The sequence below is a fragment of the Aythya fuligula genome, chromosome 1 (assembly GCF_009819795.1).
Source record: "Aythya fuligula isolate bAytFul2 chromosome 1, bAytFul2.pri, whole genome shotgun sequence".
Taxonomy (NCBI): domain Eukaryota; kingdom Metazoa; phylum Chordata; class Aves; order Anseriformes; family Anatidae; genus Aythya; species Aythya fuligula.
This window is the reverse complement of record NC_045559.1, coordinates 81,477,705-81,763,391: the sequence shown is the minus strand read 5'-3', so window position 1 is coordinate 81,763,391 and position 285,687 is coordinate 81,477,705. Positions and strand designations below refer to the sequence as shown.

General features: G+C 41.8%; 3 protein-coding genes and 4 gene segments (V, D, J or C); 1 reads left to right on the top strand and 6 right to left on the bottom strand.

Moving 5' to 3' along the window:
- Positions 1-3,909: 3,909 nt before the first annotated feature.
- Positions 3,910-5,205, bottom strand: LOC116497627. The segment is given in 3 exon segments: positions 3,910-3,922; positions 4,406-4,703; positions 5,163-5,205. Coding segments are annotated over 3 exon segments (354 nt in total).
- An 8,007-nt stretch (positions 5,206-13,212) lies between these two features.
- Positions 13,213-14,022, bottom strand: LOC116490485. The segment is given in 2 exon segments: positions 13,213-13,523; positions 13,980-14,022. Coding segments are annotated over 2 exon segments (354 nt in total).
- A 14,832-nt stretch (positions 14,023-28,854) lies between these two features.
- On the bottom strand, positions 28,855-31,087 carry LOC116490433. The segment is given in 3 exon segments: positions 28,855-28,994; positions 30,298-30,585; positions 31,045-31,087. Coding segments are annotated over 3 exon segments (471 nt in total).
- Positions 31,088-47,943: 16,856 nt separating this feature from the next.
- On the bottom strand, positions 47,944-52,452 carry LOC116490342. The segment is given in 3 exon segments: positions 47,944-48,041; positions 51,663-51,950; positions 52,410-52,452. Coding segments are annotated over 3 exon segments (429 nt in total).
- Positions 52,453-128,720: 76,268 nt separating this feature from the next.
- On the top strand, positions 128,721-193,083 carry PRMT8 (protein arginine methyltransferase 8). The gene is made up of 10 exons (XM_032197179.1): positions 128,721-129,438; positions 164,633-164,818; positions 166,698-166,853; positions 171,831-171,894; positions 177,642-177,784; positions 178,174-178,261; positions 181,235-181,350; positions 187,633-187,783; positions 190,334-190,455; positions 192,564-193,083. The coding sequence occupies exons 1-10, from the start codon at positions 129,364-129,366 to the stop codon at positions 192,645-192,647; spliced, it is 1,185 nt and encodes a 394-aa protein (XP_032053070.1). The 5' UTR covers positions 128,721-129,363; the 3' UTR covers positions 192,648-193,083.
- Positions 193,084-204,945: 11,862 nt separating this feature from the next.
- CRACR2A (calcium release activated channel regulator 2A) lies at positions 204,946-249,250 on the bottom strand. The gene is given in 18 exon segments (XM_032189358.1): positions 204,946-205,036; positions 209,104-209,180; positions 214,107-214,208; positions 215,870-215,984; positions 217,082-217,163; positions 219,551-219,683; positions 224,438-224,762; positions 226,195-226,286; positions 227,104-227,149; positions 231,077-231,148; positions 233,106-233,293; positions 236,091-236,186; positions 239,831-239,921; positions 243,561-243,707; positions 245,125-245,290; positions 246,413-246,422; positions 247,419-247,535; positions 249,083-249,250. Coding segments are annotated over 18 exon segments (2,118 nt in total).
- A 12,689-nt stretch (positions 249,251-261,939) lies between these two features.
- Positions 261,940-285,294, bottom strand: PARP11 (poly(ADP-ribose) polymerase family member 11). Of its 2 annotated transcripts, XR_004254554.1 has the most exons (10): positions 285,179-285,294; positions 282,454-282,582; positions 282,238-282,358; positions 280,952-281,027; positions 279,377-279,449; positions 279,160-279,290; positions 277,468-277,619; positions 276,932-277,015; positions 276,131-276,251; positions 261,940-261,957 (listed from the first exon to the last, which is right to left on the bottom strand). XR_004254554.1 is itself a non-coding variant. In XM_032208116.1 (8 exons), the coding sequence occupies exons 1-8, from the start codon at positions 285,212-285,214 to the stop codon at positions 276,702-276,704; spliced, it is 1,032 nt and encodes a 343-aa protein (XP_032064007.1). In that variant the 5' UTR covers positions 285,215-285,294; the 3' UTR covers positions 276,388-276,701. The 2 variants fall into 2 exon arrangements, 1 of the variants encoding a protein (XP_032064007.1); XM_032208116.1 differs by lacking the exons at positions 261,940-261,957; positions 276,131-276,251 and having other exon boundaries at positions 276,388-277,015.
- Positions 285,295-285,687: the final 393 nt, after the last annotated feature.

Sequence of the window (285,687 nt, the reverse complement as noted above, 5' to 3'; positions counted from 1 at the left end):
TTCCTTCATAAATCCTTGTCAGCTACTCCATGTCACGTTCTTGGCCCTCATGAATTTGCAAATACATTCCAGAAAATACACTCCATCACCTTTCGAGGGACTGAGGGAAGGTTGACTGAACTGTAGTTCCCCAGTTCCTTCTTCTTGCTCTTCTTAAAGATCAGTGTGGTACTTGCTCCTTCAGGTACTTGCACTGACCAATGCTCATCCTATCCCCGAAAAGCAGTCCCCACACCCCTGCCAGCCACCCCATATTAATCGTTCAGCATGACAGCATATGGTATGGAATACCCCTTTGGCCAGTTTGGGTCAGCTGTCCTTGTTCTGTCCCCTGCCATCCCCTGCTGCACCCCAGCCTGCTCCCTGGCAGGACAGTGGGAGAAGATGAAAAGTCCTTGGCTTAGTGTAAGCACTGCTCTGCAACAACTAAAACATCAGCCTGTTATCAATATTATTCTCATCCTAAATCCCAAACACAAAACCCAATCAGAACCCAATAGGCGGAAGTTTCTTCTAGCTGAATCCAGGACATTACCCTAGTAGTTATGAAACAATGGACGACACAACTTCATTGGGAAGCTCTAGTAGGAAACGTCAGAAGGGATGCCATTGGAGAAAAAAAAAATGCTACTAATTGCTAAGAGCATAACTCAAATATGTGAGCTTTGTATTGGAAATACAAAAAGCCTCCTTCTGTAGAGGTGAAAAAGGGAGTCACTCTGCGCGAGAAGTGGCAAGTTTTTCTGAATTACATAGGTGTAACCAATATAGTTATGTATATGTACTTCTACTGGGGGGGCACCTTCGCCTTTTCTGTGTGGCTAAAAGATAACCTGTGAAGAACCAAACTAGGAAAGTAGTACAATGTCTGTTAAAAGAAATAATCCTGAGATTTGGAGTACTGGAAGGAATGTTGTTAGACAGAGGACCTCATTTTGTAGCAGTAATTACTAAGGAATTGGTGAGGATATTGAATATATAATGGGGCCTACATACTCCATGGAAGCTACAGTTAAGTGGCAAGGTAGAGAGAATGAACCAAACAGTGAAAGGACAGCTTAGGAAATTGCGCCAGGAAACACAGTTAAAACGGACAGAGGTTTTACCTATAGCACTGATTAGAGTTCAGATAACCCCAAGAGCTTGGGAAAAAGGAAGTCCATTTGCAATATTATATGGGAAGCTTTATGCTGTAAATTTGACTGGGAAACCTGATCAGGTGCATGTAACTGGGAATCAAGCTCCTACAAATTATGTTTGTCTCTAGCAAAAACTTTGGGTCTTGTCCACTGATAAATACTTATATTAAGGGCACCAGTTCTGGTGGATGCACTGGCTCACTCTTTCTCTACTGGAGATCAAGTTTGCCTGCAAACAAGGAGTTTGGTTTTATATTTCTCCCACATCTGACTTCCCAAAATTTCACAGGGCCTGGCCACACAGATTGCACTATTGTATCTTCTCTGCTCAGCCCTATGCTGTTCATGCCATCTTCGTGCCAGGGAGCGTCCCATCATTTTGCCTGCTCTGGGCTATCAAGGGCCTCTGCGTGAGGGTCATCGGCTTCTCACTAGACCTGTAGAAGAGCACCTCCACACTTCTGCTTTCCCATTGCCTACAGCAGGGCTTCTCCTTATAGTCTGCCTCCTTCAGTAAGCACTGTGGGACTATTAAAGAGTGCTTGTGCAGCTCTGTGAGAAAGCTATTAACTTCACAGGAACCGTGTGGGTCTGGAAGGAAGGAAGAAACAGCACAGAAAGTGGGGAGGGGCCGTTGGCCTTGGGAGAGAAGTGAAGAAATGGAGTTGGGGAAGACAGAAAGATGAGAAAAAACTGCAAGGGAAGAGAAAGATACATCCTCCCTTAGGGCAGGCAGGAGTGTGAGTGCTGTCTTCTGCGTAATACGTCTGTTGGACCACATCCTGTGAGCATACCTCTCCACACATTGTGTGTGTTTATAAAAACACTGTGTGAATAATAAATGGAACATATGGTGTGGGTGCATTGGGGAAGCTGTTGTGCTCAGCCTGGAGAATGATGGCCTGCTTTGTTGTCCCTGCTGCCTGCTTCTACACTGCAAGGTCCCTAGAACACTACTTAGCTCCAGTACCTGGAGGTAGTTTAAGGAAGGAGACCATCTCAGTCACCGCACAGCCTGTTGGAAGGCTAAGGGAAGATCTCACAGATCTGTGTGTCTTGGGGAATCTTCTTTCCGTTATGAAAATGGAATACCTTAGAGTATTCCCATCTAGTCTCAGGTAAATGTTTTTTTGTTAAATATAGGGCTGTATGTTCTTGAAGCTATATAAGCTTCATGGCTTCCCTCAAGTACTCTGCACGTTCAATGGAATGGCTTTCCCTGGAATTATATCCCAGCCTCAGGAAGAAGCCTGAGAGGGAACATCCTTCAGTAGCATTAGCTTTCCTTAAGAAGTTACTAATGCCACATATAACTATATATTTGGAAGTGCCTTGCTATGAGGATCAACTGCCTGGTGGCCTTTTCAATTCTATATCTGGTACCAACCCTCCATGCCCAACCCCACCTGAACAGATATTTGTATCTCCAGCCAAAGCCACGACTCTGTCTCCTTTCCCCCCGCTCCAAGGAAAGAGGAATGCTAGGATTCAGCAGCATAATGTGCATTGCCTTCATCCTTAACCCTTTCCTCATCAGACCCTGGTTACGTTGGAGAGTCAGTACATCCTGACCCTTTCTTTTCTCTTCAGGATACACCCTTTAGAAAGAAGAGATCAGAGGTAACTTCAATGTCTATGGATTCAAGCCAACAGAGCTCCCAGTTCAGGCAAGGGATGTGGAAACATGCCCAGCATATGCTGGGTTTGGACAACTCTGGCCAATGTGCTTTTTAAGTGGAAACGAAGAATGACGTGAACACGGACACCCCCTCCAGCTGCTCCAACTCAAGGACCATTCTGGTTTGGCCAGTGGCATCCAGCCCAGTGCCAGGGGACCCGGAGTATCTGCTCAGGTTGGGAAACGTGGCTGCTGCTTTCCTTTTTGCACATGTTCAACCGGTAGCAAAGCTGAGCATGTATCCCAGAGACACACAGATACACACACACAGACTGGATGTTGACACAACTAGTCACACCCGCTGCCTTGGTGAAGGGCTACCTTCAACAACATTTACACACCATCATGTAAACATAGACACAGACAACCGAGTTCCCTTCCTCCTCTCTGGCTGGTAAAGATAGAAGTTCATAGTGAAGACACACATAAAGTTCTTTCTATGTTCATAAACACACATACCATTGTGGATCCTTAGAGTACCTGGCACAGCTCCTCTGTCCACCCAGCACTACTGCACACATCCTGGGCACTCTTACCTGCTCCACAGTCACCCTCACATTGGTTAGTCCAGCTTGAAGTTCACCACAAGCACTCACACACTCACACTTTTCTCTCTGGCATACCACTTTCTCAAGTCCACCTGGGAGTACCAGTATAGACCCACAGCTAGCCTAGATCTGAGACCTCTACTATTTGTTGTCTAGTCCAGCTTAAAGTTTGCTAGCAAATAAGCAGGAACAGCAGGCTGGGGAGGATGCAGATACTTGGCCCTACCCACCGCCAGCACCTGGTACTAGGCACACAGACTCTGACCCAGAACCTCATTCCAGGTGCCGGGGTGGAATCCCGCACTCACTGATATCAAGGCATGTGCAGGACAAGGAGGTGATCCAATACAGCCAGCATGGCTTCATCAAGGGCAAATCGTGCTTGACCAACCTAGTGGCCTTCTATGATAGAGCAACTGCATCAGTTGACAAGACCAACCAATGCCATCTACCTGGACATCTATATGTCCTCTCAGTTTCCAGGAAGGAGCAAACTGGGGAAAGCACAGGCTTGAGCTGGAAGACTGTGTATCCAAACTTCCACTCATTCCCCATCCCTTTAGGGAGAGTATGTATTGAATTAGATATTACGGAAGAAAAAAAAAAAAAAAGGAAAAAAAAAAAAAGAAAAAAGAAAAAAAAAAATTTGAAAAGAGAGCTGTCAAATGGAGAGGGAGAGTAGGGAGGTTTGATAAGAGAAGCCAGAAAAGTGGACTTAAATGAGAAGAAGGGAAGTCTATGGAGTGAGGATTGAGGAGAGTTATAAAAAGTTTGGTGAGAGGAAACAAGGCACAGAGGATTAGAACGATTGTCAGAGGTGCATATAATGCAAATAAAACAAAAGGAAGAGGGAGTCGGGGAGTTGAGAGGGAAGGACAGAAATAAGGAAAGAGCCTGAGGAGGAAAGGAAGGCTAGATAGCAGAGACAGTAATGAGTACAAAGGTATTGTTCCTTCCTTGTGCAGTGCAGATGAGGAGGATAGTCGTTCACTTTTGTGCAGGGGGAGGTTTGTGCTCAGGTGCCTCATCAACCTACCCACTGTGTTTCACTTTCAGCACAGTAATAAATGCCAGAGTCATTGAGAAAGGCATTCACAGTCGAAAGGGTCATCTTGTCTCCTTCTATGTCACTGCTCTTGAAGTGGCTTTGGAATGCCGCTTCAACACTTGCTTTGCCACCTTTTACTGCAGTAACCACCAGGATCATCCCGGAGCCATTTCCCAAAGGCATCTTGTACCAGTACATAACTGTACTGGAGGACTTCATTTTGGAGCAGGTCAGATTCATGGTTTCTCCTTGCCATATGACTGTGTCTGGCGACTGTTCCAGAGACAACACTGGAAGGGAAGAGGAGAAGCATTAAGGAGGATGGGGAGAAACAGATTGATGGAGAGATGAAGAGAGCTACTCAAGCACAAAGCAGGGCAGGACATGACTTCAGACACGATGAAAAAGCATGCACTAGGCATGGTGTGTTGTTAGAAAGAAGGATGAGAAGGAACGGGACAGGCTAGGGAGAAGGGGACGGAATGGCATACTTCTTTAGATCAGTGTGTGAGTTTCCAATATCCAGGTGAAAGGCAAGAAATATTCTTGGGCAGCTTGTGTCCTTAGAAGAAATACTTGGGTGCTGTGCACACGAGAAAGAAATAGACTTTGCAGGAGGCTCATGGATACTTGCCCATCTTCTTCAACGTCTGTCCTTACCACAGGAAGCTTTGGGAAATAGGCATCCAGCTGAGTCAAGCAGCACGGGAATCTATGCAGGTGCTAAGGGGGTTGTTGAGTTCACTTACCCACCGGGGCCAGAAGGGCCACAAAGAACCAGCGTGAAACCATGTGAAAACACCTGTCCTTCCTGTTCCTTTCAGGGACCTGTCTTTGTAGCTGCTCAGAGGTATGTGACAAGAAAGTACTAAAGGAGGATGAGACACACTGGGGCTGGGCAGAGTAATGAGAGAGCATGAAAAGTGAGAAAGGATTGGCTGGCTGAGAATGCTGCAGAATGACGCATGCAATTACAGGAAAGTATAAACCCTGCAGAAAAGGGAGTGGAGCAGGGGAGGCTGGCAGTGGACAGATAGGAATATGTTAAGGGTTCATGTGGTGTCTGAGTGTGTGCCAGACAGTAGGAGGAAAAAAAAAAAAAAAAAAAAAAGAATAAATAATTGGTTGGATAGTACAGTTTGCTCATGCTTTACCAGTGACAGCTCCATATTGCTCTGCTCGCATTTTCATGGGAAATGGAGAACATGCTATCCACAGCGCCCTCACGTGTTTCTCTTCAGAAGGACATCCACATGGCTCTCCCGAATGGGGAAACTCAGCTCGCTGAGACCTCCTGACAGAAGGAGTTTGGGGAATTAGAGGAGGACCTGCATAGATGTTTGGATTCCCAGAGTCAGATGAAGGAAGAACCTCTCAAAGTCCATTTTGGCAAAGGGTTGAGTGGTTTGTGTTTGAATTCAGCCTGGAGCTCCTTGTTCATCTTGTCTGCATCCCTATTTGCAAGGCGACCATCCTCATCAAGGCAGGGAGGGGTACAGAGAGGACACAGAAAGCCCACCTTTTAAACACGTGGCTCCGGGGCTGGTGCCAACGCAGAAATCTTGGGTTTTTCAACCATGGGGCACTTTACTCAGCACCTGGCCTGATGGCCGCAGACGAGTCCCTGTCTTTTAGGGGGAAAAGGATCCTGGGCCAGGAGCTGGCAGGGCTCATTGAGAGGGCTTTAAACTAGGTAAGAAGGGGGATGGGGCTGAAACAAGGATTGTTGGGGCTGTGCCAGGGAGAACAATGGCAAGGCTGGGGGATAAGGTAATGCCCCAGCTGAAGTGCATCTACACCAATGCACGCAGCATGGGTAAAAAACAGAAGGAGCTGGAAGCCATCGTGCAGCAGGCAGGCTATGACTTGGTTGCCATCTCAGAGACGTGGTGGGACCACTCTCACAACTGGAGTGCTGCAATGACTGGCTATAAGCTCTTCAGAAGGGACAGGCAGCACAGAAGGGGTGGTGGTGTGGCTCTCTATATTAGAGAGTCTTCGATGTTGTAGAACTTGAGGCTGGGAATGACAAGGTCAAGTCCCTTTGGGTTAGGATCGGCAGGGACAACAAGGCTAGTGTCCTGGTCGGGGTCTGCTATAGACCGCCGAACCAGGATGAAGAGATGGATGAGGAGTTCTACAGGCAGCTGACAGAAGTTGCGAAATCTTTAGCGCTTGTACTCGTGGGGGACTTCAACTTCCCTGACATATCCTGGAAGCACAACACAGCCCAGAGAAAGCAGTCTAGGAGGTTTCTGGAGAGCGTGGAAGATAGTTTCCTGACACAGCTGGTTAGTGAACCTACCTGGGAAGGTGCCCTGCTAGACCTTCTGTTCACAAACAGAGAAGGACTGGTGGAGGATGTGATTGTCGGGAGCTGTCTTGGGCAGAGTGACCACAAAATGGTGTAGTTCACTATTCTTGGTGAGGCCAGGAAGGGGACCAGTAAAACCGCTGTATTGGACTTTCAGAGGGCTGACTTTGAGCTGCTCAGGACACTAGTTGGTGGAGTCCCTTGGGAGGTGGTTCTGAAGGGCAGAGGGGTCCAGGAAGGCTGGGCACTCTTCAAGAGGGAAATCTTAATGGCGCAGGAGCGGTCTGTCCCCACGTGCCCAAAGACGTGCTGGCGGGGAAGAAGACCAGCCTGGCTCAACAGAGAATTGTGGCTTGATCTTAGGAGGAAAAAGAGGGTTTATAATCTTTGGAAAAGTGGGCAGGCCACTAGGGAGGACTATAAGGATGTAGCGAGGCTGTGCAGGGACAAAATTAGGAAGGCCAAAGCTCATCTGGAGCTCAATCTGGCTACTGCCGTTAAAGATAACAAAAAACGTTTCTATAAATACATCAACACAAAAAGGAGGACTAAGGAGAATCTCCATCCTTTACTGGATGCGGGGGGAAACTTAGTTACAAGAGATGAGGAAAAGGCGGAAGTGCTCAATGCCTTCTTTGCCTCAGTCTTTAGCAGCAATACCGGTTGTTCTCTGGATACCCAGTACCCTGAGCTGGTGGAAGGCGATGGGGAGTAGGATGTGGCCCTCACTATCCACGAAGAACTGGTTGGTGACCTGCTAGGGCACTTGGATGTGCACAAGTTGATGGGGCTGGATGGGATCCACCTGAGTGTACTGAGAGAACTGGCAGAGGAGCTGGCCAAGCCACTTACCATCATTTATCAACAGTCCTGGCTATCAGGGGAGGTCCCAGTTGACTGGCGGCTAGCAAATGTGACGCCCATCTACAAGAAGGGCTGGAGGGCAGACCCAGGGAACTACATGCCTGTCAGTTTGATCTCAGTGCCAGGGGAGCTCATGGAGCAGATTGTCTTGAGAGTCATCATGTGGCACTTGCAGGGCAAGCAGGCGATCAGGCCCAGTCAGCATGGGTTTATGAAAGGCAGATCCTGCTTGACGAACCTGATCTCCTTCTATGACAAAGTGATGTGCTGGGTGGACGAGGGAAAGGCTGTGGATGTGGTCTACCTTGACTTCAGCAAGGCTTTTGACACCGTCTCCCACAGCATTCTCCTCAAGAAACTGGCTGCTCTTGACTTGGACTGGCGCACACTTCGTTGGGTTAGAAACTGGCTGGATAGCCGGGCCCAAAATTGTCGTGGTAAATGGAGTCAAGTCCAGTTGGAGGCCAGTCACTAGTGGCGTTCCCCAGGGCTCGGTGCTGGGGCCGGTCCTCCTTAATGTCTTCATTGATGATCTGGACAAGGGCATTGAGTGCACCCTCAGTAAGTTTGCAGATGACACCAAGTTAGGTGCGTGTGTCGATCTGCTTGAGGGTAGGAAAGTTCTGCAGGAGGATTTGGATAGGCTGCACCGATGGGCTGAGGTCAACTGCATGAAGTTCAACAAGGCCAAGTGCCGGGTCCTGCACCTGGGGCACAACAACCCCAAGCAGAGCTACAGATTGGGAGATGAGTGGTTGGAGAGCTGCCAGGCAGAGAAGGACCTGGGAGTGATGGTGGATAGTCGGCTGAATATGAGCCAGCAGTGTGCTCAGGTGGCCAAGAAGGCCAACAGCATCCTGGCTTGTATCAGAAACAGTGTGACCAGCAGGGCTAGAGAGGTGATCGTCCCCCTGTACTCGGCTCTGGTGAGGCCGCACCTCGAGTACTGTGTTCAGTTTTGGGCCCCTCACTACAAGAACGACATCGAGGTGATTGAGCGGGTGCAGAGAAGGGCGACGAAGCTGGTGAGGGACCTGGAGAACAAGTCCTACGAGGAGCGGCTGAGGGAGCTGGGTTTGTTCAGCCTGGAGAAGAGGAGGCTCAGGGGAAACCTTATTGCTCTTTACAGATACCTTAAAGGAGGCTGTAGTGAGATGGGGGTTGGCCTGTTCTCCCACGTGCCTGGTGACAGGACGAGGGGGAATGGGCTTAAGTTGCGCCAGGGGAGTTTTAGGTTAGATGTTAGGAAGAAATTCTTTACCAAAAGGGTTGTTAGACATTGGAACAGGCTGCCCAGGGAAGTGGTGGAGTCACCACACTTGGAAGTCTTTAAAAGACGTTTAGATGGAGAGCTTAGGGATATGGTTTAGTGGGGACTGTTAGCGTTAGGTCAGAGGTTAGACTCGATGATCTTGACGTCTCTTCTACCTACAAATTCTGTGATTCTGTGATTCCTATTTGCAAGGGGACCATCCTCATCAATCATCCAGAAGCTGCTGTTCTGAGTGGGGCTGTACAAAGGCTGCCAAAGAAAGCTCATGTTTCCCAGAAGGGTTCCATTGTGATCATTATTTCATGGGAGGCCTACGTGAGCTTGATTTGGTCTTAGAGTCATAGTTAGGATTAGGGTTAGAATTAGGGTTGAGGTTAGTTTGTTAGGGTTAGGGTTATGGGTGGGGTTTGGAGAGAGAGAAAGCACAGAGCAGGAGAAAGATGAGGGAAAGCCCAGAGCTTCCCGATCATGGTTGACACAAGAGAAGCGCTGATGTGAACCAGAACTTTGGACAGATGGACATGCTGGACCCCTCCTCTACACCTACAGCATACATAGTTCCATTCTCGAGAGACCTTCTCAGTACGTGACAAATGATTGTACCACACAGCTCGGAACTTCTGTCAGACAGAAGCAAAGATAGCAGAGGCACAAAAAAATTGCGCTTAGTCACATCTTAGTTTCTTCAGTTTTCCAGTCAGAGAAGCATATTCCCTATAGTTTAACCTTCCTGGGAGCACATCCTAATTCACTTCTGAATTAAAGAAAGGGAGGTATCTCTGCCAGCCTTTTTTTCCTGAAAGCAAAAACTGTGCAAAAACACTTTTTTACTTCTCTCACTGCTGACATTTCTACATATTGCTTTTCTTACACAGAAGGAGTGAGGGAATTACAAAAATGTATGGACTAACTGGAGCCTGAGGGTCAACAGGACAATGTGCCCTGTGGTTTCTCTATTTTTCTGAGGAAAAAAAAGCCTGCTGGGATCAAGTGCAATGTATTTGGGTGCACATACAAAGGCAAGAAAAGCACTCGGCAACCTGGGATGACAGGAAAATAAGTGATAAACCGGCAGGAGCACTTAACTAAAAGGCTCCAAGAATGAGACAGAACACAGGATCTTGGTCAGTCCAACTTCTCAAAACTTCCTATGCTTCCAAGACACAGGTCTTGGAAGAAGAATTAAGAATAGAAATGAGAAACAACTTATGGTATTTTGATGAAAAGCCAGTGTATCTCCTGTAGATAGAGAAGTGAAGTTTATTCTAGAACCTTGTGGTTCTAGAAGCTTCTCTCTACAGGGATGCTACGGAAGACAGTGTCAGAGGCTTCACTAAAGTCAAGGTTAAAAGCGTCCTCTGCTCTCCCCTTATCCACCAGGCTAGACACAGAATCATAGAATCACTAAGGTTGGAAAAGACCTTCCAGATGACCTGGTCCAACTGTCCCCATACCACCAATATTATCCAGCAATCCGGTTTCCTAATAACCCGGTCCAACATTTTCTTAAACATCCCAGGGATGGTGACTCAACCACCTCCCTGGGCAACACGTTCCAATGACGAACTACTCTTTCTGAGAAGAAATTTCAAAACTGAACTTTCCCTGGCATTACCTGAGGCCATTCCCTCTAGTCCTATCACTAGTTATCTCCAAGAAGAGGCTGACCCCCAGCTCACCACAACCTCCTGTCAGGTAGTTGAAGAGAGCAATAACATCGTCCCTGAATCTCATCTTCTCCAGACTAAACAACCCCAGTTCCCTCAGCCACTCCTCACAAGACCTGTGTTCCACACCTTTCACCAGCTTCATAGCCCTTCTCTGGACATGCTCCAGGGCCACAATGTCTTTCTTGTAGTGAGGGTCTCTAAACTGAACACAGTACTTGAGGTGCGGCCTCACCGGAGCAGAGTACAGGGGGAGGATCACCTCCGTAATCATGCTTGCTACACTGTCGTGATGCAAGCCAGGATGATTTTGGCTTTGTTGGCAACATGGGAACACTACTGGCTCTTGTTCAGATGAGCACTGGCCAACACCCACTAACTTGCTTTTCGTGAACCCATGATGGCTGGGTCTGATCCCCCATTTGTCCCTCATATGCTGCGTGATTGCACTCAAGATGATTTCTTGCACAGCCTTCCCTGCCACTGAAGTCAGGCTAGCAGGCCTGTGTTTCCCCAGATCCTCCTTATGACCCTTCTCATTGATGGGCGTCACATTAGCAAGTTTCTTCACTGAAGAAAACAGTGAGGTTAGTCAAGCATGACTTTTCCTTCATAAATCCTTGTCAACTACTCCATGTCAAGTTGTTGGCCCTCATGAATTTGCAAATACATTCCAGAAAATATCCATCTCCTCCATCACCATATGAGGGACGGATGGAAGGTTGACTGGCCTGTAGTTCCCCAGGTCCTCCTTCTCACTCTTCTTAAAGACCAGTGTAGTACTTTCTGTCAACCAATGTTCAGGAACCTCTCCCACTCATCACAGATGCTCAAAGATCAAGAGTGACCTTGCAGTCACAGCCAGATCTCTCAGTACTTGGTGCTATGTATCAGGCCACATGAACTTAGGTACATCCAATTTGCCTAACTGCTCCTTGATCTGCTCCTCCTGCACTAAGGATGAGTCTTCCTGGTTCCAGACTTCCCATCTTGTCTCAGGGGGTTTACCATCTAGTCTCAGGTAAATGTTTTTTTGTTAAATATAGGGCTGTATGTTCTTGAAGCTATATAAGCTTCATGGCTTCCCTCAAGTACTCTGCACGTTCAATGGAATGGCTTTCCCTGGAATTATATCCCAGCCTCAGGAAGAAGCCTGAGAAGGAACATCCTTCAGTAGCATTAGCTTTCCTTAAGAAGTTACTAATGCCACATATAACTATATATTTGGAAGTGCCTTGCTATGAGGATCAACTGCCTGGTGGCCTTTTCAATTCTATATCTGGTACCAACCCTCCATGCCCAACCCCACCTGAACAGATATTTGTATCTCCAGCCAAAGCCACGACTCTGTCTCCTTTCCCCCCGCTCCAAGGAAAGAGGAATGCTAGGATTCAGCAGCATAATGTGCATTGCCTTCATCCTTAACCCTTTCCTCATCAGACCCTGGTTACGTTGGAGAGTCAGTACATCCTGACCCTTTCTTTTCTCTTCAGGATACACCCTTTAGAAAGAAGAGATCAGAGGTAACTTCAATGTCTATGGATTCAAGCCAACAGAGCTCCCAGTTCAGGCAAGGGATGTGGAAACATGCCCAGCATATGCTGGGTTTGGACAACTCTGGCCAATGTGCTTTTTAAGTGGAAACGAAGAATGACGTGAACACGGACACCCCCTCCAGCTGCTCCAACTCAAGGACCATTCTGGTTTGGCCAGTGGCATCCAGCCCAGTGCCAGGGGACCCGGAGTATCTGCTCAGGTTGGGAAACGTGGCTGCTGCTTTCCTTTTTGCACATGTTCAACCGGTAGCAAAGCTGAGCATGTATCCCAGAGACACACAGATACACACACACAGACTGGATGTTGACACAACTAGTCACACCCGTTGCCTTGGTGAAGGGCTACCTTCAACAACATTTACACACCATCATGTAAACATAGACACAGACAACCAAGTTCCCTTCCTCCTCTCTGGCTGGTAAAGATAGAAGTTCATAGTGAAGACACACATAAAGTTCTTTCTATGTTCATAAACACACATACCATTGTGGATCCTTAGAGTACCTGGCACAGCTCCTCTGTCCACCCAGCACTACTGCACACATCCTGGGCACTCTTACCTCCTATCTGGCTGGTAAAGATAGACTTCTCGAAGTCCCCTTTGTTTCCAGGAAGGAGCAAACTGGGGAAAGCACAGGCTTGAGCTGGAAGGCTGTGTATCCAAACTTCCACTCATTCCCAATCCCTGTAGGGAGAGTATGGAGTGAATTAGATTGGACAGAAAGGAGAAAAAAAATAATAACTTTGAAAAGAGAGCTGTCAAATGGAGAGGGGGAGTAGGGAGGTTTGATGAGAGAAGCCAGAAAAATGGACTTAAATGAGAAGAAGGGAAGTCTATGGAGTGAGGATTGAGGAGAGCTGAAAAAAAGCTCGATAAAGAAAACGAGGCAGAGAGGATTAGAACGATTGTCAGAGGTGAATATAATGTAAATGAGAGCAAAGGAAGAGTTAGGCAGGGAGTGGAGAGGGAAGGAGAGAAAGAAGGAAAGAGCCTGAGGAGGAAAGGAAGGCTAGGGAGAAGAGACATTAACAAGTACAAAGGTATTTTCCTGCCTTGCGCAGTGCAGAGGAGGAGGATAGACGTTCACTTTTGTGCAAGGGGAGGTTTGTGCTCAGGTGCCTCATCAACCTACCCACTGTGCTTCACTTTCAGCACAGTAATAAATGCCAGAGTCATTGAGAAAGGCATTCACAGTCGAAAGGGTCATCTTGTCTCCTTCTATGTCACTGCTCTTGAAGTGGCTTTGGAATGCTGCTTCAACACTTGCTTTGCCACCTTTTATTGCAGTAACCACTAGAATTAGACCAGAGTCATTTCCCAAAGGCATCTTGTACCAGTACATAGTATCGTAGGAGGGTGTCATTTTGGAGCAGGTCAGACTCATTTTTTCTCCTTGCCATATGACTGTGTCTGGCGACTGTTCCAGAGCCAACACTGGAAGGGAAAAGGAGAAGCATTAAAGAGGATGGGGAGAAACGGTTTGATGGAGAGATGAGGAGAGCTACTCAAGAACAAAGCAGGGCAGGACATGACTTCAGACACAATGAAAAAGCATGAACTAGGCATGGTATGTTCTTAGAAAGGATGGGAAGGAACAAAACAGGCTAGGGAGAAGGGGAAGGAATGGCATACTTCTTTAGATCAGTATGTGAGTTTCCAATATCCAGGTGAAAGGCAAGAAATATTCTTGGGAAGCTCGTGTCCTTAGACAAAATATTTGGGTGCTGTGCACACAAGAAAGAAGTAGACATTGCAGGAGGCTCATGGATTCTTGCCCATCTTCTTCAACGTCTGTCCTTACCACAGGAAGCTTTGGGAAATAGGCATCCAGCTGAGTCAAGCAGCACGGGAATCTATGCAGGTGCTAAGGGGGTTGTTGAGTTCACTTACCCACCGGGGCCAGAAGGGCCACAAAGAACCAGCGTGAAACCATGTGAAAACACCTGTCCTTCCTGTTCCTTTCAGGGACCTGTCTTTGTAGCTGCTCAGAGGTATGTGACAAGAAAGTACTAAAGGAGGATGAGACACACTGGGGCTGGGCAGAGCAATGAGAGAGCATGAAAAGTGAGAAAGGATTGGCTGGCTGAGAACGCTGCGGAATGACGCATGCAATTACAGGAAAGTATAAACCCTGCAGAAAACGGTGTGGAGCAGAGGAGGCTGGCAGTGGACAGATAGGAATATGCCGAGGTTTCATGTGGAAGAATCCCCTTCCCTGGCTGCTTTCCCCAGACCTGTTTCCTGCATGAAACAGTGATTCCCATTGCAGTGAGTTTCTCTTACTCTCTGTATCAGACTGGGGAACGTTTTGTAAATCCACAAAGGACAGTGGGATTCAGTCCCAGCTGCCCCACACCGTATCTCTCCTCCTGGGATCAGAAGAGGCAGGAAACAAACAACCCCCTTCCCTGGCTGCTTTCCCCAGACCTGTTCCCTCCACAGAGGGATTGCAGAGATAAGAAACGCTCAGAGTCCTGTGCATTTGAGCACTCCAGACAGACCAGTCACACCACATTCAGAGCTGTTAGTGCTCAAGCTGCTGCAGTGATTCCTGTGATGCGGATGCAAGGCATAGGATGGGTCAGTGCTCCCTCCAGTCCTGGTCCCACAGAGCTGAGGAGAGGAACGGGAGAGAAAACCAAATGCCTCTGCAGAGCTCAGGAACTGTCAGTGCTCTGCCATGTGGAGCAAGAAAGAATAAAGAGTGCAGACAAAAGTGAAAGGCATGAGGGAGAGGAGGTGCTTGTGATCAGGCACAGGGCGGCTTCTCCTTCTGCCTTCTTTGCTGACAGGCAGTAGCCTGGGTTCCTTCAGAGGAAGCTTCTCTCTGGGACCCGGGACTTAGGTGGGGAGTCCTGGACGTCTCAGTTAGGTGTTGCCTCTTGGCAGCTCTGCTTCACAAGCACACTTTGGCAAATTCAAGAAGTGCTTGAGGACTGAGACCATCTCTGCAATTGTCCCATCTGCCCTGTGAATCACCCCAGCAAAGCTGGTCTTCTTTTCTGGCAGAAATAAGCTTGGCCAACAGAGGGGCATGGAGGACACAGCTAGGATGCAGTCGGTGACATCACTGCTGTCTTTAAAGTGGTTGGATAGCACAGTTTGCTCATGCTTTACCAGTGACAGCTCCCTATTGCTCTGCTCTCATTTTCATGGGAAAAGGAGAACATGCTATCCACAGCGCCCTCACGTGTTTCTCTTCAGAAGGACATCCACATGGCTCTCCCGAATGGGCAAACTCAGCTCGCTGAGACCTCCTGACAGAACCTTTCCCTCCTCCTTGAAACTGGCAGGACCTTTGCCTTGGAGCTCTGACTGGTAACAGGGAAAGAGAAGGAAGTGGGAATGTGCTCCTGTCCCTGGTGATACTTGCCTCTCCTGATGCCAGGAAGGAAAATTCCAATGGTGTGTACCACAACTTCATGATCATCAGATGAAGAAGGGTCAGTGAAAGGCATAAGGAGAACTGCATGCAGGTGCTAAGTGAGAGAATCTGGATCAACAGGTGGGGACCGTGGTCTTGCACAGTTCTCTTGTATGCCATTATTTCATGTTACATCATCGTAATACAGCGTGAGCTGGAGCACCCCAAAGAGTCCCATACCTCCTCATGCAAGAAGGATTTCTTAGCTTCTGTCCCTGGTGGTCTGGTCTGGTGAAATATATCTAATTATTAGCTCCACTGGGGACTTCCAGTCCCTTGATCTTCAGAGACACTGAAGATAAAGAAGAGCAGGCAATTCAGAGCAGCCCTCTTGTTGTGCAGCTAGCAGCGGGGGTTGCAGTAGATGGGCCAGAGCAGATGCTTGGAAACTGCACGGTTCCTCCTAATCCCTTTCCCGGGACTTTCTGGTCACAAGTTCCATCTTCAGTGCACCTGGAATTTCTCCTGCTGTTGGTGGGGGCAACACACAGTCTAGTTCTCATTGTCTTCCCCATCTCTTCAAGCCATAGACTCCACTGTCCTCTAACAGAGAACCCAGGTGGGAAGACAGCCCACATAATTGGCACTACAGCATTGTACTTCTGACAAGTGTCTCTTGCCAACCATTACCTTCTTACCTTCATGTAAAAGTCACATAGAACTTTTTTAACAGACAGCCTAGGGAGATTAGACATGATGCATAAAGTCTGGCCAGAGGATTCAGGTGCGCGTGCTCTGCCCCTCTACTTTGCTTGTTTTTGTAAAAGGCCTTGGGAAACACAGTAACTTACAAACATGGGAAAACACTGGAAATTGCAAAAGAGGGACCTGGAGGGCAGATGAAGGACTTTGGAGGGCAGTAAGTTTGGGGAATTAGAGGAGGACCTGCATAGATGTTTGGATTCCCAGAGTCAGATGAAGGAAGAACCTCTCAATGTCCATTTTGGCAAAGGGTTGAGTGGTTTGTGTTTGAATTCAGCCTGGAGCTCCTTGTTCATCTTGTCTGCATCCCTATTTGCAAGGTGACCATCCTCATCAATCATCCAGAAGCTGCTGTTCTGAGTGGGGCTGTACAAAGGCTGCCAAAGAAAGCTCATGTTTCCCAGAAGGGTTCCATTGTGATCATCATTTCATGGGAGGCCTACGTGAGCTTGATTTGGTCTTAGAGTCATAGTTAGGATTAGGGTTAGAATTAGGGTTGAGGTTAGTTTGTTAGGGTTTGGGTTATGGGTGGGGTTTGGAGAGAGAGAAAGCGCAGAGCAGGAGAAAGATGAGGGAAAGCACAGAGCCCAGAGCTTCGCGACCATGGTTGACACAAGAGAAGCGCTGATGTGAACCAGAACTTTGGACAGATGGACATGCTGGACCCCTCCTCTACACCTACAGCATACATAGTTCCATTCTCGAGAGACCTTCTCAGTACGTGACAGATGATTGTACCACACAACTCGAAACTTCTGTCAGACAGAAGCAAAGATAGCGGGGGCACAAAAAAATTGCGCTTAGTCACATCTTAGTTTCTTCAGTTTTCCAGTCAGAGAAGCATATTCCCTATAGTTTAACCTTCCTGGGAGCACATCCTAATTCACTTCTGAATTAAAGAAAGGGAGGTATCTATGCCAGCCTTTTTTTCCTGAAAGCAAAAACTGACTAGACATCACCTCATGATCAGTCTGATTTTTCTAGTCTGTCAAGTGTGCCCTAGCTAGCCTTGTCCTAAAGGTAGCCTTAGGCTAGTCTTAACTAATAATGCTCTCCATTATTTTCTGATGATGCCAAGAACTTAGGGTGTTGTAGCTGATTCTTTTCGCACTAACACTTTGAAGTGGAGGTCTTTGGTTGCAGTGACGTTCTTCGTTAGTACTGATGTTGCTTCTTCCAAGCAATATTACTGAGGTTTTCACTTTTTCCTTCCTTTTTGTTGTTATCCCTAACATATTTGTCTGAAGCTCTAGAGAGATTCATGCCTGTCCGTTTGCCTTCAAAGATTTGTAGAAAGGGCATGCTCTGTCTATGAGAGTGGTGTACATCTCAGCGGAACTGGTAGCAGATATTCCCCATCACTCTTTTTTAAGCCTGCTTTTAAAGAAAGAAACAGAAGTGACTTGAAACGCTATAGCTCTTCCCAGAGGGGAAGAAAATATGTTCTATGTGATGTGTGAAAGCTTTGTATGCTCTCCAGTGGCCCTAGGGCCCATTGGCACTTAGCATATGAGAAGGAGGGATATGACCATGGCGCCTGTCCAGTCCCTGACAGTTCTTGCCACTGCAGGTTTTGTCAGGAGAAACTGTTCCTTACCTGTGCTTCAGCGAGGCTGGATCCTGTGCTGGACGCCTTACAGTTTCAGTGGATTGTCAAAAAATTGTAGACAATCTAGAAGATTTGTCTGAGTGCCATCAAAACCTTTCATGTTTTTCCTTGCATTTCAGTTGTGCTTTCAAAGTCGGTAGAGCTGTTGGCCAATGAATTTGAACAAATTTTACATGCTTTTGTATCCTTTCACGCGTTTTGACTCAGATTATACTCTGATGCATATTTTTAGCTTTTTAGCTTTTACTGGAGTGGGGAAAAGAGCCATGCTGGAGCAGGGAAAGAGAGTGAGGGTGGATTCGCAAAGACCAAGTGTAACCACATTCCCACTTGCCCGTGCTGCTTGGGGGGAAGAGGTAGAAAAATAGAGAATGAGGATGAGGAAAAGGTGCTTTTAGCTTGCTTTTAGTTCCCATTGCTCTAGCTAGTAATTCATTGGCAATAAATTTCATTAATCCCACCTACACTGAGCCTGTTTTGTCCATGATGGTAATTGCTGAGTGATTTTTCTGTCCTTATCTCAAACCACAAGGTTGTTTATTTTTCAGCATATTTTCTCCTCACGATTTATTTAGTAGGGGGAATGAAAGAGTGGCAGTGTGGTGCTTACCTACCTATTGATGTTATACTACCACACTCTTTTCTGGCACCCGTACGCCCCAAACTCATGACCCAGAGTCTCATGTTCTGCCTGGTAAGTGCAACCAAAGTCTGCAGAGAACCGAGATGTGAGGACACTTTTTACTTCTCTCACTGCTGACATTTCTACATATTGCTTTTCTTACACAGAAGGAGTGAGGGAATTACAGAACTGTGTGGACTAACTGGAGCCTGAGTGTCAACAGGACAATATGCCCTGTGGTTTCTCTATTTTTCTGAGGAAAAAAAAGCCTGCTGGGATCAAGTGCAATGTATTTGGGTGCACATACAAAGGCAAGAAAAGCACTCGGCAACCTGGGATGACAGGAAAATAAGTGATAAACCGGCAGGAGCACTTAACTAAAAGGCTCCAAGAATGAGACAGAACACAGGATCTTGGTCAGTCCAACTTCTCAAAACTTCCTATGCTTCCAAGACACAGGACTTGGAAGAAGAATTAAGAATAGAAATGAGAAACAACCTATGGTATTTTGATGAAAAGCCAGTGTATCTCCTGTAGATAGAGAAGTGAAGTTTATTCTAGAACCTTGTGGTTCTAGAAGCTTCTCTCTACAGGGATGCTACGGAAGACAGTGTCAAAGGCTTCACTAAAGTCAAGGTTAAAAGCGTCCTCTGCTCTCCCCTTATCCACCAGGCTAGACACAGAATCATAGAATCACTAAGGTTGGAAAAGACCTTCCAGATGACCTGGTCCAACTGTCCCCATACCACCAATATTATCCAGTAATCCAGTTTCCTAATAACCCAGTCCAAGCTTTTCTTAAACATCCCAGGGACGGTGACTCAACCACCTCCCTGGGCAACACATTCCAATGACAAACTACTCTTTCTGAGAAGAAATTTCAAAACTGAACTTTCCCTGGCATTACCTGAGGCCATTCCCTCTAGTCCTATCACTAGTTTTCTGCAAGAAGAGGCTGACCCCCAGCTCACCACAACCTCCTGTCAGGTAGTTGAAGAGAGCAATAACATCTGCCCTGAATCTCATCTTCTCCAGACTAAACAACCCCAGTTCCCTCAGCCACTCCTCAGAAGACCTGTATTCTACAACTTTCACCAGCTTCATAGCCTGGTCATGCTTGCTACACTGTCGTGATGTAAGCCAGGATGATTTTGACTTTGTTGGCAACATAGGAATACTACTGGCTCTTGTTCAGATGAGCACTGGCCAACACCCACTAACTTGCTTTTCGTGAACCCATGATGGCTGGGTCTGATCCCCCATTTGTCCCTCATATGCTGCGTGATTGCACTCAAGATGATTTCTTGCACAGCCTTCCCTGCCACTGAAGTCAGGCTAGCAGGCCTGTGTTTCCCCGGATCCTACTTATGACCCTTCTCATTGATGGGCGTCACATTAGCAAGTTTCTTCATTGAAGAAAACAGTGAGGTTAGTCAAGCATGACTTTTCCTTCATAAATCCTTGTCAGCTACTCCATGTCACGTTCTTGGCTCTCATGAATTTGCAAATACATTCCAGAAAATATCCATCTCCTCCATCACCTTTCGAGGGACTGAGGGAAGGTTGACTGGCCTGTAGTCCCCAAGTCCTCCTTCTTGCTCTTCTTAAAAAACAGTGTGGTACTTGCTCTCCTCCAGTCTTTAGGAATCTCTCCCACTCATCACAGATGCTCGAAGATCAAGAGTGACCTTGCAGTCACAGCCAGATCTCTCAGTACTTGGTGCTATGTATCAGGCCACATGAACTTAGGTACATCCAATTTGCCTAACTGCTCCTTGATCTGCTCCTCCTGCACTAAGGATGAGTCTTCCTGGTTCCAGACTTCCCATCTTGTCTCAGAGGTTTTACCATCTAGTCTCAGGTAAATGGTTTTTTTTGTTAAATATAGGGCTGTATGTTCTTGAAGATATATAAGCTTCATGGCTTCCCCCAAGTACTCTGCACGTTCAATGGAATGGCTTTCCCTGGAATTATATCCCAGCCTCAGGAAGAAACCTGGGAGGGAACATCCTTCAGTAGCATTAGCTTTTCTTAACAAGTTACTAATGCCACATATAACTACATATTTGGAAGTGCCCTGCTATGAGGATCAACTGCCTGGCGGCCTTTTCAATTCTATATCTGGTACCAACCCTCCTGACCCTTTCTTTTCTCTTCAGGATACACCCTTTAGAAAGAAGAGATCAGAGGTAACTTCAATGTCTGGATTCAAGCCAACAGAGCTCCCAGTTCAGGCAAGGGATGTGGAAACATGCCCAGCATATGCTGGGTTTGGACAACTCTGGCCAATGTGCTTTTTAAGTGGAAACGAAGAATGACGTGAACACGGACACCCCCTCCAGCTGCTCCAACTCAAGGACCATTCTGGTTTGGCCAGTGGCATCCAGCCCAGTGCCAGGGGACCCGGAGTATTTGCTCAGGTTGGGAAACGTGGCTGCTGCTTTCCTTTTTGCACATGTTCAACCAGTAGCAAAGCTGAGCATGTATCCCAGAGACACACAGATACACACACACAGACTGGATGTTGACACAACTAGTCACACCCGCTGCCTTGGTGAAGGGCTACCTTCAACAACATTTACACACCATCATGTAAACATAGACACAGACAACCGAGTTCCCTTCCTCCTCTCTGGCTGGTAAAGATAGAAGTTCACTAGTAAAGGCACACATAAAGTTCTCTCTATGTTCATAAACACACATATCATTGTGGATCCTTACAGTACCTGGCACAGCTCCTCTGTCCACCCAGCACTACTGCACACATCCTGGGCACTCTTACCTGCTCCACAGTCACCCTCACATTGGTTAGTCCAGCTTGAAGTTCACCTCAAACACTCACACACTCTCACACTTTTCCCTCTGGCATACCACTTTCTCAAGTCCACCTGGGAGTACCAGCACAGACCCACAGTTAGCCTAGATGGGAGACCTCTACTATTTGTTGTCTAGTCCAGCTTAAAGTTTGCAAGCAAATACACAGGTACGGCAGGCTGGGGAGGATGAAGATACTTGGCCCAACGCACCGCCAGCAGTTGGTACTAGGCACGCAGCCTCTGACCCACAGCCTCACTCCAGATGCTGGGTTGGATAGAGCAACTGCATCAGTTGACAAGACCAACCAATGCCATCTACCTGGACATCTGTAAGTCCTCTCAGTTTCCAGGAAGGAGCTAACTGGGGAAAGCACAGGATTGAGCTGGAAGGCTGTGTATCCAAACTTCCACTCATATCCAATCCCCTTAGGGAGAGTATGTAATGAATTAGATCAGACGGGAAAAAAATAAAAAAAAAAAAAAATAATTAAAAAAAAAACTTTGAAAAGAGAGTTGTCAAATGGACAGGAAGAGTAGGGAGGTCTGATGAGAGAAGCCAGAAAAGTGGACTTAAATGAGAGGAAGGGAAGTCTATGGAGTGAGGATTAAAGAGAGCTGAAAAAAAGCTCGATAAAGAAAACGAGGCAGAGAGGATTAGAACGATTGTCAGAGGTGCATATAATGTAAATGAGAGCAAAGGAAGAGTTAGGCAGGGAGTGGAGAGGGAAGGAGAGAAAGAAGGAAAGAACCTGAGGAGGAAAGGAAGGCTAGGGAGCAGAGACAGTAATGAGTACAATGGTATTCTCCTGCCTTGCGCAGTGCAGAGGAGGAGGATAGTCGTTCACTTTTGTGCAGGGGGAGGTTTGTGCTCAGGTGCTTCATCAACCTACCCACTGTGTTAAACTTTCAGCACAGTAATAAATGCCAGAGTCATTGAGGAAGGCACCCTCAACCGAGAGGGTCATCCCGTCTCCTTCTATGTCACTGCTCTTGAAGTGGCTTTGGAATGCTGCTTCAACACTTGCTTTGCTACCTTTTATTGCAGTAACCACTAGGATTAACCCAGAGCCATTTCCCAAAGGCATCTTGTACCAGTACATAGTTGAATAGGAGGGTGTCATTTTGGAGCAGGTCAGAGTCATGGTTTCTCCTTGCCATATGACTGTGTCTGGCGACTGTTCCAGAGACAACACTGGAAGAGAAAAGGAGAAGCATTAAGGAGGATGGGGAGAAATGGATTGATGGAGAGATGAGGAGAGCTACTCAAGCACAAAGCAGGGCAGGACATGACTTCAGACACGATGAAAAAGCATGCACTAGGCATGGTGTGTTGTTAGAAAGAAGGATGAGAAGGAACAGGACAGGCTAGGGAGAAGGGGAAGGATTGGCATACTTCTTTAGATCAGTATGTGAGTTTCCAATATCCAGGTGAAAGGCAAGAAATATTCTTGGGCAGCTTGTGTGCTTAGAAGAAATACTTGGGTGCTGTGCACACAAGAAAGAAGTAGACATTGCAGGAGGCTCATGGATTCTTGCCCTTCTTCTTCAACATCTGTCCTTACCACAGGAAGCTTTGGGAAATAGGCATCCAGCTGAGTCAAGCAGCACGGGAATCTATGCAGGTGCTAAGGGGGTTGTTGAGTTCACTTACCCACCGGGGCCAGAAGGGCCACAAAGAACCAGCGTGAAACCATGTGAAAACACCTGTCCTTCCTGTTCCTTTCAGGGACCTGTCTTTGTAGCTGCTCAGAGGTATGTGACAAGAAAGTACTAAAGGAGGATGAGACACACTGGGGCTGGGCAGAGCAATGAGAGAACATGAAAAGTGAGAAAGGATTGGCTGGCTGAGAACGCTGCGGAATGACGCATGCAATTACAGGAAAGTATAAACCCTGCAGAAAAGGGAGTGGAGCAGAGAAGGCTGGCAGTGGACTGATAGGAACACACCGAGGTTTCATGTGGAAGAATCCCCTTCCCTGGCTGCTTTCCCCAGGCCTGTTCCCTCCGCAGAGGGACTGCAGAGATTAGAGACGCTCAGAGTCCTGTGCATTTGCGCACTCCAGACAGGCCAGTCACACCACATTCAGAGCTGTTAGTGCTCAGGCTGCTGCAGTGATCCCTGTGATGCGGATGCAAGGCATAGGATGGGTCAGTACTCCCTCCAGACCTGGTCCCACAGAGCTGAGGAGAGGAACGGGAGAGAAAACCAAATGCCTCTGCAGAGCTCAGGAACTGTCAGTGCTCTGCCATGTGGAGCAAGAAAGAATAAAGAGTGCAGACAAAAGTGAAAGGCATGAGGGAGAGGAGGTGCTTGTGATCAGGCACGGGGTGGCTTCTCCTTCTGCCTTCTTTGCTGACAGGCAGTAGCCCGGGTTCCTTCAGAGGTAGCTTCTCTCGGGGACCCGGGACTTAGGTGGGGAGCCCTGGACGTCTCAGTTAGGTGTTGCCTCTTGGCAGCTCTGCTTCACAAGCACACTTTGGCAAATTCAAGAAGTGCTTGAGGACTGAGACCATCTCTGCAATTGTCCCATCTGCCCTGTGAATCACCCCAGCAAAGCTGGTCTTCTTTTCTGGCAGAAATAAGCTTGCCCAACAGAGGGGTATGGAGGACACAGCTAGGATGCAGTCGGTGACATCACTGCTGTCTTAAAAGTGGTTGGATAGCACAGTTTGCTCATGCTTTACCAGTGACAGCTCCCTATTGCTCTGCTCTCATTTTCATGGGAAATGGAGAACATGCTATCCACAGCGCCCTCACGTGTTTCTCTTCAGAAGGACATCCACATGGCTCTCCCGAATGGGGAAACTCAGCTCGCTGAGACCTCCTGACAGAACCTTTCCCTCCTCCTTGAAACTGGCAGGACCTTTGCCTTGGAGCTCTGACTGGTAACAGGGAAAGAGAAGGAAGTGAGAATGTGCTCCTGTCCCTGGTGATACTTGCCTCTCCTGATGCCAGGAAGGAAAATTCCAATGGTGTGTACCACCACTTCATGCTTCTCAGATGAAGAAGGGTCAGCGAAAGGCATAAGGAGAACTGCATGCAGGTGCTAAGTGAGAGAATCTGGATCAACAGGTGGGGACCGTGGTCTTGCATAGTTCACTAGCATGCCATCATTTCATGATAAATCATCATGTTACAGAATGAGCTGGAATACCCCAACCTGTCCTATCTTAGAAAATCCCGACTTGGAAGGCCTCATAAGGATCATCGAGTCCAATTCCTGGCAACACACAGGTCTACACAAAATTTTAGACCATGTGACTAAGTGCACAGTCCAAACGCTTTTTAAATTCCGACAGGCTTGGTGCAGTTAGTACTTCTCTGCGGAGCCTGTTCCAATGTGCTACCACCCTCTCTTCGATGAACTTCGCCCTGATGTCTAGCCTAAACTTCCCCTGCTTCAGCTTGACACCATCCCCATGGGTCCTATCACTGGTAATTAAGGAGAATAGGGTGGCGCCTGCCCCTCCACTCCCCCTCATGAGGAAGTTGTAGACTGCAATGAGATCTCCCCTCAGCCTCCTCTTTTCCAGGATTAACAGGCCAAGTGACTTCAGCCACTCCTCAAACGTCTTCCCCTCTAGGTTCCTCACCATCTTCATTGCCCTCCTCTGGACACTCTCCAACAATTTCACATCCTTATTTTTCTGTGGTGCCCAGAACTGCACACAGTACTTGAGGTGAGGCTGTACCAGCACAGAGTAGCATGGGACAATCACTTCCCTCAACTGACTAGTGATGCCATCGTTGATGCACCCCAGGATAGGGTTGGCCCTCCTGGCTGCCAGGGCACACTGCTGGCTCATATCAACTTGCTGTCAACCACAACCCCCAGATCCCTCTCTGTGGTGCAGCTCTCCAACACCTCACTGCCCAGTCTGTATTTATAGCCAAGGTTGCCCCGTCGCAGGTGCAGGACCCGGCACTTGCTCTTGTTAAACTTCATGCGGTTGGTGATTGCCCAGCTCTCCAATCTGTCCAGATCTCTCCGTAAGTCCTTTCCACCCGCAGCAGAGTCTACAACTCCTCCAAGTTTGGTGTCGTCAGCAAATTTGCTCAGAACACCTTCTAGTCTTACATCCAAATCTTTTACAAAAACATTGAAGAGGAGTGGCCCCAAAATGGAGCCTTGGGGGACCCCACTAGTGACCATCCACCAGCCTGCTATGGCCCCATTTACCACAACCTTTTGAGCCCTACCTGTCAGCCAATTGCTCACCCATCATATGATGGTTTTGTTTAGCTGTATGCTGGGCATTTTGTCCAGTAGAATCCTATAGCAAACTGTGTCAAAAGCTTTGCTCAAGTCCAAAAAGACTTCAAACAAAGTCTGTATCCCAGATCTGGCTCCTGATATTTCCTGTGTTGCCTTATCCTGGATGTTTGTTATCCTGATAGGTCCATGTCCTAGGTACCTGGGCTGTGTTTTGCCAGCTTGTGACTCCTAGAAGGTTCCCAACTGGTTCAAATATAAAAACTGCACACCAGCCCTTTTCAGTCCTTCCAAGTTGTCCTCTTCTCTACATTCACCACTTGTAGCCCTGGTTTCCCATCTGTAGTTCTTCACAAACTCAGACCCTCGTGGCTCCAGGCAGAAGGGAGTGGAGAACTCTACATGGAGAAGATGGAGGACTGAATTTGTCTTTTAGGGATGAGAAATGGGAAGGAACTGACAGAAATGGGAATTGTCCCTGTTTCAGCCATGACTGTTTCAGCAGTGCATGTGAAAAATTCTCAGGTGTGTTGCATCCACCCCTCCTCTCTATTGTCACTGGGAGAACTGGCAGTCAGCATCGTCCCAAGTGTAGCTATTTCATACTGTCATGTAGTGTTGATTTTTTTTTTCTTTTCTCCGAGGATTTTGTGGAACCAGGTGTGGAAAGGACTTCCTTGATGATGGCTTTCTTGGCCTACTTCTGTGAAGTCAAGGGGTCGGTGGATTAGAGTGAGGGCTAGCAGCCCAGACACCTTGTTTCCTTTAGAGGGCAGTAAGTTTTGGGAATCAGAGCAGGACCTGCATAGATGTTTGGATTCCCAAAGTCAGATGAAGGAAGAACCTCTCAAAGTCCATTTTGGCAAAGGGTTGAGTGGAGTTCAGCCAGGAGCTCCTTGTTCATCCATGCAGGACTCCTGGCATTTTTGCCTGCCTTACTCTTTGTTGGAATGCATCATTCCTTAAGTCTGGAGGAGCTGAGTTGTGTAAAGTCTAACAGGGGATTTAAAGGTCTCCCAAAAAGCTTCTGATCGGAGCATTATTTCATGGAAGGGCTTAGGTGGGTTTATTGTGGGTTTAGGGTCATAATTGGGGTTAGGGTTAGGGTTGGTGTAAGTGTTAGTTTTACAGTTTGAACAGAGAGAAAGCTCAGAGTGCTGTTCTGAGTGGGGTTGTGTAAAGGCTACTACTGGAAGTTCATGTCTCCTAAAAGGCTTCCATTGTGATCATTCTTTCACGGGAGATCTAGGTGAGCTTAATTTGGTCTTCAGGTCAGAGCTAGGATTAGGGTTAAACAAAGAGTCCCCACACCCCTGCCAGCCACCCCATATTAATCGTTCAGCATGACAGCATATGGTATGGAATACCCCTTTGGCCAGTTTGGGTCAGCTGTCCTTGTTCTGTCCCCTGCCATCCCCTGCTGCACCCCAGCCTGCTCCCTGGCAGGACAGTGGGAGAAGATGAAAAGTCCTTGGCTTAGTGTAAGCACTGCTCTGCAACAACTAAAACATCAGCCTGTTATCAATATTATTCTCATCCTAAATCCCAAACACAAAACCCAATCAGAACCCAATAGGCGGAAGTTTCTTCTAGCTGAATCCAGGACATTACCCTAGTAGTTATGAAACAATGGACGACACAACTTCATTGGGAAGCTCTAGTAGGAAACGTCAGAAGGGATGCCATTGGAGAAAAAAAAAATGCTACTAATTGCTAAGAGCATAACTCAAATATGTGAGCTTTGTATTGGAAATACAAAAAGCCTCCTTCTGTAGAGGTGAAAAAGGGAGTCACTCTGCGCGAGAAGTGGCAAGTTTTTCTGAATTACATAGGTGTAACCAATATAGTTATGTATATGTACTTCTACTGGGGGGGCACCTTCGCCTTTTCTGTGTGGCTAAAAGATAACCTGTGAAGAACCAAACTAGGAAAGTAGTACAATGTCTGTTAAAAGAAATAATCCTGAGATTTGGAGTACTGGAAGGAATGTTGTCAGACAGAGGACCTCATTTTGTGGCAGCAATTACTAAGGAATTGGTGAGGATATTGAATATAAAATGGGGCCTACATACCCCATGGAAGCTACAGTTAAGTGGCAAGGTAGAGAGAATGAACCAAACAGTGAAAGGACAGCTTAGGAAATTGCGCCAGGAAACACAGTTAAAACGGACAGAGGTTTTACCTATAGCACTGATTAGAGTTCAGATAACCCCAAGAGCTTGGGAAAAAGGAAGTCCATTTGCAATATTGTATGGGAAGCTTTATGCTGTAAATTTGACTGGGAAACCTGATCAGGTGCATGTAACTGGGAATCAAGCTCCTACAAATTATGTTTGTCTCTAGCAAAAACTTTGGGTCTTGTCCACTGATACATACTTATATTAAGGGCACCAGTTCTGGTGGATGCACTGGCTCACTCTTTTCCTACTGGAGATCAAGTTTGCCTGCAAACAAGGAGTTTGTTTTTATATTTCTCCCACATCGGACTTCCCAAAATTTCACAGGGCCTGGCCACACAGACTGCACTATTGTATCTTCTCTGCTCAGCCCTATGCTGTTCATGCCATCTTCGTGCCAGGGAGCGTCCCATCATTTTGCCTGCTCTGGGCTATCAAGGGCCTCTGCGTGAGGGTCATCGGCTTCTCACTAGACCTGTAGAAGAGCACCTCCGCACTTCTGCTTTGCCATTGCCTACAGCAGGGCTTCTCCTTATAGTCTGCCTCCTTCAGTAAGCACTGTGGGACTATTAGAGAGTGCTTGTGCAGCTCTGTGAGAAAGCTATTAACATCACAGGAACCGTGTGGGTCTGGAAGGAAGGAGGAAACAGTACGGAAAGTGGGGAGGGGCCGTTGGCCTTGGGAGATAAGTGAAGGAATGGAGTTGGGGAAGACAGAAAGATCAGAAAAACTGCAAGGGAAGAGAAAGATGCATCCTCCCTTAGGGCAGGCAGGAGTGTGAGTGCTGTCTTCTGGGTAATACGTCTGTTGGACCACATCCTGTGAGCATACCTCTCCACACATTGTGTGTGTTTAAAAAAACACTGTGTGAATAATAAATGGAACATATGGTGTGGGTGCATTGGGGAAGCTGTTGTGCTCAGCGTGGAGAATGATGGCCTGCTTTGTTGTCCTTGCTGCTTGCTTCTACACTGCAAGGTCCCTAGAACACTACTTAGCTCCAGTACCTGGAGGTAGTTTAAGGAAGGAGACCATCTCAGTCACCACACAGCCTGTTGGGAGGCTAAGGGAAGATCTCACAGATCTGTGTGTCTTGGGGAATCTTCTTTCTGTTATGAAAATGGAATACCTTAGAGTATTCCCATCTAGTCTCAGGTAAATGTTTTTTTTTTGTTAAATATAGGGCTGTACGTTCTTGAAGCTATATAAGCTTCATGGCTTCCTCCAAGTACTCTGCACGTTCAACGGAATGGCTTTCCCTGGAATTATATCCCAGCCTCAGGAAGAAGCCTGAGAGGGAACATCCTTCAGTAGCATTAGCTTTTCTTCCCTTCCTCCTCTCTGGCTGATAAAGGTAGAAGTTCACTAGCGAAGACACACATAAAGTTCTCTCTATGTTCATAAACACACATATCATTGTGGATCCTTACAGTACCTGGCACAGCTCCTCTGTCCACCCAGCACTACTGCACACATCCTGGGCACTCTTACCTGCTCCACAGTCACCCTCACATTGGTTAGTCCAGCTTGAAGTTCACCTCAAACACTCACACACTCTCACACTTTTCCCTCTGGCATACCACTTTCTCAAGTCCACCTGGGAGTACCAGCACAGACCCACAGCTAGCCTAGATCTGAGACCTCTACTATTTGTTGTCTAGTCCAGCTTAAAGTTTGCAAGCAAATACACAGGTACAGCAGGCTGGGGAGGATGCAGATACTTGGCCCTACCCAGCGCCAGCAGTTGGTACTAGGCACACAGACTCTGACCCACAACATCATTCTAGGTGCTGGGATGGAAATCCCCGACTCACTGATATCAAGACATGTGCAGGACAAGGAGGTGATCCGATACAGCCGGCATGGTTTCATCAAGGGCAAATCATGCTTGACCAACCTAGTGACCTTCTATGATAGAGCAACTGCATCAGTTGACAAGACCAACCAATGCCATCTACATGGACTTTTGTAAGTCCTCTCAGTTTCCAGGAAGGAGCAAACTGGGAAAAGCACAGGCTTGAGCTGGAAGGCTTTGTATCCAAACTTCCACTCATTCCCAATCCCTTTAGGGAGATTATGGAGTGAATTAGATCGGACCGGGAAAAAATAAAATAAAATAAAATAAAATAAAATAAAATAAAATAAAATAAAATAAAATAAAATAAAATAAAATAAAATAAAATAAAATAAAATAAAATAAAATAAAATAAAATAAAATAAAATAAAATAAAATAAAAGACTTTGAAAAGACAGCTGTCAAATGGACAGGGGGAGTAGGGAGGTTTGATGAGAGAAGCCAAAAAAGTGGACTTAAATGAGAGGAAGGGAAGTCTATGGAGTGAGGATTGAGGAGAGCTGGAAAAAAGGTGGGGAGACAAAAGGAGGCAGAAAAGGTTAGAGTAATTGTCAGAGCAGAATATAATGTAAACGAGACCAAAGGAAAAATTAGGCAGGGAGTGCAGATGGAAGGACACAAAGAAGCAAAGAGCCTGAGAAGGAAAGGAAGGCTAGGGAGCAGAGACAGTAATGAGTACAATGGTATTCTCCTGCCTTCTGCAGTGCAGAGGAGGAGGATAGTCGTTCACTTTTGTGCAGGGGGAGGTTTGTGCTCAGGTGCCTCATCAACCTACCCACTGTGCTTCACTTTCAGCACAGTAATAAATGCCAGAGTCATTGAGAAAGGCACCCTCAATCGAGAGGGTCATCCCGTCTCCTTCTATGTCACTGCTCTTGAAGTGACTTTGGAATGCCGCTTCAACACTTGCTTTGCCACGTTTTGTTGCAGTAGCCACTAGGATCAGCCCAGAGCCATTTCCCAAAGGCATCTTGTACCAGTACATATATATATAGGAGGGTGTCATTTTGGAGCAGGTCAGAGTCATGCTTTCTCCTTGCCATATGACTGTGTCTGGCGACTGTTCCAGAGCCAACACTGGAAGGGAAAAGGAGAAGCATTAAGGAGGATGGGGAGAAATGGATTGATGGAGAGATGAGGAGAGCTACTCAAGCACAAAGCAGGGCAGGACATCACTTCAGATACGATGAAGAAGCATGAACTAGGCATGGTGTGTTGTTAGAAAAAAGGATGAGAAGGAACGGGACGGGCTAGGGAGAAGGGGAAGGAATGGCATACTTCTTTAGATCAGTATGTGAGTTTCCAATATCCAGGTGAAAGGCAAGAAATATTCTTGGGCAGCTTGTGTCCTTAGAAGAAATACTTGGGTGCTGTGCACACAAGAAAGAAATAGACATTGCAGGAGACTCGTGGATTCTTGCCCTTCTTCTTCAACGTCTGTCCTTACCACAGGAAGCTTTGGGAAATAGGCATCCAGCTGAGTCAAGCAGCACGGGAATCTATGCAGGTGCTAAGGGGGTTGTTGAGTTCACTTACCCACCGGGGCCAGAAGGGCCACAAAGAACCAGCGTGAAACCATGTGAAAACACCTGTCCTTCCTGTTCCTTTCAGGGACCTGTCTTTGTAGCTGCTCAGAGGTATGTGACAAGAAAGTACTAAAGGAGGATGAGACACACTGGGGCTGGGCAGAGCAATGAGAGAACATGAAAAGTGAGAAAGGATTGGCTGGCTGAGCACACTGTGGAATGACGCATGCAATTACAGGAAAGTATAAACCCTGCAGAAAAGGGAGTGGAGCAGAGGAGGCTGGCAGTGGACAGATAGGAATATGCTGAGGGTTTCATGTGGAAGAATCCCCTTCCCTGGCTGCTTTCCCCAGACCTGTTTCCTGCATGAAACAGTGATTCCCATTGCAGTGAGTTTCTCTTATTCTCTGTATCAGACTGGGGAACATTTCGTAAATCCACAAAGGACAGTGGGATTCAGTCCCAGCTGCCCCACACTGTACCTCTCCTCCTGGGATCAGAAGGGGCAGGAAACAAACAACCCCCTGCCCTGGCTGCTTTCCCCAGACCTGTTCCCTCCACAGAGGGACTGCAGAGATTAGAGACGCTCAGAGTCCTGTGCATTTGAGCACTCCAGACAGGCCAGTCACACCACATTCAGAGCTGTTAGTGCTCAGGCTGCTGCAGCGATCCCTGTGATGCGGATTCGAGGCATAGGATGGGTCAGTGCTCCCTCCAGACCTGGTCCCACAGAGCTGAGGAGAGGAACGGGAGAGAAAACCAAATGCCTCTGCAGAGCTCAGGAGCTGTCAGTGCTCTGCCATGTGGAGCAAGAATGAATAAAGAGTGCGGACAAAAGTGAAAGGCATGAGGGAGAGGAGGTGCTTGTGATCAGGCACGGGGTGGCTTCTCCTTCTGCCTTCTTTGCTGACAGGCAGTAGCTCGGGTTCCTTCAGAGGTAGCTTCTCTCGGGGACCCGGGACTTAGGTGGGGAGCCCTGGACGTCTCAGTTAGGTGTTGCCTCTTGGCAGCTCTGCTTCACAAGCACACTTTGGCAAATTCAAGAAGTGCTTGAGGACTGAGACCATCTCTGCAATTGTCCCATCTACCCTGTGAATCACCCCAGCAAAGCTGGTCTTCTTTTCTGGCAGAACTGAGCTTGCCCAACAGAGGGGCATGGAGGACACAGCTAGGATGCAGTCGGTGACATCACTGCTGTCTTAAAAGTGGTTGGATAGCACAGTTTGCTCATGCTTTACCAATAACAGCTCCCTATTGCTCTGCTCGCATTTTCATGGGAAATGTTGAACATGCTATCCACAGCGCCCTCACGTGTTTCTCTTCAGAAGGACATCCACATGGCTCTCCCGAATGGGCAAACTCAGCTCGCTGAGACCTCCTGACAGAACCTTTCCCTCCTCCTTGAAACTGGCAGGACCTTTGCCTTGGAGCTCTGACTGGTAATAGGGAAAGAGAAGGAAGTGGGAATGTGCTCATGTCCCTGGTGATACTTGCCTCTCCTGATGCCAGGAAGGAAAATTCCTATGGTGTGCACAACAACTTCATGCTTCTCAGATGAAGAAGGGTCAGTGAAAGGCATAAGGAGAACTGAAGTCAGGCTGACAGGCCTGTGTGTTCCCTGGATCCTCCTTATGACCCTTCTCATTGATGGGCGTCACATTAGCAAGTTTCTTCATTGAAGAAAGCAGTGAGGTTAGTCAAGCATGACTTTTCCTTCATAAATCCTTGTCAGCTACTCCATGTCACGTTCTTGGCCCTCATGAATTTGCAAATACATTCCAGAAAATACACTCCATCACCTTTCGAGGGACTGAGGGAAGGTTGACTGAACTGTAGTTCCCCAGGTCCTTCTTCTTGCTCTTCTTAAAGATCAGTGTGGTACTTGCTCCTTCAGGTACTTGCTCTGACCAATGCTCATCCTATCCCCGAAAAGCAGTCCCCACACCCCTGCCAGCCACCCTATATTAATCGTTCAGCATGACAGCATATGGTATGGAATACCCCTTTGGCCAGTTTGGGTCAGCTGTCCTTGTTCTGTCCCCTGCCATCCCCTGCTGCACCCCAGCCTGCTCCCTGGCAGGACAGTGGGAGAAGATGAAAAGTCCTTGGCTTAGTGTAAGCACTGCTCTGCAACAACTAAAACATCAGCCTGTTATCAATATTATTCTCATCCTAAATCCCAAACACAAAACCCAATCAGAACCCAATAGGCGGAAGTTTCTTCTAGCTGAATCCAGGACATTACCCTAGTAGTTATGAAACAATGGACGACACAACTTCATTGGGAAGCTCTAGTAGGAAACGTCAGAAGGGATGCCATTGGAGAAAAAAAAAATGCTACTAATTGCTAAGAGCATAACTCAAATATGTGAGCTTTGTATTGGAAATACAAAAAGCCTCCTTCTGTAGAGGTGAAAAGGGAGTCACTCTGCGCGAGAAGTGGCAAGTTTTTCTGAATTACATAGGTGTAACCAATATAGTTATGTATATGTACTTCTACTGGGGGGGCACCTTCGCCTTTTCTGTGTGGCTAAAAGATAACCTGTGAAGAACCAAACTAGGAAAGTAGTACAATGTCTGTTAAAAGAAATAATCCTGAGATTTGGAGTACTGGAAGGAATGTTGTCAGACAGAGGACCTCATTTTGTGGCAGCAATTACTAAGGAATTGGTGAGGATATTGAATATAAAATGGGGCCTACATACCCCATGGAAGCTACAGTTAAGTGGCAAGGTAGAGAGAATGAACCAAACAGTGAAAGGACAGCTTAGGAAATTGCGCCAGGAAACACAGTTAAAACGGACAGAGGTTTTACCTATAGCACTGATTAGAGTTCAGATAACCCCAAGAGCTTGGGAAAAAGGAAGTCCATTTGCAATATTGTATGGGAAGCTTTATGCTGTAAATTTGACTGGGAAACCTGATCAGGTGCATGTAACTGGGAATCAAGCTCCTACAAATTATGTTTGTCTCTAGCAAAAACTTTGGGTCTTGTCCACTGATACATACTTATATTAAGGGCACCAGTTCTGGTGGATGCACTGGCTCACTCTTTTCCTACTGGAGATCAAGTTTGCCTGCAAACAAGGAGTTTGTTTTTATATTTCTCCCACATCGGACTTCCCAAAATTTCACAGGGCCTGGCCACACAGACTGCACTATTGTATCTTCTCTGCTCAGCCCTATGCTGTTCATGCCATCTTCGTGCCAGGGAGCGTCCCATCATTTTGCCTGCTCTGGGCTATCAAGGGCCTCTGCGTGAGGGTCATCGGCTTCTCACTAGACCTGTAGAAGAGCACCTCCGCACTTCTGCTTTGCCATTGCCTACAGCAGGGCTTCTCCTTATAGTCTGCCTCCTTCAGTAAGCACTGTGGGACTATTAGAGAGTGCTTGTGCAGCTCTGTGAGAAAGCTATTAACATCACAGGAACCGTGTGGGTCTGGAAGGAAGGAGGAAACAGTACGGAAAGTGGGGAGGGGCCGTTGGCCTTGGGAGATAAGTGAAGGAATGGAGTTGGGGAAGACAGAAAGATCAGAAAAACTGCAAGGGAAGAGAAAGATGCATCCTCCCTTAGGGCAGGCAGGAGTGTGAGTGCTGTCTTCTGGGTAATACGTCTGTTGGACCACATCCTGTGAGCATACCTCTCCACACATTGTGTGTGTTTAAAAAAACACTGTGTGAATAATAAATGGAACATATGGTGTGGGTGCATTGGGGAAGCTGTTGTGCTCAGCGTGGAGAATGATGGCCTGCTTTGTTGTCCTTGCTGCTTGCTTCTACACTGCAAGGTCCCTAGAACACTACTTAGCTCCAGTACCTGGAGGTAGTTTAAGGAAGGAGACCATCTCAGTCACCACACAGCCTGTTGGGAGGCTAAGGGAAGATCTCACAGATCTGTGTGTCTTGGGGAATCTTCTTTCTGTTATGAAAATGGAATACCTTAGAGTATTCCCATCTAGTCTCAGGTAAATGTTTTTTTTTTGTTAAATATAGGGCTGTACGTTCTTGAAGCTATATAAGCTTCATGGCTTCCTCCAAGTACTCTGCACGTTCAACGGAATGGCTTTCCCTGGAATTATATCCCAGCCTCAGGAAGAAGCCTGAGAGGGAACATCCTTCAGTAGCATTAGCTTTTCTTCCCTTCCTCCTCTCTGGCTGATAAAGGTAGAAGTTCACTAGCGAAGACACACATAAAGTTCTCTCTATGTTCATAAACACACATATCATTGTGGATCCTTACAGTACCTGGCACAGCTCCTCTGTCCACCCAGCACTACTGCACACATCCTGGGCACTCTTACCTGCTCCACAGTCACCCTCACATTGGTTAGTCCAGCTTGAAGTTCACCTCAAACACTCACACACTCTCACACTTTTCCCTCTGGCATACCACTTTCTCAAGTCCACCTGGGAGTACCAGCACAGACCCACAGCTAGCCTAGATCTGAGACCTCTACTATTTGTTGTCTAGTCCAGCTTAAAGTTTGCAAGCAAATACACAGGTACAGCAGGCTGGGGAGGATGCAGATACTTGGCCCTACCCAGCGCCAGCAGTTGGTACTAGGCACACAGACTCTGACCCACAACATCATTCTAGGTGCTGGGATGGAAATCCCCGACTCACTGATATCAAGACATGTGCAGGACAAGGAGGTGATCCGATACAGCCGGCATGGTTTCATCAAGGGCAAATCATGCTTGACCAACCTAGTGACCTTCTATGATAGAGCAACTGCATCAGTTGACAAGACCAACCAATGCCATCTACATGGACTTTTGTAAGTCCTCTCAGTTTCCAGGAAGGAGCAAACTGGGGAAAGCACAGGCTTGAGCTGGAAGGCTTTGTATCCAAACTTCCACTCATTCCCAATCCCTTTAGGGAGATTATGGAGTGAATTAGATCGGACCGGGAAAAAATAAAATAAAATAAAATAAAATAAAATAAAATAAAATAAAATAAAATAAAATAAAATAAAATAAAATAAAATAAAATAAAATAAAATAAAATAAAATAAAATAAAAGACTTTGAAAAGACAGCTGTCAAATGGACAGGGGGAGTAGGGAGGTTTGATGAGAGAAGCCAAAAATGTGGACTTAAATGAGAGGAAGGGAAGTCTATGGAGTGAGGATTGAGGAGAGCTGGAAAAAAGGTGGGGAGACAAAAGGAGGCAGAAAAGGTTAGAGTAATTGTCAGAGCAGAATATAATGTAAACGAGACCAAAGGAAAAATTAGGCAGGGAGTGCAGATGGAAGGACACAAAGAAGCAAAGAGCCTGAGAAGGAAAGGAAGGCCAGGGAGCAGAGACAGTAATGTGTACAAAGGTATTTTTACTGCCTTCTGCAGTGCAGAGGAGGAGGATAGTCGTTCACTTTTGTGCAGGGGGAGGTTTGTGCTCAGGTGCCTCATCAACCTACCCACTGTGCTTCACTTTCAGCACAGTAATAAATGCCAGAGTCATTGAGAAAGGCACCCTCAATCGAGAGGGTCATCCCGTCTCCTTCTATGTCACTGCTCTTGAAGTGACTTTGGAATGCCGCTTCAACACTTGCTTTGCCACCTTTTGTTCCAGTAACCACTAGGGTCATCCCGGAGCCATTTCCCAAAGGCATTTTGTACCAGTACATAGTTGGATAGGATGGTGTCATTTTGGAGCAGGTCAGATTCATGGTTTCTCCTTGCCATATGACTGTGTCTGGCGACTGTTCCAGAGCCAACACTGGAAGGGAAAATGAGAAGCATTAAGGAGGATGGGGAGAAACAGTTTGATAGAGAGATGAGGAGAGCTACTCAAGCACAAAGCAGGGCAGGACATGACTTCAGACACGATGAAAAAGCATGAAGTAGGCATGGTATGTTCTTAGAAAGAAGGATGAGAATGAACAGGACAGGCTAGAGAGAAAGGGAAGGAATGGCATACTTCTTTAGATCAGTATGTGAGTTTCCAATATCCAGGTGAAAGGCAAGAAATATTCTTGGGCTGCTTGTGTCCTTAGAAGAAATACTTGGGTGCTGTGCACACAAGAAAGAAATAGACATTGCAGGAGGCTCATGGATTCTTGCCCTTCTTCTTCAACATCTGTCCTTACCACAGGAAGCTTTGGGAAATAGGCATCCAGCTGAGTCAACCAGCACGGGAATCTATGCAGGTGCTAAGGGGGTTGTTGAGTTCACTTACCCACCGGGGCCAGAAAGACCACAAAGGAACAGCTTGAAACCATGTGAAAACACCTGTCCTTCCTGTTCCTTTCAGGGACCTGTCTTTGTAGCTGCTCAGAGGTATGTGACAAGAAAGTACTAAAGGAGGATGAGACACACTGGGGCTGGGCAGAGCAATGAGAGAGCGTGAAAAGTGAGAAAGGATTGGCTGGCTGAGAACGCTGCGGAATGACGCATGCAATTACAAGAAAGTATAAACCCTGCAGAAAATGGTGTGGAGCAGGGGAGGCTGGCAGTGGACAGATAGCAACACACCGAGGTTTCATGTGGAAGAATCCCCTTCCCTGGCTGCTTTCCCCAGACCTGTTTCCTGCATGAAACAGTGATTCCCATTGCAGTGAGTTTCTCTTATTCTCTGTATCAGACTGGGGAACATTTCGTAAATCCACAAAGGACAGTGGGATTCAGTCCCAGCTGCCCCACACCGTATCTCTCCTCCTGGGATCAGAAGGGGCAGGAAACAAACAACCCCCTGCCCTGGCTGCTTTCCCCAGACCTGTTCCCTCCACAGAGGGACTGCAGAGATAAGAGACGCTCAGAGTCCTGTGCATTTGAGCACTCCAGACAGGCCAGTCACACCACATTCAGAGCTGTTAGTGCTCAGGCTGCTGCAGTGATCCCTGTGATGTGGATGCAAAGCATAGGATGGGTCAGTGCTCCCTCCAGTCCTGGTCCCACAGAGCTGAGGAGAGGAACAGGAGAGAAAACCAAATGCCTCTGCAGAGCTCAGGAACTGTCAGTACTCTGCCATGTGGAGCAAGAAAGAATAAAGAGTGCAGACAAAAGTGAAAGGCATGAGGGAGAGGAGGTGCTTGTGATCAGGCACGGGGCGGCTTCTCCTTCTGCCTTCTTTGCTGACAGGCAGTAGCCTGGGTTCCTTCAGAGGTAGCTTCTCTCTGGGACCTGGGACTTAGGTGGGGAGCCCTGGACGTCTCAGTTAGGTGTTGCCTCTTGGCAGCTCTGCTTCACAAGCACACTTTGGCAAATTCAAGAAGTGCTTGAGGACTGAGACCATCTCTGCAATTGTCCCATCTGCCCTGTGAATCACCCCAGCAAAGCTGGTCTTCTTTTCTGGCAGAACTGAGCTTGGCCAACAGAGGGGCATGGAGGACACAGCTAGGATGCAGTCGGTGACATCACTGCTGTCTTAAAAGTGGTTGGATAGCACAGTTTGCTCATGCTTTACCAATAACAGCTCCCTATTGCTCTGCTCGCATTTTCATGGGAAATGTTGAACATGCTATCCACAGCGCCCTCACGTGTTTCTCTTCAGAAGGACATCCACATGGCTCTCCCAAATGGGGAAACTCAGCTCGCTGAGACCTCCTGACAGAACCTTTCCCTCCTCCTTGAAACTGGCAGGACCTTTGCCTTGGAGCTCTGACTGGTAACAGGGAAAGAGAAGGAAGTGGGAATGTGCTCATGTCCCTGGTGATACTTGCCTCTCCTGATGCCAGGAAGGAACATTCCTATGGTGTGTACCACATCTTCATGATCCTCAGATGAAGGAGGGTCAGTGAAAGGCATAAGGAGAACTGCATGGAGATGCTAAGTGAAAGAATCTGGATCAACAGGTGGGGACCGTGGTCTTGCACAGTTCTTTTGTATTCCATCATTTCATGTTACATCATCGTAATACAGCATGACCCGGAGCACCCCAAATAGTCCCGTACCTCCTCATGCAAGAAGGATTTCTTAGCTTATGTCCCTGGTGGTCTGGTCTGGTGAAATATATCTGAGTATTAGCTCCACTGGAGACTTCCAGTCCCTTGATCTTCAGACACACTGAAGATAAAGAAGAGCAAGCAATTCAGAGCAGCCCTCTTGTTTTGCAGCTAGCAGCGGGGGTTGCAGTAGATGAGCTAGAGCAGATGCTTGGAAACTGCACGGTTCCTCGGAATCCCTTTTCCAGGACTTTCTGATCACAAGGACCATCCCCAGTGCACCTGGGATTTCTCCTGCTTTTGGTGGGGGCAACTCACAGTTTAGTTCTCATTGTCTTCCCCATCTCTTCAAGCCATAGACTCCACTGTCCTCTAACAGAGATCCCAGGTGGGAAGACAGCCCACATAATTGGCACTGCAGCGTTGTACTTCTGACAAGTCTCTCTTGCCCACCATTACCTTCTTGCCTTCATGTAACAGTCATGTAGATCTTTTTTAACACACAGCCTAGGGAGATTAGACATGATGCATAAAGTCTGGCCAGAGGATTCAGGTGTGCATGCTCTGCCCCTCTACTTTGCTTGTTTTTGTAAAAGGCCTTGGGAAACACAGTAACTTACAAACATGGGAAAACACTGGAAATTGCAAAAGAGGGACCTGGAGGGCAGATGAAGGACTTTGGAGGGCAGTAAGTTTGGGGAATTAGAGCAGGACCTGCATAGATGTTTGGATTCCCAGAATCAGATGAAGGAAGAACCTCTCAATGTCCATTTTGGCAAAGGGTTGAGTGGTTTGTGTTTGAATTCAGCCTGGAGCTCCTTGTTCATCTTGTCTGCATCCCTATTTGCAAGGTGACCATCCTCATCAATCATCCAGAAGCTGCTGTTCTGAGTGGGGCTGTACAAAGGCTGCCAAAGAAAGCTCATGTTTCCCAGAAGGGTTCCATTGTGATCATTATTTCATGGGAGGCCTACGTGAGCTTGATTTGGTCTTAGAGTCATAGTTAGGATTAGGGTTAGAATTAGGGTTGAGGTTAGTTTGTTAGGGTTAGGGTTATGGGTGGGGTTTGGAGAGAGAGAAAGCGCAGAGCAGGAGAAAGATGAGGGAAAGCACAGAGCCCAGAGCTTCGCGACCATGGTTGACACAAGAGAAGCGCTGATGTGAACCAGAACTTTGGACAGATGGACATGCTGGACCCCTCCTCTACACCTACAGCATACATAGTTCCATTCTCGAGAGACCATCTCAGTACGTGACAGATGATTGTACCACACAGCTCGGAACTTCTGTCAGACAGAAGCAAAGATAGCGGGGGCACAAAAAAATTGCGCTTAGTCACATCTTAGTTTCTTCAGTTTTCCAGTCAGAGAAGCATATTCCCTATAGTTTAACCTTCCTGGGAGAGCATCCTAATTCACTTCTGAATTAAAGAAAGGGAGGTATCTCTGCCAGCCTTTTTTTCCTGAAAGCAAAAACTGTGACTAGACATCACCTCATGATGAGTCTGATTTTTCTAGTCTGTCAAGTGTGCCCTAGCTAGCCTTGTCCTAAATGTAGCCTTAGGCTAGTCTTAACTAATAATGCTCTCCATTATTTTCTGATGATGCCAAGAACTCAGGGTCTTGTAGCTGTGAGGAATGTTTTAACAATTCGTGTCCATAAAGAACAATTCTGTTTGAAATGTTTGAATCCTGTCTGCCTCTGGGCCCTGCACTGGCAATTCAATGCTTGAACCACAGCTGCAGTGTGTCCCAGTCTCCCCCTCATTCCTCATTCTAGCCAATTTATCACTTCTTAAATTTATGAACCTGCTTGCTTTTGTTATTCCGGACTTCTATTTCTAACACTGCTATAGATGTGTCTGTGAATGGCCGGGGAAGAATGTTTTAATTACCCGTGTGTCTGGGAGTTTCAGAACAACTGATAACAACTAGTGACTGTTATGGGATACTATGTGGATCTTTGGTATCTGGTTGGGGGGGGCCGAAAAAGAAGCTGAAAAGCGGCTGGGAGACAAGATTTGAAGAAGGTGTTTTGAAGAAGGTGTTCTGTAAACTTGGGATGGTGCCCAGTAAGTACAAAGGGGAAGAGGAAGACTGCGAGCCTTCAGCATGGAAGACCCCTAGAGACCCCCAGAAGAGACCCCAGAGGAGACTGCGCATGCTCCAGTAGGAGGGACTGCACCCCGGAAGCTAATTTTAATAATCTATTTTTTTTAGAAGTAGTAATGAATATGTATTAGTCTAGGAGCATAAAAATCAGCTGCTTGATGTAACTGGGGTGCGTCCTGGTGGAGCGGAGACTCCCGGTGCACCCAGCGCTGTTTGCTTACCTCTATTCCTTTATATTCTTTCAATAAATCCTATTTTTATTTTAATCCTAATTTGAATCCTGAGCCATTTATAACAATTTGGGGGCTCGTCCGGGATGGCTATAGTTCCTGAATTCTGATTTAATCTAGGAGGGGCGCCCCACCATTTGGTGGCTCCTGTTTGACTCAGATCGGGACTAATGCCATCCTGAACCTGAATACAGGTAAGCAAAGAATTTGATTTTTTTTGAGCTCCCTTGCCGGCTGTGTTTTTGTGCCCGTAATTCTGCGCGCAAAGATCCGGACGAAGACGACAGGGTCGTTTGGATACCGTTCGGTTGGATTCCGGTGTCCGGAATCGAACCGGATGAAGACGACAGTCGTTTGGATACCGTCTGGTTCGATCCCAGACGAAGACGCTTGTGGATACCGTCCGGTTGGACTCTGGACGAAGACGACTGATTCGTAAGATACCGTCCGGTTGGGTAAAGGTACGGTTGCCCGTGTTTGTGTGTGAGAGTGTAACTGAGACTTCTAAAGTCAGCGTGGAGGTCTTTTTGTTTTCTCACCGGTTCTAATCTCCTGTCGGGGGGGGCTGGGCTGGTGAATGGAGTGATACGTGGGTGGGTGATAGGTCCTAAACCCCCTGCAAGACACTCTCACTGGGGGCAACCAAGGGCTGTGGGAATTGCCACTAGTAAAATTCCCGGATGGGTCAGATAAAATCGAAGACCAAGGACCAGAAAGGGAGCAAATTACCAGATATATGACCAAAAAGTCCATTATGAATAATGATTAGAAATTGGAACAATAGGGGCCCCAGAAAATTAAAGAGTAAATTGAAAATGATCCAGTATTATATGATAGAATGACCAAAAGAACCCTTAACACCCCATGTATTTTGATCCACGGAGGACGGGGTCTGTCAGGCTTTAAACATTAATAGTAGAATACCTGTGGATCCGGAAAAGAGCAAGCTGAAACAATGGAATTAGAAATTAGAGAGCAATTGATTAAGAATGAATATGTGCTGCATTTGTGCCTGCACTTATACCACCAGATAACAGGAGCCTCTCGGACCCCGAGAACCAGATCAAAAACAACCTCATGGTTCAGATTTTAATCAAGGGGTCTGAGATAAGGAGGACTGTTCACAAAGGGACAGGTTAGGAATATGTATATGTATAGGAATGTTTATGTATATGTAACTCTTTACTAAAGCAATTTGCCATGTTAGGCGTGTACGACTTTGGTGGGACTACCCGCCCCGTGCTGCATGGAACTGAGTAAACATACCTACTTTACAATCTTACGGATTGTGGAGTCAGCTTTCTGTGAGTCATTTTGGTGAGCCAGGCAGGAGACACTCTGCTCGGCTGTGGGATCGGCTGCAGCGTGGACACCCCTAGGTGCACCCTGAGCGTTTTGCTCGGAGGGGACTCCACTCTCAGCTGCTCACCGCAGGAGCAAAGATCTCCTGAAACTGCAGACAAACGGTATGTTTTCAGCTGCTGGAGGGATACTAACTGGAGTGTTAATAATTGTATGTGTTTTTATGTATGTATTTTGTGTTGACATTTTGTATATTGTAATATTTGCATATTGTATGTATTTTGTGTTGAAAGTATTTGTGTAAGTGTAAGGGTTTGAAACAAAGTGTTACAAGTCACTTCACGAAGAACACAGTCAGAGACAATACTTGTTTGGTTGGTTTGGTTGGTTATCATTCTAAATTATATTCCTGTAGTATGAATGAGATGTGCTGGAGGCCTCCGTGTGCGATTGTGCTGTGTGAGTGAGACGCAGCGTTGCTGCAAAGCGAGTGCAGAGTTCCGATCCGTGGTTCTGTACTCTCTGCAAGGGGAGTGGGCAGAGATGAACGAAGTGCTTGACAGACTGAAAAGAAGTGCTGTTTTATCCAAGTTTGAGTGGTGGTGCCTAATATATGGGCCCGGTGTATCTTGTGTATCTCGTGTATCCTATTTTTGCTCTTAAATGTTTTGACTGTGACAAGAAAAAGGCAGGAGCATGATCTGACTCCACTGGTGCTTTCGGCTGTGCTTCCTGCAACATATGAGGCCCGCACAGGCCGAGACCTGGACTCACTGAGACCTGAACAGGCCGAGAGACCGGAGCGGCGCCGAGAGACTGGAGCGGCGCTAGGAGACCAGCGAAACTACGGAGGGACTACCGCTGGACGGAGAGAGCCCTGGGACGCTGCAGAGCCACGGCCGGCTCTGAGAGACAAAGAATAGACCTGACAGAAGCTGCAAAACGCGGGGAAATTGAAGTAATTGCGGAACATCCGAGATCGAGTTGCTACGGGAGATCAGAGGCGTCAGTGGACACCGGCAGTCGACTCTCAACGTGAGGCGAGTTGGCGCAGAGCAGAGGGGCGGACATCAGGACCCTGCAGCCTGTCTGATGTAACCATGGAGGCAGCGGCAGCAGCGGCTGTGCTGCTTCACTCAAGCATTTTTTTTTATAAAAGGTTTATCTTGCAATGCAAAAAAGACTATTAGTCCCCAGATTGGTGTTATAACCATTACTAATGACGACTTAGCTCTATTGCAGGGCAGGAGTGCAGAGACGCAGATTACACTGCCAAATGACCACCGGCAGGCTCTTTCACAAACCTAAGGTTGCAGCTGGCACTGCCTGCAGCCGTATAACAGACGTTACACTCTCTTTCCTAACTAGTAATCATGTGTCTCATCCATTTGTGGTAAATGGTCAGTGGCAAAAAGAAAAGGAGGATGCCACTGACACTAACAGCATGGGTAATAGGAGTAGTATAAGTGACACAGGTGACGGTGCGGGGCGCTCTGCCTGCTGCTCGCCTTCACCTGACTGTGCACTGCTGCCGACGGTGCTAGATTAAAATGTGAAGACTGCTCAGATGGCAGTGATGAGAGTGCTTGTGTGAAAAAGATGTGTGCTAAATCTTTGTGTGCAACAGTGGTCAGTGTGTGCCAAACAGATGGCAATGTGATGGGGACCCGGATTGTGAAGATGGGTCTGACGAAAGTGCTGAGCTGTGTCATATGAGAACAGTGTCATGGAAATGTGATGGTGAAAAAGACTGTGACAGTGGAGAAGATGAAGAGAATTGTGGCGATGTGACAGAGATCCTTATTGTAAGGATGGAAGTGATGAAATTAACTGCCCTTCCTGGACCTGCAGGCCAGACCAGTTCAGATGTGAAGATGGGAACTGTGTCCATAGGAGTAGGCAGTGCAGTGGTGTGAGAGACTGTCTGGATGGCACTGATGAAGCAAACTATATTCAGTGCTCTGGACCTGGCAAATTCAAGTGCAGAAGTGGAGAATGCATAGACATCAATAAAGTGTGTAACCAGCAGAGAGACTGCAAGGATTGGGGTGATGAGCCCTTGAAGGAATGCAACATAAATGAATGTGACTGTCCAGCTGAGTTTGAGTTTGTAAACAAGAGAAACTGTGGAGGTATTGATGAATGCCAAAACCCTGGTAACTGTAGTCAAATCTGTATCAACCTGAAATGTGGCTACAAATGTGAATGTAGCCGTGGCTATCAGATGAATCCTGCTACAGGAACCTGGAAAGGGCCATACGGCAAAGCAAATTAGATAACTGTTATTTAACTTGTCAGAAGATAAAAAAGAAAGTGTTTCAACAAGCAGCCATGGGAGGGAAGAATCACTGAACCCCCGATGTGAGGGACTGTACCTTGTTTTACTGACTACTGAAACAGCTGTGAGAACTGCAGAAAGGGACCCACGCATCCAGAATAAAAGGACCAGTAACTACTGAAACTTGGAGGGTTGAGTCCGCTCCTGGGAAACTGAAACTCAAGCTAAGGGAGAACTAATATTCTGGCAACGAGGCTCTGCATGAATGAAGGATGCTAAATAAAGGGGACAAGCCTAAAGGGAGAAAACGGAGAAGGCAAGACCGGGGCAGGACCCTCCACTGCGGTGTGTATGGTCTACCGAGGGAGGCAACCCCTATGGGTATTGACTGCCGAGTGAGAGGGCCTCGACCGGACTTCTCCCACACTAAGATCAGGTTGTCCCGAGAAAATAACATAAAAAAAAAACTTTTTTTTAAACCTATATAAAATTGTGATTCGTTTTCCAGGAGCTGGATCACCCTGACAGGCCGAACGGTAACACAAGCCTGAAGTGACCCTGAAAGCGGGCCTAACTCCTTGACTGAAGGCGTTTGCCTATTATGATCCAGCTACGTGGGCAGAAGACAGATCCTGGGACTATAGGACCCCAGTATATATACTTAATAGAATAATTAAGTTATTAGCTGTAATAGAAATAGTTATAAATGATGAGAACTGATTTAAATGAGTTATAAAGATGAGAACTGCTTTGTATCAAAATTGCCTAGCTTTGGATTATTTACTAGCACAAGAAGGAGAAGTCTGTGGAAAATTTAGCTTTAGTAATTGCTGTTTAAAGATTGATAAAAAGGGTGTTTCTTCCTAGTAACTGATAGAATGTTATGTTCTGGTTTAGGATGAGAAGAATGTTAATAATATGCTGGTGTTTTAATTGTTTTTAATTGTTACAGAGCAGTGCTTACACCAAGCCAAGGACCAAGCCAAATTCAGCTTCTCACTGTCCTGTCAGCAGGCAGGCTGGGAGGAGGGCCGGACTGCTCGGGGTTAGGTTGGGCATCGGACAGCAGGTGGTGAGCAATTGCATTGTGCATCACTTGTTTCGTACACATTATTACTAGTAGTACTATTATCATCATTATTGCTATTATTATTATTATTATTATTTTCTTGTTTTTATCTCAACTCACAGGCTTCACTTTCCCATTTCTCTCTCCCATCCCAGAGAAGGAAGGGGGGGAGGTGAGCGAGCAAACACAAACCTGGAAGGATATGGAATGGGATTTATTTTCATGGCTGCCTGGTGGACCATGGGTTAAAAGAGTGTTATTTTTATTGTCATGTGGTGTAATTATGTTATTGTATATACCTTGTATGATACCTTGTCTTACATTATTAATACACCGGGTGATAAATAGTACATTTGTAATAACTTCATTAAAAAGGGAAGGGGATATGTCAATTATGATGTTTAAGAATTGGACCCTCCAAGAACAAACTGATGAAATCCAATTATTAATAACAGAAGAGACACGAATTGGGGATATTGAAAAGAAGATAAGGGATTGTGAGGAATGTTTTAACAATTCGTGTCCATAAAGAACAATTCTGTTTGAAATGTTTGAATCCTGTCTGCCTCTGGGCCCTGCACTGGCAATTCAATGCTTGAACCACAGCTGCAGTGTGTCCCAGTCTCCCCCTCATTCCTCATTCTAGCCAATTTATCACTTCTTAAATTTATGAACCTGCTTGCTTTTGTTATTCCGGACTTCTATTTCTAACACTGCTATAGATGTGTCTGTGAATGGCCGGGGAAGAATGTTTTAATTACCCGTGTGTCTGGGAGTTTCAGAACAACTGATAACAACTAGTGACTGTTATGGGATACTATGTGGATCTTTGGTATCTGGTTGGGGGGGGCCGAAAAAGAAGCTGAAAAGCGGCTGGGAGACAAGATTTGAAGAAGGTGTTTTGAAGAAGGTGTTCTGTAAACTTGGGATGGTGCCCAGTAAGTACAAAGGGGAAGAGGAAGACTGCGAGCCTTCAGCATGGAAGACCCCTAGAGACCCCCAGAAGAGACCCCAGAGGAGACTGCGCATGCTCCAGTAGGAGGGACTGCACCCCGGAAGCTAATTTTAATAATCTATTTTTTTTAGAAGTAGTAATGAATATGTATTAGTCTAGGAGCATAAAAATCAGCTGCTTGATGTAACTGGGGTGCGTCCTGGTGGAGCGGAGACTCCCGGTGCACCCAGCGCTGTTTGCTTACCTCTATTCCTTTATATTCTTTCAATAAATCCTATTTTTATTTTAATCCTAATTTGAATCCTGAGCCATTTATAACATAGCTGATTCTTTTCGCACTAACACTTTGAAGTGGAGGTCTTTGGTTGCAGTGACCTTCTTCGTTAGTACTGATGTTGCTTCATCCAAGCAATATTACTGAGGTTTTCACTTTTTCCTTCCTTTTTCTTGTTATCCCTCATGTATTTGTCTGAAGCTCTAGAGAGATTCATACCTGTCCGTTTGCCTTCAAAGATTTGTAGAAAGGGCATGCTCTGTCTATGAGAGTGGTGTACATCTCAGCGGAACTGGTAGCGGATATTCCCCATCACTCTTTTTTAAGCCTGCTTTTTTAAAGAAGGAAACAGAAGTGACTTGAAACGCTATAGCTTTTCCCAGAGGGGAAGAAAATATGTTCTACCTGATGTGTGAAAGCTTTGTATGCTCTCCAGTGGCCCTAGGGCCCATTGGCACTTAGCATATGAGAAGGAGGGATATGACCATGGCACCTGCCCAGTCCCTGACAGTTCTTGCCACTGCAGGTTTTGTCAGGAGAAACTGTTCCTTACCTGTGCTTCAGCGAGGCTGGATCCTGTGCTGGACGCCTTACAGTTTCAGTGGATTGTCAAAAAATTGTAGACAATCTAGAAGATTTGTCTGAGTGCCTTCAAAACCTTTCGTGTTTTTCCTTGCATTTCAGTTGTGCTTTCAAAGTCGGTAGAGCTGTTGGCCAATGAGTTTGAACAAATTTTACATGCTTTTGTATCCTTTCACGCGTTTTGACTCAGATTATACTCTGATGCATATTTTTAGCTTTTTAGCTTTTACTGGAGTGGGGAAAAGAGCCATGCTGGAGCAGGAAAGAGAGTGAGGGTGGATTCGCAAAGACCAAGTGTAACCACATTCCCACTTGCCCGTGCTGCTTGGGGGGAAGAGGTAGAAAAAAAGAGAATGAGGATGAGGGAAAGGTGCTTTTAGCTTGCTTTTAGTTCCCATTGCTCTAGCTAGTAATTCATTGGCAATAAATTTCATTAATCCCACCTACACTGAGCCTGTTTTGTCCATGATGGTAATTGCTGAGTGATTTTTCTGTCCTTATCTCAAACCACAAGGTTGTTTATTTTTCAGCATATTTTCTCCTCACGATTTGTTGAGTAGGGGGAATGAAAGAGTGGCAGTGTGGTGCTTACCTACCTATTGATGTTATACTACCACACTCTTTTCTGGCACCCGTACGCCCCAAACTCGTGACCCAGAGTCTCATGTTCTGCCTGGTAAGTGCAACCAAAGTCTGCAGAGAACCGAGATGTGAGGACACTTTTTTACTTCTCTCACTGCTGACATTTCTACATATTGCTTTTCTTACACAGAAGGAGTGAGGGAATTACAGAACTGTATGGACTAACTGGAGCCTGAGTGTCAACAGGACAATGTGCCCTGTGGTTTCTCTATTTTTCTGAGGAAAAAAAAGCCTGCTGGGATCAAGTGCAATGTATTTGGGTGCACATACAAAGGCAAGAAAAGCATTCGGCAACCTGGGATGACGGGAAAATAAGTGATAAATCGGCAGGAGCACTTAACTAAAAGGCTCCAAGAATGAGACAGAACACAGGATCTTGGTCAGTCCAACTTCTCAAAACTTCCTATGCTTCCAAGACACAGGTCTTGGAAGAAGAATTAAGAATAGAAATGAGAAACAACTTATGGTATTTTGATGAAAAGCCAGTGTATCTCCTGTAGATAGAGAAGTGAAGTTTATTCTAGAACCTTGTGGTTCTAGAAGCTTCTCTCTACAGGGATGCTACGGAAGACAGTGTCAGAGGCTTCACTAAAGTCAAGGTTAAAAGCGTCCTCTGCTCTCCCCTTATCCACCAGGCTAGACACAGAATCATAGAATCACTAAGGTTGGAAAAGACCTTCCAGATGACCTGGTCCAACTGTCCCCATACCACCAATATTATCCAGCAATCCGGTTTCCTAATAACCCGGTCCAACATTTTCTTAAACATCCCAGGGATGGTGACTCAACCACCTCCCTGGGCAACACGTTCCAATGACGAACTACTCTTTCTGAGAAGAAATTTCAAAACTGAACTTTCCCTGGCATTACCTGAGGCCATTCCCTCTAGTCCTATCACTAGTTATCTCCAAGAAGAGGCTGACCCCCAGCTCACCACAACCTCCTGTCAGGTAGTTGAAGAGAGCAATAACATCGTCCCTGAATCTCATCTTCTCCAGACTAAACAACCCCAGTTCCCTCAGCCACTCCTCACAAGACCTGTGTTCCACACCTTTCACCAGCTTCATAGCCCTTCTCTGGACATGCTCCAGGGCCACAATGTCTTTCTTGTAGTGAGGGTCTCTAAACTGAACACAGTACTTGAGGTGCGGCCTCACCGGAGCAGAGTACAGGGGGAGGATCACCTCCGTAATCATGCTTGCTACACTGTCGTGATGCAAGCCAGGATGATTTTGGCTTTGTTGGCAACATGGGAACACTACTGGCTCTTGTTCAGATGAGCACTGGCCAACACCCACTAACTTGCTTTTCGTGAACCCATGATGGCTGGGTCTGATCCCCCATTTGTCCCTCATATGCTGCGTGATTGCACTCAAGATGATTTCTTGCACAGCTTTCCCTGCCACTGAAGTCAGGCTGACAGGCCTGTGTTTCCCCGGATCCTCCTTATGACCCTTCTCATTGATGGGCATCACATTAGCAAGTTTCTTCATTGAAGAAAGCAGTGAGGTTAGTCAAGCATGACTTTTCCTTCATAAATCCTTGTCAGCTACTCCATGTCACGTTCTTGGCCCTTATGAATTTGCCAATACATTCCAGAAAATATCCATCTCCTCCATCACCATTTGAGGGACGGATTGAAGGTTGACTGGCCTGTAGTTCCCCAGGTCCTCCTTCTTGCTCTTCCAAGACTAGTGTAGTACTTTCTGTCAACCAATATTCAGGAACTTCTCCCACTCATCTCAGATGCTCGAAGATCAAGAGTGACCTTGCAGTCACAGCCAGATCTCTCAGTACTTGGTGCTATGTATCAGGCCACATGAACTTAGGTACATCCAATTTGCCTAACTGCTCCTTGATCTGCTCCTCCTGCACTAAGGATGAGTCTTCCTGGTTCCAGACTTCCCATCTCATCTCAGGGGTTTTCCCATCTAGTCTCAGGTAAATGGTTTTCTTGTTAAATATAGGGCTGTACGTTCTTGAAGCTATATAAGCTTCATGGCTTCCTCCAAGTACTCTGCACGTTCAACGGAATGGCTTTCCCTGGAATTATATCCCAGCCTCAGGAAGAAGCCTGAGAGGGAACATCCTTCAGTAGCATTAGCTTTTCTTCCCTTCCTCCTCTCTGGCTGATAAAGGTAGAAGTTCACTAGCGAAGACACACATAAAGTTCTCTCTATGTTCATAAACACACATATCATTGTGGATCCTTACAGTACCTGGCACAGCTCCTCTGTCCACCCAGCACTACTGCACACATCCTGGGCACTCTTACCTGCTCCACAGTCACCCTCACATTGGTTAGTCCAGCTTGAAGTTCACCTCAAACACTCACACACTCTCACACTTTTCCCTCTGGCATACCACTTTCTCAAGTCCACCTGGGAGTACCAGCACAGACCCACAGCTAGCCTAGATCTGAGACCTCTACTATTTGTTGTCTAGTCCAGCTTAAAGTTTGCAAGCAAATACACAGGTACAGCAGGCTGGGGAGGATGCAGATACTTGGCCCAACCCACCGCCAGCAGCTGGTACTAGGCATGCAGCCTCTGACCCACAGCCTCACTCCAGGTGCTGGGGTGGAAAACCCCACTCACTGATATCAAAGCATGTGCAGGACAAGGAGGTGATCCGATACAGCCGGCATGGTTTCATCAAGGGCAAATCGTGCTTCACCAACCTAGTGAACTTCTATGATAGAGCAACTGCATCAGTTGACAAGACCAACCAATGCCATCTACCTGGACTTTTGTAAGTCCTCTCAGTTTCCAGGAAGGAGCAAACTGGGGAAAGCACAGGCTTGAGCTGGAAGGCTTTGTATCCAAACTTCCACTCATTCCCAATCCCTTTAGGGAGAGTAAGGAGTGAATTAGATTGGATGGAAGAAAAAAAAAAAAAAAAAAAACACTTTGAAGAGAGAGCTCTCAAATGGACAGGGAGAGTGGGGAGGTTTGATGAGAGAAGCCAGAAAAGTGGACTTAACTGAGAGGAAGGGAAGTCTATGGAGTGAGTTTATGGAACAAGGGTGGGGAGACAAAGGGAGGCAGAGAGAATTAGAACGATTGTCAGAGGTTCATATAATGTAAATGAGAGCAAAGGAAGAGTTAGGCAGGGAGTGCAGATGGAAGGACACAAAGAAGCAAAGAGTATGAGGAGGAAAGGAAGGCTAGGGAGCAGAGACAGAAACAAGTATAAAGGTATTGTCCTGCCTTCTGCAGTGCAGAGGAGGAGGATAGTCGTTCACTTTTGTGCAGGGGGAGGTTTGTGCTCAGGTGCCTCATCAACCTACCCACTGTGTTTCACTTTCAGCACAGTAATAAATGCCAGAGTCATTGAGAAAGGCACCCTCAATCGAGAGGGTCATCCCGTCTCCTTCTATGTCACTGCTCTTGAAGTGGCTTTGGAATGCCGCTTCAACACTTGCTTTGCCACCTTTAGTTGCAGTAACAACTAGGATCAGCCCAGAGCCATTTCCCAAAGGCATCTTGTACCAGTACATAACTATACTGGAGGACTTCATTTTGGAGCAGTTCAGACTCATTTTTTCTCCTTGCCATATGACTGTGTCTGGCGACTGTTCCAGAGCCAACACTGGAAGGGAAAAGGAGAAGCATTAAGGAGGATGGGGAGAAACGGTTTGATGGAGAGATGAGGAGAGCTACTCAAGCACAAAGCAGGGCAGGACATGACTTCAGACACGATGAAAAAGCATGAACTAGGCACGGTGTGTTGTTAGAAAGAAGGATGAGAAGGTAAAAGACAGGCTAGGGAAAAGGGGAAGGAATGGCATACTTCTTTAGATCAGTATGTGAGTTTCCAATATCCAGGTGAAAGGCAAGAAATATTCTCGGGCAGCTTGTGTCCTTAGAAGAAATACTTGGGTGCTGTGCACACAAGAAAGAAATAGACATTGCAGGAGGCTCATGGATTCTTGCCCTTCTTCTTCAACGTCTGTCCTTACCACAGGAAGCTTTGGGAAATAGGCATCCAGCTGAGTCAACCAGCACGGGAATCTATGCAGGTGCTAAGGGGGTTGTTGAGTTCACTTACCCACCGGGGCCAGAAGGACCACAAAGAAACAGCGTGAAACCATGTGAAAACACCCGTCCTTCCTGTTCCTTTCAGGGACCTGTCTTTGTAGCTGCTCAGAGGTATGTGACAAGAAAGTACTAAAGGAGGATGAGACACACTGGGGCTGAGCAGAGCAATGAGAGAGCATGAAAAGTGAGAAAGGATTGGCTGGCTGAGAACGCTGTGGAATGACGCATGCAATTACAGGAAAGTATAAACCCTGCAGAAAAGGGAGTGGAGCAGAGGAGGCTGGCAGTGGACAGATAGGAATATGCCGAGGTTTCATGTGGAAGAATCACACAGAATCACAGAATCACAGAATTTCTAGGTTGGAAGAGACCTCAAGGTCATCGAGTCCAACCTCTGACCTAACGTCCAATCCCCTTCCCTGGCTGCTTTCCCCAGACCTGTTTCCTGCATGAAACAGTGATTCCCATTGCAGTGAGTTTCTCTTACTCTCTGTATCAGACTGGGGAACGTTTTGTAAATCCACAAAGGACAGTGGGATTCAGTCCCAGCTGCCCCACACTGTACCTCTCCTCCTGGGATCAGAAGGGGCAGGAAACAAACAACCCCCTGCCCTGGCTGCTTTCCCCAGACCTGTTCCCTCCACAGAGGGACTGCAGAGATTAGAGACGCTCAGAGTCCTGTGCATTTGCGCACTCCAGACAGGCCAGTCACACCACATTCAGAGCTGTTAGTGCTCAGGCTGCTGCAGTGATCCCTGTGATGCGGATGCAAGGCATAGGATGGGTCAGTGCTCCCTCCAGACCTGGTCCCACAGAGCTGAGGAGAGGAACGGGAGAGAAAACCAAATGCCTCTGCAGAGCTCAGGAACTGTCAGTGCTCTGCCATGTGGAGCAAGAAAGAATAAAGAGTGCAGGCAAAAGTGAAAGGCATGAGGGAGAGGAGGTGCTTGTGATCAGGCACGGGGTGGCTTCTCCTTCTGCCTTCTTTGCTGACAGGCAGTAGCCTGGGTTCCTTCAGAGGTAGCTTCTCTCTGGGACCCGGGACTTAGGTAGGGAGTCCTGGACGTCTCAGTTAGGTGTTGCCTCTTGGCAGCTCTGCTTCACAAGCACACTTCGGCAAATTCAAGAAGTGCTTGAGGACTGAGACCATCTCTGCAATTGTCCCATCCGCCCTGTGAATCACCCCAGTGAAGCTGGTCTTCTTTTCTGGCAGAAATAAGCTTGGCCAACAGAGGGGCATGGAGGACACAGCTAGGATGCAGTCGGTGACATCACTGCTGTCTTAAAAGTGGTTGGATAGCACAGTTTGCTCATGCTTTACCAGTGACAGCTCCCTATTGCTCTGCTCGCATTTTCATGGGAAATGGAGAACATGCTATCCACAGCGCCCTCACGTGTTTCTCTTCAGAAGGACATCCACATGGCTCTCCCAAATGGGGAAACTCAGCTCGCTGAGACCTCCTGACAGAACCTTTCCCTCCTCCTTGAAACTGGCAGGACCTTTGCCTTGGAGCTCTGACTGGTAACAGGGAAAGAGAAGGAAGTGGGAATGTGCTCATGTCCCTGGTGATATTTGCCTCTCCTGATGCCAGGAAGGAAAATTCCAATGGTGTGTACCACAACTTCATGCTTCTCAGATGAAGAAGGGTCAGTGAAAGGCATAAGGAGAACTGCATGCAGGTGCTAAGTGAGAGAATCTGGATCAACAGGTGGGGACTGTATTCTTGCACAGTTCACTTGCATGCCATCATTTCATGATAAATCATCATGTTATAGAATGAGCTGGAGTACCCCAACCTGTCCTATCTTAGAAAATCCCGACTTGGAAGGCCTCATAAGGATCATCAAGTCCAACTCCTGGCAACACACAGGTCTACACAAAATTTTAGACCATGTGACTAAGTGCACAGTCTAAACGCTTTTTAAATTCCGACAGGCTTGGTGCAGTTAGTACTTCTCTGCGGAGCCTGTCCCAATGTGCTACCACCCTCTCTGCAAAGAACTTCCTGATGTCAAGCCTAAACTTCCCCTGCCTCAGCTTGACACCATCCCCATGGGTCCTATCACTGGTAATTAAGGAGAATAGGGTGGCGCCTGCCCCTCCACTCCCCCTCATGAGGAAGTTGTAGACTGCAATGAGATCTCCCCTCAGCCTCCTCTTTTCCAGGCTTAACAGGCCAAGTGACTTCAGCCACTCATATGTCTTCCCCTCTAGGTTCCTCACCATCTTCATTGCCCTCCTCTGGACACTCTCCAACAGTTTCACATCCTTATTTTTCTGTGGTGCCCAGAACTGCACACAGTACTTGAGGTGAGGCTGTACCAGCACAGAGTAGCATGGGACAATCACTTCCCTCGACTGACTAGTGATGCCCCCCAGGATAGGGTTGGCCCTCCTGGCTGCCAGGGCACACTGCTGGCTCATATCAACTTGCTGTCAACCACAACCCCCAGATCCCTCTCTGTGGTGCAGCTCTCCAACATCTCACTGCCCAGTCTGTATTTATAGCCAGGGTTGCCCCGTCGCAGGTGCAGGACCCGGCACTTGCTCTTGTTAAACTTCATGCGGTTGGTGATTGCCCAGCTCTCCAATCTGTCCAGATCTCTCCGTAAGTCCTTTCCACCCGCAGCAGAGTCTACAACTCCTCCAAGTTTGGTGTCGTCAGCAAATTTGCTCAGAACACCTTCTAGTCTTACATCCAAATCTTTTACAAAAACATTGAAGAGGAGTGGCCCCAAAATGGAGCCTTGGGGGACCCCACTAGTGACCATCCACCAGCCTGCTATGGCCCCATTTACCACAACCTTTTGAGCCCTACCTGTCAGCCAATTGCTCACCCATCATATGATGGTTTTGTTTAGCTGTATGCTGGGCATTTTGTCCAGTAGAATCCTATAGCAAACTGTGTCAAAAGCTTTGCTCAAGTCCAAAAAGACTTCAAACAAAGTCTGTATCCCAGATCTGGCTCCTGATATTTCCTGTGTTGCCTTATCCTGGATGTTTGTTATCCTGATAGGTCCATGTCCTAGGTACCTGGGCTGTGTTTTGCCAGCTTGTGACTCCTAGAAGGTTCCCAACTGGTTCAAATATAAAAACTGCACACCAGCCCTTTTCAGTCCTTCCAAGTTGTCCTCTTCTCTACATTCACCACTTGTAGCCCTGGTTTCCCATCTGTAGTTCTTCACAAACTCAGACCCTCGTGGCTCCAGGCAGAAGGGAGTGGAGAACTCTACATGGAGAAGATGGAGGACTGAATTTGTCTTTTAGGGATGAGAAATGGGAAGGAACTGACAGAAATGGGAATTGTCCCTGTTTCAGCCATGACTGTTTCAGCAGTGCATGTGAAAAATTCTCAGGTGTGTTGCATCCACCCCTCCTCTCTATTGTCACTGGGAGAACTGGCAGTCAGCATCGTCCCAAGTGTAGCTATTTCATACTGTCATGTAGTGTTGATTTTTTTTTTCTTTTCTCCGAGGATTTTGTGGAACCAGGTGTGGAAAGGACTTCCTTGATGATGGCTTTCTTGGCCTACTTCTGTGAAGTCAAGGGGTCGGTGGATTAGAGTGAGGGCTAGCAGCCCAGACACCTTGTTTCCTTTGGAGGGCAGTAAGTTTTGGGAATCAGAGCAGGACCTGCATAGATGTTTGGATTCCCAGAGTCAGATGAAAGAAGAACCTCTCAAAGTCCATTTTGGCAAAGGGTTGAGTGGAGTTCAGCCAGGAGCTCCTTGTTCATCCATGCAGGACTCCTGGCATTTTTGCCTGCCTTACTCTTTGTTGGAATGCATCATTCCTTAAGTCTGGAGGAGCTGAGTTGTGTAAAGTCTAACAGGGGATTTAAAGGTCTCCCAAAAAGCTTCTGATCTGAGCATTATTTCATGGAAGGGCTTAGGTGGGTTTATTGTGGGTTTAGGGTCATAATTGGGGTTAGGGTTAGAGTTGGTGTAAGTGTTAGTTTTACGGTTTGAAGAGAGGGAAAGCTCAGAGTGCTGTTCTGAGTGGGGTTTTGTAAAGGCTGCTACTGGAAGTTCAGGTCTCCTAAAAGGCTTCCATTGTAATCATTATTTCACGGGAGATCTAGGTGAGCTTAATTTGGTCTTAGGGTCAGAGCTAGGATTAGGGTTACAATTAGTGTTGAAGTAAGTGTGTTAGTGTTCGGTTTGTGGGTAGGGTTGGAGAGAGAGAAAGTGAAGAGTTCTGTTGTGAGTGGAGTTGTGTAAAGGCTACCATAGGAAGTTCGGGTCTCTCAGAAGACTTCCATTCTGAGCAGTAGTTCATGGGAGTCTTAGGTGGGTTTTGTGTGGGTTTAGGGTCATAATTAGGGTTAGGCTAAGGTTTAGAGTTAAGGTTAACAGTGAATCTGGAGTAATAATCTAGATGTCCAAGTCCCTAGATCTATCTGGAGAGAGTAACAGGGATTTTGCCCCTCCCCTCAACAGTAGTCTCATCCTAGAGCTGTGCAGAAAATAGGAAGGGACTAGGAGGGCAGTTGTCCATAGGGTCATGATTTGATCTGCTGGCCAAAAACCCACAAACGCACAGGATGAGACACAGATTTGACCCTATCTACACTATCATTCAGAAGGCTTTCCATGCTCTCTTAGCATGCTGAGAAAGGTACTCTCTGACAATAGCAGAAGGAGCAGGAGGAAGAGGAGAGAAAGCACAGAGCCCAGAATTTCCACACCATGGCTGACACAAGAGAAGCGCTGATGTGAACGAGAACTTTGGACAGATGGACATGCTGGACCCCTCCTCTACACCTACAAGGAACAGCATGACCTTTACAGGATCCTTGTCTCACGTGCTGCGCACGTGACATAGGCTCAGTGGACAGCATCTACGTAAGCAGTAAGGTTTGTGTCTGGAAAGGGAGGCAAGGTTTTTTTTTTGCTATGTGTATGAATATTTGTACACTGTGTGCACAGTGGGCAGTGTAGGTGTGTGTACACATTAGCAACCATTCAGGTGTTTCCATACCAGGATGTACGTGCACAGGGGGTATGTCCAATTCCAACCGGATGTTTACATATATGATAACTATAAAGTTATCATATATGTAAGTACACAGGACTATGTGCCAGTACACTGTAGCATATAACCAATTGGGTGCATATGAACCAATGGGGTGCATATGCAGGGGTGTATGTGCATACAGACGTGTCTATGCCTGTTTACACAACCACGTGCATAGCCATGTTTTTCTGCTTCCCCACAACTCCAACCAAGCATCAGAGTGACCCGAGTACTGCTCCCAGAGTGCATCTCCCAGAAGCAGCCAACACAGGCATCAGTTTGCACAATAGTCTTTGGTTCTCTTTCTGATACTTGAGGACTTTCTGGAATTGAGGTCCAAGAGCCTTGGGGTGTGCCTGGTAGCTCTCTGAGAAACTTGAGGGTGTCTCCCTCTGTTAGGCAAGGACAAAGACAAGGACAAAGGTAAGACGCCTCACAGGACATCTAATGAGCATCCTTAGCTGCCCTTGTCCTCCCCCTTGCTGGGTAACCGACTGGGTATAGGACAGCGGAAGGTGAACAATTGTGTTGCGCATCACTTGTTCATTCTTTTTATTGTTACTGGGACTTTTTTTTTTCCCTTTCTTTTCTTTCTTATTATCTCAAACCACAAGTCTTTCATTTTTCTTTTCAATTCCTCTCAATTCTCTCATCCCACTGCAGGGGGGTGAGCAAACAGCTGTGCAGTGTTTACCTGCCTACTGGGTTATACCAAAGCAAACTCCCTCGAGTGTAGAGAAGACTTGCAGAAAGATCTATAATAGATCTCCATAGTGCGGGTCATTCACCAATCCTACAAAATATAACAAGAGCAAGTGCTGAATTTTGCATCTGGGACAGGGTAATCTTAGGTATACATACAGATCAGGGGATGAGAGGCCGGCAAGCAGCCCCATGGAAAGTGATGTGGGAATTTTGGTTGATGACAAGATTAATATAAGTCAACAGGGTGCCCTGACAGCCAGGAAGGCCAACTGTATCGTGGGGTGTATCAAGCACAGCATTGCTAGTCAGTAAAGGGAAGTGACAGTCCCATTCTACTCTGCTGGTACAGCCTCACTTTGAGTACTGTGTGCAGTTTAAGGCAACACACTTTAAAAAAGAAGGACATAAAACAATTTGAGAGTATCCAAAGGAGGACAACAAAGATAGTAGAAAGTCCAGAGGGGAACGCATGAGCTGAAGTCACTTAGTTTCTACCCTCAAGAGTTTGAATGACACCATTTCATGGTCACTGCAGCCAAGACTGTCTCACTCCTCCCACCAGCCCTTCCTTGTGGATGAGAATAAAGTCCAGCATAGATTCTTTCCTCTTTGTCTCCTTTATCATGTGGAGAAGGAAGTTTAGCATCAACACATTCTGGGAACATCAACATCCATCACTAGGCACAACTCCATGCACTCCAGCTGGTCATTGACATAACGGGCAACCCCTCCCCCCAAATCTTGTCTCCTCAGCCTGTCCTTCCTGTAGAGCCTGTATTACAACATTCCAGTCATGGGAGCCATCATGTTTTGTTCCTGGAAAGCACTTGAGGGATTTCTCTGTAATGATGCCTTGTAGGTATTTGCTTACCTGCAAGTGCTGGAGATAACCCCAGTTGAACTTCATTATGATGATTTTGTGATCCCTACCTACCACATCAGCCCATGACACTTGTTCAGCAACCATCCATCACTGCCCCACAGTGCTCCTGATTACATTCTTTCTCCCCTCTCCTTCCTTCGAAGTTCAAAGCCCTCCTCTCAAAGTCAGTCATCCTATTGGCAAAAAATATCTTTTTCCTGCTTAGAGAAGTACATTTCATCTCTCCCAAGCAGATGCTGATCTTCAAACAGGGTCCCATGGTCATAGAACCAAAAACCTGTCACCAACACCTGCTCTGCAGCCTCTTCCATCAGTGCCCTCCTTCTCACATTCTTTCACCTCACCAGCAAGACTGAGGAGAACACCACCTAGGCCCCTGACTACTGTGCACTGGAGCTCTATGGTCTCATTTGACACTGTCCAGGTTTCCCTGGACAAGACAGAGAGAAGTACAGAGGGAGGTATTTAAGAACAGGTTTAATGATAAAAAATGTGATAGAACAGACTGTAGTGGTCAGACTCAGGGCTCAGCCATACAAGCATACTGACTGGACCCATTGTACATGTGATGGCCCATTTATACCCTTTTAAGGGATGTATATTGTCCTGTCTTCAGCTGGGATAGACTTAATTTTCTCCATCATGACTCATATGGTGCTGTGTTTTGGATTTAGGATGAGAATAATTTCTATAACACTCCAATGTTTTAGTTCTTACTGAGAAGTGCTTACATTCAGTCAAGGACTTCCATCTTTTCATACTGCCCTATGAGCAAGGGTGCAGAAGAAGCTGAGAGGGGACACAACTAGGACACCTGACCCAAACTGATGAAAGGCATATTCCATACCATAGCATGTCATGTTCAACCATACAATACAGGTGTTGTCTTCACTAGGCCTCAGTGACTGGATGGGCCTCATTCAGCTGGTGGTGAGCAATTCCATTCTGAAGCACCTGTTTTGTTTATTCTTTGTTTATGTTTATATATTTGTTTATTCTTTTTGTTTATGTTTATTTATTTGTTTATTCCCACCCCCCCCAATCCCCTTTCATTATTTTATTAAATTGTCCTTATATAAACCCACACATTGCATTTCTCATTTAAATTTCTCATTTCAATCCATTTCAATTCTCTCCACCTTTCCACTGAGGTAGGAGAGTGAACAAACAGCTGTGTGGTCTTTAGCTGTTTGCTCAGTTAACCACCACATGACTTCTCCAGAACACCTGCTAAAGGAGTGTATGACCCTCCGAATCAGGGGACAGTTGCAACAAATCAGTTAATCAATAAGGTAGACGGAAGAATCAGGTGGCCTCTCTCCCCTTCAGCTGGGAGTCACCCATTACAATGACTCACCACTTCCTTCTGGGCTGCCTTCTGGGGTTTATGTGGACTAGATTCTTTGTGAGTAGATGTGCCTGACTTCTCTTTAAGTTTGAGGGCAGTGAAATGACTGGATAGCTACAAGCCCTCAGGTAGGGTAGGAGCCTTTCTCTTGTAGCTAGAAGTCACCACTTTCTTCCCTTTCTCCCTCAACTAGCGAGGTTGCAGTTACCTCACTAGTGGGGGCAAACACTGCCATCTCTTCACCAACAGTCAGGAGTGGCAGCTCTGTAAGCTGACAAGCAGCACAGAAGAGCCTATCACTCCCCCATTTGCATTCTCTGATACCACACAACATATTTACCTTTTCTTGTCAGTCTTGCACTTGATGGCACTCCTCCTGCAAGGTAAGAGTCCATCTCTCCTGGCCTCAGAGAGAGGCCCTAGGCACTTCCTACAGTCAGGGACCCAGTGGGCTGCCTCTGCTGTCTGAAGTTGTCTACACTGAAGCCTATACCCTAGCAGGGAGAGCTGCTCCAAAACCATCTGCTCCTCTGTAGCATGTCACCACCCTCTCAGAATGCACCAAGGACCTGAGATCATTTGTGGACACCATTCTTTGATGCCTTGTTCACAGATTACATCATCCAGAGATGGCAGAGACAGTGCAGGCAGCTGGTGCTGATCTAGATCAGGCCCTTGGCTCTGCTAAACACCCGCTAAAGGGGTGCTTGACTCTCCCTACTTGAGGAGGGCAGCTGCAACAGAGGCTCCCAGCACTTGAGGTAAAAGGCTGTTAAGCACGCTCATTAGAAACCTCTAGAGCTCCTTAGTGGCCTCTAAAGCTCCCCCAGTCCCATAACCTACCTTTGTCTTCACTTCCCAGAAGCAGCCCTCTCTGCCAGGGGGCCAATGGGAATTCCCCACAGCTCCTGAACCTCAGACCCAGAAGGTCCTCAGGCTTTATAAAGCATAGCCAGGGAGTGCTGAGTAAACTGCTGTGCCTGTCAACTCTTTCTGGGAGTAGCACTCAGAGCCATACTCTAGAACAGTCCCTTATAAAGGCTTCTTCAGGGAACCACCTAGAAGAGATGGTGCTTAGCTCCTCCCTAATAAGGGACTTCTCCAAACAGGGGATGGTAGTACCTGCGGTGGCTTTAGCTTGCTGGGCTGCTAACCTTCAGCACAACTGCTCTCATTCCCTCCCCTTAAGAAGAAGAGGGGGAGAAGAATGTATGCTGGGAAAAAAAAAAAAAAAAAAAAAAAAAAAAAAAAAAAAAAAAAAAAAAACACATACAAGCAAAGGCCATGCAGAAGCACAGAGGGAGAGAAAATATTTTCTACTTTCCACCAACAAGCGATGTTCAGCCACATACCGGGAAGCAGGGCCTCAATACACATAACCGTCATTTGGGAGGACAGATGTCTTCATGATGGAGGACACCTTCCTCCCGCTGCTTCTCCTTTCCCACCTTTTATTGCTGAGTGTGACATAATAAGGTATGGAATAGCCCTTTGGTGTTTTGGTCAGCTGCCCTGGTGATGTCCCCTCACCACCTCTTGCCCACCCCCAACCTGCTGGCTCTTGGGAGGGTTTGGAAGGAGTCTTGATGCAGTGCCAGTATTGCTCATCAATAGACAAAAGCTGGTGTAATACCAATGCTGTTATAGCTACAATTGCAAAGCACAGCACTATATAGGCTACCGCAGGGAAAGTTAACTCCATCCCAGCATGACCTAGTATGTTGCCCTTGACCTAGGTTTCTGAGAGCCTCTGTTGCAGCGGGGCCTAAAGGGACCCTTTAGCTAGTGCTTGAGAGAGGCCTTTATAGGGACCAGATCTAGTATGCAGCTCTGAAAAGCTGCTAAGAAGTATGGCTGAGTATGCAACAGTATTTGATGTTCTTCCTTAATTTTCATACTTGATGACTTTCTGGGATTGATTTCCAGGAGCCTTGGGGAATGCCTGGCAGCTCTCTGAGAAACTTGAGGGTGCCTCCTTCTGTTTGGCAAGGACAAAGGTAAGGCTTTCCAGTGGGTTGTGGAACTGAGCAAGCTCTAGAAGCCTCACAGGACCTCTAAAGAGCATGCTTAACTGCCCTTGTCCTCAGGTGCTGTCTCTTCGTTGACCTGTGGAATGTGGAAAATATTCTGTGGGGATGACTATGTTGCTGGAAACTGCAACTGGCAGCACAGAGGTAAACCTGTCTGGGTTGCTACCCTGTGGCAAGACATTGCTGCCTGGATAGAGAACCTGGCCATAAAAATACATCATAGATTCATTAAGGTTGGAAAAGTCCTCCCAAGATCATCTGGTCCAACTGTCCCCCTACCACCAATATTACCCACTAAACTGTGTCCTTAAGTACCACATAAAACCTTTCCTTAAACACCTGCAGGGATGGTGATTCCACCACCTCCCTGGGTAACCCATTCCATTGCCCAACTACTTTTTCTGAGAAGAAATTTCAAACCTGAACTTTCCCTGGTGCAACTTGAGAACATTCTCTATGGTCCTATCACTAGTTATCTGTGAGAAGAGGTTGACCCCCAACTCCCCACAACTTCCTTTCAAGTAGTTGTAGAGAGTAATAACATCTGCCATGAGCCTCACCATCTCCAGACTAAACAACCCAAGTTCCCTCAGCTGCTCCACATCATGTAGATGCTCACATGCCCAAGAGTTGTGCCACCAAAGAACATCAGAACAAAGAAGAGGTGGACTGAGCTATTAAAATTGGTGTGGCTCAGGTGGACCTGGATTGGGGATGTGAGGGTAAGCTGTTTGTAGGTTGATCAGCCTATGGACCACTTGGTCATCTGGGGAGAGATGCCACATATAGACTGACTCATGATCAAGGGGTGGACCTAACCATTGAGGCCATCACACAGTTCACCCATGAGTGTGAAACTTGTTTTGTGATCAAGTGAAACATGAGGGTTAAAGTCTCCCTGGAACAGGGAGTGGTGGCTAGGATTTCGATATTGTTGGGCCAGACAAATTAACTATACTAGACCACTCCCACAAACCTGCCAAAGCAAGTGCTACATACTCACCATGGTAGAAGCAACTGCTGGGTGGCTGAAAACATATCTAGTGAACCATACCACTGCCCAAAACACCATCTTGGGCCTGGAAAGGCAAGTTCTGTGGTATCATGGTACACCAGAGAGAATTGAATCAGACAGTGGGAGTCACTTCTAAAACAAATTTGTCACCTCCTGGGCCAAGAGTATGAGAAACAAAGCTGTGATTTTGCAGTAGAATATGTCTTTGAAGTAGAATGTGTTTTTGCAGTAGTGAACTAGGCTTGTGTATTCAAAGGTAGTTTTGTAGTCATAACAGAGGGGAATGTTAAGAGGATGAGGAGTGTTAAGAGAGGAATGTTAAGAGAGGAATGGTAAGAGGACAGTAGAAGACCCCAGTGTTCCAAAATAAGGAGGAAGACTGAGAAAAACAGGACAAGCAGTGTTAGAAAAGTAAAAACAAAAATCACAAGCTCTCTAATGATGAGAAAAGAGGGGGGGAGGAAGAGGAAAAGGAAAAATTAAAAGGTAGATCAAATAAATTGTACATATATGGTATAAAAAGGCATTGAGTAGCTCGTGAACCTGTAGTACTCAGCCAATGAAGAAACAAGGGAGCAATTAGGTGTCGGGTAATAGGGAATATATAAGGTTATGATATACTTTTTACTGTGCACCCCTATTTGCAGGACACCCTCCATTGCAATTGTGAATAAAATAGATTCTCAGAAAACCCTGACCAAGAAAATTATTGACGTGCTTATTACAAGGGGCAGGGCACTGAATGCGGGTATCACATTCCCTATGACCCACAATCTTCTGGAAAGGTTGAGAGATACAGCGCACTGTTGAAGACCATGTTATGAGAATTGAGTGCCAGGGTAAGAAACAGAGTTCTGTTTTTGTAGTAGAATGTGTTTTTGTAGTGGAAAATTCCACTAACCTTGCATATTCAAAAGTGATTGTGCAGGCATGACACAGACATACTTTTGTACGAAGTGAGTGTGGAGGATCTTTGGTTCCATAGCTCTGCAAGTGGTGCAGACAGAGATGGACGAAGTGAAAGGTAAAAGTGAGAAAGGAAGAGTCTTGGGGAAATCTGGTGTACAGTACTCCTGTGCACAGTAAAGTGTATGTACACATACTGTGTATTAATCTGAACAAAGGAAACAATTAAAGAAACTTCAGTGTTTTGGCCAGAACAGAGGTCTGATGAAAATTAAGGCTTTAAATTTATATGTAAACTCTAAGACTCCTTTTTCAGAGGAGTCAAGTTATGCTCCCTATAATCCTAATATTCCACTGGTGGCAGCAGCAGCCACTCCAGGAAGGGAGAGAGGGACTGCAGTTAACACCATCCATAGAGAAGGAGTGCACTCTAGGCTCTGGCAAGAATTAGAGCAATGTAGAAGAGATAATGAGTATTTTGCCTTCCCTGATACTGACAGTACTAACTAACACTGTGTATTTTCTTAGGGAGGTTCCAGTGGGGCAAGGACGAATAGGTTATATGAACTCCCTCCCTTACCAGCAGAGAGATTTGAGTTACCAAGAGTTTTAAGAAGGAAATTAAGTCTTTAATTGAGGAACCTACAGGACTAGCAGAACAGTTAGGTCAGTTTCTAAGGTTTAATTTATATTCAGGGGTGGGGGTGAGGGGGCGGATGATGTCAATCTTGAATATGTTATTATATTGTACTATATACTATACTATATACTATATACTATATACTATAGTATCTGTATACTATTATATAGAAGAATTCATGGTAGAGATGAGAAGGAAAAGCAGACAGTGAAACTTATGGTATTCACAGTGGACCAGTTAGTGAGGCATAGGGTTGGAGATGGAGGAAGAAAACTTTCAGGGGAAGTGGGGCCCAGGATGGAAGGGAGGGGGAGAGAGACGAGGGAATGGCAGACATGGAAAGCTACCTGTGTTGCAACCTAAATCATAGGTGGAAGAGGCTTTTTGAAGATGTTTTAAGTGTCACCAGGCCACTCACTTCAAATACAAGCATTCAGAGTGAAAGAAGAAGGAGAGATTGTTTGCTGTTATAAATTCAGAATAGGGAAGTCGGGGCTTCTCAGAAAGCTAGTCCCACTGAGAGCCCTTTATAAATGAGAAGGGCTCAAGGGTTGAGATAAGGACAGGGAGATCACTCTACAATTATTGTCATGAGCAAAACAGACTTAGTCAAGGAAGATTAATAACATTTATTACCTATTGCTGGTGGGCTGGGGCAGTAAGAAACAAAGAAACAAGACGGAGCACCTTCCCCCATGCACTCTCTTCCCCACCCTGAGTGGCACAGTAGCTCCAGGAATGGGGACTATGGTCGGTCTGTGTTGCTTCATTTCCACTACTCCTCCCTAGTCTCTCTCTCTCCTGCTCTGGCATGGGGTCCCTCCCTTGGGGTGCCAGCCTTCCTGGGCTGGTCCTGTGTGGGTTTCTCCACAGGCAGTGGCTCTTTGGGAGTTGCTGCAGGTGTGGGCCTTTGCCTTGGGGTCCATCCATCAGGAGTGGGCTGCTCTGGCTTGGGACCCCCATGGGCAGCAGATCACCTGCTCCTGCATGGGCTCCTGTTCATGGGCTGCAGCATGGAGATCTGCTCTGCCGTGGTACACTATGGGCTGTGGGGGGGACAGCCTACCCCACCATGGGCCTCTCCATGGGCTGCAGGGGGGGCTTCAGCTCTGGCATGTAGAGCGCCTCCTCCCCCTCCTTCTTCACTGACCTTGCTGTCTGCAAGGCTGTTTCTCACTCCTTGCTCTCCCAGCTGCTGTTGTGCAGCAGTTTTTGTTGTTGTTTGTTTTCCCTTTTCTTGGGTGTGCTCTCACAGAGGCACAAACAATGTCATTCATGGCTGGCCTTTGGGCAGAGGTGGGCCCCTTTGGAGACCAAATGGGGGTGGACCCCCTGCCCTGTCACAGTCAGGCAGAGGGAGGGGACCTGGGAGTTGAGGAGGAATGGAGACAGGTCCCTGCTCGACCTCGCAAGCAGCGCCCCCCTTACCAGCCCCACCTTCCCAGGTGCCCTTACATAACAGATTTGAGGCCCTGGAGCTTGAGAGACTGGTGAGTGAGGTTGAGGTAGAAAGTGTACCCAGGAGGATGCCTAGGGCGAGGGAGTCGACTCCATGCCTCAGGACTGCCTCCACCAAGAAAGACAGAATTGTAATCGCTGTAGGTGACTCACTTCTCAGGAGAGCAGAGGGCCCTATTTGTTGGCCTGACCCTACCTGTAGGAAACTCTGCTGCCTCCCTGGGGTCAGGGTCAGGGACATTGCCAGAAGGCTTCCCAACCTGGTTTGCCCCTCTGATTACTATCCTCTTTTGGTAGTCCAGGCAGGCAGTGATAATATTGAAGAGAGAAGCCTGAAGGCTATCAAACGGGACTTTAGGGGACTGGGACGGTTAGTGGATGGAGCAGGAGTACAGGTGGTGTTTTCATCCATCCCTCCAGTGGCAGGGAGGGGTACAGAGAGGACATGGAAAGCCCACCTGATAAACATGTGGCTCAGAGGCTGGTGCCAACAGAGAAATTTTGTTTTTTTTGACCATGGGGCACTTTATGCGGCACCCGGCCTGATGGCTGCAGATGGGTCCCACCTATCTCTAAGGGGAAAACGGATCCTAGCCCAGGAGCTGGTGGGGCTCATTGAGAAGGCTTTAAACTAGGCAAGAAGGGGGACGGGGCTGAAACAAGGCTTGTTAGAGCTGTGCCAGGGGGGAACAATGGCAAGGCTGGGAGAGAAGGCAATGGCCCAACTGAAGTGCATCTACACCAATGCACGCAGCATGGGTAACAAACAAGAGGAGCTGGAAGCCATCATGCAGCAGGCAGGCTATGACTTGGTTGCCATCAAAGAAACGTGGTGGGACCACTCATGACTGGAGTGCTGCAATGTCTGGCTATAGGCTCTTCAGAAGGGACAGGCAGCACAGAAGGGGTGGTGGTGTGGCTCTCTATATCAGAGAGAGTTTTGATGTCGTGGAGCTTGAGGATGGGAATGATAAGGTTGAGTCCCTAAGGGTTAGGATCAGCAGGAAGGCCAACAAGACAAGCATCCTGGCGGGGGTCTGTTACAGACCACCAAACCAGGATGAGGAGGCAGATGAGGAATTCTACAGGCAGCTGGCAGAAGTTGCAAAATCATCAGCGCTTGTTCTCGTGGGGGACTTCAACTTCTCAGACCTATCCTGGAAGCACAACACAGCCCGGAGAAAGCAGTCTAGGAGGTTTCTTGAGAGTGTGGAAGATAGCTTCCTGACACAGATGGTTAGTGAGCCTACCTGGGGAGGTGCCCTGCTAGACCTTCTGTTCACAAACAGAGAAGGACTGGTGGAGGATGTGATTGTCGGGAGCTGTCTTGGGCAGAGTGACCACGAGATGGTAGAGTTCTCTCTTCTTGGTGAAGTCAGGAGGGGGATCAGTAAAACTGCAGTCTTGGACTTCCGTACAGCTGACTTTGAGCTGTTCACGACACTGGTTGGTAGAGTCCCTTGGGAGGTGGTTCGGAAAGGCAGAGGAGTCCAGAAAGGCTGGGCACTCTTCAAGAAGGAAATCTTAATGGCGCAGGAGCAGTCTGTCCCCATGTGCCCAAAGAAGAACCGGTGTGGAAGAAGACTGGCCTGGCTGAACAGAGAGTGGTGGCATGAGATTAGGAGAAAAAAGAGGGTTTATAATCTTTGGAAAAGAGGGCAGACCACTCAGGAGGACTATAAGGATGTTGTGAGGCTCTGCAGGGACAAAATTAGGAAGGCCAAAGCTCATCTGGAGCTCAATCTGCCTACTGCCGTTAAAGATAACAAAAAACATTTTTATAAATACATCAACACAAAAAGGAGGACTAAGGAGAATCTCCATCTTTTACTGGATGCGGGGGAAATTTAGTTACAAGAGATGAGGAAAAGGTGGAGGTGCTCAATGCCTTCTTTGCCTCAGTCTTTAGCGGCAAGAGCAGTTGTTCTCTGGATACCCAGTACTCTGAGCTGGAAGGGGACAGAGAGCAGAATGTGGCCCTCATAATCCACGAGGAAATGTTTGGTGACCTTCTAAAGCAATTGAGTGTATGCAAGTCGATGGGGCCGGATGGGATACACCTGAGGATACTGAGAGAAGTGGCAGAGGAGCTGGCCAAGCCGCTTTCCATCATTTATCAACAGTCCTGGCTATCAGGGGAGGTCACAGTCGACTGGCAGCTAGCAAACGTGACACCCATCTATAAGAAGGGCCAGAGGGTAGACCCGGGGAACTATAGGCCTGTTAGTTTGACCTCAGTGCCAGGGAAGCTCACGGAGCAAATTATCTTGAGTGTCATCATGCAGCACTTGCAGGGCAACCAGGCAATCAGGTCCAGCCAGCATGGGTTTATGAAAGGCAGGTCCTGCTTGATGAACCTGATCTCCTTCTGTGACACAGTGACACACTGGGTGGATGAGGGAAAGGCTGTGGATGTGGTCTACCTTGACTTCAGTAAGGATTTTGACACCATTCCCCAAAACATTCTCCTCAAGAAACTTGCTGCTCATGGTTTGGATGGGCATACGCTTCATTGGGTTAGAAACTGGCTGGATAGCCGGGCCCAAAGAGTTGTGGTGAATGGAGTCAAATCCATCTGGAGGCTGGTCACTAGTGGCGTCCCCCAGGGCTCAGTACTGGGGCCAGTCCTGTTTAATATCTTCATCGATTATCTGGATGAGAGGATCGAGTGCACCCTCAGTAAGTTCGCAGATAACACCAAGTTAGGGGTATGTGTCGATCTGCTCGAGGGTAGGAAGTCTTTGCAGGAGGATCTGGATAGGCTGGACCAATGGGCTGAGGACAACTGTATGAAGTTCAACAAGGCCAAGTGCCGGGTCCTGCACCTGGGGCACAGCAACCCCAAGCAGAGCTACAGGCTGGGAGATGAGTGGTTGGAAAGCTGCCTGGTGGAGAAGGACCTGGGAATATTGGTTGATAGTTGGCTGAATATGAGCCAGCAGTCTGCTCAGGTGGCCAAGAAGGCCAACAGCATCCTGGCTTGCATAAGAAGCAGTGTGGCCAGCAGGTCTAGGGAAGTGATTGTACTTAGCTCTGGTGAGGCCGCACCTTGAGTAGTGTATTCAGTTTTAGGCCCCTCACTACAAGAAGGACATGGAGGTGCTCAAGAGAGTCCAGAGAAGGGCAATGAAGCTGGTGAGGGGTCTGGAGAACAAGTGTTACAAGGAGTGGCTGAGGGAGCTGGGATTGTTCAGCCTGGAGAAAAGGAGGCTCAGGGGTGATGTTATTGCTCTCTATAGGCACATTAAAGGATGCTGTAGCGAGGTGGGGGTTGGTATATTCTCCTATGTGCCTGATGACAGGACAAGGGGGAATGGGCTAAAGCTGCGCCAGGGGAGGTTTAGGTTGGATATTAGGAAAAACTTCTTTACTGAAAGGGTTGTTAGGCATTGGAATGGGCTGCCCAGGGAAGTGGTTGAATCACCATCCCTGGAGGTCTTTAGAAGACGTTTAGATGTAGAGCTTAGTGATATGGTTTAGTGGGGGACTGGTTAGTGTTAGGTCAGAGGTTGGAGTAGGTGATCTTGGAGGTCTCTTCCAACCTAGATGGTTCTGTGATTCTGTGATTGTTTTCCCTTTTCTTGTGTGTGCTCTAACAGAGGCACAAACAATGTCGCTCATGACTGGTCTCTCGGCAGAGGTGGGCCCCTTTGGAGACAGCTGAAACTGGCCCTTATCTAACATCAGGCAGCTTCTCTTGTAAAGGTTGTACTGAGGACCTGGGCAACTACAGGTCTGTCAGCCCGACCTCAGTGCCAGGAAAGGTGATGGAACAGGTCATCTTGAATGCAATCATGCAGTGTATGGGAGACAAACGGAGGATTAGGCCCAGTCAGGATGGGTTCATGAAAGGCAAGTCCTACCTGACCAACCTCATCTCCTTCTGTGACCGGGTGACCTGCCTGGTGGATGAGGGATGAGGCTGTTGATGTAGTTTACCTAGGCTTCAGAAAAGCCTTTGACATGGTCTCCCATAGTATTCTTCTGGAGAATCTGGCAGCCCATGGTTTGGACAGGTATACTCTTTGCTGAGTTAAAGACTGGCTGGATGGCTGGGCCCAGAGAGTGGTGGTGAATGGAGTGAAATCCAGCTGACAACCAGACATGTATAGTGTTTCCCAGGGATCAGTGTTGGGGCCCATCCTCTTTAATATCTTCTTTGATGATTTGGATGAGGGAATTGAGTGCACCCTCAGTAAGTTTGCAGATGATACCAAAGTGGAGGGAAGTATCGATCTACTGGAGGGTAGGAAGGCTCTTCAGAGGGACGTGGATATGTTGGGGCGATGGGCAGAAGCCAATGGGTTGAGGTTCAACATGGCTAAGTGCTTGCACTTTGGCCACAACAACACCATGCAATGCTATAGGTTTGGGGTAGAGTGGCTCCAAAGCTGTGCAGAGGAAAAGGATCTGGGAGTGGTGATTGATACTTGCCTGAACATGAGCCAGTAGTGTGTCCAAGTAGTCAAGAAAGACAAAAGCATCCTGTCTTGTACCAGGAACAGTGTATCCAGCATGACCAGGGAGGTGATCCTCCCCCTCTACTCTGCTCTGGTGAGGCCACTCCTCAAGTACTGTGTTCAGTTTTGGGCCCCTCACTACAAGAAAGATATTGAGGCCCTGGAGCACGTCCAGGGAAGGGCTATGAAGCTGGTGAAGGGCCTGGAACACAAGTCCTATGAGGAGCAGCTGAGGGAACTGGGGTGGTTGAGTTTGGAGAAGAGGAGGCTCAGGGGAGACCTTACTGCTCTCTACTACTACCTGGAAGGAAGTTGTGGTGAGCTGGGGATCAGCCTTTTCTCACAGATAACAGAGGGAATGGCCTAAAGTTGTACCAGGGAGGTTCAGGTTGGAAATTAGGAGACATTTCTTCTCAGAAAGAGCAGTCAGGCATTGGAACGGGTGGGCCAGGGAAGTGATGGAGTCACCGTCCCTGGGGGTTTTCAAGGAAAGCTTGGACCTGGTACTTAAGGACATGGTTTCAGTGGGTGACATTGGTAGTATGGTGATGGTTGGACCAGATATCTTGAAAGTTTTTTCCAACTTTAATTATTTTATAATTCAAAGAGGGCAAACTGAGACTGATCTCAAATATATTTGAAAGAAAACCAATGTCTTACATGAGGTTTCCCAAGATCACACTTCCTGGGGATTTAGACTTTTGTGAAAAACTGACCTCATGTTTGCCTGGATGGGACTGGCTCAAGCAACTATTTGTTAGCATTCTAGCAATAATGTCATTGTGTATCTGTCATCCCCCATGATATCAGAAGAAAAATATTGCACCCTAACATTGGAAAACCTCAAGAGTGGGGGATGTGAAGAGGTGCAAAACCAACAATATTAGCTAGATAGAAGAGAGGGAGGAGGAGGATTGTGAGAAACTAAGTTGTGTTTTTGCAGTAGAATTTTTTTTTTCAGTGGACAATTCTACTAACCTTACATATTCAAAAGTAATTGTGCAGGCATGACAGTGCTGTGGTGTAGTGGGTTTACGTGGCAAGGTTTTGGTAGCAGGGGGCCATAGGGGTGGTTTCTGTGAGAAAGATCTAGAAGCTGCCCCATGTTTGGGAAGGGCCCCATTGTTTTCCAGAGCTGAGCCAATAAGCGATGTTGTTTTGCGCCTCTGTGAGAGCATATTTAAGACAGGGAAAAAAACACTGCACCACACAGCAGCCAGGAGAGTCAAGGGAGTGAGAAACAGCCTTGCAGGTGCCAAGGTCAGTGTAGAAGGAGGGGGAGAGGTGCTCCAGGCGCCGGAGCAGAAGTCCCCTGCGGCCTGTGGTGAGGACCATGGTGAAGCAGGATGTCCCCCTGCAGCCCATGGAGTACCACGGTGGAGCAGGGTTCCACGCTGCAGCCCGTGGAGGAGACCATGGTGGAGCAGGTGGCCCTGCACCGACGGAGGCTGCCGCCTGTGGAAGACCCCTGCCGGAGCAGATTCCGGGCCAGACCTGTAGCCCGTGGAGAGGAGCCCACGCAGGAGCAGGTGACCCGGCAGGAGCTGCTGCCCGTAGGGGAGCCAGGTTGGAGCAGTTTTCTCCTGAGGGATGGACCCCGTGGTACGGACCCATATCTGGAGCAGTTCTGGAAGAGCTGCTGCCTGTGGGAAGCCCACGCTGGATCAGTTCATCAAGGACTGCATCTCGTGGGTGGGACCCCACAGCACAGGGGACGAGAGTGACCGAGAAGGAGTGGCAGAGAAGAAGTGCTGTAGACTGACCATAACCCCCATTCCCCCGTTCCCCCGCGCTGCTCAGGGGGAGGAGGTGGAAGAGGGTGGATGGGGGGGGAAGGTGCTTTTGGTTTCTTTCCTTTGTTTCTCACTTCTCTAGCTTGTTAGTAATGAGCAATAAATCTTACTATCTTCTTATGCTGAGTCTGTTTTGCCTGTTACAATAATTACTGCGTGATTTTCTCGTCCGTATCTCAACCCTTGAGCCATTTTCACATATTTTCTCCCCATTCCTCTTTGAGGAGGGGGAGTGAGAGAGCGGCTGTGGTGGAGCTCGGCTGCCCACTCAAGCGGAACCACGACATGTGGGAAGTATGTTAAGCGGTTAAGGGAAAAGTTCCACTGTCCCAAAATAAGGAGGGTAGCTAAGAAAAACAGGATAAGTAGTGCAAAATCAGTAAAAACAAAAAATCACAGGCCTTCTAGTCACGAGAGTAGAAGGAAAAAAAAAAAAAAGGAAAAAAAAAAAAAAAAAAGGAAAGGAAGAAATTAACGATTGGTCAAATAAATGTGTAGATATATGGTTTAGTAATACGCGGCAAGTAGATTGTGAACCTGTAGTACTCAGCCAGTGAGGAAACAGGGGGAATCAAGTGTCAGGTAACAGGGAATAAAAAGTTATTATATACTTTTGCTGGGCGCTCCTGCTTGCATGACGTCCACCGTTGCAACCGTGAATAGGGGGAAGACAGTGTGGGTTGCTCCTGCCTAGGGAAAAGGCAAATCCACTCATGGGATTGTCTTCACCCAAGGTATGAAGTACACCTGGTGGGTGATGCAAAAAGATGTATTCTTCAAGGAGATTTAACTTTGGGAGAAAACTAACCTATAATCTAAGTTATGTGTTGTAGGAAGACACTACAGAACCAACGACAGGTAAAATTTTGCAAGGAACCAGGCAAGTGCAGCAACAGCTGGAGCAAGGCTGAATCCTAAATCAAGGCTGAAGCCTAAATCATCAACAGTTCTTATGGACATTTTGGGAGAGGCCTACAGAATGAAAAGATGTACCTTTATATATATGCTAGGAAACAGGGAAGAGTGGTGATGAGAACACCAACATACTAAAGTATGTGGAACCATATGAGTGTGACACAAATGTTATAGAATAAGGGGTGGAGGTTGTACTGGGTTTAGCTGGAATTGGAATGACTTTCCCTTCAGTGGCCCATACATGTACAGTGTTGTGCTCTGCACTAGTAGCTAGAACAACATTGGTATCACACCAGTGTTTTGTCTATTGTTGAGCAGTGCTGGCACAGCATCAAGACTCTCTCCAACCCCCCCCCCCCCCAGTAGGCTGGGGGTCGCAAGAGGTGGTGAGGTGACATCACCAGGGCAGCTGACCTAAACCAACCAAAGGGATATTCCATACCATATGATGTCACACTCAGCAATAAAAGGTGGCAAAGGGGAAGGAGAGAGGGTGGCTCTCATTATGAACATTGGTAGTAGGGTAATGGTTGGACCGGATGATCTTGAAGGTTTTTTCCAACCTTAATAATTCTGTGATTCTATGGAGATGTCTGTCCTCCCAAACACCCACTATGAGTATTGAGGCCCTGACTTGCGGGATGTGGCCAAATGTCACTCATTGATGGGAAGTAGGGAATAATTTTTTATATCTCACTGTGCTTCCAAGCCTTTGCTTGTTGTTTTTTGTTGTTGTTTGGTTGGTTGTTTTTTTCCCCCCTCTTTGTTTTCCCCTTAATTAAATTATCCTTATCTCAACCTGTGAGCTTCTTTTTTTTTTTTTTTTTTTTTTTTTTTTTCCAGCATACTTTCTTCTCCCCCTCTTCCTCTGAGGAGGGAGAGTGAGAGAGCAGTTGTGGTGGAAGTTAGCTGCCCAGCAAGATAAAACCAACACAGGCAGTAAAGCACATTCATTAGAAGACCCTAGAGTTTGTTAGAGGAAGCTTCTAGAGCTTTCTTAGACCCATAATGTACCAAATTCCCTTTCCAAACAGCACCAGACATGCTCAAGAGTCTCAGAGAACTGTCAGGTGTTCCCCAAGGCTCCTGGAACCTCAACTCCTGAATCATGGAACTATGGAATATCTCCAGTTGAAGGGGACCCAAAAAATCACCACATCCATTTGCTGGCTCCACACAGGGCCACCCAACATCAAACCGTATGACTGAGAGCATTGTTCAAATGTTCCTTGAACTTCAGCAGGCTTGGTGCCATGGCCACTTCTCTGAGGAGCCTGTGCCAGTGCCTGACCACCTTCTCAGTGAAGAACCTTTTCCCTATCCTAATTGGATAATCTCCCCTCCCTCAGCTCCCTACCCCACAGCTTCCTAGGTCAAGGGCAGTTAAACACGCTCATTAGAAGATCCTAGAACTCATTAGAGGCCTCTAGAGCTTCCTTGAGCCCTTACACATCACATTTTTGTAGGAGATCAGGTTTGTCAAGAATGACTTGCCTTTCATAAATCCATGCTTGCTGGGCCTGATCACCTGTGAGTGCTGCATGATGGTACTCAAGATAGTCTGCTCCATGAGCTTCCCCCCCACCGAAGTCAGACTGACAGGCTCGTAGTTTCCTGGATTCTCCTTCCGGCCCTTCTAGTAGTTGGGCGTCACATTTGCTAGCCACAAACTGGGTGATAGGAGACATCCACTGATACCCATGACTGCTGAGAAATGATGGAAAGAGGCATGGTGAGCATTTCTGCCAACTTCCTCAGTACCCCTGGGAGGATCCCGTCTGGCCTCCATAGATTTGCACGTGTCTAAGTGGTTTAGCAGTCCACTAACCATTTCCTCATACATTGTGAGGGCTTCACTCTGCTTCCTGTCCCTACCTACCAGCTCAGGTGGCTGGGTACCTGAAGAACAACTGGACTTGCTGCTAAAGACTGAGGCAAAGAAGGCCTTAAGTACCTCATCTCTTGTCACTATGTTCCCCGCACATCCAACAAAGGATTGAGTTTCTCCGCAGTTCTTCTAACCTCCCTTCTTACTTTTCCAAGAATAAAAAACTCTATTAATTCATAATCACTATGCCCAAGGCAGCCTTCACATCACCCACAAGTTTTCTGTTCACAAGCAAATGATCTTGGGAGGGGAGTGGGGGAGAGATACTGTCCCTGGTTGGCTCTCTCACCATCTCTGTCAGGAAGCTATCTTCCACACACTCTAGAAACCTCGTAGACTCGTAGACTGTTTCCTCTCTGCTGTGTTGTATTTCCAGCAGATATTTGTTAAGTTGAAGTCCCACATGAGGACAAGGGATACAGATAAGAGATTTCTCCCAGCTGCTTATAGAATATTTCATCTGCTGCTTCCTCTTGGTTGGGCAGTCTATAACAGACTACCAACTATGACATCTGCCTCATTGGTCTTCCCCCTGATTCTTATCCACAAGCACTCAATCCTGTCATAGCCATTTTTAAATTAAAGACAATCAAAACACTCCATAATATACAGGGCTACCCCACCCTCTCTCCTTCTTAGCCTATCCCTTCCAAAAAGTTTGCAGCCATTCAGTGTAACACCCCAGTTGTGTGAACCATCCCACCGTGTTTCTAAGATGGCAACTATGTCACCATTTTCCTGATATACAGTGGCTTCCAAGTCCTCCTGATTGTTGCCCGTACTGTATGCATTGGTGTAGATGCAATTCAATTGGGCTAGTGACCCTGCCATCTTTGCTGGGCACCTCCAAGTCTGTCTCTAACCCCTCCTCAGCCCTCTCTGGGGAATGAGTCTGCTGCTGCTGGGACTGATACTCCCATGCCTTCTTGTTTCCTGGCTGGACAAACCCAGGTACCTCAACCTCTCCTCACTTGCTCTGTGTTCCAGCCCCCACCATCCCCAAGATCTCTGATGACATCTCCTTTGTCCTGGGAACACCAGCTAGTTCCAGTCCACAGCTGTGGAGCTCCCACTGTGGGACAGGATGGGGAGATCATCACCTTCCTGTCCCTGTAAGCTCCATTCTGGCTAGCAGACACATGGGTGTAATAGGTTATTGCCATGGAGCACCATTCAGGCTGAAGGTAGCATGTTGCCCAACACAAGCCTCAGTCTTTCTCTCCTGAACTGCTCCCTGAATCACCGGTCTCAGCCTTTCCCAGCCTAGTGGAAAAGAGGGGAATGGTAAAATAGGGGGAGGGGTGAGCAGGAGCAGGGAAGGATTGAAAGCTTCAAACCTCCAACCGAAGCATGCCCACTGCAGAAACACTTCTATCACAATGAGGCCTCTGGACCATTCCGGGTGCAGCTTGCTCTCTGAATAGGCATCTTGTTTGATAACATTGGCAAATATTTATTGGAGATACTTTTCTGCTGTTTGCCAGCCTTGGACAGGAGCCTTGCTCAGTCATTACCAAAACAAGTGCCAGGTTCATTATGTCTGAAGACTGAGGAAAGTCAGAGCTCACAATGGCCTTTGCCCAAACCAAGGTTGTTTGAAAGTCATTACCTGGCATCCTCCTAGAACAGAGGGCCTTGAGAAAGCTATGGCACCAAGGAGACATTTCCCAGAGAAGGAGAAGCATAGGGCTAAATCTGAATATGTTGTTTCATCCTGAGGCTGGGGAGACTTATTAAACCCAAACAGTCATCAGACCAATGGTCTCGACAGAAAGGCTGGGATTATCCCAGGGAGTGGCAGGGTACCAGCACTCAGAGGTACAAATCATCTGTCAGTGGAACAAGGCAGCCCTGGGACAGGGTCTGGCACCAGGGATTAGGGAGTGTTTCTTCATTTGAGGAAACTTTCCAAACTGCACTGTTCCAGAGTTTGAACAAAGTGGCTTAATATCAAACATTGATCTAAAATGGAGTACGTGCATGAAACTGCCAATGCCCCTCTTTGAAAGATCAAAACAAAGGTATATCCCCACAAAAGGGAGTGGTGGAGAGAGATTAGGAGACAGTGATAAGACAAGGTTGGGGCATGTGATAGCAGGAAAACCATGGGTTGGCTCAGGATATCAGGGCTGGCTCAGATAAAGCTGATGTGGCAAGATCTGGCTGTGCCCTATAAATCCAGCCCCAGGCTCAGCATTGTATATTGACCCTGCCTGAAAGACTGAGTATCCTGTTGCAAAGAAGAAGCCATGAAGGAACAGATCTGTGTTGCACTCCTGGCTGTTTGTCTCCTCATGCTTGGAGGCACTAAGGCAGCTCCCCTGGTAGGAAAATTTGGAGGAACTGGGTGGTTCAGGATCTATGGGAACCATTCATTCCCCTGCAAGGGGACAATGAGAGGGAGGAGGTTGCCAAGGGACTGAGAACATCCTGGATACAACCATAGTGGGTCCTAAGAGTGGGGACACCAGGAGGATCTTATTCTCCCAGCTACCCGCAAAGTATGGAGGGACTGAGAAATAGTGAGAAATCTGACCCTATTTTCCCTCTGTCTTTGCCACTCTCTCACTCCTGCTCCCCCCTCCATCTTCCCCTGCCCTCCTTCCCCCCACCACAGTCATGACAGGAACACAGCTATAACCTCTGTATATTCCTTCCAGGACTCTAACAGCTTTAATGGGAACAGTGCTGGGGATGGCAGCTTCAACAACAATGGGGTGAGTATGAAGGGATATGTGACAGAATATGGAAGGGGAGAAAGAACATATCTCAGAAAACTGGAGTGATAAAACATGTATGTTGGGAGATAAATGGTTGACTGAGCTAGGAGAACTTGGGAAGAAGGTGGATTCCACAAATACCTAATATCAGGGCCCCAGGAGATGCACAGGATAGTCCCTAAGCATCTATACATCTCTCTCTCTCTCTCTCTTCCTTGCAGAATGGCTTCGAGCCCCCAGTCATCTATGTGAGTATTGCAACAGACCACAGTGTCTATCACATCAGAAACTAACAGGCAGTTGCCCATTCTCTGTGCTCCCAAGGCTGGGTGTGGGGGAACAAAACCAGAAGCATCCTAGCCCTGAGGAGGCAGCCCTGGCCCGAGCCCTGTCTGCTGCCTCAGGTTGGATCTGGTTTGTGAAAGAGATGAGCAGACCTCTGGAACATCTCCTGTCCCAGTCCAACTGTTGTCCCCAGGGTCTACACCCCTCTCCTTCCTCCCCTTCTTCCCCTAAATGGTTGCACATAGACATAACTCTGTGCGTGACCTGAGCTCTTTCCTCTGACCTGGCTCTAGGGCCCTTAACAACCTGGGAGACATAGAGAGGGTATGAAGGAGATAGATTTTGCGGTGGGAGCAAAGTTGTATCCTCATAACACTCTGCTCTCTCATCTTTTCAGGATCCTATGGGTGCTGCAGGGGTAAGTATTTCCACTCTCAAGCAGCCATTCTTCCATTACCATCCCACACAGAGATCTTGGGTTTTCTCTGCCATGTGGTACACAGGAGAAAGGGCACCAGGAGCCCCTTGGTAGCCCCATTCTAACAGCGTTTATCTTGCAGAACCGTGGCAGCTTCAATTGGAATAGGGCTGGTGACGGCAGCTTCAATAACAATGGGGTAAGAATTGAGGCCCTCCCCGGGATAACTGAGGAGAGATCTGGGGGAGGTAACTCACAGTATATTCAGTTTCTCCTTTGCTTAGGGTAAGGCTTGGTCCCTAACCTCTTGCACACTCTTCAAGGACTGTGTCAGGATATTATTGAAACTGTCACCACATGGAAACCCATTACTTCCCCTTGATCCTGTTCCACCAGTACTATGCCACCCCCCAGGAAGAACAGTCCTTTCTTCACCATGAGATTTCCAAGCTGTCTCAACTTGGACTCATTGTCTTTCTGCCCTTCACTGGGCCCATCCAGGAAGAGTTTGTCTCTGTGCTCTCTCCAGTCCCCTTTGAAGAAGGGGAGGATAGCGCTTCACTTTGTTGCTTGTGAGGATACAGGGAATTAATAAGTGGTGGGAGCTGGGAGAACTGAAGTGGCACTAGTTTATAGACAGTTCAGGCTGTGGGCAGGTATGGGTTCAATGAAAGATGGGTGATCCCGGAGATCCTGGAAGATGCCAGGAATTTGTTGGTAGTGTAAAATAAAAGAGATGGGTGTCCAAGATGTGGGAGTCCTGGAGAGACAAGAATCAGCTGGGAATTGTGAGACACTGGGTGGTAAGGTAAACTGGGTGCCACTAGCACATGAGGAAACAGGAAGGAGGAGCACTGTGAGACATTACAAATTCATAGATACGTGAAGATGAAGAAACAACTAGACAACAGTGCAAAGCAGACAACTTAGGAAACACTGGAAAAGGGGAGTGAAGTGATGGGGAGAACTGAGATGAAAGGGAAACACTGAGAACAGTTATCACACAGTAGTGTGGGAACAGTAGTGTGGGAGGTTCTAAAGTGGATTGCAAGATTGGGGAACATTGGGTAGCCATGGAACATGAAGGAGGGAGATATGGGTTTGTAGGTATCAGAACTTTGGTGCAGCCTCTTCTGCATCCTCACCAGAATGGTGTCATCTCCTTGTCCTTGGAGCCCACACCAGTTCTGTGCTCTTTCCCTCCTCAGTATAAACAAGAAAGGAAAACTCCCTCCCCTGACCCCATTAGCCTGCTCTTGCTAATGCATCCCACAGAATGCAGTGGATAGCTGATGAATGACCAGCAGATATTTCAGGGCAGGTGTTGTGTATTGTCTGGAAAGGGACATGTCCATCAGGGCTTGGGAATGCCTAGTCACTTACTCCGGGGCCTGCACTTCCAGGGGTTCCACCCCCAGCCACTCCTGCACCTCTTGGAGCCCTTAGAACTCACCACTGTCTCTCTCTCTCTCCCCCCAACTTTCCACAGAATGGCTTCTAGCTCCCGGTCGTCTACGTGAGTATTGCAACAGACCACAGTGTCTATCATATCAGAAACTAACAGGCAGTTGCCCATTCTCTGTGCTCCCAAGGCTGGGTGTGGGGGAACAAAACCAGAAGCATCCTAGCCCTGAGGAGGCAGCCCTGGCCTGAGCCTTATCTTCTGCTTCAGGATGGATTGGGTTTGCAAAAGAGTTGAGCGGACTTCAGGAACATCTCCTGTCCTGGTCCAACTATTGTCCCAGGGTCTGGGAGGGGTAGAGAATGTACAAAAAGATAGACTTTGTGGTGGGAGCAAAGTAGGATCCTCACAATGCTCTGCTCTCTCATCTTTTCAGGGTGTGGGTGCTGCAGGGTTGAGTATTTCCACTCTTAAGCAGCCCTTCTTCCCTTACCACACTACCCAGAGATCCTGGGTTGTCACTGCCGTGCATTTCAGAGAGACTCAGGATAAAGGGCACCAGGAGCCTCTTGGTAGGCCTACTAAAACCGTGTTTGCTTTTCAGAACCCTGTCAGCTTTGAGGATCAGTGACCACAGCTTCAATGACAATGGGGTGAGTATATGCATTCTCATCTGTTTAATAATGCAGTAGGAAATTACTAGCATTGTAAAATGAGAGGGTGTAGCTTTGAAGGGAAAAAATGTTGGGTTGAAGCAAGGGAATATTCTCAACACAACACTCATATCTCCACCATCTCCATGGTTTCTCTTAGACTCTATTTTGATGTCTCCCTTGCCATTTGGCCTCCTACTTTTTCAGACTCCATCTGTTGCCTCTTCAGTGTGGAAGAAATTTAAATAATCTCATAACTGGTCACATTTGATCTTCTTAATACATCCCAGCCACATTCCAGTGAATCATGGCTGCAAGGTTCCCCAAGGTTCTACAAAGGGGATCATCTTCATGGATGTTTTGGGGGATGGAAGGGGTGATCATTTTACAGCTAAAACCCCTCAATTTCCCGAAGAGACTTCACTGCACACAATGTTTTCAGCACTGACACACCTCTTTCTCCCTTGCAGAACAGATTTGAGGCACCAGTCACCTTTGTAAGCACTGGGAAATAAAAAAATTTAAAAAAAAAATGTATATCACTGATTCTTTTCATATTCTTCCCTGTATTACAGAACCGCCGAATAATTTCCCTCCGAATTCAATCTACAGTCCCAATTTTGCCCTGTTCCTGAAGAGTTTTGCTTAAGAATGAAGAGATCCCATGTTCCTGGTGCAAAGCAAATAAACCTGGGTCTTACACCACTGTGTGTGTTCTGGACTTTTATGTGTATATGTGTGGCTTTTTCAGACACCAGTCCTCCTCCAGAATCCCCAGTCTCTTCTCTTGCAACCAAGCTGGTCCCAAACTGCTGCAGATTGCTCAGTAACCTGGGTCAGAGCAGTTAATTATAATAACAGGTGGAGACAATGATGTCACCCAAGGCATCTCAGGGTTTCCCTGCTGCCCTTTGGGAATATCTTTTCTTTCTGCCTCAACTGGATTTCACCTGTCCCAGTCTATGCTTGTCAACTATGCCAGAGGGGTGGATTGATACCAACAGCAGTGTAACAGTATGTTGAGTTGGGTCCCAAGGGCCATTGTGCCACATCAAGTTGAGTCAAGTTGTGAGGATAGTTGGGCAAGTCGAGTCAAGTCACAAGGGCTGTCGAGTGGAGTCAAGTCAAATCGAGTCAAGTTGCAAGGGCCTTCTGACCAAGTCGAGCCAAGTGGCAAGGGCTGTCAGGCTGAGTAGAGTCAAGTTGCTAGGGCCGTTGGGCTGAGTCAAGTCAGCTGCAAGGACTATCAGGCTGTGCTGAGTCGAGTTGTGAGTGCTGTTGAGCTGAGTCCAGACACATTAGGAGAGCCATTGGGCCGAGTCGAGTTGAGATGGCCGTCAAGCCAAGAGGATTCGAGTCATGAGGGCCATCTTACCAAGTCAAACCAAGTCATGAGGGCTGTTGGGATGATTCCTGTCAAGTTGTCAGGGCTGTTGGGCCAAGGCAAGTTGAGTCAAGTTGCTATGGCCATCAGGCAGAGTTGAGTCAAGTTGCAAGAGCCATCAGGTCAAGTTGAGGTGAGTCGTGAGGGCCAGCGGGCCAAGCCAAGGTGACTTGTGAGATCTGTCAGGCCAAGCTGAGTTGAGGTGAATCACAAGAACCTTAGGGCTGAGTCAAATCAAGTTGCGAGGGCTGTTGGTTCAAGGTGAGCCAAGCTGCGATGGCATTCAAGATGAGTTGATTTGAGTCAAATCACAAGAGTTGTTCTGCTGAGTCCAGTTGAATCATGAGAGCCATTGGGCTAAGTCAAATTAAGTCGAGACGGTTGTCAAGACAAGTCGAGTCACAAGGGCTGCTGGGCCGAGTCAAGTCAAGTCGCAAGGGCCATTGTGCCAAGCCAAGTTGAGTTGAGTCATGAGGGTTGTCAGGTTGAGTCTTGTCGATTCGCTAGGGCTGTAGGGCTGGGTCACATCTATTTGTGAGGGCTGTCAGGCTGAGTCGAGTTGCAAGGGCCATTGGGCTGAGTCAAGTTGAGTTGAGTCAAGATGGATGTCAGGCCGAGTCGAATAGAGTCATGAGGGCCATTGGGCTGAGTCTTATTGAGACAAGTTGCAAGGGTCTTCAGGCTGAGTTGAGTCAATTCATCAGAGCCATCATGCTGAGCTGAGTTGAGTCGCAAGGGCCATTGTGCCAAGTTGAGACAAGTTTAGTCAAGTCACAAGGATAGCTGAGCTGAATTGAGTCTAGCCATGGGGGCTATATGGCTGAGTCAAGTTGAACTGATTTGTGATGGCTGTCAGGCTGAGCCAAGTCGAGCTGTGTGGGCCATCAGGCTGAGCTGAGTTGAACTGGGGGGGGGCTGTTGGGCCAAATCGAGTTGAGCCACAAGGGCCATTGAGCTGAGTCAAGTCAAGTCTCAAAGGCCTTCTGGATGAGTTGAGCCAAGCTGTGAGTGCCGTTGGGCTTAATCAAGTCAAGTTGCAAGGGCTTTCTGGCCAAGTCAATCCAAGTTGAGAGGGCCTTTGGATAAGACAAGTTGAGTGGAGAGGGCAGTCAGGCTGAATTGAGTTGCGAGGGCTGTGTTTGGATGAGTCAAGTCACAAGGGCTGTTGTTCTGAGTTGAATTGAATCAAGTAAAGTTGTGAGGATAGTTGGGCAAATTGAGTTGAGTTGAGTGTGACATCAGGCTGAGCTGAGCTGAGTCACAAGGGCCTTCTGGCCAAGTCAAGCTAATCACAGAATTGTAGGGGTTGGAAAGAACCTCAAGAGATCATCAGGTCCAACCCCCCTGCCAAAGCAGGTTCCTTAGAGCAGGCTGCCCAGACAGGCCTTGAGTATCTGCAGAAGAGACTCCACAACCTCTCCAGACAGCCTGATCCATTGCTCTCTCCCCCTCACTGTGAAGAAGTTCTTTCACATGTTGGTGTGGAACTTCGTGTGCTCCATTTCATGGCCATTACCCCTTGTCCTGTCCCCGCAAACCACTGAAAAGAGGTTGGCCAAATCCCTCTGTCTCACACACTTCAGGTATTTATAAACATTAATAAGATCCCCTCTCAGTCTTCTTTTCTCAAGGCTGAACAGGCCCAGGTCTCTCAGCCTTTCCTCACAGGGAAGATGCTCCGGGCCCTATATCATCTTTGTGGCCCTGCGCTGGACTCTTTCCAGGAGATCCCTGTCTTTTTTTGTACCGGGGAGCCCATAACTGGACACAGTACTCCAGGTGAGGCCTAACCAGGGCAGAGTAGAGGGGGAGGATCACTTCCCTTGACCTGCTGGCCACACTCCTTTTAATGCATGCCAGGATCCCATTGGCCTTCTTGGCCAGCAGGACACACTGCTGGCTCATGGTCAACCTGTCATCCACCAGGACCCCCAGGTCCTTCTCCTCAGAGCTCCTCTCCAGCAGGTCACCCCCCAGCCTGTACTGATATATGCGGCTGTTCCTTCCCAGGTGCAGGACTCTATACTTGCTTTTGTTAAACCTCATTTGGTTTCTTCCTGCCCATCTCTCCAGCCTGTCCGGGTCTCACTGAATGGCAGCACAGCCTTCTGGTGTGTCAGCCACTCCTCCCAGCTTTGAGTCATCGGCATACTTGCTGAGGGCAGACATTACTCCCTCATCAAGGTCATCGATGAAGATGTTGAACAGGACAGGACCCAGCACCAACTGCTGAGGAACACCGCTAGTCACAGGTCTCCAGCCAGACTCTGTGCCACCAATCACCACCCAGTGAGCTCAGCCAGTCAGCCAGTTCTCAAACCACCTTACTGTTCACTCCTCTATCTCACCCTTTCTCAGCTTTACTAGCAGGATGTTGTGGGAGACAGTATCAAAAGCCTTGCTAAAGTCAAGGTAGATGACGTCCACTGCTCTCCCCCCATCTACCCAGTTGGTGATGCCATCATAGAAGGCAATGATGTTGGTCAAGCGTGACTTCCCCTTGGTGAATCCATGCTGACTACATAACCTTCTTCTCTTCCAATTGCTTGGAGACGGCATCCAGAATAAGCTGTTTCAACACCTTTCTAGGGACAGAGGTGAAATTGACAGGCCTGTAGTTTCCCAGATCCTCTTTCTTGCCCTTCTTGAAGACTGGAGTGACATTGGCTATCTTCCAGTCTTCAGTCACCTCTCCTGTTCTCCAAGACCTTTCAAAGTTGGTAGAGAGTTGTTTGGCAATAACCTCTGCTAGCTCCCTCAGCACACGTGGATGCATCCCGTTGGGGCCAATGGATTTGTGTGCATTGATCCCACTCAGATGCTCCCGAACCACTCCCTCGTCAATCAAGGGGCAGCTCTCCATTTCCCAGGCCCTTTCTCCTCCCTCCAGGGTCCAGGAGTCCTGGCGGGGCCGGAGTCCTTGAAGCAAAGACTGAAGCAAAGAAAGCATTCAGTATCTTCACCTTCTCAGCATCTCCCATTACGAGGGCAACCCCCTCGTTCAGCAAGGGACTCACGTTATCTCTAATCTTCCTTTTACTGTTTACATACTTAAAAAACCCTTCTTATTATCCTTTATCTCTTTTGCAAGCTTCACCTCTAGGTGGGCTTTAGCCTTCCTCATTGCATCCCTGCAGGCCCTGACGATTTCTATACGCCTTTCTATACGCCTCTCTATACGCCTCTCTATATGCCTCCCAAGAGGACAGGCCCTTTTTCTACATTTCATAGACCTTCCTCTTCCTTTTGATCTTGTTGATGAGCTCCTTGCTCGTTCATGCAGGTTTCCTGCTCCCCTTCCCTGACTTCCTAGTCTTAGGGATGCACCAATCCTGAGCCTGGAAGAAGTGCTGTTTAAATATTACCGAGCTCTCACCAGCACCCTTGCCTTCTAGTAATCTAGCCCATGAGATACCCCCAAGCAGGTCCTGGAAGAGATCGAAGTTGGCTCTCCAAAAGTCCAGGGTAGCAATCCTGCTTTTTGCCTTACTTCTTCCACCAAGTTCCATCTTGAACTCCACCATCTCATGGTTGCTCTATCCCAAGCTGCCCCCAACCTTCACATCCCTAACAAGCCCATCCCTGTTGGTAAGGACAAGGTCCCACCTCATCGGCTCCTCCACCACCTGCGTCAGAAAATTATCTTCAGTGCATTTTAGGAACTGTGTGTGCTTGGCCAAGTTGCTTACCCAACAGATGTCTGGATAATTGAAGTCCCCCATGAGAACCAATGCCCAGGATCATGAGGCTACTACCAGCTGCTTGTAGAAGGCCTCATCAACCTTCTCCTCCTGATCTGGTGTCCTGTAGTACACCCCCACAACAGTGTACCTCATACCAACCCACCCCCTTAGTTCTCACCCACAAGCTCTATCTACACTTGTCCTTCACATCCACCAGGTGGAGCTGTGTACACCCTAATTGCTCCCTCACATAAAGGGCAACCCCACCCCCTTGCTTCCCCAGCCTGTCTTTCCTAAAAAGGACAAAGCCCTCAATGACAGCGTTCCAATCATGCGAGCTGTCCCACTACGTCTCTGTGATCGCAACGAGATCATGGCCCCGCGACCGAACAGAGATCTCGAGCTCATCCTGTTTATTTCCCATGCTCTGTGCATTGATGTACAGGCACTTTAGGGAAGCAGCAGGTGCAGTTACCCCTGGAGGGATGCAAGAAGAAGATTCCGGATGAAGTAGTATTGGGATCATTACCTTCTCTGAGGAGCCCTCAGATGATCCTATGGGACAACTCAGAGGTTTTTCCCTTCTATCTTCAACAGTGACAGCAGTGACAACTTCCCCCAGCCCTTCTCTGCCACTTCTAACTCCCCTTCCTTCCCCCATCAAACCTAGTTTAAAGCCCTAGTTATCAGCCCAGAGAGCTTGCTACCCAACACACTTGTGCCCCACTTGCTGAGATGGAGTCAGTCAGCAGCCCACATACCTGGCTTCTCAAAGGGCTGCCCAAGATCTAAATACTCAAAGCCTTGGTCCAGACACCACTCCCTCAGCCAGTCGCTCACCTGTCCCACTCTCCTCCTTCTTTCTGGGTCCCAGTCACCCGGTGGGAGGACAGAGGAGAACACTACCTGCACCCCTGATCCCTTCAAAAACCTTGCCAGGGATGCAAAGTCCTTTTTAATATTATTCATTTTTCTTGTCACATCTTCCCAGGACCCAGCTTGAATGCCTGTAAGAGGATAGTAGTCTTCCAGTTTAATGAGCTGTGGCAGAACCTTCCTAACGTCTCTGACATGTGCTCCAGGAAGACAACACACCTCTTTGGAGACGTTATCCGGGCAACAAATGGGAGCTTCAGTGCCCCCCCAGAAAGGAAACTCTCTGCCCTTTTTTTGTGGCACTGGTTTTGATGCAGTGCCCCATCCAGCCCTGCTCCCTATGCTAAGGCCACGAGGGCCATCAGGCTGAGTTGAGTCGAGTTGCAAGGGCTGTCAGGCCAAGTTGATTTGAGTCACAAGGGCCATTGTGCCACAACAAGTCAAGTCAAGTCATGAGGGTTGTTGGGCTGAGTCATGTCAATATCCTGGGGCTGTATGGCTGGGTCATGTCTATTCACAAGGGCCTTCAGGCCGAGTCAAGTCACAAGAGCCTATCACTCCCCCATTTATCTTCTCTGATAATGCACAACATATTTACCTTTTCTTGTCAGTCTTGGCTTGATGGTACTCCTCCTGCAAGATAAGGGTCCATCTCTCCTGGCCTCAGAAAGAGGCCCCAGGCACTTCCTACAGACGGGGACCTGGTGGGCTGCCTCGAACTTTCTGAATTGAAGCCTATACCCTAGCAGGGAGAGCTGCTCCATAACCTGCTGCTGGTCACTGGTGTGTCACTGTCATAGCAGAATGCACCAAGGACCTGATGCACCTGTGGGCACCATTCTTTGACACCTTACACACAAGCTACACCATCCGATGATGGCAGCAACACTGCTGCCAGCTGGTGCGGCTCTCGATCAGGCCACAGCCAAGCACTGGCTAACAGGGTGCTTGACCCTCTCAACTCAGGGGGCAGCTGCAACAGAGTTTCCCAACACTTGAGGTAAAGGGCAGTTAAGCATGCTCATTAGAAGACCCTAGAGCTCCTCAGTGGCCTCTAAAATTCCCCCATTCCCACAGTCTATTGTTTGGGGAACCTACCTAGGGGAACCTACATTTGTCCTCACTTACTGGGAAAAGGAAGCAGCCCTCTCTCACAGGGGGCCAATGGACATTTCCCACAGCTCCTGAACTTCAAACACAGAAGGTCCTCAGGCTTTGCAAAGCACAGCCAAGGAGTGCTGCACAAACTGCTGTGCCTGTCAACTCTTTCTAGGAGTAGCACTCAGAACCATACTCTAGAACAGTCCCTTATAAAGGTTTCTCCAGAGCACCAGCTAGTAGAGGTGTTTTTGACCTTCCCTAATCAGGGGCAGCTGCAAACAGGGGCTGGAAACACCCTAGGACAAGGACAGTTAAACATGCTCAATAGAGGCCCTTAGAGGCTTCTAGAGCTTGCTCAGTTCCACAGCCCACTGAAAGTCCTTTTCTTTGTCCTTGCCTAACAGAGGAAAGCACCCTCAGCTTTCCCAGAGGCCTGCCTAGCATTCCCCAAGACTCCTGGACATCAACTGTAGAAAGATCCTCAACTATCAAAAGGAGAGCCTAAGACTGCTGTGCAAATTGATGCCTGTGTTGGTTGCTTCCGGGAGCTGCACTTTGGCAGAAGTGCTCAGATTGCTCTCTGATGCTTGGCTGGAGTCTTGGCTGAAGATACATAACATATGTGTGTCAAGAACTGATTGGACTACAGCACTGTGGAATAATTGCTGGAGGTGTCTCATTGAGGATAAACATTTGTCCACGTCTTAAGGGGAGGTTCAGCGTTAGGAAACACTGCTTACAGTGCATTACTGCTATAACTTTGGGCCTTTTCTATGTCTCAATGGTAAAATGGTAAAATTTCTGGGCCATGCATAATTGGTCCACCAGCTGTTGTCAATAGCCCTCATTCCCTCTAGATGGCTCCCTGGGCATGCAGAACTCCATAGGCATATTCAGAACTTGTATAGATGTTGAGGGTCTGCCCTTCTGCTAATTCCAAGGCCCCAGTCAAGACAATTCAGCTGAAGTATTATGGGGTAGTGACTTTGCTTCTGCAATGTCCCAGAGGCTTACTTTCTCCTATCCTGCTTCATGCTGTCCATTTTTCATTAAACTGCTACCATCCATAAAAGGAAAACAAGATGTTGTTATTTAAGAAAATCATGTAGCTATTATTTTACATTAGTAGAGTAAATTTAGCAAAGCCTTAGGCCACAGTATGAACTGTGGGTCACCTGTTGTTATTATTGTTATCCTTTCCTTTCTGTCCTAATAAACTGTCTCTATCTCAACCCACAAGCTTTCATTTTATTTTTTTTCAATCCCCTTTCCCCATACCGTGGAAAGTAGGGAGGAAGGGAGGAGGGAGGAAGGGAGGGTGAGTGAATGGCTGAGTGGTCTTTAGCTAAACTACTACAATGTGTAAGCATATGAACAGTGTTTTTATCTCTGTCTGTAAATTTAGCATGGGTTTAAACTCATTTTCTAGTCCAGGTTTTTTTTTTCCTCCAGTTGTTTTTCATTTTTTGAGACAAAATGGATCTTAAAAGTAAAGCTAGTGCAGAATCCCTTTGCCATTTGAGTTTTGAGATAGATGAATTGTAAATTTGCCCACTTGACCATACTGAGGACAGGATTTACTCATGTGTGTTCGTAGAATGTTTTTCCCTTGGAAGTTGAAGAGGTTCATGGGAAATCTCTGAGCCTGAGAAAGTCTTTTACACAAGTAGTAAAAAAATACTCACAGTTGCAATAATTAATGACCTAGGCTTCCTCCCAGATCAAGAGTTTCTTATTTTAACAAGGTTTTCAGTTTTAATAACAGCATTTTTCTGGTTATCACAGATCACAGAATATTAGAGATTGGAAGAGACTTTGAAAGATCACCTAGTCCAATCCCCCTGCCGAAGCAGGAACACTTAAATCACATCACAGGAATGCATTCAGGTGGGTTTTGAATGTCTCCAGAGAAGGAGACTCCACAACCCTCTTGGGCAGCCTGTTTCAGTGTTCTGTCACCCTCACAATTAAAAAAAAAATTGATCTCATATTTAAACAGAATCTCCTATGTTCCAGCTTGCACCCATTTCCCCTTGTCTTATCATTGGATGTCACCAAGAGCCTGGTTCCTTACTCCTGACACTCACCCCTTACATATTTGTAAACATTAAGGAGGTCACCCCTCAGTTTCCTCTTCTCCAAGCTAAAGAGACCCAGCTCCCTCAGCCGTTTCTCATAAGGGAGATGCTCCACTCTGTTAATTATCCTCTGCGCTGGACTCTCTCAAGCAGTTCCCTGTCCTTCTTGAACTGAGGGGCCCAGAACTTGACAACATTTTCCAGATGTGTTCTCACCAGAGCAGGGTAGAGGGGGAGGAGAGCCTCTCTTGACCTACTAACCACACCCCTTCTGATACACCCCAGGATGCCATTGGCCTTCTTGGCCACAAGGGCACATTGCTGGCTCATAGTCATCCCGCTGTCCACCAGGACCCCCCAGGTCCTTCTCCCCTTCACTGCTCTCCAGCAGGGCAGTCCCCAGCTTATACTGGTGTCTAGGGTTGTTCTTGCCCAGATGCAGGACTCTACACTTGGCCTCGTTATAGTTCATCAAGTTTCTCCCCACCCAATTTTCCAACTTGTCAAGCTCCCACTAAATGGCAGCACAGCCTTCTGGCATGTCAGCCACTCCTCACAGTTTAGTGCCATCAGCAAACTTGCTGACAGTGTACACCATTCCCTCATCCAAGTCGTTGATGAATATCTTGAAAAAACACTGGTCCCAGTACCAACCCTTGAGGGACTCCACTAGATACAGGACCCCAACTCAACTCCGTCCCATTGACCACAACACTCTGGCTTCTTCCCTTCAGCCAGTTTACAGTCCACCTCACTGCCCGATCATCCAGACCACACTTCCTCAGTTCAGCTTCAAGGATGCTGTGAGAGATGGTGTCAAAGGCTTTACTGAAATCAAATTACACTACATCCATTGCCTTTCCATCATCTATCCATCCGGTTGTGTCCTCATAAAAGGCTATAAGGTTGGTCAAGTGTGACTTTCACTAGGCAAAGCCATGTTGACTTCCCCTAATGAACATTTTATCCTTGATATGACTAGAGACAATGCCAAGGATAAGTTTTTCCATTACCTTTCCAGGCATGGAGGTGAGGCTGACTGGTTCATAGTTACCTGGGTTCTCCTTCTTGCCCTTTGTGAAGACTGGAGTGACAGTACATAATTATTCTATGTATTAATGAATTTGTAGTATTAAAATCTAACCCAGATCTCTTCTCTAATGGCTAGTTCATCTGACTGAAACAGGAAGAGCAGAAATGATTCCTGTCTCTAGATATAAATTCTATATACCATTATGATAGTGGATAGTGCAGCCATTCAGAGGGACCTCATCAAACTGGAGAAATGACACAAGCCTCATTAAGGCACATGCAAAGTGCTATACCTATGGCTGTATTTTAACTGAATTCTGTGCAGCAATATATGCTGGAAGCTGACTGGGTAGAATGCAACTTTGCAGAAAATGAGCTGGTGACCTTGGAGTTTCAGAAACACACTCTTGTGGAGAAGAAGACCAAAGACATACTGGAGTTGCATTAGCAACAGCATAGCCAGAAAGTCAAGGGAAGTTTTTATTCCTCTCCTTTCCACACTTGTAAAACTATGTCTGGAGTTTTGCATCAAGTTTTGGGCTCCAAGTTGAAAGAATCATTGAGACACTAGAGCAAGTCCAACAGCATTCAACTGAGATGGTCAGGGGACTGGAGAATATGGCATATAGAGAGAAGCTGCCAGTGTAGCTTCCATGTTTCTTATTTATTCTCCCATGTAACATTTAATCTATGTCTAACTTCTATTACATATAGCAGCTAAAAGTCCAGACATTGATCAGTTTTGCATGATGTCATACCAGAAGTAATTTCCTAGCTAATAATCACTAGTTTGACTTTAGCTCTCATATGTGATCTAATTACAATCTTGCCAAGATAAAAAAGACCAAAAGGTACTTTTCTACTTCTCATGAACAAGATGTGATATGCAGAAGTTTTATACTCCCCACACTGTGCTTCTCTGACTAAGATTATTATTCAGTAACAGTCTGCAGAAGCAGATGGACATAATTTTTAGTCATTTTGCCTCATGGTCTACTGTACTGTCTTAAAACATAGCTGAAAATGGATTTGTGTTTTGATACAAAAGCTGGCTGGAAAAAATCAAAATCTTCAAAAAACTCCGCATTTTATTGATTGCATATTATATTTAAAACCTATGTGGAAGTTCTCTCTTATGTTGAATAGTGTAGTTTTTGTGCTGAAAATATTGTGGTACATTTGGCTAGCCTATTTTTTTTTTTTTTTTTTAAGTATTATCCAACTGGCCACATTATGTTGTATTATTATAAAAGTATTTCAGGTAGTCAATCAATTCTGATAAATCTATATGAAATAGATTCTTTATATTCTCTTTGTTTATTCAGAGAGCCATTTCCTTCCTTTAACAACTGAAACACTTTTTTTTTTTTTTGCTAGTTTTCATCTCCATTTGTCCTTCAAAGCCTGAAAATGGCAATGAGAGCCCTTGGAGAAAGTGAGGACATGCACACTTTCACACTATCAGACTTTTATATATATAAGAAAGGTCTTTTCAATTTTATGTCTCTTCAGAGAAAACCTCTTTTCCACCATAGTTTTTGTGTAAGTTTGTATCAAAAATGTTCAGAATAGCTCAACCAACATTGCTTTCATACTGCCTCTTGTCTGTGTGACTCCTGCTGAAAGAAACTTTCATACTACTTGACAAGGGAGACTAAATTAGATAAAAATTTTGCTGAAGGATTCAAATGGGGTGGATAAAATTGCTCTTTCTGTTGGAGCTCTGCTCCATTGCTAAAGAGACTCTCACTTCAGCTGACCAAGCTTGTCCTGTTTTATGGAGGCAGGGTGAGGAGTATGTATATGGGTTTGCTGTGAATGGTTTACATGGGACTTCAGATCTAGGCCAAGAATCCAGATGATGGTGTTAAATGTGATATAGACTAACACAAATCAGAGATGGAAGAAAATCTTAAAAAATTAGGATTCTCAGCCTGTGGTCCCAAAGTTACAGGGTTGTTCTCTACTGTATACTTCCTATTAATCATTTCTAATACTACTGACTACTATTTATTAACTTGCAAGAACTTCTAGTAGTGAATAAAATTGCCATTGTTTCTTCACTTCTCCCAAATCCCAAAAGGTGGTGGTTACAACTATGCTCTTTTCTAGGGGAAATAATAATAATAATAATAATAATAATAATAATAATAATAATAATAATAATAATAATAATAATAATAATAAATATTCCTATAATGTTCAGAGCTCAGTTTTATCTGTTGTCTATTAAATGTCTTCAGTTACTCAGAAATACCACAGTAGTCTGTAACATTTTGCAAATGCCTTCTGTGTGCTGAATACATCCTGCTCTCATATCCTTCCCAGTGAATTCCAACACTAACATTACCCACTTCAGTCTCTGTGAAATTAAAACAGTTTGTAAAGTAGTTGGTTAGGAAAACGATAGGGGTCATATTTTAGGGCAGTAGTGCATTTAGTTTTTAAGTTGGTGCCCATTTACTTTATAAAATCGTATAAGTCAGTGGTCATTGAAGATATTGACATTTAACAATATTATTTCTTCTTGGAAAACATACAAAGTTCCTATGCAGGCAAAGACTTTGGTGACTTTTACTGACTATTGCACAATTGATATGGCACTATTTAATAATATTGTGCAGAATGACTTTGTTTGCCTTATGAGAAAAGATAGTAACTCATCTTCAGTCTACTTGAATTATTTGTGACTAGTGTGTATTTCTACATTAGGTTTGATAAATTGATAAATACTGTTCCTAGAAGAACTTACATATCCTCACTCACAGTTTTGAGCCATCAGAAAGGAGTCACACTTTGCAAAAAGTAGCTTAAAGGGCTTAAAAAGTAACTGTCCAGATATATTTTTCTTGACTGGGAAAGAGGTTAGGAGGTGTGTTGCTGGTCAAAGCCCTCTCTCTCACTGCAGGATTTTTACTTTTTTTTTTTTTTTTCTTTTTTTTTTTTTCCTTTTCTTCCTCTGTGTGTGTGTATGTATTTTCATTTAGGAAAAGTTGACTTCTGTTGTCTTCAGCTGTTACTGGTTCCAAGGTGCTCTATTTCTTTCCACAAGCTGTCTTATTTGGTATTTTCTTTAGTTGCTGCCAGTAACAAGCCATATATCTAGACCTGTGTGACTTTCATGGTTCTACCAAAATCTTTCTTGCTGTTTTCCTGCTATGCTGTGACAAATTGGAGAGTCTTTTGTCTTAGGTCTATAGGACTAAGGCCAACACACTTTCTGCTAACTAATATCCCTTCCTTTGGAGATCTTGTTAATTGTGAAAGGCATTGCCTTGAGTAATGTGTGCAGTTCTGGGCACCACAGTACAAAAAGAATGTGAAACTGTTGGAGAGTGTCCAGAGGAGGGCTACGAAGATGATGAAGGGCCTAGAGGGGAAGACATATGAGGAGTGGCTGAGGTCACTTGGCCTGTTAAGCCTGGAAAAGAGGAGGCTGAGGGGAGACCTCATCACGGTCTACAGCTTCCTCACAAGGAAGAGTGAAAGGGAAGGCACCAATCTATTTTCCTTAGTGACCAGTGATAGGACCCATGGGAATGGTGTCAAGCTGCAGCAAGGGAAGTTCAGGCTAGACATCAGGAAGAAGTTCTTCACTGAGAGGGTGGTCACACACTGCACCAGGCTCCACAGGGAAGTAGTCACTGCACCAAGCCTGTCAGAGTTTAAGAAGCATTTGGACTGTGCGCTTAGTCACATGGTCTGAATTTTTGTGTAGACCTGTGTGTTGCCAGGAGTTGGATTTGATGATCCATGTGGGTCACTTCCAACTTAGGATATTCTATGATTCTATGATTTTAATGAGATGGAGAAGTAGCTAAGGGCAGAGTTACGTTAAACGTGATTTTTATATAAAAGTTAAAATAAACACATTAGAAGGAATATAAAGAAATCGCAAAAATATGTCAGAAGCAATGGTATTACATCTATACCTGTTGTGATTTTTAATAGATGAGAATAGTTGTGAAATCAGACTAATTGGACAAGGGAGGAAAGACTAAAGAAGAAAGCACGTGCTTACTGATACAAAACCAACTTAAATCTGGAAAAGCCTTCCATTGTTTTACTGAATTTAATTTAGGTCTTAAGATATAAAACTGAGCCTGCAAATCAAGAGATGATTGTAAATGTGTTGTGGTGAAGAACGACAGTCCTTCTTGTAATTTGTCTGGTTTTAGAGTGTCTGAAAGACAATGGACTACTAAACTGGCAAAATTTAAAAAAACATTCCACTCAAGTTCCAAAATACAAATTATTTTCCTTCCCTTCCCTTCCCTTCCCTTCCCTTCCCTTCCCTTCCCTTCCCTTCCCTTCCCTTCCCTTCCCTTCCCTTCCCTTCCCTTCCCTTCCCTTCCCTTCCCTTCCCTTCCCTTCCCTTCCCTTCCCTTCCCTAAAATCTAGAATTGTAAAAAACTTGGAAAGATTAACAACAGTAATCTCAAAACGACAAATGCAGATGCCTGCAACTCTGAATTTCAGTACAGTTAGTAATTTGTGTCTGTATTTGCTGTATTGGTTAACACTTTATTATATGATAATATATACTAGCTCCCTTAAGATTGACAACTCAGCAAATAAAGCACCAATAACTGAAAAAGGTGATGTTAACTCCTTAATTAAGATTTTGTAACTCACTGTAATAAGTAGGGAGGTAAGAACGGGTAATTTTTAGGAACTTCCTAAGTAATTTGTAAGAGCTTTAAAAATGCTATATAAAACATAGTTTTGGCCACATGCAGCTGTCTGAAATTACTAAGAAAGGAAAAACAGACTTTTAGGTATTATTACAAAGGTCTGACTACTAGAGTGGTATAATCTCCCTCATGCTAATAATGCAGTGCAACTCCACTGGTTGTAACAAATTTAATCTTGATTTCAGTGAGAGGAAAATCAGGCCCATTGTTAGGAGTACTTGCCCCATAAAGCAAAACACTTTGGTGCTGACTTGAAAAGGTTGCTGGAATAATTCAATAGTTTTGATGTTGCAATCTGCATATCCTCTAAAACAAAGGAATCATTTAGCATTAAACTGTTTTTATAGTAGGGTCTCTGTGAGACCCTATACAATGAGACAATCTCATGTCAATCAAATAATTACTGCAGAAACATGTGTGGTAATATCCCATAAAAGTTACTATCCTTGCTGCACAACTAGAAAACTAGAACCTCTCTGTGTTCCTCATTATTTCAGTACAAAGGAGCTAAGATCTGGAGATATGCAAGACTTCCTCAACAATAGGCAAAATAGTTTACCTTGTATTTAATGGTTGAGATCACTCCTTCCATAGAAGAAAAGAAGTTAGAGAAGAGGGGAATGATTTGGAGATTTGTAGGGCAAATGAGCAATGAGAAAGACAGTGACAGGTGTTCATATAGCAGCCACATAAAGCCCTCCAGTAGCAGTAACTGCTATCCTATCCTTCTATCAGCAGACAGCTTGAGATTTCAGAGTTATACAATAGGAAAACAGGGAGACAGCAACTGGTTTCCATTTCATGAGACTCTTCAGCTAGAAGATGGAAGAACCTTATTCGTATTGTCCTTATTTTGAACAGAGAAATAGTCAATCGCATTGAAAATTATATTGTCCTTCCTTTCTTCTTTGTGATGGGGCAGACTTGGAACAACACTTTCTGTGTATTTTATCAAAAGGAGTAGCTTGAGGTGGCAATAGAAAATTTTAATGAGGTTAATCAATCCTAAACCATGTTTTCTAAAATAAATCACATTGAACTGGAAAACTTCACGTGTAAGTTTGGGAAGGCTAAAAGACTGAATGATGAAGAATGATGGAGAGACTCCAGGTCTGAATAGTCCACATTGAATTGTTTAAATAAAGTACTTGTATCTTATCCAGTCTATAGCTAACAACATCAGTACAATCTGACTTTAAGTACTCATCTTTGTTGAGATGTCTTTCTAGATCCTTTTGGTAAATACTTATCTTTGAATAGTATTACAAACAGTGAAGGACATTTGAATATCTGGAGAATGTCTCCTTAACAGCTACTCTGCCAAGTAGAGATTTTCTTTTCATAGAATCATAGAATGGTTTGGGTTGGAAGTGGCCTTAAAAATCATCTAATTCCAAACCCCTGCCAGGGGCAGGGACACCTTCCACTAGTCAGGTTGCTCCAAGTTCCATCCCACCTGGCCTTGAACACTTCCAGGGATGGGGCATCCGCACCTTCTCTGGGCAATCAGTTCCAGTGCCTCACCACCCTCTTAGTAAAGAATTTCTTCCCGATATCTAATCTAAATTTAACATCTTTTGGTTTAAAATCATTACTCCTTTTCCTATCACTACACTCTTGATAAAAAGATAATTTGCTAGAAGTCAATTCCATTCAGGCCAACAAATGACAGAAGGTAATGGAGTAGAGAATCAATGTTTATGTCTGCATATGTTTAGGTTTGACTGAAGTCAATGGTTAAAACCCCAGGACTTTTTCGGAAATCAATATTTTACATATAGGTTTTAACATTAAGAGCAATTGATAGGATCTTTTCTGGATAACCCCACAATGCAGACTGTAAAATTTCATTTCATAGTATTTGCATTGAATTCATGTTCTACTTACTCTTACAAATATAGTTGCTGGAAACATGGAAGGTAATTTAGATGGTGCACAAGAATGAGTAATATCTAGACCCCTTGCTCAATTGTGTGGGTTCTGCAAGGAGAAAGGACAAGAATAAAAAGTTGTAAAAACATATTTTTATCTTTGAGGTAAATAGATCTGACTGAATAAACACAGCAATCAAATCTGTTGCGTAGGAAGGTGCAATTTTTATGTAATCACTTTGAAATAGAACTTGCAATATTCCATACAGTTACCCAGTATTTAGTTAAATATAAAAACATAAGTACCTTGCTGAGATGTCCATTCTAAACCTTTTCTGGAAAGAATTCATTCAGCTTTCACAATTTACCTTTGAATTTAAACCTATATGATCTTCTGATTTCTCCTTGTACCCACAGTTGCAGTTCAAATTTTATTGTCACCTTTTGAGGGGTTGAGTTCTTCAGTGCCGTCTGCTGTTAAACAGCATTTCTCAAGATTATGTATCTTCTGATTCTTATGTGAAGTGTAAGTCTTTCTTTTTTTTCTTTCTTTTTGTTTGTTTATCACTGTGTTTTACTTGCTGTCTGTTTTGTTTACTCACTGTAAATGCATGTTGTCTTTGAAACAACACATAATTCACATTCTTCAAAAGAACAAACTGTCATTGAGAGCACTGTGTTCTTGAAGTATTCTTTGCAATTTCTTTCACTAATGTTTATGTGCCTTAGATTGGAAGTATAAATCTGAGTATACCACTACATGCAAACTCTTCTTTGCCACTATATTTGACAGAGAGCAACTAGAATTATGTTTTCCTTTGGGCATTTATTTTGCTCAACCATAAATCTTTTCATAAAATATTGTTTTCCACTTCTGGATCTGTTTGTCTGAATCATTTCTCTACAGTTAGTTAAGTTCACCTATCTTATATTAACTGCACTGTTACTGATTTTACATGGTCTAATTTGTATGAACTTAAATGATGTTTGATGTTGTTTAACCCAACAGGCAGCTAAGCACCATAAAGCCATTCACTCCTCATCCCTCCACCACCACCTCTATGCCACCCCCCAGGGGACTGGGGGAAAGAATCATGTGAAGAAAAAAAAAAAAAAAAAAAAAAAAGGTAAAACTCATAGGTCAAGATAAACACAGTTTAATAGGAAAGAAAAAGGGATGGGAGGGTGGAGAAATACACAAAACAAGTGATGCACAATGCAGTTGCATATCACCAGCTATCTGATGCCCAGCCAGTCCCTGAGCAGCAGCAGCCATCCCTGGCCAACTTTCCTTCAGTTTTATTGTTGAGTAAGTATATCATATGGTATGGAATAGTCCTTTAGACAGTTTGGGTCAGCTGTGCTGGTTGTGTCTCCTCCCAGCTTCTTGTGCAATCCAGTCTCCTCACTATCAGGGCAGCATGAGAACCTGAAAAGTCCTTTACTTAGTATAAGCAACACCCAGCAACAATTAAAACACTGGTGTGTTATCAATAGTCTTTTCCTCCAAAATCCAAAGCATGGCACCATACTAGAAATTATGAAGAAAATTAACTCAATCCCAGTCAAAACCAGGACAATGTTATCTTGACCCTTGAAATTACAAAAATAAATAAATAAATAAATAAATAAATAAAACACTATCTAATCTCCAGATTGCTTTAAAGCTTTCTTGTGGACACCAATCAAATGTATTATTTTCCCACCCTTAAATTTACTATTGCATGCAGTGATACATGGATAGTTTTTGAAAGTTTTTCTGAAAGTGTAACCCTTAAAAGGAATTGGAAGATCCTTTGTTTTGCAGTTGGTCAGTTTCATCATAGAGACAAATTTTAACACCTCCTACCTTCACTACAAACAGCCCAAATCTTTCTTATACCACATATATTATCAATATTTTTTTTTAATCTCAAAAAAAAAAAATAGTCAGTGTTGTAGAGTTAGCAAAATATTACAACCTCACTAGTATTTTCTTTACAGAAAATTTTCATAAATGGTATTTTTGTTGGTGAGATTGTGAAGGGGTACAGTGAATCTGTTTTTAAGCAATGTCTTTCATGTAAAACTATAGTACCAGTGGAAATATAGTGTTAGTGGAAAGGACACAACTACAGAATATTGTAATCAACATACAGTATTTTATTTTATTCTATTTTATTTCTTGTGTAGTTTTTCTCAGAAAGTAAACAAACAAGGTAAGGGAGGTTTTTGCTTGAAACCATCATAGAAGTGTAGGAGCTCTGATACCTTGCTCAGAGTTAAGATATCTACTTATTGGTAATGTATCCCAATCTGAGTTGACCCCAATCTGAGTTGACATCTCAAGGTGTTTTAGAACTTCTACAAGAACTCAGATGGTGTTAAACATCCAGATAAGGACAGAACAGTGATGTTGAGGCAGAGCAGACATGGAAGCAGGTAATTGTAGGGTAAAGAACTGAGGAAATGTTATACCAGTGGAAGGTGTGGGTGAATAGGATTAATTCCTGGTTTAAGTGAGATGAATGACAACGACAAGGATGTGGGACTGGATTTTAAGGTGTAAGGATATATGATTGAAGGGCTTGGGAATGAAAGGAGGATAGGGAGATGTAGGATCGCCCAATGCTTGAGGTCAAATTTCTATTTCTCTCTTTATACTCCTACTTCTCCTCTTCTCTCACAGATCAAGGATCATCTATAAGATTACCTTATATAGAGCAGTGCTTTTAGTCTGTAGTATGGGGGTGCATATTTCTCAGGAATGCTCAGGTCACTACAAATAGCGCTTATGGGACATTTGTAGAGTAGTGCAGAAAAAACAATTGGAAGTTGAGTAGCATTGGCTGGATATTTTTATGTGAGAAGCAGTTAGCCTGCTAGACTGTCCTGGTTTCAGTTAGCACAGAATTAATTTTCTTCCTAGTAGCTGGTGGAATGCTGTGTTTTGGCTTAGAATGAGAAGAGTGCTGATAACACCCCGATGCTTTAATTGTTGCAGAGCAGTGCTTATACTAAGCCAAGGACATCTCAGCCTTTGCTCTGTCCTGCCAACGGGCAGGCTGGGGGGTGCAGTAAGAGCTGGGAGGGGACAGACCCAGGACAGGTGACCCAAACTAGCCAAAGGGGTATTCCATACCATCTGACGTCATGCTAAACAATATATAGGGGTGGCTAGCCGGGGGGAGGGGGCCGGACTGCTCGGGGTTAGGCTGGGCATCGGTCAGCGGGTGGTGAGCAATTGCATTGTGCATCACTTGTTTGTACATACTATTATTACTTTCGTATTATCACCATTGTATCATCATTATTATTATTGTTATTATTATTTTGTTATTTTTTTTTTCCTGTCTTATTAAACTGTCTTTATCTCAACTCACGGGCTTCACTTTCCATTTCTCTCCCCCGTCCCAGAGAGGGAGGGGGGAGGGTGAGCGAACGGCTGCGTGGTGTTTAGCTGCCGGTCGGGTTAAACCACGACATAGACCCAATCAATTTAGAAGAAGAATGGTTTTACAAGCACGTGTTTGCTTAATGAAGAGCCAAGAGTGTGGTTGAAATAAACCATTGTACATCAGGTCAGAAGAGATCGAATGTGTTTGTAGGGTGGATGATTCTAGTGCACTGATCTTGTGATTGGGATTTCTACAAATCTTTTCAATACCTTTTCATTTAATCAAGAAGAATGTTAAAAACTAGGGAGACCCAATTCAACGGTAACATGCAGCTGGATCAAAAATTCAAGATGTAACATGGATGTCCATGCTTGTTCTAAATGTTAATTTTCAAGGAAAACAAACAGTATTGTAAAAATGGATGCTATGGAAGCAAGAAAATCCAATAATTCTATCATTTAAGAAAATAATCCATTTTACCACCCCAGACTCTTTGATTTGCTAGAGCATATATTGGTTCTTGAAAGTTCAAGAAAGTTCAGTTTAAAAGTTTGGTCTGAAAGTTCAGTTTGAAAGTCAACCTTCTTCTTTAATAAAATCTGTAGATCCGTCTATGGTAAATAATGAAAGTCCTGCAAGATACCAAATTAAATCGTTTAGCTTTTGTCAGTCTATGAAAATTGAAGTCCTGGGCTATGAGCTGCAGCCTTTCTATAGTCATTGGAAGACATCCTTTGGTCATTTTATTTTGGATGAAGTACGGAATCTGTTTCCATTCCTTTAGAAGACTGGGTCTTCCAAGGATCTTGTCTGTCTTTTTAAAGAAGTGCAAATCTATATAACTAGGAAAATTACTTCAGGAATCTTATGACATAGAGTTGGGCATGAGCTGAAGAATTCATGATAACTTGGTGGGTGGACTTTGGACTCCTGTGGAATTGGAAGGAAATGTTTAGCAAATCTTGCTGGAGTTACACAGAATAATGTTGCCTCTGTGTTGATGCATGTCTGATTTTCTCACTGAAGTTTCAAATACATTATCCAAAGCTATCTTTAATATAGTCAGCTGTAAAGAAAAAAAAAAAAAAAAAAAAAAAATACTTTTCACTTGCTTCAATTACTAATTTTCACCTGGTTTCTATTTTTGGTTCTGCCTGGCATTTAAGAAAAAAATCATGTTTCCATTCACAGAGATATAACAGAGATGTTTATATTCCAATTATTGTTTCTATATTGATGCACAGATTTTAGCTAGGTTCTTTACAACGTACTAATGTAATTAAACTATACCTGTTTCAGTGTTTTATTTTACTCATTTTTTAGCAGCATAGATTTTACATTGCATGTAAGTCTTCCAGTCTTTCACTGCCATATTCCTCTCATATATTATCCCCCCACCCCCCAACCCCCTGCTTTTTTTTATTGCTCCATTCATTTTACACCAAATAGAGGATAGGATAGGATAGGATAGAATAGATGAAATAGAGTAATGTAGTTCAGTTGGAAGAAACTAAGAAAGTTTCTTATCTCCAGTCTATCTAAACTCCCCTGCAAGGCTCTCTCATCCTCAAGAGCGTCGACAGCATCTCCCAGTTTAGTATCAACAGCAAACTTGCTAAGTATGCATTTAAGTCCTGCATCCATATCATTGATAAAAATATTAAACAGAACAGGACCTAGAATTGAGCTCCAGGGAACACTACTAGTGACCAGCCACCAGCAAATGTTGCCCCATTCACTACAACTCTTTCAACCCTACTCTTCAGACAGTTCTTCACCCAGCATAACATGTACTTATTGATCTCACAATGGGACAATTTGTCCAGAATGATACTATGAAGGACAGTCTCAAAGGCCTTTTACTAAAATCCAGAAAGATTGTGTCTGCTGCCTTCCCTTCATCAGCTAAGCAGGTCACTGTTGCCCCAAAACTGGGTTCCTTTACCTGGTGTGCAAAGAGCTGATTTACTCACAGTGTTGAGATATTTGTTTATTTCATATCTACAAAGAGATGGGTGCTAGGTGGTAGCTACACAAAGCTAGCACACCTCTCAACACTGAAAATATACCTTTATAATCATCAATTATATACAAAATTACTACTGTTGGTGTTTAAGCGAGCATAACAACTTCCCATTGGCTAATTCCCTTTAAGGGGATTCAAGGAAAAGGGGGTGGGGTAGGGGTAGGGGTGGGTGTGAGGGGTGAGAAGTATTTAAAGGAAAAAAAATAAAAAAAGTGACCCTCTAATTCACTGTGCATACTCCATGAGTAGTGGACTTAAAGTGAGGAAGGGGCTCTTTCTGACCAGCAGGTATGGTTTTCTGATGTAAATGAGGATAGGTCACTTGAAGTTCTATTAACAAGCCATTCTGTTTCTTTGGCTATTCTTTATTCTTTGTTTTTGACAATTATTTTTGTACATGTTTTGCTAGAGCTCCTTTTCCTTTGTTCTTAATTCCTGAATTTATCACCAAATCCTCCATTTTCTTGGGCTATAGTGTCCTTGTTTACATATTTAAAGTTTGATCACCTGTGATTAACCTTCTATCACTTATCATACTTACCTCTCTGAAAAATTCCATTAACTTTTACTTCTACAACAGCTTTTCTCAATCTTTGATCATTTGAACATGTTCTTTCCATTTTCTGATTGCATAACGTATCTGCCACTACTACAACAATGAGGATTTGAAGAAAATATAGAGAGAAAACAATAAAAAACATAAGTTTTAATCTCCCTGCACCACAATAAATTTTAGATTGTCTATGAAAATATCAGGATTATCCTGAATATAGATGGGTGGAATCTAGTACCTTTTCTATTTAACGCTCTGTGGTGTGATATATAATTTTCTCTTTTTACAGAAAAGGAAAAAAAAAAAAAAAAAAAAAAAAAAAAAGCATATTAATAAGAAAGTCCAGTCAGTATTTTACATGGTAGTCTGAGGATAACCTCTTCCATTTATTGTTGTCAGCTCTCATATTTAGTTCTAAGGCTGAAAATTGGTCAAGTCTTCAAGTCTGTGCTTTAAGAGTATACATAGATTATGGATTTGAGTATATCTTTTAGTGACTAGTACTATTTTTTACCACTGTGGGGAAACACCAGTTTCTTCGTAATTGAAGTGGAAGCTAACATAAACCCGATTAGGCTAGACATCAGGAAGAGGTTCTTCACTGAGAGTGTGGTCGCACATTGGAACAAGCTTCCCAGGGGAGTAGACACTGCACCAAGCCTGTTAGAGTTTAAGTAGCGTTTGGACTGTGCATTTAGTCACATGGTCTAAAATTCTGTGTAGACCTGTGTGATGCTAGGAGTTGGACTTGATGATCATTATAGGTCCCTTTCAACTCGAGATATTCTATGATTCAGTTTTCATCTTCAGTGAAACTCATCTTAGTTCTTTGGGCTGACAATGCTATTAGACAATTTGCAAGGCTACAAGCTGTGTTAGACAGTGTTGTACAAATATTATAAGTGGCAGAAATGACACCCTTCTTCTGGTGCACTGCATCTCAGCAAGTCTCTTTCCCCTTCACATTGCCTCTGGAACGTCATTTTTTATCTATAGCTTATTTCCTTGTTATTTGTCTTATACCTGACAGGCAGATACATGCATATGAGTGTCAAGTTCCCTGACAAATTCTCATTGGCTAGGCTGGTGCTTCATTCAGTCTAATCAGATTTTTGCCAAACAGACATGGTTTTGACTACTTCTTTTCACCAATTCCATACACTATATTAAGTTTAGCTGTGTGGCTTGGATCCTGTTAGACTTCAAAATGCAGAATTGACTGAATTCTCTCTCTTTCTTTTTTTTTGTCCTCACATTTTTGAAGTTTTGGTTATATCTTTGGACTTTCTTAATTGCTGTCATTGCAAAAGTTATCTTGTTGACTAATTTGCATGAGCTGGTGCGGACCTGCTTACTGTCTTTTCACTCGTCATTACAAACTCCATGCGGAAAGTACATAGAGGCAACTTGAAAACGTTACTGTTTCATAAGGTCCTCCATCAAAATCAAATGCCACTGAATTAAGCTGAAGTGATTGCTGAGAAGGACATTTGATTCCATAAATGGCATGCTTTAGATCAAATATTCAGCTTCTATAAAGCTCTAAAGAAGAACTTATCTTGGGGTTTGCTGAGATGGGGTTAATTTTCTTCATAGTAGCTTTTATTGTGCTATGTTCTGGATTTGTGACCAACACAGTGTTCATAACACCCTGATTGTTTGCCTATTGCTGAGCAGTGCTTTGCACAGTGTCAAGGTCTTTTCTGTTTCTGACACTGCCCCACAAGAATGTAGGCAAGGAATGTGCAAGAAGGAGACACAAACTGACCAAAAGAATAGTCTATACCATTGGACATTGTGCTCAACAATAAAAGCTGGGTGAAAAAAAAAAAAAAAAGAAATGGAAGACACATTATGGCATGTCATCCCAAGTAACCATTATGTATGAAAAACACTGCTTTCTTGGAAATAGCTAAATATCTGCTTGTTGATGGCAAGTAACAAACAAATTTCTTATCTTCCTTTGCTTGTGCAAACAGCTTTTTCTCTATTTATTAAACTGTCTTTATCTCAAGCCGTGAGTTTTCGCACTTCTACCTGTTCCCCATCTCACTGCAGGGGAGAGAGTGAACAGCTGCCTGGTGTTTAGCTGAATCCTGGGGTTAAGCCACAACATGCACACAGAGTCCTGACATGGGTAGAGGGATGCAGCGGAGCCACGCACAGCAGAGGAAGTGGAAAAAAATCTCTGCATTTGACCATCCTGGTTGTGCTCTTCTTCCAGGTTTTTACAGCAAACTGTTTACTGTGTGCGAATGGTTACTGGTACTATTGCAGCCTCCATGTTTTCCTGGCGACACACTTTCTGTGCTTGCAGTTGAGTTGTGGAAGTCCTAGGTTCTATGACAAGTTCTGCAGTTGACTTCTGGAAGTTCTAGTTCTAGGACTGTGGAATCAGTCCTAGAAATCACGTTAAAATCTCACTTGCCTTTTGGTCTATAGAGAATTGTTTGGGTAAATACTGGTCAAATTTTTAGTTTATTTTTTGGTATTCGCATAGCTCTGCCTGTAAGCAAACTCCCATTGCCTCAAGAGCATTGAGGAGTTGACTCACTTATAACAGATTTTTCTTACTCTAATTGAAATTAAACAGCAAGAGCCTGGCTGTAGGATGACCTACATCTAACCTGCCACATTTAGGGTAAACCAGAGTGGTCTGTGCTCTAAACTGAATTGAACCTATTTGTAGCTCCATAGCCTGGTCAATAGTATGTGGACCACATCTAACAGCCATAGCAAGTATCTCACTCATGCCAGCAGAGTACTTCTGAAGGCAAAACTCAGCAAAGATCAATCTACCAGGGGAAAAATTATTGTTTCCTGGTCACTGCTGACTATTAAAAATGTCAGGTCAGTAAGTGTTGCGAAGCACGGACGAAAGCACGACAGACACGAGCAGAGTCAGATCATGCTTCACCATTTTATTGCCCGAATAGTCCAACTTTTATAGTGAATTTTACAGGGGTGGACCGTGTTTCACACAAGATTATTGGTCAAAAGCACTCAGACAAACCGTTAAGAAAATAACACCACCTGCAAGAAAAGAACCCCCCTTTTGATTAGAAGTTAGGAAAACAACCCCCTTTGTGCTTAACGGCCATGTAGGCCTAGTCCTTGAGGCCAGCTGCTGATAACAATATTTTCTGAGTTCCTTAATTGGGTGATGTGGGAGTCATTGCCGTGGGAGCTTCTCACAGTTACTCTGGCAGCCTGGTTTGCTCAGCTACAGCAGGCCCTGAGATTTCTAAGGCCTACCCTGGTTGCTTAAAGCAAGCTTAGATCGAACAATTATGCCAATTCCCAACAAGTAAGCATTGTTCTTATAGTATTTCTGCTGCAGTTCTGCATGGCTCAGCACATCTTAGGTCTGTGCTCGTAGCAGCATCTGGTTTTCACTCTGCTCTACCTCCAAGCTGGGAACGTAACTTAACTAGTTTGGTGGGGGCGGGGGGGGGGGGGGGGGGGGGTTGGATGAGATGATCTTGGAGGTTTTTTCCAACCTTAATGACTCTGATTCTATGCATAGAAGGTTAATATTGAATAACAGCTCAGTTTGTCGGTTTCTGTATTGCTGTTGCTAGTAAGGGAATAGTCAGCCTCTCAACTGATAATGTTGCATTACCAGTGCATCCCTTCTTCTGCCATCAGTTATTCCCAGCTGTTGCAGGTCAGCTACTCAGGAGGAGTGGTATCAGTGATGGGTCAGTAAAAACAGTGAAACTGTTGCTGTAAAAGTTGGTCAAAAAAACTCTCTAAAGACTCAAGTTGGAGTTTTAGAAAGCAGGCATTCTTTAACTGCAGTGCTGGACACACAGGGGATCACTCCAGCTAGTGTGCGTGCTGAATTGTCTTAGCTGTGAGAAATGTCTCACAATAACTTTTTCCAGGTGGGTTCTCTGGTGAAGGAAATATATTTATTCACAATTGCAATGACAGACATCCTGCAAGCAGGAGTGTACCTACTAGTTACATAGCACAGTTTATACACTTTATCTCACACTGATCCTCCCCTGTTTCCCCACTGGCCGGGTACTCCAGGTTCACAGCCTATCCAACACTTCACAGATCAGGTTTTCAGTTGCCAGACTATTATTTTTCAAGTTTCTTGTGTCTTTCCACCTTGTGGTGGTCATATTTCTTCCCTTATCAGACTTGACACCATGATTCTGCCTAATTCCATTAAGGAGACTGGTTGTTGTCCACATTTTACAAGATTGTCTGGTAAGCTTTCTTATCATTGCAAGCATATCTCAACACCACAACCCTTCCTCCTAAACAGCATAACATCTCTTTGCAAAAACACAAAAACACTCTTTCTTACAAAACTTCAGGAATTATATACAATCAAAACATATATATTCATTATATTTCTGAGAAACAATCAGCATATTCCTACTATTTCCTGTAACACGTTAAAATATGTAAAATTTCCTAACGCATGCACAGTTGTTTCTACTGATGGTCTTTTGGGGGTCTCTGGTGGCCATTGGTAATCTTCCTCACTATGCTCGCTGCTTGAACCCAGTTTTTGCACATGCTCAGACCATCTTCTTTTTTATCTTGTTGTTCCAGCTTAGCCATGCATACTAAACTACGTCATTTACATATCCATGCGCATACCATAAGTTCCTCACCTATTCTTTATAGGCACATCCTCCAGGCCTAGGTTATCTTGCCACCCTCCCTCATCCTGGTATACAATTCTGTATGGTCTTACAGATAAGGCTGAATAATTAGTAAGTAAGGTAGCATCAGAGTTAGAAAGATTCTAGAATTCCTTCTAATTAAATGTAGTACAATATTTCAAATTTGGTTCTACTATTCTATCAGGGAGAGAACCGTATGTACTCAGTATCAAAAGTGTTTGACACAGTGATACAATCAGTGCATCTTGGTTATACATGAACAGTAAATTTTAGTCACCTGAGCATCTTTTTGTTAGGTTATGTGATGAAAACTCATCTGCACACTCAAAAAGGTGCAGAGAGAAACAACGGTAGGGAAGGGGAACCCAGAAGAAATGCTAGCTCCTTCTGAGAGAGGGAGTTAAGAGAATCTTAGTAGATGGGATGCTGATTAATGAATACCTAGGTTGTTGTACTGAACTAGTAGATGTTGCTGCTAACTATTGTGCAAATTAACTGAAGCAAGAAGTTTTGGTGCCCCTCACAAAGGATAGCTCCTGATAAAGATGAAGAACCAGTCTCAAGAACTGGCTGAAATAGCTCCTGTGGTTTGGACAAAGGCCAAGGATTTAAAAGTGCAAGCGCCAGGGAAAAAGGTGAAAAGTTCAGATATGAGGAAGAGGAAGGAAGAGCCCTACTTCATCTTAAGAGACCACCAGAGATGACCACCAGAGAGCAGTACACAGGCACAGATGGGAGGACCACATGTAGATTAGTTCTCAGAACTAATTATAATATGAAGCAAGGATAGGTTATGCATATGTATAAGTGTATTGGGAAACTTCATGCATATGTAACTCTTTACTGCATACAACCAAGGCAAGATGCTGCGTTGGGGTGCACATGCCTTTGGGAGCTACCCTGCATGCGCCCAGAGCTGAAAAAAACATACCTACTTTATAACTCATTTGAGTTATATATTCTACTTTGCAATTCCTCCTGAAATCTCGGAGCACGCAATCATTGCTACGACCATGCCAAGTGCATGCAGAGCAAGATGGCCAGGAAGTTTCTGCCAAAGTGGAGGAGGCAGTGGTACTTCTACTCCATCTCCTCCTCCCCCTCCAATGCCTCCTCCTCCTCCACCGCCTCCATCCTCCTCATCTACCGCCACTTGCAGTACCCTCTGCCTTCACCCCTCTCCAGCACCCTGTCTCCCACTGCCCCCCTTTGGCTCTTATATATCGTGAAGCCACACACACTAATGATGACAAGCTAGTGGTAAAACAGCTAACAATTGATAACCAGACAATCCGGCACAGGCAACGCATCAAAGAGGGTCATGAATATGTTAGAACCAGCCAGCTGCTGCCTTACAGTGCCACAAGCCACGTCCTGCTGGCTCTACAAATGGAACTAGAACTATGAGCGGTGGGCAGCGCTCACAACCAGACCCTCCCAGAGAAGCCACCTTTTCACACCTAGTCCCTGGCAATTGCTCACTACATCTCTGGGCTCACAATCATTGCTCCCACAACACTACAGCCAGGCGCATGCATAGCAAGTTGGCCATGGAGTTTCTGCCAAGGTGGGAAGGCGGTGGAGGAAGAGAACCAGGCAGTGGAGGAGGAGGGGAACGACCAGGCAGCAGAGGAGGAGGGGGATGGCCAGGCAGCGGAGGACAAGGAGGAGGATGGCCAGGCAGTGGAAGAGGAGGATGAGGAGGGCCAGGCTGTGGAGGAGAAGAAGGATGGCCAGGCAGTTGTGGAGGAGGAGGAGGAGGGCCAGGCAGTGGAGAAGGAGGGGGAGGAGGAGAAGGAGGGCCAGGCAGTGGAGGGGGAGGGCCGAGCGGTGGAGGACTAGGATGAGGAGGGCCAGGCGGTGGAGGAGAAAGAGGAGGAGGAGGAGGGCCTGGTGGTGGTGGAGGAGGAGGACGGCCAGGCGGTGGAAGGGGAGGACGGCCAGATGGTGGAGGAGGAGGAGGGCCAGGCGGTGGAGGAGGAGGAAGAGGATGGCCAGGCAGTGGAAGACCAGGATGACGAGGGCCAGGTGGTGGAGGAGGAGGAGGAGGAGAACGGACATTCCTTGCAAAGTTCATTAGCAGTTTTTCTAAAACACGAGTTTTACATGCTCATGTTAAGGGAAAAGATTTTGCCGATTATTTCCCCAACAGCCTCGTTGGGGTCTCAGGTCCCTCACACAGAATGCTCCTGCTTACTGCTGCCAGAGTTACAGATGCTTGGCCCTCCCTCTGCCAAGGTGGAGGAGGACCAGGAGAAGGAACGTTCATCACTATTCTTTCTTTAAGCACAAGATGTACATGCTCATGTTAAGTGAAATGCAATTGGCAATTCATTCCCCTACTGCCTTGTTGGGGTTACAGGTCCCTCACACACGACGCTCCTGCTTACCACTTTCACAGGTACAAATGCTGACCCCCAAGACTGAAGCTGCAATGAGGCAAGGCCCATAGCGGCAAAGCAGCAATTTGAGGATTGGGGTGGCTCCACTTATGGCAGAAACCTGAATGTTTCCTCCAACAATAGTGATTCTAAGGTTCCTCCACAAACTAGCCCGCATCATTCTCCACTTCCACTGCCTCCTCCTCCTTATCCACTGCCTCCTCCTCCTCCTCCATCACCACCAACACCTCCTTTTCTTCCACCGCCTGATCCTCCTTCACTGCCTCCTCCACCTCCTCCTCCTCCTTCTCTTCCTCATCCTCCTCCACCTCTTCTTCCTCCAACACCTCATCCCACATAAGTGCCTCCTCCTCCACATCCTCCTCATCATCATCCTTTTCCTCCTCCCACTCCAACACCACATCCTCCTCCAACGTCTTCATCCACCTTTTCACACCTAGTCCCTGGCAATTGCTCCCTACATCTCTGGGCTCACAATCATTTTTCCCACCATGCCATAGCCAGGCACATGCAGAGCAAGCTGGCCTACAATTTTCTGCCAAGGTGCAAGAGGCGGTGGAGGAGGTGGTGAAGGAGGACCAGGTAGTGGATGAGGACCACGTGGTGAAATGTTCATCAGCATTCTTTTTAAACACTAGATTTACGTGCTCATGTTAAGTGAAAAGGAATTAGCAATTCATTCCCCAATAGCCTCGTTGGGGTCTCAGGTCACTCACAAAGGATGCTCCCGCTTACTGCTGCCAGAAGTACAAATGCTGGCCCCCCAAGAATGAAGCTGCAATGACGCAAAGCCCTTAGGGGCAGAGGAGGGATCTGAGGATTGTGGTAGCTTCACTTATGGCAAACACTTGAACGTTTCCTCCAACAATAATGATTCTAAGATTCCTCCGCAACCTAGCCATCCTCATCCTCCACCTCCACCGCCTCTTCCACCCCATATACCACATCATCATCCCCTTCCACCTCCTCCTCTTCCTCCTTCTCCATCACCGCCTCCTCCTTCTTCACCACTGCTGTCTCCTCCTCCACTGCTGCTGCCTCCTCACCCTCTATCACCACTGCCTCCTCACCCTCCACCACCTCCCCAGCCTCCACCACCTCCTCAGCCTCCACCACCTCATCTACTGCCACTTGCAGTAGCCTGCCTTCACCCCTCTCCAGCACTCTGTCTCCCACTGCCCCCCTTTGGCCCTTTGGAGGAGGTGGTGGTGGTGGTGGAGAAGGTGGTGCAGGATGAGGTGTTGCAAGAGCTGATGGTGGTAGAGGAGGAGGTGGTGGTAGTGGTGGAGGAAGAGGTGGCGCAGGTTGCGGTGTTGCAGATGGTGGTGTAGGAGGTGCGTTCCTACCCTGATTTAAGCACTGGCTTCTGAAAAGTATAAACAGGTCCTTGCAATCTCACTGACTCTGTGTTTTTGTTTGTTTGTTTGTTTTGTTTTTGTTTTTTCTTCTTTTGTGTGTGTGTGTGTGTGTATGACAAAGTGGAATTTTCTCAGTACAATGTTATGCCTTCAGGTTTTTATAAAGCTCCCTGTACACACTGAAAGGAGTAAGGCTCCTTGCTGTTCAAGTGCAGAGGTGAGAAAACAGCACACATGGGTGTGCAATGCTGGTGACAGAAGGAGAATTGTGGCTGTAGACTTGAGTGCTGAAATTCCTCAACTTTCTATGTTTGTCACCATTCTTTCTAAAACACGAGTTTTACATGCTCATCTTAAGTGAAAACGAATTGGCAATTCATGCCCAAAAAGCCTCGTTAGGGTCTCAGGTCCCTCACACAGGATGTTCCTGCCTGCCCCTGCCTCATGTACAAATGCTGTCCCTGAGACTGAAGATGCACTGAGGCAATACCCTGAGGGACAGTGGAGGGATTTGAGGCATGGGGTGGCTTCACTTGTGTCAAAAGCTTCCTGGCCACATTCCTTTGCCTGCCCCTGCCTAGGGCATCGTGGTAGCAATGATCTTCAGCCCAGAGATGTCAGTAGTTGCCAGGAACCAGGTATGCAAAGGTGGCTTCTCTGGGAGGTTCTGGTCATGAGCTCTGCCTGCCCCTCATCACAGAATAACAGTATCACAGAATGTTAGGGATTGGAAGGGATCTTGAAAGATCATCTAGTCCAATCTGCCTGCCAGAGCAGGAATACCTAAATCATATCACACAGGAACACATCCGCACAGGTTTTGAAAGTGTCCAGAGAAGGAGAGTCCATAACCCCTCTGGGCAATCTGTTCCAGTGTTCTGTCACCATCACTGTAAAAAAAAAAAAAATGAAGCAGAAACTCCTATGTTATAGCTTACTCACAGTGTCCCTTGTCCTATCATTGGATGTCACTGAGAAGAGCCTGACTCCATCTTCCTGACACTCACCCTTTACATATTTGTAAACATTAAGGAGGTCACCCCTCAGTTTCCTCTTCTCCAAGCTAAAGAGACCCAGCTCCCTCAGCCGTTTCTCATAAGGGAGATGCTCCACTCTGTTAATTATCCTCTGCGCTGGACTCTCTCAAGCAGTTCCCTGTCCTTCTTGAACTGAGGGGCCCAGAACTTGACAACATTTTCCAGATGTGTTCTCACCAGAGCAGGGTAGAGGGGGAGGAGAGCCTCTCTTGACCTACTAACCACACCCCTTCTGATACACCCCAGGATGCCATTGGCCTTCTTGGCCACAAGGGCACATTGCTGGCTCATAGTCATCCTGCTGTCCACCAGGAACCCCCAGGTCCTTCTCCCCTTCACTGCTCTCCAGCAGGGCAGTCCCCAGCTTATACTGGTGTCTGGGGTTGTTCTTGCCCAGATGCTGGACTCTACGCTTGCCCTCGTTATAGTTCATCAAGTTTCTCCCTGCACAGTTCTACAACTAGTTGAGGTCCTGCTGGATGGCAGCACAGCCTTCTGGCATGTCAGCCACTCCTCACAGTTTAGTGCCATCAGCAAACTTGCTGACGGTGTACACCATTCCCTCATCCACGTTATTGATTAGTATAGTTTGAATAGTACTGGTTCCAGTACCAACCCTTGAAGGACTCCACTAGATACAGGACTCCAACTCAACTCCATCCCATTAACCACAACCCTCTGGCTTCTTCCCTTCAGCCAGTTTACAGTCCACCTCACTACCTGATCATCCAGACCACACTTCCTCAGTTTAGCTGCGAGGATGCTGTAGGAGAAGGTGTCAAAGTCTTTACTAAAATCAAGGTATACCACATACACTGTCCTTCCATCATCTATCTATCCGGTCATGTCCTCATAAAAGATTATAAGGTTGGTCAAGTGTGACTTTCACTTGGTGAAGCCATGTTGACTTCCTCTGTTGACCCTTTTATCCTTGATGTTACTGGAGACAGCACCAAGGACAAGGTGTTCCATCACCTTTCCCAGATGAGGAGATGAGGCTGACTGGTCTATATTTACCTATGTCCTCTTTCTTCCCCTTTTTGAAGACCGGAGTGCCATTTGCTTTCCTCCAGTCCTCAGGTACCTCTCCCAGTGCCCATAACTTACTAAAGATGATGGAGAGTGACCTAGAAAGTAGCTTCTGCCAGCTCCCTCAGCACCTGCAGATGTATCCTATCAGGACCCATGGACTTAACGATGTCCAGCTTGATTTGCGGAAATCAGACTCTATAACCTCAGAATGGTTATAAAGCAGGTAGATTTATTCAGTGCTGTTCACACACACCAGGCACAAGGGGGATAACTCCACCTAGCTTGCGCACCAACGGTTACTGGCAGTGTGCTTATATTAGTGGGATAAATACATATTCATTTCATTTCCCATAAATGTCTCGGATATTCATCAGGTCTCCAAAGAATCATTAATGTAGGTTCCCACCCCTATTCACATGCATACTGGAGTCCTTGGGTGGTTGTCCAGCGTACTCTGGCGGTCTTTTGATGAAAGCCAGAAGTCTTCCTCACCGCTAAACTTCTGACCTTTCCTGTCTTTCGCAGACTTCAGCAGTCAAGCCAGTTCTTTCTGGTTCCATTATCTATGCATAGTCTTTTACTCCCTTGTCTTTGGTGTCATTAACATACAATTGTGTTAGCTAAGACCTAGGAATCAACATCCTTTGTCTCGTTCCCTGTCTCGTACTGGCACACCAAAAAAAAAGTTAATACCTATATTGAGTCATGGTATGCATTAGGTGTGTGTCATGCAACCAGGATGGAAGGAGAGGGGATTCCTCACCTTGGCTGAAAAAGAGAGACAGAATGGGAGGGAGAAAAGAAAACTATAGGAAGCCATCAAACTCCCAAAGGAAATTGCCCTCATTCACTGTAGAGCCCCCAGAAATAATGCTATGGAAGAAAGTCAAGGAAATGCCCTGGGTGACTCTACAGCCAAAGCAACCACAAGACAGCTTTTGATTATAGGACTTACTACTACCGATAAACCTGGAGAAGTAACCAGGAGTACATTCAACCATGAAAAGTATAACCAGTAGCTGTCCAATCTTTCAAAAGTTTCTATTATGAAACCAACTTCTGAATTAGGGAGCCGACCATGGGTCTATTTTCCTTTTTAAAGGTTACAGGTAGACAATGATGATACGCTGCCAGCGTATCATCAGGTTATAAAAATCTACTGGTAATAGCAAATCAATTATCTGGATGAGCAGAAGCTTTCCCCACAAGAAAGACTGACATGAACAGGGTAGGTAAGGCTCTGTTAAAGGATATAATTCCAAGATACAGAGTCCCACAAATGATCAAATCAGACAGGGGGACTCATGTTATGCTTCATAAAACAACTTCATTAAGTCTCAGTGATCAAACAAGACCTACACGCTCCCTATCACCCACAAGCCTTGGAATGGGAGGAGAGAATGAACTGAACATTAAAAGAGAAAATAGCAAAAATATGTATCCATACTGTATTAAAGTGACTGGAGGCCCTGAACTTAGCCCTATGGGATGTCTGAAATGCGCCAAGGCAACCCCTTGGTATAACACCAGATGAAATTATCTTTGGTAGACATTTAGCTCTACCAGGAACTTTTATCCCAGCTAAGACCAGCCTGTTAGACAGATGAAGAAGTAAATCAGTATGTAATGTACTTGCAAAAATGATTTGAGCACAATCTTAAATATACACAATGGTATCAAGTAGTACCACCCGGATTACAGTTGCATAATATGCAACTGGGGAAATGATTTAGTAATTAAAATATTTTTCTCAGAAAACCAAGCTAGACCCAAAATGAGAAGGACAGCATAAGGTTGATGATTTGCACAAATTATTAGACTATATATTAGATAATGTACAGAAAATCTTAATCACCATCCATCATGATACAAAGGAAAAACAGTTTTCTGAAGAGGGTTAAGAAGGATGGTGGATACCACTGGTGGGAAGAACTATTGGAATGGTCTCCCACCACTACTGGGGTTCTAAATCTCATGTTTCATCCAATCATTGCACTGGTTATAAAATTGATAACAATAGATAGTTAACTCTGCTTTGTGTGAGAGATAAAATATGTACTTTGAGGAAAAGGAAAGATGACCCAGGCCTTGGAGGTTTCTAAAGGATGATTAACTGAGGAACTGCTAATCAGATAAGACCATTTTGACATTCTTGAAGGAAACATCCTGCCATATGCCCCTGAATATGTCACCAATCAATGTAAGGTGAATAGTTGGCTGAAATACAAAGATTAGGAATAATTTAATGTGAACTATCCATGAACTATCCTCATTATAATAGTAAAAATCATGCCCCTAGGCTGGAAGACTCCAGCCCTACAAGGGACCCTTCCTCTCTGAGGATGTATAGAATGATTCTGTCATGTTAGCAGTATGCTAACTGTGTAACCACTTGGAGGCTAGGGGATTGTACAAACATGTAGATATATTGATAAGGGTTTGTGTAAGAGTGGCACAGAAAATCCTTAGGGATACCCAGCTTCGTGGGAAAACACCTGGTACCCAGACATGCAACTGAAGTAAACATCTCAACCTAGTGTGTGGATTGGATTATTACACTCCGGGTAACAAATCTGAACTTTTTATTGGACAACAGTGTCAATGAACTGTCTCTGTGTGTCTGTCTAGGATACCTGCTCGGCTTTGCTATTGGTTGCACCTGCAAAGTAGAAAGCAGCAGCTGTGTCTCCCAGTCTGAGCAGAGATGCTGGTCCCCAAACACTGTGGTGGGCCCCAGCAGTGAGGCAGGAGCAGTTCTGGGCCAGAGTAGGTGGAGGAGGTAGCTGCATTGGCTGCACTTTTTACCTCACTTAACCAGTTTTTTATTGCTGAGCATAATGTCATGCAGTATAGAATATCCTTTTGGTCAGCTTAGGTCAGCTGTCCTGACTGTGCCCCTTCTCCACCTCTTGCCCACCCTGAGCCTACTGGCCTTTGGGAGCTGGGGGGAGGTGGAGTAACAGCCTTGATGCAGTACCAGCAATGCTCAGCAGTAGGCAAAACACCAGTGTGACACACAGCTCTAGCTACACAGTGCAAAGCACAACACTATAGGGTCTGCTGTGGGAAATGTTAACTCTTACAGCCAGACCCTGCACATTGTGATGTTAAAGCAGAACTCTCAATGGAAATAATCGCAGATGTCTTCTTGGAAAACAAGCCCGTCCTACACAGCTAGTACAGGGCTACCACATAAAGTTTGCACATTTGCACAAAAACAAAACAACAAAACAACTTGTCACTTTCTCCATAACACAATGCATGGAACGTTGTTGTGGTTATTTTTTCCACTTCTGCTTTTCCTTGCTTATATGAGCAGCCATTGTCAGTGATCAGGAGGAGGAGGCTGTTAAGAGTGTCACAGAATCACAGAATTTCTAGGTTGGAAGAGACCTCAAGATCATCGAGTCCAACCTCTGTCCTAATGCTAGAATTCCCCACTAAACCATATCCCTAAGCTCTACATCTAAACGTCGGTTCTAGCCATGTGAACTTGGTCCCAGGTTTCACCTAAGGTGTTTCATATTTAGGCTTTCCAGAAGGTAGAGTTTAACCTCTCCCCTTCAGGCTGATGTAGATGAGCAACTTCTGGATTTTAAACCTTACATTTGGTCGATTGTTTTGAGCCGTTGCACTTTAATTAGTGTAGTGAGTCACCAAACAAATAATCCTCAACCAAAGACCTAAAAAGGCTGTCCTGTGTGACCATTTCTGAATCTGAAAGAACAGTTCTAATGAATATATACCAGCATCTTATGTACACAGTGGCCAGTTGTGCATCCACCATATGAATAGTGCCTCCCAATTGGCTTATGCAGACCATGAACTGCCTACGGGAATCTTGAGTGCTGTCAAAAATATTCACCTGCAGAACTCCTGTAATGGTGTGTCAAATACTTTGTTGTGAAAGCAACTAGGATTTCAACCAATCACCTCGTATCATGTCAATAAATCACCTCAAATTAGTTCAGACAATTCTCAACCAGCAGAAACTAGCTGTAGAGTGCTTCAGTCACTAAGACTGTGCTGTGCTGCACACTGGCACAGGTATAATATCCATCTACACTGTGATGGTAACTTGTTCCAAATGAATATATGTGTATAAATAAATATCAGGTAGGGAATTACAGATTGCTACAAGTACTTAGAAACTCGAAACTTTAATTTCAATCTTATATCACAATAAAAGCTTAAAATTAGATAGATCATGCCACAAGATCCATTCATAATTGTTGTCTTCTTAGGGTATTTTCTAATGTGAAAATTTTTCTCTCTTTCATTCACAACTGTAGTTGTGCTGAAGATAATACAGTGTTTAGATATGGCAGGGTATCACTCAGCCAAAATAACTTTTAAAAATCGAATCTGAAACCATATAAAACACATTTCGTTCAAGGGAATAATGAAGATTAGGCTATTTATTTGACAGTGCTCTCTATTTGACTACGTCCTAGACCTCTCCTGCTGTCTTCCTCTTGCAAACCAGAGTGTGAAGAGATTTGTTTGATCTTTGATACTGCAAGTTTTAAGATTCTAATTTGCAATAAAACATGATTGGTTTGTGCTTTACTGGTGTTTGGATGGAAAAAAATATTTGGTAAATCTTTGTAATACATGATCATGTCCCATTATATTACCTGAAATGAAAATCCAAATGGTGCCTCTGATCATTTAAGAAGGGTTTAAAATAATACCTTGTGTTTAGGGAGCATTTTGTATTCTCTTCAAGCATGTATAAAATAACAACTGTACAGCAATAAACTAATTCTACACAATCCAAAAGGCAGATTAATGTTATAGGTTAATATGAATTAGGATATTAATATTGTAGATTGCAAAACTGGAACAGAGTAAATAACAGGCATACATAGGCATAAAACAGAGGCAGAGACTAAGCTTCTAATCACATGTGTATTTCACCGATACATGTTAGAAATTTCAATAAGCTTTCCCATTAAAATTGTTCTTAAAGGTTTATACTTCTCTTTGACCTTCATTTCCAGAGACCTTTATAGGATTCACTGTGGTTTAAGGCTATATATAAGGCTATATATTTTTATTTATTTACCCTGATAGCAAAAGACACAGAATAACATATTTTTGAGAACATCGGGTCTCAAATTTCTTGAGCCATTTTCTCACAGAATGAACACGACCTTTCACATGCCATTTTGAAAACATGCCTTAAATATACTTGTAACATGAATCTTCTGTGTTTTTAGATTACTCTAGGTTTCCTTTAACCTGCCTACCTTCTTTGGAAGTTGGTACACACATGGATTAATTACTTCCAAATCATCATTTTTATGTATTTCTAGAACAAAAAGTGCATGAGAGAACATGTGCCTTTTTCTTACACTTCAGCCTGATTGTATGTAATTTACTGGGGACCATCATCGGGCAGTATTATAAGCAAGTATGACCTAGCTTTGGTTCAGTTCTATACTAGTTCTGGAAAATAAGTCACATTGCTCCAGCTCATTAAATACATGCGGACTTTCTTATTTTTCTTGTTTTTTTGTGGCATGCAACAGGATTTTGGCAATTCTGTTTGGAAGAGGAAGGAAAAATGTAAACCAGGAAGAAAATAATGCCAATCCCCTATCACAGTTAAAGTTGCTTGCTTGTCTGTAGTTACAGCTGAACTCACGTGCATGTGTTAAAAGAGAGTTGTTGAGCAAATATTGAGACACATAACAGAATGAATTACTCTATAGGAGAGTTATAAAAGAGATGAATAAGACAGACAGCTATCTGCCAGACCTGACTTAAATGGCTGCAGTGATTCTCATAGACCTTCTATCTAAAACACCTTATGAGTGCTCTCAAAATGTTATGCATATCTCCGAACTTGGTAAATAAAATACCTCCAGCATTTTCCAACCTAACAAGTAATCAATAGTCAATCACAAAACAAAGGTGTGAGAGAAAAAGAAAGAAGAAAAAAAAAAAAAAAAGGAAACAAAAGGAGAGTTGACGATGGGTGAAAAAGATAGTGAGAGAAACCAAGAATCACAGAATCACAGAATGGTTGAAATTGAAAGGGACCTCTGGAGGTCTTCTGGTCTCATACCCCCAGCTCTAGCAGGACCAAATCCAGATGGCTTCTGGATATCTCTAAAGAAAGACACTCTACAACCTAACTGGGTAACCTGTGCCCAGTCCCCTGCACAGTGAAAAACTGTTTCCTGATGGTCAGGGGGAAACTGCTGTCTTTCAGTTTGTGCCTATTGCCTCTTTTGCTGTCACTGTATCACAGAATCATCTAGGTTGGAAGAAACCACCAAGATCAACTAGTCCAACCTCTGACTAACACTAACAAGTCCTGCACTAAACCACATCACTAAGCTCTACACCTAAACATCTTTTAAATACCTCCAGGGATGGTGACTCAACCACTGCCTTGGGCAGCCCATTCCAATGCCTAACAATCCTTTTAGTAAAGGCACCACTGAAGAGAGCCTGACTCTGTCCACTTTGCACCTTCCCTTCAAGTACTTATCTACATGAAGATGCCCCCAGAGCATCTTCTTTAGGCATTCCAGTCCCACCTCTCTCAACCTTTCGTCAGAGGAGAGACACTCCAGTGCTGTAAGCATCTTTGTGGCCTTTGTTGGATTCTCCTGAGTATGTATGTCCTTGTCTCTCCTGCACTGGAGTGCCTGGAAGTGGACACAGTACTCCAGCTGTGGCCTCACCAGTGCTGAATAGAGGGGAAGGATTACCTCCCTGGACCTGCTGAAAATACTTTGCCTAATGCAGCCCAGAATATCAATGGCCTTCTTTACAGCAAGGGCAAGTTGCTGGCTCATGTGCAACTTTGTGTCCACCAGGACCCCCCAGTTCCTTTTCTGCTTTCCAGCCAGGCATCCTCCAGCATGCACTTGTGCCTGGGGTTGTTCCTTCATAGGCACAGGACTTAGCACTTCTCCTAGTTGTGCTTCATTAAGTTCCTGTCAGCCCGTTTCTGCAGCTTCAAGGTCCCTCTGCATGGCAGGGTGACCCTCCGGTGTATCTGAAACTCCCACATTTTGTGTCACTAGCAAACTTCCTGAGGGTGCACTCTGCCCTGTCATCCAGATGATTAATGAAGATGTTAAACAGGACTGGACCTGGTATTGGTCCCTGGGATACTCTGCTACTTACTGGCTCTCAACTAGACTTCATGCCACTGACCACTACCCTCTGGCCCTAGTTTTCAAAGCACCTCACTGTAGATTGAAGATGACAGATAACAGTGCCATTAGGAAAAAAAAAAAAAAAAAGACAGAAGTAATCTCAATTACTTCAGCTTCATCAATGGTCTAGTTAAATTCCTTTAAGCCTGTATGGCACAACAATTTAAAAGTTAAAGTACATACTGTAACCTAAGAGGGAAAACAAACAAACAAACAAAAAACTACTAAGGTATCATACTTACAAATCATAGAATCATAGAACATCCCAAGTTGGAAGGGACCCAAAAGGATCATCAAGTCCAACTCCCGGCACCGCACACAATCACCTCCCTCGACCAACTAGCAATGTCGTGGTTGATGCACACCAGGATATGGTTGGCCCTCCTGGTTGCCAGGGCACACTGCTGGCTCACATTCAACTTGCTGTCAACCACAACCCCCAGATCCCTCTCTGTGGTGCTGCTCTCCACCACCTCGTCGCCCAGTCTGTATGTATAGCCAGAGTTGCAATGTCACAGATGCAGAACCCGGCACTTGCTTTTATTAAACTTCATGTGGTTGGTGATCACCCAGCTCTCCAATCTGCCCAGATCTCTCTGAGAGTCCTTTCCACCCTCATCTGAGTCCACAGCTCCTCCAAGTTTGGTGTCGTCGGCAAATTTGCTCAAAGCACCTTCTAGTCTTACATCCAAATTGTTTATAAAAACATTGAAGAGGACTGGCCCTAAAATGGAGCCTTGAGGGACCCCACTAGTGACCATCCGCCAGCCTTTGAGCCTTGCCCATCAGCCAATTGCTCACCCATCGTATGACGTTTATGTTAAGTTGTATGCTGGACATTTTGTCCAGTAGGATCCTATGTGAAACCATGTCAAAAGCTTTGCGGAAGTCCAAAAAGATCACATCAGCTAGTTTCCCTTGATCAACCAGATGGATGATCTTATCATAAAAGAAAAACAAATTTATTAGGAAGGACCTACTCCTCATGAACCCATGTTGGCTGAGACCAATGACTGCATTGTCCCCCAGGTGCGCTTCAATAACTTCAAGGATCATCTTCTCCATAATTTTACGAGGCACTGACATGACACTGACAGGCCTGTAATTGCTAGGGTCTTCTTTCTTACCCTTCTTGAAAATTGGGACAACATTTGCCAGCTTCCAGTCTACTGAGACCTTTACAGATTCCCAAGATCATTGAAAAATAATTGAGAGAGGTCCCGCGAGGACGTCGGCCAGCTCTAAATTTAAGCACCCTAGGATGAATCCCATCTGGACCCATAGACTTGTATGGATCCAGGTGCTGCAGCAAATCCCGCACATGTTCAGGGTTGGTTGGGAGTTTGTCATTCCCACCATCATGGTCCTACAGCTCAGGGCACCCTGGGTCCTGAAGTCCATCATCAGTGCTGAAGACAGAGACGAAGAAGGCATTAAACATCTCTGCTTTGCCTATGGCATTGTCTGTGACAAAGCAACAAAATACCCTGTTTGAATGAAATCAGGATATTTTTACTTCCCTGACCTTCACCTCGTACTTGTTAAGGAAAGTAGCTGTAGAGAAAAGCAGGGCAGATGAAACAGAAATGGGTCTTTCATTTAAATATAGAAATTCCATCTGATTCCGGCAAACAAGGCAGAAAGTAGAGTTTTTCACAGAAATGAAAGTTCTTTAAAAGCCATCACACAAGACCAGAAAGTGACAATATAGCATGGAAGCTGGTAATTTCCATTTTATTTCAGTAAAGATTGGGTACATGCTTCTGAGAGTATTACCTCACCTTTCTTCTGATATGCTGTGTGCCCAGATCAAATGTTCTCCATCCACTGATAGCTTATGAAGGAGAGCATTACAAAATGGTTTAGCTCTTCAAACAAATATAATACAAACAAATATATACCCCTTCTGTACTGTGAGCACTGAACAAAATGCAAGCAATAGTCTTTTACTTTTTTGACCATGTTTTTTTCTGTTAACACATTGGCTGCATTATCAAATCATGTTGGTACAAGGGTGTACATACGGATTGTTTTTCAAGGCTTCAGGTAAAATATCATTTCACAGAATCACGTAGAATCACAGAATCACTGAGGCCGGAAAGGACCTCTGAAGATCACCTGTGGTGGTGCATGTCTCCCCCTTGCCCTTGCCCTTGCCAGGGCAGTCTGCAATCTCAGGATAAACTAACATTACGTTCTTGCCATTGTTACAAGTTCAGTGAGTTGGGATGATTAGGCACTCCATAACTGTACCTGGAACTTCTGCTACCTGGATACCAGAGCTGTACAATATGGAAGGTACTGGAATTCTATGGTTGGTGGGCAACACAAGAATTACCTAACTTGAATTGTGGCCAGGATGGCAAAATACTTCCTAAAGCCAATCACATCACAGTCCTATAAATACTACTAAATAATACCCCCTGAGATGGGATGGGTCGCAGGGCAAGACTCCTTAAGGTTCAGTGGTCCACCATATATGCAGATGTAAAGAAGGGCGAGTAATTCACCAAAAGATGAAAAGTTCTTGACCATGCAACTACATTTAGAAATCCTCAAAACCTTGTTGTACAGAAATGCCTAATGCCTCACTGCACAGAAATCCCCAATCCCTTGCTGTATAGAAACTGCTAATATCTTACCATAACTCGTGTGTGAACTTTGCCATTTATGAAATCTTTAACTACTTTGCTGTTTTGACTGTAGCAAAAACTACTGAAATATTGTGTTAAATAGACTAATGATTAACTGATGATTACGTGCTGCTAAAAAGAAAAAAAATAACAAAAACAGTCTGATTTGTGATTTACCATAAAGCAATTAATAAATCTTAAATTGTTGATACATTAGACCTGCGTAAAAATTTCATCTGCAACATCACCTAGTCCAATCCTTACATGTAAAGGACTATCAGCTAGACCAAATTGCTTTATTTTCAATATCTCCAAGGATGTAGACTCAAAATATCTTTGGGCAACCTCTGTTTGGCTACCGTCACAATAGAAGGTTGTTTTGTTGTGTTTTTGTTTTTTTTTTCCTAGCATTCAACGTCCTGTATTTCAATTTGTGCCCATATCCCAAAGGAGGGACTGTTTTTTTATGACAGAACACTGAAGCGTAACAAATGCAATAGTTAACACTGATCCATTGCATGTGAATATTTATTGTGACCTATAGTGCTCTTCTACTTTAAATTCCCCTATCTTCAGCAGTTCCATCACAGTTAAACATTCTTTGCCTGTCATGGCTACCCCGTGCTTCTCCACTTGCTACAGATTTGTTCACTTTCCCTGTCGGTCCTCTTCTGCCAGTCCTCCACCTGACCTTCTTCATTATCCACATTTTCTTTTCCTCTCCTTATACATCCTTATAATTCCAGTCCATGCAGTTTAACTGGAGCACTTCCATTGTCAATCTATTGCCATTGCTTTGAAATGATGCCAAATTGTCAATGCTTGAGGTACTTCTTACCCACTTCATCAGGACCATTACAGCAGCACCCTCATTTCATCTTCTTCCCCCAGAAAATTATTTTGGGGAGAAAGTTTTATGAGAGAAAAAGATGTTCTCTTGTTCATGTATGTGTTTTTCTTTAGCTGATCACATATTTCAGTGATGTTGCAACAAAAAGAAAATGGCTTTCCTTGATGTATAAAGTTCAAAGGGTTGTGCTTTATGCAGCAAGATGCATTTTTTTTGCCAACATTTAATCTGAATTTCCCAAGCCATGACTTGAAGCTGTTGCATTCTTCATATCATTTGACATTAACAAGAGGAGTTTGGTTCTATCATCTAACAACTCGTAAAGCTAATCATAAGCCACTACTGAGTGCTTGACCTCCACTGCACCATACCCAGCAAGCTCTACTTTCCCCAAAGATTTTGTGCCCTAACAGTCCATCCTGGTAATCATTTATTGAACTATCTCCAATGTGTCCACCTATCTCTTGAACCCAGAAATGGACACAGAATCAAAGATACGATCTCAACTATACCACATAGACAGATCATAACTTCCCTTGATTCATAGGCCACATTCCATTTAATGCAGCTAATCATGCAGTTGACCTCTTATGCAGTGAAAAAGCATAATGAATCATATTCAACCTAGCTCTACACCCCTATCCTGTAACCCCTAGCTGCTTTCTACCAGGACTGCTCTGCAGTCAGATTCTCAGTCTGTACCAATGTATGGGCTTATTCTACCTCCAATGCAGACCTGTGGATTTCACCCAAGCTAATGACAAAACTGGAAACAAGCCTGATCCTCCAGAGGGTTATAACCACAATATTGCCACACTGATCAAGTAGCAGAGTATTTCCAGCCACAGCTGCTACTATAGAAATAGGAAGTAATAAATGCTTCCTTTTCCATTTTCTCTTCAGCTGTACTCCACTTCTATTTGTATTGTTTTGTGACCTTCATATTTACTTTACATATGATGCATTCAATTTCAGAATGTTTTTGACATCTCTAAGCTTTGTTACAAATACACTTTTACTATTATAAAACTATTATATATGTGACAGTGCTGTTTTCTTTGAGATCTAACAAAACAAGGTGTCAGAAATATGTTCCCAAACTCAGTCTCAATTGCCTACCTTCATTCTTAAGTATTCTCACTTTCAGTGTTCCTGTGAATTTCAGTATCAACAGGAAATTGCACTGAGGCCTGTATGAAGGTCTGACCAAGTATACGTGTGTACACATACATATTTGTATGTTTAAACACACTGGTTTCAGTCTTTGAAAAGATATTTCTAATTGATTCTTGCAAGGAATAACTTCAACACACAAACTGACTTAAAAAAAAAAAATAACAAAGTTCTGAAGGACAAATAATTTTCCCTTTAAAATAAAACAGCTTACAGCAAATGGTGTGTTTTCAAGGCAGTTTCCTCAATCACACATAGAGCATAAAAGGAGGACTGGAGGAGTGAGGACACGAACCATCTGGAAGATTTTCAAATGAGTTCAGGGCCAAAATACTAATCCTTATGCTGGAAACCCTGAGACTGGAAGGTTTTCCTCTAAAGTGTTTTTTTCCTTCTGTAAAGCACTAGGTCCAAGGATGAGCAGTCGGGTATATTGTGTTAAGAAAGAGGTGGAAGATGAGAACAAATGCCAGGTCAAGTCACGTAATATCTGAAGTGGAAGAAGGAAGGATCTGTATCAAATCTCTGCCTACCAGTTTTGGTAGTTGCTGAGTGCTTTTGAAAATCTGATGCTTCGTTTAACTGACTAAAGATCAATTGAGCTGTAACTAGAAATACAGACCCAGATGTCAAAGAAAAATCGAAAACACGTCCTAGAGTTGTTCTGAGTAATCTAGTTCTTGTTCTCTATATAGAACACAGGTTTACTCTAAATGGTTTTATTAAACTAATCTTAGCTATGTGTATTACCTGAAAATAAAGAAGATACATGAAAACTATGTAGGTCAGCCAAAATGCATGCTGACTAAAATTGCACGCACTTGCTAATTACCAGATATTCATGACATGCCAGAGAAAAACAATATGAAAAAAAGGATTGCAACGACTTTCAATTTTTATTTGCACATTTTTTTTCTTATCCCTCCATCTAGAAATCAAAATTCATTAATGAGAAAATGTTCCATATCCCAAGACTAAGGGTCTTACTCTGGAATACTCTAAAATAGCTACCTATGAATTTTCATGGTTTGAGAGTTTTAAGACCTTCAAGAGCTCTATGAACATCCCCTCAAAAACAGGGAAAATGCCCTGCTTCCACTTCTGTTGCCATTTGAACCTCATACAGAAAGAGTGTGAAATAAATTCTACTTTATAAATAAAAGAGTAGTGGGTGATTACTGAAAAAAATTAGCAACAGTATGTACCTAATGAAAGCTCTTGAGATGTTAGGATCAATTTGATCTGAAAGGAAAAGCAGGCTTCTGAACAACTGAATAATCAAATGGTTTTGCAAAATACCTTATAGAGGCCCAGTATGAAACTGTACGGCATGTGTCTCTAAAACATACTCTCATATTTGGAAACATTTCCATATAGTATCATTTTCCCCTACATGGCATGTTCTCATTGCCATTTGACATACCAGTGTGTCACATACCTTCAGCTTCCCTGGGTTGATTACTTCTATGTGATTTATCGAATATCCATGAAATCTGTTGCACACCTGCTGATCTGTGTTTACTCGGAACACAAATTTATCGAAGTCATTCAAGTAAAAGGGAGAAATTAGCTTATTTAATTTCTTTGCACCTAGTTCCTCATCTCCATGGGGTGGGAGAATAGTTTTGCTCTCTGCTCCTTAATTTATATTTTCTATCCCCATTCCTCCACCCCTGGAATATTTCAGCCTCCTGTGCACAGGTGCCTCCTGTGGTTCTGGCAGTAGCTGATGACATGTCAGTATTGTAGAGCTCAGCTGAGGATAAGCTGTAATTAAAAGACATTAAAATAGTGTGTAGGGGACAAAAAAGCAAAATCTATCACAATCTCTCACTGATGTAGCATCTAAGCAGGATACATGCTTAAAATAACACACAGAAAACAATCTTTCAAACCTTTTCTTCAGGTCTCTATTGACACCCCCAGAAGAAATGCTTTCAAACTATTCAGAGAAAAGCAATCCTGCTCTAGTCCTTGAAATCCTACAAGGTACACACACCCACACACCTGCATTATTTCCTCACCTCCTCCGTATAAAAACAAAACAAAAACGTGAGAACAGTGGGCTGGAAATGGAGCTGCAGAACGTGAAGTTGGAAGGATTAATTATGTAATACACCCCCTCTAACACCCATACCCACAGCAATACAAGTGAGGTAAACCTAATTCTTCCAACTGGAAACTCTGAACTAGAAAGGAGAAAGCAATGGAGGGGATGGAGGAACGACAGCACAATAAACATGTCAACAAAATAAGTAGAACGCTGTGATGCATTGTCACAGAGGAAGATGGCATTAGATAAAGACGTCTAATAAATAAATAAATAAATAATCCAAGTTTACAAAGCATCCTTAGCCCAGCGAGACCTCGTCTTCCCCACCCCCCTCTCACCCTCCCTCCCACCCACCTTTTTCAGCGGTAGATGCATCCAAACTCAAACTGTACTTTTACAATTCATGGTTATCCAATGGTGTGGATCCTGCTGAAAAATTCAAGCAAAACAGAAGATGGGAGCACATACAGGAGATTAAAATAAATTAAGAAACCGGGTTTGCTACTTGGAGCAAAGAACTCGGAGGAAAGAAGCTGAAGTAGGCTTCTCCAGCAGCCCTGTAAGATCCTTGACGAGAGTCTTTGCAAAGAAAAGTATTGCTGATATGAAAGATGAGACAGGATGGAAAATGTTGCATGCCTGTGTGAGAGGGAGACAACGTGGGTGTGCGTGGGTGCGTGCCTGTGTATGAGAGGGCGTAGGCAACGAGTGGGGGGAGCTTGAGATAATGCTTTTCTAAGAAAGTCACGTGAGTGCAATTCCCAGAGAAGGGCATTTAACAAAAGTGGAAAGGGAGGAGAACGAGAAGAGGGATTGCTGTTTCAGAAGACATTAATGGAAAGACGGTGGCAAATACTGTGATCGTCTTTAAAGGAAGTTTCCTGGAGACCTAGAGAAAAAGAAGCCCAAAGAAGGAAACTAAAGGGCTATGATTTCCTTGTCCTGTTGCTTTGTCTCTGGCTCCCTCTGCCTCTGGAAGAATACCCACAGGACACAAAGATGCCCAGCTGGTCACTGCACGCCCAAGTTCGTTTTAGCTGGTGCTTCTCTCCTCTTTAGCCTGACTGCTTTCTCTGAAGGGGAGGATTCGCAAACCGACAGTCCTTTAGTTTAACCTGAAGAGTGTGTGCCGCCTCTCTGACCATCTTAAGAGCCTACTACAAGTGCAAGTGAGAGGAAAAGAGGAGAACTTGCAAGTGCCCGAGGAGCTCCTGATGCCAAAAGAAGATAAACATTCCTGTGGACGAAGCGGAAAGAACAGAGAAGACTGATTTACTGCTGCTTTCCGTAATATTTTCCTCCCTATCCTTTGGCGCACACAAGTGTTCGGAAATCTTTGAAAACATAAAACAGAACACCAACCCCGAAGCCCCAACCCCTTGGCTAGCTCTTATGGGAATGAAACACTCCTCCCGCTGCCTGCTCCTGAGGAGGAAAATGGCGGAGAACGCTGCCGAGAGCACTGAGGTAAGGACGCGAGGCAAAGCCCGGCACCCCAGTTCCCCCATCCCCCGGGCTCCCTTAGCACAAACAGCACTAAGCGCAGATAAAGTTTCCCGGATCCTCCGGCATGCCCCTGCCTCCGCTGTTGTGTGGTTTTCTGCATGTGCTCCCACCCTCCCGCTCCGTTCCCCCCCGGCACAGAACTTTGCGCCCCGGCGGACCCTCTCCTCGCTCAGGCGGCTTCCCGGAAGCTGCCGCTCTACGGCTCCTTGCCGGGAGGCTCGGTGAGCGAGAGCGGGCTGTGAGGGGAGAGGCTTTGTGTCGCTATGGGGAACGGGGAACGGGGAGGGGGGCCGGCGGTAAGGGAGAGGAGGCAGTTACTGTGTGTTTGAGGAGGCTGTCATGGACGAAGAAGGTCTTTTTCACCAGCACCTTGGCCAGCTCCTAGTGTTTCTCTCGCCTGAGAGGATGCGGTGGTGGGGCAGGACTACTTGGGGGAGTTAAGGGAAGGAAATCCGTCTCTGCAGCACCCTAGATATCACCAAACGCAACTGCCTGAGCAAAGAGCAGAGGGCAGGAAGAGCATTTCACCTTGTGCCCGTCTCGTCTGAGCTTTGCATTTCATTCAGGCCGAGTGGGTAGTTTGCAAGCTCTCCATTTTTTCTTCATGAAATCAGCTGCCCCCTTTCCCCAAATAACGTTTGGTTCCCTCAGCCTTTCCCATCTCAGCAACAGCCCTCGTTTGCTTCCCTAGGGTTGTCTTGACCTGACTGAGTCTTCTTAAATGATACAGCGGTATGCAATGTCTCAGCTCTGGGAAAGAAGGATGCAGGATGCAATCCCAGTTTCTCTGGGAGCATGTGAGAAGGAGGCAGGCAAATGTGCTAATGCGTGCCAAACTCCCCGTTTCTATTAATAGACTGTGCCTAACACTCCCACTGAACATTTAGCGTATGGTTACGCGACATACAGCACAGCCATGTGTGGGCCCCAAGGATATTGCACCCCAATCAACTTTAACGGCTTTGCCATTACATGCACAGGCAACACTGACCATCCTTCCCATTGCCCTGCAGATAATAAAGAACAAAAGCACCACTTCAATATTGGTGAGAACATGACTTCCCCCTCTCGCTTCTTTCCATGTCTCTGCCAAATGCCTCCTGCTTTCAATTAGTCTTCACAGTAGGTATCCTGCTCCCTCATGAATCCCATGTTACTCCTTCTAATAGTGCAATAGTGCTCCCTTTGCTAAGAAAGATGTGCTTGATGTTTATAAATATGCCTGCTTTGCAATGCCAGATGAAGACCAGAATTATCTTAAAGTAGTTTAATGTAAGCAGTAAATCAAAGAACATGCCTGTTACTGTATTACAACTCCATAGAGTACTGTTTGCAGAAGATACATCTATATGTAGCAAGAAGTCTAGCTGCACATCTGTAAACTGTCATAGTACTGACAGAATGCATTACATTAAATGACCCAGGATACTGGACAGTATTGCAGGGAGAAATATACAAGCATAACCGGTTCATTTTAAAGCCCCTTTTCAATGGAGATCATCCTTAGATAGTAGCAGACAAATAGGTGAGAGAAGCTTTTTAAATATTCCTCTTCTATTTCAGTTCTGTATTAGCACATTTTTGTTGTTTAAACAGATTTGTTTTTCTATTTGTGCAGTGCTGCACACACTGCAATGTGCTGTTATGGAGAAGGCTTTCTTAGTGATAAGTTTCATTACAGTGCTGCATACAGGACTATATTAAAATACTGTGCTTCCTTTCCACAGAGTATCCACCAGTGACAGATTTGTAAAATCAGAGTGAAAATGTTGTAGATTAGGTAACTTCTAATGTGCCTTAAAACCAGAAGTGTTATAGTGTTATACACATAACACGTGCCAAGATATTTTCTATTTTATTAATTTTAAAATTAGTGATGTTAAGCTCTGTTTTGTTCTGAAACGTCTTAGAAATGCTCCAGATAAAATATGCCAGGACCTTTGAAGCTTTTTCACTAGTCAAGCATCTATATTTAGCAAAGTCATATGATACCAGTTTGACCTTCAAACCTATATTTCTCTAACTTTCTTTTGAGATTATCAAATGTTCTGTGACAGAAGGAATGCAGATCAAAGCACCTCACTCTTGGAGTTGTTATAGTGTAGGAGAAAATTAGGAATTGATATAAATTTGCTTCATTTGAAACCAGTTGGTTTTCACTAATGTGCAGGGTCTGATACTCATTGAATTTCTGAAGTATTTTGTTGCTATGGTGACAGGCATGATTTGAAAAATGTCATCCAGAGAGAGATGAACAGTTAAAACACTTAACAAATGGTCAAAACGTCCCACTGGTAAATCATTCCAAAAAACATTATAGTTCTTACTCAGATTGATTTGAAGTTCCTAGTGAACATATGATACAGCATCACAGTAAAATATATTGTTTTGTTGAAATCTACCATAACTAAAAGAGTATTAATCTTTTCAAGGTCAAATATAGCAAGTATACTGTTTCAGTAGTAGAACAGTTTACAAAAAAATATGTTAAAACAGAGCACATGGACCCAGTATGAGAAACATTTTACTCTCTTGATTCCCCTCTGATGACCATCATGCTATCTTATTAGTCCCAAAACATTTACGAGGTGATGACAGCAAATATAGACAAGGGAAAACCAAAGCTACACTATGTCAATATTCACATTATTCTGCAAACAAGGATACAAGGTAGTAAAAGAGCGATATCTCACCAATAAATTTACAAGAGTAAGTTTACCTTGGTACCAGATTGTACAAACATCTACATTATCAGTATACCCACAGCTTTATATCTTGATCCAAAGCCTAGTTAAGTGAATAGAAGTCTTCCCACAAGTGCAGATGTATATTGGATCAAGCTAAAAATAGTTCTGTAATTTTATACAACAATTATGTAAGCGTGCAGATAACAGCCAGATATCAGTCTATCAGTCTGTCTGCCAGAGTTTAACTGGAACGGTTTTTGTTTTTTTCTTGTGTTTGTAGGAGTCTAAGTGCTTTGTAGAATAGTAAATGTCAATGGAAATAAAACTCTCAAAAGTCCTTTCTGTTTAGAGCCTCAGTGAAGGCAATAGGGGTCCCACTAATATGAAACCTGCTAAAATGTTTTCAGATAATGTTTTTCAGATTTTGAAGACTGCAAAATGAAAACAATTACTCAGAAAGTTTTTATTCCCCTAGGTTATCCCATGAACTTCAACAGAACATTGTTCATAGGAACAAAAGCTGTAGAATCTCTCAGAAAAAAAAATATATATAAAAAATTAATCTCTGTATCTTTAGTCAAGAAAGAAGTCTTGTATACATAAACCAGGTCTGCTTGCATAAATAACAGGTCCAGAATTGTGTTCTCTACAGATAATCAAGTGCAGTCAGACAGAAAACAAAATAAAAGATGAATTGTTCTTTGCAGAACATACACATGATTTCTCAAATGTCACAGTGTTGACCTGCCATGGATTTCAGTTTGTGGAGCTTTTTATATTAAATGGAGGTGGATATTCATGGAAGCCCTATTAATAGTAGGCCTGATATCAGTGGTGGGAAAGAAATTGAAAGAAGGTAGATTTCCAAAGGAGATGTGTGCATGAATGTGTCTGGTGAACTTGTGTTAGGTGAAAGAAATAGCAAAAAGTGCCAAGGTTTATGTACACACTAAAAAATATATGCATCTACATGTAATAGGCTAGTTATTTACTTCAAGGTGGCAAACATTAATTTAAAAGTGGCAAAACCTAGATTCTAGGACCTGAAACTGGGATCATTTTGTACAATGCACAGTGACTTCATAAGATGCAATTCTCATGCTGAAGACTTTGCAGTGTTGATAGAAAAGAAGCCTGTTGTACTGCAGAGCAAAGAGAGATTAGGCAATTTATCAATGGTAACAAAATAGACTCCTCCTTGGAGGTCCTATTATATAAACCTTAGGTTCTGGTTAGAAAAAAAATCTTTTGAAGATTCGAGTTAACAGACTTAATGGACATGCTTCCCCATACATATGAGTGTAACTATTACAGTATCATGAGATGGTTTATGCACATTTCTCCAGCCAGTCCAGGTCCCCCTGAATGGCAACACATCTGAAGTGGTTTTATTAGACACTCTTCACAATTCTGTGTCAACTGCAAATTTGTTGAGGGTACACTCTGCCCCATCAACCAGGTCACCAGCAAATACATTAAGCTGTATATGACCCAGTATTGACCCCTGGAGGTACATCACTACTGACTAACCTCCAACTGGACTCTTTTCCACTGATCACTACCCACTGGGCATGGCTGTTAGACAGTTTTCAGTGCACCTCTTTATCCAGTTTTTTAACCCATAGTTCATCAGCTTGTATATGGGAGACAGTGTCAAAAGTCAAGACAACATCCAGTGGTCTTCCCTTATCCACCGAGCCAGTTACCTCATCAGATGTTGAAAACTAGATCAGTTTTCTTAAGCTCAATTTCCCCTTTGTAATTCCATGCTGACTACTCATGGTCACCTTCATGTCTTTCATGTAGACCTAATCCTGGAAGTTGTTTCCAAGATTATTTGCTCCATAAACTTCACTGGAATTGAGGTGAGGTTGACTGGCCTGTAGATTCCTCAATCCTCCTTGCTCTTTTTGAACAATGAAGAACATTTATTTTTTTCCAATCTTCAGGAATCTCTCCCAGTCAGCATGATCAAAGATTATAGAGTGGCCCTGCAATGACATTGACTGGCACCATCAGCACATGTTGTTAGACTTCTGAGATGTATGTATGTCTGGCCTATCTAAAATGTTCCCCAATCTGATCCTTCTCCAAGTGAGAATGAAGTTTCCTTGATCCAGGCTTCTGTGTTCTCTGTGACATGGGATTCCTGAAGGCTGATCTTACTAGAAATGACCACTGTAAAGAACACACTGAGTAGCTTGGTCTTTTCTATGTCCTTTGTCACCAGGGCTGCTTCCTCATTTAGTGTATTTGAGCTTCCTTGAAATTCTCAATTGAAATTTGTTTTTACCAGCTCCAGCACTTTCTCACAAATGGTTAATCAATGGTTAATCTCAGAAATGATTGGCTCAACATATTGTGTAATGAGCATGATGTTTCATTTATCATTATCCAGCAAAGCCAAGTGAGTCACAAAACATAACACACTTTATGTATTTTGGAGAGTTTCTGCTTTTACCACAAGGTTCAGCTCTTGAATGGCTTCCTTCCCTGTTTTTCAGTGTGCATCAATGGATGCTTTCCTCATGCTTTTCTCATTTTTAATGGGGAATTCTTAAATGCTCTGTATTCAGTTCTCATCTCTTTTCATTCTCTATTAGCAGAAGGTCAAGATGGGCTAATCTCTCACAGAAGTTTGGAAGTATTTCATAGGCCTGACTGGAAGTACATCTGTTCAAAACAGATGCCCTTCCACAATATGTGATATGTAAGCATCTGGAAAAGGGAATGTCTGTAGTTTAGCCATCTGACAGTGTGTATATCTGACTATAAAACACGACATGGCACCATCACCTGCCACATAGTTATGACAATGCTTCAGAAGCAATTTATCTGGAATCAGCATAGTCCTTTCCATGTTTAAAATCTCACAGAGAAAAGGGCAGCAGGAAATGGATCCAGTTCATGGACTGGGCAATACTTACTCCTAATTTATATTTCATAAATGCCTCCTCTTCTTCATAACAAAAAATCAATCATCACCTCATTGGTGTTGATTTATAGTGGCTCCAACTAAAATTTAAGTGTCTGTTTCTGGCTTCTATGCGGTAATATTTAGCCATCATCTTAGCTTTAACTTAGATTTAAAGATATAACTTTTTTTTCTCAAGCCCTTCCTGTTTCCTCTTTTTGTGATCACGATGGACAATACATTTCTTCTGCCTCGCAGGCCTTTGGTATAGGCATTGCATTCAAATCAGATCTTTTTAAGGGTGTTCATTTTGAAACTACATGTTAGTTTTATTGACACAAGTGGAAAAGTATCACCCAGACAAAGTAAACTACGTTTAGTTTATAAAAAGAGACTCTGACAGTGAAAACTTTTCATACACTCTCATTGCCATGCACACACACATATTGTTTCTAAGATCCATCCCAATCACCTCTCCAATGAGTAGAACCAGAGGAAATGGAACGCTACTTCCCAGCAGTCTCAATATCAGGATCTTGGGCAGCAGCTCAGCATCAACTCATCACAGTTCCACCTCATGCACCTTCTCATCTTCATATTTGATCACAGTCAAATTGTCCTTGCTGAACCTGATGCATATAATCTTGATTCTGTTATCTACTCTGAATACTACTGTTAAGATCATTTTCCTAGCTTGTTTTAACTACGTTACTATTCTATTAAGAGAATTTTTATTTAAGCAGATGAACCCTGAAGGAGACAGGTATAAATAAGGATTTCAGGTAAAGAAGGTGTTATTATTTATTACTATCTGATTTTCATGAAAATGTGAAACTTTTCTTCTATTTTTTTTTTTTAAACAGAAGATGTGCTTTCATGTAGCCTCAAGTTAATTATTTTGTTAAAGGAAAAAGAAAACCTCTATGCCATCTTCCTGTATGATAGGTCTGTTCTTTTCTCAATAGAGAGCCTCATTAAACTCATAAAACATGTCTTTGTTCCCTTGTAAGTTGGAAGTCAACAGTATTTTTGCTAGCAAGATATTTTTTCAGCAGATAGAGTTGAGTATTCTAAGACCTCAAAACAGGTTTACCCCGATGGAAGTGCACCTGTTTCAGCAGGGAGAGATCTTGACAAATTAGAGGGCTGGACAATCACCAACCACATGAAGTTTTACAAGAACAACAGGGAGGGGATGTCCCTGGATATATGTACAGACTGGGTGACAAGGGGCTGGAGAAAGCCCATGCAGAAACCTGTGGAAAGGACTGTGGGACTTTTGGTTGATGGCAAGCTGAACATGAGTCAACAGTGGGCCCTGGCAGCCGGAAGGGCCTACCATATCTGGGGGTGCATCAGGTACAGCATTGATAGCCAGTCGAGTGACACAATTGTTCTGCTCCACACTGCACTGGTGTGGCCTCACATTGAGTACTGTGTACAGTTTTGGGTGTCACAATATAAGAAGAGCATAAAACTATTAGAGAGCGTCCAAAGGTAGGCTACAAAGATGGTGAGGATCTAGAGGGCAAGACGTATGAAGAACGACTAAATTCACTTGGTTTGTCACTAGCCTAGAGAAGAGGAGACTGAGGGGAGACTTCATAGGGACCTACAGCTTCCTCATGAGAGGATGTAGAGGTGCAGGCGCTGATCTCTTCTCTCCAGCAATAGGATACCAGGAAATGGCATGGAGTTGCATCAGGGGAGGTTCAGGCTGGATGTTAGGAAAAGGTTCTTGACTGAGAAGGTGGTTGAGCAATGGAAGGTGGAAATGGAAAGTGTGACCACTCAGCAAAGTGGTCACAGCACTAAGCCTCCTAGAATTTAAGAAGCACTTGGACAACACTCAAAAATACAGTTTTTTTGGATGGTCCTATGTGGAGCTCAGTGTTGGGCTCAATGATCCTTGTGGGTCCCTTCCAACTCAGGATATTCTGTGATTCTGTGATTCATACAGTCAAAAACAGCTCATATCTGTATATAATTACTGTATTAAAAAAAGATGAATATCAAGTGATTTTGCTCAAGAATTGAGGGTTGATCATTACACAATTGTATGAAATGTTAGGAGCATATTTTCTCTTATCCCTTTCTTAACTGTGTTTAAAAGATGGGAGTGAAATAACATAAGCTTATTCACAAAGCTGTACAAGCTTGATTTTTATCATCATGGTAATCACCAACTGCTTTTGAAATAAAATATATAGCTACCTTTTTAACAGGTACAGTTCAGACCCTACTGGAGTTGAACATATATTGATGAAGATTTTTGAACACTTTAACAAGTGTTATAATGAAAGAAATACTGAATACCCTGCTATGCTTCTGTCTGAAAGCAGCACTCAGCATGATAATTTATTGTAGAATCCTATGAAGAGAGGCTGAGAGTGTTGGGATTGTTCAGCATGGAGAAGAGGAGCCTTAGAGGGGGTCTTGTCAATGTCTATAAATACCTGAAGGGAGGGTGCAAAGAGGATGGAGCCAGTGGTGCCCAGTGGTAGGACAAGAGGCAATAGGCACAAACTGGATCATAAGAGGTTTGGTCTTGACATTGGGAAGCACTTCTTTACTGAGTGGGTGACAAGACACTGGAAGGGTTGCCCAGAGAGGTAGTGGAATCTCCTTACTTGGAGATCTTCAGAATCCATCTGGATATGGTCCTGGAAAATCTGCTGTAGGAGTATCATTTCAGAGTCTGACTATTAATGAACTACTAAGATATCCATTCGCACTGACACAACAGTTTCTACTCTAACAATGTTTCAAAATAAGAAAGTTACTCTACTCATCACATAAAGACTAAAATGCAAATACAATACACAATGCTATGCTATTAATAATTGAAAAACTGTCTTAACATTGAGATCATTTGTTATTTCAGCCACACTTTAATATGTTTGCTTACAAAATTACTTATCGCATGTATGTCATTATATTTGTATATATATACAGAAATACACACACAAAGTTACATATTTACATAAATTCAAACTGCATGTTATGCTATGACTTTCATTTCTTTGCACACCTAGGTTGTAAGAGTTATAGACCTATGTGAGAGAATACGACACGTTGCTGATGTGCACTTATTTACTGTAGAATAACACCCTGTTTAAAGTCTAATATCACATCAAACATTTATATACTTCTCTGTTGATATTGTGATTAAGTAAATTAAAAACTGTAACTCTGTGTTTAAAAAGGCACTCTCAGAAGAGTCCTAGCTTTTCATTCAATAACGTCTTTTATGTTCACTATCTTCCTTTGTAAATATATTCTGACAAAATTCAGTTTAGTTGTGGAGAAGCTACAGCCTTCCACTTCAAATTGAAATAACAAGCTCACATTTCAGGTACAGTACTAGCAAAGCCCTGAAGTCAGTTTCAGACCAGTTAACTTGGTGGTCTGTTAGGAATACAAACTCCCAATTCAGAAAAGGAACATTTGAAAATATTTGACTGTGTCAGTATAGATCACTTCCAAGCATTTATACCTTTGATTCATCAGTTAAATATAACTGGTCTTGTGTTCTTAAATTCTGAAACACCTACACATCTCACAGAGGTCTTAGAAGAAGACACTTAGCACACTTGCAAGTCAGATGATATGCAGTTTAATTACTCTCACAAAGGTCACTGATTTTAACATTTTTGCCAGGTAAAATACATTTAGAAATTTGTGGAAGTTCAATTCTCAAAAATATTTTTTCTTCAATACCTCTTCAGTAATTTAGGCATTGTTGTTTTCATTGTTAGGGGATCCCGTTGTTTCCCCTAGCAGAGTGGATCTCCCCAGATATCTGACATTCATTCTAAGTGTCAACTCCTATTTAAAGCAGCAAGAACTTAATAGTACCTGTATATCAGCTCAAGCTGGGTGCCTCCAGGGAGGGACCTCGCTTGAGTCTTTCCCTGAGATCTGTGCAATCTTTGTTTCATTTGCTGTAGTCCAATCAATTCTTGACACATATATGTTACGTTCCTTCAGATTGGCTATTTGTTTCAGGGCAGGATGATTTTTGTTATCACCAGTGTCAGGCTCCTATCTGGCACCATCCTTAGTCAGCACATCCCCCCTTTCACCCATTGGAATCCACCAAGCCCCCCACACAATGTCACTCACCGTTGCTCAATCAACCAATATATCATGTTCAGATTACACAGAGTTCATGCTGCAACCTAAGGCTTCACCAAATTTACTCTTAATGTCAAGCTACTAATGTCAAGCAATAACCACCTGAGTTCCTTACATACAAGTGGCTTCTTTCCCTTTCAGTTCACTGAATTGCTCTGTTCAGGCATCTTTCAGCATGCCTACAGAATCTCTTTAATGCAGAATATGTACAACTCAGAAATACAAAGGAATTATTTGTTGCTTAACATACCAGAGGCAGCTATTAACAAGCTACTGGGCTGAGCACTAATATGCTTGTCATTTCCAACATTGGATGTACAAAGATTTTTTGCTAACCGTGTAATCACGAAGCAGGGAGGATAGGTCAGCTTCTGTTGCTCCCAGGAGTGTTCATATTTTTCTTTGTGCTTTATATTTATGTTCATGCTTCATGCTTCATGTTCCCGTTGCCATCTTTAGATACCTCTTTGTGTTACGATTTTTCTTCCTGAGTCCCTTGAATTTTACATTTGTGTTTCACCTCATTTTATCTTTCATGGATCTATGCTACAGGCTTTTTCAAACTCTCCCTTACAATTCAGGAATTTTCTCATCAGTCTGAGCCAAGGTTACACATCTCGGCTGTTGGTCATTACTAGGCCTTGAATTCCAGACTGCTGAACCCATAAGAAGAGGGGCTGGAAGCTACAGAGAGAGTGGGATGCAGCACCTAGGAAGATACTGAGCTCAACGGGTACTTCTGAAAGTAACAGATGTACATTTCTGAGTATTTCTCTGACTACATACCTTTGAAATCCTGGCCCTCATCTTAGCTGTACTATATGCCTATACTTAGACCTTTATTCTAGTTTTGAATGGAAATGTTGTATAGGTTAAATATAAGGATTTTCAAAAGTTCATTTCCTGAAACATACACATATTTCTGTCCATTAAATCATAGACAAATATATTAAACTTATTTTAACTGTCTTAAGACTCTAAGCCTTACTGAAATACTAGTAGGTCCACCTATTATAAGCAGGTATAAATGACTATAGATCCACTAGGAGAATGACATGGAAAAGTCAATTGTACCTAGATCGGGTACAAATAGATTAGATTAACTGTGCCAAATACAGATCATGTATTAATATTAATATCAATAACGTCTTACTGTATGATCAAAACCTGTTACAATGTTCTTCCTTGAAAACTGGTTATATACATACATAGACCCATGACCAATACAGTTTTACAAAGACAGACATAAATGCAACAAATACCTAGTTATAGTGACATTTTTTAACAGGATTTAACAATTTCAAATTATATAGAGATTGTACTGCACGCACACAGTATCTTGCATATAAAGATGAGAACAGTTCTCTAGCAGCTCATGTTTCATAAGTTATTGGCAGTACATTTTCCCTATAAATTGTTATCATAATGAACATCAACATTAATCATATTCTATAAAGCACCATTTATATTTTCCATGACATATTTGCTGTTTAGGGCCTCTTGACTGCATCAGATATTTTTCATTACTTTAAGACTTTACAGAGGTGTGAAGGTCTAATCCTGTGTTTAAAACACACAGGCTACAGGGCCACTTTTAAGTTTATCTTAAAAGCCTCTGCTAAAGGACTGGAAGTTATAAATGTATAGGAAGAGTGAATAACAACAGAGGACTACTATTTTGACCAAAAAAATGAAATCTTGTAAGCAATTCCTGTTTCTACCCATTTCCTTGTTTTGGTGATCTCAATGACAGGGAAAAATACAAACATAAAATAGCCCAAACACCAATTTTACATCCAAATAAATCTGAATAAGCAAATAAAACACAAGACATAAGAACATTGGGAAACTAAAAATTTTGTACATTCTATTAATTTTCTTACCTTGTCTGATTAAAAAAAAAAAAAAACGAACAGTAAAGTAAGGAATTTGTAACAAAGGAACACAGTCCCTGGGTCTCCTTAAGCATTTAGAACTGTGAAATGCTGAGTATATTCACATCTCTATCATCTCTATTGACTATTTTCCTAATCCACCTGACAATCTGAAGGTCCCAATAAAATGAGTTTTTATGGTGTGGGGTTTTTTTTCTATTTTTTTTCCCCAAAACAACAACAACAACAGCAACAAAAATTATTTCTTACCATTGCTGGACTGTACAGACTACGCAATTCAGAATAATGGAAATCAGGATATTAATTGCATAATGTATTTGTCAGCAATTCTTTATTTAGCTTTTATCTAGTTGCATAGTTTAAGTCTCTTAGCTGTTGGATACAGCTTCAATATCTCTACACCAACTTAAAATCAAAATCCTACGTAATCAAGATCCTACTTAATAATCTGTTTTTAGAGAGAAATCTTAGGTGGAATTGAGATGGACTTAGTTTAGATGGACATTTTAAGGAGTTAGAGAAGATGCCGTTCTTCTCTTGTTCTTCTTTCAGTCATTTAGACTTATCTTTATGATATGGTCTTTAAAAGGTAGCATGGTCTTCAAAAGAAACCTTACTGCTTCTCATACTCAATTTGCGTCAGTTGTGGTACTGGTGACAGAACAGGTACATTCCTCTGAATCTTACCGTACCTTTGTTAGGGTCCTAATATTGGCTATTACCATATCCATCATAAATTATTTTCTATTATTATATTTTAGATCAGTGAACTAGGATCTGTCTTTTGCTCACAGAACTTCAAATGACTTAACAAGATGTCTGAGTTGGTGGCCTACTTGTCCTGTCTCATCAACAAACACCTCTGAATTGCAACTCTGCCCATCTCAAACTTGAATCATACTTTAAAGGAGCTTCTTTCTTTATGTGGATCCCAGATAGAGCCTAGAGTGGCTAGGCTGCCAACCTAGAGACAACACTTAACTGTCTAGAGTTAATAGGATGGTTCTGTGCCTACAAGTACTTTTGTATAAACAAACTGTTTCAAGGTCATGTGCTGGAACCTTGCTAATAGAATCATTGGGTACAGCACATCTAGTTTTTGTGATATTGTAACTGTGCAGATGTGCCACTTCACTACTGTGGTCCCTGCAGTAATGATAACAGAGGAACCACAGGTGTTTTCCTTTGTATAGCAGCTCTGAAAAAATATTCCCTTGATTCAGTCATGCTGAAAATCCCACTTCTTCTGTGTTTCTCACACTATCTTTCAGATTCTTTTTCCTATCATAAAGCTCTCCCTCTCCATTAATTCTGAATGTACAGCCAGGTCAGGTGTGAGAACTGATGATTCTCCTCCTATCCCACTGAGATGACAGTCATTCCAGGAACAGAAAAAATATTTAAAGAAACAGGATTCCAATAAGCTTGATAAGTTCCAAAAAGAAAGAAAAAAAAAAAAAAGAAGAAGAAGAAAAGAAAGAAAAAACAAGTACCCATTAGTGTCAATAAAATCTAGAATCTTCTTCTATTCCTCGTGTTAACCTACTGTACTTTCCAACACCATTTAACAATCACCACTAGGCAGGCTGGGAAAGAGGTTTCTTTCTTGGGAATGAAGCATGAGTAGTACTGGATTGCAACAAATGCTGTTCTTGTGGTCTGAGACTCATAAAAAAGGTAAATCAGCTTTGGCATATCTGAATACAGTGACATGTCCAGCAGCAGGCTGTAGGGATAAACTTTTTGCTTATATTATTTTGCTCACTTGTGGTTGCTTTCAGTTGTTTTTATCTGTTGTTGTTGTTGTTGTTTTTATTTATTTATGTTCCTTAAATCAGATTAATGTTCAGAAAAGTAGCAAGCAAAACTTTTGGTCCTATCCTTTGACTCACAGTTATCTTATATAATGCACAGATTTTGCTGGATTTTTTTAATTATTATTATTATTTTTTTTGGCCAATCATCAACATGTCAGAAGGCAAGAGAAACTGAAAGCCTGTCCCACCATCAGAACAGAAGGGGTTGGTACAATAAGGAAATTTACATTGCTGCACATCATGCTGTGCCCATATTGCGGCTAAAGAGCAATAATGCCAACATCATATGTGGAAAGGTGATGAGACTAGCTAAAAAAAGATACTGAATTTGCGTCATCGAGTTCTTTTTATAGACCCTTCAGTACCAGGAAACTTTCACTTGGTGTTTTCAAGGTTTCTTCATAACTGTGAATGGTGATAACCTTTCTAAAGCTGAAATTCACCATCTAAGATTTTTAGGGCAAGAAAAGTCACATGAATCTGTGAAAATCACAGGTCAGAAGCACTTTAATCAGAGAATATCAGTCTTCATGCTAATCAACTTATTTACATATGCATCAATGCAAGATTATTTTGAACAGAAGCCTAGTTATACAGATAGTTCTACTGTCAGTTACTCTTTCTGCTCATGTTGTTTCTAATCATTTCCTTTTTGCTCTACATTTCATAAAATCAGAAAAATTAAGGTTGGAAAAGAACTTCTTGACCCTGTAGGGATTCTAGAGCAATTACTTGATTTATTCCTCTATTATTGCACAAGTAAATGGAAAGACAAAATATTTGTTCCCATATACATATATTTGTTCTCAAGTCTTAGTGTCCATGGGTTGTTGTGCATGCATTAAGCAGAGCTAAAGCCTTTCCCTGAAAAAAGGAATAATCCACACAGGATGTCAGCAGAAAAGCATGAGAGGGTGTGCAGCAGCAACAGAAATGGGGTACCAGAATACAGGCTGCGTTTTCTTGCCTGAGACCTGCAGGAAGGCTTCAGCTTCAGCAGAGTGTGAGGTTCAAGTTGCAGTTTCTTGTTGCAAGGAGGCACTGACTACTGTCAGGACAATCACAGGTTTAAGTTTGTGGACAAAGCAGTCTATACTGTGTCCATAAATGGGGCAAGGATTTCCATCCAGTCCTATCCAAGTGTGTGCCCTCCCTTAGCGCACGATAATATATGCTGCTTTCTGAATTAGCATCAGTGAAAATGCTGTGACCCAATCCCTTATGCTGGGTATCTTCCTGAACTTCCAGGTGCCAAAGAGAGGTCAGAGGCAGAACTATCCTCCCACTGCACACTTACCAGTCTTGTGAGGCAGAAAAGCTACTATTTTTGTTTTAGCAGCTGTGGCTGCTGAGCACAAGGTAAAGGCTTTCTGCCAATTTTCTTCTCAAGGATTTGTTTGCGGTTGGAGCCTGTACATTTGATAAAGTTACACTTCGACTCTCCTCACAGGCATTTTATTCTAATGTTTCCAAATTAAAATATTAGTTGTGGAGAGAATGAAATACTCTGATAACCCACATTAAGAGATGGCTGACTCCTTCAAAGTCACACAGTGAGATGGACTTAGAATCAACATGAAGGACGAAAGATAGCCAGCTGGGTTATGACAAGAGATTAAGAGAAAAATTGTGCTTTAAGATACTAAGACACAGTGAGTTACAGCTTCAGAAGAAGTGGGAAGATGTCTTTACTCAGTGCAGGGAAACACTGTTTTTCAACTAATTGACAAAAGAAAGTTCCAAATGTGGGACCTTTTTCAGTATTGGTCTCTGTTAGCTCTTAGTTCTGAAGCTGCATTGAACTGTGTAACTCCGTGTACTCATTTTCTCTGGCACTTCAGCTCAGCAACTGTCATTTCTCAACCTTTTTCTCCTTCCTGTCCTCATTTATCCTGCAGAGGTTAAAAAGTAATAATGGATAAATCTGGATACTCCTTAAGCTGAGACCTCTTCTAGAGTTTAGAAACATTAGAAACTACCCTGAAGTACTCATCTAAAGCTTGGCTAGGGTATGAAGTAGGGGATCATTTGCTGGTATTTTTGTAGCAAAGTCTACAGGATATGCTGTCTTCCTAGACAGATATTTCAGAACAATCACTGAAGTTCAGTGATGAGGAGGAGAATGTCTGGGACACAAGATGCAAAGTGACTTTCAGGGATCAGTGCATTAAAAATTTGCTAAGCACACAATGGACTATATGCACAAAGCCTATTAAAAATGAAACAAGTTGCTTGCCTCCCTTGTTAAAAATAGTACAGTTACATCAAGAATGGGAAATGGAAATATGGGGAATTTAATACTCTCAGTGGCTCCATAACAACTCCACTAAAGAAAGTAGACTCTCAAAATATAGTCAAGCCTGAGTACTAATTACATCATAACCTCATTCACAAAGATCAATTTAGGATGCAACTCCTCTATACTAAAAGTTTAAATGATTATTTTTTTTTGTAAACATAATTCTTTACCTTTCTGAAAAGATTTTCCTACAGGTAAATAATTTAACAGTTATGAGGAAACACTTATATTTCTACTAAGCTGATAGAGCAGTGTTCTCTGTAGGCAGAAATTACCATGCGTGTTGTCTGGCAGTCTCATTATACTATAGGTCTTTACATGGGGTGATATTTTTGTCAGGAGTCCCATTCCTCTCTGCCATTTACTTTTCCTAGCAGAATCTCAGCAATGCTTTGTCTTGGAAAAAGAGCTGGGAATACTTACTGTGTAATAACTCAATGAGCCATCCTGGACAGTACCTGTGCTGAATTACAAGTGTTTATTTTAAAGTAATAAGGAAATAGATGAAGATAAAACCCACAGAGGGACTTTTGGATTCAGTACACATGGAGAGAAAAAAATGATTAAGTATTATGCTCTGAACTTGAACCTTACTTTATTTTGTGGAGGCAAGAGGTGCTGCAGATGTCTAAGAGGACTAACTGTTTGCTCTACCTGGGTTATCCAGGTCTTGCAGTATGTTTGTTCTAGTCTCCAGCCTTAGGCTCCTATTAGAATTGTAATTCATCACTAGCACTATATCCCTTATCCATCTGATTTTCCATCCCTTAAAATGTAATATCAAGAAATAAAAGTTAAAAGCACATTTTCCAGAGAAAAAGCTGCTCTCTGGAGTAAGAGCTATAGATCTTGGTCCTCTGATATGGAGTTTCTATGAGCAACAACCTTATAGTTTTGGTCATCTCAGTGCAGGCAAGGGGATGAGCACTAGCCTGGGCTCTCCTCACATGGAATTCAAGCCAGATTGAGGTACTTTGGCAGAGCAGATGGTAAACATCTGTTATGTAGATAAAATGAGGATTTTATTCTTTAGTACTGCCAATCTGTTGCCTTTCGTGAACAGTAAATATTTCAGACTTTAAAAAAAAAAAAAAAAAAAAGGCAACTAGGCAGCTGACAAGATTCAAACTATTGGAGGGGGGATCCACAACCTGCTACATGTATTGGATTCAATCTTAACACCTGCAAGCCACCACTCCACTTGCTGGCTGAAGTCAACAGTTCTTTCAAGTAACCATTGAAGAAATTGGCTAAATAATGCCTGAAAACTTATTTTCTATTTCTTGTTCTGAGGCTTGTACCTCAGAACAAACCTCAAAATTTGATGAACTCTTTGATGAACAAATTTGATGAATTCTTCACCCAGAGTTCATAAAATAGAAAGGTTACACCATCTCACTGATGTTGCCTGTCATTTTATTCTAAAACAGCCCTAACCTGTTTCTTCATTTTGGGTGAAAGCTGTCTTTTAGAGTTTGGTTACTTAAGCCTTCTATTGTAGCGATAGAAAGACTTCCATTAAATTTAACTGACCTTTCTGCTAGCTTAAGAAAATAATTTGTACAGATTCTGTACTATTCTGGCTATTTTTATTAATCATTACCCTCTAGAAATATTAGAGTTCTATTTTTTCTTGCAAATTTCAGCTTATTCTCAGATACTGGGAAAGGACCTCAAAATAACTGTTCTCATAGCTTATTATCATTTTCTGATTCTTGTTCTCCATGTCACAAGACACTCAGTCAAGATGATGATGGCAAAGAGGCTGTCCAGTGGTACAGCTGCTCCCTCGTTACAAGAAACACATGAGCATTGATAATGGGGACTATAGGGTGATATAACATTGTAACATGATATAACATTATGTAGCATAACCAGGCTATTTTTGTTTCCTTTCCCTTTGTGTCCATCTGGAGAAATTTCTCTGAAGAGGGTATATTACTTTTTATTTATTTGCATGTCACGGGAACCGTGATTCTGTTCAGGAAGGTAGGCACTTATGGAGCAGCAATGATAACAGCAAGTCATAATGGTGGATCTAAACAAAAGTTCAAACGTCTCAGGTTTTGTAGCTTCATAACTCATTATGCAAAGAGTTGCAACAAACTCCCTGCACTGTGTTCAACTTTGATACTTTCAGTACAAGTTCCTAGAACTTCTGTGCCTTGAGATGTGAAATGTAAAGTAATCTGGCTCGTGAATATTTTTCTTCACTTGGAGGTGAACAAACACCACCAGTCCTATTTAAATTTCTGGTCACTGCTCCTAGATAACAATAAGCATGTCTTCCCTAGCATATAGGTGATCACAAAGTAAAAACAAACGTTAACAAAGCTAGGGTTTCATGACTCAGGAAATGACCTTGCCACTAAAAACAATTTTGTAACAGAAATAAGTGAATTGCATCCTTCAGTTACAAGTAAACTACCATTTGTTAACAGTCCTTTAATATTCTGACAATAGATCCCTGTGCACCATTCATAGTTTCATAGCCATAACAATAAGTAGTCTGTAATTCAGAATTTATGTGGAATTATGTCAGCTGATCTGGGTGACCCACCACAGACTACAGAGGCTTCTTTTAAAGGGCCTGGCACACTGAATGTTGGACTCTGCAGAGAAGTGAGATGACAGTCTTTATTCTAAAGTGCAGTCCATCTACACTGTGAGCTATACCAAAGAAAATACGTAAGGTGACACCCATGAGTCCTCTCTGAAGCACATAGAAAGGAAAGGGCCAACAAGGGCAGAACAGCAAGAAACCTGTATCACCCTCCAAGCTAGTCCAGCTAGGTCTGAGTAAAGTAGAAGCAAAGGCAGTCCTAGAAAACTGCTTTATTATTTACTGAACCCTACAGTACAGGAGGAAAAGGAACTGAATCATGACTATCATGACTTCCTAAATAACAATATAGGCTTTGAGCTACCCTTAGGGAAATGTAACATTAAATAATTTCTTCAACATATTTGATTGCAAAGTGCCAAATCTAGCCAAGCAGCAGAGAACATCACTTGAACTATCAATGGAGACCTTAAACCATGTGTCCATGTGAACACAGGAGGAACTGTTACTCTTAGGCCAGCTACTCAGGTGCCCTAGAACAAGTGCTGGATTGACAGGTCTTGAAGACACCACCCATAGACACACATAAATCTGAGGTTTCCCATCTCAAAAAATGAGTCAAGACTCATGCTGTTTGATTGTTGATAACAAATGCACCTGCTATTGCAGAACTAGTGCATTGACACAAGCTGGACAGCTGAGGCTGCAAGACCTGAAGGGAAGGAGAAGACTGACAGCTCTAGTTTAAGCCAGTACTGTTCCAGCAGTAAGACACTTTCATGATATTCTCACTCTGCTATGCCAAACCTGATCACAGGATTTGGCAGTGGTAGTGTGAGTTTGGCCCCTGAACAGCATGACATAGTTGGGTGTTGCTTGTTGTTGGTATAGAAGTTCTTGCCTGATCAGGACAAACAGGACATTCAAATATCAGTATCAGTGCAATTAGTAAGCATTTAATGTTAACAATTGCCTCTGCTAGATTTAGAGCTGACTCTGCAATGAATAGCCAAGAATTTAATTGGTATGGTTTATTTTTAGATTCCTTGAGTCCATGACCAACATTTCAAAATCAGCTGTAAGAATTGATGCACTTTAATAATACAGAGATATTTCTTCTCCTTGTACAGCTCTCAGAAATGCAAGTAGGAGATGAACTGATGCTAAACTTGTAAAAGATCATTATTTCCAGAAGCTGTAGCCTAGTTCGGAAGGAAAATTCTGCTATCACTTTTTCATCTTTCCCCACTTTCAACAAACAGGCAATAGGTATACTCCAGACCTTCTCTCACAACTAACACAAATGCCTCTAATAGCCTTGTCAGAACATCAGGCTATTTCCTCTTCTTACACTTGTGCATCTTGATTACCTTTGTTCCAGAGAGATTTGGATGTAGTACTACAAGAGAAGAGATCTGGTATTTCTGGACTTGTCAAAACTCCTAAGAACTAGAAACCTCAGAAGAAAAATCTGTTACCTGAAAACATAGTTTGTACCTACTGCTTTTCTTCCTGGATAATTGAACGGAAGAAAAAGAAAAACATTTCATGGTGATCAAACAATTTAAGTATCCCTGGGTCTTTAAAAGCTACTTGAGATATTAGGTGTGCTTCCAATTTTGATAGCAGTAATATCTTATTCTGTAAATTATGTCTGGCAATTACATTCTTATCTCTCACAAATTACCTCAGTTTTTATTTTAAATTCCTGTGAATTTAAAATAAAATCTGTTCACCACCCCTTATTAGGACACCTTCCTATTTTTTACTACTGTAAGGTCTCATCTCTTCCCAAATTAATGAAGAATGATGAAATTATATGAAATTCTTACCTTCTTTTGTCAGAAAAAGAGAGGCTTAATACACTACTAAAATAAGAAGGATTTTTTTTTCTTCATTTGCTTTTATTTGCCTCTCATGAATCCTTAAAAATGATCTCCTGGTGGAAATTGTTGACTTGCAGTGTTACCATGTAACACCTAGCTGTAAATCTGTATGAAACCAGAAGCCACAACCTACCAGAGCCTTGTGAGTCTACTGATTGCAGTTTATGCTGCTCTGTGATCTATACACCAAATTCAACTCTTCAGACTGGATTCTGGAACAGGAGAAGGACTGGGCTGCTCTAACCTGCAAAAACCGAAGAGCCTACACTTCTTAGTAAGGCAGCAAATTCAGAAGAGCTCTATTAGAAAGCATGCTACATCTGAGCCACAAAAAGTTTGAAAAATCTTGCATATCTCTCATAAACACAGTAGCCCTTATTATCTAACCTTCACTTCTCAGCATGCTGGATTTGCTTAAGGGTGTTAAGCTTGCATCAAAATAACCAGTGTACTTGAGTGAGTTCACCTGTTCCATTCTTGATCACACTGAAGAATGAAAACAAAACCTCAGAACATATATCAACAGAATATCACAGCTTGTCTTCTTCACAAGCTTTAAAATTCAACTGTATTAATTCTCTACTTTTCAATTCTTTAGTCATGTAAAGAGAGACCATTACACTGTAACGAGTCCATACACTGTATATTTACTGGGAGGGAACAGCATGACAATCAGTGGAGATTCACATCCATACAATTGATTGCAGTGACTTAGACTTTACTGCTTGAAATGGAGAATGTGTTTAGCAATCTGCCATCTGTATTCCACTTTAACACTGCCTTCCAGAGGGTTCTTGATTTACCACTGAGTTGAAGCATACAAGACTTGCTATGACTTCAATAGAAAGAGGTTTGAGACTAGCCAGTACTCAAAACCCTTCACAATGGAACTAAACTCTCTTGTCATCAGTCTTGAGGTGCTTTAAACAGATGGGCAACAGAGTCTAACGAGTTTTTTTTTTCTTTTTTTTTCTGGAGAATACTGTTATTAAGGTCAGAGAATAAAGGGACTGAGGCAAAACCACGGTGAACATAAAAAAGAATAATTCCTGAGAATTTACTGTAAAATTCAGCTGAGCATTTTCATTTGCTCATAGTTGTGCTCACGGACATTGAGCTTTTGCATTTGATTTGTGAAACTATTCACAGAACACAAAATAAAGATGGATACTTTTATGTAATTATTTATATTTGAAGTGGGCCCTGTACTGTGAGAGGCTCACAGGACCATCAGAATTTATTGTTACCTTTGTAGAAATCGCCATACCAGATTCGAAGTGTGTGTATGCGTCTAATTCTACTCCAGTACCCTCCTGCAAACTAACATAATTATTAGAACAGAAGGTTCAGACAAAAATGAAGAAAAAAGTTCAGAATGGAGAGAGAAATACACTTCTGTGCAACAAATTCTTTCAGATTTAATCTCATCTGTGTTGTGCCACCAAGCTTCTGGTCCTTTACATTTTTTTTCCCCAATTATTTTTCAGGTCTTTTTTATTCATAGATAAACATTTAATACTTGGCCAAAACCTATTAAGTGCCACATCAATGTTATCTTTTTCCAAATGTTAATTATACACTTGATGAATATTTATGCTAATAAAATTGTAATTAGTTTGCCTTTTTAATTTAATTTATTTAGTATTATGAAGCAAGTAAATAAGGTCTAGCTAACCAGGACAGTTACATGTATAATTACAATCTCTTCAAACCTTTGTAGACTTATTCTTGAGTTGAGCTTCTCTGTCCAAAAATGGCATCCTACTTTTGAGCAGAAAATGAATCACATGACATCATGAAGGTTCACTTGTATCTTACAAATTCCATAGCTAATGCCATTAGAAAAGAGCATGCATACACACACAAAAAAAAATGGATGCACGATAGACCATCTGCTCTACACAATAGCGTGTAGATGAAAGCACAAGGCGTTTCTCTAGCTGTTTCTTGTAACAGTGATCATGTAAATTAAGCTGTTGCAGTGAAGTCTGTAACATTAAGTCTAAAACAATAGCTCTATCACATGCCAAAGATAATCAAAACATAACCTTGTCATAAGGAAAGACACATTTCAGCACATTGTAAATAATGCTTTGCTATCCTTTCACAAGCTAGTTTGCAAAGAGTAAATTTCAGTAATAAGAGTATGGTTCTCTGATATTTCCTTCTGCTCTATGCTGAAACAGGGACTGTCATAATATGTACTGTTCATGCTGTACACTGGACCTCCTACTTTACATATGTTGCAAATTCTCTTTATAAAAGGGAACACAACTTCCATTAAACTTCAATGTCCATAACTGCAGTTTGTCACCTGAACCTGTTTTTAGCCACTGCACCTGAACTACACTGTAATATAAACGGTCAAGAGGGCAGACCAGATGCATAGCATTGTTAGAAATTCTGTGATTCTGTGTGTGATTATTATCTGTACTAGAAATGGACTAAAATTGCTTAAGCTTTTAGCTACAGCTACTTATCGCTCCCATCCTTACATACATCCATAGACCTGCTGTTATATGTAGCTTCAAAATCTTTTCATTCCAGAGTTTTGTCTTGTTCTTCTGACAGTGTGCATTCCTTAATCTTGTGAAAACAGGTTCTGTTTCTATTGCATATGTAAATTTGTAAATCCATATTAATAACCAACTCCATAATCTGCACAGAGATCAGATTTATAAGTTTATCCTGCCGTTGCAACTGTATCTCCTGCATAGTATTAATATAACTGTCCATGTCTTGATATCATATGATACATGTGGAAGGGATCTGTGAAGGGACCTCTTTTACCCATTAAGAATCTTGACAGTATCTAATATCCTGGGCCAGATCCACAAAGGTATCACAGTTCCTGTCTCATATTTGGCTTTGGATACCAAAATTACTTTTTAACTTTCAAAGAGTAAGTTAACAGAGTTGCACACCTTTGTGATCTTTGCATTCTTTTTGCTACTTGGTGTTATTTCTGCTGCAGCCTAGATATGCCAATTGTTGCTAGCATCTTATACTTTGACTTTAGGGGGATTTGACCACTCAGTGTATAATCAAGTTACTCGTATGATTGCTCAGTCTCAGTTGTTCTGGACAAAAGCTTTATTCCAAAGCAAGCCATAGAACCTCATATTTCAGAACATGCCTCAGTGTTTTCACAGTATTTTTGTTATCACCACAGGGATAACAGATAGCAATTATAATGTGCTGTAAGCTATACTTGTCAGTAATGGACCATGAATTTCCCGATGATAGTAAGTGGACAGGTTTGTCTATGATGGGTTGATCTGACATTGTACATTTCAGATACACCATTTGAAAAGTTTAGAGAAGTGCATGACTTTGAAGTGGCTGAAAAACTAGTATCTTCAAAGCAAGCCATTTTCAGAACCAGATCTCTATCCCTATTTTCTTTAGAGTCTGTCTAACTACTGAGAAACTCAGAAGACTGGAAAAAAGGGAAACATCACTCGCATTTTTAAAAAAGGTAGAAAGGAAGAACCAGGGAACTACAGAGCAGTGAGCCTCAACTCCATGCCTGGCAAGATCATGGAACAAATCCTCCTGGAGACAATGTTAAGGCATATGCAGGACAAGGAGGTGATTAGGGACAGCCAGCATGGCTTCACCAACAGTAAATCGTGCCTGACCAATCTGGTGGCCTTCTATGATCGAGTAAGTGCATCAGTTGACAAGGGGAGACCAACTGATGTCATCTACTTGGACTGCTATAAGGCCTTTTACACAGTCCCACATGATACCCTAATCTCTAAATTAGGAAGATATCGATTTGAAGGGTGGACCATCTGGTGTATTAGGCATTGGCTTGATGGCCACAACCAGAGCATAGCAATCAGTATTTCTATGTCCAGGTGGAGGTAGGTGACAAGTAGTGTCCCTCAGGCGTCTATTAGGACTAGTGTTTTTCAATATCTTAATCAGTGATGCCCCATCCGTGGAGGTGTTCATGGCCAGGGTGAATGGGGCCTTGGCCCACCTGATCTAGTGGGTGGCATCCCTGCCTATGGGAAAAGACTTACTCCACGAGAATACAAGCCAAAGGAGTCAAGAGAGGTTTTAACCAGTGCCATTGTTTAATGATTATCAAGAAGACATCGTAGAAGTAAGCCTCAGTTTTGGGAGGAGGATACCAAACACCTCTTATATGTACCTACACTCATATCTGCAGCAGGAAGAAGTTGTATTGTTGAAACTGCTAAAGTGGTTGCATATCAAGTGATAATCTCTTGCATGTTAAAGGAATAGATTATTATATTCCGACTGATGAAAATGGAGCTAGGTATATTTTATTTTAGTAGTTCTGACACAGAAAGCTACCTGGCCCAGCAAATAATTATACTTTGAGATATCATGAAACTATTTGTTTAAAAATAGAATGCTGAAAGTTATTCATATTAAGCTGTAACACCATTCTTAATGAATGTTGTTTCTTAATGAGAGGATAGGCATTAATGAAAGGGTAGACAGAAGATATTGTTAACCTCTTCAATGCCATTAGAATGCCATAAATAATTAAGAATTTGACAAGCAGAAAACACTGCGGCTTGAACAGTTTTATAAGTATTTGAATTTTAACTGCCAGATCTGCGTCTTCATGTCAAGAAACTGGCGTTGAAATGCAGGTTTATTTTTACTCCATACACCTCAGCTTTCGTCACAAACCTCCTAAAAAGAAATAGTGTGTACTTCCCTTTCTCAGCCCCATCTTACCTCTCTGTAGGTAGCTCAATATACCTAAAAGACTCTGATTTTCAAAACAGCTTGACTACCCAGGATCTTGAATACCCAGTTCTCTTTTGTATTATGGGAATTATACATCTAGGTAGCCTCCTCAAGCCTTGTTGACCTATGTACCTAAGTTTTCAAGAAAAAAGAATTTCAATACTTCCCACTGATGCAAATAGGCAACTCCACATGTCTAAATTTTAGAAACAGATGTCAAGTTAGAGAAGCGTGAGGTTTTTGATAAATTAATAATGGCTATGAATCTTGCCCTCTGTAAGAATGCAAAGCTTTTAAAAAAGTGGTCCTGTACTAATATCTTTAATGCAGCTGTATTCTGCCCACTTTGTCTGCCACCCCCCCCCCAAAAAAAAAAAAAAAAAAAAAAAAAAAAAAGAATTGAACTCTTTAATTTCTTTAATTTTAAAATACAGGAAAATACTTAAGTAATTTCCTCTGGCTTAAGTGTTGAAATGACATAGAGTACCAGGATCTAAGTCCCATAGTAACGGTAGAAAAATATTCCTTCTGAGATCCTTCAGATCCTCCAACTGCAACAAATGGGAGATGGAAAAGTACAGGGATGCATGTTTATCACATTGATGGATGTATTCTGAAGCGGCTGCTTTCATTCTTTCAAACTCTATTGGCAATGGCATTGGCCAGTGTTCTGGAACTCTGTGGAGCTGGCTGGAATCCATATTTTTAATAAAAATCATTTACCCAGACCTAATTTATTAGATCTGTTAATTGATGTGAGGTTCACCTCTTGTCCAGATGCTTTCCCTTTCCAGGAGTTATTCTAAAGATATGTTTTTAACAGGTAGGGTATGTGTGTGCTAGCCTTGTAATCATATCATGGATGTTTTTTTCAGTTCTGGAAGGGATACAGGAAGGTATGAGTGATCATCCACATGTACAGAAACGTTGCTCAATAAACACAGATAGCAACATCCTTCTTTTCCTTTCCAGCTGATCAGGTTCATGCAGAAATTAGTTAGAAATAAGATTTAAATAGTCTGCAGATTGTGTGCAGGGCTCAGTCAGATGCGCTCTCTGACCAACAGCTTGTTTGCATAAATCTAGCCCTTTTACTACACTTTATTTTTATTTTTACCATGCTTGTTCTTCCCCCATCCAACTTGGCCCTACCCTTTCTCTAGCCTTCATCTCTCAAAAAACAAACAAACAAACAAACAAACAAAAAAACATTTATATTTCTGATACCATTATATGAGCAACTTTGACTTTACATGGTATTATCGATATAGTTACCTAGATGCTGCTGGCCTTGCAATTTCCAGGCACAAAAAAGATCCCCTCCTATTATCTGTGGATTTAGCCATCATGTAATCATATAACTCCTCCTTAATTACCTGTGAAGTCCAGACATCACTCATTGTGATATCTGTAAATATTAGCTTCTCACTTGCTTATTTGTTATATTCAGACTTTCTCATGTCAAGTCCAATAGCTACTCACAGCCTGTTTGGTTAGCTAAACCTCAGACCAGATCCTAATCATTTCTCTGAACACCTTAAAAAGCAATTATTTGTTGATTAACACTCACAGAGGATAGGTATGACTAACATGCTACAAGGCTTTACTTTTAGAAAGCTTCATCTGGCCAGCTGGTCATCAAACAGATGTGGGAAATGTAAGCATCCAGTATTTCTTAATATTAATTGATCCCCTGTCTTGCTGGATTGCTGTTTTTTGACTCTTAACCAGGGCTTTATACCTCCTGTCAGTATTTTTCTCAAATCCATCAGAAACCTAGTACTGTCTTAACAGCAATGATGCTTTATTTATCCTTTTTTTTTTTTTTTTCCTTTTCCTTTTGAATTTATGTTGTTCAGAGCACCCCCATAAAAGCTCACTGGTAAAGATAAGCCAAGGTCATAATGCATTTGTTCATCATGAAACTGGACTCTGCTTCATGAAGCCTTCTCTGGTGGGTTACACAGATTTTTGGTAACACAGGTGACGGCTTTGTACTGGAACAGGTAGGAATCAAAAGCCAGTAGGAAGGGGCATACAGAGCACAAGTGTATTACGCATATTCCTACTATGCTGTGAGAGCACAAAAGCAGTTTAGAAGTGACTAAAGTGCTGAGACAGAAAATTTGAATACAAGAATTGGCAAAGCTACAGGACACTTTAGCTGCAGAATATTGTTTTGTCTCACGTCAGAGTCTTTCTAATAGTCTTGGACAAAATTCATAGCTTGTGTAACTTCAGTGATGGCAGTATCTTCCTTTAGGGATGTAAACTGCTCCTGTAAATTTCTCTTCCTGGAAAATTGCCAACAAGAGTGAATAAGTAATTCTGCTGAAAGATTGCTTCTTCCACTCAGCCAAATTCATCCCTCTTTTAAGTTCACAAATGTAACTCCTTGACTTAGCAATCTTTCTTCTAATGCAACTTTGTGTATGTGTAAGTTCACAAGTAGTGCTCACCCATGTGAACCTTTTGAGAGGATGATCAGCTGTAGAAGAAAGTGGAAGAAATGATTCTTCTCCATCTTGTCAGGTACCTTGTATTGACTCATCTCTGTGTATCACGCATGATGCAAATACTATCGCAACAGAGCACCAGCTCAACATGAGCTGGCAACGTGCACTTGGAGCCCAGAAAGCCAACTGTATCCTGGGCTGCATCAACAAAAGCACGGCCAGCAGGTCAAGGAAGGTGATTCTCCCTCTCTACTCTGCTCTCAGGAAATCCCACCTGGAGTAATGCGTTCAGCTCTGGGGCCCCTGGCACAAGAAGTACGTGGACGTATAAGAACGAGTCCAGAGGAGGGCTGCAAAGATGACCAAAGGGCTGGAACACTTCTCCTCTGAGAAATGCTGAGAGAGCTGGGGGCTGTTCAGCCTGGAGTAGAAAGACTTTATACTGGCCTTTCAGTATTTAAAGGAGGGAGGGGGGCCTACAGGAAAGCAGGAGAGGGTCTATTTATCAGAGAGTGCAGTGATAGGAGAAGGAGTAATAGCTTTATCCTAAAAGAAGGTAGGTTTAGATTAGATATAAGGAAGAAATTCTTTTACTGTGAGGGTGTTGCGGCACTGGAACAGGTTGCCCAGAGAAGCTGTGGATGCCCCATCCCTGGAAGTGTTTAAGGCAAGGTTAGATGGGACTTTGAGCAACCTGATTTAGAGGTAGGAGTCCTTGCCCACAGCCGGGGGGTTGGAACTAGGTGATCTTTAAGATTCCATTCTATGATTCTGTGACCAATAAAATAACAGCTATGTCTCCACCAACTAGCACAAAAAAAATAGAAACGTTCTTATAGTTGTTGTGTTGTTTTGTTTTGTTTTGTTTTTGGATGTGTTTAACAAATTGGAGACATTTGAGAATATATATTACAAATTACAGTCTGACTGTAAGCCCTGGATCCCGTGACACGGAAGAACAATTTCAAATTGCTCAGGGCCCTGAGCAATGAGAAGCCTTTGAACAAAGTACAGTAGCCCTTGGGCCAGTCTGGATGGGATAAGGTGAAAAAAAAGTGCTTTATACCACAGCAGGGGAGCAAGGCCCCAACAAGAGCCTGTGGCAGCAAGCACCCCTTTGGAATTTTGCAGTCAGGGATACAGATAATCTGTGGCCTGCTGCACTCCAACTGAAAAAGAGATACTAGCAGCACATGAAGGGGTTTGAACTGCTTCTGAAGTAGTTGGTAGTGATGCACAGCTCCTTTTAGAACCTCGATTAACTGTGCTGAATGTTCAAAGGAAGGATCCCCTCTACACATCATGCAACTGATGCTACATGAAGTAAGTGGGTCACGCTGGTAACACAACAGGGTTGGATAGGAAACCCCAACCAGACACAAATGTGGGAGCTGATCATGGACTGGCAGGGATTTCAGAACATCACCAGAGGAGGAGGTGACGTCTGATGAAGAGATCCCACTGTGTAATAGACTACCAGAAAATGAGAAGCAATATCTCCTCTTCACTGATGGGTCCTGTAGTATTGTAGGAAAGCATCAGAGATGGAAAGCTGCTGTATGGAGCCCTAAACAAGAACTCACAGAAACTGCTGAAGGAGAAGGTGAATTAAGCCAGTTTGCAGAAGTGAAGGCCAGCCAGTTGGCTTAGATACTGCTGAATGGGAAAAGTGGCGAGTGCTTTAACACTATGCTGACTCAGGGATGGTGGCAAGTGCCCTGTGGGGGTGGTTACAACTATGAAAGCAGCGCGGTTGGCAGCACAGAGGCAAACCTATCTGGGCTGCTGTACTGGGGCAAGAGATTGCTGCCTGTGTAGAGAACGTGGCTGTAAAGGTACGTCACATAAATGCTCATTTTGAAGAATATCAAAACAACCAGCAGGTGGATCAGGATGCTAGACTTGAAGTGGCTTAGGTGGATCTAGACTAGCAATGTAAGGGTGAATTATTTATATCTTGTTGGGCCCATGGCACCTCAGACCATCAAGGAAGAGAATTAACATATAGATGGGCTCATGACTGAGATATGGACTTGACTGTAGACATCGCTGTATAGGTTATCCATGAGTGCAAAACATGCACCACAATCAAGCAAGCCAAATTGTTAAAGCCACTCTGGTATGGAGTATGTTGAATGACATATAAATATGTCATACATATTTATACATAGATATGTGTACCTGAAGACTTTATTATTTCTGATAAAAATAACAGCTTTCATCACATTTTTTGCTTTGAAACTGTCCACTACATTTAAGGTTTTTTCCAAGATACTTGCTGTCAGAGGACACTAGTTACTCTTGGCAGAAATTGTTTGCAGTAACTATAGCAAACTTATGACAGAGAGGTTTCCTGAGCCTCACTCACAAAATTATACTTGTGGGTACCAACTTTGCCTTAGAGTTTCAGAATTCCAGTGTTACAGTGTGGTGGTTTTACTCAGGTCAGCATCCTAGCTCCACCACAACTTCTCTCTCACTCCCATTCCTTAAAGGGAAAGTGGGAGAAAATATGATGAAAAGGGCTCAAGGGTTGAGACAAGGACAGGGAGATCACTCAATATTTATTGTCATGGGCAAGACAGACTCAGCATAGGGAGATTTTATTACCTAATAGGACAAACTAGAGAAGTGAGAAACAAAGAAAACAAACTAAAAACACATTCCCCCATCCACTCTCTTCCACCTCTTCCCCCCGAGCAGTGTAGGGGAACAGGGAATGGGAGCCGTTCCTCCATGGTCACTCTCGTCCCCTGCTCCAGTGTGGGGTCCTAACCATTGGATAGAGTTATTATTGAAATGATCCTTGTAGGCTTCCCACAGGCAGAAGCTCTTCCAGGCAGATGGGAGAATAGACCAATCCTCAGCTCGCTACAGCCTCCTCTAAGGTATCTGCAGAGAGCGATAAGGTCGCCACTGAGCCTCCTCTTCTCCAGGCTGAACAATCCCTGCTCCCTCAGCTGCCCCTCAGCCCCTCATAAGACTTGTTCTCCAGACCCCTCACCAGCTTCATTGCCCTTCTCTGGACTCGCTCGAGCACCTCGATGTCCTTCTTGTAGTGAGGGGCCCAAAACTGAATACAGTACTCGAGGTGCAGCCTCACCAGAGACGAGTACAGGGGGACAATCACTTCCCTAGACCTGCTGGCCACACTGCTTCTTATACAAGCCAGGATGCTGTTGGTCTTCTTGGCCACCTGAGCACACTGCTGGCTCATATTCAGCCAACTATCAACCAATACTCCCAAGTCCTTCTCCACCAGGCAGCTTTCCAACCACTCATCTCCCAGCCTGTAGCACTGCTTGGGGTTGTTGTGCCCCAGGTGCAGGACCCAGCACTTGGCCTTCTTGAACTTCATGCAGTTGACCTCAGCCCATGGGTCCAGCCTATCCAGATCCTCCTGCAGAGCCCTCCTACCCTCGAGCAGACCAACACATACCCCTAACTTGGTGTCTGCAAACTTACTGAGGGTGCACTCAATCCCCTCATCCAGATCATCGATAAAGATATTAAACAGGACTGGCCCCAGTACTGAGCCCTGGGGGACGCCCCTAGTGATTCAGGTACTTATCTGAAGTATGAATACGTGAGGATGCCCCCAAAGCATCTTCTTTAGGCTTTCCAGTCCCACCTCTCTCAACCTTTCGTCAGAGGAGAGACACTCCAGTGCTGTAAGCATCTTTGTGGCCTTTGTTGGATTCTCCTGAGTATGTATGTCCTTGTCTCTCCTGCACTGGAGTGCCTGGAAGTGGACACAGTACTCCAGCTGTGGCCTCACCAGTGCTGAATAGAGGGGAAGGATTACCTCTCTTGACCTGCTGAAAATACTTTGCCTAATGCAGCCCAGAATACTAATGGCCTTCTTTACAGCAAGGGCACGTTGCTGGCTCATGTGCAACTTTGTGTCCACCAGGACCCCCCAGTTCCTTTTCTGCTTTCCAGCCAGGCATCCTCCAGCATGCACTTGTGCCTGGGGTTGTTCCTCCATACACAGGAGTTAGCACAGGACTTAGCACTTCTCCTAGTTGTGCTTCATTAAGTTCCTGTCAGCTGTACTGGGTTTGGTAAAACCACCGCATCAGCCCATTTCTCCAGCCTCAAGGTCCCTCTGCATGGCAGGGTGACCCTCTGGTGTATCCAACAGTCTCCCATTTTGTGTCATCAGCAAACTTTCTGAGGGTTCACTCTGCCCTGTCATCCAGATGATTAATGAAGATGTTAAACAGGACTGGACCCGGTATTGACCCCTGGGGTACTCTAGTAGTTACTGGTTCTCAACTAGACTTCATGCCACTGACCACTACACTCTGGGCCCAGTTTTCAAAGTAAATCACTGTCATCCCATCCAGCCCATACATCAGCAGTAGATATGCTTAGTGCTCAGTAGCTACCCCTACCTTGCCATTAGATATTTTTTTTGCAATTGCCTGTGGTGTGTCTAGAAGCCTTCTCACCTAAGAGAAGAAGACAATGGACAGTTCACTGGATGTTAAGTTTATGTTTGTTTTTTTTCACTTACAAAATGATGCAGGACAAGATTTGGGAGAAAAAAATAAGACCTCATAGAGTTCATATTAAATTAAAATTATATTAATTTTCATATGAAATTAAATTAAATTAAAATTTTGTTCAACGTCTTCATTGACAACCTTGATAAGGGAAGTGTTCACCCTCAGCAAGTACACCGATGATACAAAGCTGAGAGGAGTGGTCAACACACCAGAAGGCTATGCTGCCATTCAGTGAGACCTGGACAGGCTGGAAAGGTGGTCAGGAGGAAACCAGATGAGGTTTAACAAAAGCAAGTGTAGAGTCCTGCACCTGGGAAGGAACAACCGCACGTATCAGTACAGGCTGGGGAATGACCTGCTGGAGTGGAGCTCTGTGGAGAAGGACCTGGGTCCTGGTGGATGACAGGTTGGCCATGAGCCATCAGTATGCCCTTCTTGCCAAGAAGGCCAATGGGATCCTGCTGTGCATTAAAACGAGCGTGGCCAGCAGGTCAAGGGAAGTGATCCTCCCCCTCTACTCTGCCCTGGTCAGGCCTCACCTGGAGTACTGTGTCCAGTTATGGGCTCCCCGGTACAAAAAAGACAGGAAAGAGTCCAGTGGAGGGCCACAAAGATGATACAGGGCCTGGAGCATCTCCCCTGTGAGGAAAGACTGAGAGACCTGGGTCTGTTCAGCCTTGAGAAAAGAAGACTGAGGGGGGGATCTTATCAATGTTTACAAGTACCTTAAGTGTGGGAGACAAAGGCATATGGCCAACCTCTTTTCAGTGGTTTGTGGGGACAGGACAAAGGGCAATGGCCATGAAATGGAGCACAGGAAGTTCCGCAACAGCATGCAAAAGAACTTCTTCACAGTGAGAGGGGAGAGCACTGGAACAGGCTGTCCAGGGAAGTTGTGGAGTCTCCTTCTGGATGTGAAGACCCATCTGGATGCTTACTTGTGCAACCTGTTCTAGGGAACCTGCTTTGGCAAGGGGGTTGGACCCAATGATCTCTTGAGGTCCCTTCTAACCCCTACAATTTTGTGATTCTGTGAAAATGCAGTTCTGAACATCTACAGTTTAAATCCTTGTGATCTAGTGGAACAATATAGAAAGGACTGCAGGGCAAGTTAACTACAAAGATTTAATAATGGGTGCACCACTGGAGAAAAATGTTAGATTGTAAACTCAAGTATATAATTAAAACTATCAGGATTGAATTTAGAAGAGTTGAATATCACAATCAATACCTTGACAGAACTGGACAGGACAAAATACAAATACCAGTTGGGAACTATTATATTCTGGGTGAGAGGTGAACTGGATGAGGCAATAGAGTCAAAAAAGTCAGAAATAGAAAATAAAGCACTTCTGGATCATTTGGGACAAAAGGCTTTACAGGTACATAAACTACTTGTATTCCTTTTTCCCAGAGTGACCAAAGAAACCATCAAAAGGTGACGCATTTAAATCTTCAAATGATCTGGGGAAAAATGTAATTTTTTTTATACTGAAGTAAACTGAACTAGGCTAATTGATGCTATACATAGAGAGTACAAGGGAATGTTTTGCAGTGTCACAGGATAGAATATAGGGCAAAGTCTATAAAAGTATTTAGGAGAAGCACATCTTGTCCCCACCGGGAAATTACTGAATTTGAAAATCAGAAGAAGGTAGAAGATAAGTTGAAATAGTTTAAGTGGTATTGACTTTCTCAGTACCTGAAGTTGTTGACCCATAATTTGCAGGTCACTTAGCACACATGATGCCGTAATGTCTTCTTCAGTCTTTCTCAGTTTTCAGCATTTTGCTTCACGTTAAGGATGAAAGATGGAGATATACTCATAGCCAGACCATGGTTTGTATCTCTTTCCACTTAAACTATTTCTGAAACATTCTGTATTCTGTCGTAGAGGCTACAGACACAAAATCTGAGTCAAGGGATTATAAGAATTCTGGCTCTATTGAAATTTTTCTACTGAAGGTGAAATACCAAGGAAAAACAAAGCACAGTGGGCCAGAATATGTTGACACCACATGACTCCCCAGAAGAGTAAATTAAATTAAGAGATAACTGTTGTGGTTTAACAACTGATGGGTAGCTAAATTCCAACACACTGCACTCTCATTCCCCCTCCTCAGAAGGATATGGGGACAAAAAATAATGCACAAAAGAAAAACCTGCAGGTTGACAAAAGGAGCAGTTTAATGAAAGGGAAGAAAAAGAAATGCTACGCAGAAGCAAAAGGAAAAAAAATATTCTCTACTTCCCATCAACAAGTTATGTTCAGCCATGCATTGGGAATCAGGGCCTCAATAGTGGTGGCTTGGGAAGTCAAAAACTTTCATAAAAAGTGTCTCGATTTCCCCCTCAATTTTTATTGCTGAGCATAATGTCATACAGTATGGAATATCCATTTAGTCAGTTTAGGTCAGCTGTCCTTACTATGTCACCTCATCACTTCTTGCCCACCCTGAGCCTACTGGAATTAGAGAGACAGCCTTGACATTGTGCCACCATTGTTAAGCAATAGCCAAAACACTGGTACAATATCAGTTCTGTTCTAGCTACAAGTGAAAAGCATAGCGCTATGTGGGCTGCTGTGAGGAAAGTTAATTCCATCCAATGCTGACCCAGTACAATAACATATCCCACACAGCTTCTTACACTGCATACTGAATGTGCTAACAGATTTTCAGATAGTGTAAGGGACTTTCAGGTATTGTGAGTTTTCTCAGGCCTACCTCATCAATACAGCCAGATACATCACCTGACAATTAAGAATCTATTATGGATCATGTCTTTCATACTGGCAACACAGTGTTCAAAATCCTTTGATTGTCAACCTTTATTTGCAGAACTATCAAATTATTACAACTTGCCTCGTACAAAGCTGTGGCAGTTTGACAGAGAAATTTGCTACTAAAGCAGAAAACCTAGCTCTTAACTGCCATGTGTCCATGTTAATGCTAGTCATTGCATGTTTGGAGTCACCCACTTAAGCCAACACCTGTGTTTTCCAGTTATTTTGCACTGATGACAGTATCTGCAGAGGGACATCAAGGAAAAAGTCAATAAGGAAAATTCCTAAGACAGAGCAAATAAGTTAAAGAGACAGGAATAGTTAGCAGCTATTTTCCCAGACTTCACTTATGATAACCCAGGTGTCTTTGGTGTTACTACCCCTTAGCTCTTTACAATATTACTATGCTAGGCATAGAGAGAAAGGTTCTCTTTTAATGATGTCTCTTAACAATACTCTGTGTTCTCCTAGGTTTGCCCTGTCCCATCCCAGCCTCCACAGCCTACTGTTGTTCCGAAGCCAGTTCAATCTGTCATACATGTCCCATTGCAACCAAGCTGCCCGGGCCGGGGCAAGATGGCAAAGCTCCTCAATCCAGAAGAGATGACATCCAGGGATTATTATTTTGATTCCTATGCTCACTTTGGAATTCATGAGGTAATATTTATTTTTATCCCAGTAATTATTGCAGAATAAAAAATAAATAAAAGTTTTCTGTGATGTATGAGTTATTTATCCACCTCACACTTCCTAATGATTATATTCTGCCTTTCCTCAGAACACTGGATTATCTAATCAAGTATCAAGGATATCATCCACTTCTCCAGAGATCTGTGTTCAAAACCTCTGTCCCACTTAAATCCTTACATATATGAATTCACCACAGCACTTATATTAGCTATCTGTACACTGGTGATCTTCATCTGCATACAGTTTAGTGCATTGGTGAGGACTGCAAACTAACCCAATCACACATGGAAACTACCTCATTGTTCAGTTAGTCTTTTGTTCTCTTGCATATTTGAGCACATGCTAGCAGAAAAGTTACTCAACTGACAAAGGAAGCCAAGTAGTGTTTTGACTCTTGGCTTGTTACTTGAATGCACAAGCTGCGCTAATGGGAACATATAGCTCAATATCATCCAGGAAATCCATTCCTGGAAAGAATTCCCTATACACAGGGGACCATATTTACTAGAAAAAGTTGTCTGTGGACCCACTCCAAAGATGCTAATAACATCTCACATTTGCATGACCCAAGAGTATGGGATCTTAAAGACATGGCAGCAAAAAGGCTAACAATGTGAAATCAGTGGCACTTTTCACAAACCATATAATGAACTATTTCCACTAGTCTAGTAATTGTTTCTGGAGCTTTTATATAAATAGGTTTCTGTCTGCCAATTACATCTTGTCAGTGTACCATTGAGATATTCAAAAATATGTTATTCAGATATGGAAGAAGACAGAGGAACAGTTGTGTGGGAAGTAGAGTAAAGAGAACTACTAAAAAGATACACTGGAGACCTCAACTCAGATTGAGTTCCTGATGGAAAGATACAGCTCTGTAGGTTTCACAGAGTGCTTTCTGAGGCTTGGGAGGTGGGAAATGGTTTCTTTGCATGCAGGAGGTCTGTTCTGGTCTGCACTGATCTGTGTCAACAAGTAAAGGAGCTGCTAGAGGAGGTTGGCAGACTTTGCAACATCAAGGATGGGAGAAAGAGACTGACTAGGTCTTCTCCAAGGTACAAGAGCCTGAACCCCCTAAAAGTACGGAAGGGAGGAGAAATTTGAGTGGTTTTCATTGATATAGTTTGATTGATATATACACAGTTGAGAGCAAGTTGTCAATTGAATGAAATTCATGTACTGCTGCAATCAGTGAAGTAAATCAGATCCTAACAATGACACCTTAAAACAGTGAAATAGTGGTCCAGGTTATACATAAATATCTTCTTGAAATTTGTCCTGTGAATGAGTGAACAAAAGAACAGAAGGAGATTGCCAAATACAGCACATGCTTTCCAAGCTCAACTGTGGACTAACTACATCTCTTTCTGCAAGGCTGAGAAGATTGCCTTTTTAAAATGCTTTAAGGAATTATTTCTTTTGTGTTCAAAGAGGAACCTCAGAAAGTCTATAGGTTGAGGCTCTAGATTGTTCATGGTGTAGGAGAAAGAAGGGAAGTTTGCATTTCTGCATGGTTTCTGTCTATGCGCAGAGCAGTGCTGTGGTCAGATTAAGTTCTGATTGCCGTTTGTCTATTTGTAACAGTGACGCAATATTTAGAGAAATAAAATTGTATGAAGGGCATCATGCTTATTCCTAACAATTCACTTCTAAGTAGCTTGCCTTTTACAGTTGCTTTGATGTGTACATCCCAAAGTACTTGAAAAACTCTTCAGGTTGTTAATAATGCTTCAGTTAAAAGAAGGAAATAAATTCAGCAACAATGTTGAATACATATAAGCACTTCAAATAATAAGACAATGTTTTGTTGTTTTGTGGTTTGTTTGTTTGTTTGTTTTCACCACAGGAAATGTTAAAGGATGAAGTACGTACATTAACCTATAGAAACTCAATGTATCACAATAAACATGTTTTTAAAGATAAAATTGTCCTTGATGTTGGAAGTGGCACAGGAATCCTCTCCATGTTTGCTGCAAAGGCAGGAGCCAAGAAAGTATATGGGGTAAGAAGACTTCCCAACATGTTTTGGGTTTGTTTGCTTATTTTGCCTGAGAAGAAAACAAGGAAAATGGATTTACATTGATTTACATTTCTTACTTGTCTTGGTTTGAAATTCTTCCCTCCAAACTTTTCTATGACTTGAGTTGCAGTGCCTTCAGTGGAGGTCTGAAGCTTTCTATGATCTGCAGTAGGGCACTCTTTCCAAATCAAAACATACTGCCTGCTTTTTGGTAGAAAAGGGGGTCTGGAGGAGAGGGGAGGGTCTTTAGTGTTCTGGTGCATATCCACATTTCCTCCCGTCTGTCTCCCAGACCCCTGGCCATATGGTCTTCCTCCCTCCTCTAATTCTAGAGTGAGTCAACTCAGTGGTAGAGAATTCACCCAGTAAAAGAAACATAAATACTTTTCCATGTGTTCGTTGATATTGTCGTTGTTTGCTTTGGATTTATTTACAGTTCAGTCTCTATCTCAGGCATTTATAAAGCTCAGTGGCACACGAGTGTCAGCTCATCCATGGACTGTTCAACACAGTCCACCTCACTACCCGATAATCCAGACCACATTTCCTCAGTTTAGCTGCGAAGATGCTGTGGGAGACTGTGTCAAAGGCTTTACTGAAATCAAGATATACCATATCCACTGCTTTACCATCATCTATCCACCTGGTTATGTCTTCATAAAAGGCTATCAGGTTGGCTAAGCATGACTTCCCATTGGTGAAGCCATGCTGACTGCCCCTAATGACCCTTTTATCCTTGATACGCCTAGAGACAGCACCAAGGATAAGTTGTTCCATCACCTTTCCAGGGACAGAGGTGAGACGGACAGGTCTGTAGTTACCTGGGCCTTCCTTCTTGCCCTTTTTGAAGACCAGAGTGATATTTGCTTTCCTCCATTCTTCAGGCAACTCTCCGTTTCCCCACAACTTAACAAAGATGATGGAGAGTGGCCTAGCAATGACTTCCGCCAGCTCCCTCTGCACCCATGGGTACATCTCATCAGGATCCATGGATTTATGGATGTCCAGATTGCTTAATTGGTCCTTAACCCAGTCCTCATCAACTGAGGCAAACTCCTCCTTTATCCTGACTTTCTCTGGGGCCTCAGGGGTACAGGGCTCCTCAGGAAAGCCTCCAGCAGTATAGACAGAGACAAAGAAGGCATTCAATAACTCTGCCTTCTCTGTATCTTCTGTCACCAGGGCACTCACCTCATTCGTCAGTGGGCCTACATTGCTTCTAATGTCAGTTTTATTTGCAGCGTATTTGAAGAAGCCCTTTATGTTGTCCTTGAGCCCTCTTGCAACGTTTAATTCTAAGGAGTCTTTTGCTTTCCTAGTTGCCTCCCTACATCCTCTGATAACAGTCTTATATTCCTCCCAAGTGGCCAGCCCATCCTTTCATGACCTGTAGACTCCCCTCGTCCACTTGAGTTTGCCCAGCAGTTCCCTGTTTAACCATGCAGGTCTCCTGGCTCTCTTTTCTGACTTCTTACCTGTTGGGATGCCCTGTTCTTGAGCTCTGAAGAAGCAGTCCTTGAATGCTAGCCAGCTATCTTGGGCTCCTTTTCCTTCAAGTACCTTGTCCCATGGGATTTCCCCTAGCAAATGCTTGAAAAGGCCAAAGTCAGACCATAACCAGGGCCTGTGATTGCGAGGCTGCTATCAGTGGCCTGTAGAAGACCTCATCGACTTCCTCATCTTGGTCTGGTAGCCTGTAATAGACACCTACAACATCGTCACCCATGCCACCCTGCCCAGGGAAGTGGTTAAGTCACCATCCCTGAAGGTGTTCAATAAACGTGTAGATTTAGAACTTCGTAGCATGATTTAGTGGTGTGTGACCTTTAGTAGGAAGTTAAAGGTTGGGCTAGGTTCTTTTCCAATGTGAATGATTCTATGATTCTGTGATAAAAGCAGAACCTACAATGATGTTCATCTAACGGGGGAGCTGTTGTAGGACATGTAGCGATATGATTGGTAGGTCTGTTCATGCTTGGGAATAGGAATCAATGGATGAGAAAATAAGTTCAATTATCCCTTGAAACTCTGGCTCATCTTCTGCATTTAGTCATACAAAATTCAGATCAATCACTGCAGTAGAACTGTCCAAATTCTATGTTACTTTCAGACATACAACACCATATTGGTAACAAGGAGTTAAACTGATACATGAAACCAAGTTACACAGTGGACGTTAACTGATTTAGATAAAAAGGTGGTGGTGAGGACACAACCCAGGGGAAAAAGAAATCTGGAGATGTGGTAACTGCATCAGAAGAAGATTCAGTAGAAAGAGATAGTCACAGCATTATACTGATGTCTGAAAAATAAACTGAAAGTAGGAGTGAATATACAATCAATGAACTAGACACAGTTGTAGAAACAGATGTTTTATTGGAACACACAGCATTCATAAAATGCAAATGCTCTGTAAAATTTGACAGACTTAAGCAGATCATTGAGTTGAAAGAGAACTGGGGGAAAAGCTGAAAAAGCTGAGCTATTTTCCTATTTTTTCACCTACAGAATTAAGTATTTTCTAGTTCTGAGTTCAAAAAAAAAAGATACTACAGTATAGAGCCCAAGTCAAAATACAGATTAATATCTTTGACCATTCTGAAGTAAGTTTATTTTCTGAAATGTATCTGCCTTCCTGGAGCCTTTGAGCCTTGTTTTTTAACCATTTTGGGGGTGGGGCAGGGGGATGATTTTGCTTCTTTGGGAATTATACTAATTTTCTGAATCTTGCAACCACTGATGAAATAGAATTTTTTATTCCTTTGCAAACTTTTCTCTTGGAAGTTTGGAAAGCCAACCCCAAATCCATTCATGCCCATGTGTTATTTAAGAAGCTGGCGGTGCCAGCTGCTGGACCAAGTGCAGGGGTCTCAGTACCAGTTCCTGTTGAGACCTGTGTGTGGGTGAGTGGAAGTTAGTGCCAGCTACTGGAGTCTGACCAGGGGTGTAGGTGCCCTCAGCCTGTGGTGTCTGCTACTGGAACAAGCAGGGTCCTAGCATCAGCTACAGAAGCAAGTAGGGTTCTTTTACTCCCAACCCTTGGAGCAGGAGCATTGACTGTTCCCAACACCAACTACTGGAACATGAGCAAACCGAGTGCAGGGCTCCACAATGACAGGTGGAACAGTGGTCACAGCCCTTGTGCCTGAAGCCTGAAGCCTGCTGCTGGGCAGGGGGTTGAAAGCTTGTATCTTGCCTAGACCTGGTATATGTGGGCTTTGTGTGTATTCACTACCCAACTTTAAGCTGGACTAACTAGTGAGTAGTGTGGGCTTGTGTGTGTGCCTGCAGTAATGAAATTCTATTCTAACAGCCGAAGAGAAGGAAGGGGACTTGGCTGTCTATGCTTTGTGTGAGTACTGTATGTAAGTGTTGTTGAAGGCAGCATTTGGCAGGGGCAGTCTGTGAGACGAGTCATGTCTATGACCTGTCTCTGTCTGCATGGCTGTGTGTCTCTGGGATATGTACTCAGCTTTGCTACGGGGATGTGTGCTCAGGTTGAACCTGCAAGGAGAAAGCAGCAGACACATGCCTCAGTCTGGGCAGAGTCCCTAGGCCCCCAGAGAGCAGGGCAGGAGTGGTCTTGGCCTGGAGCAGCTGGAAGAGCGTGGCAACACTCTTCATTTAACATACAGTTTACTATATGGGAAGAAGAAGCTGGATATAGGGAAAGGACAGAGTTCTTCTGAAGGGGTTTCTTCCCTTCCTGACAGACTTCTTCCTGGACTTCCAGGACTGGCACTCTGACAGTCCCTTCTGTATGCCAACTTTAGTTTATGTTCAGGCAATTGAGTCAGACAACTTAAGAAGCGGTTTACATTCCTCAAGCAAACTAAGCAAAAATAATGATCATGTTCCCATGGGAACAAGGACTGATATTATGACTATCTGTTTCCTGGGCTATATAAAAAGAATAGGGGATTTGTGTGTCCTTCCATTTGCTGTCATGACATTCATGAGTGCCAGCAAAGAGGTCAAGCACAGTTTGACTTTTAGTGGATAACTTAAAATCCCTGGACATAAAAAACACTTCCATGAGATAACAGAATTCTATTTGACATTGGCATAGGGAAATGATAGACAAAGATTATAGAAAGTGTTATTGATTTTGTAAGGCCAAATTTGAAAGAGCTAAATTAGGAATTGATTAGGCATCTATCAGCAATTTTGACCCAAAAGACCACAAAAAAAAAAAAAAAAAGAGAGAGATTCAAGGAATGCGACATTTCTCTAAGATATCAAAAATCTTTGCAAACATGGGTTTTTTTGCTAGAGCTCAAATTTAAGGATTTAAGGGCAAATCTATAACTAGGAGGTACTTTGTAATTCCTTGCCTACTAAAAGAACAGAATTGGTCATAAGAAAAGATGTAGATCTGGATGGTTTTGTAAATGCAATAATATCCATAATTTCTTCTGTGTAAAATTTCTGACTTCTTTTTTGATAGCATGCATTGATAAATACAGATTTTCGTGGTTGAAAGAAGTTCTTTTTGAAACAGACCATTATTGTCATGGTTTGTTTTTTAACATTATTCACAAAGTTTGAATGTATTTTGTTTTCAAATATATGAGGAAATAGATGCTAACTGATTCAGCAGATTTTTTGAAGGGGAGATAATACTGTGAGGTAGTGGGAATAAATTAAACAATGTTATTTATAAATTATATAATCTCATATAAATCATATAAAAAAGAGTTAAGAACTCTTTTTTCCACATTTCAAGTTTTATAAACAATCCTTTCTATGTGTGTCAATTTAACTCATACACAAGCTTTTGTTAGATATATTAAGGTATAATTGATCATGATACTGCACACACAGATTTGATTTACTCATTATCAGTAGTTACACACTCTGTACAGGCTCTGCTGCCTTCAGTAGATTTTGATTCTATTCATATATCTGATGTCTGTAACACAATTACCTTTTCTCTTGCTTTTCTTCTTTCTTTTCTAGATTGAATGTTCAAGTATATCTGACTACTCAGAAAAAATTATCAAGGCCAACCACTTGGACAACAGTAAGGAACATATAAAATATTTTTTTAGGAGAAAGAAGATATAATATTTTTCACTTTTTCTGTTTTGTTTATGTTGTATGCTTAATATATAAATGGTAGTTTTGTATTATGTATTTTATATAAATACAAAAGAAAACAAACTCATTCTAGGCACTATAACAAATCCTCACAGGAACAGTTACTTCTACATTTACTTCTAGGCTCACAGACAACAGATGTAAGTGGGACTTACCAGCTGTTTGATTTAGCAAAGCAGTCAGAAGATTGCATACTAGAGCTGAACAAGCATCAGAATTCCCTTTTCAAATGAATTCTGCCCTTTCAAGTCCACCTTATCTCATAAATGGAATCAAGACACATGCACTTTTATAAACCGAAATTTAAATGATGTTATGAACAAAAAGTATTCCAAATCAATACAGATTTATCAGAGTTACTTCTGACTTACAAAACAGATATTTAAAAGAAAAAAACTAATTGAAATACACAAACACAAATCAAAATGATGAAATCTCACATTAATGGTATCAATTAAATTTTTTCTTTCTTGAAAGGAACCTGTTGAAATTCCCAGAGATGTGGAAATATTTCATTTTTTTTTTAAATATTAAAATGTCCCCCAACCTATTGAAAACTCTGAACAAAAAAATCTCCAACCAGCTCTATTTCATATCTTCAGTTCTCCAAATCACAACACGCAAGATCTCTTTGTAAGAACCTGAAGAAATCTGGCTTTTTTAACTGAGGTTGTGACACAGTTCTTGTTTAAAGGATTTTTTGGGAGAAGCTTGTCTTTTCTTCAGAGCAAAGCAGGTTACAACTAGCTGGGATGTTTTAGATCTGCCCTAATTTTTAATGCTATCACTGCCAGTTTCTGACTAACAAGTAGCTGTTTGGGAAAAGAGGTTCTCATGCATCATGTGTATTCAAATGGTGTGGAAAAAATAAAAATATATATATAATAAAAAATAATAAAAAAAGAATTATCACAGTGACATGGTACATAATAAGGCAGACAGTGTAACAGCTGGCTCACAAAAAGAAGGATGCAAAGGTCTGGAAAATGCTCTCCTCCACAATGGGGAGAAGACACTGAAACAACGTCAAACACCAGCTTGATTAGTCTGCATCTGTAGTGCAGAGCAGATTCCAGCTGGAATGGAGGCTGCAATCTGTCCCTAATGCTTTGCATCCACCACTCCTTCACAGTCACTCTCTGCCCTTGGTCCAGCATGGGGTCTCTTCCACAGGAAACAGTCCTTCCTAAACTGATCCTGCATGGGCTTCCCACAAAGAGCAGCTCTTCAAGAACTGCTCCAATATAAGTCCATAACATGGGGTGCAGTCTTGCAGAAGCAGGCTTCTCCAGCATGGGTTACACATGGGCAGCAGCTCCCACCAGATCACCTGCTCCTGCATGGGTTTCTCACCATAGGCATCAGTTCCAGCCTAGAGTCTGCTGCTGCAGGGGCTGTCCATGGGTTGCAGACTCCTTCAGGCCTGATCCACCTGCTCTACCGTGGGCTGGTCCACATATGGACTGCAGCATGGAAATCTGCTATGCCACAGTACACCATGGGCTGCAGGGGGACAGCCTGCTTCACCATGGGCCTCTCCACAGGCCACGGGAACTTCTGCTCTGTCACCTGGAGCAACTCCTCCATCTCCTTCTGCACTGACCTTGGAGTCTGCAGGGTTATTTCTCACTCCTCTCTCCCAGCTGCTGTCCTGCAGCAGCTTTTTCCCTTTCTTAAATCTGCTCTCACAGAGGTGTAACCAGTGTCTCTCATTGGCTCGGCTCTGGCCAGCAGCAGGTCCCTTTTGGAGCTGGCTGGAACAGGCTGTTATCTAGCATGGGGCGGGTTCTGGACTCTTTTTACAGCAGCCACCTTTGTAGTCCCCTTGCTATCAAATCCTTGCCACATAAACCAGCATACCATAAATTAATTTGTGTTAGTTTAGATTTCCAGCACCAGGAACTGCACATGAAGGGACATAGTAACGGAATACATAGTATAGAAGTTCACCATGACAGTTTTGAATTCTTAACAATTCAGACAGAATTGTCAGTCTAGAAATAATTGATCTCAATGTGCACATAAACATACATATTCATAAATGTCGTGGTTTAACCCGGCCGGCAGCTAAACACCACGCAGCTGTTCGCTCACCCTCCCCCCTCCCTCTCTGGGACAGGGGAGAGAAATGGAAAGTGAAGCCCGTGAGTTGAGATAAAGACAGTTTAATAAGACAAAATAATAATAATAATAATAATAATAATAATAATAATAATAATAATAATAATAATAATAATAATAATAATAATAATAATAATAATAATAATACAATGATGATAATAGTACTACTACTAATAATGTGTACAAATAAGTGATGCACAATGCAATTGCTCACCACCTGCTGACCGATGCCCAGCCTAACCCCGAGCAGTCCGGCGCCCCTCCCCCAGCTAGCCACCCCTATATATTGTTTAGCATGACGTCAGATGGTATGGAATACCCCTTTGGCCAGTTTGGGTCACCTGTCCTGGGTCTGTCCCCTCCCAGCTCTTATTGCACCCCCAGCCTGCCTGTTGGCAGGACAGAGCAAGAAGCTGAGATGTCCTTGGCTTGGTATAAGCACTGCTCTACAACAATTAAAACATCGGGGTGTTATCAGCACTCTTCTCATCCTAAGCCAAAACATAGCATTCTACCAGCTACTAGGAAGAAAATTAACTCTGTTCTAACTGAAACCAGGACAATAAAACATTCTTGTTTTGCTGATTCTCTACAAGAGTTGTGCATATATTCAAACAGTGAGTTTTCAAAAGAAAAAAATAAAAGTTTCTTGATGCTTGGAGCAGGACCTTATGGAAAATCCGTTCTGAGAAGAAATGGAATTTTTGAAAATCTAACTTATGGTACAATTGACTTTTCAGATCTCTTCAGCACTTCAGTTATTTAATTCTGACTTCAGAAGATTGGGTCAAATATATTTTTAGTTTTATTTCTGAAGAACAGATGACCAACATAAACTTCCTCTGTGGGAAAAGCATGAATGGACAATGTTCCAATTCACAAGAAGACACATCTGAAATTTAGTGATAGATCCAGACCTAATATAATTTGTGACTCTGTAATTCTCCCTTACAAAGTATTTGGTTTGATTTTCTGTAGCATAGATAGACTGATCCCAAGAATCAGTGTTGTCAGTCAGTCTGAAACTATTATAAAACAGCTGAATCTCTCTTTGCTGATGTAATTGTTTCTATACAGTCCAAAGTTGTAAGGCTATAATGAAATGAGAAACACCTCAGCTCACCTATGTTTAAAGGAAGAAGTCCTCCATCCCCTACTCCCCTTTCCTTCCTACACTTACTTGTGGCTTACATTATGCTGGCACTGTCATCTAGTAGACCACTCCATTGTCAGATTCAGCTCTCTGGTTTAGTGAGTTTAATTGGTTCCAAGAAGGGTCCAGTGTGCTCCAGAGGTTTCACATGGCATTTATCTCTGCTTCTTTTTCCATACTTTTTCCAGGCATTCTTCCTCATTTAAACAGCAGCAAGTCCTTGAAAGTGTGAATAAAGAAGCGGAGACTACTCTCCTGTGGCAGGACACTGGCTGATTTACACATTTTACACTGACACTCCTTCACATTCATGTTAATGTTAGCAGGTACTGACCCAAAGGATATTATTGCTCATGGCATATTATTGCTTTTTTTTCCACCTAATTGTTGATAAAAAAAATGCAGAGTCAGCAAAAGGGGCTGAAACAAGAAAAAAAAAACAACTGCTGTTTCCAGAACAGATGCAGTACAGCTAGGGACAGCACAATTTGTTCCCACATGGTGCTTTATGATGATTCACTGAAGTAAAGTGAGGTGGAACTGGTCTTGCTGCTGCTCACACTGTGGCGGTTCTAGGCATGAACAGATGGCTTCAAAGTCTGCAGGTGTGTCACGCTGACAGCTGTTAGCAGTACTAAAATTGATTCCAAAATAATTCTTTTGGGAGAAAAGAGAACTAAAGAGAATGGCTGAACCTTATAAACATAAAGAGTATCCAATACAACAGATGAACTATTGAACTACTAACTGCAAAAGGAAGGAGTTTAGAGAATGGAAATGAGAATAGTGTTCTTTTACAGTCTGAAAAAGAACAGAAAAAATAGTCCTCTCATCAGCTGATATTTTGTGTTACCAGTCTGAATCAGAATTTCCCAACTTCTTAGAGGGCTATTTTGGATTAAAAGTTTGTTTGCAAATAAAGTAGCCACATATGGTTAGAGTAATACTAATACTGCATGTATTTTGGCAAAATGAAACCTCGTTTTTTCCTCAGCTATGTTCTAAAAATCACTCGGCCCACACTCCCACGGTCAAACAGCTAACCTAGTTCTAGCTAAATGAAAGTATCTTCATATAGCTCAAATTGAATGTTGAGCACTTTCAGCAATAAAAATTTCCATCAATAGAAATTACCAGTTATTAAGTGTTATACAGTCATTCTGTCCAATAGTAAGTGCAAGTAAAATTTTCACTTCACATTTTTATTTCTGGATTTAAAGCACAACAGTTACTTTGTGAAGGAAGAATACAACACCATGAGATTTTGTTCACTGCAACAAACAACATAAATAGCTGATGAATACAAGCTGATTTTTTTTTTTCTAGAGAATTCAGAATAAATTTGAAAATATTTTGAAATATATCCAAAAATTTCAAGAATGACTGGGGAATTGTGTAGTGATCCTATCAGGAAATGATTTCTAATACGTGAACTACATATAGACCAGTATTTAATTTTCCTTTAAGTAAAATATCTGCTATTATAAAGTAATTCTGTTAATAGACTGTTGATCTACTTTTGCAACATTCCCACTCTACTGTAAGTAGTTTACAGTATTGCCTTTAATTTAATGAGCTGTGTTGTATATTGTCTCTGAGGATCTGATATTATGTTACATCAAACTTCTGTCAAGCTTTTTGAATTCCTTGAAACTCATATGTTGACAGAACATCTGACAGCAATGTTTTATAGAAGTTCCATTAGGAAACTGTGGAAAGCCATCCATGTCTAACCTGGAGAGAAGATTCAGACTGAGAACACCCGTATGTTATAAAAGATGAAATAATGAAGCAGAGAGGAAGGAAAAACATTTTTAATTACAGAAACATGTTTGTACAAATTTTCTTGTTTGCATACTATCAGGCTGAATTTGACTTTTCTCTGTTGAGTCAGCCCCCAGAATTCATGTAATAAGCCTCAGTTCTCTCATTATGAAGCCAATGTAACATTTGAAAAGCAGATGAGAATTACGTTCTAGTTCCATAAATCTCTAATATCTGAACAATAAGATCATGAATGTGTAACCCTACAAGACTGTTTAAAGGATTCTAGGTGGATTTTTTGCATTACATAGTTAGTAATCTAGAAATCTACTAAATTCCATAGGGCATGTAAAATGAGAACATGCAGGTAAACCAGGTAAGGCCTCATTTTTCTGTTGTTTTTGATCTATGGGCTTTTTTTCTTTTTCTTCTTATACGGATGCTAAAACTTGTGTTTATTGTACTTGCTGCAGAGAGCTTTAGTGTGTAAGTCCTTTGAGTCACATGAGGTTACCCCTAATCTACAGGCATTCAAGAAGAGAATGATTTTGAAAAGGTCAACCTGTCATTCACCAGCAAGAAAGTCAGGTGTTTTATTATGTGAAACATATTTCTTTGGATTCTTTTTTCAGTAATCACAATATTTAAAGGTAAAGTGGAAGAAGTTGAATTACCTGTGGATAAAGTAGACATCATCATCAGCGAGTGGATGGGTTACTGTCTTTTCTATGAGTCAATGTTAAACACAGTCATCTTCGCACGAGACAAGTGGCTGGTAGGTGCTTTGCATGTTATGCTCCTTTCTGGAACAATCAGCACTTATTTTCTAACTACGGGCCTTCCTCTGCTACTGTCCACATAAAAAGAGACAGTTATATCTCCAAATGCAATTTCCTAGGCTTTAACAAAGAGGTTAACAAAGGGAATCTCAGTTAAAAAGATTTGTTTTTGATTGACTGCTGATGTAATTCATATAGACACTATCTAATGACATTGCCGCAGGCTGCAAGAATTGCTGAGATTAAAGCTGATGTGACAAACTGAAGGAAAACAGTAAAGGCATGCAAGGGGTGCTTGTCTGTTTTTCGTATGTGCAGTTCAAAATGTGATGTCTTTGTCAGGTGAATAGATTACGAGATCCATTTCCCCACAATTCATCAACAGAAACCAGGAGGGCTAATGTTTCCAGACCGAGCTGCTTTGTACGTGGTAGCAATTGAAGACAGACAGTATAAGGACTTCAAAATTCACTGTAAGTACATGCCTAACAATAAACACTTTTTACTGTTATTTCACTGAAATATTTGACGTACAGTGGCCTGTTTTAATCAGCAGGGTTGTTCTCAATGAGTGCTTCTCCCAGTCTATGCTACTGTCTGGGATTGCTCCAACCCAGGTGCAGCACCTTGGACTTCTTGAACTGCATGTCTTCAGGGCCCATAGACTTGTACTTGTTAAGTTGTGTCAAGAGGTCCTGAACTTGCTCTTTGCTTACCGTGGGAGGGACTCTGCTTCCCCAACCCCTGCCTAGAGGTTCAGGGACTTGAGAGATGTGGGAAGCCTGACCACTAGTTAAGACTGAGGCAAAGAAGTTGTTAAGTACCTCTGCCTTTTCTACATCTGTCATTAGCAGATCTCTATCTTCATTTGCAGAGGTGATATGTTCCATCAGTGTGATTTGTCCTACCACATTTCCATGATAGCAATCCAATCACAGCTTTCTAACTGCACCATGGCTTCCAACTCCTCCTGCTTATTTTCCCATACTGTGTGCATTGGTGTAGAGGCACTTCAGGTGGTCTATGGGCTGCGTTGCCTTTCAGAGAGGACCTTCCTAAAAAAATGGTTTGGATAGTATGATCAAATTCTACATAGTTTCAGTTTTCCTTTTTTCATTGGCTTTTATTTACTTTTTAGAGTGGGTCAATTTCACATAATGGCATTTTCTGTTATGGAAAAAAAAATCACAAAAACGCCTAAGCAGCTTTATTAAGAATACAAGCATCAGAAACATTTGTGGGTCCCACCAACCTGCAGATAAAAATGCCTAACTCTGCATTCTTTTCCACTCAAAAGCCTGTCAGAAAAAGAAGTTTACTGTTTCTCTAATCATATTCAGTTGCAATAGGCAGAATTGCCAATGCATATGCCAAAGGTACCTTGGGTCAAAAGCAATCCCAGTGTAGTAGGCTGGTAAAAAAAAGGTCTCTGTAAGTGCAAGAGAAAGTTATATCAACTCCTCAAGTACAGCCTAGATTTTTTCTCTTCACTTTTGTGGTGACCTTGACAGCTAAATTTATAGATTCAGAAGGATGTTTATGGCATCCATTCTGTAAAAGAATCAAAGCCACAGGATTAAAAATTCCCTTTTTTCATCTTTATTTTGAACTCATTCTTTTCTAGGCCTTGAGCCTTTTTCTTTTCTCACAGACAATGCACCTGTTTTTAACTCTTTTTTTCCCCATAATTTAAAAAAGCTTCAGGCTTTTTTTTTTTCTAAAATTTTATTTTCTTCTAAGATATTCTTTTCTGGTTTCGCCTGATTGGTCCTCTCTTTTTATATCTCCATTGTTTACTCTGTATTCAGTTATTTCTGTATCTCTACCTATCTGCATTACTGCCTTGTTTTTGTTTCTCTTTTTGGTTCATAACTCCTTGATGGTATCTCCTTACATTTAATTTTTTCCTCTCTTAAGATGGAAGACAGAGTCTTGTATTCACAAGAGAGGCACGGCTAAATATTTCAAAGTGCACTCAGAAAACATCAAATTAATTCTGATTTCCCAAAATCTTAATACCACAGAGGGCTACTGTATTCAATTTGATTTCCTGCAAAATGTAAAACAGAATTTTATCTTGTAACTCCTTTGATACATTTCTAGTATAGGCTGTGGTATATATTTAAAGGCATCCTATCTAGGTTGAAGTACATCAAGTGATGGAGACGTCAAGTCTGTTAATGAACTTTTTCTTCAGGGTTTCCTACTTAATCTTCTCTAAGTAAACACATAAAAACAAATGGCTTCTATAAATGTAATCTGAAGTTCCCGTATAGTTACAGTACCAGAAACTAACATGATCACCAACCCCCGTGAAATGCTGAGAAACTGACAGCCCAACAAAAAGGTAAAGTATCAGAGAATTATTCATGTCCCGTTTAGCTCCCATTTAGAACCACACAGATTTTTTTGCTCATACTTCATTTTTACACATAGCCCACTAGGAACACTGGTAGCATAAATGCTATGTTCTGAGGATAAAGAAAAAAAAAAAAAAAAGACATTTCAAACTTGCATACTTTACTTGTTTTCAAACATTTTTTTAAATGTTCACTGAATTTTTCTAGCTGGACTTCTGCTCGGTACAGGCTGTATCCCACAACAACTTTGTGACTTTCTTTTCAGCCTTTCAAATGGATTGCTGAATGGAACTTGATTCAGATGATTCATAAGACTAGCATTTCACTTTTTTCAGGCCTTTGTTTTCATTTTGTGAAGAGATCTTAAAAGCAGATCCACTGTACTGTTTCATAGGGTACTGTTTGTTCAAAAAAAAAAAAAAAAAAAAAACGCAAGAAGCATTTGTTGGGACAATCAGAAAAGTTCAAATACAGAAGATCAGCATGGCTGATCTGATAATTTAAATAGATTAGAAGGAGGATATTTTTTCTTTTTGTCATAGTGTATATGCAGATTAAAGCTTGGATCCTCCAAATACTGAAACACATGTAATTCTACTCCTGTCAGTAATTTGCTTCATAAAATTAAAAGTTACTTAGATAATTAAAAGAGTATGCATATAAAGACCCGACCAAATAACAACCTACAAAAATAAGGAAATACTACCCAGAAGGAATAGGAAATACTTCTGAAGGCTATTCCCAAGTTTCAACCTGACATGCTATATTATGTGACTTTGGGCAAAACTCTCAGGTATCCAAAACTCTGAAAATCATCAACAAATCTCATATAACAGAGCATAGGGAGGATACCCAAAATCAAAGGCCACTTATTGAAAGATATACATTTACAGTTATTTTGCCATGACTGCTTTATCTATAAAATATGATATAGACTACTGTGGCAGCAAGCAAAGAGTTAATGAGGAAAACTGAAAATTAGTTGATCATACAAATAATTTTGAAGGAAATATGCTTTGAGAAACAAACAAACAAAAAATTTTGATTATCACTGCTGATCTTTGACACATCTATTTGCATTGACAGGGTGGGAGAATGTGTACGGCTTTGACATGACCTGTATTAGGGATGTTGCCATGAAGGAGCCTCTGGTGGACATAGTAGATCCAAAGCAAGTGGTGACCAATGCCTGTTTAATAAAGGTTTGGTAATTCCAAATACACCTAATCATGAATGTTTATACCTAACTGTAGAATTCTTTGGAGACCTGCTGCTTTTGCTTTATTAATATTTTTGTATGCTTTTAACCAGCTACAGAAGCAATCATCATAGAATTCTCTCACAGTAAGAGGGAAAACTGTACAAAGTTTTAAATTAGTACTGGTATGTTGCACATGCTTAGCTGTCCACTGAGCAGAACAAGAATATTAATATCTAGATTCCTTATGGAATACCCAAAAGTGAGATGCTTCTTTTGACTCTGTACTTATCTGGCTACTTCTGTAAGTGGATGTCAAGCTCTAACTTAAGACATTTATAATAATACATGTCCAAACACTGGATAAATAGAGACATGGTAGTTTTAGATACGAATTTTAATTGCCTTACCTTGTAAATAGAGGTTGAAAATTACTGATAGCAAGGTGCTGAGAAGGGGTATTTTAATTGTCTGGAGTAAAAAAGACTGAAGCATTGATTTCTGAATTGGTCAAAATCAAAAATATGGTGAAATAACACTATGTTATATATATGTTATATATGGTGAAATAACACTCTGGTGAAATAACACTAGTTTATTCCAGAATGTGAGATCAGAATTGGAACCTAGTTTTTGTGCAAATTTCTAATTTTTAGCCTTATCCATAATGTTACTGTGCTCTTCCAGCCCCAGCACCTGCAGTCAGGGATTAACTTGTCCCCTGTTCTGCATATAAGACAGAATGGTCACTACTCTCTGTTCACAAGACCATGTTAAGAAATGGTGGCCTACAGGAACACAAAGCTCTAATATTCCTCCCATGTGTAGGAGTCCTCCTTATGTGGGACTAGTCACGTGAATAAGGCTGTCTCCTTCAATAGCAGTAGCAGGATCAGTTACATGAAGCCAAAAGTTTGCTCATTTATCCCAAAGATTCAGTTCCATTTTGTTCTTTTTTTTGTCTTTTTTTTTTTTTTTGCCAATAATAAACACAATATTACGTTTTCCTATACACAAGAAAGAAAGACATACCTGTTGTTTGTAGAACCTTTACTGAAACAAGCAAAAAGGAATAGAAAATAGAAATTCTTTGTGAACACGTATGTGCTAAAGGGAGCACAGGATAGTTGTGTCTAAAAACAGCCCAAGCCAGAAAATAAGTAATTGTTTAGATTCCATAAAATATCTCTGGAGAGTGAGAGATGGCAAAACTGACTGGCTTCTCTGGTAATAAAAATTTTAAAAGATGCATGCTCATTTGAGAATAAACAAAGCAATAATGTTTAATTGTTCAAGTGTTTTATTATGGCATTTCAAGATAGCTTGGCTGATTCACAAAGGGTTTTTTTAGGGGTCAATTCAACCTACCTGCTTTAACAGCTAACTTAGGGTGCCTACCAGATGAATCTAGGTTCCCTGTACATCAGTCAGTAGATGGACTAGTTGCTAGATGCATTCTTAATGGACCAGCCAGAGCCCTGTTCTGCAGTAATTTCAATTCTCAGTTTAGATGCTCTGAATTGTTCTACAAAACCAGCAAAAGAAAGCAACCTCTGTGTGCTATGTAGCCATGACACTAACCTAGAATGCTGGACATGAGTAAAATTTCCTTGTTTGTACTCTTCAGGAATGAGATGTAACCTGAGTCTTGAACCCCTCAAGGAACTCTCTAACTGCAGGTGCACTGGTGCAGTGTGTGCAAGGAATACAAGCAACTTCTCTGATATGGAAGCACTTCTGCTTTGAATGATCTCTTAAATATATCCTAGGGGCATAGGAATTTTCCTGAAGGCCTCTCTTTAAATTCTGGACAGGGAATCTGGCAGGGAGGACAGTGGGATCAAAGCATCTTCAGGGACAGGTAACCAGAGTCAACAAACATCTCAGGAAAAGTGTACAAATGACCTTCTTATGGCCTACTACTTTCAGTAACATTGCCTGAAAAAATAGTAGTTTCAAATTCAGTATAACGGCTGTGTTCTCTTCTCTGATCCCGTTGCACATTACAGAAATACACGTGGGTTTGCGTTGACTCAAAACTTTTTTCTATTCATTAATTTTGATTTGATGTCAGTACCAGAGACTACAATAACAATAACTCAATTGGCTGTACAGCTGTAGAAAGCCTGCAATTTGAGTGACAAAAACTCAGAACCATACAAGAACAAAAAATACGCCAAATCCAGTTTATAATAAAAAATACTGTTGGAAAACACTTCTGAATCTCCTCCACTGTCTAGCCACAAAGAACAAAAAACAATCTTCCAATATTCTCCCATTTGTCCCACACATTCCAGGAATAGTTTAAAGCCCCTGCAGGTCACAAAAGCAATTTAAGATTACACAGTTTAATGTTATTTAAAACATGAACCACAAAGAAAAGAAAAGAAAAGAAAAGAAAAGAAAAGAAAAGAAAAGAAAAGAAAAGAAAAGAAAAGAAAAGAAAAGAAAAGAAAAGAAAAGAAAAGAAAAGAAAAGAAAAGAAAAGAAAAGAAAAGAAAAGAAAAGAAAAGAAAAGAAAAGAAAGAGGGAAAAAAGGGAGAAGAGGGGGCGGGGGAAAGAAAATTGTGTGGGGGGAGAAAGGTGTGTGTGGGAGGGAGAAAGGTGTAAAGGGGAGGGGGAAGTGTGCGGGGAAGAAAGGTGTAGGGGGGGAGAAAGGTGTTTTTTTGGGGGGTGAAAGGTGGGAGGTGAAAAAGGGGGGAGAAAGAAGGGGGGAGAAAGGTGGAAAAAAGTAATGATTTTTAATACACATTCTTGTTTATCAGAGAAAAAAATGCATAATTGCAAAGCAAAACCAACCTATATGCTCAAATATCCAATACATTGAGACATTTCCACTATTTTGGAAATATCTTGATTCACCTATATGGAGCCTAATTTCAAAGGACCTGCAGTATTTTCTGCAAAAATCTACCTTTGCTCAGAGAGACATCCAGCCACACAGGTGAGGCAATTGTCTGTGAACTCCAATGACTCTTATGTCCTTCTCCCACCATAATCTTGACCCATGAGGTTTAGATTAAGGCATTTTCCTCTTCACACTCTGAGACTTTCCTCTTGCTTCACTGCAACTTGAGAGAGCTCCCTTATCACATTCCTTTCTTCCAGCTTCTCCTGAAGTAAAGCAATAAGCACCTATGCCATCTACTTCTCACCTTTCTTTCTCGGTTATTTTGACTACTTCCTAGTCTTCAAACAATCTTTTTTTCTTCTCCATTCTTTTCTCCACATCAAAATGTCTCTTGACCCCACTAAATAACTTTCCCTGTCACTCTTTCCTCTCCAACTATCCTCCCCACAGTCTTTCAGCATCTTCAAATTTAATTCTGCCTATGCCTCCCTTCATCCCCTTGCCTCCCCGCCCTTCCCCCCCCCCCAAAAAAAAAAAAATCCAACCTATTAACTTTGGGATTTCATCCTGTACAAACAGGAAAAGCTTTCAGAATGTAGGAGTCCAAGGCCTCTGCTGTCTTAAAAACCCCAGCTACACTTGCTCCCCCATTATTTTGTTTAATAGAAACTAGCATATGCTGTGATACCTAGTGAAAACAAAATAATCCCTTATAATCAATTCTTCCTTTCATTGCCCATCCCAAATACACAGAAGTTAATGTTGTTTGTTCTCTTCCCACATTAATACTGCACTCCCTAATAAATAAATAAATAAATAAATAAAAACTTTCTTTTTTCTTTAGCAACTAATTTTACTATTTTTTTTCTTAGCCTTCAATTCTCAGCCTTCAAATCAATCCATTTCTGAAGCTGACAATATTGTTTCTACCAATGTTGCCTGTCCCCCAGTTCTACATCAGTACAACATCTTTACCTACCATGAATAACACTGTCTTCACAGTCACACCCTATGTGTGGGTGACCATTTGACCCTCATTGTCCAAACCAATAGAAGAAAAAAGAAAGGAGAGGAAGAAAAAAACAAAACAAAAAGCAATCAACCCTTTCCCCCCCCTTCCCCAACCATAGTCCTTATAGAAGTAGAAAAAGAGGCACTGAGATTTGAATGCTTATCTGATCTTGTTGCCCACACAATCCTAGCTAAGTAAGTGTAGCATACCCTAAATGCTACCTTAATTATGTGAGAAAATGGGTCAATCAGCAAGTCAGTATTTTTCCCATCAGTAGACACAATTATGAGCCATTTCTCCCATCAATTATGTTTCCTTCAGCTAGAAATGACACCATTCAAACACCATAGCTGGCTACACCTCATCTGAACTTCTCTGTAACCATCCCTGTGATACTAAATTATATTCTATACATCATTTGCTCAGTCCTAAAACAATTATTCTCACACAGCCCAAGAACTAAAATTTTGCAGTTTATAAAAACTTAGGCTCTAGCAGTCCCTCTGCAACAACGTAGTACAGGATGCCTCACTATCTTTCATGCAGCATCAGCCACAGCATGGACATCCTTATTTAGCTGATGTTTCTGACACTGTTGTCATTGCTCAGCTTAACACTTTTTTTTTTTTTTAAATATAATTAGGAGCTATATTTTGATGAGATCCCTGCTTAACTATGACCATTTTGTTGCTTTTTCAGTAAGTTATTTAAAAAGAAATGTGGTAAATCATGACTTTTCTCCTTATTTTATACAAAGGTAGATTTATTCTCTAGACTGTTAGCTGTAATCAAGCAACATTCAATGAACAGTGATGTTTAATATCAGAATATATAGTTGACAGAGTAAGATTCAAAGGGATCACCAAACCAGGGATCAGACCAGTTTCAAAACTGAAATTCTTATTCTCGTTATGCTTTTTTTCAAATTTACCTTCTTGTGTGTGTGAGGAAGAACATTTGAAGGCTAGCCCAGCTCTAAATGACCACTTACAAGCGTGGGTCAGTTATAAGCTGTAGTGATTCACAGTGCCAATGCAATGTAATAGAATCACTTTCGTTACAGTTAAGTTATTCTTGAGCAGTATTGTGAATTAGATAGACCAAAACTATAGCTTTCTTAAATCATTTCACTGTAAGTTTTCAGATTGTCAGAAATGCATGATACGTGACCCATGCAAAGGGCTCAGTAACTGAGATACGGTTGAATCTTTTGATGTCTATTTTTGCAGACTTCTCTTAGATTATAGAATGTAATCACAAAAGATCCCTCTATTCTGCATGGATATTCCAGTTCCTACTCTGCATTACTGCAGTGTATGTCTGAAGTAATGCTGGTGAGATCAATGATATGATTCATAGTGTTGGTCCTCCATGTTAGTGGAATAGAGGAAATTTGGATTTCTGCTTACAAAACTTTTATTTCTCTGTCAGCATGGACAGTTTTTTTGTTAAAACTGATTCTTCTGATAATAGAGAGCAAAACAGTTTGAGGGTCTCCTGCCAAATAAGTTCTGACAAGTACAGCAAAGATAGTGAAGCCAAATATGCTTAGAATACCAGAAAGTATGGTGATAGGAAAGATTTCCCATAGCATTCAAATATAATAGATAGCATTTCAGACATAGTATCCTCCCTATCATGAGTACCAGTCTTGTTAGTATTGCAGACGAAAGCAATACCTAGCTGAGAAAATCAGATCAGTCTAAAAAAACTCAGTTTAAACCTTGAACAGTGAGATTTGAATTATCAATAAAAATAAGCAGTCTTGTAGACTGATTGTTGCTCCCAACTACTGCAATCAAGCCGTAATATAATTTACATGATTTCCATCTGTATAGTTGAAGAGTAACATCCCTGTGCCTGCTATTTAGCATCTACTACCTGACACCGGATTAGAAAGCATAATCAGCAAAAAGCAGACCCCTGTTTTTCCTCAAATGTTTTGACTGCTTAACATCACCTAGCCAAAGCATATTCCCTTCCAGAGCTGCTCAAACAAATCAGAAGTTTATTCTTATGAAAAACAAAAATAAAAACAATTCTGCCATCTTTCCTCATGCTGACAGTCCCTGGCGATGAAAAGTCTTAAAGCTGGGACATATATCTCCATTTCAACATCCACTATGCCTCTATTTGTCAAAGCACACTTGTACCTTGATTTCCTCCAGCTCTTGCAGCTCCTTCCTGCCATTCCCAGGGGCACACTTCTGTGACTGACCTCATACTGTCAACTCAGTCAGGTAACTGGATCATTTACTGATGATTTGATATATTCAAATGTACTGCAGATTTCTTACAGTGTAAAGGGCTGACAGTTGTCTTTGTTACTGACTATTAAATGAAATGATTAAATACATACTTAACACTTAAAGTCACAGACATCTGCATATAAATGTGTTGGTTTTTTTTTTCATTCTCTTCAGGAAGTAGACATCTATACAGTGAAGACTGAAGAACTGGCATTTACTTCTGCATTCTGCCTCCAAATTCAGCGTAATGATTACATTCATGCCTTGGTCACCTATTTTAATATTGAATTTACAAAGTGTCACAAGAAGATGGGATTTTCTACAGGTATTCTGCGCTTCTTTTTGTTTCATTTCTATATTGGTGTGTCAGTACTGCTGGTACATGACAGTTTACTATACCACTAAGTTTTCATTTCAGTGATAAAAATTTTTGTCACTTTGGAAGAGGTCAGCAGGATGGGGAAAGACAACTGCATGTAAGAACTCTGCAAAAGCAGTGGCAGTATTTCAAAATGGCTACCAAGCTTAGAGCTCAGAAGGAACCAGTCAGGTGCCTATTACCAGTTCTATCTTAATACTGTGTCAAGTTTCTCAGATTAAATATGGGATTGTTGCCTCTGTAAGAGGGAAAGCTCAGTTTCCATGTAACTATAAACTCAACAAATGTTTCTTGCTTTTCTGAGTCTAGAACAGTATCTTTTTTTTTTTTTTTCCAAAATAACCACACATATACTGCTTATGTAAATCATCTCTAACAACCCATCTGCAAAATTCTAACTTACCTTGATGAGCAGATACTTAAAAAGAATAACTCCATTCCTATGAGGAATGTTTTGCCAGACCAAATAAACCAGCTGGTATTTCAAGAAATGTAAAAACCTCATAACTGGTTTAATGACAAGAATAACAAAATATTGTTGCTGCTGGTTGTTCCTGCCATTATTGCACACCTCAAAGTAGTGTAAATGGAACCTGATGTAAGTTAAATATTTTGGTAAATATCTTTTTTTTTTTTTTTTCCTCTCACAACTCTTAGCTCTTCACTGAGAATCAAAACTTGAAGTACTTTGATAAAATGTTTACTTATATTTTATTCTAGAAGTATAACCTTATGGATAATATTATTTGATACGTCATATTCTTATGTTTTTTCAGTAAACACATTTCCCTGGTCTGTAAAGATTTTACACTACAGTACTTCCCACTTGTCAGTAACTTCCCATTGGTGTCAGTAACCAATGACAGGCAGAAATTACCAGTGCAAGTTCACTAGGGACTACTCAAACATCTGAATTTAAATCAGAAATTAAAACAAATAAGTAAATCAAAATAAGTAAAATGAAAACCTGAAAGAGGGGCAAAGGAAATTGGCACCATTACATTAAAGTTTACAGGTTTAGCATGTACAGGAATAAAAAAATTCCTGGCCAGCCAGTCTTACACAACAGGAAAAAGTCTCTGAGATAAGTATCTAAAAGACTAATGCCCAAGGCAGAATAAAATATCTCCCAAGAATATACTACTCTAGAATAATACATTAATAAGCAAAAGGGAAACATTGGATACATCATTTAAAATACACTTGCAATAAGCATTCCGAAAGGAGTCCTGTCACAAGCAGGTGTTGGTTGCAGCTTTACATAAATTTTGTCAGAATGGAATTGATATTGGAGCCAACTATATGCAGTATCATCTAGATTCTCCTATTCTCAAACAAGTGAAAAGGCAGTTCATCTCACCTGTTTTAGGAGAAGATGACCTTTCTTTGTAAGCAGCAACCTCTTTCCAGTAGCTGAGATGATGGTTTAGCTTTGTCACCTCTCTTTGAGATGAATTTCATTTCTGCAGTGTACCATTCTGAGAACAGGTGAGAGTTCTAAATTTTGGATAACCTCTGCCTCAGATCTCTCTAGCTTGAAAGGGCAAGCTTTTCCAAACAGCAAGTAGGGCAATACTGGAGGTCCAGGTTTGAAGTAGGATTGCAAAGTGTGTGCTGTTGTCCTCAGGATCTATAACATATTTAGTTTTCTCCCAATGATAAGGAGCAGCACTGAGATTTTGAGGGAAAAGAAATATAAATACAAAATAGTTGTCTAGTGCATGCTCAGGCCTGAAGACAGACATGAAATGAAGACAAACCCAAAGTAAGTATTGATTTCTAAAGACACAATTAAACTAATTAATTGAAATACTTGAGCAAAGGAACCCCAGATTTAACGAAGACAGACACTTGGCAGAATTTATCTTTTACTTATAAAATTAAAGGGCATAAAAGTGGATCTACTAAGCAAGACTGGGGGTTCATTTAGATCAGTATCCTTCTCTGGCAATCACCTATAGCATTAAAAAAAAAAAGTAAAAGCAGGTCAAGGTGCAAGTACCCTATCCCCAGCTGTGTTCTTCTTGAAACATCTATTTTGTGCTGTTTCAGAATCATGAGTCAAAGATTTCACCTGTGTCATTGTGATTAGCAGTTTTTTATGAAGCTTTCTTCCATGGTTTTGTGTAATTATTTTTGAACTAAGTTTCACTTCCGACATTCAAATAACGTAGTGGTAAAGATTTCCTTAGCTTGAATATGTGTAAGTTGAAAGGAAAGAATCAAAAAAGTCCCTGTCATGATCAGTAAGCTTCTTCATAGACTCCCTCTTGCTGGATGAATCCATATCTGACATATTCCAGTAAAAATCATATGACAACCCACTAACAGTCAATAGAATAGTGTTGTTGTAAAGCATGATTGTTAATATATTATATGAGTTAGATCATTCTATGAGAAGGGCCTTTTTTCAATCGTTTGCAAATCTTAATTTGGTTTATAAGATAAAAGTTCAATTTAAAGGCCAATAGTAATGCCCATATATATATATTTTAGCACCTGATGCTCCCTATACTCACTGGAAGCAAACTGTCTTCTACTTAGAGGACTATCTAACTGTGAGACGAGGAGAAGAAATATATGGAACAATATCCATGAAACCAAATGCAAAAAATGTGGTAAGTCAGCACCACTGCTTCTAATTCCAACTCTACTGATGACAAATATTAATCAATAGTAAATAAAATACATATAAGTAAAACAATGAGCATGCTAAAGGTTCTAAATTCATGTTTATTAGTAAGACCTGTAGTCATAGCTTCATCAAAGCTCGTGACAGCAATGATAATGCAGTGTTAACATCACAGAAGACAGCTTGCAAACAAGCTAGCAAGGGGAGGAAGAAATGGTCCAGATACATCACCAAGTCAGCTGCCCTCTGCAACCAGATTGGCTCATATTTTGTGACAAAAGCAGGCAAGGATCTTTTCATATTGTCACTAAAATCAATGGTAAGACCCCCCTGCCAAAGATAGGATGATTAAGAGTAAACTCCACACCTATGACCACATTTTCCACTCAGTGCCCAAGAATTCACCCTTCAGGAAATTAAGTAACAGTTTTCAGTGAATCTCTGTTTGAACTCACTAATCAAATGTACTTGAACTCACTATGGTTGTTTCAAAGTCACGACAGTGCACATACTGATGTTTTGTTCAAAACTAAAGCTAAACACAATGGATATCACATGATAATGACTGAGAACTTCCTCAGTTTCTCTGCTGTGGGCTGATACCAGTGATTCAGAGCTTCTTTAAACTTGTAAGAAGACTGTGAGACATCGTGTGATGAGCAACCCCTGCCTGTACAGATAAACAGAAGGAAGTATGGCTTCTGTGAGAAACAGTGGTACCATTTTCAGCCGAAACCTTTGAGTGGAATCTCCTCACTTTTTATTACCACATACAGCCATTAATATAATCTGATAATAATACATCCATACAGTTGCAGTTCTAGGAATATTGTATTTGTTGACTGTGGCAAGTCTTAACATATCATTACTTTCCTTTTTTTTTTTTTTTTTTTCACTACTTTTCCTTTTTATCCTACTAAAACGAGATTGGATATGGTTTTCATAGTAGTGTTTATACAGGGGAAGAAATAAACACAAAATAAACTTGTAATTTTGTAATTAAAACAATCACATTCACTCTTGAAGCTTACTGCTTGCTGTGAGAGTAGAGAACAGTGTGTTTCCCACCTTGATGGCCTTGGGCAGACTGAAACATTTTCTTTTGGGCTGTAGTGAGATGGGGGTCTCAATCACTTCTCCCGAGCAACATACGTTAGGGCAAGAGGAAATGCCATCCACTTGTGCCAGGGGAGGTTTAAGTTGGATATTAGGAACATTTATTTCTTTCAGTGACAGGGTTATGAAGTACTGAAACAGACTGCCCAGGAAAGTGTTTGAGCCATCATCCTTGGAGGTATTTAAAAGCTGTGTAGATGTGATGCTTAGGGACATGGTTTAGTGGTAGACTTGACAGGTTAACAGTTGGTCTTGATGATCTTAGGTCTTCCAAACCTAAATGATTCTATGAATGTATCAATTCATTGCCCTTTTCTCTAGAGGGTAAAATAAAATATTTCAGAAAATATTTTTATATATTTTATATATTTCAAAATATTTCAAATTTGTTCGCACAGAATCTGAATGCAGATTTAGGTGTTAAAACAAATGTGTTCTTGATAGTTATCTTAAGACAGACTATTTTGATTCTCTTAGTTTTGAAAGGCTTAATTCTTTGGTCTTCTGAAACATGAAGCCTGTAGAGGGACACCATAGATGTAGGTCTACGTAGTGCAGCTATCCAAAAAACATGTGATTATAAGATAAAGAATGGCTGAGGGTTTGTCTACAATGGGAAGTTTACCAGATCTATTCTGGAATAACTCCTATTTGAAAGCCCTTTATGCTAAATTAGGATCATCTCAATCAGGTATGCCCTAAAAAAATAATATAGAATACTTATGATAGCATAGCATTTCAGGTTGTAACCAGGACACTAAAGCAGCCTTGAGCAGAATACACAAATATGCCCTAAACATAATGCTATTACACATCTTACATCCTGCTTTTTCAGCGTTAGCAACATTTAAAAAGAAAAGTTTGAAACCACAGTATGCATCTCCTGAATCTTCAGGTCTTTTCAAACTCAGAGATGATAACTGAATTCATAAAAAATTAATGGTCTTTCTTACTTGTTACATTTAAATCTTTTTACAGCGTGACCTGGATTTTACCGTAGACTTGGATTTCAAAGGACAGCTATGTGAAACATCAGTATCTAATGACTACAAAATGCGCTAGCAAGAAACCTCTTGGTGAGATGAAAAGAATTGTATCAAGTCCTGAACAGCTGAACTTCAAGCTAGGAACAACTGATCACAAGATTATTATATTAAACATTAGAACGTTTACTCCAATGGAAAGCGGTAACCTGATACCTCTTGCAGATAGTACAGAGGGCTGGGATCCCTCTGTGAATGTACAGTGTACAGAACCACAGCTTTTGTCAAACATATAGGAAAAACAAACAACAGTATTGAGTGTTCTGGTTAACTTTAGGATGGCAGAGGATGCATATAAAAATTGTACTACTTACTGTGAATTTCTGGTTCTTCCAAGCTTTGCATGTTACAGGTGATTAAGGCAGCGTCTTCAATATAGAAGACCACTAAAACACATCACCATGATAGTATTGAATATTAATTTAATATTAAATATAGTATAAATATTATATATAATACAATATAAAATAATATTATATATATATTGTACATGAGAAAAAAATGTTGCTTCATAATTGGAATTTGTTTTGTGATTACTTAATTTTCATTATGCAGTTATGGAAAGATAATAGCACTACTCTAGGCAGTGTTATATTCCAGGTGTCATTAACTGTCCAAAATTAGAGCTTTGGGAAATATTCCATGCAAAATGTAGGTAAGAGCTGGGACTTTATAGAAGGATCAACAAGTATCTCTTACAATATCCATCTGGAAAATATGGACCGTGATTTTTAAAATTCACCTCCACAACTGGACCTCTGTCAGATCTTTAAAGAACATTAGTGTTTTATTCTAGAATATATTCTGTGGTGAGTTTTCATAGCTGGATTTTGCATGAGACCTTCTGAAATCAGACAGCTGGTATTTAAATGTGCTGAATGCAAAGTCTCTGAAATGGTGGGCAGTTCATGTTTTTTGGCCTTCTAGTTTTTTTGCCCATTTCTGTTCTCTGCAAGATTCTTAATACAAAACCATTTTCAAAAATAGGAAATTAGTGTTTCCTTTTGTTGATGTTTTAGATGAGTTTTAAAATGCAAATACTAGTCTCAAGAGTGCAGTGATTTGCTGGAACAAGTTGATGTCTTTAAAAAAGTATCTATGGCTTCTGATATTACTAAGATGTCTGTATCTTTCCCATCCCCTTACATTCCTTGTTTTTGTTACAATACCTTATGGTTATAGGTAATATATTAACTGCGTATAGTTTTTCATATGTATGCATTGAGTATTTTTAATATATGAATATTGACCATTTAATGACAAGTACTTTGTCAAAAACTGCATCATTATTCCTAATTATAAATCTTCCAGTCACTATAGCATTAGGCACAAAATCACGTTCCATCATTTATTGGATGAGATTGCCTTTTTTTTTTTTTGCCTGAAAAGTCTTTTTAATCACCTGTAAATAAAGCTTACTTGAATATGTGAGCTAAGAATGCTGCTGATCAGTAAGCTGTTTGCAGGTTCTTGTTTTGCCAGCATAGGATTGTCAGCTTTTCACTTTTTAGAAACCTGAAATACTGCTTTTCTCTTCATGAAAACTGTATAGTACTTCCATTTTCTTATAGTCTAAAGATTATGGTCTAGGGATTGTATTACATGGTATCTATGTAGAATGAAATTAAACTGTAATTCAGCAGTAAAGATTACTGTTTGCAGTGTAGTTCATCACAGTTCTTTTAAAGCACTTTATTTCATATTCTTGGAGTGGGGTAAATAACTTTCCTCACAAAATTACTGGCATTATTTCTGTCAAATATTGCTGTAATTTTCAAGAAATCCACACAGTGAGTAATGTCTTAGAACAGAAAAACTTCCAGAAATCTCTTTCTGTCAACACTTCTGTGATTCTAGAACTTCAAGGTAAGGAATTCTAGATTTTTTTCTCTGCCGCGTCCATTTGTATAAAGATACTCTTGACTTTAAAACAATGGCCAGACCAGTTACTTTCAGCTCTAGGAAACTGACTTGCGCTTTTCTTCACATCAAAAGCGTAGCACATACTTCCCCATCACATAAAGAACTAATCAAATCACAGTGATCAAAAAGAAAATGTAGGCTTCCAAGGCCCTTACACATGTTACCTACCATTAATATTCTGAAAGCACCAATGAATTTGGCATACATAGGGTTTCTTAGCTCAACATCAGTGAAACATAATTGCAACAAGCTTGAGAGCCAGGTGCAATCAGTTGATAGGCTGATAGGATGTTGTGGTTTAGCCCCAGGAAGCAGCTAATTACCACGCAGCTGTTCACTCACTCTCCCTAGCACCCAACTGTATGGGGGAATCAGAAGATCAAAAGTCAGAAAACTCATAGTTTGAGATAAAGACAGTTCAGCAAGAAACAGAAACACAAAACCAAAATCAAAAGCAAGTGATACAAAACACAATTGCTTACTACCAGCCAACCAGTGCACAGCCAGTCTCCAAGCAATGGCAACAGCCACCAGCCAACTCTCCCTAGTTTTATTGTTGAGCATGATGCCATATGGTATGGAATATCCATTTGGTCAGTTTGGATCAGCTGTCCTGGTTGTATCCCTTCCCAGATTCTTGTGCACACCCAGCCTACTTGTTAGTAGGCAACTTTAGAAACAGAAAACACTTTGATTCTCTCACTGAACAGCACTGATCAGCAACAAATAAAATATTAGTATGTTATCAACATTATTTTCATCCTAAATCCAAAGCACAGCACCATAACAGATGCTAACAAGAAAATTAACTCTATCCCAACAAAACCAGGACAAACTCCACCCCTTATTCCATACCATTTACATCATGCTTACGCCTACACTTTCCAGGGCATCCTCATTAATCACCACCACCTTTCCCAACCTTTTATATATACACACAGATCTCATTCCCTTAGTCTATTGGTTATATCTTTAAAACGCCTGTTGAGTTCATTTAATCCATGACTTTTGGCTCCATCTATCATAATGGTCCTTCAGGACAGAGAGATGGTGTGTGGCATTCAATTTTTGCATGCTGAGGCAAGCTCTGGTTCTATCACCACTGCATTTGCCTGGTTCCTTACAAGATTCTTCACTAGTTCAGATGACTCCTACTGTAATAGAATTGACATGACATACATTAGCTGCAGCAGAGTTTTACTCTTCCCATAAATTAGTTTGACTTTTTCCAAGGCAAGAGTAACCCAGACTGTGTTTCTCAGGCAGTTTTTAATGTGTGCTACCTGTACTTTAATCCCTTCTACAGTATGTAAAAATTTTGATCGAGTGGGGTCAGATTGTCTGGCAGATCCTCTAGTGCTAACTTATTAAACGGCCTTTGCTAAATGTGTATCCCAGTGCTTGAATGTCCCAGCATCCATTGTTCTCAGAGTAGTCTTTAACAGTCCATTGTATTGGTCAAATTTCTGGAGGCTGGTGCATGATAAGGGATATGATATACCTGGCCAATACCATGCTTTTTGGCCCAGGTGTATATGAAGTTGTTTCAGAAATGGATCTCACTGTCTGATTTATTTATGTCTGGGGTGACATGTCTCCATAAGACTTGCTATTCAAGGCCTAGGACAGCATTTTCGGTGGTGTCATGGGGCACAGGATATGTTTCCTACAATCGAGTATTTGCTTCCACAACTGCTGGTACATAGTGTTTACCTTGACAGGTTGGTGGTAGAGGGATATAGTCAAGCTGCCAAGCCTCTTCATATTTAAGTCACTAAATGTTCTCCATACCAGAGAGGCTTTAACCATTTGGCTTGCTTGATTGTGGTACATGTTTTGCACTCATGGATAACCCATACAGCGATGTCTACAGTCAAGTCCATATCTCAGTCATGAGCCCATCTATATGTTAATTCTCTTCCTTGATGGTCTGAGGTGCCATGGGCCCAACAAGATATAAATAATTCACCCTTACAATGCTAGTCTAGATCCACCTAAGCCACTTCAAGTCTAGCATCCTGATCCACCTGCTGGTTGTTTTGATATTCTTCAAAATGAGCATCTATGTGATGTACATTTACAGCCACGTTCTCTACACAGGCAGCAATCTCTTGCCCCAGTACGGCAGCCCAGATAGGTTTGCCTCTGTGCTGCCAACCGCGCTGCTTTCATAGTTGTAACCACCCCCACAGGGCACTTGCCACCATCCCTGAGTCAGCATAGTGTTAAAGCACTCGCCACTTTTCCCATTCAGCAGTATCTAAAGCCAACTGGCTGGCCTTCACTTCTGCAAACTGGCTTAATTCACCTTCTCCTTCAGCAGTTTCTGTGAGTTCTTGTTTAGGGCTCCATACAGCAGCTTTCCATCTCTGATGCTTTCCTACAATACTACAGGACCCATCAGTGAAGAGGAGATATTGCTTCTCATTTTCTGGTAGTCTATTACACAGTAGGATCTCTTCATCAGACGTCACCTCCTCCTCTGGTGATGTTCTGAAATCCCTGCCAGTCCATGATCAGCTCCCACATTTGTGTCTGGCTGGAGTTTCCTATCCAACCCTGTTGTGTTACCAGTGTGACCCACTTACTTCATGTAGCATCAGTTGCATGATGTGTAGAGGGGATCCTTCCTTTGAACATTCAGCACAGTTAATCGAGGTTCCAAAAGGAGCTGTGCATCACTACCAACTACTTCAGAAGCAGTTCAAACCCCTTCATGTGCTGCTAGTATCTCTTTTTCAGTTGGAGTGCAGCAGGCCACAGATTATCTGTATCCCTGACTGCAAAATTCCAAAGGGGTGCTTGCTGCCACAGGCTCTTGTTGGGGCCTTGCTCCCCTGCTGTGGTATAAAGCACTTTTTTTTCACCTTATCCCGTCCAGCCTGGCCCAAGGGCTACTGTACTTTGTTCAAAGGCTTCTCATTGCTCAGGGCCCCATTTGAAATTGTTCTTCTGTGTCACGGGATCCAGGGCTTACAATCAGACTGTAATTTGTAATATATATTCTCAAATATCTCCAATTTGTTAAATACATCCAAAAACAAAACAAAACAACACAACAACTATAAGAACGTTTCTATTTTTTTTGTGCTAGTTGGTGGAGACATAGCTGTTATTTTATTGGTCACAGAATCATAGAATGGAATCTTAAAGATCACCTAGTTCCAACCCCCCGGCTGTGGGCAAGGACTCCTACCTCTAAATCAGGTTGCTCAAAGTCCCATCTAACCTTGCCTTAAACACTTCCAGGGATGGGGCATCCACAGCTTCTCTGGGCAACCTGTTCCAGTGCCGCAACACCCTCACAGTAAAAGAATTTCTTCCTTATATCTAATCTAAACCTACCTTCTTTTAGGATAAAGCTATTACTCCTTCTCCTATCACTGCACTCTCTGATAAATAGACCCTCTCCTGCTTTCCTGTAGGCCCCCCTCCCTCCTTTAAATACTGAAAGGCCAGTATAAAGTCTTTCTACTCCAGGCTGAACAGCCCCCAGCTCTCTCAGCATTTCTTCAGAGGAGAAGTGTTCCAGCCCTTTGGTCATCTTTGCAGCCCTCCTCTGGACTCGTTCTTATACGTCCACGTACTTCTTGTGCCAGGGGCCCCAGAGCTGAACGCATTACTCCAGGTGGGATTTCCTGAGAGCAGAGTAGAGAGGGAGAATCACCTTCCTTGACCTGCTGGCCGTGCTTTTGTTGATGCAGCCCAGGATACAGTTGGCTTTCTGGGCTCCAAGTGCACGTTGCCAGCTCATGTTGAGCTGGTGCTCTGTTGCGATAGTATTTGCATCATGCGTGATACACAGAGATGAGTCAATACAAGGTACCTGACAAGATGGAGAAGAATCATTTCTTCCACTTTCTTCTACCAGCTGATCATCCTCTCAAAAGGTTCACATGGGTGAGCACTACTTGTGAACTTACACATACACAAAGTTGCATCAGAAGAAAGATTGCTAAGTCAAGGAGTTACATTTGTGAACTTAAAAGAGGGATGAATTTGGCTGAGTGGAAGAAGCAATCTTTCAGCAGAATTACTTATTCACTCTTGTTGGCAATTTTCCAGGAAGAGAAATTTACAGGAGCAGTTTACATCCCTAAAGGAAGATACTGCCATCACTGAAGTTACACAAGCTATGAATTTTGTCCAAAGACTATTAGAAAGACTCTGACGTGAGACAAAACAATATTCTGCAGCTAAAGTGTCCTGTAGCTTTGCCAATTCTTGTATTCAAATTTTCTGTCTCAGCACTTTAGTCACTTCTAAACTGCTTTTGTGCTCTCACAGCATAGTAGGAATATGCGTAATACACTTGTGCTCTGTATGCCCCTTCCTACTGGCTTTTGATTCCTACCTGTTCCAGTACAAAGCCGTCACCTGTGTTACCAAAAATCTGTGTAACCCACCAGAGAAGGCTTCATGAAGCAGAGTCCAGTTTCATGATGAACAAATGCATTATGACCTTGGCTTATCTTTACCAGTGAGCTTTTATGGGGGTGCTCTGAACAACATAAATTCAAAAGGAAAAGGAAAAAAAAAAAAAAAAAAGGATAAATAAAGCATCATTGCTGTTAAGACAGTACTAGGTTTCTGATGGATTTGAGAAAAATACTGACAGGAGGTATAAAGCCCTGGTGAAGAGTCAAAAAACAGCAATCCAGCAAGACAGGGGATCAATTAATATTAAGAAATACTGGATGCTTACATTTCCCACATCTGTTTGATGACCAGCTGGCCAGATGAAGCTTTCTAAAAGTAAAGCCTTGTAACATGTTAGTCATACCTATCCTCTGTGAGTGTTAATCAACAAATAATTGCTTTTTAAGGTGTTCAGAGAAATGATTAGGATCTGGTCTGAGGTTTAGCTAACCAAACAGGCTGTGAGTAGCTATTGGACTTGACATGAGAAAGTCTGAATATAACAAATAAGCAAGTGAGAAGCTAATATTTACAGATATCACAATGAGTGATGTCTGGACTTCACAGGTAATTAAGGAGGAGTTATATGATTACATGATGGCTAAATCCACAGATAATAGGAGGGGATCTTTTTTGTGCCTGGAAATTGCAAGGCCAGCAGCATCTAGGTAACTATATCGATAATACCATGTAAAGTCAAAGTTGCTCATATAATGGTATCAGAAATATAAATGGTTTTTTTGTTTGTTTGTTTGTTTGTTTTTTGAGAGATGAAGGCTAGAGAAAGGGTAGGGCCAAGTTGGATGGGGGAAGAACAAGCATGGTAAAAATAAAAATAAAGTGTAGTAAAAGGGCTAGATTTATGCAAACAAGCTGTTGGTCAGAGAGCGCATCTGACTGAGCCCTGCACATAATCTGCAGACTATTTAAATCTTATTTCTAACTAATTTCTGCATGAACCTGATCAGCTGGAAAGGAAAAGAAGGATGTTGCTATCTGTGTTTATTGAGCAACGTTTGTGTGCATGTGGATGATCACTCATACCTTCCTGTATCCCTTCCAGAACTGAAAAAACATCCATGATATGATTTACAAGCCTAGCACACACATACCCTACCGGTTAAAAACATATCTTTAGAATAACTCCTGGAAAGGGAAAGCATCTGGGCAAGAGGTGAACCTCACATCAATTAACAGATCTAATAAATTAGGTCTGGGTAAATGATTTTTATTAAAAATATGGATTCCAGCCAGCTCCACAGAGTTCCAGAACATTTGCCGATAAACATGCATCTCTGTACTTTTCCATCTCCTGTTTGTTGCAGTTGGAGGATCTGAAGGATCTCAGAAGGAATCACTGCTCTGTAGTTCCCCGATTCTTCCTTTCTACCCTTTTTAAAAATGCGAGTGAGTTTCCCTTTTTCCAGTCGCCAGGGACTTCACCTGACAGACAAGTTTTCAAATATGATAGAGAGTGGCTTGGCAACTACATCAGCCAATTCCTCCAGGACCCTGGGATGCACGTCTCCAAGGCCCATAGACTTGCAGTTGTTAAGTTGCATCAGGAGGTCCCAAACTTTGCTCTTCACTTACAGTGGGAGGGACTGTGCTCCCCCATCCCCCACCTAAAGGTTCAGAGACTCGAGAGATGTGGGAAGCCTGACCACTAGTTAAGACCGAGGTAAAGAAGTTGTCAAGTGCCTCTGCCTTCTCCACATCTGTCATTACCAGTTCTCCATCTTCATCTGCAGAGGTGATATGTTCTCTTTAGTCTTTCTTTTGTGGCCAATGTACCTGTAGAACTTGTTATTCTTGTTATTCTTTGCATCCCTCACCAAGTTTAGTTCTGTCAGTGCCTTGGCTTTCCTGATTCCATCCCTGCACATCCAGGCAGCATTTCTGTACTAGAATGTATTCCTACACATTTCTTTAAAATCAGACGTTTGGTAGAAGAAGTGACAATTTAAGGATCCACTGAAGGTGAAGCAGCCAGATTTTAGTTATCATTGTTTCTACTTGCTAGCAGCTTATTAAGCTAACTGGCTTGTGTTACATGTGCACTGTGTAGTCTCCAGAGTAACCATACTGTTCGATCATTAATAAAAATCTAGCATTTCTGTACTCTTCCTAGTGCTCATGGCTCTGTTTTCACTGTCTGTGCATTTCCTTCTTTTGCCTAAGTTTGACCAGCAGGTCCTTATTCAGCCACGATTGTTTCCTACCTTCCCTGCTTGATTTATTACATATGGGAATAGAGAGCTCTTGCGCTCCAAGGAAATATCCTTGAAGATTTGCCAGCTCTGATCAGATTCTCCGTCCCTAAGGACCATGTCCCATGGGATGGATCTCATTCATTAATTCTTTGAACAGTTGGAAGTTGGTTCTTCTGAAGTTCAGGGTCCTGACTTTGCTCTTAGCTAGGCCCATATCCCTCAAGATCACAAACTCAGCCAGGGTGTGGTCACTGCAACCTAGGCTTCCTCCAATCTTCTTTAATGAACTCTGCTGTGTTGGTGATTACCAGGTCAAGTAATGCCTCTCTTGTGGTTGTTCTGTCTAATACCTGGATGAGGAAATTGTCTTCATTGGACTCCAGGAATCTCCTGGATTGCTTGTTTTCTGCCACGTGGCTTTCCCAGTAAACATCCAGATGGTTGAAATCCCCCAGGAGGATGAGAGCCTGTGAGTGCAATGCTTTCCTGCAGTTGGAGCAAGGCCTCTTCAAAAGACTCCTCTTGGTCAGGTGGCCTGTAGAAGACTCCAGCCACAACACACTTTGTTGTTCTGGTTCTTAATTTTTACCCACAGGCTCTCAACCTGCTCTTGGCTGTTTTTTAAAAGGAACTCTTCACAACCTATCCAATACTTAACACAGAGGGTAACACACCCACCCTTCCTTCCCTGCCTGTCTCTTCTGCTAATTTTGTAGCTTATAAGCTTCACTGCTTGTGATGAGCAGTGAAGACACAGTTCTCTGTTATCTGTGCAGCTGATGATGTTAGTGTTGTGTATCTGTATCTTTGCAATATGTAGTCAGGTTGGGTTTTGTTGGACTTGAGAAAAAGAACAACTGCAGACATATTTATTAGTCTGGGATGAAAGATACCTCATGGATATTAGACTGCACCAAATTTGCCTCTGGTGAACAAAGAAAAAGATATCCACTTGGTCCCAGGATTCAGTCACTCCTTACCATTGCCTTCCCTCAAGTTCCGTATTATCCTGCTTGCAAACTTTCTGTGCACACTAAAATACATCCAAATAAAAGCACTCCTGTAAAAGTCACATGAGGAAGATCCAACTCATATGTCATTGTCTTGCAAAAACAGAATGGTCTTCAGGGAATTAACAATTAAGGACCTGAATGTGAAATACAGTGGTATTGTATAAAAGCTGGTGTTAAGCCTTGAAACTGTCTTCCTGAGGTCAATAGAGGTTGGAAGAAACATTGCTAATTCTGACATTGATGGAGTAGAAAACACCCTGCTGTGTGAGAAGAGAATATTTGCAGTCAATTAGAAAAGCCAATAATTAAATCAATGATGCTTCTTCCCTGATTGAAATTGGGATAAATAGTTGTTTTTATTGAGGTTTAAATTAGGGGGTTGCGTTAGTTCACTTTCAGCCAAAACTGGACACAAGCAATTCAAGTCTGGCTAGATTCCCATGATGAATAAAGTGTAACACTTGATAAAGTGACACATCCCTTCACAATAAGTAACAGACATCAGTAATTGGTCTTGGGAAGCCAACAGAAAACCTGTTCCTATTCAGAAACAAATGCTCTTTTTGTTCTTTGAGAGTTTGAATGCATCTCAATAAAAGCAAGGGGAGGGGTATTTCATTTGGGTGAGCAGATTCCCAGGAATCATCTCAGAAAAAGCAACAACTAAGCTCATCTAGGACTACTTGGTACATCTGACATTGATAATATGAGGAAAAATCCTGGTTATTCTACTTGACAGGGAAAGGGGTCGTAGTTGGATCCCAACTCATGAGAAAGAACAGTTAAGTGGTGGTGTGAAATAGGAATTGTTATAAGTGGAAGCTTCCAAACTTTACCGTATAATTATTGCCACTAGATAAATACCTTTGATCAGACTGAAATCCAAAGAGCACAATTATGTACTGACAAAGTTTTTATTTGAAAAATTCTACTTATTATTACTTATTGAACTGTTGCTTAATTTTACCATTTAGTTTCAAATTCATTACTCAAATGAAAAATAACTTTTTAAAAACATTTAGAAAATGAATTGAAAATGTAATGTCTGTAACATTCTCATAAAATATTTATAGCTTCGCTTCATATTTTGAAGAAATAAATTATGCCATGGATTCTGCTTTGCTAACAAACTCACCATCATGAACAATCATTCTTGAATGCTTATCACAATAGCTGGATTCACTGAAGTCAAATGCCAGCAAGAATGACTGCTGATCATGTGCTGGTTGGGTGACCTACGCTCAAGTTTCTCATTTTCATTTTATATTCTATAAATGGTTCCAAAAGTAATTATAACATTCGTTTTTTTTTTTTATGATCCAGGGTGGACCATGGTTTTCTAAAACAAATCCCTATGGGTTTGATTTCAAGCACTGTACATGTATTTCAGTGTTAGCAGGCTCTGGTTAAACAAAAGCAAACTGCTGTATGGCAGATACTTTAGAAAAAATCAGTCATGTATTTTGGTAGATGAGGAGGGATTTTTTCTTAACATTGTTAAACCCCACCAGATGAGATTAGTGAGATTTTTGTTATGTACTCCTCAAACGCTATAATGTTTTTCAAAATCTTCCTCAAAAGATCCATTTCTAAAAATTCTGCCTCAGGAATATTTGGCACAAAACCTTCTGTAGTAGACTTTTGGAGACAAAAAGCTGCTCCATTGACCATAATACGTTTTGTGCTATAACCATCTATAACAGTGAAATGGGCTTCCTATGTACATCTATGTTTTCACCTATGACAGTGAATTTATTTGAATGTTCAAGCTAGCCCCTGATTGCTTTGGGACTTCTACAGGACACCATGCAACTATTAGCCCAATAGAGGGTCACATCAAGCTCTGGAACACAATGCAATACAACCATGGCAAATATGGTAAAGAGCCCGGGATTTTGGTCCAAGTGCAATGCTAATTAGCCAGCGTATCACCATGACTTTTTTGTTTCTGGAAACTAAGCTAGATCTTTCCATGGTACCCCTTCACCCTGCAAACATCACAGATTATTTGGTAATAACTCAGGCAAGGCTCCACGGTATCTCAGTGGCCTGTATGGACATACCTAATTCAGCACATCTAGGTGGGAGGAAGGGCTTCTCATCAAGTACATATATGAAACAATTTGTAGTGTGAATAAATTAATGCTACTTAGGATAATCTTCAAAGTTCTTCAGCTCTTTGTTCATGTATATTTCACACTAAGTTTTGAAATATCATCTGAAATTCACAACTGCTGGTGTGCTGGTTTTAAGCAACTAAGCAGCTGACTATTTTGATTTTAAAAAAAGCACCACCACCACAAAAAAAAAAAAAAAAAAAAAAAAAGTCAAATGACAAATGTCAGCACAAAATCAGGATATGAAGAACCTGATCCTGCAGTGAAGCAAACAGAACTATTCAGATGTCATCCACACCAGTAAAATCTACTTCACTTTCAAAGTGGTTTTCTTCCTATAAAAGTTCTTTATTATTAATAATGCAGCAGCTTCTATAAACCTGATCACAAAGCAGGATTCAGTGGTGTTAGGCATAAAACAGAATAACAGATTGTTATGCCCCAAACATGTTGCAACTAACTAAAGACAATCAGTGTAAATGTGAAGATAAGAACATACAAGGATTTTGGGGATCACTTACATCTACGTTACAAACACAGCAGAATAAATTTTTGGAAGATAAGGCAAATCTGATGGTTCCATGTAGTGTGTTATAAATGTGAGCCTTTTGTCTAAACATACCCCCAGCATATTATGGCCTAATACAGCAAGACTTTTTATTCACATCAGGTTGAAGTTCAATGGTTTTCTCTTTCATTTTATCTTCATGTTCCTTTAAAATCCTGGGAGAAAGAAACAGTACTTTTGAGAAAAAATCAATAATACACAGAAGAGGTCAAAACAAAAACATCTCCCCCAAGTACAAAAAATATATAAAATTGTCCAAATTTTAACAGAATGGCAGATTTTTGTGAACTAATAAACAAACAAAAAAGAAGTATAATTATGGTGGCTCCATGAAAAACTTACTTTTTCATTTAGCTAGAAAAATGAATTTGGTGCTGATTGTTAGCATTTGCTATGTTAGATAGATTCAAAGCAGTAACTTTCATTTGTTATTTTTGAGGCTGGAGCAAAACAAAAACACAACTGGCTATCTAGATATTCATCAATTACCTGACTCTGCCAAAATTTCACTAACTTCAACAATGTTAAATATATGCCCCTTCGTTAATAGTGTTTTCACCTGTATAAATAGTTTAACAGGGACAGATTTAACAGTACTTTTACCCCCAGCCTTTATATCACAGAATCACAGAACATCCTGAGTTAAAAGGAACGCACAAGGATCATCAAGTCCAGCTCCTACCTCCACACAAGACTACCTAAAAATTAAACTATATGTCTAAGAACATTGTCCAAACCTTTCACAGAATCATAGAATGGTTTGCATTGGAAGACACCTTAAAGATCATTTAATTTGAACCCCCTTCTGCCGTAGGCAAGGACACCTCCCACTAAAACAGGTTGCTTAAAGCCCCATCTAACCTGGTCTTAAACACTTCCAGGGATGGGGACACAACTTCTCTGGGCAACCTGTCCAAGTACCTCACCACCCTCACAGTAAAAGAATTTTTTCCTTATATCTAATCTAAACCTACCTTCTTTTAGTTTAAAGCATATACTCCTCCTATCTCTGCACTCTCTGATAAATAGTCCCTCTCCTGCTTTCCTGTAGGCTCTCCTCCTCCCCCACTTCCCCCCCCCTTAGGTATTGGAAGGCCAGAATAAAGTCTCCCTGGAGCCTTCATTTCTCTAGGCTGAACAAATCCATCTCTTTAAGCCTTTCGTCAGAGGAGAAGTTTTCCAGCCCTTTGGTCATCTTTGTGGCCCTCCTGTGGACTCAATCTTATACATCCATGTACTTCTTCTGCCAGGGGTCTCAGAGCTGAACGCAGCACTCCAGGTGGGGTTTCCATGAGAGCAGAGTAGAGAGGGAGAATCACCTCCCTTCCTCAACTTGCTGGCCACACTTCTTTTGATGAAGCCTAGGATACAGTTGACTTTCTGGGCTGCAAGCACACATTGCCAACTCATGTTGAGCTTCTTGGCAAGCAACACCCCCAGGTCCTCATCAGGGTTGCTTTCAATCCATTCTCTGCCCACCCTGTATTTGTGCTTGGGGTTGTTTTGAGCAAATTTGCTGATGACACTAAACTTGGAAGAGTTGTTTACTCTGTTGAGGCTGGAAAGGCCTTGCAGAGAGATCTGCATAGACTGAAGAGCTAGGCAATCACCAACCGCATGAAGATTAATAAGAGTAAGTGCTGGATCCTGCACATGGGACGGGGTAACCCTGGCCACATATACAGGCTGGGGATGAGATGCTGGAGAGCAGCCCCATAGAGAGGGATCTGGGGGTTGTCGTTGACAGCAAGTTGAATACGAGCCAGAAGTGTGCCCTGGAAGCCAGGAGGGCCAACCGTATCCTGGAGTGTATCAAGCATGGAATTGCTAGTCAATCAAGGGAGATGACTGTCCCGCTCTACTCTACACTGGTGCGGCCTCACCTTGAATATTGTGTGCCGTTCTGGGCACCACAGTACAAAAAGAATGTGAAACTGTTGGAGAGTGTCCAGAAATTGGCTACAGTGGTGGTGAGGGGCCTAGAGGGGAGGACGTATGAGGAGTGGCTGAAGTCACTTGGCCTGTTCTGCCTGGAAAAGAGGAGGCTGAAGGAAGACCTCATTGTGCTCTACAGCTTCCTCACAAGGGGGAGTGGAGGGGCAGGCACCGATCTATTCTCTTTAGTGACCAGCGATAGGACCAAGGGAATGGTGTCAAGCTACGACAGGGGAGATTCCGGCTGGATATCAGGAAGAGGTTCTTCACTGAGGAGGTCGCACACTGGAACAGGCTCCCCAGGGATGTAAGTCACTGCACCAAGCCTGTTGGAGTTTAAGAAGCATTTCAACTGTGCTCTTAGTCATATGGTCTGAATTTCTGGGTAGACCTGTGTGGTGCCAAAAGTTGGACTTGATGATCCTTATGGGTCCCTTCCAACTCAGGACATTCTATGATTCTATGATCTCAGAGAACTTGTAAAGTGTAAGGTTGCAGAGGTGAAAATAATGGCTATCTTTAAAAGGGAATAAAGGGGATCTAGAAGATGCTGCATATTATAATACAGTATATGAAAAAATAATCCAATGAGCTATTTGGAAAGATATGGAAGGAAAAATAGGGAGTAGTATTAGAAAGAATATACTAACTGAAAGGAAGTTGTCGGGAGCTGGGTTTCGGCCTCTCCTTGCAGAGAGAATGGCTTTAAGTTGAACCAGAGGAGGCTTAGGTTGGAAATGAGGAGACATTTCTTCTCAGAAAGAGCAGTCAGGCACTGGGATGCGTTGCCCAGTGAAGTGGTGGCATCACTGTCCCTGGGAGTGTTTAAGGAGAGGTTGGACCTGGTGCTTAGGGACATGATTTAGTGGCTGACATTGGTAGTAGGGTGATGGTTGGATCAGATGATCTTGAAGGTCTCTTCCAATCTTAATGATTCTATGATTGCTCCAGCCCAGATGCAGGACCTTGTACTTTGCTTGCTGAACTTCACAAGGTTTGTACAAGCCCACCTCTCAAGCTTGTCAAGGTCCCTCTGGTTGGCATCTCTTCTCTCCAGCATGTCAACTGCACCACGCAGCTTGGTGTCATCAGCAAACTTGCTGAGGGTGCACACAATCCCACTGTCCATGTCACCAACATAGAAGTTAAATAGTGCCAGTCCCAAGACCAACCCCTTAGAAACTCCACTCGTTACTGATCTCCACGGGGACATTGAGCCGTTGACCACAACTCTTTTTGAACATGACTATCCAGCCAATTCCTAATCCACCAAGTTGTTCATCTGTCAGATCCATGCCTCTCCAATTTAGAGACAAGGATATCATGGGAGACAGCATCAAATGCTTTGCACAAGTCCAGGCAGATGATGTCAGTTGCTCTTTCCTTATCCACCTATGCTTTAAGCCCATCATAGAAGGCCACCAGACTTGTAAGGCAACTTCTCGAACTCCAGTAGGCATGGTGCCATAATCACTTTGCCAGGGAACTTGGTCCAGTGCCTGACCACCCTCTCAATGAGGAGCCTTTTCCTAATATCCAATATGAACTTCCTCTGGCTATGCTATTTCCTCAGTCATATCACTGGTCACCAGAGAGAAGAGATCAGTGTCTCCCCTCTCAACTCCCCCTTGTAAGGACATTGTAAGGACTGCAGTGAGGTGAGCCCTCAACACTCTCTTCTCTAAGATGAACAAACCAAGTTACCACAGCTGTTTATTTTACATCTTTCTCCTTTAGACCTTTCACCATATTTGTTACCCTAGATATAAAACTCTAATAGTTTTACACCCTTCTCATATTGTGGTGCTCAGTGCTCAAGGTGAGGCTGCACCAACGCAAAGTAGAGTGGGACAATATAACTTCAAAAATCCATCTCTCACTCTCTCCCAGCCTTGAGGCAGATAACTGCAGTGAGCAGAGGGAAGAAAAAAGCACTTCCAACGCTCTGCTTCAGGGACTCAGTAGCGTTCATTTCCAAATATATTTCTCCAAACCTCCAAGAACTTTCTGCAAGAGCTATCACAATACCCAAGACCCTCAGTTTTCCTAGCATCACCTTAGGTGTTTCTGGGTCCATGCAAAGCCTCATTAGTTTACATGATACTCGGTGTGAACCTGAGTGACTGTTCATTTGGAACACGACAGGGGCAGGCTACAGAACAATTCAAAAGGAACAAAGAATTCATCACCATAAGTTCCTATCAAACTAATTCAGCAAAGAAAATTCACTCAGTGACAAGGAACAGTCAGGCATGTTTAGAATTCGTAGACCGTATTTTCGTCTTACCTAGCTAAGTGAAGCACAGACTTTTTGGTATTGTGCCCAGAATATGCACTGCATTCATAGAAAATTAAATTGTAGTCCTAGGATCAAAGAGAAAGACTCTTTCAATTAATTTTGCACAATTTCTCACTCAGTTTATAAAAGCAACACAAATACACTGAAATATTCAAATAAACCAAAATACAACATTTTAGGAAAAAAAATCACGTCTTTTTTATTATACAGCTAACAGTAAATAACAAAAGAAAACAAGTCTAAGTGTGACCCCCCTCGAACTATATGCATCTCTTAACAGATATTTGTTCTGTACTGTGTCCTTCACAGAACCTGATCTCTCAAAAGCTGAAATGCAAACACACATTGCAAGGTAATGAAGTCTTGAAACTTTTTCTTGTGATGATGAGGCAATTACAGCATCACTGAGTGCCTGACAATGCAGGTGAAAATAATTCCAGCAATTTATTATTTTTTTTAATCTCAGAAATCTTCATCAGTAGCGTTTCTGTACTCAACAGTTTGAGACTAATATTTTCCAGCAGTCAAATGACAAGCTAAAAACCTCAGTAAAAAATAACAACTAATTAACTATATTTCATTTTTTGTACTTGTGAAATTTTTCTGTACCTTCTTTCCCAGACAGCCTGCACCTTTGGTTTTGCAGCCTCTGGGAGTGTTGCAATTAAGATCAATGGATAAAAGGATCAAACCCTAGCGACATTATCAGTGATTTGGCAGAAGACTTATCACAGTAAAATCAGGAGGTCATCTGCACAAAAGCCTGAACTGCAATCAATGATGACAACTGATTTGAGATGGAATGACAGATTATCCACTTCAAAACAGATATCTGACTTCTTGCACAAGATATTATGCTGAAGCTCACCTACCTTCAATGGTATTATTACATGCCCTTATTATGTATCTGTACTTCCACCTTCTATTCACTTTCCATTTTTCTGTGTGTCTTCTTGCTATTTATGACAGTAACTTAAAATTCAAAGTAGTAAGTCAGTAGCTCAAGAAACAAAAGTTATGTATTTTATGCACTTTTTTTTTTTTCCTTTTGCTTTCTAACACTGTAGAATATCAAGTTGAATGCTGTTATGGCAATTGACTTGCATAATTTCCATAACAATAAATATGGTATCTTATTTTAGCAGGTGTAAAAAAGGATTCAGTGTTACCAAATGTCAGTTTTCAATATGTTGTAAATATATATATGGTTTAATCTCATGAACCAAACCAATGACACATAAACCAAACTAATGACTGCAAGTGCTTTTAACCACTTGTAGTCATTTCTGGAGGGTCAGAAAAGCACAAACCAGGAGAGAAAAGAAATGAAGCAATGTTTGTTCTGAATGTTGACCTGCTCAAATTTCTTACTGGAAACACAAGCAGAAGCTTGAAATCAAATTTACACTCTTTCTTTTTACTTTCTTTCTTTTCTTTTCTTTTTTTTTTTTTTTCTGCTCAGCTGATAAGAACTCAAATAGAAAAAATACTGTGTTCGGTATCTAACTAATTTAAGTCAGTCGTGTAGAAAGTGATGCTATTCCTACATCTTTCTTCCCCACAAACAACAGATTTCACAAGAGGAGAACTCTCAGTGATGACACACCTTATGCTGGCGTGAATCTGAATGGATTTTTTGACAACAGCTCTGTGGCAGAGCAATTTTTTTGAGAGATAACAATTTAACCTTAATTGATATTAATTGGCTATTTTTGTCAGTCTGTCAAACAGATCCTTCTCTGGAGGAGAAGTCAGCCTGGAAATGCTAAGTGTCATCACTCAGAATGTAGCAGAAAGCAGGACACATAATTAACCACTCCAGAAATGTCTTCCATCTCCATCTAGGGAGTTAGCTGGTGAACCTGGCAGACCACTGGCAATTAATTAAAGAGCTATACATAAATCAGAAAATATCCAAAAAACAATGAAGAAAATGAATGATTATCAGTGGGAGCTGGGAAATTTCTATGCTGTAAATTAATATCTTTCCAAGAATATGCCCTTCATTAGCAATATTTGCACAATAATGGTACTGCCAGGTTAATAAAGGAAACATTGTATGAACACATACAAACTTTTTATGGTGAGGGTGACAGAACACTGGAACAGGCTGCCCAGGGGGGTTGTAGAGTCTCTTTCTCTGGAGAATTTCAAAACCCAACAGGACACATTCCTGTGTGACATGATTTAGGTGCTCCTGCTCCAGCAGGGGAATTGGACTAGATGATCTTTCAAGGTCCCTTCCAATCCCTAACATTTCATGATTCTGAGAATAGTCCTCATCCTATGAAGCTTATGCAGTCTGCACAGACAAGACTGGCAAAGGCATTATCATATTGTTTTACACCTGAGGAACAGAGGTACAGAATGATTTATTGGCCCATTTAAGATAATTCAGGAAAACTGCAGGGTCAAAATAAAATCATGCTGCCTGAATGCCTGTATCATAAGCCAGTTTATTTGAATAATTAGCAATGATTACACCAATCCACTCAAACAGAGCATTGGCTGTTCTGGGATTGTCCATACTGTGATCTGGACATATTCTGTATTGTTGTTGTTGTCCTCATGTGAACTCTTTCTTGATCAGTGAATCAAGCTAAGGAGAAATTTATTAAATGGAGACTTCATTCTGGATTCTCTATGGACAAAAAATCAAATAGACTTGCCCTTTTTCTGTCTATTTTTCTTTATACTTGCATTAGCTCTATCAAGAGAGTTTCAATCAGTCTTGAACTACATGTAAACATTTTGTTTTGTCTGTGTCTTTTCCCTGCAAAGTTAATTCTCTTTACGATCATGATACCTATCTTTAATTCATCTAACTACAGATAAGCTTCATCACAGCCTTGTTGTTCCCTATGATACTGTCCAGAATCCCCATCCTCATTCTATTCTCCTTTTCCTGGGGTATCATGCTGCACCTGCCAGTCTTCTCAAGTGATGAGGAATAGACAGTTCTCCCCTTCAGGATGCCATTCTTCCTTTTAGTAATGAACTGTGATGCCTGCCTTGCAAAGAAGGTTTGTGACATAAATTGTAATGGGAGCCCTGCCTGAATTTATAGTACACTGACTTGTAAGATCTGGGTCTGAAGCAAAACTTGAGCTAAAACAGCTGGGCAGGAATGGCCTTTGAAAGTACACATTACTCTGACTTTAGAAAAAGTTAGTTAAAAATGATCACATCCTGTGAAACCTTGGAAAAAGTCCATGAAAACTAATGGATTTCTGGGTGGACAGGCTCATCTGATTCTTTTCCTGCATGAACAGGTTCACATAATATCATGATCATTTTCACATAATATGGCTGTGCATATTTGTATCAGCTCAGCATCTAGCCCCCTGTATTTTGGGTAAATACATGTGAGCAATTCTTGGGATTATTCACAAAATAAACAATTTAATTGCATTAACTAATAGAGATATTTTTATGTGGTTTCACAAGAATCACACTGCCTTTTAGCAAGAATTAATATTTCATTAAAATATGTGGTTATTATTAGCTCAGTGAGCACATTGTTATAATTTAATTATGTCTATGCTGCTTTTAAATTAATCAATTGTCATTAATCATTCCTTGCCTTAGTTCCCTCAAACAGCACATTCAAACATTCAGATGAGTCATTCAAATCCATTCATTTGATTATAACCATATTCCATTTGAAAACTATTTTATTTTACTTAAGTAAAATATTCTATTTTCTTGCATAACATGTTACAATTAATGGCCTGGTGGGCTGCGCATTCTGTATGTTGGAATGATTCATCTTAGTTTCACTAGTGCAATATTTTAAGAGAGTTAAATGACATGTAAGACACCTACTCTGTCCATTTAGCATCTATGTGTCACTTGTTTTTTCACAGAAGTACTCCGTGTTACACTCTGGAATCCCTCCTATCCTCCAAGGTCTCAATATTATCTGCATTTCTATGCTGACAAGAAAATAAAACAGATTTCTTAATGGAAGAAACTTTGATAAATCAAGGTCAAGGCTGATATTGCTCTCCTTTAAAAACAAAATAATGGGCGTGAACTTAGGAGGTATGCTTGTAAATGGCTGTATGAATAATCAACATGGGATAAAACAAGATCTGTCTCTCAATCTGTCAATTGATCACAGAGGTGCCTGGCAGCATTCTTTCCTATAGAACAATTCAACTGTATTTCAGATCTTTTTTATATCTCTCTTGACCATCAGCAAGCAGAGCTGTAAATCTGTTTTCAAAGGAGAAACAAGTACATACATGAAACCCAACAGATTGTTTAATTTAGCTATATTCCTACCACTTCAGTTTAATTCTTATGAATACTGGTCTGACTTATTTCTAAATAAATGACTATTCTGTAGGCATTGGCATCCAAATTACAAAAGAAAAGCTGATGGGCATGGTATACAGGAATTATAAACAGGTATCTTTGCAGTCCCTCAATGCTATCCATGTGGCCTATGGATAACCAGTGCTCTCATAGATGCAGACTGTTAACTCTACTAATTTTCTTTCTCTACTGGATGGAAAGATACTAAAAGTAAACACATTTTCTACTCCTACTATCCATGGGAATAACAGATGGTCTACTGTGGTATTACATGAGGTAGGAGGGAGAAAAGGTCCCCAGATTATCTCTCTGTTAGGAATCAATCCACAGAGGAAAGAGAGAAAAAAAGGAGAGAAAAATAGAAGGGGAAAAAACAGAGAAAAAGAAAGCACAAAGAAAAAAGAGGAGGGAGAGGAGAGAGAGTGAATTCTTAAATATCTTTGGCACCACTCACCTTTTGTTTTTTCATCTAGATGATTTTATAACTACTATAATTATCAGCACTAACATTACTGACACCTACATTGACAAGTATTATCAGGTTCCTCATCCTTAAAAATACTTGTCTGATTAAAAATAATCTGTGCTTCTATGAATTTAGATACCTTCAGACTCCATTTAAAAGCCTTCACCTTCAAGTTTTGTAAGGACTTTACTTCTAAGTATAGTACCTTAGCAAGATGCTCTCCCATTCCATTAGGGACCTCGCGTTCCTTTTCATTATCGGTTTTATTACCCAGCAAAAGCACAGGTACATTCTCCCCTGTTTCCTCCTGTAGATTGAAGGATAAATATCATATGAAGCATTTTCCTTAAAAAAAAAAAATGCAGACCAAGAGCATAAGAAGAGACAAATGTCACAGTGCAAGAAAAAAATTAAGACGTCACATATTAGCATGGTGCTTTATATACAAACATATCAGGAATTAAATTTGGATAAAAGGTACAAATATGACAGACTGCTAGAGATTGCACCAATTTTGCTTTTTTTATAACAGGCCATCATAGAAGCCCATCAGTCTCTATAGTAAAATGAGATAGAGAAAACTATCATGTTACACAGGCTTTGACATTGTTAATAGCTACTACTTTTCTAATTACATGGATGGGAAATTAATGACAACTTCTGGGTACAGCTAACACAAATAAATTATAGAAAATAGTGGAGAGGCACACAGAATAGGCACAAAAATACCTGGAAGAGGCACAAATTAAAACTGAAAATTATTAGAATTACCACAACAAATACATTCATATAGTGGTCCAAATGCCAAAGCGGGAAATGGACTTGGTTGTATGTCTTCAACTTAGCACCAATTTGTATAAAACAAAATTAGTCAGTAAAGGTGAGTGAACAAGTACAACTAGGAAAAAAAAAAAAAAAAAAAAAGATTTTGACCATAACCTTTGATTTTTCTTAATCGAAAATGGGAGTTCTCCTCTAGCTTTTATCATACTGAACCATAACGCCATAACTGCCATTGATTTGTTAAGATCATATATTAACAAAGGCTAGTTCTTACAAAATGCATGCTACTACTGGAGCTCCTCAGTAGAGCTCCTCAAATGGGGATTAACTATGCCCATTAGGAAAGATTTGAAAAATTAAGTCCTTAACTTGCAAAACCACCTACTGGCCTTTAAAGAAAACAGTACATTATACTAGAACACAGGTCTAAATGATCTTGGCAGGCCAATTTGTTCCCTGTTTTTTTCAGAAGCAATACTTTACAATGATAGTCACATTTTGTTCTCTCTAGCAACACAGTCCTTAATGGCAGCAGCCTAGGTTTTATTTTTATTTTCCCTTGGCCATAAGCAAATTCAGCTGCTCACATTCTCCATATGTTGTCTGTGAGCCACAGAGATATACCAAGAGAAAAGAAAGAAAATTAACAGAAGCCACTCTGGCATATGCACTATGATTTTTACTATGCAGTTGAAAGGATGATCCCCAGGAAACTGAACTGTCTACTAAGAACCAGTTTCATAGTACTGAATGTAGATACTATATAAACTACAGGTTTATATAGTAACTATAAAGTTTCTAAACTATAAGTTTATAGTTTGTTTGTTAAACTTAGTGATCACCATACCATCATCATCGAATCAAAGCACCTCCTAGTGTTAGCGATGATCCAATACACATCATCACCTAGATAACCTTTATGAAAAAGTAAAGGAGTCCATGTTGGACTTTCCCAAGCCCTCATTTTAAGTCCTTAAAATCCTGGAATTGTGATTATTTTTATATATGCGGAGTGTCTAAAACAGCTTTATTGGTAACTGTACAGCACAAAATCACTAACAAAAATGTAATTGTTACAGTGCAAGAAACAGACTTGTCTGTGCTTTGCCCTGCTAATCTTCCCTGCCTGAAAGAAGGAGGAGAATAGTGACACCAAAGTTTAGACTTAATGTTATGTCACATTACCTCAATGCTTATCAGCCACTGCTTGACAGCTGTGAATGTGTCTTTTGCTGTTATATCATACATTACAATGACACCATCAGCTTTTCTGAAAAACTGCTTGGTAATACTTCGGTACCTGCAAGTATGAATGTTTATACATCTCTTCAGCAGAAGTAGCAATGTGAAAACATTAGTAAAATTGTACAATAATTCACCCCCACCCACCACAAAAGGAGGATGTTGCCATACAGTTTCTTCTAATCATTTAGTCTTAATATGGGTTAAAATGTCATCAATTTTGTTTACATATTAATTCTAAAATTCCTTAACTTGAGAAGCAAGAAGCTGTGATACCATTCTTCACTGCAGATACTATTTGAAAGGTGAGGCATATCATGAACTGTGGTAAGCAATACCATCTTCCTGAGTAAATCAGCCCCATTTTCACATTCAGCAGAAGATTTCCAGAGGCCACTACTACCAGAAATGACTGCAACAGCAAATAAGTTCTTTGCAAAAAATATTTTGGAGAGGAGCTTTGAAAAGTACCCTCTGCCTTCTTTAATCAATTCTGGGTTAGTCTGGATAATCATCTACACATCTTAACTTTCCTTACCCTCTTTCATTTTAAGCATGGAGAAGAAATTTCTCCATCGCTAAGTGTTCTGCCTTAAAGTAGACAGATTTCTGTTTGTTTGTTTGTTTTTCCCACATTTTCTTTAGGAAATTCAAAACATTATCATTATCCTTGCTTTTAGTAATAGAAAACCCCAGAATGGGTGAGGAGATAGGGAAGAAAATTACCATTGAAAATTTATAAAACCTTTTAGATCTTGAACTAGAAAGGGATTCCTTCAGTGAGAAAAAATAAATAAATATATATATGTGTGTGTGTATGTATAATTTATTTTTTTTTTAAACTAACAAGGCAATTTCTGCTATATAAATAATTCCAGGTACATTTTAAAATCAGCCTTCCTCCTGAAGAAGTCATACCATATTATACTTTTAAGAGTTATAATAAGAATTTCTTTACAGACTGACAGTGATTGAATGGATAACTCAGCACCAAATCAACACATTATTGTTGCCAGGGAAGGATCTAAACTGTTAATTCACTGGCTTTGTTAGGAATATTCCTATATTTGATCCTTTCATGAAAAGCATAATTATGTCCATGCTTACTGATCTTTAAACAGATGTTTCAAGGAAGCAAAATATTCTGTTTCTCACCGTTCCTGGCCAGCAGTGTCCCAGAGTTGTAGGGCTACCTGGGTATTATCTACTGTGATGGTTTTCACATTGTAATCCACACCTGTGACAGAAATACACAGCAAGTTGTCTCTTTAAATATTCAGTCTGACCTTTGAGAACACGTTCCAGCAAATAGCAACAATTTCAGAAAGGTAACAACATAGATATCACATTAAAACTTATGTCCATGAACTGTAACTATCAGGCAAGAGCTTTTATTTGATGGAATTTCTTCAATAATAAAATACTGAATATTAGCAGAGTACTTTAATTTTATAAAAACTATAAGGTAACTTTCCAAATCAGGGTACATGAGTCAAATGTTCCCCCTGATAGTCCAAAGCAGTCTGAGCTATTTTATTCCAACTCCAGTCTGAGCTGGAATTCATGCTTTATAACTTCAGTAGTCTGAAATTTCATCATTTAGTCTGCATCTAGCCATGCAGATATCTTCTACAGTTAGTGGAAAAACACAAGGTACCACACTGAGGGGACAGTGGAACCTAAGCTAAATGCTGAAGATATATGGACTGAATATGAAGAGAGGAGGTTCTCCACAGAATACAGAAGGAGATGAACTTATTAAGTTAGGTTTTTTCCCCTAATTTTAATGTGGATAAATGGAAATGAGATAAAAATATCTGAAGTTTTAATGAATCTTCTACCAGTTCCCCCATCATCTGATGATCTAAGTATCTTCTGGATATTTATAACAATAACTATAATCTTAATCAGTCACTGCCTCCTCCTAATGACAATGTGCACTCTATTGTATCCCACCGTACTGTATCACAGAATCATAGAATAATTCTGGTTGAAAGGGATCACAAGAGGTCACCAACAATTTCTTTGTGTTCATTTTCCATATCATGGGATTCTTTACCACTGCCATAAATGAAGAAGCATCCAAGCCTGAATTTGTTCAGTGTGTAATTAAGAAATCTGGATGGAGGATATATTCATTGCATGTATTCCAAGGGAAGAAATTTGAACTGTTCTGTAAAAATGTCATAAAAACAAAAACAAACAAACAACAACAACAAACTTTTATCCAGGTGATTTGTTTTTTAACTGTATCTTCACAGGCATATAACAATCCACAGCTGTGAAACTGCTTGATGTGAAAACTAAATCAAAGCTATACTTGCTTGCCATTGCATTTGCATGATCTCTGTATGGCAAGCCAAAAGATGAAAACATCACATACATCCCTATGCTTTTTCTCTGGAAGGTCCAGGCAAGCACACACTGTATAAGACCTCAGAGTCTAGGGAAGCATATCGATATTACCCTTTTGAGTGATATTCTGTAGTGCCAAAATGAGTTAAAATCTCCATACTAACATCTTAGATCTTCACTGACATTAATGTGAACTTAGACGTTTAACATACTAATAGAAATTTAAACTCAGATGCCTTTATCTGCCCTGTAAGTCAAGGTAACTACAGGACCTGGTCACCTAAATTTTCTTTCCTTGTCACAAATGCAAGATAAATACATTAATTTAAATATATTTTATTGCTAAAATGTTTCATTTTCTATATCCTGCAGGATAAGTAAGGCATAAATACAGGCTAAATATAATGAACCACTCATTTACAGTAAGTCAGCTGCATTGAAATAACCTGCTAATTTTAGTACCTTGATTATGTGTTGGACTTATGAAAGTTTGTTTTAAAACTTCAGGCAATACAATTACAATGTAAGCATTTAGCTTTGAAAACATTGGTCTACTATATGTCTTTGGGGCTTTGTATAATGTTAAATCTTTAAGTATAATTCAGATTTTTTACTTTCTCTTTAAAGAAAGTCATATTATTTGGACTGATGGCAATAAGATATGGAGGTGGGATGGTACAGTACACCACAGTCCACAGGGTAGGATATCAGTTTCAAAACAACAAGACCTACAATGAAATTCTAGCTTCACTGAAGGCAATAGGATTATCCTACAAAGGCAGGCTGAGAGATTTGGGTTTGTTTGGCCTGGAGAAGAGAAGTTCCTGGGGAGACCTTAAAATGGCCTTGCAGTACCTAAAAGGACGCCTACAAGAAAGCAGAAAAGGTACTCTTTGTCAGCAGGTGTAGTGATAGGAGAAGGAGTAATAATGTTAAACTAAACAGGGGTAGGTTTAGTTTAGATATAAGGAAGAAATTATTTTACTGTGAGGGTGGTAAGGCACTGGAACAGGTTGCCCAGAGAAGCTCTGTATGCCCCATCCCTGGAAGTGTTTAAGGCCAGGTTAGATGGGGCTTTGAGCAACCTGATTTAGAGGTAGGAGTCCTTGCCCACAGCCAGGGGGTTGGAACTAGATTATTTTTAACAGTAATATAATACTTTTATAACAGTATTGATTCTACATATTTATTATTCTTATTATTTGTAGTATTTATAGTATTTATTTATTATTTTACTGCAATAATAGTATTAATGTTTCTTAGACTTACCTACAGTGGCAGCTGTGCCTGGGAAAAAACGATCTTCACAAAATCGTCTTAAGAATGAAGTCTTTCCGACACTTGAATTGCCCACAAAAATTATCTTGAATAAGCGGTCAGGGACAGATTTTATTACCTCCTCCTTCAAGTAAGAGCAAAAATTAGTCTTCCACTGTTCTTACTATAAATACTATTGTCTCCAGTTTGTCTTGTTTTAAAGGCTAACTGAGATGGGAAAAGAAGAGATTTTATCCTGTCATGTTCTCTTTTACTTATAAAGCAATATTCTGTTTCCTAAAATAATTCAGGGTTTTGGTTGTTTGCTATGCATTATTCCAGATCACTTGAAGCGCAGTGATTTGGACTGAGATCTGGGGGTACAGTGAATACATACCTTGACATGAAACTAGATTGAAAAATGCATGAAATTGCATTGGCTCAACACCAGCCAAAACAAAATAATTTATATTTGCCCCTGCAAATCAAAACCCATAAACTTCACAGAACTCTGCTCAGTAGTTTCATCCTATACCAATGACACATAGGAAACAGCACATCTTCACCTACATAAAAGAAGCAAAGTCATAATTTCTGCATGTGTCATCTACCACCAGACTCTCTCCCTGCTCTATTATGGAGACAAGAGCTTCTGCAGAATTACTGTACTTCTACATCTGTTTAAAATTACAGGTGGGGCACGGGGGGAAAGAGATAGACAGGAAGATAACTAGGCTCAGTTAAACAGGTTGTTAACATTCAGCTATGTTTCTGTCATTTAGTTTTTTAAGCAGGAGGAAAAACAATTTGTTCTACCTATCCATGTGCTGTTTACTGCAGGCTAAGCTAAGTGCATCCAGTGACTAGTTGTTCTCTGTCAAGTAGGTCATTACTCTCAAGTCCCTTCTCTTTGTACATAGATCAGGAGTTGCTTAAAAAAGAACTGTAACACTAGCTGGTGTGCAGGGAGTGCCCCAGCTGGCCTCTTGTCCTAATGTGCGCAAAGATGGGAGGGAGAGTATGTTCCTAATGCTGCTAAAGAGGAGAAAGGCCTTGGGTGTTTCTGGGTTTTGTCTTGGTTGGGAGGAAAGGGGAAAGCAGAAGGGAAAGGAGAGGTCTGCCAGGTATTTAACATGTAGAATCTCTGGGTCTGCTGATTTTAAGGACACATCAGAACTGGATCCCTTGCCTGACAGTCCTTTCAAACAAGACAATTAAAAGCCTTGCATTGCAAATGTTTTCTACAAATATACTGAAGCCTTACAAAAAAAAAAAAAAAGCATAAGCAATGCATGGAAAAAAAAAAGGCTGCTGTCCTCCTTTCTATGAAAAAATTAATTCACTGCTGTAAATTTGGGGAAATCTATACAGAGATTCCTTATCCACTTCTTCCACTTCTTTTATATTAAAATGCCAAACTCCACTGCAACTGTAGCCTGCTGGTAATACACTATATAAATGTGCTATTTAAAGCACATTTTCATCTCTTCTGAAAAACATTAATAGCTTGTAAGTCTTTTGCTCTGGGAGATAAAACAAGTTAACATGCAACCATCAGCTTAGCGCTCTTTTTACAGTACTTCTGAGAACAATAACTAAATAAATGTACTACATGACCTGAAATAACTTGTCTGTTTTATAGACACTTGTGTGGTCATACACTCCTCAGTAGCATTAAGATTCAAAGACACCAGAGGCAATAATTTTCCATTTAGATAGATCAAGCCCACTCGTGTAAATAACCCACCTTAATCAAATACTATTCCAACACTGCATCTGAACACTGCATACAAAGAGATGAGATACATTATAGTCCACTTCAACAAAGTGCTGATGGGAAAATGCAAGAGCATTAGAATGTAAATTTTCTTTAGATTACAATGCAGTCTGAAAACAGCTTCGCTATCTATGTCTTTCGAGTGGCCTTCATATAAAGGGTAGCCAGGTCAAACAACATACCTGTTGCTTGTTAAATTTGTGCAATTTAACACAATTGTGTAAGACAGTACATATAAACATGGTGGTTCATATTCCATATTGAAAGAGCAGAGGGAGAGGAATTACATCTCAGAGAGAGGCTTTGGACAGGTCTTATTTTAATTTCCATCATGACTCTTCCAATCACATTTCTGCTTATGCTAACTGCAGCCTCTTTTTCAGAGCCTCCCATTAGAAAAATGCTCTACCTGACTATTATCTCCCAAAATAAAAGAGCTGTTGCTCCAAGTTCTTAGACACTTTCAGAAACCACTTTCCATAGGATAGGATTGGACTTGTTCATGTCTGAAAGGAGAAAAAGTTTACATTGGTTCTATTCTCCCTTAAGATGCAGTAGATCATAAAGGATTATAAGCTAAATGATTGTGAATATTTGGTGAATAGGAAGTTTAATGCCAACAGCTAGGAGCCTGAGTTCAGTATAGTACAGAATGAGATCATGGAATGCAATAATACAAAGCCATGTAGACTACAAGAACAGATGGCGATGAATTGAAAAATAAAGGTTGTCTCAGGTCCTTCCTCTTCCTAATGCAAAACAGAGAAGAACTGGACTTCATATCTGAGTGAACTACATACAAAACAATTTTATGGAATCATTTTACCACCACTGCACAAGTATTTCTAGATCCTACAGGAATTTAAACTGCAGATCCTCCTGAACAGCAAGACATGAAGGGAGAGAAGGACTGGAAGCAGAAGGAAGGAGCCAGTCTAGTTTAAATATGTCCCCGAGACTCACACCTCATAAGTCATGATGCAGCAAGTAGGGATTTACCTTTTCTGAAGTTTTCTTGAGCTCCAGGGGAAAACTAGATGCAGAGTTACCCTGAAAAAAGTAATACTGCTCTTCCCAGCCCACTCACTCTATCAGGAGAGGAAATCGGTGTGCTAGCACTGGATGAAGAAAGATCACTTCTGATGTCTAAATCCCATGGTCAAAGAGTAGTGGGTCCCAAGAGCCATCATTTTGGAAATGCAAAGTTGTACAAAAAAATCATCAGACTAAAAGTTGTGACATGGAGACACACAGCCTGCAGACTGCTCCAAACAATGGAATGCTGTCAATTGAATGGTTGCTGGCAGCCCTTCCTCTACCACTGTATCTGGAGACAAGCAATGTTTCAGGATTGATTCTTTCAGCCTTGTCAGCAGGACAAGAGGACCATGTACATATTTCAATTCCATACAGAAAACAAGTTTATCAGAAACGAATACCCTGATGTGTTTTTCTTTTAACTACTTTTTTTTTTTGAAGAGAAGAGAAGAGAAGAGAAGAGAAGAGAAGAGAAGAGAAGAGAAGAGAAGAGAAGAGAAGAGAAGAGAAGAGAAGAGAAGAGAAGAGAAGAGAAGAGAAGAGAAGAGAAGAGAAGAGAAGAGAAGAGAAGAGAAGAGAAGAGAAGAGAAGAGAAGAGAAGAGAAGAGAAGAGAAGAGAAGAGAAGAGAAGACAAAAAAACCCCACAGTCAAATGAAGTATTGATGCAGGGTGTTGACATTTCATAGAAACAAAACTGGAATGCCCAGTTCTAAGTGACCTTTGGAAATAGCCTTCCTGTTTACCCTCACATTGCTTCTTTAGAAACTGATATTAAATGTTTTCAACAAACAGGCAGGAGACATTTTCTGGTATCTTATTTTCTCTCCCCTCTTGTTCTCAACCATTTATGGGATTTTTTTTAATTTTTTAAATAAAGAAACAATATCTGAGGGAAGGCCCATTTCATACCCAGTTGAGAGGATATGCTTTCAAAAGGCATGACTGCTAAAATGGAGCAAAAAGACAGGTTTGTTCTAGCTGGACTTGATGATCTACCTGGCTTTTGCTGTACCAAAGTCCCATGATGCCGTACTTTGAAAATGCAATACAAAATAAATCATAAATCAAGCAAAAAGTATGCGTTACATTAATCATTTCAAAGGTTGAAGCTCTGTTCTGTGCCCTATTTTTTTATTATTATTATTAAAATGTACCACTTAGAAGTTATTATGCAACCATGGCATAATTCTATCATAGTTTGAGATACACTTGCTTTTTCTAAAAGAACTATATAATTATGACCAAACATACCTATTTTTCCTGTGCCTTAATCTTTTTAATATGTGCTTCAAGAATCTAACAATGAGTAATACTTAACAATGATACTAAACTTAGATCACAAGCACAGCTAGCTCTGAAGCAATAGGAGTGCAACAGGATTTTAGAAGACAAAGAAAAGTACCTTCAAGCATATTGTTTTACAGATTGTTATTGCATGGCAAATTCACTGTTAACATGCACATAAAATCTAGAGTTGAAAAAAATCTGGATTTTAATCTGTCAATTAAAAGTCTTTTCAAATAATAAATAAATTAAGGATATTTATCTCATCATTTCTCTGGTAATGTAACAGCTACCAAAGCTGACTGAAAATTATCAGATTATGAGAAATATCACTTTTTGACAAAAAAAAAAAAAAAAAAAAAAAAAGAGCAATTTCTCTATTTAAATGTCTAAAAGAGAGTTGCTTCGTTTTTGGACAACTGCTACTCTTTGGTGGATTTCTTCTGTCATTTATTAGAAGGCTTAACTTCTCTTTTCCTAAACAATCCTTCATAATTTGTTTTCTAATACTCAACAAATCTGTCCAGAAATATGTTACTAGTTTGCTGGGTTTTGCTTTTGCAGACGTAAAAAGACATTGCCTGCAGTTACCATTTCTTTAGGCCAAGTTTCCCTTCTTTGCACATTCGAAATTAATCCTCAGTACATTTCCATCTCCCTGTTCATGCAATGGCCTAATCTTTTGGACTTTACTTACAAAGAGAAAACTAAACAATTTTAGATTCTAGGAGTAATATGTTATGGTAACCCCTTCAACACCATATCATTTTATGTTTTCCAAGGTCCTTTGTCCCCTTACATTTGAAAGCGCTTCCTTCCCTGCTGGTTGCCCTCTAGAAGATGGTGGTGAGTGTTCCACTGATGGTTCTGTGTTTTTCTTATCTAATTCCATCTCAAAAGAAGTACTCTCATCTTCTGTCTGTTTGCTCAGCTGCTTATCAACCGACCTATCAAGAAGCTGGGGTAAATGATCTTCCTCAATTGATATTATTCTTTGGAGATGGGATGCTTTAGACATTCCTCCAGTGGCTCCAGCATCAGGATCAACAGAGGGAAATCCATTCAATCCAGCAGAATTCATTCTTTTTGATGAGTTATTGAAAACATCATCTTCAAATGAACAGCTAGACAGAGAGATAAAGTAAATAGATTACAAAAAATATACTGGGCCTAGCTTCCTATTGTTTTTTTCCTAGTATAACTGAATTTAATCTCTCATGTTGTTACTACTTGCAGCAGGCATACTTATTTCGGTCTAGTGTCTACTGAAAAGTCAGTTCATCACACAAGGTGTATGTATATAGTGTGCTTAATAAGCTAATAACTTCCAGGGGAAGCCTGAACCAGAAGAGAAAAAACATAAGTTTAGCCTCATTTCTAACCTCATGGAATAGCTACAGTAAATTTCTCTATTGTGATTTCCTCATGTACACACACAAACATCTGCCTGTTCTGGAAAAACAAAACAACCACTTCATCTAGACACTTTCTATGTGTGATTTAATTCTCTCTTTGCAGGTAGGAGGGAGCTGGGTTTGTTTAAAAGGGAGGAGGAAAAAAAAAAAAAAAAAAAAAAGCCAAGTGGGGATTTTACAAAAGCAAAAGGGTAGTGAAAAAGACTCTTCTCAGGTAAGTGCAATGACTACAGATGCAAGCTGCAGTACGCAAAATGCTGATCAGATAAGGGGAATGACATTTCCTCATGAGACTGATGCAGCAAGGGAACAAGTTCCCCAGAAGACTTCTGGAACTCCATCCAGATGTTCAAAACTCAACTGGATACAGCCCTAGGCAACCTCATCTAGTTTTGGAGTTATTCCTGCTTAGAGAGGGAGGCTGGACTACAACCATCCAAAGGTCCCTTCCCATCTAAATTTTTATATGAATTTTGGGTCATGATTGCTTTTGCCAAACACACTCCACTTCTTGGTACTGAACTTACAAAAATTTATCTCTGCATCCTGTTTCTTCCTACATTTCATGATCTTGGGCTGGTGGGGACGTTGTCTTAGCTGCTATTTCCAAGTGACACAGCAGTCTTCTTTCTAGCTCCTTTTGCCTCAAAAGAAATATGATAGTATTTCACTGAGATCACCATCTTGTTCCTCTTGATTTCAAGTTCACAATCATGCAGATGAGAGTTGATTCCCCATTTTTCCCTAGTTCAACTTCCCATACTTTACAACTGGGCTACTTACTGGTCCCTTACAATGAGAAGGGAGGAAGCATACACTTCCAAGGACTTACTAAGGACATTGTACCACATCAGCACTGGGCAATGGGTATGTTTCTGTGTTTCCCATCACCCACAACTGCAGAAGTCTCTTGCCTTTGGAGACTGGACACTTGTTTTAAATGAAAAATTGTCTCTTTATTTCCAGATTTCTTAGAGAGCACATCAATCTTAAAATAAGACGCTTTAAAAATACATGCTTTGGAAAGTCCAAATGCTTAGTAATATTGGAAGGAAATAATCCTGGGAAAAAATTTCCCACACCATTATATAAGCCTAATATACTTAAATAAGAATTAGGGAATAAATAAAAAAGTTCTTACCTACTAGGCAGCACATTGCCTTCTATGTATTTCCCAATGACAGACCCTGTTCTTTGCTTCCAGCTGGCTTTTCGAGCACTTGTTTTGCATTGCTGCACAAATATAGAATACTTTTACTAATTTACTCCTGCTCATTATGGTTAGCTGTCTTCATTACTTATGCTGAAATAACTCAATGAATATGATAGAAAAAATGTAGAAAAAAACATTCTAGAGGCATTAATGCTTTAAAATTCTGACCGATAGACGATCAGAACATGGAAATTCCAGACCCTGCAAGAATAAATCATCTTTGCAAACAAAGTGAACCACAAAAAAGCCGCAAAATGACATGAAAAATCAGTAGATCTATGGCAATTTACCCTAGCACCTTCTTGTAGGGATAAGAACACAAATAACTGTAAACTAAGTGGTCTTAGTCTCCTGAAGCCAGGGTACTTCTGGAACTTTTTAGGGGATCATTCTCTGCTGCTGGATGAAAAGTTAATATGATCTGCTCTTTTCCAATACTGACAGATATTCAGGTACTGATTCAAGTACTCACATGTTGTACTGTTCTGTGAATGCTTCAGATCAGCTACTCTTGACTGAATAATTATCTCAATTTAATTGTTCCATTTTTAGTTTATTTCATCCTCTCATGATTGCAACCCTAGCTTCTTATAAAATAGGTTCATCTTCCTTAAGATAGCTCCAACTTTATAATACCAAAAATGTAGCTCTTAAAAATTATTCAGTACATTTAAAAATCATATGCTCACATAAGAGAGAACATGATATAAATTAAGAATGGAGCAAAAAAGAAGTAGCATAAAAGTCTATCTCCTTCACAGCCTTCTGATACCCATATTTCAAAGCTGTTTTTATATGTATTTGTTCAACACTGGGATTGAAAATGATAGTCTTTACCTGTAAAAATATGTCACGTTCATCTTTGAGATGTTTGTTCCTCTCCCTGCAAAGAGGGAACACAAAAGAAACACTGAGGCCAAGTATATAAAACTTCTGGATTTTCTACTCAACACCAACAGACTGAACAGCTGACTGTGTAAAAAGCAAGAAAAAATGCACTTTAATTTGGCACATCTCCACCCTTAATCATGCTCTATTTATATTCTTAGCACAGTCAGCTCCCTGTCTGGACTACTGAGTCTTCGGTGGGGCTATGCCAATCAAAGCCAGCTGGCATCTGGCCCTCATTCTGTACTTTATCAAAACAAATGCTTTAATACATCAAAATCAGTTCTAGTCAATATGCTTTTACTTACTCTGAATTAGAATATTTAAAGCTTTTCACAGTATACATGACTTCTTAACGAGGAGAGGGTATAATGAACACTACCTCTGTTCATCTGGTGAGATCTGTGAAGGTCAGTTACATCCCCCTGAGAGCTATAGTTGTGTCTGCCTGGGATGAATCTTTCTACACAGCAGGCCATATAGTGCTGAGCTTTACAATTGTAGCCAGAACAGCACTGGTAGTGCACCTGTATTTTGTCTGTTGCTGAACTATGCTGGCACAGCATGAAGGCTGTCTCTCCAACTCCTCCCAACTTACAAAAGCCAGTAGGGTCAGGATGGGCAAGAGGTGGAGAGGGGACATAGCCAAGACAGCTGGCCTAAAGTGACAAAAGGTATATTTTGTATGACATCATGTTTAGTAATAAAAGCTGGAGAAGGAGAAGCAGAATCTGGGGTTCTAGTCATGAAGGTTCTTTTCTTCCCAAGCAACTGCTATGCATATTGAGGCCCTGCTTCTCAAAACATGGGTGAATATTACTTGCTGATGGGAAGTAGAGAAAAATTTTCTTCTTTTGCTTTTGCATGGCCTTCACTTTCTCTTTTCCTGTCATTAAACTACTCCTTATCTCAATCCATGGGCTTTTCTTTTGTTCATCATATTTTCTCTCCATGTTCTTCTATGAGGGGGAGTGAGAAAGCAGTTTGGTGGAGCGTAGCTGGCCATAAGCTTTTTAATCATCACACAGCCATGGAAAAGTCGCTCTAGAAGAACATCCAGCTTCATTCATTATGCAGAAAAGATGAAAACATCAAGAAATGTAGACTCTAGGCATTCAGCCAGCTCTGATGAAATCTGACAATACACCTGCTCAGTACATCACTCATTGTCTCCGTTTATTGCTGGCCTGGCCAGAAAAGAGACTGAGGTGCCACTGCAGCCTTGGTGAACTGATAGAATGTTTCTATCTATTGCCCCCTTACTAGTAGCAGGCAACACCATCCCACATGGAGCAGCCTACAGGAAAAAGGCTGCAAATTCCTCAAACTTTAGCATGGGAGTGTTTTAGGTAAATTTTAAATCAGAGTTCCTGAACTAAACGTAGTGAGTGAAGGCCTACAGGCAAGTACAACCTGTAGCCAGTGAACAAACAAAACTAAAATTGCTGCTTATTAAAAAAGGGTTACAATTGTCTGAACACAACTCCAAACTTTGAAGTCTTTCAATACACAAATGTTACAGAGAAAATTAGCTGGGTATATTTTTATGTAATTTTACAAATAAACACATTTGGGTAAGAGTCTTCTTCATTTTGGCAGTATTTCCATCACTTTAGAAATAACAGAGACTTTTATCAAGCTTCAAGTCTCCAGTGGCCAGGCTCCTGCCACAAAGGCAGCTTAGAACAGTTCATAGTCTTGTTTTGTTTTACATTTTGGAAGGAGCTTGTCCCAGTTACCAAATTGCCAAAACAAAGAACATCTCTCACATTTACTGTCTTCTACTGCCCTAAGAATAGGGCTTAAAAGCTGGATTGCTTTTTGTACCCATCTTACTACCTTTTGTTTCTTTATCTTATGGTGAGATGACCTTGGCTGGTTGCTGGCTGCCCATCTACGCAGTCCCTCATGCTCCTTCCTCAACAGGACAGGAGGAGGAGAGAATATGATGGAAAAGCTCATGGGTAGAGATAAAGGCAGGCAGACCACTTACCAATTACTGTCACAGGCAAAAGAGACTTAACTTTGGGAAAACTAATAAAATTTATTGTCACTTAAAAATAGAGTAGGATGGTAAGAAATGAAGAAAAATTAAAAACATAGTCCCACATTCCCCTTTCTTCTCAGACTGAAACTCATGCCTCCATTCAAGACTCTTCTACTTCTTCCCAAGCAGTGCACAGGGAATTATAACAGGATAATGTGGTCAATCCACACCAGTTCCTCTCTGCTGCTCCTTTCTCCTCACACTTTTCCCTTGAAAGGTGGGGTCCCTCTCACAGGCTAATCCTTCACAAACTCCTCCAGTGTGGGTCCTGTCCATGGGCTATGGTCCTTCAAGAAAAGATTGCTCCAGCAGGAGTTCTCCACCAGCTGCAGTTCCTGCTGGAAAATCTGCTCCTCTATGGGGCTCCTCTCCACTAGTCACTGATTCTGCAAGCAGCCTGTTCCTGTATAGGCTCTACATGGACTGTAGGGGAATCTCTGTTCTGAGGCCTGAAGCACCTCCTGCCCCTCTTTCTTCACTGACATTTTGTCTGCAGGATCATTTCTCACACATATTTTTTCTCACTCCTCTCTCTACTGCTGCACAGTGTTTTGTGCCCTTTATTAAATATGCTTTCCAAGGGTTACCATGAGCTTGGCTACTGGGCTCAGCTGTGTCCTGCAGTAGGTCCACTGGAACTGGCTAAAAACAGCTGTGTTCATCAAAGAGAAGCCCCTGGCCTCTTCTTACAGACGCCACTCTGTAGATCTCATTGAGACACATAAACTGAATGTATAACCTACTATCATTTCATCCCTTAATGTACATCTTTAGAATGATGTAAGAAGTTCTTGATGTCGTGGTTCCGCTCGAGTGGGCAGCCGAGCTCCACCACAGCTGCTCTCTCACTCCCCCTCCTCAAAGAGGAATGGGGTGAAAATATGTGAAAAGGGCTCAAGGATTGAGACAAGGACGAGAAAATCACGCAATAATTATTGTAACGGGCAAAACAGACTCGGCATAAGGAGATAGTAAGATTTATTGCCTACAACTAACAAGCGAGAGAAGTGAGAAAACAAAGGAAAAAAAAAAAACAAAAGCACCTTCCCCCCCCCATCCACCCTTTTCCACCTCCTCCCCCCGAGCGGCGCAGGGGAACGGGGAATGGGGGTTATGGTCAGTCTACAGCACTTCTTCTCTGCCGCTCCTTCTCGGTCACTCTCGTCCCCTGTGCTGTGGGGTCCCACCCACGGGATGCAGTCCTTGATGAACTGATCCGGCGTGGGCTTCCCACAGGCAGCAGCTCTTCCAGAACTGCTCCAGATATGGGTCCGTACCACGGGGTCCATCCCTCAGGAGAAAACTGCTCCAACCTGGCTCCCCTACGGGCAGCAGCTCCTGCCAGATCACCTGCTCCTGCGTGGTCTCCTCTCCACGGGCTACAGGTCCGGCCCGGAATCTGCTCCGGCAGGGGTCTTCCACAGGCGGCAGCCTCCGTCGGTGCAGGGCCACCTGCTCCACCGTGGTCTCCTCCACGGGCTGCAGCGTGGAACCCTGCTCCACCGTGGTACTCCATGGGCTGCAGGGGGACATCCTGCTTCACCATGGTCCTCACCACAGGCCGCAGGGGACTTCTGCTCCGGCGCCTGGAGCACCTCTCCCCCTCCTTCTACACTGACCTTGGTGCAAGGCTGTTCTCCCACTCCCTTGACTCTCCCGGCTGCTGTGTGGCGCAGCGTTTTTTCCCTGTCTTAAATATGCTCTCACGGAGGCGCAAACAACATCGCTTATTGGCTCGGATCTGGAAAACAATGGGGCCCTTCCCAAACATGGGGCAGCTTCTAGATCTTTCTCACAGAAACCACCCCTATAGCCCCCTGCTACCAAAACCTTGCCACGTAAACCCACTACACTTGAAAGTAAGGTTTGCATTACCTTAAGAAATCCAGCTGTTTCAGAAGTCCTGACTTCTCCCTCTGTAAGGTTTCTGTCACACGGTATACTTCTCTGTAATGTAAAGAAATACAGAAAATTTTTCTAACCATGGTAGCAAAATGCTTAAATGTTTCCCTCTAGGAGTATCCACATTTGAGACTTCAGCTTCTCCAAACCTGTAGACATTTTTCTGTATGATTGGTTACTAGTTTAAGAAAAGAAGTTTATTTAGCCCAAGGCCCACAAGAATCACAGCAGCTTTAGTTAGCAAAGGTAGAAGTAGGGGTTCTTTTTAAAAAAGATAGAGGGTTTATAATTTCTTCATCCAAGGACCTTAGTATATGTTGATACTGACACATCATTCAGAGAAGACATACAGCTGAAATCCTTCTCATTCATGGCCACTGAAGACCATGCAACATTTTACATTTTAACCAAAATTTGAGTTTATCTTCCTGCTGCGACCACAGGTCATTCTCCCATGTCTGCAATCCCTAAAAGTTATTTTCAGTTCATTACTTAAATAGTTGTACAACCTTAAACGCTGAATGCAGAGTATCAGATATTTGTACTGTATTTACACCATTTGCTTTAACTTCATGCAATGATGTCGGGCCTTAAATGTGTTATGCTGTTCTGTGAAGTCTCAAGTTCTTCCTGTGTGCAGTCTGAATATTACACCTGCTTCAACAACTCAGGTCTTACCAGACTGATACAGATGTTTAAAACAACACTGTAGGTACAGTTGAGTAGGGCTGAGATCTGGTTCCATAAACTACTATTGAGTCCAAAGTGCTTTGCAAATGTTGTAGCAGTCTGACCACTGGGCTGATTTCCTCTGTAGTTTTAAAACCAGATCATTTCATAGTCTTTGCTCTGGATCTGAAAATAGAGGCCTTAAAGAGGAAACAAACTGCCTTGAGGAGGAATATTTCTACTGCCTACTTCCAAATCACACATCAAATATGCAAACCTAAAAATAGGCTTCTAAACACAGTGCCAGTTTTTAAACAATCATTTATCAACAACGTTCATTGTTTATACCTTCAAGAAAAAATAAATTAGCAGTAACTAACTAGAGTTTGGCACGATGCTTAATAGAAAAAGACTATGACATTTGAAATATGCCAAATAGCCACAATTCTTGAGTTACATAGTTGACTGATGAAATTTATTTCTTCTAGCAAGATATGCACACCACTGTACGTCATCCATCTGCTCTCCATAGGCAACAAGAGAGTTTTACAGATCCATGACCATTTTTGAAAAAACATTTTCTATTAGAAGGCCTCCAATGAACTCTTCTGCAAATTATAACTTCAATGTAATGTATATTTCCCCTTATGCAGAAGGCTGGAAGAGAACAAGACATATTGATCTGTCACTTAAAGGCCATTTTTACCCTTCAAAATATGAATCGTAAATATTTCTTCTTGAAAAATATTTTTACATTCAGCATCTGAGATCCAAAACATTTCAACAGAATGATGGTCTGGATCACCACAAAGCCTCGTGTGAGCTTTAATTTAGCAGCATAAGCTGCCTTTTATCTTGCTGGCCAAGCTCCTTGGTCAAAAATGATGAATTAGACTTGCTTTTGATGGACAGAAGTACATCCTAGTTGTCTCATAGTCACAATACATTTGGAGAAGTGAACTTCACATGAATAGAGCTTTGAAGAGTATGGATTAATGTGCCAGAACTAATTTTAATTTCACTGGTATTTCAAAACTAAAACATACTTTTAAAACTAGTTTAGACTATTTTTTTTTATTATTCTAAACAACCTCAAAAAATGGGGGAATGAGGAGAACATTCACATTTTGAAGAAGCAGCAAAGGATTCTGCAGAAGCCAGCATGCTACAACAAAAAACATGTTGAGTTACTTGGGGAAATATGACTAGAACTGGCTTTGTTGATGGTTTCTGCTTATAACACAGGTTCAAATCACAACACTGAGTACCTTGAGAAGGAAACTCACCAGCATGCCAGGCAAAAGCATTAGAATCACATCAGGTGATGACTTACATTTCCTTTTCCTCATTTAGCCTTGATGCTTCCTCCTGAAGAACCTGTAACTGTTGTTGAGCCAAATGCAGATCATGAGAAGTTCTCACTAGGTCATCCAGCAGCTCCTGGTTAGTCAGCTTCAGCTTGGCATTCTCTACTTTGGTTTCTTGTTTGCCACTGAGAAGTTCTGTACATTGTTGCTCCAACTGGGGTGGAAGAAAAGAGAAGAGAAAGTATTATAACTAACTGAGGCACTTTGACTTTTCAATTCAAGTCGTAGAAGTCAGCTGAATAGGGAAGCTATTTCTGTCAAAACCAACATACGAATGTAGTACATATGGTGCCCTCCATAGAGACATAGTGATGCCACACTAAAACAAAACCATTCTACTCTATCCTGGAATTCCATCCATTTCAAAAATGCACCAGATCAAACTGCAAAAAGGTGTAATTAGCTGCTTATCAGAGCTGCAAATCCCTCCCCACCCCCCATTTATTTTAGGTGCAAATGAACAATGAAGCATTTATACAGTATTATACGGTTGGGGGTTGTTTTGTTCTTTATGCCTTTCTTAACAATCCCATCATTTGATTTGCATTTTTGAATGCTACTGAATGCTGATGTGTTCTTATGGACCTCTCACTCAGATTTCCAAGATCAAACTCCCATCAGCACAGAATTCATCGTTTTAAGTGAGAAGCAAAGTAACTCTCCTGCACTTTCCTTGGCTCCCACCTGCCTTCTTTACCTAGTACGAGTCTCATTACCCTCAATGCTATGCTGGACGTGCTTTGTCTCCAGTGCTTCCTTCTGTGTCACTCATCTCTTTGGGAACACTAACGAGAATACCTTGTCCTCTGTCTAAGCTACCCAGCATGGGAGCAAGCCAACAATTCAAGATCATGGTAGCCAGCAAAAAGGCCTAGGGAAAGGAACCCTGGCCTCCAGAAGACCAGTCAGTATGGAATCAGATCAGTATTTCAGTCATGTCAGGCAGATGACCCTCAAAAGGGAGCCTCCCTCTGGCTAAATCAGCAGAAACAATACTGAATTCATCTGTAAGTTTCCTTTCACATTTTTGATAATCATTTCCACCACAGGAATAATTTAATTATATTGGGAAGGAAAAAAAAAAAAAGAGAGAGAGAGAGGGAGAAAGATAAAAAAAAAAAAAAAAAAAGTATATTCCCAAGAGGTTCTTTCATATAATCAAGCATGGCAATTTTAATTAAACCATGCTACCATTACCAAGAATAGATTTAATTGTCAAAGTATATTTCCATGCAAGAGGAGAAGGTGAAAGTGACACAGTGCTCTCTGTATTAGGCAAACATTAGACAGGTAAAAGATAACCTAGCACACATTGATATCTAGATGAATGAAGAGTAATATCAGAAAATGGTGGGGTTATAGTATAACAAAAGCAGATCTGAGGAAGGATGAGAGTCCATTTCAGAGGTGATTATTAGGAATTAAAAAAAAATACATGTAAAAAACATTGTCTATAACACTGAATTAAGCTTTCAGAGTAGGCAACTATACCAGAAAATAATAAAATACTGATCATACAATAAGAAGTAGAGAATTCCATTTGTACATCATAGGCTCCCTTTCCATAAAAAAGTGTAATTTTTATAGTAATAGGAAAATCCTGTCCTTCCAAAGCACTTTTGCTGAGACTTATGCAAATTCATTTATAATGTCCTCTGCACCCTTATACTAGAAATTACAAATAAAATTTACAAACTGATAATGCAATATATAGAAAAAAGTAACCATAAAATTAGATTAATAATAATAAAGAAAATAACACAGAATTGTTTTGTTTTCCAAGATATATAAGGTAAATATAAGACAAAACTTTTTGATGTTTCTTCCAGTGTTATGTGATTAGACCATGCTTAAAACTGAGTGTAAACATTTGAAGAGTTTCTGTGGTTTTATACCAATTAAGAACACAAATATATTAGACAACCACAGGAAAAGGCTTTCACAGAACTGCTGCTTGATAATTGAGCTTTAAACTTTTAAAAATAAATAAATAAATAAATAAAGAGAATATTAAAATCATTACAAAATTACAATAAATATTTTCTTATAGTTTTTCAGTTAGCTTCAGACTGAAAATGCCTGATCTGTGTCTCCACATACATCTTCAAAGGCCAGGTTATTCTGCTCTGGTGCTGCAGTGTGGCAAACGTTTAAATGTTTGCTCATTTAAATTCCAGTGTTACCTCCTTTTCCCTTCTCTAATTTACTGACCTTGAAGGGGCTGAAGGGACTTTACAGCAAGTTTACACATAAAGAATTAGTCTGCTTTCCCAAGTAGGCCATGCACTTTAAGAAATAAAACACAGTAGGCTTTAATAGGGGAACTTGACAAGCTGTTGCCATACAAGAGAACTAATGACAAGAGCAGTGGGCTTGATTCTATTTTCTTAAACACATCAACAAGCAGGCATGCCAGTAGCATTCAAGAAGATGCACAATTATTAGAGAAAGGTGTATCAGGCCCATTTGTTTAGAAGAGAGCATTTCAAGTTTGTAGTGCTGAATCCTCCCAAACAAGCAAAGAAACAGCTGGTACAAGCTTTGAGTAAAGATACAAGCTCCAAGAGCCTATTCCTGAGTTGTCTGGGCATTAGCACATGGCAGGCAGAAGAATTATGTTACTTTTCATAAAACTAACCTAGTACCTGAGGAGAATATCATTTTTTCCCCCATTTTATTATATAAAATAAAAACTGCTCTACATATATAAGGTAACATTTTCCTAAGCATACACATAGAAATCTAGCAGCCATAACTCTGTTTTTTAAATGCGCTCAGGTAGCTACACCCATGATACAAAAGTAACAGAGGATCACAGTTTGACAGAACCACATCACACCAACTTATATTTTTGGTACCTAAAATGGCACCTAAAGAAAAATCACATTAATAAACTAAAAAAAATAATAATCTAAAAAAAAAAAATTAAAATTGAGGATCTCTCTTAATACCCTTTTCTGGTTTTGAACCAATTGTTCCAGTTCTTGTTCTTTCGACAGGAGCTTGCACTCCAGCTCTTGGCTATAGGACTGAAACCTCTCTGCGTCCTGCAAAATTCAAAGGGGAAACGAATCAATAGAACAGCACAATTTCATCAGCAGGAAGAAACATAAGGAATCAGCTGTGAAAATAATAGAAAAGCTTTTAGCAGTGAACATGACTAGCTAGTGATATAACTCAATTTAAGGATGGTATCATACATAAAACTAGACTCTGAGCTTCTGCAAACTGGTGGTGTTCAATAACTTTAATGATTGCAGTTACTAGAGCAAGTGGTGACTGCACATGAATTGTTCTCAAGCCACTATAAAGTGGAAGCAGAAATCTTCTGTCTTGGACACTCAGAGCATACATCCATGAGACTTAGGAGCTTAGCCAACCTAAACCAATAAAGTTACAATATAGCTTCCCATCTCCAGCAACACTTCTTCCTCTCCCACAGTAACATTCATGCTCATTCCTTACAACAGTGAGCTGTTTCAGAGAGCTAAACCAAACAGGAGATTTAAAAACAAAAAGAAAAAAAAAAAAAAAAAAAAAAAAGAAAAGTGAGTAGCTTTCTGTATTTTTGTCCTGAACCAGACAACTGCTGATACAGTAGAGTGATGAAGTGATGAGAATAGAACCAACAGATACAGAACCAAGATGGACCTATTTAAATTGTTATGGAGCCATACTGTAGGTCAAATACAAGGGATCAGGACTGAAACAGGAGATAAAGACTATTGCAACACAGGTTGAAGTAAAAGGAACATTAACTGCTACCTTCAAAATCTATCCCTAACAACAATTTATTTTACCAATATTCCACTGATAGAGCAAGTGATCTGGGACTCAAACTCTGCAACACATCTAGCAATTATGTCAATCTGTCAACTGTTTTGCTATCTAATCATCTTGCAATCACTGTCAACTCCAAGTGCCAATCAGCATTACTCCTTCAGACACTCCTCAGCTGAGACAAATCATCAGGCCACCCCTGAGTAAAATGGGGTTCCAGGCAGTTCATATTAGCTCAGAATCTATCCTATTCCTCTGCAGCATGCTTCTACTCCCTAAATTCCTCAGGAAGATGCCTCCAAATAAAAATTCCCACAAGAAGACAGTAAGCACAAGAGTGGTTCCAACATGCTGCTTTATATTGCCCTTTAGCAGTACATATAAAAGGGCAATCAAATGCATGTAACTGGCTTCTTATGTGGAAGAATATATATCCAAGTGAAAAAGGCAGACTAACAGGTCTTTATACAGATTTCAGTCAGCAGGGTACTAAGTATCTTAAATAGCTATAATTTGTACTCATTTGTTATCCTAACAATTTCTTTAAACGTAGTCTTCAAGAGCTATTCTATATTCAAGCCATAATAATTCCCTTTTTATATGGCATCAATGCATCTCTCCTGGCAGTAGAGTCTTTGTGAGACTTTGCATTAGAGAAAAAAATTAACAATCAGATCTCCCCACGTTAGTCATGTTAAAAAACAATACTTCTTGAGTGTCATACTGATACCAAGTCAGAAGAACATATAGTTCTCTCCCTTATAGAATAATAGAACCAAATTTGAAATATTTTACTATGTTTAGTTAGATATAAGGAAAACTAGAAACTTTGTATATCTAATGCTACCTTACTCTCTAAAGAATCAGCCTTATCTGTAAGACCATATGGAACTGTATCCCAAGACAGGGGAAAGGGGTGCAAGATAACCTAGGCCTGAAAGATGTGCCTGTAAAAAATAGGTGAGGAACTCATGGTGTGCACATGTTTTTTGATGTGTAAATCACTTAGTTTAGTATGCATGTCTAAATTGGAACAACAAGATAAGAAAGAACAAGATGGTCTGAGCATATGCAACAACTAGGTTCAAGCAGCAAACATAGTCAGGAAGACTACCAACAACCACCAAAGATCACCAGTACAAACAAATGTGCATGTGTCAGGAACATTTACTTATTTTAACAAATTATGGTAAATAGTATGAATATGTTGATTATTTCTCTGACATCTAATTAATATGCATGTTCTAACTGTTTATAACCCCTGAAGCTTGGACAATTCGGCATGCACACAAAATGAGCAATCTCCTGTGCATCCAGTGCCACAAAGAATGCCTGCTTTCTAAAACTCCAAATTGAGTCTTAGAGAGTTTCTCTGACCGACTTTTACAGTATCAGGACAACCACTAGTGTGAAAGATGACTAAGCCACTAGCATGAACGTTGACTAAACTGTAAATAGCTTCAGTGGGAAGCTTTAATGCAACAGCTTGAAATAAATGGCTTTGCCTCAAAAATACAACTAATTAGGGATCCAACGATCACTGCTTATAGAGTCACTTTTTTTTGTTTTGTTTTTTGTTTTGTTTTGTTTTGGTGGGGTTGGGGGGTTGTTTGTTTTTATGTTTTAGAATTTTCAATACAACTTCAGTTATGGGGTGTTAATATTGTATAAACCAATTCTTCCACCAGCAGGCAAATTTGCAAATACTTGTTATTCTTCAATTGATATGCAGAATTTATATAAAGGTTTCACCTCATTCACCACTGAAAACTGTTCTCAACTTGGAATGTAAAAACTGAAGTTTATGAATCATGTTATTGTCTTTGAGACAAATAAAGACTTAGAAGATTCTTTAGACAACTGATTAAGACACTTTTAGCTCTAACATAGTTTATGTCAGGGAAAAAAAAAAAAAAAAACAACAACAAACTTTATACATTTGGACCACAAAAGGATTTCTTTAGATATCATATTTGATTGAGAACTGAGGTGATCTTTGATGAATATCCACTAGTTTGGGCAACATTTTGAGTACCATGGGTTGTATGAAAACATATATTGTTTTCATTGATACAAGAGCTTTCAAAAAAACAAAAGGGCTTACAATTGGTTGTCCCAGAACTGTTGTGGAATCTTCATCATTGGCATACTCAAAACTCAACTGGACAAGGCCCTGAGCAACCCGATCTAGTGTGAAAGTTAAGAACAGCAGAGGTGCCCACCCAAATGATTCTTAGGTGACTGTTTCCTGCAGCCTGTTAGGATTTCTTGTTAGTTTCCTTGTTGGGGGGGGGGGAGGGGGAAGGGAGAGAAAAATCAAAAGAATATATTATCAAAAGCAATAGGTGAGATTTAAAGTAGACTTTTCAGAAGAAAAGGGAATTTGATGTTAAGTGTTCTTGAGGAAGTATGGCAGTGACAAAAGAATCTGACGTAATATTATCATGCAAACAGGTGTGCTGGTTTCAGAAATTACCATTACTTGAATAGCTGTTGTTGCAGTTCAGTGAGAACTTATCCACTCCACAAAAGCAGAGCTTGCAGAACTCAATAAGATTAGTGCTGCTGTGAACAACCTCAGAAAACATTTTTGCTAACTGTATCCAGCAGTTGGATCTGTAGGAGCATCGATAATACAATGAAGCAGTAGTTCCATTGACTTTCAAAAGAAAATCAGCTGCTACTCTATGCCAACCACTGAGCACAGTACAGTGATGTTCTTTTCATCAAAGTCATTCAGTTGGAAGCTGCAGAGCCTGGATCAGATCAAAAGCATCAGTAAGGGAAATGCTGTTTTTTATAACTCTGTTGTGAAACACATTTTGTAGGCTCTTATTCCACACCCAGGATGAGTATAAAACCACTGGTAATAGGAGCAGAATCCATGCTAGCAATAACAACAGACACTCACTTTCAAGAGAAACTGCTCTTTCTCCTTTTTGATTTGCTGTTCCATTTCTTCATAGAGATTTTGAATTTCTTCATCAAAAGCTGCAGTTTTTCTAAAAAGAGATAAAAGTATACTGAATGTATGTAGCATTACTTTTACTTTTTTTTTTTACTTTTGTAGCATTACTTCAGGTTACGTCTCATAACTACCAACTAAGCCCTACACATTTTGTGCCATAACATAAGTCACCAGAGACTGTACTGAGGGTAAGAAAGTGTGCAGGAAAGATCACAGATTTTAAAAAAGAAAAAAAAAAAAGAAAAAAGAAAAAAAATCAACGAATCAAAGAAACAACAGCAGCAAACACCAAAATCTTGGGGAAAAAAAGCTTCAACAGCTCAAATGTTACATAAAATAAAAAAGCTACACAAAAAAAATTGTAAAGATATACATCTGATGTTTCCATATAAAGCAGCTGTTCATTATGCAGTTTTAATGACTACTAAATCTTAGATTTAAGGAATAGAACTCTCTAGTGACACTAATAACAATACCAGAGTCTAAGTTTGCCAGTTAAAAGTGTTTCCAATGCAACATCACTTTTCACTGTAGGACTGCATTGTTCACCATTCAAAAGTATTAAATGAGGTACTTTTATCATGACTAAGCAGTTTTGGCTAGAATGGACTTCCTGAAAGTCCTTCTTGAAAGACACCTTACTTACTTTCTAAGAGCTTTGCAGAAACAATTTTTAAAGCTCAGCTAAAGATCAGACATAAATGTGCTATGCAAATACGTATCTGACAGTAGGAAAAAGGAAGAAAGGACAGAGCTCACTTTTCACCATTATAATATTACAATCTCACTGCAGTTTGATACATAAAGAATTACATCAAGTAGATGCTTCAGTTTGGACCATAAATAAATAAATAAACTACTGTTAAGGCTGTTCCTTTGTTCTGTTGCTATGCTATGCTATGTTGTTTTCATTAATCCAGAAATTGAAAACCATAAATCACTTTGCATCAAATTCAGGGCACACTCAAGAGTGATTTTTAATAGAGACTAATAGGATCTTTATATGACATTACTACATAGTCCCCCTTATCTCTTTTGTTAGAGGTGTTCCTTGAGCAATCTGGAGAATGCATCCATTACAAATAAAGAAAAGAACCTTCTAGGGCATTAACATTAACAAGAGCAACACAATGAATATACAGTAGCAAAAAAAAAATAATCAAAAAAAAACATTAATTTTGTACTTTGGGGAACCTACTATAATTTTTGTACCTAATGCTTTACAAAGTCTGTATTTTTCAATTATAAAAAGCTTGACTCACTTCTCACATAAAGCTGAAAAAAATGAAAGCAAACTGGAAAAAGCTTACCTACACTAACATAAGTGAGTAACTTTATAAAAAAGTCTTTCTTTCCCCCTTTCAAATATCTCAACACTTGACATTGCCAGCTTGCAATTTTTAGTAACAGATAGAAATGAGGGTGGAAGGTATTTACTCAGGATTTACAGCAGCAATAAACATATATTAACCCATACCAATTTGAAAAAAGAAAAAGAGAAAATTTGCTGTCATCTACATTTGTGTAAACTCAGACTAGATTAGAAAAGCAGCCCAGACGATGGCATCTTCATATGACTGCAATGCTTCAAACAGGGAGTGCTGGAAAATCTAGGCAATTCATTTTACTCCCCTGTTCTGATCATGTTCTGATCTCAAATTTTATTTTCTTTAAAATAAGAAAATGCATCATAATAGCATTTTTCAATGACATAAAATTACACATATTCATAAAAATTATTTAGAAAGATATGGTAGACATGCTAAGATCATGTTTTAAAAGATCGTATTCATGCAATTACTTTGATCAGAACTAAATTGACTGTGTAATGAAATACATGTACCCTGTAACTTTGCACAGGCAGAACATACCGCTTAGAAGTCTGTATTTCCATGAGAGCATTAAATACTTTATTTGCTTCTGACAGGGAGAATAATTTTAGTTAGTCCTCTCGTGTTTTGAAGCATAGTTTTTGGCAGCACCATAAAAACTGAAGTCACAAAAGTATTTAGGAACAAGTTGTTTTTATTTATGAGAATGCAAGGATAGAGAAAGGGACCAAGGTGGATGTGCAAAAGGAAAGAAGGGTGGATAAATGGCTAAGTCAAGAGTAAGCAATATGACAAAAGGATGAGAGTAAACTGCAGTATTGCTTAATGACTCACAGAGCTGAGGCAGGAAAAATGAAAGTCCATATTCATTCTCAACTTCCAAAGAGTGCTTATTGTCACCAAGCACAACACAAGAGAGATGATGAGACCTCAATAACCAGCATCTCTTATCTTCTGTGTCCCCACAGTAAATCCTGATCATTCTTTGTGTTTAAAAGTATGTAGGTATAAAAAATAAATAAATAAATAAATAAATATCCCCTTTTGTATGGTCTTATCTTCAGCTTTGCTCTTATTTGTGCTTTTTTTTTTTTTTCCCCAAGAAAGGTTTTTCATACCCACTGTTATCTAAGACAGCACTACTACTGTGACAGATCTGACTCCGTCCAGCTATTCATTACAAACAAAGCAAGGATTTATGTGCTGACATCAGAGGAGTTAGCAGGAGCAATAGGAAGAAGAAATTAACACAAAACTGTTTTTACTACAAAGACATAAAGATACAATGCATTTTTAAGGTAGCAATTTAATATAAGTCAGAAAAGTCAGGTAATGCTAATGCTCCATGCACTCCACCTCTGTGATGGTTATTGATACATGATCATTAATAATCTGTAGGCTAAAACAGACAACATAACTTTCACTGTGCTGACAACAGACAAGGTGCCTCAAGGCTTAAAAAGGTGCCTCAAGGCTTAAAAATCACACTTGAAAATTCTGCAATCAGTATCAACTAGTTTGTCTTCAATGGCCATGTGTTTTTCCTTTTTCTTCCTTCAGAAGCCTTGTCACATTCTCAATATAACAAAAAGAGTGATGAAATTTTCAACAAGTATATTTGCCTTTACTGCTCAATGCTTAAAAATATATTATGTTCTAACACCACTAATATATAGTGTTGGACAACTTATCTCAACATATTTTTCAAACAATGATACTGTGAATGAAAGATACTGTGTACGTATCTGCTGGTCTGAATGCTTGTTTCTATGAATCTAAAATGTATTGCACTGAAATTTAACAGAGCAGACAAAAAGCTATTGGAAGCACAGCCTGTACTGCTTCTGGTTCATACCATATCCCACAAAGATACTAAAACAATTCAGAAAGCGTAAGAGCTTCCAGATCTGATCTGAAAATCAGGAGTTATTAATATAATGTAAATTATATGCATGTAAATTATAAAATTGATATAAATAAAAATTATAGGTGAACTTCAACTATAATCTGCATAACTATAAACCTGACTGCCCTTTGGAGTCAAACTTATTAACTAGATGAGAATTGCTTAGTATTTTCTTAGAATTGCAATGAAATAAAAGACATCTGCAAAAGAATTTCAGTCAATACAATCTGTTAACAGGAAAAGAAAACCTAATTTCAGACAGTTCTGCAGTATGTATAATTTTACTATTCACGACTAATAAAACTTCATGTTACAGGAACTCTTGTGATTATAGCCCTCAGTTCTCCTCTGAAATGCTTCACTTATTTCAAAGGCTTAAATGTAGGTAAGATAGATGTAATACTATACAAACTGACCAAGAAAGAAAAGCACTAACTTTTTTAGAGCCCATTCCAACTCATTCTTTTCATTATCTGCATCCTGGAGCTGGGAAAAAATTCTGGCCAGTAACTCTTCAAAACTGGAAAGTAAGTGAGATTCACCTTTTCTCAGCTGCAACCAAAGCTGCTTCACATCACTTTCACTGAAATAAAAGATTATAAAAGATTGTTATAAGAGAATATTCCTCAGTCTACAGTAAATGTTTGCCGCATCCTAGTAACAGAATGGAGGCTTCAAGGCATTACTAGTCAGAACACAAGTCTAATTAAAAACAAGGGCTGTTTACGCAGACTCAGATTGGAAAAGGATGAGGTAGGTGGGAAATTATAACAATCACTTTTATTCCAAAATATTGATCATAACATCAGGTCATGCATGACTGCAGGGAATCACAGAAATTTCTTGTTTGTTGGATGCCTTGTTAGACACTTCATCAAACCAGAAATGGAGAAGAAAGGGGATAGATATCTCATCTGTCTCCTGTGATTAGTACCATCCCGTCACTTTTATTAGAAGCAGAGAATTTTCCACCAATCCAGTAGGCAAGGGACGGTGGAAAAGCTAATCAAAAACATTTTCTCATGACAAATGAATGAAACTCAGGCTCTACTGTGAATGATACATTTTTTAAAACACTTTGCTGAAATTTCCCTGAATAACTTCTTTTGTTTTTCCTTCCTGACTCGTTCTCTTCCACATGCACTGTTAGGCTGAACCTAGACAGCCATGAGTTCTATATTTAAAGGACAAAATGAGGATGAGGATATAAAAAGTACGTAACAATCTCTTCATATTGAAAGCCTTTCAGGATGACTGCCAATTAGCTCTTTTCTATAACAGGCGGTCAGGTTAGAAAAGCACTGATAAGCATTTATATTTCATGATAAGGATCACTGATACTTTTCTTAGACATTCTTATTATCTGTCCAGATTCTCTCCAATTTTTGTCCCTGTGCTTTCTTTGATACAGTACATTGACTGTGATTAACCAATGAACATCAGACCAATGCAACCAATGCACAAGAAACTCAGCAGTGGATGTTTTTAATGATTCTTTGTTTCAGAGGACATCATCCTGTTCCTAGAAGAGGTAAGTGTCATCATAGCAATCACAATATGCAAATAAATGCAGAGCAGAGCAAACATTCTTGCTTATGGTTAACAGGTGCACTTTAAACACATTCCTTATCAAACAACAACAACAACAAAAAACAGTCACCATGCACTGTTTGTGTTTTTGAAATCAGTAGCATCCGTGAATTCTCAAACAACATACTAGAAATTATCTATTTTCAAAATCCATGGTATGTCAGTGGTATAGTTTTCATATGGAACAGACATGTTTCACATGACTGCAGTGCAATAGCTTTGCTCTTGGAAATTTTGGGCTGAATGTCATTTTATCCTTTCTAACGGCTAAGAAAATTAATTTTTAAAGAGTCACCATATTAATGAAAGGCCTTATTTCTCATCATTCATCTTGAGTTCCATTAAAATCAAACCACAGAGTTGAATCATAAAAGATTGTGTAATCTATTACTATTGCTGGTAAAACTCACTCCTCCAAGACCTTTTTTGCTCCAAGCCGATCCATCAGATTTGAGAACTGGAATTCCTCATCATCATCATCTTTCACAGTCTCTTCACTTTTAGGTAGGCAGGCTGTTTCAGCTTCCGATTGTTGCATTTCTTTATTTAAAGCAATCTGCCCCAAAAGAAACTGGCCTAAGATTTAAAAATTACATAGGTTATAAGTTTAGCATTTTCAGAAATCACTATAAGAAGTAATGTCATTGAAGAACACACCAAAGATCAAATTAAACAGTAAATATAATTTTTAGGAAGGAAAACCCATTTGTTTATGGGCAAAGGGAACATCATTAAGCAACTAAATCATGAGACCTGACAAGAGGATACCTGAGGTCTGTGCCTGGTTTTGTCCTCAAAATTCACAAACATACTGAAAAAGTTCAGACTTCCATAAACAAAAGACATAAACTGTGGCAACAAGCACTTTATAGATGTTGTGCTCCTAGATATGCTTAAAATTTCTTAATATACTTCAAATTCCTGCTTGTAACTGCATATCAAAGCTAGATTTTTTTTCACGTTCATTTTTCCTCCATTTGACTCACATGTATTTTAATTCTTCTAGACTTCACCGCTACATTCTTTTCTTCCACCTATTCAGGATATTTCTATTAATAATAGCAAGATTCAGGCATTCCTGTCTATTGGCACCACATCATAATTATGAGGGACTTGCATGGAAGTCATGAGACTTTCTCATCAATTATTCACCATCCAGCAACACATCATGTTGAGACAGGGAACAAGATAAAGTATGTTGAATATATAGGTTTTAGCTAACACAATTGTATGCTAATAACCCCAACGATAAGGGAGTAAAAGACCGTATGCATAAGATAATGGAACCAGCAAGAACTGGCTTGACTGCTGAAGTTTTTTAATGAAAGCAAAGGTCAGAAGTTTAGCAGCAAGGAAGACTTCTGGCCTTCATTAAAAGACCACTGGAGTATGCCAGACCACCACCCAAGGACTCCAGTACGTATGTGAACAGGTGTGGGAACCTATGTTAATGATTATTTGCATACCTGATGAGTATGCAAGAGACTTACAATAAATGAAATCAATATGCATATATCCCACTAATATAAACACACTGCCAGTAACCCTTGGTGTGTGGGGAGGTTGAGCGGAGCAATCCCACACACACCCAGCACCGTAATAAAGAATACCTGCTTAATGACTTTGGTGATTGAGTTTTCACTGCATCAATGTTATCTTGGATTTGCTCTAGTAAGGGCAAATACTATAGAAGAACACTATAGAAGAACTGATTGCAAGAACTAACCATGGTTTGACAAATGAGTTGATTCAGTTTAAATTAACATGAGTTTAAGCAAGAATACATATTACTGGAGTTAGGTGGGTTGAAAGGCTCAAGTAAATTAACAAACTGTGAAACATTCTAAATTATTTTCTCAAAGTGTGAGGGCGTGGAGGGGATATGTAGAAAAGTACTCTGGATCCAGAGTATCGATCTCAAAAAGTAGGGAAACTGAGACCCCGCAATGAATACATCAAACAAAAATGCTAGCCACATCCTGGAGATAAAGAGGGTAGATATAAAGACAAGAGAGTGAAAAAATTTTAAGAACTGCAAGACTACTAAAAGAAAAAAAAAAAACAAAGAAAAGGAAAAGGTTTTTTTTCTTTTGTAGCTTTTTGTATTGTATGTTCTGCTACATTCATAAAAAGGAAACTAGGAAGACAAGAAGAATAATAGCTGTTCATCAAGTATTTTGTGTTATATTTGTCATATGATGCTCATCCACCCAAGGACTCCAGTATGCATGCAAATAGGTGTGGGAACCTATGTTAATGATTCTTTGGAGACCTGATGAACCTATATTAATGATTATTCGCATGCCTGATGAATATGCAAGAAATGAAATGAATATGCATATATCCCACTAATATAAGCGCACTGCCAGTAACGCTTAGTGCATGTTAGTTAGGTGGAGAGATCCCCCACACATCCAGCGCATAACAAAGAATACCTGCTTAATAACTTAGGTTATTGAGTTTCACTGTGTCACTGTGCATGACTTCCCATCTTACACAGGAGAGAAACACCCTAGAGCCCTTTGGTGAGAATGAACTCCTGTAGACATCTTATAGACATCGTTTGACCACTTCTTCATATAACTGCTGTATCTGGGAAACAGTTTCCCTGTGTGCATCGTAAGTATACTGTTAGGATAAAAGATTCAAGTGGAGAGTGTAAAGAACCCAAATAAGAGTCTATATAGGAGACATGCTTTCCAACTCACTGAATCCTGTTGGTGAACTCCTTTGGGGTAAGTGACCCATTGCCATCTGCATCCAACATAACAAAAACTTTTTCAAGCTCTTCCAGGCTAAGAGGTAACTCAGGATACAGTCTCTGAAATCACAAAACATGCTGTAAGTTCACTCGCTACCACAGGATAAGAATGGAAGCTATAAACAAGACAAAAATCCCTGTAATTTAGTTTTTGTTTGTTTGTTTGTTTGTTTGTTTGTTGTTTTAACCCAGAAGGAAAATTGAAATATATCTCAAAGGCTGAAACAACATTAACTGAGGACGGTATGCTCTTATGAACTTCATGACAAATTTATCTATAATCCAAGCATAAAACCCAGAATCAAGAAAGAAATGTCCTTCACAGTCCTTGCAAAAACAGACATTAAACTTTATGAATATATATGGGTCTTTTACTAGGTGAAAATATATGCTATTCAGTTTTGGAAAGACAATAAAATGAGAATAAAATAAAGGAAATTCTCTGTGGATTGAGATTTGCCAAAATTACCACTAAAAACATAGTTGTTACTTTGCATTCAGTAACTTCAGTGAGATAATACATACTGGAAAATCCTATAGCACAGCAACCATCTGCACTCTTATCTTGCTCGGCTTCACAGAATTAGCACAAGTCATCACAAAATTCAGCAACACAACTAGACAGAAAGTTATTGACAGGTACTATTGAGCATTATACCGTGAGGTTTTTGCTTTTTCAACATAAGCAGTTAAAAGTCTCTCACTTGCATATACTCAGACACGTTTTTGTTTCTGAGGATATGGAAAGCTTCTCTACCTCATTTCAGATACTTAAGTTCGTTGTAGCTTGCAGTGAATTTATTTTGCCACTGCTTCCCATTTCTATTTCATCTATTAGTACTAAAAAAAATGGATTAGCACAATGACATTATGCTTTGAAATCATGCATGAGTACATTCCTGCTTTGTAACATTTTTTTTCATTGTTTCTACCTTCCCTGCTTTCAATTTTTTTTCAAGTCATCTTATCATTTTTGCAGTGTGTTTTAAAAAGATTTTGTTGTGTGGTTGCTTCTTTTCAACAACTTTAGAAAATATGCATTTAGCCCCTCAAATTGTATGATTATTTTAAGAACAACTTGATTAGTTTATTTTGAACACTGAATAATGCTAAAATGCCATTTCTCTACATTTCCTGCATGTATATGTGATTCAGCTGAGAATTTCACTTGTCTGAAATGTGAAACCAAAGTGAAAGACCCTGATTACAGAGTTTGGCTGAAAACAAACAACAACAACAAACAGAAAGGTAAAACAAGTGGACAGAATATATTGTTGGTATGGGGGCAAACTGCAAAGCAATGAATTTGCTGGACTTTCACCTTCCCCAAAAATAGAATTCCTGGGACGATTTTTTAAACTGCACTTACTTCAGCTTTGCATTTATTTGTTGCTTTTTCTGTGGAAAAAATTGCAAGGATTATCATAGAACCATAGAATTACAGAACAGCACATAAGACTTCAAAGACATTACTTTAAATCCTATGCATCTCTTTAACTTATCAGGAGGGTATTACATTTTCTAACTCTACATTAATTGGTCTCAACTCACTAAGGGCATTGGGAATTTCTCTTATTGTACATTCCACATAGCCAATTTTGTTTTACCTGCATATCTTGGCAAGTGATGAAGCCTTTGCCTTCCACATCACAAATCTGAAAGAACTCATGTGCTTTTCCCAACACAGTTGGTCCTGGGTCCTCTTCTCCAGTCCTGCTCCTCTCTGCATCTCCTGAAGGCACAGGACTGGCACACTCTCCTTGCATTCTGTCCATTGTCAGAATCTGGTCACTGAATATTTTGGGATGCTGCTATCCCATTTACTTACAAATTCTGGTCTGAACTCTGTGCATGGTAGATAAGAAAGGAGTAAATTAGACTCTCTTAATTATACTTTCAACAATCTCTTAGCAACCATCTGTTTAATTAGGCACAAAATCTTAGAAGAAGAAAAAGCTTTTTGAAAATGCATGCCTGCACTAAGGTTGCACTAAGGATACTGCAAATGGGATAGTGAATGAGGAGGGGACAGTCTGAGTGAAGGACAAGATAAAAAATATCCTAGTTCTGAAAAGGAATCTCAAAGCAAAATCAGACAGTTTAATAAGAAATACAGATAATCAATTAACTGGAACAAAAAGAAACACGAGAAAAACGTATTAAAAATATTTGAAGTTACTACAGTTATTCAATTGGCATGCTTGTGACTGATCGTCTTAACACCACATTATCACAATTTGTATCCAGTGCTTTGGAGTACAGTATGTGCATATGATAGCTAATGAATGAAAACTGACTGATGACTGATGGAATCTGATGGATTGTTTCTTTGAATTTATATTTTAAATCACTAAAATTAAGAGAGATAATGTATTATGCAATTCTGAAACATAACTTAGGTGTTTGACTTTCACCTGTGAAACAGCTAATTGCTAGTGAGCTTGGTGGAAAGACTTCATAAATTAAACACATTCCCCCTTCATGAAAATACTTGTGTGCAATTCATGTTTGGGTATAATTTTATCTTAAATTAATTCTTTGAGTTCTGATGGAAATATTTTTCCCTCTCCAAACTTATTCTAAATTGTACAACATGCAGTATCAATACAAAAGGAGCAGGCTTTTCCAAACTTCAAATACGTTCAAAGGCACTATTGAATACCCATCTTTTTCCATGGCTCACCTTATGTTTGGTGAGACTCTCTGTATGACCCTCACTCATTATCAAGTGGGTAAATCAAGTTTATAAAAAGTCTCCTTCGCTGGAGTACTGTGTAATTGTGACAGACTAAGAATGTATATAGTTACCCATGCTCAGATGACATGCAGCAACTTGACTTTGTATCTTGGATTTGTCTTTCTATTTTTCTGAATAGGTCTGTCTAAAGTAGCCACAAATTTGTCTGATGATTTTAAGAGAGAAATAAATTTTGAGAAGCTTTTCATATGAAGGAAAAAAGCCCGACTGGCACAATCTGGAATAACTCCAACAGAGGCCAATGAGAATTATTTGAACCTGAAATGTACGTCTGTAGTCTCCAGACTACAGGTCTGGGCATTGCATGGATGTGAAGGTAGAATCTAAGAAAAATAGAACTTTTGCTTTTCTACTCTGTTTATTAGGTAGAAAAGGCTCTGATCACATAGAATAGGTCAGCCAGAGTCCTACTCAATTCTGTGCTTGAGTTCTAACAGGCAGTGCTTTATACATCTTAAAACATACCATCTTTCAAGACATTCTTAGATGTACAGTTCCTCACACCTGTGGCTTGCAATGGCTTTCCATTAAGTTCTGTCCCTTTTCAAAGTGATTTATCTATATTGGCTATGGACCAGGCTACTGGACTTTGCATGCTGCAGGTAAGTACAAAAAGCACTGTAAACCAGCCTTGGACTTCCATCCATTTTCGGATTTTGATGAGCAAATCACTCTCACGCTCTAATTCCATTTGGATAAAATCTACAAACCTTTGATACCGAGTCAAAAGAACACATAGTTGACTAATTAGTCAGCCTTATCTGTAAGACCACACAGAATTGTATCCCAAGTGGGGGAAAGACAACCTAGGCTTGAAAGATGTGCCTGTAAAAAATAGGTGAGGAATTCATGGTGTACACATGTCTCTTGACATGTAAATCACTTAGTTACTATGCATATCTAAGTTGAACAACAAAACAAGAAAGAACAAGATGGTCTGAGCATATGCAAGAACTGGTTCAAGCAGTGAACATAGTGAGGAAGACTACTGACAACCACCAGAGGCTTCCTGGAAGACCACAATCAAATGTGGTCAAACAAATGTGCATGTGTCAAGAACATTTACATATTTTAACAAATTACAGGAAATACTATGAATATGTTGATTATTTCTATGAAATATAAATGAATATGTATGTTTTGATTGTGTATAACCCTGTTGTTTGGATGGTTTGGCACTCACACTAGGTGGAGAGATTCCCTGGGCATCTGGTACCATAATTAAGGAACACCTGCTTTCTAAAACTCCAACTGAGTATTAGAGAGTTTCTTTGACCAACTTTTACGGAATCACCATGGTAAATCTAGCATTCTGATTTAGCTTCAGGGTTCTTCCCAATGGAGCTGAGCACGCAGTTCTCAGAACATTTTTCCTCATTCTCTCTTGCAACTCTGAGCATCCCAGTATTGCAGTTCAAATACTCTCCAAAGCTGAAAACGTTTTAATGACCAAAAAACTTAGCTGTCAAAATCCTTCCTAAGCAGTTATAAACTTAGACATTTCCCAAGACAGTTCTCAAATGACGGAGCAGCAGGGAAAAAAAAAAAAAAAAAAAAAAAAAAAAACTTTCTGAGAGCAGGCAACAGTTGGCTATATACACTACCAGCCTGCTTTAGGAAACTTCTTGTAATGGGCCTTACTTCAGTTATAACACACGACATACAGAAGTGCTTTATCAAGCACACAAATCAGATGTTTGAACAAAGCATGCGCACAGCAGACTGACCTACTCATTTCCGTAGCGTGTGAGCCCTCTGGTGGGCTCACAGCACTCTACACCCCAAAAGTCAGCAAAGCTTGTCATAGCGCCTGCGACGTTCCAGCAGGCCCTGGAAAATGAACAAGGTTAGTAAACGTTGTCACGGGCATTTGACTATTACACCTGCCTGGTCAGCTATACTCTTTCTCTTATTAGGAAAATTTCTAGCTTAGGAAGTGTGACCAACCACTATGTGAATATACACTAAGGGAAAGATCACTCCCTAATTGTTCTGTCTCTTTATCCCTTTCTTGAAATTTCTAGTATTAGCCAGTCTCAAAAATACAATATAAGCTAGCTGAATCTTTGCTCTGAGTCTACATAGCCACTCTCACAAATGAATTAGATGGAAATTAGATGGAAATGCCCCAGCAAGCCAGACTTAGACTACGGTGGTATATAGTCTAGATGAGATTCTCCTTTGACACTACTTTTACACACCTAAACTTCATTTAATTCAATAAAGCTCATTCTTGGCTGAAACTAGGGTATGAGGTAACCAAAATCAAGCCATCAGTTTCAATTTCTCAGTGACAGTAATATAAAATCAAGTTTAATTATATCAAAATTCACTGGAACAAGTGAAGCCAAAAATGATCTTGACAAGATCTGTCTCAAATTTCAAGGGTACTAGATAAAATCAAATTTTTCTTTTTCAAATTTCAGCAATTTCACAAAAGACACAATTGCAGGAACAGACCAAACTAATCATGACAGTATATGCTGCTAGTACTGTCCATTATTAGATTTCCTTAAGAAAAAGAAGATCTATCCAAATAATAGATAGCCAATTGCATATGAAAGAATAGAAATCTGAAACCAGATTAAAAAAAAAAAAAAAAAAAGGAATAAAAAGGCACTATGCACTGCTTGATAAAGTTATTTACACTTAGTAAACAGCTCAGATATGATTCAGAAAATATCATCATGCTTTCTAAATACTACAAAATGAAATCATGCACTATGGGAACCTCACCTTCTTGCAAGTTGCCCCACCGTTCATACATATCATAAAAAAATCACATAGCAAGCATCTTGAGTACAGAAAAAAAAATAATAGAGAATGAATTAAAATTCTTACCATCAAGGCAGCTTACACAGCAAGTAGTTTTTCTTAATTCCTGAAGTGTCCTGATACTTACAAGTGCTGGTAGTAACATGAAAAATTAAACTGCAATTTACCCTATGTTACTGGGTTAGCAATGCAATTGTTCAAGGCCAGTTTTAAATAAAATAGGCAGTTCTTTTCACTCATCCACTCCCTTCAGAAACTCAATGGTTTAAAAATTCAAAATTCCGTTAAGAAACCCCATATCCATTCCTTTAGCTAAAAAAAAAAATAATCAGCATGTAAAACACGTCATATCACAATCTGATGAAAATGAGCATAGCTCCAAATGATACTAACCAAAGATGTGGGGCTTTACGAGATTTTTACAGTTTATTAACCATGAGGTATTTTGGACTGGTCTTCAAAAGGTAGGTCATTGCTGGTACTTTGATCATGATTTTTCAATCTGGTTACCGGTAAATCACCAGACTTTTGAATTGCACAGCAGTGCTGATGCACAGATTTCACAAGTCATGAGGTGTGACAATCCCATTCTCTGTAACTGTGACAGTTAAAAACTTACCAAGCTGTTTACCTGCATTTATGTCTCTGAGTTTCTAGGTTTCAGTAAAATATTTTTTAGCATTTATCTACAGGTAAAAACTTTTTGCCTTATCTTTTAAGTTTAGAAGACTTTTTCCAACACTCATACAAAGAAAATAATGAAATGATTATGAAAAATTGTATGGCTCACAATATAAAAAGAAAATGAAAACACCAATATCATCCAGGGATACAATTTACAAGCTGATAGTTTATTGCAATTATAACTCCAGTATATATATATATATATTTTTATATATATATATATACACACACACTTGCACACACCCACACACACATATATACTTAGGACATTTATATATATATGTATTTTTGCTGCACAGAGCTTGACTGAGGAAAGCATCCTTCAGCTGATAGATTGTACACCCAGCCCTGCACATCTGAAACTAATGAAAACAGTTAAATTCTACAGATTCTCTGAAATTAGGTAATTTACTCACATGCTGGCATATAGATTGACTAGCCTGCTTTAGCCTCTTTTGAAAAAAAGTTAGCAGTGCCTTTTACAATCACTGTGCCTAATTTTTCAGACTCTTATCTTTGAAGGAATTTCCCTGTTAAGATCTGCTTTATAAGTCACAGCCGCACCCTGTCAGTTCTGCAAACATTGACACAAAACGGCTGCTAGTGTATGGCAAGAAAAAAAATTAACCGCAACATTCAAGAAACTTCTCATTTTTTCTTTATCCTATACCCCTTGTATTCAGGTCTGTGCTAAACACAAGAGAAACGAAAGTTCTCTCTTTTGCCTTTAGCAGCACACTTCAAAACACAAATCGTCAGAAAAAAACATGTAGTAAGTTTACTTAAGACCATAGTTACCATAGATTTATACAAAAAATATTCTTATGAGAGGCAACATTTATGTTTTACAGATACTGGAAGACAAGAACAACTTTCCCTACAACCAAACTATCATTTTCAAAATAACCTTTGTTATTTTGTCAGCTTCTGTAACCTGACTGACATATGAACAGGGAGATCTTCAGAACTGACCTAGTGTCAGAGTTATCTTTTAGCATTATGTTGAAATTTCTCTAAAGCTGATAAAATGTAACACCATGATTATTTTAAGCTGACATAAGCCTACTAAAAGAAGCCATTCTCTTTCCTATCACCATGCCCTGGCCTTAGAATCATTAAGGTTGGAAAAGACCTTAGTATACATTACATTTAGTCAAAATCTGTTGTATCAGTATATATAAAAGCATCTTGGTAGCGGTAAGTATCCTTTTTAACTATCATTTACTGTCATCATAGGCATTCAGTATGAAGACCCTGAAGGCAGTCACCAGTCACAACTTCAATTATCTTTTGTATTTGCAGGGAAGCATACAATGAGAATCAATTAGGCAGCTCTAGAAGTATGCAGGACATAAAGTGATTTGCTGTGACACTGTTTTCTTGCCCTAGTACATGAAGGACTGTAGAAGAGACACTACAAAAAGCATCAGTGTACAGCACTTTTGGGCACTACATTTATGAAATATTCTTTATGTAGGAGTTACAATACCTGGCACTCCAGTACACTCAGCTGTCATTCCAATTGCAAGCGTATCACCCCTTTTTGCCCTAGTAACTGGTACCAGTATTACACAGAGATGTAAAGCAAGGCAAAATGAGCTAAAGCAACTTGCTGAAGTTCACAACAGTAGGCAGTGCCAGTAGCAAATGAAGCATTTTTGACAACCACTGTGGTTCTAATCCTGCTGCCTTACAGCATGAGTGTTAACAAAAGGGTCAGGGGCTGTGAGTGCTGTATACAACACTCACAGTGGCTCCAGAAACATCCCTGTACCACCTCTGTTCCACTGTCAGCAGGTCAGCCACACACCAAGCAAACAGGCGGGGGTGCTTCTCTTCCCACAAGAGCTTTTCCAAGTTTTTTTCCAGTAGGTGCCTCCCACACATGTTGCAGGAGACTACGCCATCAAGGTGTGCAGCTCATAGCTCCGAGAGAATGGGCAGAAATGTTGATTGGCACTTGGGGACAGGAAATGTACTAATAACGGATATCACTTGCAGGCTTGCAACCTCCTAAAACCCTGCCAGGCCCGACAAAATTGCAAAGGCAGCGTTCTCTTGCAGACCTCCCTCACAGGAAGCAGAGCTTGCAACAGGAGGAGCATAGAGGAAGAGCAGAGCACTGTTGAGACATCAGGGAGAGAAAGGAGAAGCAGCTGTCACTTTGTGCATTTCCTCCAGCAGCATTGCTAGGGGGGGTGATCTGGCTCTGCATGCTCTTCTTGTCTTTCCTCTCCTGACACTTCAGGCCCAAGATATCTTCCCCCAACTCACCTCCTGCAACGTCCTGCAGGCTCCCAGGCGAAGGTGCAACACAAGCCCTGCGCGCTGACTGACGGATGTTCCACACACGCCTCAGGGTGGAAGTAAAAGTGCAGGAAGATTGAAACAACTTTCTAAACTTTGTTCAGGTATGGATAGCATAACCCGGTGACGAGTAGGCTGCGCCCCGGGGGCGGGACAGAGAGCCAGTCCGGCCTCCCTCCACCCACAGCCAGTCCTTGCCCACACAAAGGGGGCTGTGCAGTCAGAGTACAGATCACACCTCGCCTCTGGCAGGTCTAACTCAGAACCAGCAGTAAGTCAACTTGGAGAGCCAAGGGAATTCAAATTTGCAGTACCCTTCTTGATCCCTACTGCAGGCAGGACTAAGGATGTGATCGCTTGCTTCCTGGGGCAGGCCATTGACTTGAAATCTCTGTAACCTGAATGATACAGGGCAGAAGGGTTTGGAAGGGTGCAGGACAACTCATCCAAAACAAGAACTTAAGGTGATGACTAAAGTAAATGGACCAACTAGGATCTTCCAAGCTTGTGATTTTAAATTGTCCCAAGTGCAGTTTCACTTGCACAGAAGATGATAACAGGAGACAGAATTGATTTCACATTCGATTCAGAAATTTCAAGTAGCCCAAAGTACATTTTGAAAAATGTCGTGCTAGGGTATGTTAATGTCTACCTTTGGGAACAGGTTCTCTGAGTACCCCTCTAGAAAAGAAATATACCTTGTTCTCATCACTGCAGCATGTCACAGCTGTAGAAGAGTACTTTGTGCATGGTGTTCATAATGTACTTCAATTCAGCAGACTTGCTAAAGCAAAAACAAAGAAACAACAAAACACTCCCCCCCCCCAAACAAACAAAAAATAATAATGGTGCAATTCATCCCATTGTATTTGACCCCAGAATGGATAGCTTCTTGAGATGAGAAATAATTATTTATATATATATATCAAAGGGACAGCTGAAATAGCAATACAATAGGAGGTGGTATAAAGGCCACAGGGTCATAGAATCAATTAGGTCAGAATCTTTTCTGATAGCCAACCTAAACCTCCACTGGTACAACCTGAGGGATATCACTTGTCACCTGAGAAGAGAGACCGACACCCTCCTCACTGCAACTTCCTTTCATGTAGTTGTAGAGAGCAATAAAGTCTCCCCTGAGCCTCCTCTTCACCAGACTAAACAACCCCAGCTCCCTCAGCCACTCCTCACAGGACTTGTGTTCCAGACGCTTCACCAGCTTCGTAGCCCTTCTCTGGACACGCTCCAGGGTCTCATTGTCTTTCTTGAATTGAGGGGCACAAAACTAAACACAGCACTCAAGGTGCAGCCTCACCTGAGCAGAGTACAGGGGAACAATCACCTCCCTGGTCCTGCTGGCTACACTATTTCTGATACAAGCCAGGATGCTGTCGGCTTTCTTGGCCACCCAGGCACATTGCCAGCTCATGTTCAGGCAAGTGTCAACCAACACCTCCAGATCCTTTTCCTCTGCACAACTTTCCAGCCACTCTGTCCCAAGCCTGTAGCGATGCTAGGTTTAGTCAGGACCCAGCACTTAGGCATGTTGAACCTCATCCCATTGGCCACTGCCCATCGACCCATCCTGTCCAGGTCCTTTTGCAGGGCCTTCCTACCCTCTGGCAAATTGACGCTCCCCCCCAACTTGGTGTTGTTTGCAAATTTACTAAGGGTGCACTCATCCAAATCATCAATAAAGATATGAAAGAGGATGGGCCCCAACACCAAACCCTGGGGAACACCACTGGTGACCAGTCTCCAGCTGGACTTCACTCCATTCACCACTGGGCCCGGTGGTCCAGCCAGTTTGCAACCCAGCAAGGGTGTACCTGTCCAAGCCATGGGCTTCCAGCTTCTCCAAGAGAATACTGTAGGAGACTGTGTCAAAGGCCTTGCTGAAGTCTAGGTAGACTATGTTAGCAGTCTTTCCCTCATCTATCAGGCAGCTCGCCCAGTCATAGAAGGAGATGAAGTTGGTCAGAAAGAGCTGCCTTTCATGAACCCATGCTGGCTGGGTCTGATCCCCTGGTTGTCTTGCACATGCTGTGTGATTGCATTCAACATGACCTGTTTCATCCCTTTCCTGGCACCAAGGGCAGGCTGACAAGCCTGTAGTTTTCCTGGGTCCTCCTTACAACCCTTCTTGTAGATGGGTGTCACACTAGCAAGGCTCCAGTCACATGGGACCTCTCCAGATGACCATGACCACTGATAGATGATGGAAAGTAGGCCAGCAATCACATCTGCTAACTCCCTCAGCAGTCTCGGGTGCATCCCATCGGGGCCCATGGATCTGTGGGTGTCTAGCTTGCCTAAATAACCTCTAACATAATCCTCTTCAACCAATAAAAAGTCTTCCTCTGCCCAGGTTTTCTGTATTGTTTCCTTGCTCAGTAGTGCATGGGGGCTAGCCTTAGCAGTGAAGACTGAAGCAAAGAAGGCGTTCTGTAACTCCGCCTTCTCTGTATCTGCCATCACCAAGGCAGCCACCTCATTTAGCAGCACACCCACATTTTCCTTAGTCTTCCTTTTGCTGCTATGTATTTGAAGAAGCCTTTCTTGTTATCCTTGATTCTCTTGCTAAATTTAATTCTATCTGGACCTTGGCCTTCCTCATTGCATCCTTGCATTCTCTGAAAATGTTCCTATATTCCACCCAAGTGGTCTGTCCCTTCTTCACAATATGTATGTTTCTTCTTCTTTTTTTTTTTTTTTTTAAGTTTTCCCAAGAGCTCCTTGCCCATCCACACAGGTCTCCTGCCCCCCTTGCTTGACTTCTTTCTCATAGGGATGCACCGATCCTGAGCTTGGAGGAAGTAGTGCTTGAATATTAGCCAACTCTCCAGAGCCCGCTTTCCCTCTAGGGCCCTGGCCCAGGGGATTCCTCCAATTATGTTCCTGAAGAGGTCAAGGTTAGCTCTCTTGAAATACAGGGTTGCAGTCCTACTTTTTGCCCTGTTTCCTTCTTGCAGGATCTTGAACTCCAACATCTCGTGATCACTGCAGCTGAGACTGCCCTCAACCTTCATATTTCCAACTAGCCCATCCCTGCTTGTTAGTACCAGGTACAGCATTGTCCCTCTCCTTGTTGGTTCACCTACCTCCTCTGTCACAAAGTTATCTGCAATGTTTTGCAGTAACTTCCTGGACTGTTTGTTCTGGGCTCTGTGGTCTTCCCAGCAAGTATCGGGGTGGTTCCCCCCGAACAATCTTCGGGCTAAGTGTTGCCACTTCTTCTCCTCCCAGTTGTAGGACCAGCAAAGGGTAATAGTCTGAGGGTTGAACCAAAGTGGAAAGTCTCCTGATGATGTCTTTAACCCAGGCCCAAGGAAGGCAGCAGACTTCCCTTAGAGAAGGGTCCCTTCTACGTACGGGAGTCTTTTCAGTTTAATCTGCAAACTCATATTTTATCTAGCTTTGCTAAGGCAAAGTGGCCCTCTGTTCCCCCTATTGTGGAATTACCCACAACTAAAACATTACTTTTTTTCCTCCTGCCGGTGGTTGCGATACTGGGGGTTGGCCTTTCTGACCCTGGCTATATTTCTGATGGAGAGGAATTGTCACCTTCTCCATCCATCTATTGCTTTTCAGCCTCCAGGGCCTCACACCTATTGCTCAGGACTACCTGATAGCATGAAGGCAAATTTCTCCTGCCACCTCAAGCCTGGATTTGTTTCCATCTATTCATATCCTTGCAGCTTCTGCCTTGTGTCTGCTGGGGAATGCATACTGCATTCCCTTCTTGTTGGGGAATTCCTGGTGCCTCTTCTCTTGACAGAGGTCAGAGCTTGGCACCACCCTCTGAATCCGAGATGCCCCTCAGTTTTTCCACCTCTTCTTTGAGCTCAGCTACCATGCTGACCAGGTCTTCCACCTGCTCACATCTCACATAATCGTTATATCTGCAGCTGCCCAAAGATGGTGTGAAGCTTTGGCACTCCCTGCAGCCTTACCTTTGGATGGCTACATGCTTTCTCAGAAGCTCACTTTGGGTCCCCACCTCCTTTTTGCTAAGTGTGGATGTGGCCTTCCGCCAACTGTTTGCCATGACTTGTTTGCCATGAGCTTGCTGCTGCACCCTGCCTGTGTGCATTGTTGCACAAACTGCCATGCCACACCCTGACTGCTGTGCCACACCGTGTTTGCCTACCTTGTTTGCCACGGTCCTGGTTGTTTGTGCTCCCCAGGGGATGCCTGTGTATGATGGTGGGGTGTGGAGGGTTGCTCCTGGCTCGGCCCAAGCAACAAACTCTGTTGTAGAATCTTTTGAGTTTATTTTGCAAACTCATATTTTATCTAGCTCTGCTAAGGCCAAGTGGCCCATTGGGGAAATACATCAAAGCAAAATCAAAAAGTGAAAGAACAGGTCCTACAGAGAATGAAAGAAGAGTGGGACCTTTAAGCCAAAGAAGGCATAACCATCTTCAAGCATATAGAAGCTTGCTAGATACAGGACTGGAGAAAAATACTCTCAGTGCAACCTAATGCAAAACATAAGAAGTAACAATCTTCTGCTGCAACATGGCAGACTGAAACTAGACACGAAAAACAGAAATCAATAAATAATGGCATTGGTGATCATTCCTTGAAAAAGAACAGGCCATTGGAATTTAATGTTACTTGTAGCCATATTTAAAGGAAATTCAGGGCTTACAGATATAACAACTAACAGAGATACAAAGCTGTGCATCTGAAAAGGTAACATTTTTCCCTTTGCTATCACTAATATCCTTTATGATATTATGAAAGTGTTATTAAGCTTGACCTAACCACATATATGAACATCTGGATCAAACTAGATGAAAAATTGGACTTCTATTCCTTCAGTTTTGAATTTTCAAGCAAAAGCATGCAACCTGTATGCTTCTTCAGAAAGACACTGAAATGTGTCATAAAAGCCTCTTCTCTTACTCAGAGCCTGAATTCCCTAGCTGGATAATTTCTCTCATGATCTTTCATCATTTTTCATCTTTCATATTTCTTCATCTTAAGATAAAGTGCAGCATGGGGTGGGTATGGGGAGTTAACTGTGAAGGGAGATATATGAAGCAGGTTGAAGTTCCTATGGAAGACCACAACAGGACAGTAAGAAAGAAATGTCATGAAAATAATTTCAGGGGAGCACCAAAGGCAGGCAGAAAAGGATTTTTGTATTCACTTACGTAAAAAATGAAAAACTTTATTTTATGTGGAAATTGATTTTTTGTGAGTAAACTTGTGTGGGAGAACCAAAATCTATTTCCAAACAGTCTTAATGAAAACTCTCCATCCGGTCCTAATTGTAGCTTTTAAGGACTAAGGGAACCAGTACAATCACTTACTTTTCCATTCTGCATAACACAAACCCAAGGCTTCATTTATATCACAATAAGTTTATAGATTTTCATAAAATTACTTCCAATTTACTTCAAGGTAAGGGAGACAAGCAGCAATCAAGGAGAGAAGAGATCTGGGAAAAGATGTTGTGGGCTATGGATGCTATAATCATATACACGTAATTCCTCATTTTCAGAAAATGACTGGTTAGAGTAAAAGCATAAATAAAACTAAAGAAGAAGGAAAAAAAAAAAAACTAACGGGTCATATATCAGAAGCACAGTGTCCACAATATAACTGGGAAACATGAGAAAAACAGAAACTGACAGCACTGACAATTCCAGAACAGGCCAGAGAGGACTTTGGAGAGATACCACTTGGCATTTGTTCTTAGATGAATTTACAAATACAAATTATAATGTTAACAAAAAATACTATGTCATTTCTGTGCACAGTGATGTAGAATCCCATATCTCTGACTGTTGATTGTGTCTGCATTAACCTTTTTTATTTCTAAGATCTCCAACAGAACAATTAGTTTTCACAGGGTTGGTAAGAAAATTTTCCTCTCCCAAATGATAGCTTCCTACGTAGATGGAGAAGAAGGCTGCCTGCCTTGCTTCCTGCCGGTCTCTGTGGAAGCTGTAAGCAAAACCATTTGTGGATTAAAATTGAGATGCCCAACTGATGTAAGCAAGGGAAGCAGATAGATTCATTTACTTCCCAGTCTGATCCTTCAGTATAGAAATACTAATGCAAAACAACTAATGTGCATGCAATAATAATCACAGAACCTCCTATTTCCTTTGCAGCACTACCGTCTCTGATTTTTGTTCCCTAAATATTAACAGTTCTTAGGGATCCATACTGAAAAAGCAGAGTGAAGTTAAATGAAACTACCCAGTGCTGTTAGGCTCCTTGAGAAATAAACCTACTGTAAGTAGTTAGGTTTTTAGTGAAAATGCACCTTTTCTTCTTACATCATGGTTTTGAATGCTTTATTCCTAACTGATTTTAAAAGTGTTTGTTATCATGCTGGGTGCCTGGAAGTTCTGCTCATGTGGAGAATTAAGAAGGACAGGGTAGAAGAAGCAGCAATAATATTCTCTCAGTAATTCAGTACCTCTAACTCTCTGATTTCTTGGTATAGTATTCTGAGAAAATAAGTATGGCAGGATATTGGACAAAATTCCCCTTGCACTGGGAAGTCTAACTAAAAACCATTAAACTTTATTCCAGCACCCCAACAAGGAAACTATCAGAAGGAATGACTGTTTCACAGTGGCCAAGTAGCAACAGTACTCCTATTGCTAATAACAAATCACAGATCACAAAAAATACTATATTAATCTTCATGTTTCCAACTAGACCATCCCTCTAGCGCCCCTCTCCTTGTTGGCTCACCTACCACCTGTATCAAAAAGTTATCCGCAATGTTCTGCAGTAATCTCCTGGACTGTTTGTTCTGGGATGTGTTGTCTTCCCAGCAAATAGTGGTCCTGCAATCACATCTGACAACAACCTCAGCACCCTTGGGTGGATCCCGGTATAGGTTTCTTAGCATAGGCTTAACATTACAGTAGTAAGCAGAATGCTTTAAAGAATTCCAGCATTTTTACACATCCAAAATTGTCCTTACTGAAGTCTAGGTACACACTCATTTGATTTTCATCAAGGTCTAAAACAATACTAAGATCTTTTGAAAAGTCCCAGGGTGCAAAACACATTATCCAGATCCGGGATCCTTCTGAGTCTATGCTTAAAGTAAACGGAGTTAGAAACTGGATGACAGTCTCAATCACTGGGTTATGCAAACGCCAGAACTACAAACAGCAGCAGGTGCTAGGCAGAAGACTGCTTGCAGCTTTAAGTCAGGAAATGTCAAGAGCAATATAAAAATAAAACCCCCACCCTTGAAATAAAACAAACTGCACTTCACAGTTTATTTGTGGTGATGGGTTTTTATTTCAGTCTGGAGAGCCATCATACTGTTCAGCTGCAAGAAGTAGTTTTCTTCTACATTTATGCTGTCATTAACAGGCCTATTTGATCTTTCCATGCTGATACAGCCTTTAATTGCACCACCCTGGGGGAACTTGATAGTAATATTCAAATTGGTTGCCAAAATTGGAATCATAAACACAGTGCAAGAAATTTACAGATCGACTATAAAACAAATCGTAGTAACTGACAAGTAGGAAACTACAGGTCTTCTAGCTTGACCTGCTCTTGAGTCATCTCACTTGCCAAAATAAAGGAAATACGTTTGACTTTATGCTATTGTGATCTGCACTAGTATAAATTCAATTGTGCTATATAAATAAATAAATAAACCTCCAGTATCAATAAAGTAAAACTTTTTCAAAAATTGAGCTTTAATCATAGAATGGATCTGTCTGTCATCCATTTCAACCTACTGCTCAAAGCAAGGTGAGCTAGAGCAGATTGCTCAAGGCCTCATGCAATTGGGTTTTGAAAATCTCCAAGGATGGAGACTCTGTAACCTCTCTGAGCAACCTGTTTTATTGTTTGACCATTTTCACGGTAAAAAACCTTTTCCTGATGTTTAGATGGAATTTCCTGTATTTCAATATGCATCTATTCCCTCTTGTCCTTTCACTGGGCAACACTGAGTCTTGCTTTGTATTTATTACCTTGCAACCATGTATTTATGCACATTGATAACACTACCCCCACAATCCCCCCAGCTTTCTGTTCTTGAGGCTAAATAGTCCTAGCTCTCTCAGAATCTTTCTATATGTCAGATGTTTCAGCGCCTTAATCATTTGTCTCTATATGTCTCTCTTTTACTGTGAAGCCTAGAACTCAACACAGCACTCCAAATGTGATCTCACCAGCACTGAGGTGGAGGGGAAGAACGACCTTCCTCAACCTGCTGGCAACACTGCTCCTGATTGTGAGTCACCTAGCTATGACATTAGCTAGCTCCCTCCCCTCTCATAGATGTATCCCATCAGGTTCCAAAATCTTGTGTATATTCAGTTTGTTCACATGTTTCCTAACCCTATCCTACTCTACTGAGACCAAGTCTTCACTGCACCAGACTTTGCCACTTGCCTCAGGGGCTTGGGAATCCTGATGGGATTCCCCATCAGGAAAAAAAAAAAAAAAAAAGATTAGGGAAAAGGGTTCACAGTTTCCCTAATCTTTGTTATTGTTTTTGTTACTTGTAGATGCCCATTTTGTTGCACGTCTTGCCAGAATCAATACCTGGTTGGTTTTGGCTTTCCTAAACCTACACGTGCATAGTCAAGGCAGTGTCTCTTTATTCCTCCCTGGTCACCTGACCACGTTTCTACCTCATGTATGTTTCCTTTTTATGTTGGAGTTTAGTCAGGTCTTCATTCATCCCTGCAGGCATGTTGCCACTTTTGCTTGAATTGTTGGGCTCTGGGATGGACCATTCTTGAGCATAATGTATAAAAATAAAAGAACTTATAAATATTTATTTCCATATAACTTTAGAGATGTTTTTCTTAAATCATAGGTAGCTCAGCATTGGCACATTTTATTGTTTGTAATCAAAGCTGTTGCATAAACTGGCACTTCTTCCAGTAAGGCAATATCAATTCAGTAATAAGGCATGAATTAACAGGTTGAAAAGCATGAAAATCAGCAGTCCAAAAAAAGACAAAAGATCTATATTAGTTATTTTCGTGTTCCTGAAGAGACAGTATCCAATATTCTCCTCTCATTATTCATCATCCATTGCAGTTCATTATATTCTACCTTATGTGGCTTTCAAAGCAAACCATATTAGCCATCTAATCTACAGTGATGTATTTCTTCTGCTTTAACACTGGAAGTACAGTCTTTGTACATTCTCAAGTCTGTCTAACAGTCCCTTTCCCTCAGGAAAGAGCAAGCCCACTTCTGAAATATCAAAAACCACAACATTCCCAGGGGGACCTTCATATCAGCTCTTCATGTGGATTTTTTTCTGTTAAGTGGGGTAGAGAGCAACGGGCATGTGGCTGCCTCTACCATCTGCTCTGGCCCAAGACTGCTCCTGTTGGGCTGCTGGGGCCCAGACCAATGCCTGGGTCATCCCCCAGCCCAGGCTGGGGGATGCAGCTGCCATTTTCCCTTTTGCAGGTTTAGCCAGTAGCAAAACTGAGCAAGTATCCCAAAAACACACAGAGAGACAGACAGACAGACAGAGGACACTGACATGACTGGTCACACAGGCTACCCCAGTGAAGGGCTGCCTTCAACAGCAGTTACACAGGACTGACATAAAATAGACATAGCCTTTCTCCCTTTCTCCTCTCCAGCTGCTAGAGATACAAGTTCACTGTTGAAGACATGCACACAGCATAATCACAGGTCCTCTGAGTACCAGGCATGGCCTCTCTGTTTGTCTAGCACCCCCAACTCAGATCCTTGAGTACCAGTGCAGCCCACAGAGGTCCACCTAACACCCCTGCCAGGATACTGGGCCCCTTACCCACCTATCCACTAGCTAGTCCAGCTTGAAGTTCACATGTACTCACACACTCATCCCTCAGGCACACCACATTGACAGGCCCCTTGTGCGCACCAGCATGGAGCCCCTGCCTGCCTGATACCTCTGCCTGGATCTGAGGCTCCTGCTACTTGCCAGCTAGTCCAGCTTAATGTTTGCTATTGAGCAGACATACACAACAGGTCTGGGGATGATACAGACACTCAGTCCCTTGAGCAGCTGGCAACAGGCACACAGACTGCAAGCCATGGCCCTGCTCCAGCTGATGGTGCAGAGCCCTTACCCGCCTCACTCACACTGGTCCCTCTCAGTAGTTGGTTTGGGAAAATATACCAGTCCAACCCCATAGCTGGGAGTAGAAGACCCCACTTGCTCCAGTAGCTGGCACCACAGGCCAGGGATGACTACATCCCAAGTCTGACTCCAGTAGCTGGCAGTTTGTTCACAGTGGTCTCCCCAGCAGCTGGTGCCCTGGTTTCAGAGTTTGTAGGATCCCTTTCAGATCCAGGCAGCTACAGCCCCTCCAACTACTGATGGGAGGACCCCTACTTACTTCAGTAGCTGGCAATAGCTGGAGCCACCTGTACAGAAGATGAAATTCTCTCCAAGTCTGTGCCATGATACTGTTTTAATTTTACTCAAGACTCCAGTTTGCTGAACCATAAACAGACAGACTTAAAAACATACTGCCATTAAAGATCTTGACCTACTTTCCCAAACAAAAAATATTCTGGCTGATATCCACCATTAATTATATACTAACCACATACCCCTGCAGTTATACAGAGGAGGTAAACTGTGTATTTTTGTCCACAAGCTGGCAATCTTTGATGAAGTGTTCTATAGATTCCATCCCATGAATAGATTAAGTGTACTAATAGCTAAAAGCTCTATTTTAGTCACATCTCTTCCACCCAAGGCTTTTAACAAGGTTAAATTTAAATGAATATTGTCTTCCAGAATGCACATTTCATAAACAGTGTTGAATACTCTTCAGTGAAGGACTTTGTGCATCAGAGGAAAGCTTGTAGGAACTAACTTTCTTATGTAGAATGTTTGATAGAAACCTGTTTTATGCAAAGAGACAGAGAAAGATCATATTGTGAGATCAGTCATTCCACCATACTAGCTAAACACCAGGAAAAATTGAGATCTATTGCAATAACTAGTATATGAACACAACAGCTGTCCATGCTTCATAGAACAGAAAGATTTAGAATAACAAGCATATTTTCTTCTCATATATTAATATAATACAGAACGTTTTTTTTCTCCTTCCATTGCACTGAAGTGTTCAATTAAGTATAGTAATATTGATTTCACACACTTGTCATAGCAAGAGATACAAAGACAAGATGTATGCAATATCACTGGTTTGGGGATATTCAAGGAGGCATGCTGGCCCTGTGAGAAGCTAATCATGCTTATAGCAGCCCGGTATAGTTGACCAGTGACAGCAATACTTTGCTATCCCTACACTTCTCACAACAGCCCTTAGAAGAGATAATATAGCAAATGGCATGTCTTTCATTTCTGGTGGCTCTGTATCATTCACATACCAGTTCTGCAAGTCCATCCTTATCACAAAGTGACAAGAGAGATGAAAATTTAACGGACTCTCCATCCCATGCTCTGTCCCACTGGGAATACATAAGGTTTCTGAACATTCAAGAAGATGATCAGCATGAAAACTGAGTTTAAGATTTGTAACTGACAGATGTAAAGCAGTAATATTTTTGCATTCTCTCCTATTCTTGCTTCCATCTCTCAGCTCCTGTATACATACAGACAAACGCACCATTTCACTTACATAACCATTTTTCCTACATTTACATTTTTTTGCATATTTTTCTTTTCTTGTCTCTGTCTTATCCCATAGCTTTGGGTCATATTTCTTATACTAAAAAAAAATCACAAACATAAAAAGAATCAGTCTGGAGCTGCTATTTAAGTCACTCTCATACACATCCAACAGTTACTTGATGTTTTTTGACAGAGATACAGTATTCTCAACAATTTTGTTAACACAACACCTATGATGCAAGTATTTGCGTCAGCCAGCCACTTCATGAAAAAAAAAAAATCTTTAAAAAGTAATCCCACTGGTTTATAGCACAATTGTCCCTTAAAAGCCTAATTTTCACCAACCTTTCTCAGGCAGAATTACTTTCTAGGACAACCCTCACCTTCTAAAAGCTAGATATTGACTGAAAAAAACACTTATACGTACTAGCTGCTTGGTCACCACTGCGTGTGTAACCTAATACATTGCTTAATACAACAGACTGCGTTAGTTTATTATAATGGGCATTTGGAGATGCTAGCCAAGTTCAGCTGCAAGCTGCACTCTGTATGTGCTATGAACATAAAAGAAGGGATGAAATGGGGAAGTGAGGCATAGAAAGATGAATAATTAGGTTGAAGCACAAATGCATTTTATAACTACTGCTCCAACTCCTATACCTTAAGCCCTACACAAGGCTACTGCAACTAATGTGGTCAAAGATGGCTTTTTCACAGAATGTTTGAGGTTGGAAGGAACCTCTAGAGGTCATCTAGTCCAAACCCACTTCTAAAGCAGGGCCATTGAGAGTTGGTTGCCCAGAACCAAGTCCAGACGGTTTCTGAAGATCTCCAAGGAGGGTGACTCCACCACCTCTCTGGGCAACCTCTTCCATTGCTCAGTCTTCCACAAATTAAAAATGTGTTTCCTGATGTCCAGACAGAACCTCCTATATTTCAGTTTGTGCTCATTGCCTCTTATCCTGGCACTGGACACCACTGAACAGAGCCTGGCTCTGCTCTCTTTGCAGCCTCTTTCCAACTATTTACAGACATTGATAAGATCCCCCCCGAACCTTTTCTTCTCTAGACTAAACATTCCCAACTCTTAGTCTTAGTCATAGGAGAGATGCTCCAGTCCTATAATCATCTTTGTGGCCCCTCTTTGGACTCACACCAGTACGTCCATGCCTCTCTTGTACTGTGGAGCCTAGAACTTGACATAGTGCACCAGGTATGGCCTCACCAGTGCTGAGCAGAGAGGAAGGATCACCTCTCTCAAACTGCTGATGATACTTTGCCTAGTGCAGCCCAGGATACCATTAGCTTTGTTTGCTGCTCTAAGGGTACACTGCTGGCTCATGTTCGGTTTCGTATTCAGCAGGATGCACAGGTCCTTTTCAGCCATTCTGCTTTCCAGCCAGGCAGCCCCCAGCATGTACAGGTGCCTGGAGTTGTTTTTCTCCAGGCACAGGAATTTGCACTTCTCCTTGTTGAGCTTCAACAGGTTCCTGTCAGCCCAGTTCTCCAGCTTGTTGCAGTCCCTCTGGATGGAGGGATTCTATATATTAAAACATATATAATTACCTAAAACTGTTATGTAATCCTTCTTCGAAGGACTAAATCCTTAAAAAAAAAAAAAAGAAAAAACTACTGTGACTACAACAACAGTCATTGTCATCAGATGAATACAGCTGTAGCCCTTCAAGTCTTCCTGCTTTAGCCTGATGGCCTTCTGACAAAGTTTGAGGGAGCAGTTTTTCATTAAAGCTGATATTGTTTCATGTACCATATATTGGATCTACTTCCAAAGCCACACATTTCTCATTCCTGCCACTTTTTTTATTGACCTTCTGCTCCCATTCTCCTCTGTGTTTTGTCAACAGTAGATGTCTATATTTGAGCATTACATTATTTATGCATTACTGTGATAGACCAGAAAAGAGAACTGAATGGCACTATAACTAAGCTGAACCATCTTTCCCACACCAAATTAGTTTTAAACAAATATCCAAGTGTTTCATCTAGTTCACTTTATGACTAAATGAATGCAAACAGAGCATGGGGAACAGAGAGATGCGAGCAGGCTAAGGCCTTCTGTTGCCTTATATTGTTCATGAAACCAGGACATGGGTAAGGTAATCACCACCTGTAATTTGTTTACGTATTAGATTTCTTTATTAGTCAAAATTAAGAAAATCATATCTGAGGACAAGCTGAGAAAATAAAAGAAACATTTAGGGTTGTTCCTTTTAGTGTCAATATGATTTCATTCCCTTTAAGTAAAATTTTGTTACTTATTGGCTAGTAGACTGAAACAGGAAATTGGTCCAAATGTTCTTGGTTTCTAATAAGAAACAATGTAATTTCCATTGTCTGCCTTCTGACTGGCACCCTTTCAGCCTTTCATGGTCTAAGCAGTTTTCCTAAATGCTGAAATGTTGTCAGATTTCTGCTTTTTTATCGATCATAGAATGGCTCAGGTTGGAAGGGACCTTAAGGATCATCTAACTCCAACCCCCCTGCCATGGGCAGGAATGTCGCCCACTAGATCAGGTTGACCAAGGCCTCATCCAATCTGGTCTTGAACCCCTCCAGGGATGGGGCATCTACAACTTCTCTTGGCAAGCTGTTCCAGTACGCTACTACCCTTACAGTGAAGAATTTCCTCCTAATGATCTACATCTATCTAGATTTAAATCTATCCACTTTTTGTTTAAGACCATTCCCCCTTGTCCTACCTTTATCTACCTAAGTAAAGAGTCTTTCTCTATCGTTTTTTTTTTTTAAAGACCCCTTCAAGTATTGAAAAGCCTCAGTGAGGTCTCCCCAGAGCCTTCTCTTCTCCAGGCTGAACATCCCCAGCTCTCAGCCTTTCTTCATAGGAGAGGTGCTCCAGCCCTCTGATCAACTTTGCGGCCCTCCTCTGATTGTTCTTTCATTCCTTTCTATCTACAAATTACACTCTTCTAAAAAGAAAATGCTGAAACAAAAAGACCTCAAAAGCATCCCAATACAACTAAAGTATAACACAAGAATTTAATGATATTTCCAGTTAACAAAGTCAATAGCTGAAAAGGGCATAACTTTAGGCAGTTGTTTCTAGGAGTGGAGTTCTTTGTCAAACCAGTTACAATCTCTTCTACAAAAAAAACTCTAAATGTAGTAGGTGTGAAAGAAAACTCTAAATGTGATAAATCTACAAAATGCCAGGACCAGCTGATTTACTGTCCTTAATATGACAACAATATCAAACTCATAACAACTCAAAGCACACCAGGAAGAGAAACTAATTTTATAGTATTCTATGGAATTGATTAATGTCTGCATTGGCAGACATATTTTGTTTTAATGTTGCATCAGATAGTCCTTTTCCTATACTGTACACACTCTCTTCATTACACTGCAAATTCTTACTTATTTCACTGCACAGCAAATGCTCTCCTACACCTGCACATTCAAGTGGGTTCTTTAAACAAATAATCTGTAAGAATACATGGAAGCAGTGTTTGTACCTTTAAGGATATCTGATCAAAGACTTTTCCAATGTAACAAGGAACAGTAAGAAAGGGAGGAAGCCATAAACAAAAATATACAGGGACACAAACCTGACTGACAAAAGGGAGGCAGCAATGAAAACAAATCTGGTCAGTTGCACTAACTGGCACATGAGAGTGTGAGACTCTTTATCTATCCCAGTAAGGTTATCTGAACAGGGATCCTGTCAGTTGGAAAACTAAGGGAAAATGAGGAAACTGGAAACAAAGTATCCAGAGACAGACCTAAAAAAACAAACATGGAGACAATGACAAGAAAGAAATCTCACTAGTCACATAAATTGATTAAGAAACTACAGGTGCCACTTCCAGGAAGATCAACATGGACTTTGGCGCTGGCAAGATGAAAGAACAGAGTGGGTTTAGACGTAAAAAGGTACAAAAGTGGCTGGTCATGTGTAAAACAGAGATGGTTAGTATGCTTGTCTGGCTGAGCCCTGCACTTGATTGCTGCAGACAGTCCAATCTCATTATATCTTCTTATTAAACCTTTCCTTAACCATCTCTGTGCGTAATTTCACCTTCTATCCCATGTGTAGGCATGCTACAAGGACTAAGTGCCAGCTACTGGCAAGACCTGTATGTGTGTGTCTCCAGCTACTGGATTGGGAGAGTGGGCATATATGGCCTCTGGTGCCAGCTACTGGAGCTGTCCTAGCCTCAGTAGTTGGAGGGACCATAGCTCTCTAGGAAGGCTCCTACAGACTTTGAAACCAGACTGCCAGCTACTGGAGCGGACTAGATGCCGGCTACCGGAGTCAGACTGAGGATCTAGGCACACCCAGCCTGTGGTGCCAGCTCCTAGAGTGAGTGGCAGTCTCAACATCAGCTATTGGAGTGAGGTCTTTAACTTTCAGCCACTAGAGTAACAACAGTGTGTGCCCCCAAAACTGGCTGCCTGGGAGGACTGGGATGAATGAGGGGCTCAGCACTGGTGGCTGGTGCAGGGTCACATGTCACGGCCCACATGCTTGGTACCAGCTGCCGAGGGTAGGCCAAGCATCTGTATCTTCATAAAACCTGGTGTACACAGGTCATGTGTATGTGTACGCTAGCAAACTTCAAGCTAGATGAGCTGGTGAGTAGGGGTGCCTTGGGTCCAGGTTAGAGTTATCAAGCGGGCAAGGGCACATTCTGGTATTCAGGAGGGACATCAGTGAGTGGCAGCTGTGGGATGCGTGTGTGAGTGCTGCAAGTTTTCAGTAAGCATCAAGCTGGACCAGTTGGCAAGTAGGAGACCAGGGGACAGGTAACAGGGCCCAGGATCCAAGCAGAGGAGCCAGCCAGACAGAAGGATTGCGCCAGTACTCAAGAGATCTATTAATGTGTGTGTGCTTGCAAACCTAAATATATAATAGCTGCATTAGCACCCTTCTAGCATGCATACCAGCTTTTGTTTTAGGCAAGTGCTACGTGTAGGTGCTGTTGAAGGCAGGACTTTCTGGCAGTACTCTGTGTGGGCCTGTGGCATACATGCTTGGCTTCACTACTGGCTGAACCTACAAAGGAAAAATCATCAGTTACAGCCCTAAACCTGGGCAGAGACCCCAGGTCCCTGGGATGAGCTCCAGCAGCCAGGGAGGTGGAAGTCCTTGACTGGAGTGACTGGGAGAGGCAGCCACACTCACCATCCGTTAGCACTACTTCTAAATTTAGAGTCAGTTTTTTTTTCTTGTCATCACCTTGCACTGGTCATGAATTTCATTCTCTCTTGCCCTATGTTCATTTTATTTGGAAAGGTTTGAGTATCATTCTCCAGAACTAAGCCTAGAAAAAGCAAAAATCCCACAAGGATACCATCCCTGTGACCACGCGATTTGCTATGAATTATGTTTTTCACAAAAAACATTGATCTCTAACGTAGCTTGCTAACAAACTTTTCTACCCTATAAATGACAGAAATCAAACCAGTGAATTCAAACTCAAACACAAAAAAGGAAGCAAACAGAGGAAGCAAGGACAGGTTGCCTGGGAAGAATACAGAAAAATTGTTCAATCAGCCTGGGATGAGGTTGGGAAAGTGGCATTCCGTAGGGATCAACACTGGGACTGGTGATCTTTGTCAGTGACATGGACAGTGAGATTGAGTGCGTCCTCAGCAAGCTTGCAGTTGACAGCAAGCTGTGTGGGGCAGTTGACATGCTGGAGGAAAGGGATGCCATCCACAGTGATACTGATAGGGTTGAGAGGTGGTTCCATGCAAACTTTTGGCAGTTCAATGAGTGTATTACATGGCAAGCCTTGGTAGCAAGGGGGCTGCAGGGGTGGCCTCTGTGAGAAGAGTTTGGAAGCATTCCCACATTAGATAAGAGCCTGATTCTTCTGTCTCCTGAAGGGACCCATTGTTGGCCAGAGCTGAGCCAGTAAGTGATGTTGGTTGTGCATCTGTGAGAGCATATTTAAGTAAGAGAAAAAATCGTTGCACAGTTAGCAGCTGGGAGAGAAGAGTGAAAAACAGCTCTGCAGACACCGAGGTGAGTGAAGAAGGACGTGAAAGAGGTGCTCCATGTGCTAGAGCAGAATTTTCCCTGCGGCCTGTGGGGAGGACTATGATGGAGCAGGCTGTCCCCCTGCAGCCCATGGGTCCCACAGTGGAGCAGATCTCCATGCTGCAGCCCACAGAGGAGCCCACAGTGGAGCAGGTGGATGTGGCCTGCAGGAAGCTGTGGCCTATGGTGAGTTCTCTCTGGAGTAGACTCCAGGATGGACCTGTACCTGTGGAGAGGTGCCCATGCAGGAGCAGGTGGGAGCTCTGGGGGGAGCTGCCATCTGTGAGGGACCCATATTGGAGCAGTTTGATCCTGACAGATGGACCTTGTGGTACAGACCCATATAGGGGCAGTTCTTGAAGAGCTGCTGTCTGTGGGAAACCAATGTAGGATCAGTTTGGGAAGGACTACATCCCATGGGAGGGACCTGACATTGGAGCAGGGGCAGAGAGTGACCATGAAAGAGTGGAAGAGACAGAAGTTTTACGGACTGACCACAACCACCATTCCCTGTTCCCTATGCCACTTGGGGGGAGAAGTTATAAGAGGGTGGATGAGACAGCAGGTGTTTTCAGTCTGCTTTTATTTTCTCACTGTACTAGTCTGCTAGTGATAAGTTATATTAATATCCCTATGCTGAGTCTTTTTTGCCTGTGACAGTAATTGCTGAGTGACATCCCTGTCCTTATCTCTACTCTTGAGCCCTTTCCATCTTATTTCCTCCCCCTTTTACTTTGAGGTTGGGGAGGGGGAGTCAGAGAACAGTTGTGGTTGAGTTGAGCTGCCCAGCAGGGTGAAACTGGAATAGACCTGATTTTGATGAGTATGCTATTTTGGACAGTGCCTAACAACCATTACAATTACAGCACTGATTGACATACCAGTCAAAGGAATTTTAAGACTAATACATGTTTATCAGATGTAGTCTGTATAGGTAGCCAATTAAAAGGCACACTAATTACTGACAATCTTTTTCCTGAAATAATAATCTTTGCCTGTGCAGACTGCATAAGGTCACTTTAGCCTTCCCACTAGGATCTTGTTTGCTGATGACAGTTTAAGTTGGATCAGCCCTGTCCTCAAACCACCAGCTAAACTAGCATCCAATGTACTCTGGAATTTAAGTCACTAAGCACAGTTAGTATATTATGCATCTCACATCTAGGTTAGATGTGAGTGTACAAGGCACTTGGTACTGGGACAGCTTCTATACAAAAAAGCTAAATCCTTTTTGTTGTGCAAACTTTTAAGTTCAAATCTGCAAAAACTGCCTCTGTGAATGAACTGGAATGAAGATCAACTCCTAAACTGCCTTGGATGAAATGAGGCAATTCAGCATATCTGAGTATATACCCATTCTAAAAAGCAAAACTGGAAGAGGAAGCCCAATATGATATAGAAATAAGATCATCTCAAATTGAAATGTTATGCCTATGTGCAAACATTCTGCCACAAAAATAATTTAATAAGAAAATTTTACCTCAGTTTAAGGCACATAAAAGAACAAACAATAGTAATTGAGAACAGCACCTTTTGTTCCCCATAATCTGACCAAATCCCTTTTAATTTCTTTAACGTTCCTTAATCCAAAAATTATTTTCCTTTCTTCCTTTTCCTCTGTTCTTTTTATTAAGTCCAACTATTTTTCATATTGGTTACCATTACCATTCTGGACTTTGCTTGCGCTAATAATCTCTCTCCTTGCCAGCGAGAAGATGGCTGCTTTGCAGATATGTGCAGTATCAAGATTCATCAGCACAAAGATCACCAGGAAGCAGAACACTATATTAAAAGAAAAGCTGAAAACTACAGTTGTGCAGTGATGTAGTGAGATTAAGATTCTGCAATTCAATTTCTTTAAGTAGTAAACAAGAGAACAGAATACAAACTATTAGAAAAGATACTAAAATCAGTATAGTTGATAATATATTGTGTCCGTGAGACATTAAAAACCCATTCATTCAGTTTCCTTAGCTAGGAAGGTCAGTTCATACCTCTGATGAAATAAAAGAACAAATAAAAGTAATGGCATGTGTATTTGTTAGTTTCATGAAATGTGTATTCTATAGACTGCTGGTTAAGAATAAAAAGGAGTCAGTAATGCAGAAGCTCCCCACGATTTGCTATTTCACACAATGTGGGAAACAGTGTGCCCTTGGCATAGCTACTGTATTAGTGAATCAAATGTGAATCATGCTTGGAACAGGAGGACCTAGAGATTTCAACTGCGATCAGAGATCATAGAATCATTTAGGCTAGAAGAGACCTCTGAGATCAAGTCCAACAATTAACCTAGCACTGCAAAGCCTACCTCTAAACCATGTCTCTTAGCACCACATCTACACATCTTCTAAATACCTCCTGGGCTGATGACTCAACTACTTCCCTGGGCAGCCTGTTTCCAATGCTTCAAAAACTCTTGAATTTTTCCTAATATACAACCTAAAAGTTGAAATTGTAGTGCAATTTTAAAATCTAGCAAGTATATAGTTGAAGCTTACCTTCAAGTCAAACATAGCAGCTTTGGTGAACTGTAGGTCCTTTATCTGTTGTTTCCAGATGGATTTCTTTTGCAGGTTTAGAATTCAAACCAAGAGACCTCCAAATGCAAAGCAATGTGTACTACAGAACACAGACATACATACACATAGGAAAAGTCGCCTGAGTTTAGCTTTAAGTTCTACAGACAATCTTTATAAAAGGTTAGTTTCATCATATACATACTATATAAGAAACATATTTCTACCACATGAATAAATACTTGTAATATATTTTTATACATACATCTTGTCTTTGAAAACTTACCAATGCACAATGTATCTAAGGCTCACTAAGCATTTCAGATTTGTAGTAGTTGCTACATCTGAAAAAGGTATTAGTAAAGTTTGTTTCACAGATCTTGACAGCTGGACAATCTCTCAAACTTTTAATAGCTTCCCTTCTCCATAAATATACGCTACCTTTTCTTTCACCTCCCTCCTTTCACGCTTCAAGTTTTTATATTGTCGTCTTTGCAAAAGGAACAAAAGTATCAAGAAGACAAACAAATATTCAGTTCAGCTCCTTTTGAACTTAACAAAATTCTATTAAGTACTCAGGGTAGATTTGGTTGGCATCAAAGATAACAAAGATCTTTGGGTTCCAGGTATTATCCACACAGCTGTCATACAAGTTCACAAAACTTCCATCTTTTGAAGGAGGTCTCATGTATTTTGAATCACCATTGATATAGTCACCAGTCAATACACGAGCAAGAAACATGACTTTATCTGGTCTATGTGGATGAGACTGCAGATTCACACCATGAATTTGAAAGGTATTTCCATGATTCATGTCCTCTTTGCAGAAACGACTGGAATATGATGCATCTCTTGCAAAATAGGTCCCTTGCAAATTAAAAAAAAAAAAGAAAAAAAAAAATAAGTATCTGATGACATTCTTGTTGTGTTAGCTTAACTGATTCAGGTAATACATGGATATAGGTATCAGAATAATGATATACGTCTGTTTATGTTCAGCAGCAATCCCTTTTTTCCCTAAATTGCTGGAACAACAGTAACATGAACAAATATTTAGTGTGAACATTTTTAATAGGAACCAACATTGCTTTGCTGTTCATCTGTCCCCCACCCCAGCCTCCAGCTCTACCAGCCACTTGCACCGATTTAATTCTTTATTGTATCCTAACTTTCTTAATTACACTTTATGTAAAAGCAAAGCTATATTGAAGAGCTCCCTGAAAAACAAAGAGTACAAAGAACATTCTATAGGGAACATGTAACAATGTTGAACTAACTGTTCAGATTGCCAAACTGCTGTGTGTGACAAAAATACTTACCTTTTCCATATACAGCAGCATGCATCCCATTTATTCTCCAGTCAAAATTGTGAATACATATTGCTTCTACAAATTCATTACTGGTGCCATGAAATAACATCTGCTCGTTAATAGTTGGGACACCTCTTTTCTTCTTCAGTTGAGCTTTTTTCCTAAAGAAAACACACAATACAGTATTACAAACATCCGCACAAACAAATCAAGTTCTTATGCTGAAAACAATGCAGGGAGAACAGACCTAAAGCACTTCATAAATTCCACTTCTGCAAGTGTCTAGATGATTACAGCTTTTGAAAGAGATCAGAATTCTTAAGGTACCTGTTTAGATATTGCACATCTGGATGTCGTAGACTATTTTCAGAAGTAATCTAAGTTTAGAAAAAAAGGTATTTTTTAAAATTTTTCAACTTTGTTCACGTGACATTTGTTTCAATATAGTCATTTCCTGAGCATAAATTTTGAAAATAAAAAGCACTGTTCTCCTATTTTGTGTTTTTTGTTCTCTTCATCAGCTTAAATAGTATGGTTGGAGGGATAGCAACGTTAGTGGATTATTAAGAGTAATTATCCTGGTAAAATAGCAAAAACCTTAAAAATGAAATTACCTTACTGTTCAGGTAGAATTTCTTCAACATGATCATGGTTTTCTGAATTTATGGTTCATATACTTTCTAAAGAGCTACATCTTGTGTTCTATCATTCTAGAATTTTGGTAGAAAAAAAAAACACTAAACTTTTATACTACAGGTGAACCTGTATTACAGATTTTTTGGCAGAAAGCCATATAGCACCTACAATTAAAGAACAAATGTATTTTTCATCAACCTTTTCTCAAGCGACTTTCTATCAACTGCATTTTCCTAAGATCCCTGAAGAACTGGACTTTGGAGCCACATCTAAATCACTACGCTGTTCATAGCTATGATCCCTTGACTGTCCAGACAAGGGTAAGCTGAAGTGTATCATAGCTTTGTCCTTGTTTATGTACCTGAATTTTCTTCCCATAAAAAACACAGTGCCTGGGGAAAGAGAAGGCACATATTTAGGTTTATCAAATGAAGTAATCTGCTTATAAGTCTGCTTCAAGTCTGTACTACAGACTTGAACTGGGGAAGCATTTCAGGCCTACAGTTTGGAGAATGTCAGTTTCTATCAACCAAGTCTAGGTAAAGAGACAGCAGCAAAGATTCTTCATCGTATTAATGCATTATATTTCAATTATTCCAGATTTCTAAATAAATACATTTCACAGGATTGAAAAACCTTGCAGTATTTAGCTTATTTAGCTTGAAAGATATGTTTATTTTGTTTTACTGTTCAAAAGTAATGTACTCCACAAACAACTGTGACAGCAAGATATTAAATACATAATTTATATGCAACTTCTTGGATTAGAATCCATACTTAACGTGATAAATTCCAGAAACATTTTCAATGCAGTTTCATCGTGCTACATTATATCTAATGCATTTAAAGAAGCATTACAGTTCTGCACCTGTAGAAGTTAAGAGTCTTGAAAACTAGAATTTTGAACATGACAGAAGGATGACAGGTGAGCAAATAAAGAAAAAATGGTAAAACTAACACATTTAATTAAATAATATACAAGCAACTAAACGTTTTCCTACTGAATGCCTTCGAGATTTGCTCTGTTAACAGCTGTAAACCTGTTGGCTTTAAAAATAATCTCACCTGCAAAAAAACTCCCACAAGTCTAGATTTTGTATTCTCTTAATTCTTTTAATTCGGTGGGTATCCATTGTTTTTCCAAAGAGACCAGAAACTTCAATATATTCATTTGTTTTCTTTTGCAAAGGAATAAGCTGGGGAAAAAAAGAGGTTAGTACATTTTCAATGTGAAGTATTTCCTTATCACGTGATTTTGTCCAACTTATCTACCAACTCTTACCTGATATGGCTCCTCAGGATTTACATTCTCCCAGTGTGAAGGAACAGGGATAGCTTCATTATCACAAATGACGCTTCAAACAACAAAAAAAGGTAAAAACAACATCCATCAAGGAAAAGAGTTATTTTCTCTTCCTCCAGTCAATCTCTTGCTTTCAAACAATTACGGTATGAAAAAAAAAAAAAAAACCTTGCACAAAATCAAAACAACCATGGTAATGAAACAATCTCATCACACCATCTATCCAATAAAAGACAGAAATTTAAATCAAATAATGGTCATAAAGGTCTGGCAACAATCTGGAGAGCAAGACTGATTTAGAAATGTGAGAGTGCACATACAGCCCAAATGTTCCAAAGAATCAGGAAATAAAACTAGTCCAAACCTCTGAAAATCAAGCCCTTATTTGAAGTATTTGAAATCATCATGGTAGAAATACACACTTGAAAAGTTTGGTTGAATTTATTCTCACAACATCAATAAAAATGTATTTTAGGCTACATACACCACATATGTAGCGTCTTTTAGGCCCCAAAACAGGGACAAAATGAAGCAATTTGAAACTAAAGAATGGTGTCAGCATGTGAAAAGAGAGTATTTTGATAAAGTATTGAATGCAATTATTCAATAAACAAAAAGCAAAACTAAATTGCCTCATTATTGGATGTATACTATGTATACTTCTGGGAACATTCACTGAAAAACAGCTGATACTTAAAAAAAAAAAAAAACAGCCCTCTCCTGAATGTCAGTTTAAAAAGTTTGCTAAGAACATTCCTTACCACAAATGCCAAATTTCTTTTTGAAAATATAATGAGACAACATTCAGAATTAAAATTATTTCTAAGTACTATTTTGGAAAAAAATAACCCACAATCCAGATAGTCAATTTTATCTGCAATAGTATCACTGCATATTTACCATTTTTTGAATATCGGATTTACATCACCAGAGCTTTACATCCAATCACTGATCAAAAAGTAAGAAACTTGCAATCTGAAGCAATTAGACTCATAAAACAATCTTGTCATTAGGATGCAATTTCTGGTCATTTCAAATCATTTTAGAGTAAATGATTAAAACATGTAGGCAAGAAAATATAATCTTTTTTATTGTTACAATATTCCTTCTAAGTAATTCATGAAGTCATTGTTACAATGGAACAAACTACTCCAGTTTTTGCTGCTGCTTCTCCGTTTCTCTAATCAGCAATTCTGATTCAACAGGTACATTCAACAGCAAGTGCCTCCAATAGCTAAAGTCAGATACAGATTTAAGAATCTTGCCAAAGGATATCAGTATTCAGTATGCCTTGCCTCTCCTACTACAAGTTCCTTACTTTCTAAATATATATGTATGTATATACATATATATAAAAGAAATTTAAAAAAAAAAAGTCACTCTCCCTCTAAAATTTCTTTCACTTGACTTGCTCTCCCACTTTAGTCCAATTCTTACACTATTTGATGCAAAAAGTAAATAAATATAAACAATACATATAAAACATATTTTTGTTTAATATTACTTAAATCAGGACTAAAATCAAAATAAAGAGGCTTCATTTTATTTCCTTACCTGAAAGCACTGATAGAAAAGGGAGCTCGCTTTATTGGCCGTTCTTTAAGGGTAGTTAGGTTGGTTTGTTTCATCACTGAGAATAAAACAAGAGTTAGGATGAATGTTTCTGGGATTCATACGGAATGCATATGAAGTATTTACATGTGTGTTTGTTTTTTGTTTTGTTTTGTTTTAAAAAAAAAACACTACATCAAACGTTACTTTACAGCACGTATTTCAGCAATTAACAAATATGCTTTTTAGATAAACTCAAAATACAGACCTCAGAATCTCTGCCATTTATGAGTTGACAAAACTTGCAAATACTATACAAACCAAATGCTTATTGTTAGAACACTGTTCTAACAGCCACTATTCAGACCCATTAAATCAATGGCTAAAGTTAGACTGACTTTAACACCACTAGAATGACTTAAGACTGTTCTTAATGTAAAATATCGTGATCTACAAACGGTACAATAAAAATGTCATTTAACATTTGCATTTATTTTTGCTTTTATTCCAGATGTGAAACTTCTTTTTCTTTAACAGACATTTCAACATAAATAAACATCAAACTTCTTGTACTGTTACATGCTACTTTATTCCAAGTATATCACTGTTTTACCCACTCCCTTCTATCTGTATTTGAAATACCGTTATTTTCTTCAATTGGAAGAGGCTTCTATTTAAGCACACAGCTGTTTCAGAACTTATTCGAAAGATAAATAATGTACTGATGAAAAAGCTAAAAAAGTCATTAGAACACATTTTTAAATAAAGAACACATTAATTAGATACATATATATTCAGTAACTTTCTGTACTTTACAAATATGACATACATAAGATCTACTACAGCCTACTATCAAATCCTTTTGGCTATCTCCTTGTTATTTCAACAAGGGAATTGGCTTAAATACATGCCAAATTAAAAAACCACTTATTAAAAATATTTTGCAGAAACTTCCTTCATACAATTGTTTACTATCCTCTAAATGGGAAAGATTTTTCAAGCATACAAGCTCTGTTGTGTGTTAAAAAAAGTTCAGATTTCACAGTCCCAATAAGGTAATCAATACTGACACAATTGACTCCTAGTAAATACAATGATCTACTTTATTCGTAAACTACACTAGAAAACTTAACAAGGCAGGGACCTCAAAAAATGCCTGTGCACTTTCCCATAAAGACACTTCCTATCACAAGTGCAGTAGAGATGAGGACAATTATTTCCTCAATCAACGAATAAACTCATCTATCTGACACCTCTGTTATTTAAATTTACTCAATGAAGATACATACCTGAAAAATCTAGCACGTAGTTAAATTTTGCAGTAGTAAAAGAAAGACAACCATGTGGATTTGTTCTGAAGCTCTTTTCAATATCTTCACTGCTAACTGAGCAATGACTGTTTGAATCAGTCTTCAAAATAAATGAAAAAGCACATTTAGACAAATTCAACAATAGGTAGTTTGACATACAGAAATCATAACTAATATAACTTCATATGTAGTTACCTGAAACATATGCCATTTACCACATTCAGCCAAATAAAACCAGCCCCACTGGGTATCAGAGGTATCCATCTCTTCAACTGAACCTTCCATCTTTTGAAAGAATTCTTCAGGTGTTCTTTGAAGCACTTCCTGAAACATTGACATACATAGTATCACAAAAAAGACTCTCCCCAGACCTTGTTATGCCTGAACACCTTTAGGAGCTGTCTAGGATTGTTCTTTCTTTTTTCAACAATAAAATCTTGAACACTTTTAAAGTACTTGACTCTACTACATACATGCAACCCAAGCAACTCTATGATATTGCCTAACATAGCACCTCCCCACCAAACAGCAAAAATGCTAAAGGGGCACGGGGGAATCTTTCAGAGAAAAAGGTATGACCTCCTCCCAGACAGGGTACGCAATTCATCTTATCTAACTGCTTAATCATGACAGACGCTCTTCCCAACAATTTCCTCAACTAAACTTTTTCTTTCAAGAAGCATTTAGCACAAATAAGGCAAATAAAGTTCAGTTCATCTCCTAGATGTTTCAGATGTTTCCTGGACACTTCAACCCACAATAAAGGTAGAGAGGCCTGAAGAAGGCATATATGAGAAACTAGAAGTAACAACTGGCCAGTACTACTGGGACAGGAGTTGAGCAGAAAACTTAGCCTAGGGCTATTGTTCTGCCTTAATTTTTTAGAAACCTCTTCATGGCAACAGCTAGAGACCATATTTCAAAAAAGGAATGACCCCTTACCATCAAAAGCTCTAGAAGGCTATAAAGACATAAATGGAAAAAAAGCAGAACTGGTGATAGACCTATACAACATCTCTAAAATACATTTGAGGGCAAACTTGCTTTAGTAGAAATGAGAGCCTGCAAGGCTAACTACATATATAGCTGCCTCAAGTTCCAGCAAAATTAGACCAGAGGTACATCAGCTGCATGACAAAAATATTTTGCAAGAGTAAGAAAAACGTCTTCTGTTACAGAGGGCATCTATCAACACCTCTTCCATTCTTCATACCAATACAAAAACATAGAGCCTATATTCACTTGGTGTTAAAGCACAAGTGACCAAGATCTTTTGATGATAAACTTCCACCTTCGATTTGATTCTTCTGCTTACATTAGTATTTGGCCATGTTCTCTCCTAGAGGCTGACATACAGTAGCCTACACTTTTTTTTTTTTAAAAAAAAAAACAACTAAGAGAAAAGCAATTCAGGCTTTTTTAGTAAACTTTAGTTTCCTTATGTTTCTACCAAAATGGCCAGACACCACAACTCCATGCCAATGCTAGTTCAGGGCTTTGAATCTGATCATTCAAATCAGTAATGGCTTTCAAACAAGTTACAAACAGAGAAGGCATATTCATCTATGCCCTATCAACACATCTGTACGCCTTTGGGAGCAACACAACCTCCAGAATAATTTGTCAATGAGACAGTTATGCTCATAGCTTCTGAAGCTAGAGTAAGCCACAGAGTCCAGGCTAAACAGGTAGATTCTAGGATGGTATGTATGGTAGTATGGAAGAATGACCCAAAGCCAAAAACACAACAAAAGAGCTGTTCTCAAAAGTGATACAAATCCAAAATGCTTGAAGAAAATTATTCAATTTACTGATGGATTTAAAAACATATTCACACCACTTATAAGGAACAGGTAGTTTTTTTGTCCAAAAGCTCTGAATGTACACACAGCGAGCAGAAAAAAACTCAGTGAGTTTTCTGGATGACAGGATGTCAAATATCAAAGACGCAGCAATGATAATTTTATTGGCAATGCTGTTGCTAGCAGAAGTCCTCTCAACTCCCACTAATACTACTGCTTTTAATGGTCCCGTTTTGACCGGGAACGTTTTAAAGCCAACACAATTACTTTTGACAGCAAAAGCACCCTTCTAAAGAGAATGAATGCTCATTTGTGTGTTGTGCTATGACTACATATGTTTGTGGGTTTTTTTTAATTACTGTTAACGCATGGTCTCATTTACCTAGCTGCAATTTTAGACTTGAATAAGCATGATTTAAGGCGCATCCTGATGAGTTGCTTTCTTATACTATCCATTTGGTGGACTGTGCTTTACTGCTGAAGGCTGTTTTGCCTATAAATAATGTTATCTAGGGCCCTGATGGGAACACAAGCAGTGTTAAAGGACTCTGTCCCCCTTCCTTAGCAAACAGGGCACCTGATCAGGAGACTTGAAACCAAGAGCTCAGGGCTGGAAAGGGGGAGTGCGAGGGAAAATGACGCTAGCATAAACACACACAGGACAGAGCAGGTGATCTCCTCCACAGCTACACCAACGCTTCCCCCTTTACACCGCGGAGGACCACTGCTGCGGTCACCCCGCTTCACCACCTCCCTCCAGAGGCGACTCCTTCGTAGCTCAAGGACACGGGAGGCGGGGGCAGCAATACAACCACCGCCGCACCACCACTCACTCACTCACTCACTCACTCCCCGGCCCCACAACCTGCCTGCCACGCTCCCCCCAAAGATGGTGGCCAGCGCCGCCACTTCCTCCTCCCCAACGTAGCAGCACCCTCACCGCCCCTCTCCCTCCCCTCCCTGCCTCCCTCCCTCCCTCTCCACGGCTGCCAGGGGCGGAGCGAGGCGGGGCGGGCCGGCGCGGAGAGGGGAGGGGAGGGGAGGGGAGCGGCGTGCGGAGGCAGCAGCAGGGCGGCAGGAGGGGCCGTTTCCCCCGTCCCCCACCCGCCCGCACTCACCGCATCCGCCGCCCACCCCGGGCTCGCTCCCCACATGTTGGCTGGGGGGCGGGGAGGGGCGTGTGCGCTGTGAGGGGGGAGAGGGAGGGGGAGGACAAGGGTGGAAGCGAGCCGGGCGCCGCAGCTCGGGGGGACGGCAGCGCTCAGGGTCCGGGCGCTTCCGTTAGTGATGGCAGGGGAAAGGGGAGGGGCAGCGCTATATCGGTTCGTCACAGAGGGGGGTGAGGCCTGGCATGCAAATTGCCAGCGGGGGAGGCGGGGCTGGAGGAGGAGGAGGAGGAAGAGGAAGAGGAGGATGTGTTGTGCCCGAGGAAGAGCAGTGAGGATGCACAGTGTGCCTCTGCCTCGGGCTGGATGGCTGTGTGGGGATCTGCTGACCTCCATAAGGAAGCAGTATGACAGTCACACCTCAGTCCTGGGGGTTCAGCAGTCCTTTACGCATCTTTCTGGGGTCATTTCTCTGTACCTCACACGTTTGTTCTTTTAATTACTGGCTGCATTTAAGGGTA

Bases quoted from the DNA above. Each gene is read 5' to 3' on its own strand.
- PRMT8 (XM_032197179.1), top strand. From the start codon at position 129,364: ATGGGAATGAAACACTCCTCCCGCTGCCTGCTCCTGAGGAGGAAAATG. The intron at 129,439-164,632 runs GTAAGGACGCGA...GTGTTCTCCTAG, and splicing joins ACGCTGCCGAGAGCACTGAG to GTTTGCCCTGTCCCATCCCA. The intron at 166,854-171,830 runs GTAAGAAGACTT...TTTCTTTTCTAG, and splicing joins GAGCCAAGAAAGTATATGGG to ATTGAATGTTCAAGTATATC.
- PARP11 (XM_032208116.1), bottom strand. From the start codon at position 285,214: ATGTGGGGAGCGAGCCCGGGGTGGGCGGCGGATGCG. The intron at 282,359-282,453 runs GTAACTACATAT...TTTATTTTGAAG, and splicing joins GTAAATGGCATATGTTTCAG to ACTGATTCAAACAGTCATTG. The intron at 279,450-280,951 runs GTAAGGAAATAA...TGTTGTTTGAAG, and splicing joins TTTTCTATCAGTGCTTTCAG to CGTCATTTGTGATAATGAAG.